General features: G+C 37.5%; 1 protein-coding gene, 1 non-coding gene and 1 pseudogene across 2 annotated transcripts; all 3 read left to right on the plus strand.

The window, feature by feature from the left end:
- The first annotated feature begins 30,668 nt into the window (after window positions 1-30,668).
- LOC129504107 (tropomyosin alpha-3 chain-like) lies at window positions 30,669-216,366 on the plus strand (annotated as a pseudogene).
- An 11,758-nt stretch (window positions 216,367-228,124) lies between these two features.
- On the plus strand, window positions 228,125-242,502 carry TMCO5A (transmembrane and coiled-coil domains 5A). Its single transcript, XM_055316617.1, has 11 exons — window positions 228,125-228,159; window positions 229,149-229,298; window positions 229,722-229,845; window positions 230,221-230,271; window positions 231,014-231,085; window positions 234,364-234,420; window positions 234,796-234,855; window positions 235,285-235,349; window positions 236,857-236,914; window positions 238,701-238,741; window positions 242,304-242,502. The coding sequence occupies exons 1-11, from the start codon at window positions 228,125-228,127 to the stop codon at window positions 242,500-242,502; spliced, it is 912 nt and encodes a 303-aa protein (XP_055172592.1).
- Window positions 239,121-239,221, plus strand: LOC129504290 (small nucleolar RNA U13). Its single transcript, XR_008663329.1, has one exon. It is a non-coding gene; the product is annotated as a small nucleolar RNA U13 (small nucleolar RNA).
- Window positions 242,503-288,358: the final 45,856 nt, after the last annotated feature.

Consider the following 288,358-nt stretch of genomic DNA (forward strand, 5'->3'; position numbering starts at 1 on the left):
CTTTAAGTGCAAGGTGTGCCTCTTTCATTCTCTCTTACTGTGACATGGATAGCCCTCTCATCTTTTTCTCTCCTACTAACATCCAATACACATTGTTAGCGTTCTTCTTTGAATTCCTCTGAATTTATAATTTAATGTGATTTATTATGTTATTCCCTAAATCTAATATTCTTACTTCTGTTATGACTGATAAGTGGATGTATACTCTTCTGTATCCAAACAGGATTTGAAACCATACAAACTATAAATTCTAAAGCACTGTTCATGAATCAGAAATGAATGAATGAGTGAATATGCACATGCGTGCAAGAAGCTTATTTACTGTTTAGTAAATAGATGTCAACTTAAATGTGAATTTTTAAAAACATAATACACTTTTTAGCTTTAAAGAAAGACTATGTTACCCCCAAATTGCTTCTTTCCAGATATAGTCCTTTTAACTAAAAAGACACTCTTAAGGATTTCTAAACACATTCTAAAGACTCTATAAGCTTAGGAAATAAGAAATTAATATTCAGTTGAAACTTCTGTAACCATCTTAGTCCACAACAATGAACCACAAAAATGGTGGTTATGAATTTTATTATGATCATGGGTAATTTTTGTAACATTTTCTAGATTTTTCTGGAATAAAATTTGCAATCCATAAATAACTTCAAATGTTGTAACAAGACTCTTTCTAGCTGAGAAAGAAAAATAGAAGCATCCACTATTACAAATGAAACAAGAAGCTGGCAATACCCAGTCACTAGAAAGCTCACAAAAGTGTCCTCTGGAAAGGTCACTTGCCACAGCGAATAGCTCACTTAGGCTTGGTGATAATCAGTATCCTTTTCTCCATTAGTCTCTTCCTTAGCCAAACCACAAATATCCAGATTCCATCACATCTGTAGTTGTAGCCAAAGGTCATACTCCCCCACCCACAACACACATACAAAGAAGCAAAAATACCATCCCTTCCTATGCTCTGAAATTAAATAAAACTCTCATCTGTATTTTTCTGTCATCTCTGATTTGCTTTATTTAAATACAAGGGTAAAACTTAGGCCCTTGTATTTTAACCAACAAAAATTCCTCCAAATAAAACTCAAAGAGAGATTTTTTAACAAAGATGGCAAAGATAAACCATCAAAAGTGATAGGAGCTAGGGTCAACAGATGTGCAGGATGCACAAAAATAACTAGAACAGATTGATAAAAATGCACAGCAAGATGAGGAAGAATATATGTCTGAGCCACCCACCATTGGGCTTGGAAAGCTGTGTATAGCACACACCTTGACTCTTGATCCCTTGTCAACCACTGTGTCACTCTGGAGTCCCTTGTGAAAGTCATGCAAATCCAAGATTCAGCATCTTTACTAAAAATATAAATATGATTATTTGGATATAAGTCATCCCATTTATGCTGTCTACTTCTGTTTACTAAGAATTTTTCCCAGTGATGAATATTGTATCTTGTTTAATGCTTACAGCAAACCTGTAAGGTTATTCCACTTTGCAAATGAGGAAAATGAGGCTCAGAAAAGTTCAGCCATTTCTCCAAATTTATATAGATATTAAGTGGAAGAGTCAAGAATTCTACTGGGTTCTCTTTAATACCACTCTATGTTATAAATATAGATAGAAAAACGTGGCTTAAAATGACTTTTAATACAATGTTGTACTTTGTTTTCAAAACCAGCAAACGACTTTTGGGATAGGATCAGCAGAATTTTCATATCCATTTTACTAATATCTCAAAGAGATTGTGATTCACTCAAAGGAATTAATAACTGAAATTAAGATGATAGTTTATATTATTTAACTTACAGTTAAAAATCGATACATTAAATGACACAAACAAATGGAAAGATAGTCCATGCTCATGGATTGGGAGACAAATATAACATGCCCATATTACCCAAAGCAACCTACAGGTTTAATGCAATCCCTAGCAGAAGATGAACATTTTTAGCAGAACAAAAACAAACAATTTGAAAATTTGTATGAAACCACAAAAGACCCCAAACAGCCAAAGCAACCTAAAAAAAAACCAGAAAAACAAAATTAGAGGTATCACAATCCCATATTTCAAGGTTTACTACAAAGCTGGAGAAATCAAATCAGCATGGTACTGGCACAAAAATAGACATAGAGATCAATACAATAGAGAGCCCAGAAATAAACCCAAAATTATATGGTCAACTAATCTTCAACAAAGGAGGCAAGAATATGCAATGGAGAAAAGATAGTTTCTTCAACAAATGGTGTTGGGAAAACTGGACAGCTATACTCAAAGGAATGAAGCTGGACCACTTTCTTAGACCATATACAAAAATAAAATCAACATGAATTAAGGACCTAAATGTGAGACCTGAAATCATAAAAATCCTTGAAGAGAGCAGAGGCAGTAATTTCTCTGACATCAGCAGTAGCAACATTTTTCTAGAGAGGTCTCCTGAGGCAAGGGAAACAAAAGCAAAAATAAACTATTGGGACTACATCAATATAAAAACCTTCTGCGGGCAGCCTGGGTTGCTCAGAGGTTTAGCACCTGCCTTTAGCCCAAGGCATGATCCTGGGGTCCCAGGATCAAGTCCCGCATTGGGATCCCTGCAGGGAGCCTGCTTCTCCCTCTGCCTGTGTCTCTGCCCCTCTCTCTCTCTGTCTCATGAATAAATAAATAAAATCTTAAAAAAAAAAACCCTTCTGCACAGTGAACAATCAGCAAAACTAAAAGACAACCTACAAAACAGAAGCAGATATTTGCAAATGATATATCCAATAAAGAGTTAGTATCCAAAATATATAAGGAACTTGTAAAACTCAACACTAAAAAAACAAATAATCCAGTTAAGAAATGGGTGGAAAATGTAAATAGACATTTTTTCAAAAAGACATCCAGATGACTAGTAGACACATGAAAATATGCTCAGTATCACTCATCATCAGGGAAATACAAAACAAAACCACGATAAGATACCTCCTTACATCTGTCAGAATGGCTAAAATTGACAACACAAGAAACAACAGGTGTTACTGAGGATGTAGAGAAAGGGGAATGAACCCTCTACACTGTTGGTGGGAACACAAACTTAATGCAACCACTCTAGAAAATAGTATGGAGGTTATCCAACATGTTAAAAATAGGACTAGCCTACAATCCAGCAATTAAACTACTAGGTATTGGGGATCCCTGGGTGGCGCAGCGGTTTGGCGCCTGCCTTTGGCCCAGGGCGCGATCCTGGAGACCCGGGATCGAATCCCACGTCGGGCTCCCGGTGCATGGAGCCTGCTTCTCCCTCTGCCTGTGTCTCTGCCTCTCTCTCTCTCTCTGTGACTATCATAAAAAAAAAAAAAAACTACTAGGTATTTACCCAAAGGATACAAAGATACAGATTCAAAGGGGTACATACACCCTGATATTTATAGCAGCATTATCAACAATAGCCAAACAAGAAGAGCCCAAATGCTCATCAAATGATGAGTGGATAAAGAAGATGTAATATATATCTACAATGGAATATTACTCAGCCATCAAAAAGAATGAAATCTTGCCATTTGCAATGATGTGGATGGAGCCCAAGTGTATTATACTAAGTGAAATAAGTCAGTCAGAGAAAGTCAAATACCAAAAGATTTCACTCATATGTGGAATTTAAGAAACAAAACAGATGAACATATGGGAAGAGGAAAAAAAAGAGAGAGGAAAACAAACGGTAAGAGACTCTTAACAACTGAGAACCAAATGAAGGTTGTTGATAGAGGAAGGTGGGTGCAGGATAGGCTATATGGATGATGGGTATTAAGGAGGGCACTTTTTATGATAAGCACCGGTGTTGTATGTAAATGATGAATAACTGAATTCTGCTCCTGAAACCAATACTGCACCATATGTTAGCTAACTAGAATGTAAATTAAAACATTTCTTAAACTTGCAATGAGACATCACCTCATACCTGTTGGATTGGCTAAAATCAAAAACATAAGAAACAGCAAGCATTGCCAAGGATGTGGAGAAAAAGAAACCCTCATGTACTGTTGAAAACAGTATGCAAACCAGTATAGCCACTGTGGAAAACAGTATGGGGGTTCCTCAAAAATGAAAAATAGAATTACCGTACGATCTAGTAATTGTACTAGATTGTACTAGGTATTGCATGCAAAAACACTGTACGTTACCTATGCTGGAATTAAAAATAAAATACTGACTTGGAGAAAGCTTTATAACTAACTAACTAACTAACTAACTAACACGTGTGCACATTCCTTCTCATTCCCGTAGTGCTGACATTCAGGGTTTGTTGACTAACAGGAAAATACTTCTATTAAGCTCAAGGTAGGAAATTGCGTGACCATTTCTCTTTTTAATTTTTCACTGTGAACAGCACCATGGAGAGAATCTGACAGAGACTGACAGTGGCGGCACCAACACGATACGGACCTGTCAAAAGTGAGATCAGAAAAGATCCCAAGGGCAGCCCGGGTGGCTCAGCGGTTTAGCACCGCCTTCAGCCCAGGGCGCGATCCTGGAGACCCGGGATGGAGTCCCACGTCAGGTTCCCTGCATGGAACCTGCTCCTCCCTCTGCTTGTGTCTCTGCCTCTCTCTGTCTCTATGAATAATGAATAAATAAATAAAATCTTTTAAAAAAAGAAAAGATCCCAAGATATAAATATTTGGAATTTGCTGCTCTACATGGTGCTTCTAACATGCAACTGATGAGAGATCCACCCCTTCTCCTAGCCTTTGCCCCTCCCATCTGCCCCAATACTGTTACCATGGTATCTTTCATTCTGAATTCCCAAAGCAAAAGACACATGTTATGTTTCACATTTTTGCTGAGCCAATTAGAAAAACAAAGAGTGGAGGTTAGAGAAGGAGGAAGAATGAAGGACGAATTTTTTGTTCATGAGAACAACAATACCATATACCTCTCGCAGCCAATATCACTATATATTCACAGTCTATATAGGGATCATGGAATTAGCTTCTGCACTACAACCCCTGAGGTGAAACTCAGCAGTCCTAACAGCCAAACAGGTCAAAAATTAACTTAAGGTGTGAAAAACAGAAACAAAAAATTGCTTAAGTCAGTCCAACTGCCAAAGTAGTGTCACATCAGATCTTCCACACAGTCAGGGAAATCATACAGTCTTAGACCTCTTAGAAATTTTAGATAACGACTCTGATCTCTGTATTATCCACACAGGAAAACTGAGAATTACAGAGGTTAAATGTTTGGCTCAAAAATTGCACAGAAAGTGTCATAACCAAAAAATAGAACCCAGGCTTCAACATCCTAAGAAATTAACATGTCCCATCAAAGGAAACTTGGGAAACATTTAGGGTCCCTAGTTCAGTTCTTTAATGTTAATACAAAGGAGAGAGGAATGCCATATCTCTGCAAGGAGTCTCTCACTACACTATGAAAACCAGACTCTCTTGAGCTAGGCAGGGAGCCCAGTGCATTAGTAGGAGAAAAGGCTCCTCGTTTCCAAATGTCTTGTGATCACAGGGGCCAGGTAACACTGAGGCACCTGAACCCACAGGGAGTGGGCACAACTGCTAGCAATAGTCCATTATAATGCTTGATGTTTCTCCTTTTCTAATACTTGTATGAAGGATGTATAGCTCCCTCAATCCATCTGAGTAGTGCTTTGCTGCATATTACAACTACTGATATATAAAGCCTTTGTAATATTCTAAATATTTCAAAATATCCATGATCATTTAATCTGATGCATATATTATTTAGATGTTTTCATTTTAAATGTATAGAGTTTTGTTCCATCATTTTAAGAGTCTCTAATTTTATTGTATCTATATCAGAGAACATCAAATGTATAATATTAGTGCTTTGGTATTTACTATATTTAAGACTTGCATTTATGGCTGATTTACATGATCCATTTTCGTAGAGTAAATGTCCCATGTTTGTGCTTGGAGAAATGCACACTATTCCACTGCTGACTAAGCTTGTAATTTAATTTAAATTTAAATCTTCCATACCTTTAAATTTTTCTGTTTGCTTGTTATCCATCAGTTTCTGTTGAGGAATGTGCTATAATCTCCTACTGCAATTAGGGGTTTGTCTACATCTCCTAGTAGTTATTAATTTTTGCTTTATATATTTTGAGGTTATGTTATTAGAGGCATTAATGCACAAGGATGATTTATACCTTCCTAGTAATGTTTTTGATGGGAAAAGTTTTCAGTCATGAGTCTTTATACTTTTTGCCTTAATATATAGGATGTCTGACATTGATCTTGCTACATATCAACTTTCTTTCAGTTAGTAATTATGTTACTTTTTTCATGTTTTACTTTCAATTTTTCTGTGTCATTCTGTTTTAGGTGTATTTTTCTTGATCTGATGTATTTTTATCCAATATCAGAACCTCTAACTTTTAGAAAGATGGTTTAACTTACTTACATTTTTTTTGTTAGAGATAGAGACTTTTCTTCTTTTTACATTCTCTATCATTTTTAAAATCATACTTTTTTTCCTTTCTCAGATTTTATTGAACAAATCTACTTTATTTTTTTGGCTTTCCATCTTTAAATGCTACTCATTTTATTTATATTCTATATTGATTATTTTACACTTGGAACATGCATGTTTGATTTATCAGTATTTTTCTATACTCTCCTTCCAAATAAATCTTAAAGCACTTTAATTCCAATCACTACTCCTTTTTCCATGTAATTATTGTCATTATTCAGTTCCACCTATTTTTAACATCCATGAATAACCATCAAATAATGCTATTTTTATTTTTCAACACTTTGTTAATTTACTCTCCATTATTTTTTGCATTCTATTCTTTCCTTCCGAATTTCTCTTCTTTCTAAAATATAGTCCCTGAGAGTAATTTTATGAGAAATGAACATTTTAGTCTTCATATTAAAAATACTTATTTTCCCTCATTCTTGATTGAATTTAATTGAGTATGGATTTCTAGTTCAAAGACTACTTTTCCATAGCACTCTTAAAGTTAGTATATTATTTTCTGTCCTCATTTTTACCTGACATGAAATCTATTACTGCTCTTTTACTCTACTGATGCTTTTTAGGAAATCTCACTTTTCATTCTGGAATATTATATTTGCATATAAATGTATCAACATATATTTTCTCCTTTGTTTTCTGATATCTGCAATTTTACCATTCTCTTTATTTGTCTTACTTGGGATCCCATTTGCTTCTTTACTTAGAGAAATCATGCTTTTTTCAGTATTCCATTTTCTCCATTTTTCTCCTCTTAATCTCTTTTAGGACTTTCATACCTTTTGAAAAGTGTACTTAGTGTCTCTTAATCTCCCTCCTTATAATCATTTAATCACTGGCTGCATTCCACTTAATTTTCTTAGATTTTATTTCCAGTTTATTACTTCTCTCTTTAGTTGTATCTAAATATTTCTTGAAACCATCTTGAGTTTTTAATCATATTTATATATTAAATATCAAAGCTTTATTTGATTCTCTTTCAAATCTTCCTGACCTTTTTCATAGTATCCTGTTTTTATGAAGATCTTCATTCCTTTTTAAATTATTTTAATAGTCTTTTCTAGATTGTTCTCTTACCACAAGCTTATAGAACTCTATTTCCCTATGTTTTGTTTGCTGGATCATAATTTTTCCCCCTTACATACTGTATAATTTCACTTGTGAACTCAGCATCAGTGGACATTATTTTTCTCATATATGCCACCCTTTGAGGGACAATATATCTTTGAATTTCCCCTTATTTCTAGTACATGGAGATTTCATTTTCTTTTGAGCTCAGCTCAGCATTTAAAGTATTTCATTGCTGGGTTACCTGGGTGGCTCAGTTTGTTAAGAATCCAATTCTTGATTCCAGCTCAGGTCATGATCTCAGGGTCATGACATCAAACCTAACACTGGACTCCACACAGAGTATGAAGCCTGCTTAAGATTCTATCTTTCTCTCTCCCTCTCCTTCTCCCCCTCCCAACCCCCTGGCTCTCTCTTCCTCTTTCTAAATAAATAAATAAATAATCACTGCTGTATTATTTTACCCAGCATTTCTTTTTTTAAAAAAATATTTTATTGATTTATTCATGAAAGACACAGAGAGACAGAGACATAGACAGAGGAAGAAGTAGGCTCCCTGTGGGAAGCCTGATGTGGGACTCAATCCCAGGACCCCAGGATCATGACCTGAGCCAAAGGCAGATGCTCAACCACTGAGTCACCCAGGTGCCCTTATCCAGCATTTCTGAATGTTTTGAATGGAATATGGTGCTAAACATAATCTACCATGTTGCTGAAAGCCAATAGTTTCAGGTAAATCTACCCTTCCACTGTTGTGTCACCACCTTTTGGCTACCTATTCCCTATCAGTTAAACTCCCAATTTGTTACCCTGGCTTGTAAGACCTTCTAAGATATGACTTGTTTCATACAGTTTATGAGTCTACAACTAAAACTTCACCACGTATTTCAATATATAATAATGAATAATGCCTGCCTGTATCTTGAGATAAATTTATATATAAAATGAACATGACATTTTATCCTGATGTTTTCATAATAGTAAATTTCAAGAACAATAATGACAATAATAATAAAAGGTTTTGGAATGTTTGGTACGTACCTGGCGTTACATGCTTTACACAGTTTATTAAAATTAATGCTCACCAAAGCTCTACATTATTAATCCACTTAAGAGTGTCTCATTGCAGCTAATTTACTAATTGCTTATGCTAAGTACTAATTACTAACTACATTTACTAATATCCTTGACCTGACAGCACTAAGACCCAATATAACCAAAATTTGTGCCATAGGTCTCAATGTCAAACTTCTTAGGAAAGCATTGAATGGTGGCCCTAATACATGTCAAGTACTACTATTCTTCTGAAGATCTATTGCTTCCTAAACAGTGAAAAATAAAGAAAAAAAATATAAAGAGACATTTAAAGCAGAGTGAATACAGTACATTCTGATATAATGTTCTCAGTGTCTCTACTATCCTTTTCTTTTCTCTACCTCAGTCACTCTCTTTCACAACAGTGAGAAATGGCACACCATGTGAAGCCAAACACACCAATTAACTTCTCAGCATACTCCTAGAATCAAAGACTTTGTCTACTCTGAGTATTTTGATTTCTGAAATATTATTTTTTCTTTCTATAACTCTTATTTTGTTCAGTTTCAATGACTTGAACAGAAACAATGTCAGAAATGGTATATAATGCATATAAGTATAGCCAATCAGGGCCTGAGAAGAAATATTGGCTCTTAGACATTATAATTTAGGAGCACTCGGGTGGCTCAGTGGTTGAGCATCTGCCTTTGGCTCAGGTCATGATCCCAAGGTCCCTGGATTGAGTCCCACATCAGGCTTCCTACAGGGAGCTTGTTTCTCCCTCTGCCTATGACTCTGCCTCTTTCTGTGTGTCTCTCATGAATAAATAAATAAAATCTTTAAAAAAAAAGACATTATACTTTAGACTTTACCTTAGAGATTACCTAATCTAACACCTGCATTTTACATATATACATAATATAAGCTTAGATTATATATGCTTAGATATATATTATGTTTGGATTTACATATATTATATATAAATTATAAAACATATATAAATTTACATGTGTTTATGTATACCCAGGTGATTCAGTTTCCCAATTTTTGGCTGAATTTATTATCTTTTCTCCTTTAAAACCTTCAACACCAGGGGTGCATGGGTGGCTCAGTGGATGAGCATTTCCCTTCGGGTCAGAGCATGATCCTGGCCCGGCGATCAAGGTCTGCATCAGACTCCCCGTGGGGAGCCTGCTTCTGCCTCTACCTATGTCTATGCTTCTCTGTGTGTCTCATGAATTAATAAATAAAATCTTAAAAGAAAACAAATCTTCAAAACCACTTTTTCTTTTCCTCATTCTGGGGTGATAAGGTTGTTTCTTAATTGACTGATAAAATACAGGGAATGAGAAGAAAATTTTCATATGCTCCCACCATCAAATTCAACCTGCCTATATACTTCACTTAGCCTCCTGTTTTAGTGGGTTTTCAGTCTTTGTGTTCTATCTAATGCCAACTCTCCCACCCACACACCATCACACCCACACACCCACAGTGTATTAGGTCCCATCCCCTTTCACCTACCCTGGGACCTATTTCCTGCAGGTGTTCTCTCTCCTGAATTATCATTTTTTTCCCTCTCCTATATTATGCTCCACACACTAGCTATAGTAATCTTTTAAGAATACATAGATTATTTCACCCCCCATGGTTTGTTATATCTAGAATAAAATCCAAAAACCATATCCCCTCTATCTCAATTTCCTATCAATTTTTCCTTTGGTTGTCTTGTTCCCTGGGGCTTTGCTCTTCTTCCCTATTTCTTCAGAATTAATATTTCACTTTCTCTTTCCATTCAGGTAATTTTGAAAATATCATTTCTCAGAATGAGCTTCCTTGATCCTATTCTATAACGAGTTCTCTGACCACGAACCTTTATACCCTACTTTATAATTTTAATAGCATATCATTTGTTGACATCATTTTGTTTACCTATTTAGTTATTTGTCTATTTATTATCTTGCATCAATGCTAAAAGGTAAGCCATTTGAGGATAAGAGACTTTACCTTTTTGTTCACTGTTACATCCACAACCTAGCACAGTACAGGGACACAGTAGGCACTTGATGAATATTTGCTGTCAGAATAAACCACAAGCATAAAATGTATACATACAGTGCTTCATTATTATCATTTGAGACAGACTCTATAACACATATATAAATGAAACAATCCAAATGGTATAAACACACAAGATATAAGTTTTTTTTCCATTAAAAGTTTATGTATATAACTTTTTACATAAAAAATAAGATCACAAAAAAAATAAGATCACAAAACTCTATCTTATTAAATTATTTTAAAAATCTCTCCCACTATGCCTATAATTAGGTATATGGTGTCCACTTTAATAAAATGGTTGATAATGAGAAATAAAAATATGTAAAATTATTTATTTTGTTCATATCTACTAATGATCCCTATAGTTATTATATGCATATTGTTTACTAAAGAGATATACAACTAATCAAAAATGGAAAGAGAATATGATTCCTCTTCAGTGTACCACTGAATACTTTTGTGAAGTGCTCAACTAGATGCTCCCTGAGGTTTCTTGTAGCTATAAAATCCTATAAGACTAGGAATTACTAATTTTTATGGCACCCTCAAATTATGTCGTGCAGTTACTACCAATCAAAAGAAGAAATCATAAAATAGTGACCTGTTGATTCTTTATCTCTTTGAAATGCTCAAAATGTTTTAAAAAGTCTGACATCAATTTTAGAATTAATGGTTTAAAAAGAGTGCAGGGTTTACTCCAACAGCCAGTCAGCAATGACATTAAAATCAGTTGATAAAGGGGGTGGATAATTTGTAGTTCTGTTATTATTTCAGAAAGTTAAGTAAAGCTACATGAGATAATCATGTTTTAAGTTTTATATTATCTCTTTTCTTACTTTCTCCCTATTCCTGTGGTCAATGAGTATATAACAAGTAAGTAAATCCTATTATTTTTTTAAAAATAATTGATTGATTGATTGATTTTGAGAGGTGAGGGGAAAGCAAGTCAGGGGGAGGGAGTGGGAGAGGGAGAGAATCTCAAGCAGACACCCCACTGACCATGGAGCCCCATAAGCTCAATTTCAAGACCCTGAGATCATGACCTGAGCTGAAATCAAGAGTCCGGCACTTAACCAACTGAGCCACTCAAGCACTCCAAACCCTACTATTTTTAATATAAAGTTCTTCATTTTAAATAAGCCAAACAGTTGAAGACTTAATTGATTTTTATTATAATGCAAACATTTTCATTCCATCAAAAAAATCAAAATATTAAATGATAATGGCATATGCCAATAATTATCACACCAATCACTTCACTGTACTATCTTCATATATCTAGCAATGATTAATGGATTCATCATGTTTTCACTTTTTATTTAACATCACTCTAATACTTGCCAGGGTTGGGAAGGATCTACTTTGATTTTCCAGCCTGGTATACGTCAATTTCAAAGATAGTCTTTTCTGGGACAAATGACAATTTTAATTTTAACAGAATTTGCCATTTTTTACCCAGAACAACCAAACTGAAAAAACACACTAGGTCATGTTATGAGCAGTTTAAGAGTAAACTACAAAGTTTCCACGTTGGAAGAAAATAATAACCTATTTTTCTCTTCAGTACTTTCATGAGCAATGCAGAAGCCTGGAATCCTCCATAGTACAAAGCTGGAAATGGATTAAATGTGTCCCATATGCAAATCTTCTCTTATTAGGCATTATGGATACATCAACCAGAAATTTACTCAACTAGTTTATTAATATTTTTGACTTAGATTATTTCTATGAAAAATATAGGTTATTTAATCCTGCTACTTTTTACCATAATTCCCCTAAATACCAAATAACACTAAAATTCTGTATTAGTCTTAAAGTAGTATACTTGATAAGTTTATGACTGATTTTATTTATAATTTATTAAATTTTATATTATTCATTAAAGCCATTCGCTGCTTTAGAGGCATCCAGGGAAGTTGTTGCTGAGATGCATGAACTTCACCATTTGGGGCAAAATCTTTATCTTGATTTTTTTTTAAGATTTTATTTATTTATGAGACACAGAGAGAGAGAGAGAGAGAGAGAGAGAGAAGCAGGCTCCATGCAGGGAGCCTGATGTGGGACTCAATTCCAGGACTCCAGGATCACACCCTGGCCCGAAGGCAGGCCATCAACCACTGAGCCACCCAGGCATCCCACTTTATCTCGATGTTGAGGTGAGGAGAGGTCACTTCATTCAGCTGTTACTTTTTTGCCTACTGGTTGCTTCCAACAAATCCCAGCATTTCTAAGTTCTGGCCATGCATCTCACACTTCCTTCAACACTTTTCCCAAATTGATGTATGTCTTGTATATTTAGATCTTTGTGGAAACATATATTACACCTTCATGGTCTGATGATAAAGCTACAAACGTTTGTAGCCTTTATACTTCCTTTTGATAAAAGGAAATTATCCAGGGACCTGAGGCAGGCTCTACTCCTCCATAAAGGATACGAACACACTTGTTTGTCAGAAAAAGCAGCACTCTGACCTTAATGTTGACCTGATGCTCAATCAGATCAAGTCTGACCAGGGAGTACCAGAATCATACATTCACATACTTTTCCAACCAAAGGCTCAAATACCACTTATGCAATTTCCCCATACATACCCTCAGGTAGAAGAAGGAAGGGTTAAAAGTATAAAACAAAGTGACTCACCAAAAGTTAGAAGTTTCTTTGAAGACCAGTGTTTCATTTCTAAAATTAATATGAATTTACACTCTAACCATAATACACGTATTATTTTTAACAGTTAAATAATATCTTTAATTATCATCAATAAAATTTTGCTAATTTTATTAATGGTTAATTGGTAAAATGATGTTGTACCGGATATATTAGTTTAGGATAACCAGACTAGAATAAGGCCAGCTAAAATCCTTCACATTCGGTTGAGCATCTAGGCACTGCTTCTTCTCTGACCTCATATCACACTATTTTGAGATTCCCAGACTCACATAAATACTTAGATACAAATGGCAATGGTTTTCATAATGCTTTTTAGCTATATCAAGGAAAAGGACTGCATTGGTATGCCCAGAATCCTGCCAAAGAAATGGTCGTGTTTGATACTCATTGTGGAAATCCAAAGAGCTATGTCCTACTACAAGAACAGATCATGTATGCCTAACTAAGCAACTGTAATTTCTGTGACACATTCCTTTCCATCTCAAGAAAATATTTATCAAAAGTCTTTTTTTTCAATAAAGAAAAACACTTGTATGTTCTGTAACTGATGCTAATTCTGAAAGTCTCATTAGATATAAGTGAATTCGATTTCATAAAACTCATAGTTGCTACATGAACTTCATTCAACTCTCCAATTTCAATATCTATTCAATTATGTCAGGTAACATAAAATCATTTAGAGTCCTACCACGTAGATCTTGATTAAGAGAGTCAGCTAAATAAGTCAATGTGGTCAGCTACTTTTTATCATAAAGGTGAAAGTATATTTTCCTTTACTATGATGTCTTGTTTTCTCCAGTTTAGCACACACACACACACACACACGCACACACACAAAGATAAGCTACCTCTTCCAGCACTTTCTCCATGCTAAGTCAATGTAATAATAATAACGATGATGGCAGCTAACATTTCTGTTACATATACTATGAACCAGGGATGTGTAATTGCTTTATGTGGATCAACTTAATACATTAAGTAGCTCCATTGAGTAAGAACTATAATTTCCTTCATTTTACATTAGAAAAAAAAAAGAAGGTATCACATATAGAAACAGAATTCTAACTCAGGCTCTCCAGAGCTCACACTGTAATCAGGATGCTATATCGCATCCAACTAAGTAGAAGAACACACTTTCAAGGTCACTTTTCATCACAGATTTGAAGGAATGAACATGTTTAATATATTAGCGTTCCTAGCCTTTCCTCTTTCCCTGTTTGTTAGTACATTTATTTGTTTGCTTTAGCTTTTTACTCTCTTCTGTACTTCAAGGGATTCCTTCTTCCCCAACCATTTCTCAGGTGTTTCATGAATGAGGGAAAAGGAAGAGTGAGTTCTATAAGGATAGCTTTAGAAATTTGGGGGAGCCAGAAAAAGAAGCAACTATGGTTTATGAGTGGGCTATTATATGAGAAAGAAACAAAAAATGCTATACTACATCCCTTCATTTTGTTCAATGAACACAAGAAATATTCTTTGGAAATTGCTTGCTGTGACTGTGTTCTTTGGACCACAGTAACATTGGGATCCCACTGTGAGGGTTGATATAACAAATTTTTCTAAAAAGAAAGTTATTCAAGCTGTTGCTTTAAACAAATCTTACCTTTTAGTGTATCATTATACACTGAACAGCCTAGAAAATCGGAAGGTCAACCTTTGGCTTGGTGTTCTGATTAAACTGTCATGGCTGCTGTTGGGGAGAGAGCAGAAGGTTTTTCATATCTTGGATTTTGCCCCAGCTGGCTCAGTTGAACAGGTCTTTTTCCAGTCAACATTGTGATTGTGAAAATGCCTATTGCCTGAGCACTTTTCACCCTTGTAACTCTAATGCTTTTTCAATTGCATGCTTTCCTGTATGCCATCATCATAAAATACAGCGTAAGGATGAATATTAATATAAGCTTTCATACCACATATTAAAGAACTAGATTAACTTCAGTTTTTAAAACAGTTTTTCAAGAATATATTAGGACCACAATAAAAATGCATCATTTGAGCACCCCATAAGGGCAACTCTTTCAATTTGGCCATTTCTCTGTGATCTAAAATAGATTTGACCAGATCCTCAACATAGAGTATCACAAAACATTTCTATTATTTGTGTTTCACTTTGAGTAATAATTCTGAAATTGTCTTTGAAAGAGGCTTCAAGCAAGTTTTTGTTGCTGTTTACTGTGAAAGTGGCTCTAGCAGATGCTGTGGATTCCCTTCTTCCCCTACCCTCTGGGCATTCAGCTCTATACAATGAAGACCACTTACTGGAAACACCTGCAACTCTCAGCTGGTGCTCTTCCTTCTAACTTTGGGAGCCCACTCACTGAGGGAGCAGGACGAGCTGCAAGTGCCTCTGTCAAACATGACAGGTGGAAGTTTGTTAAATATCCTACTTCTCTGCCCCCTCAATTCATGCTGACTTTGAGATATGTTCTATGCTGCATTCCAGAATTCCTGCTGGGACTGAGTCCCAGTTGTCCCCATTTGATAATCGGCTTACTAGTACTCTTTCCCTCCATTAGTTTCCTTCATTTCCTTGACTCACTTCCCCACTTCCCAGCAATGTCTCCAGGATCACCTCCACTCGCACTCAAATACTTGTCTTCACGTCAGCTTTAAAAGGAACCTAAATGAGACAATACTCATACTCATATTTTTATAAATAAAAATTTGATGGATTTATTGATGATTGGAATTGCAGAAAGGATATGAACAGGTTTGCAGGAGCCAGTGATGTTTCATGTAATCAAAAGTCTGTTGTTGTTGTTGTTGTTGTTGTTGTTAATGTTGCTTTGTAATGGGATTAACTCAGTTTTCAGAAATTGAGGAAGACACAAAGAGATGGAAAAATATTCCATGCTCATGGATTGGAAGAATTAATATTGTGAAAATGTCAATGTTACCCAGGGCAATTTACACGTTTAATGCAATCCCTATCAAAATACCATGGACTTTCTTCAGAGACTTAGAACAAATTATTTTAAGATTTGTGTGGAATCAGAAAAGACCCCAAACAGCCAGGGGAATTTTAAAAAAAGAAAACCATATCTGGGGGCATCACAATGCCAGATTTCAGGTTCTACTACAAAGCTGTGTTCATCAAGACAGTGTGGTACTGGCACAAAAACAGACATATAGATCAATGGAACAGAACAGAGAACCCAGAAGTGGACCCTGAACTTTATGCTCAACTAATATACGATAAAGGAGGAAAGACGATCCACTAGAAGAAAGACAGTCTCTTCAATAAATGGTGCTGGGAAAATTGGACATCCACATGCAGAAGAATGAAACTGGACCACTCTCTTGCACCATACACAAAGACAAACTCAAAATAGATGAAAGATCTAAATGTGAGACAAGAGTCCATCAAAATCCCAGAGAACTCAGGCAACACCCTTTTTGAACTTGGCCACAGTAACCGGAGAAAGACAAACAGTGTATGTTCTCATTCATTTGGGGAATATGAATAATAGCGAAAGGGAATATAAGGGAAGGGAGAAGAAATGTGTGAGAAATATCAGAAAGGGAGACAGAACATAAAGACTTCTAACTCTGGGAAATGAACTAGGGGTGGTGGAGGGGGAGGAGGGTGGGGGGTGGGGGTGAATGGGTGACGGGCACTGAGGGGTACACTTGACGGGATGAGCACTGGGTGTTATTCTGTATGTTGGTAAATTGAACACAAATAAAAATTAATTTATAAAAAAAAAACTCAGTTTTCACTAATCAAGGAGAATATATATCCAACTGTTTGGATCTCTCTAAGACTGATGAAAAAAAATCCCATATTAACACTCGCATTTACAAGAACATGTGTTACTTTGGCAGACAAGCCTTAATGTTATAAGCTGATCACTTCAGCATAGTCTCTTTTTACCAGTGCGTCATCCTGTTCATGACAATTCTACAATATTAAAGCACCTCAAACCCACAAACTACAGAAGTACCACATTTCATTCATTACATAAATGCTTTCTTCATTGATTTTCTACTTTTGCATGTATGCAATAAAACTTTTTAAAGAGTTTAAAACTTCAGAACGCCTACTTCTGATGTCTAGTAAAATGGATAATCTAAGGAGATGCATTGTTTTTTACTGGGGCATCTAGTACTCATAAAAATTTGGGGGCACCTGTGTGTTTGTGGGGGGGAGATATGTGTGCACATACCAGCTTGAGAAGCATGACCTAGAACAATCCTGTGGTTTCCCTCACAATGGTGCAGATCTGTGTCCCCATAATTTTCAAAAAGCCAAGTGTTCTGGGGGCACCTGAGTGGCTCAGTCAGCTGGGCATCTGCCTTCTGTTTGAGTCATGATCCCAGGGTGCTGGTATCGAGCCCTGAGTTGGGCTCTCTGCTCAGTGAGGAGCCTGCTTCTCCCTTTCCACCATTTGTGCTCTTTCTTGCTCTCTCTCTCTCAAATAAATAAAATCTTTTCTTTAAAAAGCCTTTAAAGGCTTGCATGGATAACCTGAAATCATAGTTAGATTTTTTTTCTGTGTGTCCGCCACGTTTCTTTGTTTTATTAGTCTGCTAAAATAGAAGACATCACCCTTAGGAAGCTTCAGTTGAAAATAAAATTAGTAAGCACCATTTTATTAAACTTCACCATCCCTCATCAACTCTTCTACTCTCGTCTGGACCTACTCTTTCCTGTGTTAAGTTCTATGGTAGGTGTAATTATTATTTAGAAGCTCCACCAGAGTATTCACCATTGATAAACTCTCCCCAAGAAGCTAGAACCTATGTGAAAGCACACATCAGATTCAAGTCTTCATAATCAGAGGCTTGACAGCTAAGAATGACTGCAGTAAGCAGAATCTTCAAGAAGTTGTAAATTGATAAATATCTACTGAAAGTGGCTATCAGAGACTATTTCAGATTTATATGCATTATTTTCATTAAGTCTTAAATCCTGCTAATTTCTAAGGAAGAACTTGATTGAATCTGTAAAAGCTTTTGTTATTAATAACTGCTGATTGCAGTTTCATTATGAGGAAATAGGGAGAATAATTCAAGTGAGGATGATAAAATATTGTCCAAAATAGAATCTTAGGGAGACATTTTAATGGACAGATAAGAATTAGTTGTGATTAGAATATTGTTTACTCCATCCAATTACTGTTCATTCTGTTAATTTACATTTGTGAAGTAAGGTCAGGGTCATATACTGGGGTTTTTGTTTGTTTGTTTGTTTGTTTAGTAAAATTTTGCCTTCCTTCTTTCTCCCTTCAATTGCTTCTGAAATCAGGAGATGTACTAGATTTACTAGAGAATTAAAGGAAATGAAAAGCCCCTCTTATAAGTGGAATAGTATTCCCCCCTTCCAAAGTCATATGTTGAAGTCCTAACTTCACCTATCGGATTAGATGGTGAATCTTAGCCTACACCAAGATTGCCAGCTTGAGGAGAGAGGCATGGAGCAGATTGTCCCTCACAGCCCTCAGAAGGAACCAACCCTGCTGACACCTGGACCTCAAAACTCTAGCCTCCAGAACTGTGAAACAATACACTTCTGTTACTTAAGCTACCCAGTTTACAGTTCTTTACTACAGCACCCTAGCAAACCAATACGGCCCCCAAATGGGGTGACATGGCTGTCTCCTCAGACAACAGGGAAAGGACTAGTAGGAGACTAGGAATCTAGAAACCTGGCTTACTATGGGTACTTGCATATATCATTTAATTGCTCCAAGTCTGTTTCTTTGTCCGAAAAATGAGGGTACCATCCCACTCAAAAATTCTAAAGTATAAAAATCAGTACATATTTTTTCAAGGAAGAGTATTTGGGTTTTGTTTGTTTGATATTTTATTTATTTATTCATGGTAGACACACACACACACACAACGGCAGAGACAGAGGCAGAGGGAGAAGCAGGCTCCATGCGGGGAGCCCGATATGGGACTCGATCCCGGGACTCCGGGATCATGGCCTAAACTGAAGGCAGACGTTCAACCACTGAACCACCTAGGCATCCCTCAAGGAAGAGTGTTTGTGTATTTGATTATATTTCATCTGCTCTAGAGAAATAGAGACTTGCAAAACTATATGTATTATATATTATAATATTACATGATATCATAATATCATGACTATATGTATTATGTATTATAAAAGAGGCTCTTATCATAAAAACTAGATTAAATACAACTTCTCTTTAATGGTGGTCTTACTGTCTCCTTTAAAGCACAACTCTATTTACTAAAACTTAATTTACACACACCTTTTTAAAGTATCTCTTACGGTGAGTGATATATGCTTGTAGCAGTAAAATTTATTCCCATTGCTTTTATAGTCAGTACTTGGGCTACAGAATTAGCCATAATATTATATATTCTCAAAGAATTTCTGGTTAAACTCACTGGCCGTATTTTCCTAGGTGAGTGGTGCCAGGTATTTTTTGGGGAAAAAATGTGATGGGGGGAAATGATTTCCCTGAAAAAATTTCCCTATGTCCAAACATCTTCACCATATATGCCAACTTAACTTTTATTCTAGTCTAAGAATAATTATAATCTGAGACCAGGGCATAGAGTCAGTACTTACCGAGTTGCTCTGAGCCATCTTCAAGATGACTTGGAGTGGGTCAAGCCTTTAGCTGCTCGAAGGGTTAAATGATTAAGAGAAAGATACCTAATTTAATGTAATGGATCCGTCACTGAAATAATCAGAAAAATTCACCTCTAATCTCAGCATCATCTACTAAGTAGTCATACTTATATGCATGGAGTAGGGAGAGCCATTGTTTTCTTTATAAGCTCAAAAACCAGCCTTCATTACTGGGAAGAAGTGATCTTGATGAGTATATGGAACTTTTCCTCAAGAAATAGTAACAGAGCTATTATTATGTATAGGATTTTCTAATTGAGACCAGAACCCCTTGCTATCACAACTGCACATTAATTAAAACCTCTAAAGGAGGAAAAAATTAATTTAGGTGAGTATAATCATGAAATGGTTCCTAAATGAAGAAGCAAATAGAATGTTGCTTGCTTTCATTCTGTGACTTGGCTGGCTAAGGGCTGCATATATTTGGTTCAGGTAGCCACTTGAGCTCAACTGATACAGTTGTTGTTTCAGTGTTTGGCCAAATAGCCTTTTATGTTGCAATCAAGTAATAGATACAAGATTGACAAGTAACAAAGAAAAAGGGCTTTCAGTCAACAGAGACTAAAATCCATTATTGTGGTGTGTACACTGTGCCAGGGACCTGTAAACACATCCTCATTGATCTTGCAGAAAGATAGAAATATCTCCCCTTGCATGGCTCAATCAAGGCTCTTTTCACAAAGGTAAAGTGCAAACAATATTGAAGAAGCAGAAAAAAACTGACATTACAGTCAAACAGTAAATAATGGTTGAGCTCAAGAAACCTATCTATAACGTTTCAAATTCCTGTCAGCTCAAATGAAATGTACAACCTCTCCACTGCAACCTCAGAAAAATCAAAACATGGGGGACAGTGCATTCCTCTTATTGCCATCCCCCTTTACCAAATGGCCAAATCAATAAGGGGAAAATCTCATTTACAGTTTTGCATTTTCATATGTATCTCAGTGGAGAAACCTCTGAAAAAGATCTCATCTGGGAAGGTCAATAATTCACTCCTTCCCCACCCACCCGCCCACCCCCAGTTGGGATCTGTTGCCATTTATATGAACAAATTTTGTTGATTATAAAATAGAAAAAAAATTAGCATGCAGAGAGAGTAGAGCTGGGTCTTCCTGCCAATTTGAAATTTTATTAGAATAGCCCACTGCATCAATTCTAAACTTCCACTTTCATTTATGTTTAAATACTTGTAATTAGGAGAAGCTATTTGGGAGCTGTAGACACCAATAAATAGTTTGAATGGATTTCTAAAAAGGTTGGCAGGATGGTCGGAAGCTCAGCATAGTTTATAAACAGATTCATCTGTTATGTAAATCTCCATCCATAATCATTATTTATCCATTATGGCTAATCAGCATTCCAAGAAAGGAAAAGTGAAAAGAATTGGTAATGTCTTAAAAACAATTGCTCTTATACCTGCAGATTCCTTAAATTTAGTCATCAACTGACTAGACATTTAATCTTTTATTCCCTTTTCTTAAAAAAAAATGCCTAAAATAAATCAATACTGTGCATTTAAAAACAATGTTCTCATTTAGATACAGAATAATCAAATACAAAACAAATTGCATTACCCTTTTATATCACTTATTATCCTGCCTCTGCCTTTTCCTCCTTTCCTTCCCAAACATAAAATTCCAAAGAAAACAAAGGCTTACTTAATTCAGGATGAGGTATAAGTTATGCCTAAGTGTAGGGAACAGACATGATGTGATACGCTCAGTATCTGAGAGTCTTGTGTAGAGAGCGTTAATGAGGTGCTAACACAGCTTATGGCGTGGTCCTTTGATGTAGGCACATAATCAGAGTCCCAAGCAAATACTCAGCATAATGCAATGCACAATTCTGTCTTCAGGACTCCAGGAAGAAATTTATTAGAACAAAACCAAACCCAGTCATAAGTAAACTGAACCCTTGCCTCAGGGTTCCATGTTTTACCCCACATTCCATGAAGGCTTGGGAACTTTATGCTCCTTTAATAAATAGTTGCTTACTGATGTATTATGTGTTTAGCACTGTGCTATCTGTAGTTAGCTTGTAGTGGAAAACACTAGCTAGCACATTTGCACAAATTTAAGTCCCCATCAAGAATGGGAGGTGAATAATTTCTTTTTCAAGATCCAGAACCAATAAGAAGGAATATGCACATTTCAGAGTTTATATACACCCTATATACTCAGCTGAAATTTGTAGAATTGTACAAATTAATATTGTATTTATTGTACGTATTCTTCTAATTCCCTGATCCCATTCTCTGCTATATAAACATGTTCCCAGCATCTATTCTCCCCAACACTTTTGGGCCAGCTTTCAAAACTGGACTATATCCTCCAAGTCCCAGTGAAAAGCTAGTCCCCTCCTTTCCATAATTCTTCCGCCAGAAATACTCTCTTCATTTGACATCCCATCATGACCTGGCTCTGCCTGCAGTAACCCACTTATCATATCTGTCATTGAACAAGTGTATTTTGGCTCACAGTTCACCTTTCCTGCATGGCAGAAACTGGGTTTTATTTCTTTTTATGCCTACCCATAGCATGTGTAATCTACCTTAAGCATAGTAGTTGTAAAATAAATAGCTATTGAACTGAATCATACATGTGTAAATTCAATGCTAAACCAAAAAGGAAAGGGACTTCCTCAATTTTAACTAAAGCTCCAAAGCATTAGCTCAAAGGAAGGGGGGTGCTGAAAGGTTATATCAATAACAGTAGTTTTAGAAACAAAGTAATTAGCAAAACTACCCCCAATTTGTTGTAGATTTTCTAAATAATGTCTAATTTTGAATAGTCTTATTCTGAAAGAACCTGAGTTGAACTCTGATAGGAACCATTTGTGATGGTTTTTATCATGGGTAGGCCATAAATAAGCCTTTACAGAAATATTTATTGCCTATATGTATTTATGTGTCATGGTTGAGAATACGGCTCTGTTCAAATTGGGTCCTGGAGAATAAGATGAGTTTAACTTTACAGGGAGGCCTAAATGGTCCTAATTTCAGAAAGTAGAAATCCAATAGCCAGAAACTATGCAGAGCCTCAAAACATAAATTTATTTCATCACATTTCTCCTACATGCAGCCTAAATAAATCTCTCAGCCAACTACTCTCTCATTTCTCTCTTCCACGCCAATTCATATGCCTTGAACAGCATCCCAGGTCTGAAACACCCAGCCATGTGCTTTCCCTCAATTTAAAACTATTTTAAAGACCATCTTTAAGAAGCTTATTTCAATGAACTAGGTGGCCAACCACTATAGATGATTTATGGCACCTATTTCCTGGACTAGTAACACTTAAGATCTAAGAATTAAAGCGGATATAAAGGGATGATGGGTTGGCTAACTCTTTCCAGTATATAGTAAAGCAGTGCGGTGACAACCACTGCTCTGTCATTCAGAAGACAGGGGTATTTTGGTGTCATCCTCATGTTCTAACTGCAAATTTGCATTCCCAGAGCAATATGAAATTAACCAACTGAACTGAATTTAAATAAAATATAATAATAATAATAATTAACTAACCAACTATAAATTTTTAAAAACTGGCTTAAAATTTGGGGGTTTGTTTTTGTTATCATTCTTTGTTTTTTAAATTTCCTCCCCAACCTTCATGTCTTAAGACACTCAGGAAAGAGTAGCACAAAATAATAGAAAACCCTGGCATTCATATATTTAGCATTTAAGGTTTCAGCTACTGGTAAGCAGCCCCAAAGACATGACATGTAGAAATACATAGGTTTGCTAAAGACTGTCATGTGGAAATGAGTTTTTTTTGGCTAGTAAGTGAATCTAGCTGACTTCATTCATCTTCGTGTAGCTAATTGTGTACTTATGTAATTTTGTAAGAATTTATGGGGCATATTTTACCCTACATATTTGGTGTGACTTGGGGAAATCAATCTTGCATACTAGGTCCTCATTTTCTATTTGCATGTTTAACAAAGGACCTGCTAAAATTTATAATCTGACTAGAAATAATCTCCAAGTGCCAGGATGATATGTGTCCCAAGTTCCCTTATACTTTAGGACAGAATGCCATGAGCAATACATTCTATCTTTTCTCCTATCTACTATTGTGTCTGTAAACATCCTCTTAGAGACAAAAGCCCAACCATAAATTTGTTCCAGAATGTCTGAAGCCTGACCTCCTCTCTTAATTCCCTCTAGCATTTTTCCCCTGGAGTTAAAAGCTACATCCCATATTTCTTGTATTAACTCAATAATCTATCCTTAAAAACTTTCATGGTAAGAGTGGAGAACTTCAAATTCTCAACACAATGGAGAAACAGAAAATAATAAGGACTAGATTTACCCTCCCATCTGAAACAACAGCAAAAAATAAACAAAATATATAAAACAATGGTTTTCAGATATTGTGTGTCAGACATCAAAAGAATGCAAATAGATGAGATGAACAATAAGATTGCCCCAATCTATTACTTGGATGAGATTTCCAAACACAATACAGTGAATGGGAATCCAAAACTACATACCAAATACCCATGAGTTGAGAAGACAGCTGGGAGCATGTGGAGTCCAAAGCAACTAGACTATACAGGCAGAGTACCAGAGAAAAGAAACGAATACAGAGAGCACAGCAACTTTTCAGAGGGTCTCAGGAACTAATCAGTGCATGATGTAAAGGAACTAATGACATAAGGCTGGGAAAAAAACTGAGAGAACAATGCCCAGAGCTCACAAAGGACCATGAATACTTTACAACAAGGTAGAGTAGCAAAAACCTTATAAATCACAAGGCATCAAGGAGAGTACTCAGAAGAGTTTTTAGCTCAGTAGTAGGACAAAATCAGCCCTAAAATAAAGGTTGTTCTGGGTGGGTCTTAAAAACCTAAAGGTGGGGTGTCTGAGTGGCTCAGTCAGAGATTAAGCCCTGCATTGGACTCCCTGTTCAGCAGGCAGTCTGTTTCTCCCTCTCCCTTTGCCCCTTCCCTGCTTGTGTGCTCTCTCTCTCTATCGCTCTCAAACAAATAAATAAAATCTTACAGGAAAAAAAAAAAAAACAAACAAACAAAAGCAAGCCTCAAAAAAAAATTTTCAAGTAATTTAGCTGCATCCCATAACAAAGTTTATCACTATTTATAGAAATACATAAATATCATATCCTAAGGGCACCTGGGTGGCTCTTTTGATTTTGGCTGAGGTAGTGAGCTCAGGGTCATGAGATTGAGCCCCACATTGGGCTTCACACTCAACAGAGTCTGCTTGAAACTGTCTTTCTCCCTCTGCCCCTCCCCCCACTCACATTCTCTCTTCCTCTAAAATAAATAAAATCTGTTAAAAAAAAAGAAATACAAAAATATCCAACACCCAACAGTGTAAAATTTACAATGTCTAGCATCAATCAAAATTTGCCATCATGCAAAGAAGCAAGAAAATACAATCTATAATCAACTAATCAAACCTACTCAAAACTGACAGATGTCAAAATTAGTAGACAAGGGCATTAAAATAGTATTTTGTAATATCTCATATGTTCAAAAAGGCAGACACATAAAAGACCAAAACCAAACTTCAAGAGGTGAAAACAACAAAGCTGGAAATGAAAACATATACAGCAAATGAAACTAACAACAGATTCAACTCTGCAATAGAAAAATTAGTGAATTTTAAGACAAGGTGAAGTAGAGACCATGGGGAAAAAAAGAGAGAGAGAGGGAGAGAGAAAAACAAAACAAAACAAAAAACTAAAAAAACCTGAAGAAAGTACCAATGAGCTATGGAGCAACTCTGAACAGCCTAATATTCACGTAATCAGAATCACTGAAGGAAATGACAAGACAAAGACAGAAAAGATATTTCAGGAAACAATACCCAAATTATGTTTCTAGACGCCTTTAAGATTTGTTTTAAATTACTGACTTTAAGAAATTTGATTTTGTAAAAACTCATTAAATATCAGCTAGGGTCCCAGGAAAATTGTAGAGTAGTGTGAAAATGGCATACTGTGAACTCTCCAAGCAGGACATGTCAAATTCCTGAGTGTCCAACACTTGGCAAGAGAAAGAATTGCCTTCCTTGATCTAGCACTTCCATTGAAACTACTAGCACAACCCTAGTGTCTTTGGGTAGGTTTCGGGTAAAACATTATTATCAAAAAGATTTAATACTAGTGGTTCATATTCTACATAATTCTGCATAAGTTGAAGTCTCAAAGAATTTTGATTTAAGAAGTTCTGAATTTTCATTTGTTATATTCTTCTGAGTAGCCAAGCTTTAATTATCCTTTATTTTGGGGGAATTGCTTAAATGCAAATAACTGGTTGTGTCTAAACTAACCAGTTGAATACAGTTCAGGTGCACTCTAGCCATAGTGGTCTCCTTACTGTTCCTTAAGTATCTCATGTATGCTCCCACCTCAGCATGTCGCATGTGCCATTCTCACTGAATCATTGTTCCCTCACTTCATTCTTCACTCAAGGAGAAAACTGTTTAAATGTCATACCTCTCCCCAGCCACCATATCTAAAAACACTCTATGTGTACCTACCCAGCTCCATGCATGTTCACTGAACTTATTGGAGTCCGACATTATGTATATCCAGTTGCTATTTGTTATTTTAGAGCAGGGATGACAAAGTAAGGCCCATAAGCCAAACTCAGAATATACAACAGAGATCCTACATGACTTTCAAAGCCTAAAATATGTACTATCTGATCCTTTCAGAAAGTGGTTGCCAATCCCTACACTAGAGGAACTTTATCTACTTTGGCCACTGTTATGGATTGTGAATTTTACCTCTCCCAAATTCATATGCTGAAGTCCTAATCATCCATAACTCAGAATGGACTGTATTTGGAGATAGGATTTTAAAGAGGTAAAACGAGTTCATGTGAGTGGGCCCTAATCCATAATTGATGTCCTTATAAGAAGAGGAAATTTGAGCACAGACACATACAGGGAAGAGTCTATGAAGACACTTCTATAAGCCAAGGAGAGAAGCCTCAGAAGAATTTAATCCTGTATAAGGGAGGCATGCAACACTTATTTATAAATAAATAAATTTATTTAAAATTAGGAATCACTTCCCCCCCAAAAAAAACATGCTTCTTGACTCAGTTCAACCAACCTTCTCTCATAAAATGATTTTAGAACTGTAGCTGATACCTACCTAATAATGTGTGTTTTTATGACTCCTAAATTATTATTGGTGAACTACCACTAAATTTAGGGAAAATATATTTTGACTCATCACCATCACATTACTCTAAAATACATATAATCTGTCTACTTATAAAAAATAATTAACCTTTTCTTATTTCCTAGTAAAGATGGAGAAAAAATCTAATGAGCGATTAAGTCTTTTTATGTTCTTTTATGCTCCATGGACTTAAATTTAAGTTGAAATAGGTTCAATCAAAATTATAGTGCATAAGACTTCTAAAATGCCAGAATGTAATTTTATGGCAAGAGTACACAGCAAACCTCAGTTTTGTGCAATATGTTCTAGTACTGATATCACCCGTGAAGTGCACAGAATCCCCAGGCTCATTATGAAGCACAAATCCTATGTGTGAGCTGCAAATAATATCGGCATGTTTTCATAATTGCTACAAAACTAGGGAAAGGGATAGTGAAAAGATCAGAGCTTCAATGCTAAATTGATGAATGGTTGTGGAAATAGTAATATGGAATTACTTTTTTTAAGAGGATTTCAATGTAAATTAAAAGTGCAAAAGAAATTTACTCATTAAAGGAAAAGATCTAATTCATAGAAGTCCAATTCAAAGTATGCATTCAATAAATGGAACATGCATGACTCTTTCACCTGAGAGAGGCCTCTACCTCCTTGATTCCTCTTCTCTCCTTAACTATCTGTTACCTTTGGGTTTTACTTCTTTCTCTTTCAACTTCGAGCCCATGGCCAATAGTTTGAGTACTTTCTTGTCATCTTCATCAAATCTCTTACGGTATCAATCAATAATTTGTCTCATTTGCCTGGAAAACTTCAGACTTGAGTCAACTCAAATATCACCTCTGACCTTAATCCAGGCTACTCATCCCAGTTAGAAAAAAGCACAACTGAGCAATCAGTAATGATATTAACATCAGGCCTTCAAAATCAGCTGAATCCCCAATACTGCCCAACAATCTCTGGTCAGATGTCCGCATAATTCTGCACAGGAATTGCTTCAAAACTTTCCTACTCTCCTAAAATGTTCAACCTCACTACAGATTCTCTCTCTCTCTCTCAGTGGATGACTTTACCTCACAGAGAGAAGTCCGAGAATTTTCAGCAACCTTGCAAATGTGTCTGCACCTCTTCCTAGACTCTTATTTCCTCCTGATATAATGGAAGAGAGATTATCCCTTCACCTAATCTCTGAAGCTCATCACTTTCAGTCATCTCAGAGACATGACTCAATTAATAATTCCCTATAACCCCTATCTTCAAATAGCTGAAGGTTTGTCTTCCTGAAGAATTAATACATGAATCCTTTGCTGTTTCATAGGGTAGAACATGGAGTAGAGGTTTTGGGGAGTCAGATTTTTTACTCCAAAGAAAATTTAAAACAAGAATATAACAGACTCCATTGTGATAATTTCCATACCATGGGAGATACTCAAAGAGAAGCTGCATGAAATAAAGAAATAACAGTACAATAGTCACTGTTTGCTGAGTATGCTAAGCATTTAAATAAATATTTCACTTAATTATTAACTCATCACAGTTCTGTGAAACTGGCATAATTATTGCTGTTTTACAAGTAAACTGAGGTTCACAGAGGAAGGTCACTTGCCCAGGATCACCTATTTAGTAATAAAGCAGAGTGGGATTCAAAGCCCACTGATTTCTGGGTTTCTGGTTCCCCCACAGTGCCACCACACCATTCTTTCTGTAAGTCCACAGTCCATCCCAGTGGAAGGAGAAGTATAAAAAAACTACTTCTAAAGCTTTCAATTCTAACGTTTTTTTTTTTTTTATCTTCAATGCATTACTCCAAGATTGTTAGGGGAATTTAATTATGAATGTCCCACAGAAAGACAACATTGTGAGCTTGAACATTGGAGAATGACAGGTAAATAAGTACCATGCTCGCTGGAGCAAACATAAAGCCATCAGAATCTTGCATCATAAAACTAATTTCTTGATAACTTTTAAGAACACTGACAAATGAGACATTATTTCACATAATCTGATCACCTCTGTCTCCTTTGTAGTTCTGTACCCTTCATTTTCCTGTTGCTCAGAAAAAGTAAATTTTGTTTTAGATTGCCCTATGAAAGGAAGATCACAACTTGGAGAATAGATTAAATGTGAATCTGTGATCTCCCTTCAGTCTGTTAAGAGTAATGTATTTAATTCCACCTGGAATTCGCTGCAGAAGCAAGATAATTCTCCAGATCTTAAAAAGCAAGATGCATGCATTTCCCCAGGATTTGTCATACCCCATGGTAGGTTAGGACTCTCCTACCCAAAGAAGCCTAGACTAAGAGTGATTGTTGGTGGAATTCTTCCTTAGAAAGTGTGATCAAGCCGTGTGGAGGTCGCTGGCGTCGCCTGCCAGCCGCGGCCCCGGCCCAACGCCGCCAACCACGCGCCCCGCCGCAGCTTCAGCACGCGGGCCCGAGCGAGGCTGCAGCAGCTGCGCGGGGCTCCGGGAGCAGCCGGGCGGCCTGCGCTTCTGCTCCGGAGCAGCCCCTTAGCGAGCCGCCTGACCCTCTGCCGTTGCTCAGACGCACCTCCAGATGCGGCACACCTGGCCACATCCAGACCAGAGCCACCGCCAGGGGTGCCTGGGGCCTGAGCAGCCGCCGGGGTGCCCCAGGGGCTGCGATGCGGTGGCTGCTCCAGCCGGAGTCCCGAGAAGACCGGGCAGGACACGGGGTGACCTGGTCAACACCAGCGCCTCAACTGGGGCCCCCTGGCTGCTGCCTGCGCCCAGCACGGCCCCGAGGCCATGATCCGCGTCATTTCAAACCCGGTCAACCCCACCATGCCAACTGCAACGCGGGTTTTTCAAGAAACACTGTCACTGCAGAACTGCAGGGTGTGGGTCCCGCGCGAGTCAACCCTGTGGGCGGCGGCCTGCCGGGAAGGCCGTCGCCCGCATCTCCCAGCGCACCCCCAAGGCGGGGCCTCCCCGGGACCCGCGGGCGGCCGTCGCGCTCCGCCCCCCGGCCCTGGCCACGCCCCGGCCACGCCCCCCGCCCCGCGTGCGCGGCAGCCCCCTGGTCTCCTCCCGGTGGGTGCAGTGACCGGGAAGCAAGCAGTTGTCGAAGGTCCCCTCGTTAGGTCCCAGGAAGCAGGCTGCGCCTACGTCTCCACCCTGTTACTGCTGGGGGAAAGGGGCATCGAGAAGAAGCTAGGCATTGGCAAGATGCCTTCCCTCCCTTTGGGAGAGAAGATGATAGCGGAAGCCATCCCCGAGCTGGGGCCTCCACCAAGACGGCAGAGGCGCTCTCTCTCTCTCTCTCTGTCTGTGTGACTATCATAAATAAAATAAAGAAAGGAAAGAAAGAAAGAAGAAATGAAAGAAAGAAAGAAAGAAAGAAAGAAAGAAAGAAAGAAAGAAAGAAAGAAAGAAAAGAAAGAAAGAAAGAAAGAAAGAAAGAAGAAAGAAAGAAAGAAAGAAAGAAAGAAAGAAAGAAAGAAAGAAAGAAAGAAAGAAAGAAAGAAAGAAAGAAAAAGAAAGAAAAGAAAGAAAGAAAGAAAGAAAGAAAAGAAAGAAAGAAAGAAAAGACGGCAGAGGCGTTTGCGAAGCGCCTGGAATGAGAGAGCAGCCAGCCAGCTGCGGCGCGTCTCCCCGACAGGAAGGCATCCCGCCCCTGCGCAGCATCTCCTGCCCTCCGGTTTCCGCGGCCACACCTGTCATGGCCACACCTGTCATGGTGACGTCGCCGCCCCTTCCAATCGCAGGTCCGTCCATGCGCGCAACAATAAAAGCAGGCTGCCATTTTCTTTTCCAGAAAAAAAAAAAAGTCTAATCAAAAAGAAATTATTATACGTTTTTCTTCACAAAGGTAAATTTGCCTGAAGAAAACCCCCACAAAAATAACAGCTCTCTGTTCCAATTAAAGCTTTGGCTAAGAATTTGAAATAAAAAGAAAAAGAAAATCTAAGCACATAAATATATCCTTGTTTTAATAGGAAGGGCAGCATTCAGATAATTTTTTAGCATTTCAGTTAGACTTTACATGGACAGAGGTCCCAAGACCCCGCTTTGGATAATGTCTTCAATAACATCTCTCTTTACATCCCAACAAGTAGTTTAACCAGTGGAAAAAAAAAAAAGGATAACTCCTTAGCTACATTCCTTCAATCTAAGGCTTTCTTCCATTCCATGTGTCAGCCTCCCAGGTCACATTTCTGTACCTTCTATCTAAACCTCATAAACACTGTCTAACTTGTCTTGGGTCTTTGATATTATACTGCCAGACTCATCCCCCTAAAAACAGTTCTAAACATGTCACCTCCCCCCCCAAAAAAAAAATCAATAGATTTCTATTAACTACTAAATATTGTCTAAACTTTTAAACAAAAAATAAAATTCTAATGTTGATCTAAAAATTACCTGTATGACTTCCGTTACCAGTAGTACGGCAGACTAAATATCCTGATGACCTTCACAGCTACAACAATTAAAATGCTAAATGAAATATAAAAATAATCTTGGGCTGAAATTAATTGCTAACGTAACATGAAAGAATATTCCAGAAGCTAAAACAGATGTGAAAGCAATTACAAGGACTCCATTTGTCAGAGGGTCTTCTATTGATCCCTAGTGATCTTGAGCTCCTCTGTTAACAGCTACACCATGCCTGAGAGGCAGTCAATGAACCATAGTCCTCACCCAGAAGTGAGAATGGGTAACCGCCACATACATTTAGAATCGTAAAGGGCACTGTACTTAGTGTAAGGGTAACAAGAAATAAACAGAAGGAGAAAGTAAAAAAAAAAAAAATCGTTTTTAAGGATCTTGGCGCTGAAGTGGAAGGAGTGAAATTGGCCTTCAGAAGTGTGCATAGCTTCTTCTCATGGTTTATAGGTCTGAATTCCTGATTCCTATGTAGTAAAAAAAAAAAAAAAAAAAACTTCAGATTTTACTTAACATGAACTCATTGGCAGTGCCACCATACAACTCTCAAAAGCGTAGACAAATCCATTCTGAAATAATCCACTTCAATTCAGGCCTTAAAACTCCCCTAGTTACAGGTCCAAGGAAATTAGTTGCTGAGAGTTTAAAATCTAAAACCACATAACAAATCTTTCTGAGTGAGACTAAGCAGAAAGAGCAGACAGCAGAATCCAGTCTAGAAACATTACAGATGCTGTAATTATCAGACAGATTATAAGATACCATGTTTAAGATACCTAGAGAATGTTTAAAGCTTAAAAGAGTAAGGAATAAGAAACTCTAAAGAAGAATAAAACAAATTTGAAAAAAATAAATAGCACTTCTATAAATAAAAATAAAACCAAAATCAAATTTTATTTTTCTAATCACATCTCCTATCAGATTTCAAATTGTTCTTTAAATGTTCCCTGAACTTTCTTGCTTCTGTTCTTTTTTTTTTTTCATTGAAATATAGTTGACACACAGTGTTATATTAGTTTCAGGTGTACAACATAGTGATTTGACAACTCTATACTATGCTGTGCTCACTACAAGTGTAGCTGCCATCTGTCATCATACAACCCTACTTCGATACCCAGGACTATATTCCCTATGCAGTACCTTTCATCCCTGTGACTTAAACTAAAAGCCTCCCACTCCCTCTCACTCGTTTTGCCCAACAAGGACCCCCTGCCTTCTGTTTCTTGCCTCTGTTCTTTTAGTCCTATTACTCTCCTACCAAATTATATTTTTCTTGCTCTGCATTTTGAACTCACATGCATTGATTAAGGCTCATTTCCAATGTCAACTCTTCCATTTATCCACAATAAACATCTTTCTTATTAGCCCAATCATATATAAACAACTTGAGGGAAAGGAATCATGACATAAGCAAATATATTTATCCTAATACACCTGGCTGAGTATCTCATCCAGAGTAGATGCTCAACATATCGATAGAAATGGATGGAATGAAAAAAGTATTTTATCCCTTTTATGCATTTCCATTCTATAGCCATAAAAACTTAGGCAATGAGCAGCAAAGAGACCCACTTGGCCTAAATCTCACTGTGGATTATGGAAGATATTTACCATATTTAGTCCCCACTGTGGATTATGTACAAAAATGAATCTAAAATTGCATCCCTGACTGTATCCTTCTATTTTTCAACTCAGCCAGATTTATGCTAGTGGGAAAAACATATTCTCTCTTGCATCAAAGTAAGTCCCTGTTTTCTCAATTTCTTGTGATATTATAATGTCGCTAATTTAAAAATAATTCCATTCTGTTCAACATAATTAGTGGATTTTTTAAAAAATCACTACCACAAGTTACTGAATTGAATTGGGTCTGAAAAAAATCTGTTTTGTACTTTTGAGAAGAGGTGAAATGATACAAGGTAGATGGTAGGCATATTGAGCACTAAAAAGAGGATAATTTGAGATGATATCCTGTCCAGGAAAATCTAGGAGACTTTAAAGTGGCCCATAGGCTGGCTATGGGTTGGACAATAATAGAGAAGGTATTAAACAGAAAGCAAAAAAGAAAAGAGTTAAGTGGAAAACATGCATAATGATTAAAAAGAGAGAGAGAAGATGAAAAACCCACAGTAGGGACTAAATATGGTGAATATCTTTTAGAGAAGGGAAAACAGTCACTGAAAAACAATGTAGACAGTCTTATAAACATCAGGTAAACAGTCAATTATTTTTTAATACTCTCTTTCTCTTGGATAATACCAAAGTGGTTTTAATTTTTAAAAAGGAAATTTGGCATGAAAGCGTTCTGTAACATGGCCTGCCCACTTACGGGATTTAGGGTAAAAAATGTAAACCAGCTGTGATATTGAGGTTTAAGAATCATCTGTTGTCCATATTCAGTAGCTTTTCCCATGGAATTACAAAAAGACTTGTATGATGGATAGTCTACAACCTAATTATGTAATTACACAGTAGAAAAGAACAGCTGAAGAGGAGCCATTCCATCCTTGTGTCCAATGTCTGCACAATCTACAGCTCACATAATGGATGAGTTCTCACTATACAGTAAACTATAATTTTATTACAAAAGAATGAAATGTTGGCTTTCACATGGGATTAGAATACGTATGGTCAAACCAGTAGAAATAAAAGTAGAACTAATCTAAAGCTGCAACCTGAACATCAAAAAATCCAAAAGAGTTATTATTAAGATTTTAACATATTTTTAGTGGGAAGATGTCCTAAACTTAGTTCCTCTGCTCTTTTTAAGTGCAGCCAGTCCCAAAGTAGGAATATGAAAGTGTGTCCCAGTAGATAGAGATATTAAGGGCCAATGCCAAAACTTTCCAGGTACGAACCTAATGGAAGTTTCTGAAACTAATAGAAAATCTAAGTGCTGAGCTCAGCATAGGTAATCAATCATCTATTTTAGCAACTATTTCTGTGCCCTTGATGTCAAGAGAGGTTATATATGCTGTATGTCTCAGAGAAATCTCTTCCTTCCAGGTTACCAGAAAGCAATTCTAAATGTGGAAAATGTTATCACTACTATTAGTTATTCAAGAATGGCAGAATGTGAAGTCAAAGAAATAAAACCATTCACAAGCTCAGCCACTCTGGAAATATGACATAAATGGAAAATATTATTTACAAAGTGTTGAAGGGAGAGTAGATGGGGGAAACCTAACAAGGGAGGGCTGCAGAAGCCTCACTGTGCAAACCAAGCGGCAGGTGACTTTTCAAGACACCTGTAGCAGAAACATTGGCTGACCCTAATTCCTAATCTTTATTAAAACTATAATGAACTCGAGGGCTATTTGGGTAGGTAGTGAACAGAGAAGGAGAAACTGGCCAGAATAAACAAAAGTGAAATAAATGTTGGCAAGATCTGCTACTTAATCTTTCCAGGGTAAAAACATCCTGAGCCCTGGAGAGAAGGAGTTCTTTTTCCCTTTTCTGCTCATTTTTCTTCTTTGTGTTTTGGTTTTCTCCATCGTGTGGGATTTCTGGTCACCCAAAAAAACTCTCCGCACAGAGCCTATGTCTTTGCTTACTGCAGCAACACGTCTTTCACTGCTACAGCATGTGACATGCTTAGGCTTGAAAATGGATTCGGATTTAGCCCCAGACCACCAGTACAAATTGCAGGGAACAGCTTGCTCAAACTCTGGGGGAAAGATCCTGACTTATAGTAATTGATAAGGTCATTCCTGCTGGATGATCCTCTCATGAAGCAAAGGTAGCTACCGTGCTTAGCTGAGAACTGAGAACATCAGTTCCAGAGAAATGGCTTCACATTTCACAAGACATCTAAGAATTATATCACTCCCTGTAGTCCGCCGTATAATAAGAAGTCTGTAGCTTTCATTCTGTAAAAATTATTAATCATTTGTGGTTGAAAAATGAATCAGTGAAGTTAACCTACATTGTCATGTTTGATTTATCTGGAGGTAAACAACATTCTAAGAGGATTTAGTGGGCTAGTGTTTAGTAAAAGGGTATGTCCAGGTCGTGGCACTACATAGATTGAATGTCCAAACATTAAAAAGCTCCTTCATCATTGGGCTGAATACAAAAATGACAGCCATCATTTGGTGACCTTAGAATGTCCTGGCTATTTGTAACAGACTTTCAGTAGTGAATCTAACCTCCCATCAGGCTGGGGTTAAATAAATGACAAGTTATTTTTCCAGTTTAAGATTAATATTGAGATGCCATGTTATAAATATCTTCTTCTGAATAGAACATTAAATTACAATTATTTGGAAAAGTGTGAGAGGGAGGAAAGAAGAGAGAGGTGAATAATTTTTTTTGTTCCTTTCACTTTATTTCATTAGATTGGTGTCTCTATACCCCATCATAATATTTTTCTGTCAATACAGTGATTGCTACAGTAACCACCTGTGCTAGACAAGCACCTGCCTTTAAAATGCAATTTTTAGCAAAGATTTAAATTGCAAACTAGAATTCCAAGGCCCCCTGCCAAAACAAACGCACTTTCTTTTTGAAGAGTATGTTGTCTCCCAATGAAGGCTTTCCTGTACCATGCTCTGTATTTTGACTTAATAGTAAATCTCTCTTTCACTCTCTCACTAAATTATTTTCTCTCATCAGCTGGCTCAGGGCAATATCTTTATCAAGATCTCAAAATAGCAAACTGGGAAGCCTTTTTCAAATTCTAAAAACAAACTTCTTGGAGTCATTAGCTTATTCATAGTTGAGAGATCGATCACATTGTTCCCTATATATGCTTATAAAAAGGAAGATTGTTCTGAAAAGGCTAAGAGGCTCTGTCCTCTACCTCTCATGTCTTACGGTTCCAGCGGGATAGTGGTGGCCACAGAATGAGCCTAGACTCTGGAGAGAGACTACTTGGTCATAAGAACTATAACTCACCACTCTACTTCTTTTAACATAAACTTGTTAATCCAGGTAGTGCTAAGAGACGAAAACGAAGTTCAACTTTTTGTCATATAAATTTATGGAGAAACCCAAAAGTATGTTAAATAGGGACACTGACTTTCTGAGATCTCATATTGAAATGGCTGCATAAAATTGATGTTTTACGATGAAAAATGGTCCATGGAGGCCCCAGGTAGTGCTTTTGAGAGATGATGCAAATTCGAGTGAGGAAAGCTCCTTGGATTCGGTTGTAAAACAGGGAGGAATCTTGCTGGGCACTTCACAGGATTAAAGTCCTTTATCACCTTGATATTTTATCCTGAGATACACACATCAGTAAGAGCTTAATAAATATCTTACTGTTAGAAATATTTTAAAAGAAAGCAGAAAATTTTGTGTTTGACATGGAATGGGACTAAAATCCCTTTTTAATTAATGGGGCACCTGGGTGGTGCAGTCTGTTGGACATTAGATTCTTAGTTTTGGCTCAGGTCGTGATTTTGTGGGATTGTGGGCTCTTGGGAGCCCTGTGTTGGGCTCTGCACTCAGCTCAGAGTCTGCTTAAAACTCTCCCTCTCCCTCTACCCCTCTCTGCTCTCAAAAATAAACAAATAAGTCTAAAATTTATTTTTTTAAAATACCTTTAATTATTAATAAGTCTTATCGCTTGCCACATTCTACTTTATGACTATTGGAAGACACTGTGAGTCTGTCATATTCCTAACTATCTTACTGGGTACACCAAGAATGCAAGGCCCTGACTGTCCTTTACTAAGGACAATTCTCAGGGTTGTCTTTATAGCAATCTCAGAGGGATGAAGTAATCTTTCCCCTGGGACAAAGAGCAGCTTTGCCTAGTATTTACTATAAAACAGCAAGTCCCACAAGCTCAATGTTCCTCAGCTGCAGCACAAACCTTCTGCATGTATACTATCTACCTTGCCTCCTCATGCCACCCCCCAAGGACTTGGAGGGGCAGGTGGGGCAAAGGGAACTTACACAAACATGGTGCCATTTGTTGTGCGATGAGTAATAAAATCCTTTGTCTCCAAAATCTCATGTATACTACCAGCATCCATGAAACGGCAAGAGACTGAAGTTATTAGTCTGTAAGTAGAATTGTAAGTAGACTTATAAAATCATGTTCCAGGCACAACAATATATTTTGGGTTTCCTACCTGTAACTATCACCTTCTTGAGGACAGTATCTGTGTTGGATTCATTTATGTACCACCTGAACAAAATGCTTACATGGATTAAGCACTATGAAATGTGTACTGAATATGAATGAATTTGTTTACCAACATTATAACAGCAATTTTTGTGTTCAATCTTACATGAAAGAGCTTATGACTGACTCAAAAATAGATCTGGAAAGAACAAATATTGTAAAAATGTCTACACTACCCAAAGCAATCTACGAATTTAATGTAATCCGTATCAAAATACCAACAGCATTTTTCAAAGAACTAGAACAAACAATCCGAAAATTTGTGCAAAACCACAAAGGCGGGATCCCTGGGTGGCACAGTGGTTTAGCGCCTGCCTTTGGCCCAGGGCGAGATCCTGGAGACCCGGGATCGAATCCCATGTCGGGCTCTTGGTGCATGGAGCCTGCTTCTCCCTCTCCCTGTCTCTCTCTCTCTCTCTCTCTCTCTCTCTTTCTCTGTGTGTGTGTGTGTGACTATCATAAAAAAAACCCACAAAGGCTCTAAATAATCAAAGCAATTTTGACAAATAAAACTGGAGGTATCACAATTCCAGTCTTCAAGTTATATTACAAAGCTGTAGTAATCAAAACAGCATGGTACTCACTAAAAAAAAGACACATATATCAATAGAACAAAATAAAAAGTCCAGAACTAAACCCACAATCTATAGTCAATTCAACTTCAACAAAGGAGGCAAGAATGTGCAATGGGAAAAACTCGAGTTTTTTCAACAAATGGTGAACCAATCTGCAATGTATAAAATTGTTCAATCACTATATTGTACATCTGAAACTAATAGGACACTGTATGCTAACTACACTGGAATTAATTTCATAAATAAATAAATAAATAGACCTGGAGTCTATATGAAAGATAAAGTGAGGAAAAATGACAAAAATAGACAATGATCTAACTAGATATCAACACATTTAATTCTCATACCTAAATGGAAGATAATAATAACTCACATCTGAATAATGATTTATGTCTTCCCAAGCTTTTCCAAATGTCTTATTTTTCATTTCAAAAACACGTGAAGTAGGAAAAGCATTATTGTCCCCACATAGATGAGAAAGTGAGTTTGTAAGACAAACCCAAGATCATTAGCTGGTATAAGTAGCTGAGAAAGTTCTACAACCTAGATCTTTACTCCTTAGAGTTAGGGCTCATTCTAAAATGTGGCATTATCTACATTATCTTCATTGATCCTTACTGCTTCTTCCAAAGGCTTTTACTCATGGACTGATTAAAATGAATGGACACGGTCCAAACAGTGTTTTCAGACTTTTTCTGGTGTGTGGTTGGGAAGGAATATAATTTAATTATTAGGAAAAACAGGCCTGCAAATCTTTGCAAGTGTGATCTGCTTTGAATACTACATCTTCTCATATACTGAACTCAACAGTCCAATGAAGATGGTAGACTGAATAGATCCATTATCTCAGCGCAAATTTCAAAAGCTAGCCAATTAACTCAAGGGTTTTCTTTTAAAATAAGGCATTACTCCCACAGTGTGGTAGCTATTAAAATCATATATTTGATAATAGACAATTTCTTATTGTTTCATTTGGGAATGAGGCCAGGATTATAGCACAATTAACACAAAGCTTGTTGGTCTTAAATATCCAAAAATCTCTTTCTAAATGCTCTAGAATCATGTGTGAACTTTTAAAGGATGGCTTTTTTGCACTAGTTTTCCATATTTTAAAATCATCTTAATTTATGATACCATATATCATTGAATGCTAAGTAAAATAAATTGCCTAACAGGCAAAATGCACTTAAATGTTATACAAATCAGAAATAATTCACATTTCCATGTTTTTCCCAGAGAAAACCTTTGAGGTATCAGTGATTAAAACTTTCCTTCAGTGCTCTATCTCTCACTACTCAGTGCTATCTCCTCCAGAGTATTTGGGATTTTTATCTGACATGTGACAAAAAACAACCAGTGTTTAAATAGCTGAGTAGTTCTGCTTTCAAGGATGCAGCTGGCTGCAAAAATAATCAGCTTGATATATCAAGATCATACTTCATAATTCCTAACTTTTTTTTTATTTATGATAGTCACAGGGAGAGAGAGAGAGAGAAAGAGAGAGAGAGAGAGAGACAGAGACACAGGCAGAGGGAGAAGCAGGCTCCATGCACCGGGAGCCCGACATGGGATCCGATCCCGGGTCTCCAGGATCGCGCCCTGGGCCAAAGGCAGGCGCCAAACCACTGCGCCACCCAGGGATCCCTAATTCCTAACTTCTATGTAATTGATAAACTCCAACATTGTAGGCCAGGAGGATTACATATTTTCATGCATCATGGGGGATGAAGGAGACAGGAGCAAGATCATGAAAGCTCTTCCAACATGCTACCAATGCCCTCAATGGATCCAGTGGGTGGCATGACATTAGTAGGCTATTTAAAGTGCTTGTTCAATTCCCATTCGATTTAGGTATCCCTTCAGAAGCTCATAAACGACCCTGAATTCACCTGTTTTTAGAAAAAAATGCTAGCCATACATGACTATGTACAATTGGCCAAGTTTCTGGCTATGCAAATTTCTTTTGTCATGCTTAGGGGTATTATATATCTAACATAATAAAATACATAGTGAATTTATATTATTTCACCCAACCCCTAGACTAGAAAAAAACAACAACACTGTAATGATATACAACTGATATATGGTAGTGAATTTTCCAGAGAAGAGAAATGAAGGAGAAAGTAAGAGAGTGAGAAAATAAACAAATGATAGAGGAAAATGAACAAGGGAGACAGGAAAATCATCTTTCATGGTTATCCAGCAAAATGACCTTGTGTTCCTATCTATATCACCCTATGGCTTCTATTTAATTCCAAGCTTGTTCTCAGGTTAGTGGCCTGGTCGAGACAACTTTTAGCTAACATATAATGACATGGGATTTTATTTCTACTTTTATTTGAGCTACTACCCAATATATGGGCAATAAAATAGACCATTCAGTGGTCCAATTTCAATTTGAGGCTAACCCTGAATGGCTACCTAGGTATGATCTTCACATTAATAAAAACATAAGTCTGAGACGACATAATTAATCCTCTTAATTACATTGAATCAAACAAAATCCAATGGTAGGATTTTAAGTGAAACCTTAAAGCATCGCTTAACAGTATCAAACAGTATGAATCAGTAGCATTGCACAGACCTTCAGAAAGGTGAAGCCACACCCCCCCAAAACCTCTCTTCTTTAAGCTCATGAATTTTCCATTTACAATCGACTTGGAAATCTACTTCTCTATTCCTAAGATTAAAGAGTTCTGAGAATATTGTTACATGGCATAATATGTAGCTACTTATCAACAATCTTGTCATTTGATAGCAAAGGAGGGAGGAAGAACTAGATGAATGATAATTTTCCTCTTTCTAGGAACATGAACAAACAGAGCTTCACATATCATCTTTCCCATGACATTGCAGAATGGAATTGTAGCTAAAAAATTTATGACTACAAAGGAGAGGAAAGTAATTAAAATTAGTTGGTAAGTTTGATGTAATCCTGCTAATATCAAAAGTAGGGTAAACTCTGCTAAAGACATGATATCCAGTATATAACATAACTTCCCTTCCTTTGACCTTATAAACCTGAGTTATCACCTTGGAACATGGGTGTTAATCAAGAAACCAGACTTACACCAGTTGTGACTCCAGCCATGCACTGGATGTTATGGAAAACACAAATGATTTTTTTTTAAAATCCAGACTGCTATTATCAGGGAGTTTATAATCAGTTTGGAAGTACCAGGCTTTGCCCCCTCTATTTATTCCTTTCTTTCCTACATAGTCCTTGTATGTGATCTCCTCCTGAGCAGCCCTCTGTTTCCTCTCTCAATATTCAAATTAAACCTTTATTTTCATAGCCACGTCAAACAAAAACTTGTTTTTAAGTATAAGGAAGTACTCTCTAATTAGAGCAGAAAATCATCCTACAACTTCAGTCTTTGCTTTTCCCACTCCTTACCATTTACTATGCTGATCTTAGGTGAGAAAATACTCAAGCACCACACTTTTCTTCCAGAGGGAAATAGATTTGTAGAACAGCACCAGATTCAGCATATATGACCAGTTGCAAGCACAATGCCTTCATAAGACATTTTTTCCCTGAAAGTGAGTGGGATAACTAGAGTTTTCCTATATAAAATGTAAGTGTTTTAGGACTCAAGAGCTCTCTATTCCCTATGGCATGAGCAAACAAAGCACAATAGGTGCCTAATAAGAACATGAACCAATGAATAAACTCATAGACTATTTGAATGCCTGTGTGTTTCCTTTTGAGATGTCCAGATCGCCCAACAAACACAATACAAGCTTTTGTAGACTTACAATGAAGGGGTTGAAAGTAATGGACGTTTTCTCAAAAGATCTAACAACAGTGTTCCAAAAACATTTATTCATGGTTTTCATTAATGTATTTCTTTCCAGCACTGCTGAAAATTATAGTGCATTAATGACAAATTAAATCAAAATCCATGACTCAATTTCCTAAATTTCACAATTAATAGGACCAAAAATAACATATTAATTTCTGTAGGGTGACAAGAAATAACACTTATAAACATTCCACATTATCAATAAATTCATGGTTCATTTTCACAAATGGAGTTTGTTTCAATTCTCAGCTGTTGGATGATGATTTGACTTGGAGCAAAGGCAATGTAATTGGGTAACAGTTGAGATGCGCTTGTTTGAGTGGGGCTGAAAGATCCATTGCAGGATTTCCAAGAGTGTGAATTACAATTCCAATGATATCAGAAGCAACTAATTCTGTTCTTTAGAAGTGCAGACATAAAAGAAGTTTGAGGTTTTCTTATTTCGAGCTTTAATTGAGGGCTAGGTTGTAATTCATTTTCATCCCTGAGTGAGTGGTAAAAACATACACAGCAGGTAATTCACACCACCTCAAAAACTGTTGGTGCAGTAAGAAGACTAATCAGGGTAAGCTTCCAGTAGCAAATTATCAGCTACAAATTAAAACCTTGCCTCATGCTTGCTAAAAGCAACCTTCCTTTTCACCAACACATACATGTGAATATTCGTAACTGTTGGATTGCAGCAGGATGGGAAGATTAGGGATCCTACCTGCTTGCATTAAAGAGAGCCTTGGGAAGGTGTGAAATAAACTAGACTTCAAGCAATGCTAAATTTTGGGTTTAAAAATGAAAAGTCATCATAATCCCAGGTGGTGTGGTGTTTATTCTGAGAATGGAAATTTAATGTCACACACAAATAAAGTAGTAAACTTGGATTCCGAACAGAGTTTGAAACAGGTTTGCATTTAAGTCCTGGGTAAGCATCCTCTTCAACCAATGTTCCTCAAAATAAACACAAAAGACTGCCTACAATAATAGGAATTAATTAAATTTCTGATGTTAATTAATCTAAGGGAAATAGTGAAGGATGGTAAGATAAAAATTCTTTGATTTTTCTGGCTTTATGCCATCACCTCAACATAATTTTAAAGTATATTTTTAGCATTTAACCTTCTCTGTGATTTTTACTTAGATGGTGCCGAAAATTGTTTCAAGAAAGCTGCAAAGTGGCAATGATAATACATAAAGAGTTCAAAATGGCTGCACATATCTGATAAATATATACGCTCTATACATAATTATGTTATTGGCTTAAATGACCATAATTGCACCTTTTGGACTGAGATCCAGTTTTATTTCCATCTCCCTCTGAACAAAGCTGTTACGAGAGCAACATAGGCATGAGAACACAAACAGTAAAAACAGTGTGCTTACTAGGGCTCATTTTCTAATATGCTAAGTCTTGTATATTTTAATTTAGAAAAACCAAAGGAAGAGAAAAGCATCTTGTAGATTAGACAAAGGAAACTTTCCTTTAAACACACACACACACACACACACACACCCTGTGTGTTGACCTGCCACAGCACTTTGTTTTTCAATCAAGCATCTCTATCTTTGGGATCCCTGGGTGACGCAGCGGTTTGGCGCCTGCCTTTGGCTCAGGGCGCGATCCTGGAGACCCGGGATTGAATCCCATGTCGGGCTCCCGGTGCATGGAGCCTGCTTCTCCCTCTGCCTGTGTCTCTGCCTCTCTCTCTCTCTCTCTCTCTCTGTGACTATCATAAATAAATAGATTTTAAAAAATTAAAAAAAAAAGCATCTCTATCTTTAAAGGGCACCAAAAGAGTCTTTCTAGCAACCCAGATAAATTACTGAAGAGTTGCTGAGCTGATTTCCCAAATGCCAAAATTCAAGCCTGAAGCAAATTTAAACACAATCATTGAAATCTCTGGAGGGGGTGAAGGAGGTAGAAAGGAGAGAAAGGGATTTAAAAATGGAAATCTTGAAACAGCTTTTTATACCACTGCAACACGCTCACTCTGATAACAAGCTAGCAAGTCACTCAGTTACTTAGACTCAGAGAGATTTGATGCATGCTGGACTCTGCTAGTTAGGTAGGTAGGTAGATAGAAAGATAGATGATTGATTGATTGATTGATTGATTGATTGATAGTCTCACATTCATGTGTAAGATAAACTACTTCCTAAAACTCCACCTTGAGTATCACTTCCATATGGGCATGGGGATATTCCTGACTGGCTGCAACACAGAAATTCAGGTGTGTGCATGTGTGTTCAGCTAAGTTCATCAGTATCTCTTCGTTTGAGGCAAAATTAACATAAATGAGGAAGGGTTGAGAGCTCTTGGCCCTTTTTCAGCAGATCTCTGTTTTAAGACCTGGCTGCTTTGTCCACAGTTACACTTTAAAGAAACAAATATTTTCTAAATGTTCCCTCTAAGTAAGGTAGTGTGCTCTGATGAGAGGGTCTTCTGGGGAAACTGTATGTTTGTCTGGAAATATGCCCCAAATCTTAACACATCTGCAATCCCAATTTTGTTCTCCAAAGGAATTTGAAGCCAACCAATATCCCACCCCAAGGTGTGTGCAGTGGCTGATCGGAAGCACACCCCCTCCAGCACAGTAACCACCATGGCAGTGGAGCTGGTGCACTTGGTTTTCTGCGAGCAGAAAACAAAACAAACCCGGGATGTCCGCCTTTCTCATTTTAAGGGTCCCTGAACATTTCTCAGAAGAGTTAAATGATACACGAGTTTCATTAAATCTACTAAGATAACTGTTTGATGTGTTACTCAATAGATGAAACACAAAACTGTTCCTTAAAAATCAGTTAAATTGCTTGAAGGAACAACAAATTCACTTATCGGGCCATTCTTTATTTCTAAAGTGCAATTTATGGGGCTAACGGAAAGTAAATGTCATACCTTTAATTTCATAAAAAGTTATGTACAAGTCTATTATTCCACATAATCACATAACAGAACTGCTACCTTTCTGCTCAGTGGGGTGCCGTTTTATAGACTTTAAAATTCGCTAAGTTCAAGCAGCTTTCGTTCTAAATAATACATGTGCTAAATATATGTCACATTAAAAGTGCTTTTGGCATGTAAATGATCCGTTTTCTCATAGAAATGCTTTTAAAAGAATCTGAGCTCACTTTTTTCTTTTTTCTTTTCTTCTTCTTCTTCTTTTTTTTTTTTTTTTTTTTGGAAATTCTAAGTGCATTGAATTTCATTGTCCTACAGAACCATGTGGAGTTGAGCGAAGTGAACTGCAGGGACAAACCAGCCGTTGTCAGCCTGTGTACTTATGTATCATTTGAACTGTCAGAGTATATAGAGTTCTATTTGCTTCAACATTATTTTCTGTTCCGATGCAGGCAAAATTTTCTCTTTCACTCTCCTTTCTCCCCCACCCCCTAGAATTCAGCGTTGGCAGGCAGTTCCAGGTCTAAAAAGCGATTTACTGTTAAAACATAAGGCACGTGTATGAACGAGTTTCCTACATATTCATTTAATTCTTCAAACTCTTTGCTCTTTCTTCTGTTCTTTAATGCTGAACAACAAAGCTGAGGTCTTATGGGTGATTTAAGGTGCTTACCCACCAAAAAAACTAATTCGAAAGTCTTAGGCATAATATGAATAAAACTGAAAGAATAATCTCTCCCTCTCGCAGCTTCATTATACTGCTACATACAGAGAAGTCTGCCCAGCCGTACATACAACCTGCTAAGGGAGAGTCTTTCAGAACTTCTGGATTGATTATTCCTTCTCCCTCCTTTGTAATGCCAGGTAGCAGATTTTGATGATATCAGCTATCTTCTGCTTTTAGAGATCTTTGCTCTCACTTATTAAAATAGAGCAATATAAATGCAGCTCGATATTCATTATGCAGTTTGTAGAAGTTATTTCTCATAGACGATTTAGCTTCAGGGTTCTCCTAGAATTTTAGCTTCACCATCCCTTCCCCATATAAAGAAAAAAAAACTGTCTCAAATAACTCAGAAGAAACAAACTGATGAACATAGGGGAAGGAAAGAAAAAATAAAATAAGATTAAAAACAGAGGCAGGGGGTGTGCAAACCATAAGAGACTCTTAACTCTAGGGAAGAAACTGAGGGTCACTGGAGGGGACATGGGTGGGGGATGGGGTAATTGGATGACAGGCATTATTAAAGAGGGCATTTGCTGGGATGAGCCCTGGGTGTCATATGTAAGTGATGAATCACTAAATTCTACCTCTGAAACTAATAATACACAATGTATTAACTAACTTGAATTTAAATAAAATCTAAGAAAAAAATAGAAAAAGAAATAATATGTATAAAAGGCCTGAAATCAGTTACAAGCAAAGAAGTGGGTGTTATGGTAGGATAATTTATAATATAATCGTAAAATGCATAAATAAGAGTTCAGAATATGAGTGGAGTTACCAGATATAGTAAATAAAAATATAAGATGCCCAGTGAGGTTTGAATTTCATATAAACAACAAATAATATTTTAGTGTAAGTGTGTGCCATGCAATATTTAGAACATGCTTATAAATAGAAAAGAGTCCACTGTTGATCTGATATTCAAATTTAACTGGACATCCTATAAATTATCTGGCAACTCTAATGGTGAACTCAGTTAAAAAGTCTAAGTTAAATAGCACAATTGAAAACTTTTACATGAGCAGATCTATTTACTTCTATAATTTAAGCAATTATTATCCATTACACCTCTATGCTCTACCCACTCTGACACCAGTGCATACCTTCTAGTTTTAAAAATGCATTCCTAAGGAACAGGTTCAAACATTTTAATTCCATATGATTAGCCATGATCACAGACAAGCTAATGCAGTAAGAGAAGAGTTGCCTTTTATTTCCTCAATTGGAACTTTTAAAATCGCAACGTATGTCTGTTTGTGGAAATCAAATGATTCCATCTCTCAATTTTTCCATTTTTATCACTTAAATATGTTTGTATGAAAATTCGTTTCTTCTGAATGTATGATTGGATTTCAATTTCCTAGTTAAATCAGACTAGTCTATTAATGAGAATTGCTTTTAGGAAGAAGGCTTACATTTATTGAATATCTCTTATGAGCCAAGTGCTTCTTTTTTTAACTTTATTTAATAATTGCAAGAACCCTAAAAGCTATATACCAATTATTATCTTCATTTACAAAGCTCATACAAGTTACAGAGCTAATAGGAGTAGTGGTATGATTGGTAGCCAAGTGAATTGAATGGTAAAGTCCATATTCTTTTCACTATGAAAGGCCGCCCCTGAATATTTGGCTGAATCTTACTTCCTTCTGTTTTTACGAGGAAAAAAATTAACTTGGGGAAACCAAGATGGTAAAATTAGGCTATAAGTCTTGCACTAACTCGACACTGTTAGGAGAAACACTTCCTTTTCCTCTAGCTGTTCTTTTAGCAAACCTAAAGTAGACCCAGTTAATGAAAAATTTTCTACAACTAGGACCTTGGAATGAGAACATTTCTTCTTACATTTTCTCTGCCCTTTAGATTCATTTCCATAACACAGAATAGTAAGAATTAGACATCCATGGAGCCCAGTTTTAAAAGGAAAGTCTTAAACCATATCTACATTAAGCTTGTAACTCCTACATAAGACCCAGAAGCTACTTCTTTGGACCCGTCCCCCCTACAACCACTGGGAATTATTCATTAGCATTCACAGTACGGAAAAATGCATGAGTAACACCACTGCATTTTGTAAAATGCAATTTTTGGCAGGTTGACTAAAATCTTGGCAAGCATTACCATTTTCCCAAAATGTATTTGCATATAGACTCACTGATTTTTATTACTGTATCTGGACTCTCTCCAAATTCTCCCTGTCCCTAAACTTAAATAAAGCACTTCAGTAAAGGTTTCTTATAAATGAAAAAGCACTATTAGAACAGGTGGAAACATGAAACTAGCACTTTATGTATTATAAAAGAAAAAGCCTAAAATATATTCAGAGGCATTTATTTACTGTTTTTAAACTACATTTATTCTTGATAAAGTAGAAGTGTTTAACTGGTTACCAGAAAGAAAACCTTCCTAGAGAGTGATTCAAAGCATTCTAAAAGGAGGGTACAATTCCTGAGAAAGTTGTATGGGGACAAAGAAGAGACCCTATAATTTGTTTTAATATTACCACCAATCATTCACAGATTATAGGCCAATACCCACAATTCACAAAATTGATCTGAATACAGAAATATTTAATATGTACATATTATACACATATTATATAATCTGTACATGTTATATACATATATTATATTTTTTCAGTTTGTTGTGCCAGTAGGCAAACAGATGTACAAAAGAAACATTGACAAACCGTACATTTGCTCTTTCTCAACTATGTTTACAAAAGCAAACTGAACTGAAACAGTACAAGGAGACTTTAAAAATAAGACTCCAAGTCTTTTGATAGTGTAGAAAGGAACAATGATAAAATTCACCAGGATGCCAGACTTGCTTCTCCCTTCTTGTTGATGCCATCACATTAGCCACCCTGACAAAGATGACTTTTGAGCAATGTAGAGAATATCTGAGAGGATTAATTGAATTGGTGGTGCTGCAGACCTTACAAAAGGCAATGTTACAGCTCTCTGATGTGTCTAAAGATTTTAATTGCACAAAAACAATTCTCTTTTGATGTAAAGACTTTCTGGAACCATTGTGAAATGATGGAAATCTTTTTCTTTGAATAATTTTTCTTGCAAAGCAGTTTTTGCCAGGAGGTAACAGTAAGAATCTCTGGATTTAAAGGGCTTCTGCATGTTTTTTGAATATTGCGCCACTTTATAATTTTATAAGTTTTTCAAATATTGTCTTGCATAGCTGTTTTCCACATTCATTGTCTACATTCAAAGAACAAGAGCAGGGATATATATATAGAGAGAGATGGTGTTTTCTTTTGCATTCCTGAATGGTCAAGTTGCATGAATGGGAAAAAATAGAGAGGGTGACAAACCATGAGAGACTCCTAACTCTGGGAAATGAACAAGGGGTAGTGGAAGGGGAGGTGGGAGGGGGGTGGGTGACTGGACACTGAGGGAGGCACTTGACAGGATGAGCACTGGGTGTTATATTATATGTTGGCAAATCGAACTCCAATAAAAAATATAGTAAATAAATAAATAAATAAATCTTAAAGTCAATCTCGCCCTTTGAGGAAAGAGTTAAGTGTACTCATAAGTAAAGTTACAAAAAAAAAATAATAAGTAAAGTTACATACATAGTTTTTGTTTACAAAAATAGAGTTTTTTTGTGGCCAGGAAAAAATTACGATGACTGTGGTATTTAGAAGTTTGAACATTGATGTAATTTGTTTTTGCAACAAGCTAGAACTAATCTAATGTGTATTATCATGAAGTTTCCCAGACCTCAGCTTTATTACTGCAAAATATATTGCCCTTCATGAACAAGGATGGCATTTATTAAGTCCAAGAATCAATTGAAACTGCAGCAAGAAGGTGTCAATTTAGATCTAAAGGAAAATCTCCTGCCAGTGTGATTATCAGCAGGTTGCTGAGAGAATTTATAAAATTTTACCTTTAAGAGAACTTTGGGTACCACTGCTTGGATATTCTTACCTTTAAGTAGGGGATGTCCCACATTTCATCGTTAAGTCCCTTTTCATAATTCCTGAATTGTTAGGTGATAGTAATGGGAGAGAAATATGTTTCCTTTTATTCCTGAGAAACATGGAGAACTAGCCTGATGTCAAACAGCATTCTTCATATAACTTCAAAACACTAACATTTTCCACCTGCTCCTTATTAATGTGACAAAAAATGCAAATGAAAAATAATCCTGCAACATTTTTTTTCTCTCCTCCATTTGAATATTTCAGAAAATATTCGTGAATCCTCCTGAGAAAACTCCCAAGTCTTCATAAACTTACTGATATTCATCCCATGGTTACCTAAACAAAGTGCTTAAGATGACCTTTTTATAAGAAAAATGAGTGCTCACCAATTTCTAGTACTTAAGTGAACGTAAGACTTAAACTCTTGTCACCTTGGAGAAGATTTCATATTCTATTTGTGATCAAGTACCTTTTCTTTTTTACTATTACATCATGACCAGTACTGTATACAAAGAAGACCGAAAATTCCAATGGACCCATAGATATTAGAGCAGTAAGAAGCAGCGGAAAAAATGGAAACAAAGTGGATATGATTTTTTTTAAAAAAAGGCAATGTGGTCCAACAAAATAGAGGCCATTGGATTAGCAACCTGATTGCATTCTTTCCTAGATTTATTTAATTTCACTGAGGTTCAATTTCCTGATTCATAAAAATAATGCTGGAGGTTTTGTTGTTGTTTAAAATTATCTGTTTTGGGGATCCCTGGGTGGCACAGCGGTTTGGTGCCTGCCTTTGGCCCAGGGCGCGATCCTGGAGACCCGGGATCGAATCCCACGTCAGGCTCCCGGTGCATGGAGCCTGCTTCTCCCTCTGCCTCTCTCTCTCTCTCTCTTTCTCTGTGTGTGTGTGTGTGACTATCATAAATAAATAAATAAAATAAAATAAAATTATCTGTTTTAAGGAATGAAAAAAATTAAGTAAATATCTGCAACTTAACTGCAATCCAAAACCTAACATTTTCAGAAACCCACGATTTTTGGAACTTATTTGGTGGCAACAGAGACCTACACTGATATGACCATGTGCCCATTTCACTGCAGAAATATTACTGTGATGATTACAGGTACTGTCCAAATGCCACTAAAGGCACTTGCATAGTATATAATATAAGCACTATATTCAGTTTCTAAAAATCCAAGAATTGTGATTTTCAAATACATCTGTCCTCAAGGAATTTAGATACAGTGATGGGGGAGGGGCATGTGGATATTAACAAATCATTCTTCTTTCCTTGGTCTTTTAGGAAATTAAAACATTTAAGTCAAAGTAAGTAAATGGTTAGAGTGGCTTGACCTAACTTCACTAACCTTACTTCATTTGTAAAAGTCTTCATTTCAAATGACTTTATAATGATTAATTATAAAGGTGGAAAGGAATAAAGTTGCTTACAAAAGTGTACTTAAAGAGGTCTGAAAGTCAAAACAGTCTAAACTAAATAAATTGTTGGGCAATATGCCAAAAGAAATTACAAGATGTTATGGGAGTAAAGCTGGCAAGTCATTAGAGCACACTGATATGGTTGTCTGGAAAGAAGAGAAGGCAAGGCTTGTCAAAAACAATCTCACCTTGAACCTGACTACAATGGAATGTGTATTTACTTATTCACTAAAAGTCTTTACCCACAAAACAGTACTACTAACACTGATCATGGGTCTTTCTAGCAGAATGCTGTTAAGGATGAATGAACGTGTTTAAAGAATGGTGTATTAATAGCAGTAATGTCCCCTTCTGTCCAGTCCTGAATAGGTTTTACTCGACTAGACAATTCCTATTTTTTAGCTAATAAGAATAACACTGCTTGGCATGAGACGAAACACAAAACAAGGAAAGGTTTAGACACTCACAGTCCCTGAAGTCTTATAACAAAGGGCAGGGATTGCATCTCCTGGGTCCTGGCCTCATTCTTACATCAGTGATTATGTTCAACCTCCCTAGATCTCTTCAGTGCACCGCTTCATTTCTTATTCTCAACTGTTGTGTCATGAGCACCTGCCAAGTTTCTCTTAAATTCCTCTTGGATGAATTTTCAGGCAGTTTCCAAAGTATCTCCCTTTTGTGATAAGGACTCTGCAATGTATTTCAGGTGAGGCATTTAAAATCCCACTCATAATTGTTTGAAATCTTCCCTCATTCAAGCTGTCAGAGTTTGACAGCCGCGGTTCTGTTGTTATGCACTATTAAATGGGAGCTGCTCTCCAGCCTAGGGGTACCTCTCTTTTCAGTTGTGGGAAAATGGGTGAAGCTTATTGGGGATCCTTGGGGAAGGCAACACAGTACAAATGGGAGTTTCAGCAGGAGGAACGAAAATAATAAGTCCCTTTCTGAGAGCTCAAACCTACAAAATTTTTAAATGTGTTGACAATGTTGCATTTTGATGCTCCCATTTCTATTTCCGAGTTTCAAAATAACTTTAAAGTGTGCAATTTTATAGGTCAGAATATAAGAAAGGCACACAATGTGTTTGTATTTTAAGTTTGGGGTTTTAAAAGCCACAGAAGAGTAAATGTTTTGGAAGTAGTGTTTTCTGCATGTAGGTGAGGGCAGAGATAGGGGAAAAGATATGATGGCTTTTCCATGTGATTTCTATTCCCGATAAATACCCTAATGACTTCTGCTGCAAGACTCAGAGGTCATTACAGAGCAGTATTACTAATCTAGATGGAAACAAATTTCAATCTGGGACAGTAATATATCTTACAGCTCGTAAACACATTGTATCCAATTACCTTGATATGCTTTACATGATAAGAGCAATTACAAAATATCTGGAAGAATTGATGTGCTGAGGGTAATTATTTTAATTTATTCACACCTAGATACTGAATTAAGATATGAGGTATACTTCCATCAGCAGTTCTTTCTTCTGGAGATATGCACTCGTTTAGTCACTCATTCAGCAAACACATCATTAGTGTTTTTCAGATATTACGCTAAAAATAGGTACTATAGAACAGGCCACAAAGAAGTATAAACTCTATCCTTCAGACTTTGCTCTCTAGAAGAGATAATGCATATACATAAATAACAGTAACAGTACAAAATGGAATAAGTACTGTAAGGATATAAACTAGTCCTGGTACAGAGAGCCATCTGGAATGAAGAGAGCACTTCTAGCTAGGGAAGCTTCTAGGAAGAGGTTAAATTTGAGCTAGAACTTAACATGGGATTTGGGTCACAAGGGGCAGTAGAAGAAGACACAACCGAAAGGGAGAGAGCAACCCAGGCTGAAGGATGGTGTGAGACAAGAGAAGAAGATTGGGAAGCACAAAGCATACAGAGCGAACAACCACCAACAATGTAGCATGGACCAAAGGTGGAGAATGTACAGGTGAAGAGAGGGAGTGAAAACTGAGAAGGCTGGCAGTAAGTCATGTCATGGGGAAAGCTTGGCAAAGCACAAAGCCAAGGAGTGTGAACTTTGCTAATAAGCACTGGGGAGCCACTAAAAGTTTTTGAGAATAAAATGACATGAAGATATTAAAAAGATTAATAAGCAGCATGATGGATAGATGGAAAAGGTGAAAAAACTGAAGCAGGAGAACAACCAGGCAGCCACAAACCGGGGCCTAGTGAGGTGAGACTAAGGCAGGGAGAAGCCGGAGCCACAGCAGCAGGTGTGGGCGGGTGGTGGGCTTGAGTGTCCAAGGTCTGAGCATGTAGACGGACAGGCTGAGCTGAGGAAAGGCACAGAGGAAAAGGAGAAGTTGAACACACAAAGAATGTGTGGCAAAGTGATGGAGAACGTCTGAATGAAAGTGTGGGCAGTGCACAAGGGGGGGCAAACTGGATTTCTTAAGTAGGAGTGTTGGTGATCAGCTAAAAGTGAGGGCCGGGAGCTTAGTCAGGGATTTGACAGAGAAGGAAAAATGTCTACAACAACCAGTGTAAAGCATAGACTGGTGAAGACTCTAGGAGACATATGTGTAGATAGGCAGACAAATTAATATTCCTCACTCCAATTGGAAGTGCATGGGTAGATAGGAATAGATTAGAAATCCCAACCAAAACCTCTGTGGAATAAATGGAGACAGCTTCACTTAAAGTGACAACCTTGCGGAAGTTAAAAAAATTAGAAACCTATTTAACGATTTGGTATAAATGAAGGAAAACTGTTTTTATACAAGCTTCTCTATTAAATTAGCCAAGTCAATGTATGTGTGTATTTTATATGTATGTATATATGTATTAGGTATATGTACATATATAGGACATATGTAATAGGGCAAACATTGTTTTACTATTAAGTAACACACATGAAGTAGCCCTAGTACATGATGTAGATTTTCCTCCCACATAAAATCCCCTGTTCACTAGATGGGTTCCCTGTTCACAAGAAAGGTATCCTAAGCAAAGGACAGTAGTGATGATGCATGTAGGTAACACTCTCTCAAACTAATTGCTCCAAGACATGTGTGGAAGAAAGTCTTCCTCCTCTTCACAGAGTTGATACTTGTCTGTGAGCTCTAGGGGAAGATTCCTTAATTTAAGCCCTCCCCATCAGCAAAAGAGAACTGGCCCTTCATTTTTTTTTCTCTAATTTTCACAACTATGGGTTTTCCATCAAGTATAAACACACCCTATTAGAAACAGAAGGAAAAGGCTGGGCCTACCCTCCCTTGTCCACTTGACAGAAGATAAAAATGAATGTGTTTTCAGAAATATCTAAATTTTGTCAAGCATAGTAACCTTAAAAGAGAGGCTATAATGACATATGTATTTGTTTTCTGTGAATACACACATGGCATAGCATTCGACAGTATCCTACCTGACAAGAATGTGTTTTTATACCTGAGGCTTTGGGCCACCCTGTAGCAGCTTGACCTTTAGGAGCCTGGAGCCTGAGTAGCTAAATTCAGTCATGAAGATGATACATGCCTATATGTAAAAAACCCTGGGCAACAAGGCTTAGGTGAGCTTCCCTGGGTGGAAATACTTTGCAAGTTTTACACACATTAATGCTAGGAAATTTCAGTACTAGTCATGTGACCCCATTGGGATACGACAACTGGAAGCTTACTCCTGGTTTCCTCTGGACTCTGCCCTAGGCATCTTTTCTCCTTGCTAATTTTGGTCCCGTTCTTTTGCTTTAACAAAACACAATAGTGAGTATAAGTCTTCCGAATTTTGTGAGTCCTTCTAGCGAAACAGTGAACCTGGCTGACAGTGGTTTCAGGAAGCCCTGACATACTAATATTTTTTTTTCTCCTTCTTAAAGATTTATTTATTTATTTATTTATTTATTTGAAGGGTGGGGAGGGCAGAGGGAGAGAGAGAATCTTAAGGAACTCCACACTGAGCTCAGAGCATGATGCAGGACTCGATCTCACAACCCTGAGATCCTAACCTGAGCCGAAATCAAGAGTCAGATGTTCAACCAACTGAGCCACCCTGGCCCCCCACACTAATACTTTCTATTCCCCTTCCCTACTTTGTTTTTTCATCATAACAGTGTTACCAAAATTATTCCATTACCTTTTGTATGGTGTTATGCCTTATCATATTATACATATTTTTCATATTATTCCAATTATATTCTCTCCCTGTGCCCCACCCAAACATACACACACACAATTAAATGTATATTTCCTTGAGAGTAGGTACTCTGTCTTTTTCACTGTTAATTCTCTAGCACTCGGTCCAGAACCTAGCACATAAGAAGTACTCAGTAAATATCTGTGGACTAATCGAATGAATGAAACAAATATATGGTAAAATCTGAAAAGACAAATCACAGTCTAGTATACCAAGCACCATTGCTATGTATAAATAATCCTCCATACTGGGAAAAGGTAAATCTCAATCTCCTCATGACGTTTAGCATGGCTATGAGCAATTGTGGCAACTTGTCACTTTACTTGATTTTCCTGTCCCTTCAAAGGAAAGCCTATCCAAAGTGCTTAGGTTAAATAGAGGAGTGAATCTGAATTATTTTTGGTATTTGACAGAATGGGTGAGCAAAATCACACTAATAATGACTTTTCTACATAACTATCATCTTTAGATAAACTGAGTCAACTGTTCCATATTTATTACAGGCTTTCTGTAAAAAATATCTAATTAAATAATTAATTAAAATTAAAGGCCCTGTTTTGTGCTAAAAGAGTAAGCCAAAAGATTAGTAATCCTCTCAGGAGTCTATACTAACTCCTTCATTTCTTCACATGGTAAAACCTCCAGTCCTCCTCATATCCACATTGAAGCTCACCCCTCTGCCTTCCCCCCCCCACCCCCACCCCAACCCCCACCACTCCAGTGCTAGGTCTTCTACAGAATGTGCCTCCCTCAGACCTCCCAAAGATCTCTATATCTCACCAGGCCACAGGTCACATTACAATGACAAAGTATTTGTTTACCTGCCTCTCCAGTTTATAGGATTGTGAGCTCAGCATGGTTAAGATACTACTTAATTGATGTTTCTGGTCTGCAAGAACTCTCCTGTACCTGGCACACAGAAGGCATGCATTAAATGTTGGCTATGTAAATGAGTTATTGAATAAGTAAGGAAAAGAATAAATGAATACACACTGATCTTGGGATCATGCAGAAAACTGAACTAGGTAAAAGAAATACACAATTCTTTTTGCAAAGTCTTCAAAATAATTCTTCCTCTTAAGAGATTTGATGAGCAGAGTGCCAGACCAAGTTTTATCCCAGAAAAGTTTGATGTTTTCCAGGCATCAAATGCTTACTTCATTGATATTACGAGGGTGAGGAATAAAGTATATGGTCTATTGATTGACACATGGAAGAAAAATAAAAACCACTCAGGCTAGGGGGTGCCTGGGTGGTGCAGTTCATTAGGCATCTGACTCTTGTCTTTAACTCAGATCATGATCTTAGGATCATAAGATCAAGCCCCGTGTTGGGCTCCTGCTCAGTGGTGTAGAATATGCTTGAGACTGTCTCTCCCTCTGCCTTTGCCTCTACTTCCTCCTTAAAATAAAAAAATAAATCTAAAAAAAAAAAAAAAACTTAAAAAACAAAACAAAACTCTCCAGCTAGTTGTTTATAAAGCTGTAGTTCTCTTTCTCAGAGATTCCTAGATTTCTGACTTAGGTTAGTACACTGAATAAACCACAAAATAATAATACTCTATTGTCAAAAAATCAAAACCAACTTATGATTATGTGTAGTTCGAATTTCTATGAAAACTGGCAGGAAGGTATTGGAGGAAGCTACAATGATACTAATGAATGACAAGAGTCAACTTCAAAATACTCAGGGCCTGTATCAACCATCAAACTTGTGTGCCTTTACTCTCTGAAATGGCCTTTCTAGAAGGGCTATTTGGGGGAGGTAGTCACTTCTCTCAACCAAATATCTAAGAAGCATCTATCACATGAGAGATTTCGTACCAAGCTCTATATGGGCTACAGAGGAAAATAAGCCATAGTCACTGATGTCAAAAAATTTTGAATAAAGCAATTTTTCCTCAGATGCCAAAAAGAGAGAAACACTATCCAATAATAAATTATAAGATAGTCTAGAACAGAGAATCACATACTAATTCTCAGTTTACTTATAAAAGCTATGTTCAAAAGTGGTTCTTTGTGAGAGTCTCATTTTCGAGTTTTGATCATTTTCATTTGATCTGTAGCTCCTGCTTGAGCACCAGGAGCTACAGATCATTTTATGAAGTAAACCATGAGCAGATGTCACCTTCCCATTAGTTTCTAACCCCCATTAACCATCAGATGATAGAAGTAGGTTTAGAAAAAGGCAAGGGGGAAGAATTTACCATTTATAATCCATATGAGATCACCTCTGAATCATAGCAGGGTTTTAAAGGACTGTCAGGGAACAAATAGGGAACTGTAGGGAGCTGGCTACCTAGGAAAACCGATGCAGGGGCATAGCTGTCTCCTTTAAGGAATGGCCAGTGCACAGGAATCTTCACACAGCAGTCCTATCTATCCCATTTGGAGCTGAAACTATAGCTAGAGGGAACAGAATCCAGCCTCTAACAGAAAGAGATGTACAATAATAACAACACCTGAAATTCATTAAGTCCTTACCATATGCCAAGAAGTGTAGAAGTACTAAATCTTCAAAACCGTGTTCTAAAAAGTACATATTTTATAGATAATAAAATAGACATTTAGAAGTTAATTATTTTACTCAAGGTCACACAACTGAGAAATGGCATCAACTTCTTTGATTCTAGAACCTATATTTTAAAGACCAAGAACTTTGGCTGAGTTTCAAGGTTAGGACTCTAGGTGATTCATAAGGCAGAAGCCTAGTCAAAATAGTAAGTATGGAAAAGTTAGGGAAAAACATGCAATTAGCTGAGCACAAAGATCTAGCACCTGCAAATTTAGGGCAACAAAACCACTTTTAATTCCCCAGAAGTAAATTCCACTGAAAATGGGGGGGGGGGGGAGGAAATGGAATTAAATATAGCATACAATATTTGGGAAGTACCTCACATGAAAAATATTTTCCTTTAGTTGTTTAACACTGGAAGTAAATAAGGTCTTATATCTCCTCTTTTTTTTAAATTTTATTTATTTATTTATTTATTTATTTATTTATTTATTTATTTATTTATTTTGGAGTTCAATTTGCCAACATATAGCATAACACCCAGTGCTCATCCCATCAAGTGCCCCCCTCAGTGCCCATCACCCAGTCACCCCAACCCCCCCCCACCTCCCTTTCCACCACCCCTCGCTCATTTCCCAGAGTTAGGAGTCTCTCATGTTCTGTCTCCCTTTCTGATATTTCCCACTCATTTTCTCTCCTTTCCCCTTTATTCCCTTTCACTATTTTTTATATTCCCCAAATGAATGAGACCATATAATGTTTGCTCTTCTCTGATTGACTTATTTCACTCAGCATAGTACTCTCCATTTATTCATGGAAACATACACGGGGGGCGGGGGGGAGGCGGGCAGAGGGAGAAGCAGGCTCCATGCAGCGAGCCCGATGTGGGACTCGATCCCGGGTCTCCAGGATCACACCCTGGGCTGCAGGCGGCGCGAAACCGCTGAGCCACCGGAGCTGCCCTTATATCTCCTCTTTTAGACATCTTTAAAAATGAGATTCTCATATGGAATGGTTTAAGAAAACCTACATGGAGAAAGAAAACAGACCGGGGAACCAATTAAGGTGTAAATTCTATAAAACAGTAATCTTATCAATTTGATGAGCAGTCAAAGGAATGACTGAACACAGACATAGGAAAATTAGCTTTCATTGAGTACCAAGATGCTACCCTAAGTCTTCATAAAGAAGTTGAATTGATAAATTGTCCTTGGTTATTATCTTCCTCCTATAAATTCTTCCTTACAAAAAAATAAAAGATGAACAGAAAGCAGATAAAGTATTACATAGTGTAATTTGAGTCTTAGTCAATTTTAGGCAAGCCCTGTGCCTCGTAAAATGGCTTCGGCTCCCAGCATGCTCTTCATGGATTACCCAACTTAAATCTAGTCAGAAAAAGCTATCATTCTGCCTCTAGATGGCACTGCCACAAATTGGGATGGCCAGTACTCTGTGGGCCCTAAACTTATAAATAAAACAATTTAGAGAAAAAGCAATAAAGATTAAATATACACCAAAATGCAATAAACATTAAAGTGATGCAGAGAATAGTGCAACAAACAAACAAAATATGCTGAAATAGTACTGTCCCACAGGGACATACATCACTAAAGATTCTACTTTATGACTAGATTCTCTGTAGATATGCGAAGATATAATGTTATTTGTCCAACACATTTTGGTTCTCAATATTTTTCCTCTCAAGCCATTGAAGTTAATATTTAACAAACACATTTTCTGCCAAGTTTTAATGTGATATCATTCTCTGAAGAAACAAAGTCCAGAATAATTTCTCTTTTTGGCAATATTTATTAGTATTTTGACACAAAACCTGAGTTATTATTGAAAGTAAATAGGAAATCAAGGACCCAGGTGTCTTGAATTTTTTTCAGGTGTTCTCAAGGTTAACATGTACTCTGTGGCAATGAAAAGGCAGATAAATAAAGGCTATCCGGTGTCACATAATCTGTAACATTTCCTATAACTGTGACTATTTTTTAAATAAAATTCTCTAGCTGACAAATTTAATTTCCCCTTTTGGTTTTGTTTATACATTGGAGTCCCTGGTGTCATGGAACTGAACACAAAACTAGGTGTTCCAGGTCCCTCTCCTTCTTTTTTGACTCTTTACCTCTCATTTATAGCTGTGAACTTCCCATAAAATCATTTTATCATAAAAAATTATTTATACATGATATCTATATCTCCAAAGAAAGTCTTAATTCATACATATATACGAATGTCTTAATTTAGCAAGAAAAAAAGTGGGAGGAATTAAGAGAGTCCCACTCAGGAAGTTTCCAAAATGCCTACTGGAACAATACGGAAGATAGCAAGTTTCATCTTACACAGCTGGCTGTGTTTAAAAGGACTACAGGAAATGAACGTACTTCCAATCTGTCAGGCACTTGCAAGTGGCTGCCCGCCCTTGGGGACTGAGGGATCTCATTTGAGATGGCACAACAAAGCTGAAAACTGGCCTTGGTCCAACAGCTTCAGCCTTAAATGAACGTGTGTGTGTGTGTGTGTGTGTGTGTGTGTGTGTGTGTGCGCGCGCGCGTGCATGCACATTTAAAAAAATACACATACAGAGCCAATAAACGTGATTTGAATTCCACCAACATTCTGGTCTAAGTTTGAACAGGAAATAAAGTTAGTTCATTGTTACCTTTCAGTTAGGGCAAAGGTGACAATCATGATAATACACGCTGATGAGGAAACAGAAGGGTGTGACAGGGTTGGACAATCTACTAAAACAGAATAAAAATTGATTATAATAAACATCCCAGGCCCAGAAAAAGACTGTGAAACTGAAGTGAATTCTTCTGTCCCCTAGCTGTGCCTTTGCCTTTACTCTGAAGGTATGGGTGTCAATTAGGGCTCTTCTGAATGGGCAATGGAGAGATGGTGAACAGGGCTATTTATGAACATTTGCTTCTGCTCCAAGGGAAAAACAGTCTAGCCAGTCACTGAGAGTTTGACTCCTTCCAGAGCTTTACCATTTCTCCACACTGTTTGTTCTAAGAATACAGATAGGCCAAGGAAAATCTGAAACCCCACAGCAGCATTCCTTCTACAACGAGCCTCTACACTGAAGCATATGATATTTGACAGCCTTTTGTGAGTAGCAGAGTCCATGGATTTTTTTTTCTCCAGCAGTGATATCCTTTCACCTCATTATAAAATATAACCTGTCATAGCTAAATTGAGGAGTTTTTCAACAGGGCTGGAAAACTCATCTTTAATTACTGTATAGGAGGATGCTTCTGAATTATCAGCTATGCAGAAAAAGGCTGAACGGCAATCTGATCACTGTAAGAAACAGATGCTCCTTGATAAAGAAGCCATGTTGTTGGGTTTTCAGTTTCTCAGGTGATGGTGCTTTGATATGGATGACTTTGAAATCCAAATAAGACGAAAAAGAAAAAAAAAAACACTTTCGTTAGTCTAGTAGTATTGTCTGTACACTTAACTATCCATGCACAGATTAGTTTTAAGGATTCTATTGGGTCACCAGTCTGAAATTATAAATATCTAAATATGTACTTTAAGACAATTTCTAATGGAAGTTTTCTTTCTATCTGCTTACTATGTTGGTTTCTATAGTAAGGGGTGACAGACGTGACTCTAAATTCAGGCTCTACCACTAACCAGCTGATCACCTGGCCAATTACTAATTCACTCTAAGCTTCAGTTATCTTATCTGCAAAAGGGAGAGAATCATCGTACCTACATCACATGATTATTGAGAAGATTAATGAGGTAATAAATGTGAAGAGTTTAGCAAGGTACTCAGGTGCATTTTAGCTACTCAATAAATGGTGGCTTTTATTATTAGAAACAGTCTGCCCTGAATTTCTCAGTTTGGGCTGCAGATGAAAATACATTTTTAGAGCCAGATTGAATATTAGAGTGTCACTCATTTGCAGGGTGCATAGGACAAAATACCTCAAGTGTATATCTCCAGTTGCAGAAATAGGAAGTGGTTATAATGGAGTCAAACCAATAGATCCTTGGACATCTGACACACTGAGTCCTATTTTATTTAATGTTCTCTCAAAGTCAATATTTCTGAAAGCAGATCCTGAAAAGATGAGTCAGCCACTGGAGCTATTTCAAGAAAAAAAAAATTTCCTATGGACAAATGGCTGGATAATACTACACGCAACATCTCAGTCTTGGAAATTCAAAATGCACATTAGCATATTAAAGGCTTTAAGAAGTCCTACAGTGGAGAAACCCATCTTTACTTTGATTGACACAGATTCCCCAAACCTATCTGAATGCAACTCTTTTTTTTCAGCCAACGACTACTGATGCACTAATGATTCATTAGTTACTATTACATGCCAGCCACAGTGTCAAGCATTTTACATGTATTAATTCATTAAATCACAATAACAATACTATGAAATAGGTACCATAATTAATTCTATTTTACTTGCCTAGGATTGCTCAGCCAATAAGTGACGGGAGGATTCAAATCCCAGCACTCTGACACCAGAATCGTGTTCTGAACCAACACTTTATATCTCTTCTCGAAATGTGAGGCATATTATGTCTCTCAGAATGCTTTCACTTACAAATCACAGTAACCCCAATCAAAACTAATGTAACATGGGACTTCTGGGTGGCTCAGCAGTTGAGCATCTGCCTTTGGCTCAGGGTGTGATCCCAGGATCCCGGATCGAGTACCATGTCGGGCTCCCTCTGGGGAGCCTGCTTCTCCCTCTGCCTATGTCTCTGCCTCTGTGTGTGTGTGTGTGTGTGTGTGTGTTTCTCATGAATAAATAAATAAAGTTTTAAAAAAACTAATGTAACAAAAAAGAGGAGTTTATTGTATCATTTAACTAAAAAAGCAGTGTGAGCTTTGGGCACTAGGGGTATAGTTCCTCTCCCTGAAATTCATTCATCTTTGTACCCCTCCTGTGTTGCTTCATCTTCAGGTGGGTTGCCTTATGGTAGTCACTCCCAGGTAACCCTTATTTACTGCCAAATAGGAGAGAAAGTTTCTTTTCCATCAAATAAACCATCAAATAAACTTACTGGCTTCTGAGTAAGTCACATGTCCACCATGGGCCATTTGCTATGGCTGTGGAAATGCGATGTGCTGATTATTTTAGGTTTCATAATTCTTCAGCTGATGGGGATGAAGTATATTGGCTGATGCCATTCAGGGCCAATCTCTGAAGCTAAGAGTTAAGCCAATTCCAAACCACATAACAGGGAAATAGGCTCCTTCTAATAAAGACAAAGAGGAAACAGAGTCCTATAGAATGTGTTTTGAATAGGACTTCCAATCAAATCTGAGACAAAATAATCACTCAAAAAATCATTCAAAAATATCACTCTATACTTGTCTTATTCTTGCTCTCTTTGATCACTTATGGCAAAATGGGAAAAAAAGGTAATTAGGGAAACTGAAGTCACTAAAGAAATACAACATATCCAAGACTTGACTTTCCCCTGACAATTTTGGATCTTCTCCTCTTCATTTTCTGATGGTACCTAGAACAGAGAGAAACTGTAGAACTATTTTGACCATTTTTTTTATTTACTTATGATAGTCACAGTGAGAGAGAGAGAGAGAGAGAGAGAGAGAGAGAGGCAGAGACACAGGCAGAGGGAGAAGCAGGCTCCATGCACCAGGAGCCTGACGTGGGATTCGATCCCGGGTCTCCAGGATCGCGCCCCGGGCCAAAGACAGGCGCCAAACTGCTGCGCCACCCAGGGATCCCTATTTTGACAATTTTTAAATGGAACGCCTGAAGCAGAGGAAGATGATTAGACTTTTCCCAGACCAAACAGAAATGTCTTCTGAAATCTATTTATTATTTTTATATAAAAAATCTAAGTATGCTGTGTATAGCTCACAAAAACTCAAAAAATATGGAACGATAGAGTAAAAGTCAAAGTCACCTGCCCTCTTTTGTATTCTTTCCATTCTCCTTCTCAGAGGTCATAGTTTGGTATACGCATTCCTAAACTTTCCAAATTCTGTTTACATTTACATTTACACATGCATAAAATATATCTTTTTGATATAAATGGAACATGTCATTCTTTTTTTCCCACATTCAAATATATACCTGAAGAACTCCTCATCAGTAAAAGAGATGTTCATCCTTTTTATCTGTTGTATAGGATGGCACAGTACAGGTGAATCATCATTGTTCTCCCTTTGGTTCACTGACAGACATTTAAGGGTTTCTGATATTTTCCTATCAAAAATCAAGCTCAAATGGCCACCACTGTACATGCTACTTTGTGCCCATGTGGAAGTTTTTCTCTACAAAAGGAACCTACCAGTGAAATTGCTTAGTTAAAGGGGTTTGAGCACTTTAAATTTTGATGGAATTGCCAAATTGCCCTCCAAAAAGGCTGTTCCAATTTACACTCCCACCAACAGTGTCTGAGAGTACCTGTTTCCCCACTGGATATTACCAACCCTTTTGCACTCAATTTCAAAGAGTAATCAACAGGACTCCAGTTAACTCTGTGATGAAAGTGGCTCCCTAAGAGCTTTAAGAATGTATCATTAGACAGGAAAGAAAACAATTATTTTGTGTGAGCCCACTCTGTGATTGGTATTACAATAATAATAAAGAAAACCCTCTTGATTGAACAGCTACTTGCCTTGAACTTACCCAAACTACCTGCCTCACAGTGTTAAGAGGTCAATAAAAGTCACTTATCCCCATTTTGCAAGAGGCAAGTTTTAAAGTACCGAAAAATAAATACAAATTTCCATCAGGTTGTGTCCAATAAGAAAAAATAAGAATCCTGCTATTTTGAGTCCCCACTTCTTCACTTCCCGGTGAAGAAGCAGCCTCTAAAATCCAGAAACAAATCTCCGACCTGTACCCCTCTTTAACGGCAGCCAAAGTGTAGCTGCTGTCATTAGAAACATATTTCTGCTTTAACTTCCACTTAAAGCTGGATGACAATTTAGAAACACAGTGGGGCTTAAGCCAATGAAACTTCAAGTTCAGTTCCCAGACATGTGGCGGCCTTTGCTCCCTCTGGCAAAGGCTACTAGTGTTCTTTCACTGACTAACTGGTGATCTGAAGGGAAATGAGCAGAAAATAAGGTGCCATCTGCAGAACTCAATATTTACTTCTCTCTGTGTTCCTGGATAGTCATGGAGAATTCACAGGCTTGCGAACTTGAAATCTCTGTATGGTAGGCGGCAGAAACATTGGCAACTTACTCAGGGCACTGTTGCAATCATTGCTTTGAGCTCAACCCTAGATATATGCCCCAGAGGGAAGCCATGTGGGCTTTAATGCACGTCTTGTTCCCTTGCAGAGAAGTCACAACTTACCCAAACATACTCGTTCACAGACAATCTAAATGAAATCTCCAGATTGATGACAGCTGGCCTAGGCAAGGCAAGAACACCCCGGGAGTGAGCTACTTGTACCCTTTGAGACGAATACATTTTTCTGAATACTTGGTTGTTTTTTATATTTCAATCTCAGGTCAAAGAATTGTAATGGCATCAATACAAATATAAAGCATTGGAATGCTTGGGACAAAGTGGCTTTCCAAACCAAAAATGAAATTCTTCTTAAAACAGCAATGCTTAGCTGGTTTAGAAGTTAAATGTCAGTAACCTTATCTTTCTACAAAGACTTTCCTTTTTCTCTCCTTCCTGCTTCAGTACCTTAACTTGGAGGCACAATCCTGTTCTACACCGACCCAGGCTCCATCAGCATCTTGTATTCCCTGTCTAAAGCTTTGACACATTTGTCACAACAGCTAAGGTTGAGGAAAGGAGTTGAAACAATTTCACAAGGCTTGTTATGACTCACATGGCCCCTGTGTAGTCCTCTTAACATCCTTTGTTCCCATCCTTCCAATAAAACATGAGCAACAGCCGTTTCCCTTGCACAGTATGAGCCAGAAAGGCTGGAGCCTTTGAGCTCCGGTTCCAGTCTACAGATCATTAGAGCAGATGATATTGTTCTGTACATCGAGCCTTTCATGCCAGCTTCTAAATGAGGGAGAAAGACTGCAGTGATGACAATGATCTATCACTGTACTCTTTTAATAAAGCCACCCCTTTTAATAAAGATACCTCTTTCAATACCTTAAAAAAATTTCTTTTGAGGTCTTGGGACCATATGGAGAGGAGATTGGTGATATAGCTGAGAAGGGAGAAGGTGACCAGAGAAAACAACAAGGTAGAGTAGGGAATAAGAACAATAAAGAATACATATTTGGTTTCCTGGGCATATTACCCTGCTGCTCTGTCTCCCACTAAGATCTATAGATCTTCAGTTCTTTAGAAGTTATCAGATAGCTCCAACTGTTTTCTAAAGTTTAAATATCACAAAATGATGGGCCCCGAGTTAAGATGGAAGCATCTGTGGTTGAATGTGTCTATAAGAAACAAGCATTATGACATCTTGTATTTTCAGATGGTCCTTCTCTCAAAGCTTAAAGTGTTTTATAGATTTGATTTAATTATTCCTCCACAACATCAATGGCATCTAGGAAGAAAGTAGGGGACAAGCAGTGACTATTATGGAGGTGAGGGTCTAACTATTATTGCTAATTTTTGCCTAGGGAAAATAATACATAGAATGTTTATAAAAATGCCCTAAGTCAAGACTTTTTCTTTTCTTTCTTTTTTTTTTTTACTTTTTAACTACTCTACCCTTTTATTCAAATAGAACCTGATCCTAACATAAAAAAAAAAAAACACACAAACAAAATTAACAAACCCCTTCACTTAAAAATTTACTGCTGAACTGGACTTGCTATCACTGTCTCCCTATCCTTTTTCTCGACTACATTCTATTATCAGAAACTCCACAGAGCACAGGATTAAAAAGGAAAAATCACTCTCCCAGGGAGGCAACAATGAATCTTCCAATACGGAACATGAACCACTCTCACAAATTCCACTCCAAACAGGCAACACAGTCTTCCAAGATGACAGAGAGTTAGCCTCTGTTGCTATGAGAAATGCAAAGCATGTCTTCCAGAGACTAGCATAATGTAAAACCAAGCAGATCATTTTCTTAACAAATTCTCCTTTGGGAAAAAAATTTTAGTAAGAAAGCTTTTAATGACTGAATAGTAGTGTAACATTTGCCAACCACAACTTTGGTTATCCAGGGCATTCTGAAGACATAGACTGACCTTACTGACATTACTTATTATTACAGTCTTTTACATCATCATCACAGACTCCAAAGATGCACAGTTTTCCAAAGAGTATCTGCAAACACCATTTTTGGACTTTCAAATTTGACAACAGGTCTCCCACCCTGACTGAAAAATTTCTCTTCTCAGTGTTGGTGGTAGCAGCAAGTACACATATACATTTAAAGATATATAAACTAAAAATATAGCCCTACGGGTCTGTTATGACTTAGCAGAAAATGTCTTTCTGTGACAACTAAGTGACATGACAGACTGGAGCAGATCCCAAGCAACCCATATCTTCTCTTGGTGCCAAGGGAAGGTTTGTGCCCTAAAATAAACATGATGTGATAAAAATGTGAGAAATCCTGTGGAAAACAATTCAAGTGTCCTCAGGTACTTTTTCCTGTCCTATGTAATGGAATGTCTAACTGTACCTTCTATGTTCTTTCCACCTACACTAACCTCCAAATATGAACTTCAAGAAAAATACACCAACATATTAGGATGAAATTAGCTTATGTTCTGGTCTTTTACTATTCCCATTAATGCTATTTTTTTAATTATAAAAATTTTTTGTTGATGAAAATGCTTCATGTTTTCATGATTTGTGTCAAAATGCCTTATAGTCATGAGTCATGTTCTCTTGGCCTGGAGTGTCATCACAGTATCTGTTTCACCAATAGGCCAAAAGCAGATGCAAAAGAAATTCTAAACAGAGAAGAAAATGAAAAGTCAAGTGGTAGAGTATTATAAAAGGAAGTGGGTGCTGATTGTGGAGAAAAGAATGGGAAGGATGAAACAGAGGTGAATTTGGAAGGATCAAGTGCCCAGTAATGTCACCATTGTGTAATAGGGTAACCTATCAAACAGTGGTTACAGATCACCAATCAACTGTAAGAAAAGGAGACTGCCATTCTCTACCCACCCATCTATATGAAGAAAATTAGTGATATTATCTTATTTTCATGAATCACAGTCAACATAAAACAATAATACTCTACAAATGAAAAAATATAGACTTCAGTACTTTTGCAAGTTATAGCTAATATTTGCCCTACTGTTGTTGACCCACTAATTTTTTCTTCATGCCATTTCTGCTCCTCAAACCCACATCAAGTCAATAATATTACCAATATTAATTAATATTACCAATAATATTGGTATTAGAATATACATTTTAAGTTTTGTAGTTTTTTTTTTAGATCTAACATGTGACTCTCCTACATTTGATTGGTGTGGTCCATAACTAAGGTAGGTAACCCTGACACAGTGGGAACATTGCCTGACAATTATCAGCTCTGGTGGCCCACATGTTCTTACATACTTGGCTTCCATTCTACCCAAGAAAGGAAATCTGATTAAGTCAGTGTATTAGTCAGGGTTTTCCAGAGAAACAAAACAAATAGGATGTATTATAATAATATAATAAAATCTCTTAATCTATATCTATATATTATATACATATTTCTTTATACCTGTATCTATATATTATATACATATATAGATGATATATGTATGGATATAGAAATTATATCTGTATATTATATACATATAGATGGTACATGCATGTATCATCTATATGTATATTACATATAGATATAAAGAGATTACAAGGAATTGGTTCATGTAATTATGAAGGCTGACAAGTCCCACAATATACCATCTGCAAGCTGGAACCTGTGGAAAACCAGTAGTGTGGGACACTTGGGTAACTCAGTGGTTGAGCACCTGCCTTCGACCCAGGGTGTGATCTTGGAGTCCCGAATCAAATCCCACATTGGGCTCCCTGCATGGAGCTTGCTTCTTGCCCTCTGCCTATGTCTCTGCCTCTCTATGTGTCTGTCATAAATAAGTAAATAAAATCTTTAAAAAAAAAAAAAGAAAGAAAATCAGTAGTACAATTCTGAAAATGAGAGGACCAATGGTATAAGTCCCAATCTGAGGACAGGAGAAGAATGATGTTCTAGATCAAGCAATCAATTCTCCCTTCCTCTCCTTTTTGTTCTATTCAACCCTTCAAAGGATTGGATGGTACATACTCACATTGGGAAGAGCAATCTGCTTTACTCAGTCTACTGATTCAAATGCTAATCTCATCCAGAAACCCTCACAGGCACACCCAGAGATAACATTTAGCCAAATATCTGGGTGTTTGGTGATCCAGTCAAGTTAACAAACATAATTAACCATCATGGTGAGTTTTTCACCATCCACAATGGTGGGCACGTTAGTGCCTTGATTACAGTCTACAAATGTTTGCATTTGGCACTACATCCTGGTAAAGATTTTTGGCCATGTTAGCTGGAATGATCTGACTTGATGTGCACAGCACTATTAAATTATAGATATCTATCAAATTATACCTATCTATTAAATTATAGATACAAAACAGGGTTAAAGAAACTCATAAACACAAAGAAGCCATTTCTAGGGCAGTAAGAAATTGGTGGTGGATGTTTTGCAGAATGCGTTGGAAGGAAATAAAACTTCAGAACATTAGACTACATATGTAATAGTCTGAACTTTGAGAAATTTCCAACTATAAAGTTAAGAAATTTCATAACTGGGATTAAAAAATCTTGATTAAAAAATCATGATTCAATGAAAAAAATTATTTGTTTAGAAAACCATAGGAAAAAAAAATAAAATTGCATACAGAAAAAGACTTCAGGACAACAAAAACAGAAATAAATACCAGATTGGAAACATTTTCTTTATGCCCACTCCACTAAGCAATTCACTTATGCTTTAAAAGGTAGAACCAGAGAGGGAGGGGCAAGATGGCGGAAGAGCAGGGTCCCCAAATCACCTGTCCCCACCAAATTACCTAGATAACCTTCAAACCATCCTGAAAATTTACGAATTCGGCCTGAGATGTAAAGAGAGACCAGCTGGAACGCTACAGTGAGAAGAGTCCGCGCTTCTATCAAGGTAGGAAGACGGGGAAAAAGAAATAAAGGAACAAAAGGCCTCCGAGGGGGAGGGGCCCCGCGAGGAGCCGGGCTGAGGCCGGGGCGAGTGTCCCCAGGACAGGAGAGCCCCGTCCCGGAGGAGCAGGAGCTGCACCAACCTTCCCGGGCGGCAAAGGGCTCGCAGGGAGTTGGAGCAGGACCCAGGAGGGCGGGGATGCCCTCGGGCTCCCGGGGACACTAACAGACACCTGCGAGCGCAGGAGAGTGCTCCGAGCTCCCTAAGGGCTGCAGCGCGCACGGCGGGACCGACCGGAGCAGCTCGGAGGGGCTCGGGAGCGGCTCCAGGGAGGGAGCTGCGGGGCGGGAGCGCGAATCCACCAGCGCAGGCCCCGGAGCACAGGGCGCCGGGACACAGCCCAGGATCCGGTCTCCCCCGGGACAGGCAGAGGCCGGGAGGGCCCGAGGACAGCGAGGACGCTCCTGCCCCGAGCTGAGCAGATCAGCGGCCCCGCCCCGGAGCCTCCAGGCCCTGCAGACGGAGAACCGAGAGCCCCAGCCCGTAGTTCCTGCGGAGGCTGAATCCAGGCTTCCAGAGTTGCCATAGCAACTGCTGCTGTTCCTCCTGGGGCCCCACGGGGTAAACAACCCCCGCTGAGCCCAGCAGGCAGGGGCTGAGCAGCTCCCCCAAGTGCTAACACCTGAAAATCAGCACAGCAGTCCCCTCCCCCAGAAGACCAGCTGGACGGACCAGTGATACTCCCCCGTGTTCCAATACAACTTGTTTTTGGCCACTCTGCACTGAGCAAAATGACTAGAAGGAAAACCTCACCTCAAAAGAAAGAATCAGAAACAGCCCTCTCTCCCACAGAGTTACAGAATCTGGATTACACTTCAATGTCAGAAAGCCAATTCAGAAGCACCATTATACAGCTACTGGTGGCTCTAGAAAAAAGCATTAAGGACTCACGAGACTTCATGACTGCAGAATTTAGATCCAATCAGGCAGAAATTAAAAATCAATTGAATGAGATGCAATCCAAACTAGAAGTCCTAACGACGAGGGTTAACGAGGTGGAAGAACGAGTGAGTGACATAGAAGACAAGTTAATGGCAAAGAGGGAAACTGAAGAAAAAAGAGACAATCAATTAAGGGACCATGAAGACAGATTAAGGCAAATAAATGACAGTCTGAGGAAGAAAAACCTACGTTTAATTGGGGTTCCCGAGGGCGCCGAAAGGGACAGAGGGCCAGAATATGTATTTGAACAAATCCTAGCTGAAAACTTTCCCAATCTGGGAAGGGAAACAGGCATTCAGATCCAGGAAATAGAGAGATCCCCCCCTAAAATCAATAAAAACCGTTCAACACCTCGACATCTAATAGTGAAGCTTGCAAATTCCAAAGATAAAGAGAAGATCCTTAAAGCAGCAAGAGACAAGAAGTCCCTGACTTTCATGGGGAGGAATATTAGGGTAACAGCAGACCTCTCCACAGAGACCTGGCAGGCCAGAAAGGGCTGGCAGGATATATTCAGGGTCCTAAATGAGAAGAACATGCAACCAAGAATACTTTATCCAGCAAGGCTCTCATTCAAAATGGAAGGAGAGATAAAGAGCTTCCAAGACAGGCAGGAACTGAAAGAATATGTGACCTCCAAACCAGCTCTGCAAGAAATTTTAAGGGGGACTCTTAAAACTCCCCTTTAAGAAGAAGTTCAAGTAACTCTGAACGTGAATGGACTTAATGACCCCATCAAAAGGCGCAGAGTTTCAGACTGGATAAAAAAACAGGACCCATCTATTTGCTGTCTACAAGAGACTCATTTTAGACAGAAGGACACCTACAACCTGAAAATAAAAGGTTGGAGAACCATTTACCATTCAAATGGTTCTCAAAATATACCCTAAAAACTACAGAACACTTCTGAAAGAAATTGAGGAAGACACAAAGAGATGGAAAAATATTCCATGCTCATGGATTGGCAGAATTAATATTGTGAAAATGTCAATGTTACCCAGGGCAATTTACACGTATAATGCAATCCCTATCAAAATACCATGGACTTTCTTCAGAGACTTAGAACAAATTATTTTAAGATTTGTGTGGAATCAGAAAAGACCCCAAACAGCCAGGGGAATTTTAAAAAAAGAAAACCATATCTGGGGGCATCACAATGCCAGATTTCAGGTTGTACTACAAAGCTGTGTTCATCAAGACAGTGTGGTACTGGCACAAAAACAGACATATAGATCAATGGAACAGAACAGAGAACCCAGAAGTGGACCCTGAACTTTATGCTCAACTAATATACAATAAAGGAGGAAAGACGATCCACTGGAAGAAAGACAGTCTCTTCAATAAATGGTGCTGGGAAAATTGGACATCCACATGCAGAAGAATGAAACTGGACCACTCTCTTGCACCATACACAAAGATAAACTCAAAATAGATGAAAGGTCTAAATGTGAGACAAGATTCCATCAAAATCCCAGAGGAGAACTCAGGCAACACCCTTTTTGAACTTGGCCACAGTAACCGGAGAAGGACAAACAGTGTATGTTCTCATTCATTTGGGGAATATGAATAATAGCGAAAGGGAATATAAGGGAAGGGAGAATAAATGTGTGAGAAATATCAGAAAGGGAGACAGAACATAAAGACTTCTAACTCTGGGAAATGAACTAGGGGTGGTGGAGGGGGAGGAGGGTGGGGGGTGGGGGTGAATGGGTGATGGGCACTGAGGGGTACACTTGACGGGATGAGCACTGGGTGTTATTCTGTATGTTGGTAAATTGAACACCAATAAAAATTAATTTATAAAAAAAAAAAAGGTAGAACCAGTGGTTGACGTAAAGTCGTTATGTAGATTACTTTTGAGTTGCATATCTGCATTCATGATTAAGTTAACCTTTGGTAAATGGAATTCAGTGTGAAAAGTGAACCAGAAACTATCAGAAATGGTCATGATATTTTTAAAAGAATGAAGCAGAACATCTAGAAAAGAAAACTAAACTGTAAAAAGTTTTAAAAGTTCAATAAATAAGCTAATCAGCTTTGATATAGCTAAAGAGAGAATAAGAGAACTGGAAAATAAAAATGAAACAACAACTAAAGAGTTTAACACTCAAAGGTTCTCAATAAGGACATTTCTAAAAGTTATTCTTCAATGAGAAGCACTAGGGTCGGGGATCCCTGGGTGGTGCAGCGGTTTGGCGCCTGCCTTTGGCCCAGGGTGCGATCCTGTAGACCTGGGATCGAATCCCACGTCGGGCTCCCAGTGCATGGAGCATGGAGCCTGCTTCTCCCTCTGCCTGTGTCTCTGCCTCTCTCTCTCTCTCTCTCTCTCTCTCTCTCTCTCTCTCTTGTACTATCATAAAAAAATTAAAAAAATAAAAAAAGAAGCACTAGGGTCTCAGAAAAAGTAGTATAGAATACAAGACGTAATGATAGCAAAGAAAATTACAAACATGTCAATAGAGATTAACAAAAAAGAACTGAATAAAATACTAATAATGTTTTACTTTTTTAATAAAGAGAAAACTGAAATAAAAACAAAATAGTATATAAGTCAGGAGGATGATTAGGATAAAGTTTTCTAGGCTGCTTGTACAGTTTGGGAGAAGGACAAAGATGTTAGCTAACTTTAGATTATACTAAAAAATTTCTAGAATAATACCTAAAAGACTATAAATAGACTACATAGCATCCAAACTTGTAGAAATGTTAAAAGAAGTCAGAAAAAAATCCATATAATGTAAGAAATAGACCACAGAAGAAATACAGAAATGAGAAAAATACAAATTAAGATGGTAAAAATTAAATCTCTATAAATCATTAATCACAGTAAATACAAGTGAACTATGTTCTTCGATGAAAAGAATAAGATTTTCAGGGTATGGCCACAAAACTTTTAAGACCTATAACTGAAACATACAGATCTAGAAATATTGAAAGGTAGGTAATGGAAAAGATATTCCAAGAAAATACTAACCAAATGGCAATTTTGTAGCTGTATTATTATAAGATATATACTTTAAGGCAAAAAGCCTTGCTAGTATAGAGTCTCTACAAAAAAATAAGGGTCCTTTTACCAAGGAGGTACTAAAGTTCTACATATTTATGCATCTAACAACTTTAAAAAATATTTTAAGAGCAGAACTTTATGAAACGAAAAGGAAATGAAAAATAAAGACATATTAGAGAAGATCAAAGAATCAACCACTGGCTCTTTGAAAGACAAATAAAATTGACAATCCTTTAACAAGAGAGATTATAAGGAGAGAAGCACAGATAATCAGTAGTATAAGTGAAACAGAGACATAATTAGAAATTCAGCAGACATGAGATATAGAATATTACATTTACATTATTCTAAATATACATTATCTACATATGATAAAATGTATTAATACATTATTAATGTAATATAGAATATTACATTACAGTATTCTAAATATAGAATATTACAGGCCAGTTTGTGCCATTAAATGTAAAAAACTAAACATAAACATGCCTACAAAAGTATAATTCAACTAAACTGAGTCTAGAAGAAATAGAAACTCAATAATCACATAAACAATTAAAGAAGTTAAAACACCTTAAAAAAAAAAGGTCTAGATTATTTTATGGGAATGCTCCACAAAATATTCAAGGAACAGATCATTTTAATCTTATACCAATTTTTCCATAAAGGAGAAAAAACCAGGGGTGCCCAGTCAGTGGCTCAGTCAGTTAGATGTCTGACTTCAGCTCAGTTATGATCTCAGGGTCCTGGGATTGAGCTGCATGCCAGGCTCCTTGCTCAGTGGGGAGTCTGCTTGTCCCTCTGCCCCCTTCCTGCCTCCCTCTCTCAAATAAATTAAATTTTTTTAACTCAAAAAAAAAAGAGAAAAAGTGAGCACAATTCTCAAATTAGTTTATTTTGCCAGTATATCTTGGATATCAAAACCAGATACTAATAATATGAAAAGTATAAAAGGAAAATTACAAATCAACTCAATTATAACATGGATGCAAAAGCAACTAAACGAAAGGGTAATTATGAAAAACAATACATCATTACCAATATGGATTTATTCAAGTAATGAATGGTTATTATAACATTAAATAATTATGCAAATTCTTACTGTTGTCAATAAGTCCTGATTTGACTAATGAAAGGTTTTACTAGAGGTGACATGTGACATTTCTAGGCAGAAATATTTAATTGCCATCTTAGATACTCCATAGCCATCTTCTGCCATTCATAAGTTTATATGATATATAATGTTGAGCCATTCCATGAAGGACAACTGCTCTGGTCAGGTTTCCAAACATGCAACAGATTTTTCACAAGAGAAAAACATTTTCTGTTGTGCTAAATCATTGCATTTTCAAGAGTTGTTTCTCATCTAGCATAACCTAGTCCAATCAGATTGATATAGCTATAACTAAGAAAGCTCTAAGAAAGACAAATGAACCAACAAAACAAAATAGAATGCCCAGAAACAGATCCACTTGAATGTGAAAAGTTAATATATGATAGGTAGTGCAGATCAGTGAAGAGGGGATGAGCTATGAAATAAAATATCCTGGACAATCAGTACCCCATCTAGGAAGGTGCAATTGAGTGTTATGCTACTTAGGATAATCAATCTCAGGTAAAGGATAGACATATGTGAAACAAAAAAGGAAAAACTTTAGAATGCAACATAGGAGTTTATCTTTATAACTCCAAAGTATGGAAGGATTATTAAATAAGACATGAAAGGGACAAACATAAAGGAGAATAGAGATGAATTCAAACACATTGAAGAACCAAACTGAACCAAAATGAGAACTTCTGTTTGTCAAAAGACTATATCAATGTCAAAAGATGAGCCCCATAACTGGAGTGGATGTTTACTAATCATGTAACCAACAAATTGCCAGTATTTCAAATGCAAAAGTAATTCCTACAAACACATAAAAAGAAAACAAAAATCCAAGCAAAATTAGGGGAAAAAAATTCTCTAAGAAGAAATCAAGTGGTATGAAAAGCATATGAAAACTTACTCAGTTTTTTTAGAAATCAGGTAAATAAAAAATAAAACTAAAATTTAATGGCTATTCCATTGACAGAAAAAGAAACCTCAAAGGTTTCTTCCCTCAAAGGTTCAAAACAATACCAAATTTTTGCAAGAAAAAACATTCTTATGCATACTAGTGAGACTGGAAAAATTTGTTCAATTACTGGAGAAAACACTTCATTATCTTATAAAGTTTAAGATGGGTATATTCTTTTTTAAATTTTTTTAATTGAGGGGATCCCTGGGTGGCACAGCGGTTTGGCGCCTGCCTTTGGCCCAGGGCGCAATCCTGGAAACCCGGGATCGAATCCCACGTCGGCCTCCCGGTGCATGGAGCCTGCTTCTCCCTCTGCCTGTATCTCTGCCTCTCTCTCTCTCTCCCTCTGTGACTATCATAAATAAATAAAAAAAAATTTTAATTGAAGTTCGATTTGCCAACATATAGTATAACACCCAGTGCTCATCCCATCAAGTACCCTCCTCAGTGCCTGTTACCCAGTTATCCCATTCCCCCACCCACCTCCCCTTCCACTACCCTTTGTTTGTTTCCCAGAGTTAGAAGTCTCTCATGTTTTGTCACCCTCTCTAATTTTTCCCACTCATTTTCCCTCCTTTCCCTTATAATCCCTTTCACTATTTCTTATATTCCCCATATGAGTGAAACCATATGATGATTGTCTTTTTCCGATTGACTTACTTCACTCAGCATAATACGGATGGGTATATTCATACCAGTATATGTACCTTAGAAAAACTCTTGAGCATGTATTCAGAAGCCTGTGTGAAAATATTTATAGGCACTGTTTGTAATACTTAAAAACACAAAAAATGACCCAAATGTTCATGTTAATCAATGAGACACAGAGAAAGAGATCCTATATAGATAGTTTTATATATATAGATAAAGATAGAGCTAGAGATGGAGATAGATATGTTATAAGGAATTCGCTTATATAATTATGGAGGCTAAGAAGTCCCACAATCAACACTTGGCAAGCTGGAGACGCAGGAGAGCTGATGGTAGAGTTCCAGTCCAAGTTTGAAGGCCTGAGAACCAGGAGAGCTGATATTCTGAGTTCTAGTCTGAAGTTGACAGGCTAGGAATCTAAGAGCCAGTTTTTCAGTTCAAGACCAAAGGCAGAAAATGGGTGTCCAGCTCAGTAGGTAGGCAGAAGTTCCCTCTTATTCAGACTTTTTGTACTATTCAGGTATTTAATTGATTGGATGAGGCCCACCTGCATTAGAGAGGACAATCCAATTCAAATGCTAACATGATCCAAAAAACTCTCATAAACACACCCAGCATAATTTTTGACCCAATGTCTGGATACTCTGTGGCCCATTCAAATATACATAAAATTAACCACCACAATGAGAAAATGTATAAATGTTGTGGCTTCCTTATACAACAGAATTCTTTATAGCAATGAAAAATCAGTGAACTCTAGTTGTATAATACACTATGAAATCTTACAGACATAATTTCAAGTAGGAAAAAAAAAGCTGCATAGTATTCACGAGAGCCAAAACATGGAAACAACCTAAGTTTCTATCAATGGATAAATGGACAGAGAAAATGTGATATATACATGGAATATTATCCTGCCATTTGCAACAACATGGATGGACCCTGAAGGCATTATACTAAGTGAAATCAGTCAAAGAAAGATAAATACTGCATGATCTCACTTATATATTAAGTCTAGGAAAGGTGAACTCATAAAATTAAAAATAAAAATAAAAAAATTAAATTAAAAAGTAGAATGGTGATTTCTAGGGCTAGGAGGTGGGAGAAATGACATGTTGGTCAATGGGTACAAACTTGCAGTTATAAAATGAATAAATCCTAGGGATATAGTGTACAGTCTGGTGATCAGAGTTAATAATACTGTATTGTATACTTGAAAGTTACTAAAAAATAAACCTTAAATATTCTCACCACACACATACAAAATGGTAATTATGTGAGGAGATAGAGGTGTTAACTGACCTTATTGTAGTAATTACTTCACAATGCATATGTGTATCAGATTATCACATCATACACCTTAAACTTACACAATGTTATTTATCAATAATCTTAACAAAGCTGGAGGCAGGGTGAAGAAAGATGCAGAAGATACATAACTGCTTGATATCATATATATGGAGTTCAGAAACATGACTATACACTACTTATTTAGGATCATTTACATACAACATAAAGCAAAAAACCAATTCAAGACAGTGATTAACTTAGTAGAGAGAAAAGACTCGAGAGTTTCATCTAGAAGCAGCATATTAGTAGCTTCAAAGGTGTTGATATTTTATTACTTAGAATGGATGTGGATATGCTGTATATATGCATATATGTGTACAGTTGATTTTCAGTATCCATAGTAGTGATGTTCTATAAAGTCATTGGAAATGCTAAATTAGCAAATACTGAACCATTGTTCTAGGGGATGTACATAGTTAAGTTCTTCAAGCCTCGAATCACAACATTTTTTACTAACCCTCAATATATAACCTGGTTTTATGTATTTATGTTTAAAGATACCTTATTTAATATATGTTGCTGATTAATTAACACTGAATTCATGGCCAACAGCACTATACTTTGTGCCTGAACAAATCTTATCCAACAAACACACTTCCTCTGTAAGAATTCAGTGTGGACTGACTTCGCCTTGCCATCTCCAGGTCTCTGCCTCCACCAAACTCATCTCTCCTCCTCATCTCTAGCCTATGAAAAGAGATGATGTAGAGTAAGATACTGGAAAAAAGAAGCTAGGTGGTTATTTCCACCTGGCAACTGACAGAACGTTGGCATTCACTGAAGGAAATCTCAGCTTTGTAACCCACTAAAGAATTTTGTGGGTGGAGTTTCTTTGAAGACTCTTAATTAAAACCCTTCTTTTACTCACACTGTTAAATTGGAAATAAATTAGTCATGTTTCTCATTTTCCTTTCCAATAGCCAAATTGATATTAAAGTTCTACAATTCAAAATGTAGAAAGAGAAAACACATTTTTCTTGAAAGATGGAAATCTGATGATTGCCTGATGAACAGATCTCATCAGAGATTTTCACTTTTTAAGGTGAAACTAGAATATGTATTTAAACATCATCTTTAACTCTTAAACATGAAATAGGTTTAGGGACACTTCTAAGGGAACATGTGTTCTTAAAATACTAGATATTAACCTTAAATTTACAGGGTTTTGTTTTGTTTTGTTTTATAAGAGAGCCGCTTAATGTTGTATTTCCCTTCAACTCTGAAATGCATGAACTGGATAAATGTGGTTGATCATCTTTTCTGAAAGCAGCTATCATATCTCTATGATATATGTATCTTTCTTCTACCTGAGAGTCAATCAGATTAATAGTATTTTAATAAGGGTATATGCAAATTAGATAATCACTGATCATGATAAATTTTAACTACTCTTGAGCTTACTGCAACTTAGCTTAGTGTGTAGAATGTAATTAACGTTTATACCTAAAAGTTACATATTCCACACTTTCTCTAAGCTTTATGCATTAAATCTGGGAGTTGTCATTATGACAAACTATTTTTGTGTGTGTAAAATACAACAAACTCTGTGTTTTATAATAATCTGTTGGCTTTCATTCTTCAATGTCCCTTCAAGTTCCACACAGTTTCTTCATCTCTAAGCTTCCCTAGACTTTCTAATTTCTAAGGTCCTAAATGTCTTGCAAATGCAACAACAAAACAGTATGAATAACTAGCTAAAACTGTTTCAAAGAAAAGCAAATCAAATTTTTATTGTTTTTCCCTTGTGCAAAGAAAACATTTATTTCTTTGAATTAATAGATGTCTAGCTTGTCTTTCATGCTCTACTTGATGGCAAGCCTCCAGAATAGAAGTTTCAAAATTTTAAGCTAAACATTCCTGAGAATCCTATATATAGTAAGAACGACAGTTTAATATCCAATGATAATGCATGTATATTCTCAGGCCTTCAGCAATAACAATGAGATGCCATTATTCTAAGATGGGACTCTGAAACAGATAAATTTAACACTACATATATAATTATATGAGTACAATATACTTGGTTTCACTGATTGACATTTCCCTTCAAAATATTCTAATTTCTATGTCCATCTTAAAAATTAAAAAAAAGGAGCCCACAGCTCCTTTAGGAAATCCAAGATTGTTCCTTGAAGAATTTCTAATCTACCTCTTGCTCTTCCCAACAGTGTAACTATGGGTGCATTTAATTGTGAGTAAATAAAAGTGGACTGAAAGTTCTAACCATAATTCTACAATTCCATTTAATTTATTTTGTTCTAATGTCCACATTTATTATCTTGTTAGAATGTACATAATTTTTTAATTGTCTTAAACCCTTTTTGGAATAATACAAAGGCAAAGGGCAATTACACATATATAGAATCCTATTTATGACTCTGATAACTAAGTCTGATTTCTCTTTGGTTGTAATGGAGACATTAATATTTATTCATTAATTATTTAGCAAATTAGTTATTGCTTACTCTATGCTAGACATGGTGATATACAAACAAAGAACTTTACCTCTGTCAGTGAAGCACTGACAGCCTTGCTACAAAACAGGCATATATACTTAATAAAATATTACATTTGTTATAATTAAAATACTTATAGACACAGAGTGGGGACAAAAGACTGAGTGACCAATTCCCCAGGGGAGTGTTAGGATGAAGAAAGGTAATCCAAATGAGAAGTATAGAAGAAAGTCTGTGTGGAAGAAGTTACAACCTTAGAGAGTTCTGAGAAAAAAAAAAAACAGAACAGTTTCTCATAATCGAAGCTTATGAGACTAATGGGTATTTTTGAATGGCAAATCTAAGAAAGAATTGAGATCATGGCAGGTCTCACCCTTCACAACCAGAGTTTGAGCTTTATCCCATGGGCAAAAGGGAATCAATCAATACAACTAATTCTGTATAAAGAGCATTCAGTAACCATGGAGACTGGATAAAGGCAGAGAAAGTAGTCTGAAACCATCACAATGGTCTTCACAAGAGATTTGGCTACCTACACTTGGGGTGTGGTGGAAATGAAGTGGTTATTATTACTGAAATGCCTTAATTCCGTCTCAAAGTAGAAAGCAGGGCAAGATAAGAAATACCACATCAGCAGAGAGCCACTATAGACCATTTGGTGCAATTTCTACATTTGAATACAATAATGAAATTTGGGTTCTTAACTGTCCCAGCTGGGACCTTACCAGCACTTAACTTGGGCTCATGATAGGAAGAGCCCTGGCTCTTGATAGTAAGAGGGAGCCCTGGAATCAATTTACTCATGGCTCTCCCCAACAGAAATTCAGAATCCCATGTGTTGAAAATGAGCTTTTTGAAAAGCCCAAAATGAACAACTAACTGACATTAAAAACAGATATTATGTTCATCCAAACATTTCTGTGAGTGTGCCCAGACCTCAAGAGTGTCTGTTGCTTGCATACTTAGAAGTTTAGAAGGACATCACAGCATTAGTGGAATGATTGCCTGGAAAAGGGCATGGAAAATCACCAGCACTTGTTTCTAGCCAAGAACCTTCCAGCTTTCAGGACCTGAGTGGCAAAATCACAGCTGCTGTTGGTATTAAACAAATTCTCTTGTCCCTGAGATTCTTCAACACTCCTTCCATTTAACTACCAGATGAGGCAATAGAGTAAATAGTCATTTTGTCCTAAGGCATGGAGGAAAAAAGCTTAAAAAGTAATTTTTTGCGCTCCTGAATAGACCAGGATGCAACAGAAACAGCCAGAAAATAGTGGGAAGTAAGTAAAACAGAAGAGGTTTTGTTCTCAGTGATATTGTTTTACCCTACACCTTACACTAATTTCTCTATGGTTTATTTGTGCCCAGTTGCCTTGGGGCAGTGTGTCCACTACCTGTGATAAACGTATAGATGTGCCAATGCAAATTTATGAACTCACAAAGTATCCTACAGAGTATAAAAATGCAGAACAGCATGACATAAATCAGTAATGGCAGCAGGCAATAACATACCCAATCTGTGAGGTGTGTATTATTTTCCTTAAGAGAGAGATTATACTCAAGGAAGATTATTTATAGTTTCCTTTTGAGTGATGTTAAAAAATATTCATAAAGCCAAATTAAACTTGCATAAGTGATTCAGTGGTTTTCATTTTCACAGATATGGACTGCCTTAGTTCACAAAGTTGGCTGTTGACTGACACACAGTTAAACCCCATGAACAAAAACATGAACATTCCTTGTTTTGAAGACCAAATCTAGCTTAGCTCCAACTGATCTAACAATATAGGATTTTTCTATTTGCATAGAAGGTCACATCTTATGAAGTCCTTCCATAACAGCATCTATAAGATGTTAAATGAGCCAAACAAGCCTATTTCTGCTACCCAACCCTTCAAATTTAGCAGCATCAAAGCATTAAGATACAAGAACAAGAATATTTATTATAGTTGGTAATGGTCTCAAATTAGAAATAACCTAAACACCCTTCTATAAACAAGTACATAAATATGTATTAGGTATGATCTTTGTTCTGAAAAGATGTCAGCGATCTTTTAAGTAAATAAAAGTAAGTTATGCAATCAATATAGATAAATCCCATTTTTGTTAAAAAAACAAACAAACAAACAACTATTAATACTGGTTAACTCTAGTGGTTGATATATGGAACTACTGGTTTTTACTGGTTTTTACTTCTATCTTGTTTGATATTTTATTTTGTAAAGATTTTATTTATTCATGAAAGACACAGAGAGAGAGAAGCAGACACAGGCAGAGGGAGAAGCCGGCTCCCTGTAGGGAGCCCAATGTGGGACTTGATCCCAGGACACCGGGATCAAGATCTCAGCCAAAGGCAGCTGCTCAAGCACTAAGCCACCCAGATAACCCTTGTTTGATATTTTAAAATGAGAAAGTACTATTCTTATAATTTAAAAACAAACAAAAGATAGCTATCAGATTTATCTTCCCGCCTCTAAGGAAGAGATCTCTTGAACACAAAATCTCCATGATACCTTTCAGCTATTTTTTTATTATTTTAGTTCTGGGAATTCCAGTTAACACAAACCAGAATTTCTGATGATACTCAAGGGATATGACCTCCTTGACTACGAGTTTAAAAATAATTTGCATAAATCTCTGTGGACTAAAAATATTAACTTTCACACAGCTCTAATGGCAAACAAAAGCAAGGGAATTTTAAGATCTTCCTTAAGCATGGTTGGATATCTCTTTATAACTCTCTACCAGCTCCCACTCTCTCTCTTTTATAAATGGATAAACTGGGAATGAGGAACAAATAGTAACTTCTGTAGGAGGTGGACAGTAAACATTGGTAATTGCAAACATATGTTCAGAAATGACCCAGGATAGTTATGCATCTTATCATGAGAATATCATGTTTTAAAGCAAACATTTTCTTCATCTTCATCTTCTGTGTATACCAAAAACTAAAAGGACTTTCTCAATTTCAGAGTCAACTAAATTTGTCTAAACTGTTGACTAAAAAAAAAAAACCTAGAAAATAAAATAGGCTTCTCGTATAGAAATAAGAAATTAATTCATAGCAGTCTCATAAAGTTCAGATGTATAAATGAAGAAAAAGTTCAATTCATTTGGAAGTGAGAAAATCTGCAAGGATTAAATATTATCTAGAAAATTAGCCACTTTTACCTTCTCACATTAAGAAATGAAAACTAAAAAAAAAAAGAAATGAAAACTAAGAAATTATAGAACTTTTTTTCAAATTCTTATAAATTAGTACATATCAATATAAAAATAAAAATCTTACTTCCTATTTCCAAAACCATCTTTGCTGGAGTCATAAATATTCTTATTCTAAATAAGAATTCTTCATTTATTTTGAAGCTAGGAAGGCAGAGTAAAGAGGAGGAAAGAAAAGTATATTAGAACTAATTAGAACTCTGAAAAGAGGTTGCGAAATAAACACGCAATATTATGTTCCTCCTGCCCCGTTGTATTTTAATCACTTTTTTTTTGTCTTTTTAAGGCTAAACCAATCATACAATAAGGTTTGCAGGTAAGTGTCAAAAGCTCAGCAATCACCAAATGTTTTACAGGCCCAGATTTCCCTTAAGCCTGTAGTAAGTGCAAAGGGCATATTGCATTCTTTCCTAAATGCTTACTATAAATTATCTTGGAGACCTGTCAATCTGGGTATTTGTGAGATATATTTAAATAATGTCTCGTTTGAGACCTATTACCTTGAAATTAAGAGTCATTTCCAAGTCAGAAGTCAGAGGTCATGTCTGGAACAGACACATGTATCCATTTTTAAAGGAGTTAGTTTCATGTTAAGAAAAATCAAAATTCCATTTATTAAGTACATTAAGTCCACAAACCAGTAAATTGCTATTGATTGGTAAGTTAGATAGAAGCATCATTTTACACTGAAAACACTAATAGAGTGGGGTATTATTATTATTATTATTTATTTAGGAATCAAGGACAAAAAGAGTTTCAAGTCCATTTTTTTTTTGCTTCATAGATAAGGAAACTAGTGTCCAAAATGTATTGTATTTAGCTTTTGAGAGCCCTGCAAAATAGTTTTTCATAAATATATACTATAACAAGTGATATCTTTTAATGTTATGTTTTTGACATTTTTCTGGAAATTTAACTTTCTTTAATTAGAATCAATTATACTAGCAAAAACTCAATACATGAGCCCTGAAGTCTTCTCATTATGTCTTCAACATATTGGGCTACCAGAAGGCTTTAAAAATTTAGGTCTGAAACTCTACAGGGCTGGAGAAAAAAATCAAAATCAAATGCTTATGAATGGTTGTTGAAACCATCAGTGCATGGGAAGTAATCTGGTAAGAGTAAATAGAGTGAAAAGCAAGTCAAGCTTCAGATCACAACCTCCAAAAGTTTTTGATTGCTTAACTCATCAGTTTTTTTTTTTAAATGAGGATACACCATCACTATATTTACTTACTTTTAAATCATACTTCATCTTGAGCTAATAACTTTTGTGAACTTTAGCAATTATCTTGTTAGACTGTAATAAGTTTAAATAACCTAACATAGGCCTAGTACATAGTAAGACTCCAATAAATGCTATTTACACACACTCACATTCATACATAATATACCATATGTATACTGTACTAATGTAGTACATACATAATAAAGCCCACATAAAATAAAAATTTGAAAAACCTATACTAGTGCTTGCTTCAGCAGCACATACACTGAAAAAGATACATTAAAATTTATGTATAGATAGAGTTTCTAATACAGTCTTTCCATACCCCAATAGGTATCTTGTAGAGTCCATGGAATACATTTACTCCAGTTTGGAAACCACTCCTTTGGAGAACTCCTATTTAGAGGAACAAGCTACCAAGAGTCGGTAGTATGCTGGACATTTGCATATTTGAAGTTTGCACATTTGAAGACAAACAAATTGTTCACACCTCTTCTCAGTTCAGCATTCAGTGATGTCACATTGGTAGCCTAACATGGACCATGGTGAGAGCACCTATATCATAGGCATCAGAAAACACTACACATTAGGGTTTTGGTGTTTTTGTTTTTCCTCCAGAGATGGTTGTTAGGCATTCATTATCAAATAACTATCAGCATTTTAGAATTAGATTAGGAAAAAAAAAACAAGGACAAGGTACTGTGGAGTTAGAAGATCAAAAAAGGGGAAAGAATTAGAAGGATAAAAGGTCAAAATTGTCAGAAGCTGTGTAGGTGTCACTGGACTTGACAATAGAGTCATTAGTGACTTTAAAAAAACAAAAGTTTCTATAAAGTGGTTGGGTACAACCAGAAAATAGTGGGTTGGTAGTGAATAAAAAGCTAGGAAGAAAAAGAAGACAATGAAGGAAATAAATATAATCAAGCCACAGTCTGAGAAGAAGTCTGAATTATGGAGGTGTTGAGGGCAGAAAGTTTAAAAGGGTCAAAGTTGAAGAAGGTGAAACAGGAATTGAGAGAAGCCAAGATAAACAGTGGCCAGAGCCATAGAAGCCAAAGAGTGGCTATGCGATAAGGAGGTGTATGTTGGTGTGCGGATGGTGATCATGTTTTGTGAGAGGTGGTTACAGGAAGATAAGAAGACCAATTAGAAAGTAGAGGCTGAACCAAGCAAGTGGAGGGTGGAAAATTCTGGAAGGGAGGTGTGAAGGGATTTAAAGAATGGAAAACAGAAAAGCAAGAAGAAAAACACCTAAATTCTAGATTTCTAAATGGACAAGAATAAGTTCAAGAAAAAACATATGCTATTCTAAGGCATTTGCCTCTCCATTTGTAAAGAGTCTATAACTTCATCAAAAGCAATGATGCTTAATTATCTATTGTGGTGACCTAACCACTATTTTATGGTTAAGTTCTCCTATTTTATTTCATTGAGGGGGAAAATTTTACTCTAACCAGGTTATTTTTACACACCAACTTTAAACATTTGGTTGGAAACTACACTGAAAACTACATCTCATTTGTGTGCTGAGCACTTATGAGTCCACTCTACCTGAGAGACTGCTGAAAGCCTGGGGAAAATATTGCACTGATGCCTTTGTAACCAGGACAAAATCACCCTACACAAACACATCTGTCACTTACTTGTTGAAGACAAGCCTTTAATTAATTGGGTTTACAATTTTGTTTTCCTTTTTTATTACTTCTCTTAACCTAATGTTCACCTTCCATGTCCCTAAAAGAAGAACAGGTAAAGGCCAGGTGAAAAATAAACTCCCATAGGCAGTATTTGCAGAGCTGTTTCTGGTAAACAGTCAAACACCAGGTTCTTATATCATCATTTATTTGCACCTGTCTTTAAGCATGACTTTTTGTGCTGCCAGAAGCAATTCTTAATTTCCATCAATAACCTTTCATTTCAAGCATGGCCAGTTTGAATTACAAGTGTGAGAGCTGAGAATCATCTCTTTTGGAAGCTGGAATTGGGCACAGGACCATAACTTAAAGATTAAGCTAAACTCTTAAACTGGACTATACTGGGAAAATTCACAGGGATGTACCCTGGCTATCTGGAGGAGTTTTGCTCTTTACCACATTGTATATGTTTCATTCATGCTGTCAATTGCCCATCTAGAGTTTACTAGACCCCTCGCAAAATGCCTATTAAGTACTCATTAAGATTACAGAAATACCCTGCTGCCTTCTGAGAAGAGGAATTTGGAAGAAAATATTCATTCTGAAATTCTTGCAAGAGGCTAGAAGAAACTCAGATTAGGCAGAGGCAGAGATCACTGACCCATAAATTCTGTTTAATTGCATCTAGAGGCAATACCGAACAATATGTCTATGACTTTAAAATGGGTATCACCTAGACGGAGTACTGCACAGAACATAGTGTTCAATACATACTTTTTGAATGACTGATTGCCTAACCTCAATGATTGAATAAGGCATTAGAAATGTTTCGCTTCAAGAACTCTGGCTGGAAACAAAGGTAAAAAAACGTGACTCAACATGGAAAATATACCAATTCACACCAATTACTAGTAGGAAGAGTGTTCTGTGGAAGAATCATGTGATTAAAAGTGAGTCAATATTAACTTTCAATCTGCTACGATCTGAATAAACATTCTTCCCAAAATTCATATGTTGAAATCCTAACCCCCAAAGGTGGTAATATTACCATCCAATCACTTCCCAAAGGTGGTAATATTAGTAGGTGGGACCTTTGGGAAGTGATTGGATCATTAACAAGATTAAATTCTCTAACAAAAGAGACCCCAAAGAGTTTGCAATGAGAAGTTTGCAACAGGAAAAGGGCCCTTATTGAACCATCCTGGCACCCCGAACTTGGGGTTCTAGCCTCAGAAACTGTGAGCAGTAAATTTCTACTGTTTATAAGGCATTCATTCTTGGTATTTTGTTGTAGAAACCTGAGTGGGCCAAGAAACAATCATAAGAAAGAAAAAAAAGTGATAAAGTAAAGGGAGAGCTTTTTTTGGTTCGTTGACTTCACCTCCCCAGTTTATAGTATGATACCTTTATTATTCCCCTTTAAGAGAAAAACAATTAAATGGAACTGCGTTACTTTCCATTCTTTGTGGTCCCAACTTACTCATTTTGCATCCTCAAAATCACATGCTGGCTTTCAGAAGAGAAATGAAAAATGACTAGAAACAGGTTCTGTCTTCCATTTTTTGCTCAAATGAGTTTGGTTCGATGCTGTTTAGCATACGTAGTGGGTTTAACCAGTGGGATCATGACTCTGCCAAGAACAGTTACATGAATTTTCACATGGCAGTTACATAGTAGAGGCTCCTCTAAGATGTATGCAGCACCAGATGGGGGCAGGGGGAAGGAGCTGAATTCTATGGAAACACTACTGTAGCATATTGTGCTCAGAGATTCCAAAAATAATCCTGCCACAGTTTTTGGCAAATGTAAGCACCTCTTAACATTTAACCTAACAGCTTAATTAAAGAATTATTAAAATTCAGTCTACAAATATTTTCAGCACCTTCTATTTGGTGGAGTCAGTCCCTTCTAAACCATTGATGCTACACACTCACAGACATTTGCTATAGGTATTGTCCTTTCGGTACTGGGACAGATCATACTAGAACACAGCCTGCAGAGCAAAAGGGACTAGAATACATGCAGACCTGGGTAAAGTCAGGGGGGATAATATATAACCAAGTGGTCTGAGGCAGGTTGCAAGAATGATGGAGGGTGGCAGCAAGACCTGAATCACTGCCTATGAAGAACAGGGATCACAGCCATGAAGACAGCTGGGGAGAGACCCTAGGCAGAAAACAAGCAATGCTAACAGAAGCTGTAGAAAGGGAAACCAGGTAGCCGTGCAGAGGGGAGGATGAGCAGGGCAAAAGGATCAGATCTAAGGCCAAGAATTCAGAAGTCCTTAAGGAAATGATGTTTTATTTTATGTATGGACTGCTGCAAAAACCAGCTAGAGTAGCACAAAGACTCTTAAGCCATTAGAACCTTTGCCCATCAAAATTCTGTACCACTTCACATCTGTGCAAGATGTGGAGTATGTTTGATTTGAGACACTGTACACCCTCAGTTCTGAATTTTCTATCTTTATTGCAGGTTCTGCTTAGAGTTTAAATGGGTAAGATCTCTCATCCACTGAAGCCACTATCTTTTTTTAAATCTACTGCAACATTTTGATGAATGTAAGCAAAGAGGAATAAGAAATATGACTTTGGTCAATATGGGAAAAGGGCGATCTGCATATCTTTTTGGTTTTATTCTGTAACTTTTCACAACCTTCTAAAACACTTTAATATTTTGAAAATGACCTGGCATTTCATATCTCAAATAGGATATCATGTTACGATGTATCAATAAAGCCCAGCTAATTATGATTTTGTTTGTTATTCCTATTTTCACTATTGCATTTCTCTATATTAGGGAGCAATCTGAACATAGAAGAAAATATGAATATTGTAGGAAAGGGCAACTTGTAGATTTTTTGATAGGACACTTTACCATAAGGAGCCAAATCCGAAAGAGCTCACTATGCCAAAGATTGTTCCAGAGTTTTCTAAAGTTCACAGATCTAGAGCCATTGATCATTTCTTATTTTTGCTTATTATCTTTTCTTCTCCTTTTTCCCAATCAGTGAGGTAAAGGAAATAACCAAGAAGCATCAGAACACTGTGGTTTTGATAACCACATGAAAAGTGTCACAACTAATAGAAGGGAAGGGAGAAGAAATGGGTAGGAAATAACAGAAAGGGAGACAGAACATAAAGACTCCTAACTCCGGGAAACGAACTAGGGGTGGTGGAAGGGGAGGAGGGCGGGGGGTGGGGGTGAAGGGGTGACGGGCACTGAGGGGGGCACTTGACGGGATGAGCACTGGGTGTTATTCTGTATGTTGGCAAATTGAACACCAATAAAAAATAAATTTATTATTAAAAAAAGAAAAAGAAAAGTGTCACAACTGAGGAAGTCCAGTAGGAATGGATATTTCTGTGGGCTTGGGGTTGGAATAGAAAAGGGGCAGAAATGATAGATTTCTGCACACCATGGAATCAAGAGCCAAGGAAACAACAGATTGCAACCCAAAACTCTGTCCTCAAACTTGAGTTGAATCAAAGCTGACAGTAGCGGGCAGCAGTCACCTCCTTATTCTTCCCTTTTCTTAAAATCAAACATTTTCCTTTTCATGAGGCTGAACCACATCAGCTTCATGAATCACTGCTTTTATCTCCTTGTTATTTCCTTCACCTTTAATATCAACCCTGAGTTTCAAAATCCCATCAAAATTCACTTTGCAAATATCAATCCCAGAGTTAATCCAGATAAGAAAAAGCAATTAAGAGGTGTCTTTGTATGTAACTAAAGTGGGGTGAGGAAATTAGAACTGTGTGAAAAATTAGAGAAAAGATATTATAAACTCTTGTCATGATATACCATGAAATAGCTAGGAAGGGCATTTACAACCAGCTACCAAAGAATTACTTCATCATCCCTTGTCATTTGCTCAAAAAATGCAAACGTGACATTATTACCACAAATATTTTTTCAGCCTTTATTTCTCCAGTTTCAAATCTCCTTCCTCTGTATCCTTACTGGACAGTTCAGTAAATACAGAACAAGAGCTTGACAGGCTCAGCTTCTTTGATTTCTTTGGAATCAAGTTGTCAGAACTTGCCAGGATTGAGTGAGCCTCACCTGCCCAAACACCAACTTAAATAAACTAACAGTGCCTGAAACAAAAGGGATTTCAACCATGAGAAATAAGTAAGCCCATAAAATGGCAGAGACCTAATGCCTACTGCTGCTTAGTCTCATCAAATATTGAAATGTTATCATAGCCTTCACTTCAACTGTCAATGTACATACCTGAGTGTCGGGGGTGGGACAGGGTGGGGTTGGGGTGAGGGGAGCTCACACTCCCCAAAGCAGATACTTTCCAAATGCTGTGTTCTTACATTCTCCACTCATGGCTCAGCCCAGCAGTATACATGAAAAAAATTAAATTGCCAGAACTTCTTTTGCTCTCAGGTACTCCAGAAGAAATGTAAATTAGTGTCTGTCATAAAGTTATGGGGAATGAATTAAAGTCATTAATGCTAACACATTATTCACAAAATGTAACACTTCTTCCAAAGTAGAAACTCAATCAATACAATGCAATAAATCAAACATGATTCAGTACAGGAAGCAACCGATTTCTAGTTCACTTTAAAGGGATTCAGGATAAGGCAGCAGAACAGGTTACTGTTTAACACATTTTTCACATTTTTCACTAAAAATAGATAAAATGTCTAATTTCAGGCTCAGAACAGAATGTGTTTTAATGCAATTTCCTTGAAAATTGCTGTTTCTTGTGCACCTCTGAAAATATACTCAATGTGAATTAATTACCATTGGTTCCTTAGCTTATATTTTAGTCACTACAAAAAAAAAAAGAAAAGAAAAGAAACATGTCCTCTTTGTCTTTTCACTAGAAAAAGTAGTGCCTGTGTCATTAGCATGGTGTGTGGCCCTAGAATCAATGTGATACATGGAAAGTTTTTCTGTAAAACTAGGTTACATAGAACCATAATGTCTTATGTGATTGCATCTCTGAGATATGCAATAACATTTGCTCAGTTTCTTTTGTTTTTCCTGTTAACATTTTCATTTCAGTGTTGCTGATAATTTTCTATTATCTCTGCCTTCTTTATGTTTCTCATGCATTTTCCCTTTCAGATCATCTTGTTGAATTAACTGAACAATAAAACTATATAATATAGTCTTATTATAAGCAGAAGAAAATGAAGATGATCTGATGAGATAAATCACTGAAGGTTAATAGCTTTTTTAAAATCAATCTTCCTTCAAAGGAAAAGGCTAAATGGCTTAGCGGATGAAACACTAGCCTCTCACCTCAGAGACCATAGTTCAAGTCTAAACTGTGAAGCCTGAAGCCACATGTTTACTGGGCAAAGATCAGTCTCTAGTGGACAAAGATCTGCACTGCATGAGTTGGAGGCTGCCACAATAACCCTTGCCCCATGCACCATTGACCTTCGCCAGTGGGATGGATGTGCTTTGTGTTTCCAGGCCATCATGTCCCTTTAGAAACAGTCCAAGTAGATACTAAGGTCACTGTCGAGAAACTATTTCCAGAGCAGCCTCCTCAAATATCACTACCATTGCTGCTTTGCCATCATGCCCCCTTCATTGCCACCCAAATAACCTGGCCTTCCCCTCCTATAGACTGAGTGACACCTTTTCCTGCCAATTAACAAACTAGAACAAACAGAACTGATCACTTGGCTATTTGAGACTAGCTAAGGACTCACTTACCAGAGGATGGCTACTCACATGGAAGGCAAACTTTAATAATTAAATTCAAATACTTTTGAATAAAACAGTGAGGTATAACTACACATGTGTATGTACTCATGTACAAACACGTATATTCCTAAAAGGCTGTGTAGTCATGCTTTAACACATACAACCTGGACCATCCATTTGTTCACATGGATAATTCTCCATTGCTGGCTGTTTGAAGGGCTTCTTTGTGTTCACCCCTTAGTAATGTGTTTTTCAGTTTCCATCCTTCAATAGCATAGTCCACTGCATTTTAAGCCTTCAAAAGAGATATCCAAACAGTTTACAGAACACACATGTGGCACAAATAGCTGTTATTTAAGGAGATTGCAGTCAGCTCGGTTTTATGAGCAAAGATGTGTGTATCAAATAATCCTACTGTAGTGTCCAAGTAAAATCAGCACTTTATTTCACAGTTTTATGGGGAGATATGTTTCCTCTGTGCTTTTATGCATTATGCAATAACCCACTTGAAAATGGAAGCAATGTCTAATTTGGAACCATTTGGACAGGGAATGGTATTTGCATACAATAAGCTGTGTAAGAAAAGTTTAAGAGTAGAATCATATTAAAAATGTCGATGCATCCATGACATTTCCATATTCCTCGAAAATGATTTATTAATGATTGTTGTTTACTGCTAATTCAAACCACCTGCAAATCTCTTTGTTATGATTAAAGTGAGCTTTTTCCCCCCAGGCTGATAGATGGCTCTGTAATTTCGGAGGAAATATGCTAAAGGTCATGAGTTAATACATCCTCTGGTACTTTCTCTTCCCATCCTTGCTTTCCCAAATGGGAGGAAAGCTGTGTTGTATTATTTCCACGTCTTTGTAATGTCCATTCAAAATGAAATTAGAGAGTGCATTAGAAAAAGTATCCGTGTGTACACACAGCAAAACCCACACGTATTCTGTGAGGTCTATTACTAAAATTATACAATTGCCTTTTGAGAAATTTCATACAAAAAAATCCTTCCTTAATAATCTATGAATATCACTGTCTGAATCAAGTATTATTATCCCTTTTAAAATTAAACTATCCACAAAACATGCATTTACTTTCTGCTATACAAAATGCTAATAATGCTTTTAGAATGGTCTTTAAAAAGTCTAATTATATCATTTAAAAACTGAGAGACCAAAGGGCAAGCTAAATTCTCCTAACATAAATCAGACTTTTTTTTTATTTCAATGACTTTAAAAACCTCAAATGCAGTAATTTTAATAGCAATGAAAGAATGAATAAGTCATAACTCCGCTTGATCACATAACTGTCTATAACTGTTATTAAATGCTCCAAAATAAGTGAACTCATTATGTTTCTGCACTGCTTTTAGCTAATCTAAGATTCCGCTCACTTAATCATGCAGAAAAGGCTTCGGTGCAGTTTGAGAACCTCAGCAAGGTCACTTCAATGCCTTTTTTCTGTTCTCTGCTGATCATTTAAGAACAGCACTTTGACCTGAAACGGATGCTGTCTCATATAAGCTTGAAGGTTTAACCCTCCCAGAGCTGCATTTCAGATGTACATTTGCACAGCCTACTGTCATATTTGCTGCAAACTGAGCTTGGTTCTCTTTTCAACAAAGAAGGAAATGCCAATCAGAATCTGTAAATGCTGTGTGCCCAGTGAAACCCCCTCTCGTGATACCTACAGGGACAGAATTCACGACTCTAAAGTACACCACCCTTTGGTGAACAATTTAGGAAGTTTTAATTGGCTTTAAAGGCATGGTGATTAAGCACTTTTTACTATATATTTTTGTCAGGCTATATGTAGGTTTAATGTGGATTATATACCCGTTGAAAGGGAAAATACACAACCCCAGAATATGCCACTTTGGTATGAGGATCCTTTTGAGCTGAAGGCAATCAAGATGCAGCAGACTCAAAACAAACGAACAAACAAAACCCCAAAACCTTTTACTTCTCTCTTAACTACCTACAAGAATTTAGATAGGGGGCCTATCCCAGAAAGAGAGCTATTACCAGAGATAACTTTTATTTGAAAGACCTATCTGTATGGCAGGGCAAACATCTAATTACCAAACAGCTGCTCTTTTTATGTGTTGTGAATTACCCTCCTCCCCTTTGAAGCCCCACACTCTCATCTCATTCTTTAGCTCAGGATGGCATATAAACCTCACTACTCAACTTGCCTTTGAGTCATATCTTTGGGACTCCCATACGAGCAAAATTAAATTTATTTTTCTCCTATTAATTTGTCTTATGTCAATTTAATTGTAGATCAGGCAAAGAACCCATAAAGTAGAAGGAAAATTTTTTCCACCCCTACACTAGCAAAGCAATTCAATTGGAGAAAGCTTGAGGTTTTCCATGCATTTAAGGAGGTCATAGGATAAAGAACATGTACTGACCTCAGTCAGGTTCTGGTTCTTTGCCAGTGAAAGAAATGCCAATTTTAAAGTTGAATAATATTCCTTCATTCTTGTTAAGCCACAAATATGAAAATGAGTATTCTAGGAAGTGTCTTCTAACAGTTGTTTCAAAACCTGGAGAGAGTATTTCCTATTGTTAAACAAAAAAGGAATCTGCTTGTGAAGAGAACCTAAGTGTAGTGGTCTTGAGTACACATGTGGACAAAAAGACAAGATGAAAAGGAAAATGGAAGCAAGAAAAGATATTATGACAAGAAGTTTAAAAAAGAGAAAAGAAGAGAGCAAAAGTGGAAGAGGAGAAAAAAGAACAAGGAGAAGAAAAAGGAGGAAGCTAAAAGGAGATTATTGAGATCAAAACAAGAGTTCTTTAAAAGTATGATTCACTTCTGGGAAACAAGCAAATCAAAGGGAATTTTGGTAATTTGTGGAATCTCCCTGGACGCTGCTAAAAAGGGAAGGACACCTTTTGAATCTTATACTTAAAGTGTGATGCTGGACTTGATGGCTTCCTAGGAGTTATTACCTGGGGCCTGACTTCTGGGAACTTATACTTCAGTTCAGCATAGTCTCTAACTAGCTAAAAAATCTAGTGAAGGACTCAACATACAAACCTAACCTGACTTTTTTGAATGATCATTTCTCAGACTAGAAAACCTAGAAATGAATTTCAATCCTGAATCTTACTCAGACATGTTTAATATTTTTTCCAAACCATCTTGAAGAGTATACACCATAGCAACAAAACTGCGAAGCAGAGATGTACATGGAATCAATACTGAGACACACTAAGTGTGGTATAACTAGTTTCCAATCACTTCGAAAGTCAGATGTGTAGAACTTGTTAACAATGTCAGCTTTCTATCCTGGCTTAAGTGTGTGTGTTCACTAGAGTATGTAAGTCCTTGATCATGAGATCACAGCTGAACAAATTTAACTCTATACAGCCTGCATGCATTAAGCAACCATCATGAATAAGTAATGCAATGTGTAAGATGCCAGGGTGGAATGATAGCAACAGGAATAAGTGTATATCCACTCTACGTTGTATAGAACATACTAGAAGCTAGGGCACTCCTCTGGGAGTCAGAACACCAGTGTACTTTTGTCGGTTCGTGTTCTGACACCAGCAGATATGCAATTCAATTCCGGCATTAACTACTTAGAATTAGCACAAACCCCATAAGTTAAGGGCTCAGTCCTCCATAAAACTCAGTCCTCAGTCCTTCACTTCAGATACCAGGAAATTCTAAGGATTTAGTCTCCTTTTCAGCAACCAAGGCTAAAGGCCAGTCAAATTCTTTATTATAAAACAGTTTATGAAAAAAAAAACAGTTTATATATTCATTTGTTAATGAATTGATACAGCACCTACTTGACAAGGAGTCATGGTAGTCAATAAGGTAAATATCTGAATGCATTTGACATGACCTATGCTCTCTAAGAATTCATAGTCTGTTTGAGGAGGCAAGTCATATACGAATGGCAACAAAACAGGGTAGCCATAAAGAAGGTTCTCTTTACTCATCCATTACTTATTCACAGAACAACTGCAAGCAGATCAGAAATAGCAGTCAGAAGGATTACCTTAAAAAGCTACTTGAGTTTCTTGGAGTAAGTTTCTAGACAGTAGTATTAGGAATATGACAACTTTCCAAACCCTGTACTTATATTAACAGCCAGACTGACAGTGTAGCATGTATCTTTAAATCTTCTGAGCTCTTCCATCCCCCTCTCTGTATCCCATCCTCACCTTCTCCCACCAATGCCACTACATTGTCCCCTCAACTGCAACACACCTAGAATCTGTTGCCTTGCTTTATCATTCCTACGTACTTATTCCTTGTAACCAACTTTAACCAACAAAGATTTATTGAAAATCTATGAGGTAAAAAAATATGGCATTTATAAACCAAAATTTTTCTCTCCTGAAGTCATACACTGGGAGTTAGAAAAAAAAAAAGCCAGTGGCTAAACTGTAATAGTGGTACAATATTAACAGGTGCAACTGATTTGAAGTAGTCAGTACCAAACCATTTGTACCTTCTAAGATTGGTCTTCAGCACCTTGATTCAGTTTCTCAAAGTTTTGCAGAACCCAGGTAGCTCAATGAGATGTTTCCTGAACAAAGGCCTTCCCCATGATCAAAAATGTTTGGAAAAATATAGCATGCTTATATAGATCCCTACAGGATAAGTGTTTCACAATCCTACAGTAGGAGGCATTTTTCACTATTTAACCCAGTGTTTCCCAAATAATTGTTCTCTTGCAAAATACTTAGATAATGTTTTTGGAAAGCCTGCTTCAGTTGAAAAGAATTTTACCCCTCCTGTTAGATCCTTAAAGGAAATATATTTGGAAGTAAATATTCCAGATTAAACCATGTATTATAAAGCAAAATATAAATGTAAGGAATTATTATTATTCTTTGAAAGGAAGATCCAAGTATTATTAACTAGTAATTAAACTAGTGTTCCTATTCATGAAGAATTATTAGCCTTTATTATTATTACCACTAGAAATACTTTTTATAAACTATAAAATGTCCACAGTTAGCAGAAAAAATATAGTTGAGGAGGAAAAAAATAATATAGTCACATAATTACCCCCATCCTATATTTGGTCCTTTCCATGTCTCCAAACATATCTTCTATTTGCATCTGATTAAAGCTGTAGCTGGGGATGTGTCACATGTGTCTGTTCAGTTCCACTGGAAATACAGCCAAGCCTCAGACAGAGTCCTTGTCTTCAAGGAGCTCACAGTGAGGGGAGGAAAAGAGATCCACATGCATGTAACGTCCACATTGGATGGGAAGAGATAATTCAGAGACAATAACAAAGGAGAGAAAGCTATAGGAGAATAACAGCTCAAATGAAAAAAAATGAAGATGAACAAAGACCCAGAGGGGGAAATCTGTTGGACCAAAGCAGGGGAACTCCTTTAGAGGCATTGGTGGTCAACACTGGAGAAAGTAAGCCTGGAGATGTGACTGTGTACCACTTCATGAAGGAGCTTCTGTGTCATGCTGAAGAGGGACTTCTCTATGCTCTGGGACTGGGTCTCCAAAGGGACATACAACGATCATTTGGAGATTAGAAAAAAAAAATAGAATTTCTGATTATATTTAGCTTTATTCCGTGCTTTTTAAATTATCTGTATATCTGTTTTTTAAAGCATTTAATACACTACTACTTGGCATGTGGGTATTTATAACTAAATAAATATAGATATATTGGCGTGCGAAATGCTTGAGTTTTTTTTCTTCACTGATAAGAGTAGGGTCAAATAGACTGAAGACTGTTTTCTAGGCAATATGGAGCTTATGGAGGGTTTTAAATATGGGAGTTAACTCACACATGGAGTTCTAAGTATGGGAATTAAATTTATATTTTCAATAGATCAAAGTTTATTTTATGGATTCACTGGAATCCTTGTCATCTACTATTCATTATGAAACAAAATTTAGTATAAAGGGATTCTGTGCTTAGCTTCTACCTCCTCCATATGCGTCTTCAATACCATCAGTGGAGTGAATTTTCCAAATGCAGATATTATTATGCAAATTCCCTTGTTTAAAATCCTTCAATGGGTCCCCATTGCCTCTAGAAGAAAATTCAAATTCCTTAGGAGAAAGTATCATGCTGTCTCTTATCTCTGAGCAGGTAAAGTACTTTAGGGATAGAGAGAGTTAGGTCCTTATTTCGAACGCCTTTAGCACTTATTCTGCCCGGGACTGTGGGGTTGAGTTCCTGCAAGTGGAGATGGCTAGCATTAAGTGATCAGGTGTTTAGTACCATCCCCCCAAAACCTCCAGCCCCCATCCTTCCATAGTCAGGGGAAGCCCAGAGCCTGGGGAAGAACATGGTACACTATACACAGTCCTTTTGAAGGTTTGACTAGGGACATTCACAACTCTACAGAATGTTCAGATCTTACTGGGCTTCTGAACCAGTGCCAGGAATGGCAGAAGCAGGTCTTATTAAGCTTTGGAAAACCAGGCACCTGCTTGAGTCTATTTCACATAACTAGTTCACTGATGAATGAATTATTTCCAGTTTACTGTCACTGGTGTCTTCTCTTGAGACAAAGTGATGGACCTTCTCATGACTAGCCACTTAGGCACCCAGGCCTAGCTATTGTACTTGATCTGCAGGAATTTTGATGAGACCAGGAGGGCTCAAGTGACCATTATAACCTTCCTCTAAACAGTGGTAAACCTTAACAGTCCACGTCTACTTTGACAACCCTCCTCGTTGCCATTTTAATGACTTACAAAGATGAGCTTTTATTTGCTACCTACTCTAACTCCAGTGTCTTTTTTGCATTATCAAACAATCTAAAATTTTATACTCAATTCATATGTGCAAGCAATATTTCCCAAATTCCCCAGCACTGGACCCATGACATGCTTTCCTTTGTATTGAGAAAGCCTTTGATGTGGGTAGGAATTCTCCACAGAAACTGTTCTATAAGGGCAGGAATTCCCAGAATGAAATTCCTTGCAGATCTTTGAGACTACTCAGAGATCTGCTCTCTTTCCTTTAGGAAAGCATCCCTTAACAGCATCCTCTAGAGTTTCTCAAAGTTTTGCAGAACCCAGGAAGCTCAATGAGATGTTTCTTGAACAAAAGCCATCCCCATGATCAAAAATTTTTGGAAAAATACAGCATGCTTTACTTCCTCAGCTGCCATAAAGCACATAGGCCTGGGCCTCCCCACCCTAGCACTTATTCTCTACGGGCTCACATACCACCCTCTCACAATAGATGGAAGTCTCCTAGAACTGAGAGTTTACCTCAACAGTCATGAAAAGAGTGCTCAGAAAATGTTGGACGACTGAATAGCTAGCCCAATCTAAAGATGTTAACAGTTTTTGTGATTTATAAGAAATATAGTCTTTCTCCCTGTTTCTAGTACAGACCTCCTAAACTCCTTGGGATTTCCTAAGTGATAAGAGTACTTTAAAGGTGTGTTTTTTTGTTTTGTTTTTTAATTTTTATTTATTTATGATAGTCACAGAGAGAGAGAGGCAGAGACATAGGCAGAGGGAGAAGCAGGCTCCATGCACTGGGAGCCCGACGTGGGACTCGATCCCGGGACTCCAGGATCGCGCCCTGGGCCAAAGGCAGGCACTAAACTGCTGCGCCACCCAGGGATCCCAAAGGTGTGTTTTGTTATCTTAATGAGGTGACTTCTGTAAAGTGCCTAAGGATGGAGACTGATCACCAGAGGAGCCAACCATGTGATAAGAAAGTTGGAACTTCCCACCCCACTGACCACAAGGGAAGAAAGAGGGTCTAGAGTTTGAATCAATCACTAATGACCAATGACTTCATCAATCATGCCTGTGTAATAAAGCCTCTATAAAAAAACAAGATAAGGGGATCCCTGGGTGGCTCAGCATTTTAGCGCCTGCCTTCCGCCCGGGGCGTGGTCCTGGAGTCTTGAGATCCGATCCTGAGTCAGCCTCCTTGCATGGAGCCTGCTTCTCCCTCTGCCTGTGTCTCTGCCTCCCTCTCTCTGTCTCTCATGAATAAATAAATAAAATCTTTAAAAAAGAAAAAAACAAAAAAAAAAACAAAAACAAAAACAAGAGGACACAGTTTGGGATCAGGACCAGATCGGTGAACAGGTGGAGTGTGGGGAGAGTGGCAGCTCCCCATCATTTTCTCATACCTTGCTCTATGTATCTCCTCTGTCTGGCTGTTATTGAGTTATATCATTTCACAATACACCGGTAATCTAGCAAGCAAAAAGTTTCTCTGAATTCTGTGAGCTCCTCTAACAAATTAATCAAACCTGAAGAGGGGATCATGGGAACCTCTGGTTTATAGCCAACTGGTCAGAGAAACAACCTGGACTTACAACTGGCATGGGAAATGGGGTGGGAGTGAAGAGATGGGAGGCAATTTAATAGGACTGAACCCTTAACCTGTGAAATCTGGTGCTGTCTCTGGGTACATAGGGTCAGAACCGAACTGAATTTGTAGGACATCCACTTGGTATCCCAGAGAATTGCTTGGTGGAGGGAAACACTTCCATGTATTTTGTGATCAGAAGTACTGGAAGTCTTTTGTATAAATAGTAAAGGAGACTCACAGTGAGGTAGGCACAAACTGGGTTTTTCCCTGCATAGGAGAAAAAAAAAAGCAGAGTTTTTGCTTAAGAGTTGCTGACAGAATGAAATGCCCTCCATTATTAAGCTGTTCCATGACATAAACCCCTAAGGCAATAGGACAGGTAAGGTAAATCTAGTAATTCTAAAACAGGAAAAGAGGTAAAAATCACTTGGTAAGTTTTTGTTTTCCCCAAACTAACTTTTTTCCCAGAACTCTCTCCCTCACACTACCCTACCCCCAGCCAAGTAAATCCATATCAAAAAGATGCTTGGAGAGGTTCAAAGGGATTGAGCTACCAAAGGATCAGGACCTAACTGAGTGAATAGTGTTAAGGAAGCATTAAATATATATATATATATATATATATATATATATATATATATATATATATATATATATATATATATAGCTGCAGGTAGGCTTCCCCTAAATGGATCTAAGTATCTGAGGCCAGACCACTGTTCTCTGAGTCATATCTATCTCTCTTTTAGCTCAGTGATTCTCAGAAGTGTGGTCCCTGGTACAGGCATCACCAGCATCACCTGGAAACCTGTTAGAACTCTCAAGCACCACCTCAGACGTCCTCAATCAGAAACTCTGGGGGATGGACCCATGCATCAGTGTTTTAACACACTAGGGTCTTATTCTAGATATAAGATCTCTCTCTAGCCTGTTTGCAATCGCCTGAAAAAAACACTTCTCAGGTTTGATTCTTCTTTCAGATCATTGCAGTGAAACACATTGCCCATTCCACATGGTATATTTGCCTCAACTGAGTATTACAGGTGCTTGAATAAAAAGTGGAAATGAGCCACCTTGAAGAGTAAACCTAAAAAAAGAAAATGACCAAAACTGAAACCATCTTCCCTGCTGTCACCCACCCCCCATGATAAACACAGAGGCTGTTGTTAGCAAGACAGGTTTTTTTTCTCACCATGACACCATGCATGGTATCCAAACAGTACAACTGTGTATTCAAACACAGAAGCTCCCAACGACTAAAGATACAAATGATATAAATTTACATGGTAAGTGATATGTTTTAAAAACATATGTTGGGCTTAAAATAATTGACTTTGGCAAAAAAAATATTAAGATGTTCACATAAAGGATTCAAGAACATAATGATATTAACGCCATCTGTGCAGTAGCCATCATGAATGAATCAGCAACACACTTTTGTTCATTTTTTTTAATCCTATAATGGATGCTCCTGAACAACACTGTAATTTCCATGAAAATGCTCTTGAAAGTTACTACTGTATTTTAAATACATTAATTCATTATAGTTTTCTCCTGTGTTTTTCCCTCCTTTTTCCTGGAAGGTAGTAAAATCACGAATCATGTTTTTCAGATAATTTTCATCTCTTTAAAGTGCATTGTTGGGCTGTATATGTTTTTCTAAACATATTACCATTCCTGATATATTTCATCATTTTGCTCAATATCCCACTAAATATTGTTTATCTTTAAAATAACCCACACAAAAAGTTGCTATTCCCCAATGTATTTTGAGCCCAAATCACTTCACAGATCAAATGCACTCAAACTCTCAGCTGTTGCTTGAATTTCCTGTGTCTACTGAATTACTATGAGGCTTTGTAATTTTGCTCCTACAAAACTGTTAAATGGATAAAAGATGTTAAAGACTTAATTATTTTTTTCTTGGTAAAAAGATTCTAGAACTTTGGAGAACGGGCCCCAAACAAGGGATAAACATTATGAACAGAGACTTTAATAAATATTAAAATAAAGATTTGTGAAAAAATAGGTGAAATTAACCTATGCTATCAGGAGCCATGGACATAATACCCATGGCAAAAGGGTGAGTAGTGAATGGAAAGGAACAAGAGTGGGCTTCTTGGGTACTAGTTATGTTCTTTTATCTTCATCTGGGTAGTGGTCACACAGTCGTACAGTTTGTGAAAATGAGCCCTTCTACTTTATGCATTTTTCTGAAATATGTTTCAATAAAACTTCAATGTTCAATAAAAAATGATCCTTTAGTAAAAGTTAAAATAATAAAAGTTTAAAATATTAAAAAATAGAGGTGCCTGGGTGGCTCAGTAGGTTGAGCATCTTACTCTTGATCTCAGCTCAGGTCTTAATCTTGGGGTTGTGAGCTTAGGTTCTATGGTGGGCTCCACATTATGCATGGAGCCTACATAGATAGATAGATAGATAGATAGATGATAGATAGATAGATAGATAGATAGATAATAGATAGATAGAAAAAATAAACTTAGTTCTATTTTAATATTCAAACCAGCCTCTGTTAAATATTGGGCTCCCAAGAAATACCCACAATAACACATGGCCACAGGTAAAGTATGGGATCATTTAGTTCTTTAAAAAATGAATATTAGGAAACAAACAAAAATACGCTGAGGCAATCCAATACTCCTTCTTTTAACAAAAGCTTCCTGCATGTACACCCTGCACCTGGCTCTGTTCTCAGCTCTGTGAGTACAGAGAAATAAGCTCCTGCATTTGGTAGCTCACATTCCACTGGGGAAGGCCAGCAACTAGGTGATACCTAAGGAAAACATTTAAGTCCACACGAGGACATGAGGGAGGGACAAGTGTTGGGAAGAAACGTAAGGCAGGGTGAGGAATCAGAGTGAAGTGGTGGGTTAGGATGATCAGATGAGGCCATAAGGCCTCCCAAGAGAAGGTGAACTTTGGAGAGATACCTGAATGAAATAAGGGAGCAAGCCCTGAATAGATCTGCTGGAAAGGGTCCAGGTACAGAGAAGCAAATGCAAAAGTTTGGAGACCTCTGGAGTTGCTGGAATTTCATAAAGGCCAGAATGGCTATGGAAAAGTGGGCTGAAAACATGGTTGTTGATGAGTGGCCAAATCAAACATGCAGTGGATGGCATCATGTAAAGCTTGAATTCTATTCCTACCGTGCTAGGAGTCACTGGAAAATTTTGAGCAGGGGAGTAGAAGGATGTAATTAGAAAACAGAGGTTTGAGATTCTGCTCCCAGGACTACAACGACATATAATGAAGATTTAAAATATATCTAATCATGCTATATAAATCCCTGTGGTTCAATCTGATTGGTTTCTTGTCATTTGACCATTTTTAGCCTACTGAAAATACAGAAGGTTTCTGAGTCCTGACTTCGAATACGAGCTCTGCCAATTCTTAAATTTTTAACCTTGGGCATGTTGTTGTAACTATCAGAAATGGGAACAAAAGGCACTTGGTACATAGTAGATACTCAACAAATGGCTGTCAGTGCATATGTTTAAGGTAAAAAGAAATCCAGAAGGAGAAAACTTCTTAAAACATATTTCTTAGCAATGAATTATGTCCTATAGCATAGGCTCATAGAAGTCTCCAGAAAACTTCTAACTGGGACGCCTGGGTGGCTCAGCGGTTGAGCGTCTGCCTTTGGCTCAGGGCATGACCCCGGGTCCAGGGATCCAGTCCCACATCAGGCTCTCTGTGAGGAGCCTGCTTCTCCCTCTGCCTGTGTCTCTGCCTCTCTCTGTGTCTCTCATGAACAAATAAGTAAAATCGAAAGAAAGAAAGAAAGAAAGAAAGAAAGAAAGAAAGAAAGAAAGAAAGAAAGAAGAGAAAGAAAGAAAGAAAGAAAGAAAGAAGAGAAAGAAAGAAAGAAAGAAAGAAAGAAAGAAAGAAAGAAAGAAAGAAAGAAAGAAAGAAAACAAACTTCTAACTAAGTCGTCTTAGTCCATTTGGGATACTAAACCAATTAGCACAGACTAGATAGCTTATAAACAACAGAAATTTATGTCTCATAATTCTGGAAGCTAGAAAGTCTAAGATCAAGGCACCAGAAGGACACATTCTAATGAGGACCCATTTCCTGGTTCATAGGGCATTTTCCTTATATGGTAGGAGAGGTGAGGGAGCTCTATGGGCCTCTTTTTTTTTTTAATTTTTTTTAATTTTTATTTATTTATGATAGTCACAGAGAGAGAGAGAGGCAGAGACACAGGCAGAGGGAGAAGCAGGCTCCATGCACCGGCAGCCCGATGTGGGATTCGATCCCGGATCTCCAGGACCGCGCCCTGGGCCAAAGGCAGGCGCCAAACCGCTGCGCCACCCAGGGATCTATGGGCCTCTTTTATAAGAACACTTACCCTCTTCATGAGGGCTTCACTGACCTAAGCACCTCCCAAAGGCCCACATATTCTGAAAAAAAAAAAAAAAAACTGGGGAAAAAAAAAAACTATCCTGAAAAACTGGAAGTATCCTAATTGCCTTTCACTAAAGAGGATGATTAAAGTATGGAACTTGTGGCTGCCATAATATACTATGCAGTGGTTAAAAAAAAAAAAACAAAGTAAATCCATTGTACTTGTAAGAGTAAGTTGCAGAACTATATAAACAATACAGAGGGGCGCCTGGGTGGCTCTGTTGGTTAAGTGCCAGATCATGATCTTGGGGGCCTGGGAACAAGACCTGCATCAGGCTCCCTGTGCAGCAGGGGGCCTGCCTTTCCCTCTCCTGCTCCCTGCTTGTGCTCTCTCTCTGTCTCTCTGTCTCTCTGTCTCTCTCTCTCTTTCTCTCTGCCAAATAAATAAAGTCTTTTTAAAAACACACACAGAGCAGCCCCGGTGGCCTAGCGGTATAGCGTCTGCCTTTGGCCCAGGTCATGATCCTGGAGTTCCGGAATCGAGTCCCACGTCGGGCTCCCTGCATGGAGCCTGCTTCTCCCTCTGCCTTGTGTCTCTGTCTCCCTCTGCCTCTCTCTCTCTCTCTCTCTCTCTCTCTCTCTCTCTCTCATGAATAAATAAATAAAACCTTAAAACACACACACACACACAATACAGAACTAAGTAAAAATCATTCTATATGTATCTACAGGGATACTTTGAAGAAACTGCCTATAACTTTTTCACCTTTTTCTTCACTTTTCACCATTTATGCTCACATACTATTTAGGTGCTTTTCAATTAGCATCCATCCAAAACAAAAAACAAAATCTCTAAAATTGGTAAATAACGTCTTCAAAAAAAGTAAAAGTTATGTAACAGGAGTTAAGAATCCAAATCAATTGAAATACTTTAAAAAACAACAACAGCGTTTCAATATTCATTGAACCCATATGTGCCAGGCACTATGCCAATTGCTTTATATACATAATCTCCTTTATTCCTCATAACGCTCTAGAGTAGGGACATTCTGTAGATAGAGCAACTGAAACTGGAGGCAATAAATAATTTGTCCAGACTCACATGCAGAGCCTCAATTCTATCCCAGTGCATGTGTTTCCAAAGAACATTTTTTAACCATAACTTAACTGCTTCCAAACATAATGGAGATACATCTAACTTTACAGGATCATTACATTTGCAAATTCTATGTTCTTCCCAGCCTACTGGCTAATCTGTACCTATATTGGTGATAATGATTGATTCAGTTTAGGTCCTGGTATAAACTGTGACCTGTAATTCTTTCACCAGAATTACAATCATCATTAAATTGTGTCTTTACAAAGGGTAAGGATTGTATAAACAAAAATAGATTTAAATATTTCAGATGATGATTACAATGTTGGTGAAATAAGATCCTCTATTAAAACTTGCTGATTAAGTTAACAACAAAAGCTACTTATAATATTTACTTTATACTACAATTCAACAATTTTACCAAACTAAGTATAGCCTCTTTTTTTTAAACTTGTCATTCTGTCTTTTTGTACTATGACAGGTCTTAGAATATTCTACTGAATTTGAGCAATAAAATACCTTTAGTATATTTACTGATTCAGTTAATTTTTATAAACAAAATGGTAGCCAGGAACACTTTTCAAATAGGCACGTCTTCTGTATTTTTAAGAGATTGCCATGCAATGTGGTAGAGGATATAGAGAGAAAATGTCTCAGATGAAAAGGAAAGTTAACATTTACATCTGAAAACTGTTTCCTTGCCATGTTGCTTGACAAGTGATGTGGATAATTTTATCCCCTAGTGAGGTTTACAATTTGCAGAACTAGTAGTTATGTTGATCTCATCAGAACCAAGTGAAAAAGAGTAGACATTACCTAAATATCATGCCTAAGATGGAAATAATCCATATGGCAAATGGATTCCATTTTTTATTGGGAATTTTTTTTACTCTGGAGACTCTCACAGGAGCTTGATTGGTTCCTGGGATCCTCTCTACTGGTAGAAATCCCATTTTTCCCCTTTTGTATAAATCTCTTCCCATGATAATTCCAAACATTGGTTGTGTCACAGTTTGCTGGCTGGAAAGACAGTGGCCCTGTGTAGCAAATCAGACATTGTGTTAAATATGAAACCCATTTTGTAAATGTGTGTCTGTGTTCCAAAGAATAAATAAGTTAACCCTAAATCTTATGCCTTAAAAATGGGTTTCATACATATCAACATCATTACATTTAACACTGAGTCTATCATGAACTTATCACTTCGGTTCATGGGAACAGTGACTTCTAGTTTAACTTTCACTGTTTCATTCTTGTGTCACTTACTATGGCTACCACCTTCAGCTGCAAATCAGAACAGATATTACATATCTCAGCACTTTCAATGTGTCATTCTTCCACTCAGTGACAGTATCTAACCTGACTCTAATATGGTCCAATTGACCTGCTATGGTTCGTGTTTCTCCTAATTAACATGCACAAAATTTTGTACCATTTTTTTCATTGTTAAACACAACATCTCGGAGTATCTTCATATATGTGGGTTGTGTGTATGTGTGTATACATACTATTGGGCAAGATATCCTGCCACCATTTTCTGACATATTAATTAGTTACTTATCTGAGGGTGACCAACTGTATCCTCTCACTTATGTGACAGAGCCATTCTTATATTTGTTTTGATACCTCATGTTTTAAAATATTGAGTCATAGATGCTACCATAAACCCATTGGGTTCATATCAGCATTTTTCTAGACTACTCAAGTTTCTGTCTTAGGACATGAGTCAGCTACCTCCCTTCCATTCTCCTCACCTTTTAAGATCTTTCCTTCCTTTACCCCTGGACCAGACTCAGCAGACATTTTTAAACATGTGTGTGTGTGTGTGTGTGTGTGTGTGTGAAATTAAGTAAATCAATTAGTTTAAAATCAATGGGAAGTTACTGGTCATCCAACATCATGGTTCTCAAACCTGTGAAGAACAAAGCAAGACCATTTTGTTAGTTTCTTGGGACCCACACTTGAATGTGGCTGAAACAACCTAGGAACTGCATTTTTAATTTTCTTGACTTTAAATTTAAATGTCCACATGCAGTTAGTGGCAACCATATGACACAGTACAGACATAAATCATTTTTATCATCCCAGAAAGTGACACCTTGGAAAGGTCAATCAGCAAATCTAGTATCTGGCCCTAGAATCTATATTTTAGAAACTCCTTGGGTACTTCCAGAGTAGAGTCAGATTTAGGAATCACTGAAATATGTAGTAATGAAGCATAAACAGAACTGAAAGAAATTGGAAAGGCGGTTGGAAATTAGGAATAAGAATTATGTTTGTACTGAGGGTACCAGGGCCAAATCCAGATGAAAGGGTTATTTTCTCATAGTAAGTAGCATAGCCACACTGAGGGGAGCTAAAGTTTTTAATAGGCAGAACAAAGTACAGAGTGATTTTAAAATAAGATAAAAAACATGATCTCAGTATATAAGCTGTTCTGAAGTAGGAGAGAACTGGATAAATCATAAGATATCATAAGATTCAGTGCTAGGTCTGTGAAGTACGGAGCACCCATGTTATTTGATGCTTTGTTGCAGGGACAAGTACAAGTCAAATGAGCCATACAAGTTGGGAAGGCCATAGAGAAAAGGGAAAGGAGATTTTAAGTAAAATAGAAATCAGTGTACATAAAGACAAGGCTACCAACGACTATCTGATATGACTCTTAGCAATCTCAGACCTTGCCTACCTTAGCATTACAATTTGGCCAAGGAGATTCCCATGCTATATATAGCATCAAGGGAATACCTGTTATTTCATGTACCTGTAATGTATTCCGCATCTGTTGATTTTCAATAAAAATCTATCTTTAAGCCCAACAAAAGAGTACACAAAGCAATAGTACATCATTGCTTTTGATATTCACCACGTATCATAATAAGGGCTATTTTTAAAAGAGCCATAGTATCCTTGGCCCACTGAACACTCCTCTGACCTCTTCCTTTCTACATCTCTTCTCTGAAATGACATAGATGTAGGTGACTGGACACATACCTGGCAGTTGCCAAAGTCCACTGTTTCTAGTATGGATAGTAGCCCTTAAATGGGTCTCTTTGTCTATCAATTCCTCAGTAACATGAAAACTGATATCAGGATAAGTATCAGTGTCTCCACAACATGCTTCTACTAGCAAATATAAATAGAAAGCTGCAGAAGTGGAAACTATCTTTTAAGCTAGTACAAGAATCGCCCAGCAGGCTCAGTGCCTAGCATACAGTACATGCTCAAAAGTATGTGATGGCTGAGCAAGAGAGTAAATGAATAAATTTATTCCCGAGAGTATTACTGGTTAACAACCAAGAGATACAAGCCACAATCATGTGGGAGTTTATTTTTGTTGTTTGGTTATATACAATATGCACACAAGTCTAAGATTCTCATACATCTTGAAAAATGGAGGGAGGTGGAAGAAGACCTAGGATTAATAAGGGCATAATTGTATTTTGAAAAAAATCTTCCTGGATAATTCAAATATATCCTGTTCTCCTCACCCCTTATTCCTGTTAAGAAGCACAAGTGTATACAGTAGCTGAGCTAATATGCTATAGTAGTAGTAATAACCATAACAATAATGTTGTTCATAACATATGACCTTACAATCATGCTCATATTTATGGATTTGTCAAAAGACCTTCATGTATATCATATCTCACTAGACACCTACAAAGACTCCAATAGCAGGACTAACCTGATGGCTAATATTTAGTGTTTTCATAGATACTTGAACTTGTAATTCACAGAAAAATTAGAAAATGGAAAATCAGATTACTGAAAAAAAAAACACATTCAAGGGAAAAGTTTTTTCTAAAGGACCCTGGGATATTATCATATTGTAATTACAATATCTTTGCTACTTCTATCATTATTAACATTTTTTACTGGTTAGCATTATTTACTTTCTCCTTCTAGTGAAAATATCTTTGATTTAGATATTGAGAAATAAAGTCTGGTCTTTATTCTGCCATTTACTATAGGAACCATAGGAAATAACATAATTCACCTCTGAGTTGAGGTAATAAATAAGATTTTCCATCTAAAAACTAAGATATTTAGTTTGGTTACCCTTTATGAGTCTCAATTTCCTGATATGTAAAATAGGAATAACTCTACAGCTGCCTGGCCATCTTCAAAAACTACCAGGATGATTAAATCATATAACAAATGCATTTTTATTCTGCTTGAACTCAACCAAATATGTTCAACCAAAGTTTAGAGACTGAGAGAACAATTTAAATTGTGCTGGTGTTCTTTTTTTTTTTTTTTTCATCTTCTGTATCCTATGATGACTGTGAAATTCGTAGAGAAATCTGGGGCTTCCCTGGAAAGAAGGAAAACCAACTGCTTGGCGTTTTCCAAAGAAAGTGTATCAGTCTTATTATGTGCTTTCCTAAGAAATTTTTATGGAAAATTCGGCTTCTTGTGATCTTCGCCTCACTCAATGACTGGTACCAACCACTAGGTATAATAAAAATTCAGTGTTGATGGTGTGTTCCTCTACTAATGATCTTGACATTTCATTATCAGAGGTGTTCTTAATCTATTTTTCAATCACAGACTCTTTCAGAGTCTCCCCACACACATACACAGGAAAATCCAGAGTTTGCACAGAATTTACACTCTGTTTCACAAGGGTTTTGAGCCTGCTGAAGCTCACATGAAGGGTCCTTTAATTTAAAGGAAGCTGCCCTTAGTTATATGCACAGTCCAAGACTCTATTGATGACATACTTGGAGTTGTCAACTATAATTCCAAGTATAACAGCAAAATATTGCCTAAGTAATTCCTCTCAATCAAGGCATTTCTTGCCCTCTCCTAAGTAAAGCCCCAATGTCACTGGTGATCTTTTCCAAAGGAGCACAGACATCGATCTCTGGTGTTTATTCATTACCAGGCAGGTGACAACACAGCTTTATTTCATTTTTCCCCTCTGATGTCAAGGCATAAACTATCTTTTAATTCTGACACATTTATCCATTCAGGAGACAGTATGAAAAACAGTCGAGGGTCACCCAACCATCTATCACTGTGGATTCTTCAGGCCAAAGTGGGACTGCTGTCTCATTCATAAGTCAGGGCAACAAGGGTGATCCCAGGTGGACAGGTTAAAAATTTAAAATCCAAGCTATTCAACACTGAGATCTGATGTTCTGCATTGCCACAGACTAGGCCGGGAGACTTTCTGCACAGGGCCACAGAAGTCCAAGTGAAATAAAAGAAGTACCCAATGGCAACTGCAACCTAAGCCCACATCTGCCTGAATGTGCTTTAAAAAATGACACAATTCAATGTAAATACGGCTCTAAAATGCAGCTGTTGACTCTTCTTTTCACATCAAAACTACAACGTGTCTATGCTTGTTCCTCTCTCTCCCTTTTTAAATCTCAGCTACTTCTCCCTAATCTATTCTTTGCTTCCACAAAACAAAATGGGTAACGGGATTCCAAGTTACCTTTATTCTTACCTATTTTCTTGGTAACATTATCTACAATGATGACATCTCCAGGAGGCTCTGAGAAAACAGACATGGGAAGATTTACAGAGGGGCACTTGTCACCTCAGAAGGTGCCTCATATGAATAAGTTCCACATTCCGGTACTTAGAAGCAAATAGGATGAATCACTTAGAAGTCCATTTAGAGATGGACTGAGGTCAGTGTACTAATAAAGTCACCTACTTAAGAGTGGGTACCTGATGACTGTTATGTGACTTTCCAATGTCTAAAGCTCTTGGACATTGCACTACCCATTCAATGAAAAAAAAAAATCTCAACCAGTTTAGTAAGTCCTTTTGCAAGACAAGTGAGTAGTTCGTTAACTTTGAAATCTACCCGAAGCTAAAAAAAAAAAAAAAAAAAAGTGATCCTTGAACCCATGTGGAGGAAGGTTTTTGAAATCACAATTAATTTTCTCCCCTGAAATACACAGTAGTCAGAAGCTGCTTCTTAATCATCACTCTTCCTCTATTTTATATGAATACCAATGAATCGTGCAGTACTGTTTTAAAAAACATTTAGAAGGAAAACTCATCACCGGTTGCACATTATTTTTTTATAAATGTCATTCTACATTTATACAGGCAACTGCAGCAATCTATGCAAACCAGATTTGAATGGTTAGCAAAGCAGAGTATTTACAAACACCTTGGATACTTTAGCATTCACACTCTTTCTTCCTGCCACAGTGAATTTGAATTGGATACCACAGCTGCTGTCAGATCTAAACACAAGTGCATCCTTCAGCTGCCGCCCCCTACCATGAAAGCCAGGCAAAATCTGCCCATCTTTCATCCATATCTCCTTCCCTGTAGCTCACAATTAGTATTTTCAGTGGCACAGGAAAATCAAAGGACACCAGAAGTACAACCCTTCCCTGCCACTGATGGACATGAGAGCTGCCAGAGGCACCAACGGAACAAAATCCACCCCTAAGATACTTCTGCACTGCTTTCCAGCTAGTGCTCGTTTTCCCCAACCACCACCACCATCATTCTACTTTGCAGTACATAATCAACAGAACCCATTGGAAGTTACTTCATTTTAATGACTGGAACAATGTCTCATAAACCTTTGTTTGAGACCCTCTCCCCATGAGGCCTATAGCTAAACCCCTAAAGACCGTGATATCACACTATGGTACTAAAGATGATCTTTAAAAACTACAGAATAAAACAAAACCGAAGTTCTGTTTTTCTCTCTACCCAGAAATCACAGTTATTTGTCCATACTAATGTGAGATTAGCACATTACATTATTCATCCATTTGTCTCTTGTACCTATTTTAATCTAAACCTGAGTATATTCAGGAAGACTTAAAAACTACCTTTTCAGAGCAACTCATGATTACAGGGATTTTAATATCTCTTGTTGCCCATTTTTCTACCAGTAACAGGTAGTACTAGAGCTGCATGCACCGAAGTAGGATTTAATGAAACCTAATGTTCATCCAAATGAATCTCTCATGGCTAAATAGGTAATACTGAAACACAAATATTTTTGTGTTTGGAGCAGATTCTCTAGAGGAAAGCACAGGCAATGTGAGTAATGAGTGACAGTTTCTTAAAGGTTAATATCTTCCTTAATATATTTCCATAACAGAGAAGGAAAATACTGTATTAAGCATTGGGTATGCTTTGGGGATTACAGAAACAATTTCAAGTATTATGTATTTGTTAAACCACAGAGAAAACAAGGAATCCTACACATACATTTTATTTCACAAAAAAAAACAGAAGTGTCTTAAATATATATTTTTTCTTTTTTATTAAAGAAGTGCCTTAAATGTGTGTGAGTGTGTGCATGTGTGTGCAGAAAAGAAGGGGAATAAAACTGCCCCTAATACTGGACTAGAAACTGTGATTGTCACGTCAGGTAATGAAACCATTAAATGCACGGTATTAAGAAGAGACAAGATGCAATTAGCCAAGAAATTACTCTGATCTCAGTGACATTTTCAAAAAATCATAATACAATATACATCGGAAGATGTGATTGACAGCCTAATCCAGTTTTGATGGGACGTAGTCCACATACTGTGAGTAAAGCAGTGCATGTCCAGATAAAGCTCACAGCTGTGAATCTCTGATATGTCCTTACAGTCTTGTCACCCAGGAAATTCCTCAGGTTTAAAAGATGATGAAAGTATCGACCATTAATGACAGGATCATCTCCTACCCTGAAATAAAATGTACTAATCCCTTTTGCTAGGTCTATGAATTCCTAATATAAATTATATAAACTCTAGTAATTCATCTCTGTTAGCACAGTTGTGTTTGGAAATTGTACAGCAGTCTTTGCCCTATTTGAAATGTTAGATGAAAGCAAGACATGTTCGTATAAGCTGCACCATAAAGTAATTTAACAGAAGGGACAGAATAACTTCTGGATAATGAGAACTACAGATGTAAAAGAAAGGAAGTTTAAAAGTTCTAAGGTGGATTAATGGGTTTATGTTTCATCTTGCAGGAGCCAGAAATACAAATGTACAATTTGTAAATTAAGCATAGTTTCCATAATTTTGAATGGCTACATAAATGATATCAACTATTTGTGGCTGACAATTATATGAACTAACAATTGGTTTTTTTAAAGATTTATTAATTTATTCACAAGAGACACAGACTGAGAGAGGCAGAGACATAGGCAGAGGGAGAAGCAGGCTCCCATTGCAGGAAGTCCAATGCAGGACTCGATCCCGAATTCCAGGATCACGCCCTGAGTCAAAGGCAGGCACCCAACTGCTGAGCCACCTAGGTGTCCCTAAATTAACAATTGTTAACCAGAGACCATAGATTTTTCAGAGTATTAATAAACAGCTAAAGTGAGATGATTTTCACTGGTTTTATACCTGTAGGTGATTATGTTAATGAAATATTCCAACACAGACCCACATATCTATTCCACGTTGTACACAAATGATACATGTCATGAGATATCTATGTACAAATATGTAGCAAAAAGAGTAAATACAGGGTGCTTCATCTTTCAAAATCTGCAATTATCCCATAGTAACAAAGTGCATAAAGAATAATGATCATACTATCAATGTATTAATAATCTGATTATAATTTCTGATTTAAAAATTTGGATGCTAAATATTACTTTGAGTATCTGTCAGAGTTATTGTTCAAGAAAAAGTGTAGAATGACTAAACTTTGTTCTCTGAAACATAACTTGGAAAAAATGAATACATAGCTCAGGACCTGACTACACAGTAATCAGATTCATTTTTAAAAATAAATATACTAGATCTAATCTATAGGGAGAATAATTAAATGATAAAGAGACTGACATTACTAAAAATACGTTGATAGGTGCTCTTAGGAAATGCCTCCAGAACAATTGGCAAATCACATAAATCTTTCCTATAATCACACTTTACTTTTAATAACAATCAATACTTTCACTCTTTATCTGCCTATCCACTAGCCCTCAAATGAGTTTTTCTGTTTTCCAAACCCAAAGCTACCTTAAGTTGTTAAAGATTTAATATCACTAATATTCTTTAGTGAATTTAAATAGCACCATTATGCATAATGGCCAAAAAATAGACATAATCCAAATGTCTATCAGCTGGTGAACCAAACTTGGTATATCCATCCATACAATGGAAGACCACTCAACAATAAGAAGGAATCAGCTACTGATAAATGCCACCATGTGGACAAATCTCAAAAATATTTTACTAAGTGAAAAAAGCAAGATACATACATATGAATATTGTATAATTCTATTTATATGATTTTCCTTTCCAGAAAAGAAGAATCTATAGTAACAAACAACAAATTAGGGGTTGCCTGGAGAGAGGGGTGGAAACGGGGATTGATTCCAAATGAGTGTGAGATTTCCTTTTGAGGTAATGGAAATATTTTAAAATTCGATTGTGGTGCTGGTTGCACAACTCTGTAAATTTACTAACACTCATTGAATTCTACAGTTACAATGTCTGAATTTTATGGTGTGTAAATTATACCCCCGTAAAGCTCTTTTAAAATGAGAAAGAAAAAAATTAAATGAGATATATTTTTTTAAAGGCAAGAACAGTTTAGAACAGAATAGGAAGGCAAATTATAAAGAGGGCCTTTGAGAAACTAGCATTACTAACACTTCCTAAGGTGATTGCTGATGGGAATGATATTAATTTGAAATAGCAATCATTACCTTTTTTATGAGCCTTTGTGTGTTGCCATATGGATGGTTACTATTGCCTTAAATGGCTTACTAATGGTTACTATTGCCTTGAAATGAGGTCTCAACCCAAGCAAAGCAGCTGAGCCATTTTCAGAAAAAGTAACCATCAGACAGCTAGGTTGAAAAGAAAAGCAAAAAATAAAAATAAAAATAATAAAAAGAAAAGAAAAGATAAGATAACTTTTCACCAATAGCCTGCCCATATTACTGTAAAACTCCAGCACGAGTCATTAACACACACACACCCTTCCTTCTATCCATGAAAATTTACTTCCACAAGACCCATCCCTAATGTCATATTTCAGAGTATTTCCTATTTTGAGAACCCAAAGGGACACAGGATAAGGAGAACCAATTCTTTTAAATCTGCCTAGTGAGTGAGCTACAGTCAAAACCACTGTCATAAAATCAAAAGCTAACAATTACTCAAAAGTTCCCACTACTTCCAGGGATTAATGATATCTCACAGGTATGATAGGTTACATCTGATTCAAGCCCTGCAAACTTCAGCAGGTTTCAGCAAACTTGGAATTTGAGCCAACCCATATGTTATGGTGGGAAGAAGAAAGGGAAATGACCTGTTTTACGTTAGTTACTTGAAATGTTTAAATACGTGCACAATAGTGTCAGGCCATAAAGTAGAAGCACATCAACTTTAGAAGTCACATACAAAGGAGGGAGTAAGTAATGGGTTTTGCCACTTATGACTCAGTTTTACAAAATAACGCAATTGCACTGCTCTAAATGGCTTTAAATTCATTCAAGATGGGTGGAACCGTGGGTGTTAACATGCTCAGCAACTTGTTAATGTTAAAAAGGTGCTTGTTCTAGAGTCATTATTTGTATTTGAATGCTTAATATACTGGATCTTAAACCCCATGGTATTTTCTTTTTATTCCATGTTCCAGCATCTTTTAAAATTACTGGCAAATTGTGTTCTGTTTACAATTCTTGTGTCAACTTTTGTTGTAGTTTGAAATATCAATTTCTATTACTCTCAGTGTTTCTTTTTCCTAGAAAAGCACTTTTAGAGGAATAAACAAAGATAAAACTTCTTCAAATTGTTATCAAGTTTAAATAGCAAAGAGAAGGGAAAAATTCTTATCCAGAGTAAATTTTTTTTTATCCAGAGTAAATTTAAAAAATAGCCACAAAATAACATTTAAAAACAAAGTTACTATGAAACTCTTGATTACCTCAATTTTTACCCCACTTGTTTATTGATAAACATTGATCACACAGTGAAGAGTAACACTGGGAATGTATTCCAACTCTTTATTATTATTTCTGTTGTTGTTTTTTCATTTGGAACAAAGCTCCTATCCATCTTGACAATGAAAAAGCAGCATATACAATTTTCTTAAATTTTTATCTTTGGCATTTTTTTTCACTTTGAAAAATCACAATTGTACTTTATATGTGACTAAGTATGATTGTTTATTTAAGATAACTAAAGATCATTGATCTGAATTATTCCAAATTGCTTTATATTACCCACTTTAATCCATCTGAGCACAAATCATTGGAATTTAGGGGCTTCTTTTTTCTTAAAATATAATCTTTAGTGTATTTTGTGTTATTTAGAGAAATATAGTATAACTTTAAAAAGATGACTCCATGCAAAATGGGTCAAAAGGGAGACAAATACACTTAGAATTGTGTGGTAAAATGCATAAGGATTCAACTAGCATTTGAGAATTTTTTTCAAAGGTTTTACCAATCTGTCATTTATATTCCAATTCTGGGCAATCAGCTACAATTTTGACATTCTGTTCTAAAGCAGAAAACGGCCTACCTAAATGAAAACTAACCTCATCCTGCCCACTCAGGTTGCTGTTTCAGTCTATATAGCATGAAGGGTTAAACGGACAAGAAGAATGAACTGTTTACAAGAAGAATGAACTGTTTCAGGGCCATTAACATTTCTAACTTTGAAAATGAGTACATTTCTAGTGTGTACCGATTATGAAATGTTCCTGTTAAAAATACAGTGCTCTAAGTAAAAACAATGCACGTTTATTCAATGCCATTAGACTTTAACAATTCATATGACATTTCTTGTTCAATGTAAAGATTCATTTGCAAAAGCTATTTCCACAAGCAAAGACCAACTCCTATATCTCCCTGTGCCATGACCAGACCTGGATAGACAAGTAGGAATAGATATAACACAGGAAAATCTTTGGAAAGAAATTTTAGCTTCTAGATGATGGATCAGAAATCTTGCACAGTAGATCGTTACCCTTTTTCTTTACCTATCAGAAACAAAGGCAGATGAAATACTCCTTTCATAAGGAAACAATTTCATCATTGGTGTATCATTCCAAAGGATTGTATCAAATGAATGCCATTCTAGGGACCTAGCTTATTGTTTGAGGAGGAGAAATCCAATATACAAGTAAATCACTATTTTAGAAGGAAGGAAGGAAGACTAAAGAATGGAGAAAGGCAGGGAAAGAGAGAGGAAGGAGAGACTCTCCAGTTACCATGTACTCTTTATTATTCCCCCTCTAGTTTTATTGAGAAGTACTAAGTAGTTGATATACTTCACTGCGTAAGTTTAAGGCAAGCAGCATGATGGTTTTATTTACATATATTGTGTGAAATGATCACCATAATAGTTCATCTTCTCATATAGATACAATAAAAAGAAGAAATGATTAAAGAAAGTTTTTTCTCGGGAACCCTGGGTGGCGCAGCGGTTTGGCGCCTGCCTTTGGCCCAGGGCACGATCCTGGGGACCCGGGATCGAATCCCACGTCAGGCTCCCGGTGCATGGAGCCTGCTTCTCCCTCTGCCTGTGTCTCTGCCTCTCTCTCTCTCTGTGTGTGACTATCATAAATAAATAAAAATTAAAAAAAAAAGAAAGTTTTTTATCCTTGTGATGAGAATCCAAGATTTATTCTCCTACTAGCTTTCCTATATATCATATAGCAGTGTTAGCTAGCCATCATCCTGTACATTATATCCTCAGTATTTATTTTTAACTGCAAGTTTGTACCATTTGACTACCTTCCTCCAATCCTCTCGCCATCAACCCCTGCCTCTGTTAACCACATGCTAATCTCTGTTTCTATGCTTTATTTTGTTTTAGATTCTCTATATAAGTGAGATAATACACTTTCTCTTTCTCTGTCTGACATATTTCACTTAGCATAATGTCTTCAAAGTCCATCCATGTACCCACAAATACCATATACCCGTAATTATTATTTAGATGACCAATGTATCTTATAACTACTTTTTGAAATTACTTATTGGCAGCAAATTTTCCCACCTAGGACTTCTTTTTTTAAAAATCTGTATCAACTATAAAAGCATCATACAATTAATATAAGTCAAAAGAACTGGAAATTAATTTAAATGCTACTTATCATGTAATTAACAGACGGCAGTAATAGGAAAGCTTGTGTAAATAGAATTGCTTCTGAATTTTCTGAGCTAGACGATTTTTGTTTTCCACTTAAAGCAAATGTTAAATTTTTTCTGTCAAAATCCTAAATAGCTTTTTGACAGGTTTGTTATGGTTAATTAATTACTTTCATTTGCACTAAGTTGTATACTTGAAGATGAATAGTACATGATAACAAGGCCAGCCTCTGTGAGGGAGACCTTTGGTGGTCTATGCAGTCTGCTGCCTCATTACAGAACTAGCTATCTGCAGGAAGCCTGACTTTGAAAGGTACAGCACGTCCCATAACACCCTCCCCTAACTGAGATGATTGTAGCTTCTTCCGAAAAGTGATGATTAGGAGAGAGAAAAGCAAAACGGAATGCTGTATGAATATTTCATGTAAATGAAAGCAGGCACTTAGCGACGTGCATCTTGATTGATGCTAGAGTACCTCTAAACGTCTTGACATTGAAGGCTTCCGACTCCCCTTCCCTCGATGACTGCTTCAAGAGCTGCAGTTAATAGTGGAATGTGGCCGTAGTTAGCTGAAGGGCTCTTTATTACCAGCTGATATTAAATAAGATCACAGGCCTCAGGTTAGCAGAAGTGAATTCTAGGTGAAAGAGACTTCAGAGGGAACCCTAAACGAGGTATGATAGTGACATCTTATTTGGGTTTCTATTTTTTCCCCTCTTGGGAGCATAATAGTTTATTTCACTGTTAACCTCCCTCAAGAAAGAGCCATGAACTAAAATTGCTAAGCAGGAAGAGGCCCAATAAATTGAAATTGGATGAAGTATACATGGATGAACATGATTTCCAAATCTTTTTATTTTATTTTATTTGTTTGAGAGAGTGGGGGAAGGGCAGAGTGAGGGAGAGAGAGAGAGAGAGAGAAGCAGACTCCCTGCTGAGCACAGAACCTGACCCAGGGCTCCATCTCACGACCCTGAGATCATGACCTAACCCAAAATCAAGGGACGCTTAACTGACTGAGCCACCCAGGCACCTCTGATCTCCAAATCTTTTAAAGTAAATAATAGTAACGGTAGTAGTAGTAAATATAGTAGTAAATAAGAGGAAAGCCCTTGTCATAGGAGGTTTTTTTTTTTAGAAATAAGTAGCATTTTTCTAAATTTATGCGATAAACCACCAGTCCCTTACCCCCACTCCTATATATGCAAGATTTATCTTCCTAACAAGTAAGGAAACCACATAAGAAACTCAAGCAACAGAAATATTTCAAAATGCAAATTTGGTTGGGTGAGTTCAAAACTTTAGAAGTGCATTTCTAAGGCAGCAGTGAGAAGGATGACAGTGATAGGTTTGCTGATGTCCCCACAATCCCCTTCTCACAGTGACAGAGTCAGGTCATTTTCCTGCAGAAAACGCTTGGCTAACTGCTCTTCGCCCAGGTCAGGATTGCTGCCTCTATTGGCTCTTCACAAATCACCTGTCATTGAAAGGTAAACAAAGTCTCCATGAGCTGTGACTACTAGAGAGCTTTCTTTCCATTCCTCAAACAGAACAAAGAGCCCAGGGAGAGTCACTGGCAATATCCAGGCAGGCCAGTAGCTTCTAGCCTAGATGCCACTACTCTTCTGTGAGAGTCCCTTAACGACAGAAAGGAAAGGAAGAAAGTTCAGGACAGTACCTCAGAAACCCTGCGCTCACTCAGAGACTTCCAGTTGCATTTAAAGTATCTAATTTGGGGCACCTGGGGGGCTCAGTCAGTTAACCAACTGCCTTCGGCTCAGGTCATGACCCCAGAGTCCTGGGATCAAATCCCGCATCAGACTCCCTGCTCCTTGGAGTGCCTACTTCTCCCTCTATCCCTCCCCTCTCCCTGTGCTCTCTTTCTGCCAATTAAATAAATAAAATATTTTTAAAGATATATCTAATTCTGCAAAATGACGGGCCACACAAAACCAAATTACCTGTTCCATACTTTCCCGATGTCCCTTCTCTTCTGACTCCCCTTCTATAACTCCTGAGGCTCCTTTAAGTGGAGACTTAGTATTTCTCAAATACTAAGGAACAAAATAAAACTCTGAGGTATACAGAAACACAAGCATATGGATTTAAAAACAGAAAACCTGATATGTTTTTGAGTCTGCTCAGATCTGCATCAATGAATCAAAGAACTGGAAAAGACTTTTCAAAATCACTTAGTCCAGTCTCCTGATCAAATGAGGCAAACAGAGGGACTTGCCAAAAATCACATATTTAAGGACTAGCAAAGCCAGTTCTAGGTTTTAGATCTCATGATTCTCGGTCTTTTTTTCTTATGTCATCAAAATTATCCTATCATTAAAGTATCACTTTTTTTTAAATTTACATGGTGACTTTCTTTCAAAAATCCGATTTTTAATTGGTAATAATTTGTCTTTTGTCTCATAGTATCCTAGACCCTCTTACACTTGTTTAAACAGTAAGCCATGAGTATCAATTTCATTAAAGAATAACAATACATTACATATATCTAAACTTCTCAAAGAACTTTCATATTAATTATCCAATTCAGCCTGTCCAGAAGTCTTGGAAAGCAGCTATTTATTCCTCTGTTGAGAGGAAATTGAGACTAAGTTCCTTGTCTTAGCTACCAGAGATTGTGAACGACAGAGCAGAGTCTCATACCCACATCTTTTGGCTCCAAGGACATTTCTCATTATCCTTCACTCCATTATTTGATAAATATTTACTAAGTTACCTGCCATGTACCAGGCTTCGGATTCAATCCTGGGGTCATCTATTATTACTTAAAGATTTTTTCCTATTTTTCCTACATTAGGGTACAACTTTCCCATATTTGTCCAATCAGGATCTGTCTAATGGCCAGTTAGAGATAATGTTGAAGAACTGACCTTATGCTTCCTTACTTTTTATCTACTGTATTACCACTGTTTCTCATAGATGCCCCATATGGTACACATATGGCTTCCAAGTGAGGTCTTTGTGTAAAATCTAGGTACAAAGGTGCATTGACTTTTCAAATAGCATTAGTACTATAAAATAGAACAAAGAAATCTGTAGTCCTGTCTGCTTTTAGTGAATTACAAAGCCTGATAATAACACAGGCAGCTTTCAGGGCCATAGGCAGCAAGGCATGAATGAAAATAGTAGCATTTGGAAAATGACAAGTTGCAGATCTGGATGCCATTATTGTTGTTGTTGTTGTTGTTATTCAGAGATGTAATCCAATATTCCATGGGTAGTCATGCAACTGACTTTATAACTGTAAACTGAGGCATATATTGTACTGCAGCAAACCTAATGCTTTAAGTTTCAATGCGGCCAATGACAACCATGGCACACATGGAGGCCACAAGCTGCAGGCCATTCTCTGCCTGCCCGAGCAGAGTCTCCGGGAGCCAGGTAGGAGCAGCAACCGTTGATGCCACAGTTAGATATTTATGAAAGAGATGCTCTGAGTTTTATTGTAGTGGTATAGATCAATTTTCAGGACAGAGTTCTTAACAGTGTATTCGGAGGCTAGGTACAAAACCAATTTTATCTGCTTCAGTGATGTGTGAACTGTATGAGGAAAGACATCTCCCAACTCTCTGATAGCTTATCTTCCCTGGTGACCATTTATGCATGCTCTTGTAAATATACATATTTTACAAGGAAAGGGAGGGGGCGAGGAATGCTCTTTAAACTCTCCTTTGAGATGACCTTGAAGTAGGAGCATTTGAATCTTCCAGGAAATTAGCAGCCAAGTGTATTTCAATAGTGATGGGTGGGTCGGAAGTGCCACTCAGGAAACTGGCAGTATCCTGGGTTGAGGGCTCTTGACCAGAATGTCTTTCCCACTGAGGCTGTTTTTTCAAGGAGGCAGAGAAAAGCAAAGCTGCCTGGACCAAGGAGTCAAGTCCTTCCCCTACACTGGAAGGCTTAGCCAGCAAAGAGGCTATTATTACAAAGAAAGTAACAATGAAAGGGATGTTGATTTGGTATTTTCTCAGGCATGTAAGTCTAACGATACAGAAATGAAAAAGCCCTTCCAAGCAAATGTACGGGTAATCATTTGCCCTCACACAGGAGCAAGGATGGCAAAACAAAAGCAATTAAAATTAACCTTTGCTCTGCGTTGTTTATACTAACACTGTGGAGTCCCTGTGTAAGCCGGACTGACTAAATCAAACGTTCCTCTGGGCAGCCCCAGTGGCTCAGCAGTTTAGCACCGCCTTCAGCCCAGGGTGTGATCCTGGAGTCCTGGGATCGAGTCCCACATCGGGCTCCCTGCATGGAGCCTGCTTCTGTCTCTGCTTCTCTCTGTGTGTGTGTCTCTCATAAATAAATAAATGAAATCTTTTTTAAAAATGTTCCTCTTTTCTGTTTCTAGACTGTCTGAGGATAGGATGCAACTTTAAATCTTACTTTTTTTTTTCAGCAACATCTCCATTCCCCAGTTTTCGGGTATGCATCTGGAGAGTAATTCCTTTCGTACACTCAACACTTGGGCTCAAATACATACCTAGTGGGTAGATTCCGTAATTGCTGCCACGTACCTTCAGAGAAGTACCTCTTTCCTGCCTAGGCCAGAGGAGGGCAATCTTCTCTGGAAAGAGCCAAATAATCAATACTTTAGGCCTTGAGTTTCCACAGAGTCTCTGTCACAACTATTCAACTCTGCCATCCTAGCATGAAAATGGCCATAAACTATACTTATATAAGTAAGTTAATGTAGCTGTGTTTCAATAAAACTTTATTTAGGGACACTGAAAACCGACTTTCGTATAATTTTGATATTTGACCAAAAAAAATATATTTTCAAATGCTTAAACTTGTTTAAAACCATTCTTGGTTTGTAGATTGTACAAAAACAGTAGTGGAATTTGGCCCTTGGGCTATAATTTGCCAAGAGTTGGCCTAGAGAAAGCACAGAATCTCATAACTCCATATGCTGTCATAATCAGACTGTTACAGATATTTTATACAGGTATTTTTTCTAAACTATGTGCACCACCTTATACTTATAACCTAATTGACTTTTATGACACTTCAAGAGGCAAACAATGGACAAAGCATCTACCTGATTTGTAACGGAACACTGCTATGTGAAACCCTAGACACAAAGACAATCAAGTGAGGTTACCAAGAATAGAAATGAGGACTTTCAATATACTGAATCTACTACTCACATGTAGCTCTGGATATGTGCTGCATTCATATCCATTGAGTAGTATTACTCAATTCTTACACACCTTAACAATCACATATCCCTTCCTTTATATCCAGATATTTACATATTTTGGTCAAAATAATAACAAAGTAACTGTGATCTTAATGCTCCACTTACCTAAAGATGTCTGAGTCCACCTACAATCAGGATAATTTTGTAGGGGTAGAAAAGAAGGCAGACTGAGAGGGGTGGTTATATTTTTAAGTCTTACATATAAGTCTTTTAGTGGAGTCTAAGTAAGTCCATATAAGTCTTATAGTGGAGTTTGGTGTTAGAGAGACCAGGGTTTGAATCCTGACACCTTGGGCCTATTATCTTTGTGAGCTCTAAAGCACCATAAATAGGAATTATAATATTTAATGTATGAAGCTTTTTGTGAGCTGAAAGACAATACACATAAAGCCTGGCACTTGGTAGATGCTAAATCAGCCCTTGTACCCACCCCCCCTTGCCAAGGCATCTTTAAAAGGCAAAGAAAAGGCCACTGTAAATTGGCAAGCTGACATCCTTGCTTTTGTTCAGGTTCATCTTACCTGTAATGCTACACTGCTACAGTTTTTGAGAGGACATTTCCCTCATTTATTCCTATATATTCCATAAAAGGAAGCCCAGTGCTAATGTGACTTGACTTCTCCTTTCATCTAGGTTTATTCCATCAAATTCCCAAGATTAAAAAAAGAGAGAAAGAGAAGAGTTTCTAAATGCAACACATTTCTGTTTCATGAGTCCATTTGTCACATCAGCTTGGTAGTGCCAATTCCAGGATTAAATCGCCTGTTCCCAAGCAGACATCATTATAGATTCAATAGTAATGGCACTTTCGGCTATATAGAGATCCAGTAAATTGTGATTCTTCAACTGACCAATTTGAAAAATGAGAAGAACCTCCATTCTGGTCAAGAACCTGAGACAGGAGAGGAGGGGCAAGACGGCGGAAGAGCAGGGTCCCCAAATCACCTGTCCCCACCAAATTACCTAGATAACCTTCAAACCATCCTGAAAATCTATGAATTAGGCCCGAGATGTAAAGAGAGACCAGCTGGAACGCTACAGTGAGAAGAGTCCGCGCTTCCATCAAGGTAGGAAGACGGGGAAAAAGAAATAAAGAAACAAAAGGCCTCCGAGGGGGAGGGGCCCCGCGAGGAGCCGGGCTGAGGCCGGGGCGAGTGTCCCCAGGACAGGAGAGCCCCGTCCCGGAGGAGCAGGAGCTGCACCAACCTTCCCGGGAGGGCGGAAAGGGGCTCGCAGGGAGTTAGAGCAGGACCCAGGAGGGCGGGGATGCCCTCGCGCTCCCGGGGACACTAACAGACACCTGCGCCCCGGGGGAGTGCGCCGAGCTCCCTAAGGGCTGCAGCGCGCACGGCGGGACCCGGAGCAGCTCGGAGGGGCTCGGGCGGCGGCTCCGCGGAGGGGGCTGCGCGGCTCCGGGAGCAGCTCGGCTGCGGCGGCTCGGGCAGAGGAAGAGGCTCCGTGTGAAGGGGGCTGCGCGGCCGGGAGCGCGAATCCCACAGCGCAGGCCCCGGGGCACAGGGCGCCGGGACACAGCCCAGGATCCGGCCTCCCCCCGGGACAGGCAAAGGCCGGGAGGGCCCAGGACAGCAAGGACGCTCCTGCCCCGAGCTGAGCACATCAGCGGCCCCGCCCCGGAGCCTCCAGGCCCTGCAGATGGAGAGCCCCGTAGTTACTGCGGAGGCTGAATCCAGGCTTCCAGAGTTGCCATAGCAACTGCGGCTGTTCCTCCTGGGGCCTCCCGGGGTAAACAACCCCCGCTGAGCCCTGCAGCAGGCAGGGGTAGAGCAGCTCCCCCAAGTGCTAACACCTGAAAATCAGCACAGCAGGCCCCTCCCCCAGAAGACCAGCTGGGCGGACCAGTTCCAGAGGAAGTCAAGGGACTTAAAGTCTACAGATTCAGAAGATACTCCCCCGTGGTTTTTTGTTTTTCTTTTTTTTCTTTTTTCTTTTCTTTTTGATTTCTGATTGCTTCCCCCACCCCCACCCCTTTTTTTCACCTTTCTTTCTTTTTCTTTCTCTTTTTCTTCTTTTTTCCCCTTTTTTCCCTTCTTTTTCTTTTTTCTCTTTCTCTTTTCTTTCCTTCTCTCTCTTTCTCTCCTTTTCCCAATACAACTTGTTTTTGGCCACTCTGCACTGAGCAAAATGACTAGAAGGAAAACCTCACCTCAAAAGAAAGAATCAGAAACAGCCCTCTCTCCCACAGAGTTACAAAATCTGGATCACAATTCAATGTCAGAAAGCCAATTCAGAACCACTATTCTACAGCTACTGGTGGCTCTAGAAAAAAGCATTAAGGACTTACGAGACTTCATGACTGCAGAATTTAGATCTAATCAGGCAGAAATTAAAAATCAATTGAATGAGATGCAATCCAAACTAGAAGTCCTAACGACGAGGGTTAACGAGGTGGAAGAACGAATGAGTGACATAGAAGACAAGTTGATGGCAAAGAGGGAAACTGAGGAAAAAAGAGACAGACAATTAAAAGACCATGAAGACAGATTAAGGGAAATAAATGACAGCCTAAGGAAGAAAAACCTACGTTTAATTGGGGTTCCCAAGGGCGCCGAAAGGGACAGAGGGCCAGAATACGTATTTGAACAAATCCTAGCTGAAAACTTTCCCAATCTGGGAAGGGAAACAGGCATTCAGATACAGGAAATAGAGAGATCCCCCTTAAAATCAATAAAAACCATTCAACACCTCGACATCTAATAGTGAAGCTTGCAAATTCCAAAGATAAAGAGAAGATCCTTAAAGCAGCAAGAGACAAGAAATCCCTGACTTTTATGGGGAGGAATATTAGGGTAACAGCAGACCTCTCCACAGAGACGTGGCAGGCCAGAGAGGGCTGGCAGGATATATTCAGGGTCCTAAATGAGAAGAACATGCAACCAAGAATACTTTATCCAGCAAGGCTCTCATTCAAAATGGAAGGAGAGATAAAGAGCTTCCAAGACAGGCAGGAACTGAAAGAATATGTGACCTCCAAACCAGCTCTGCAAGAAATTTTAAGGGGGAATCTTAAAATTCACCTTTAAGAAGAAGTTCAGTGGAACAATCCACAAAAACAAGGACTAAATAGATATCATGATGACACTAAACTCATATCTGTCAATAGTAACTCTGAACGTGAACGGGCTTAATGACCCCATCAAAAGGCGCAGGGTTTCAGACTGGATAAAAAAGCAGGACCCATCTATTTGCTTTCTACAAGAGACTCATTTTAGACAGAAGGACACCTACAACCTGAAAATAAAAGGTTGGAGAACCATTTACCATTCAAATGGTCCTCAAAAGAAAGCAGGGGTAGCCATCCTTATATCAGATAAATTAAAATTTACCCCGAAGACAGTAGTGAGAGACGAAGAGGGACACTATATCATACTTAAAGGATCTATCCAGCAAGAGGACTTAACAATCCTCAATATATATGCCCCGAATGTGGGAGCTGCCAAATACTTAAACGAATTATTAACCAAAGTGAAGAAATACTTAGATAATAATACACTTATACTTGGTGACTTCAATCTAGCTCTTTCTACCCTCAATAGGTCTTCTAAGCACAACTTCTCCAAGGAAACGAGAGCTTTAAATGATACACTGAACCAGATGGATTTCACAGATATCTACAGAACTTTACATCCAAACTCAACTGAATACACATTCTTCTCAAGTGCACATGGAACTTTCTCCAGAATAGACCACATACTGGGTCACAAATCGGGTCTGAACCGATACCAAGAGATTGGGATCGTCCCCTGCATATTCTCAGACCATAACGCCTTGAAATTAGAACTCAATCACAAGAAGAAGTTTGGAAGGACCTCAAACACGTGGAGGTTAAGGACCATCCTGCTAAAAGATAAAAGGGTCAACCAGGAAATTAAGGAAGAATTAAAAAGATTCATGGAAACTAATGAGAATGAAGATACAACTGTTCAAAATCTTTGGGATGCAGCAAAAGCAGTCCCGAGGGGGAAATACATCACAATACAAGCATCCATTCAAAAACTGGAAAGAACTCAAATACAAAAGCTAACCTTACACATAAAGGAGCTAGAGAAGAAGCAGCAAATCGACCCGATGCCCAGCAGAAGAAGAGAGTTAATTAAAATTCGAGCAGAACTCAACGAAATTGAGACCAGAAGAACTGTGGAACAGATCAATAGAACCAGGAGTTGGTTCTTTGAAAGAATTAATAAGATAGATAAACCATTAGCCAACCTTATTAAAAAGAAGAGAGAGAAGACTCAAATTAATAAAATCATGAATGAGAAAGGAGAGATCACTACCAACACCACGGAAATACAAACGATTTTAAAAACATATTATGAACAGCTATACTCCAATAAATTAGGCAATCTAGAAGAAATGGACGCATTCCTGGAAAGCCACAAACTACCAAAACTGGAACAGGAAGAAATAGAAAACCTGAACAGGCCAATAACCAACAAGGAAATTGAAGAAATCATCAAAAACCTCCCAAGACACAAGAGTTCAGGGCCAGATGGCTTCCCAGGGGAATTCTATCAAACGTTTAAAGAAGAAATCATACCTATTCTACTAAAGCTGTTTGGAAAGATAGAAAGAGATGGAGTCCTTCCAAATTCATTCTATGAGGCCAGCATCACCTTAATTCCAAAACCAGACAAAGACCCCACCAAAAAGGAGAATTACAGACCAATATCCCTGATGAACATGGATGCAAAAATTCTCAACAAGATACTAGCCAATAGGATCCAACAACACATTAAGAAAATTATTCACCATGACCAAGTAGGATTTATCCCCGGGACGCAAGGCTGGTTCAACACTCGTAAAACAATCAATGTGATTCATCATATCAGCAAGAGAAAAACCAAGAACCATATGATCCTCTCATTAGATGCAGAGAAAGCATTTGACAAAATACAGCATCCATTCCTGATCAAAACTCTTCAGAGTGTAGGGATAGAGGGAACTTTCCTTGACATCTTAAAAGCCATCCACGAAAAGCCCACAGTAAATATCATTCTCAATGGGGAAGCACTGGGAGCCTTTCCCCTAAGATCAGGAACAAGACAGGGATGTCCACTCTCCCCACTGCTATTCAACATAGTATTGGAAGTCCTAGCCTCAGCAATCAGACAACAAAAAGACATTAAAGGCATTCAAATTGGCAAAGAAGAAGTCAAACTCTCCCTCTTCGCCGATGACATGATACTTTATGTAGAAAACCCAAAAGCCTCCACCCCAAGATTGCTAGAACTCATACAGCAATTTGGTAGCGTGGCAGGATACAAAATCAATGCCCAGAAATCAGTGGCATTTCTATACACTAACAATGAGACTGAAGAAAGAGAAATTAAGGAGTCAATCCCATTTACAATTGCACCCAAAAGCATAAGATACCTAGGAATAAACCTAACCAAAGAGGTAAAGGATCTATACCCTAAAAACTATAGAACACTTCTGAAAGAAATTGAGGAAGACACAAAGAGATGGAAAAATATTCCATGCTCATGGATTGGCAGAATTAATACTGTGAAAATGTCAATGTTACCCAGGGCAATTTACATGTTTAATGCAATCCCTATCAAAATACCATGGACTTTCTTCAGAGACTTAGAACAAATTATTTTAAGATTTGCGTGGAATCTGAAAAGACCCCGAATAGCCAGGGGAATTTTAAAAAAGAAAACCATATCTGGGCGCATCACAATGCCAGATTTCAGGTTGTACTACAAAGCTGTGGTCCTCAAGACAGTGTGGTACTGGCACAAAAACAGACACATAGATCAATGGAACAGAATAGAGAACCCAGAAGTGGACCCTGAACTTTATGGTCAACTAATATTCGATAAAGGAGGAAAGACTATCCACTGGAAGAAAGACAGTCTCTTCAATAAATGGTGCTGGGAACATTGGACATCCACATGCAGAAGAATGAAACTAGACCACTCTCTTGCACCATACACAAAAATAAACTCAAAATGGATGAAAGATCTAAATGTGAGACAAGAGTCCATCAAAATCCTAGAGGAGAACACAGGCAACACCCTTTTTGAACTTGGCCACAGTAACTTCTTGCAAGATACATCCACGAAAGCAAAAGAAACAAAAGCAAAAATGAACTATTGGGACTTCATCAAGATAAGAAGCTTTTGCACAGCAAAGGATACAGTCAACAAAACTCAAAGACAACCTACAGAATGGGAGAAGACATTTGCAAATAACATATCAGATAAAGGGCTAGTTTCCAAAATGTATAAAGAACTTATTAAACTCAACAGCAAAGGAACAAACAATCCAATCATGAAATGGGCAAAAGACATGAAGAGAAATCTCACAGAGGAAGACATAGACATGGCCAACACGCACATGAGAAAATGCTCTGCATCACTTGCCATCAGGGAAATACAAATCAAAACCACAATGAAATACCACCTCACACCAGTGAGAATGGGGAAAATTAACAAGGCAGGAAACAACAAATGTTGGAGAGGATGCGGAGAAAAGGGAACCCTCTTACACTGTTGGTGGGAATGTGAACTGGTGCAGCCACTCTGGAAAACTGTGTGGAGGTTCCTCAAAGAATTAAAAATAGACCTGCCCTATGACCCAGCAATTGCACTGTTAGGGATTTACTCCAAAGATTCAGATGCAATGAAACGCCGGGACACCTGCACCCCAATGTTTCTAGCAGCAATGTCCACAATAGCCAAACTGTGGAAGGAGCCTCGGTGTCCATCGAAAGATGAATGGATAAAGAAGATGTGGTTTATGTATACAATGGAATATTCCTCAGCCATTAGAAACGACAAATACCCACCATTTGCTTCAACGTGGATGGAACTGGAGGGTATTATGCTGAGTGAAGTAAGTCAATCGGAGAAGGACAAACAGTGTATGTTCTCATTCATTTGGGGAATATGAATAATAGTGAAAGGGAATATAAGGGAAGGGAGAAGAAATGTGTGGGAAATATCAGAAAAGGGAGACAGAACATAAAGACTTCTAACTCTGGGAAATGAACTAGGGGTGGTGGAAGGGGAGGAGGGCGGGGGGTGGGGGTGAATGGGTGACGGGCTCTAAGGGGGACACTTGACGGAATGAGCACTGGGTGTTATTCTGTATGTTGGTAAATTGAACACCAATAAAAATTAATTTATAAAAAATAAAAAATAATAATAAAAAATTGCAAAAAAAAAAAGAAAGAAAAAAAAAAAGAACCTGAGACAGAGGCAACCTCAACAACGAGGGAAACCTGGATCTCAGCCTTAAAAGGTGAGTAGGAGTTTGGCAAGGATGGAGAACATCTATACAGAACAGAGAATGCAGGTAAAGAACTCTACTGTGATGCGTGCCCAGATACCTGGTGGGCTGAGGTGAGCATACTCTCTGGTGTGCCACACTGTACCTTGTGAAAGCCTCCATTTCAGAACTAATTACACGGCACTTGTTTTTTTCTCCCCACTAAGCTGTAGTAAGAGACTCCCTGAAGGCAATATGTATCTATCTAATGAAAAGGGAAAAATCAGGACACCCGGGTGGCTCAGGGTTTGAGCGTCTGCCTTCGGCCCAGGGCGTGATCCTATGGCTCTGGGATCGAGTTCCACATCAGGCTCCCTACATGGAGCCTGCTTCTCTCTCGGCCTATGTCTCTGCCTCTCTCTCTCATGAATAAATGAATAAATAAATTTTAAAAAGAAAAGGAAAAAAATCAAGATAGTTCAAAGATGAACAAAAAATGTAGAAGATGATATATTTTGACCTCAAGTGTACTTCCAAAAACATTATAGAGACTGACAATTTATAACTCATAAAGTCCACTTAAAAGTACTTGTGAGCCCTACAGTAAGAATTAGTTAAGAAGGCACTCAGTAACTGATCAATCAGTATTTGTTAGGTGAATGAATGAAAAACATTAGGCCCAAAGCAAATCAGTCCTTTTCAAATATCAGACCATTGCAAAATAAATAAAGCTACAAGATCTGACACTTCAAGAGCAAATCTAAAATTCTGTCCTCCAGCAGAAGTAACTGTGTCTCAGCCCCTGCCCTGGTAAGCTTCTGGCACTGGGAACCTTCAGCAATGCCAATCCCACTGGCCAGTGGCATCTGGACTGAATCCTGCACCCCAAGGTCCATGTGAATCCTATTTGGGTATGTCTGTCCAGCTGTCACTATCTCCTTGCCCGAGCCTGCTTCCCCAGCTCTCACGACTAGACGTTTGCTCAGCATTCTGAGGATCCCTGACTGGGAGTACAGCACTGAACCTCAGCTTACTTAGCTGAAACCTTTACACCCTGCCTCAACCTTCCCTAAAGGCCAGACTATGTCTCTAAAACCGCCCCCCCCCCACTCCACACAAACCATGGTCCTGGGAGGTCCTGCATGGACCACCCAGAAAAGCAGTGATGACAGCCTCCTCTCTCCTTGTCTTCTATCAGGAGCCTCTTCCTATTTCATGGCACCAATGACTTTATCTCAGCCCTGTCCGCATCAGCCAGCCTAAACTGAGCTAGTGTTTTCCTTCTTGTCCCACCACACACTGACATTGGGACTTCTGGCTCCTCACTCTAATTGGAACAGTCCTGCCACAGATTAGGGACCCAGAGTCATGTGTAGCACTCCCCATCCCACATCCCCAACTCTGGATGCCTCCTGCACAGAGCCAGGGCTTCCAGTGAAGCTAGCCCATGGCAGAAACCAAGGCAGAAACCCATGGCAGAACACTTATAGACATGTGGCTTTCCACTGAAGGTCTGTTTAAAACATAAAGTGTCTGTGGGTGTTTTTTAAAAATAATGGGGGCAACAATTTTGCTAATGCAAGTATGTCATAAACCTCTGTAAACTAGCAGATGGTGAGTGTTGCTTCATTGTGGGACTGTGACTCAGCTTTCGGAATCTATTAAGTCATCAACTTCACATGGTACAAGTCTTTGCTAAACTCCTATGCCATGTGCAGCTTAGTGATACAAAGATGGTGCATGAAAATATACGCAGAGTTACTTCTATTCCCATCCACGGTTTCAAAGTACACTCTCTTGTAACCTAATTTTGCAGATTCATTTTCCCATAATTTCACAAAATCTCTACAACAATCAGGAGAACAGCAAGTACATGAAAGAAATAATCTGAAATGAATTCTAAAGAATACATCTTTATCTATAAAAAAAAAAGTAGGTTGGAATATCAAGACATTTTCAGTATTCTAGAGTGAACAGTATGAGTACCACAGATACTTACTTTCTTTTTTGATAGCATAATTCACATTTATCAGCCTGAAAGTTCCTTTCGTTATAAATGATCATAACCCCAAAATCCAGCCGAACTTTAAGGTACATTTAACAACTCTAAATTTCTAAAGTGATTTAGAAATCAAAATAAATCTCATTAAAATTATAAGAGTCTTTCTAATCTTAGGAACCGAGGTTTTAAAGAAAGTCTTTAGTGTGTTTAGACTGTCATTTACTTTTTGTACCCAATTTTCTGTCTTCTCTGGTTAGACAATTAGCCAGTATTCAAGCTTGTGAAATACCGAGAAGCATGAAATTTCCATACATAAAATAAATTAACACAGTTAAACAATACAATATTGCCTCCTGACATCTCCATTTTCAGATGTCATCAACAAATAATCAAGATACCAAGTCAGGGCAGGCATTGTTCCTTAATAATTGCTTAGATTATCATAGATTCACTAATCATTACAATATTATTCAGAAATTTGTTTTTAATCCAGTGAGCATATTGCTAACGACTGAAACATCTAAAAGCATCATCTCTTCTAACAGCAGCAAAATGCCAGGGAATTGATTTTAATTAGGTTTTAGAAAAAGAATTATGTAGAATTCAAATATGTCATTCAATTCATATATCAAGAAGACTTTCAGAAAGGATTGTGTGGTTAACTGGACTTTGGGATAGAGGGAGGTCTGTGTTTGGAATTCCACAATTCATTCTGAAAGCTCTCATACACGTTCACATACCTCGGCTGAGGATTTGCAATTTCCAACAGGTTTTCCTCTCCCTTCTTCTTCCATAGCAATAACCACCAAGGCAGATCATTGGGATGTCTCAGTATTAAGAAAAATGATCACTTTCCCATATCTTTTGTTTATGTAACCACAGGGGGTTCCAGCCTTAATTTGGTAAGGCAAGGCAGAATTTTGAATTGAGAACTTATTTAATGAGGTTTAGAATAAACAAAGCCTTCCAAGCAGGGAGAATAGAAGGGAAAGCAGGGAAATGGCACTATCAAAAAATGGACCCTTTTGAAATGGTGAAATGAGGGGAGCGGTAAATTAAATATACCTTTGTCCTCTAAAATTCTAATAACCCACATGCTTAATAATATTTAAGACAACCTTTCAGACGAGGACAATAGTATTGTGTCAGGGACATTCTGACCACCTTTGTTGCACTGGGATCTGTGGGGCTAATACCCGTTCAGTGAGATCCATAAAAACTCTGGGCTTCTTGAAGGAAAATTTCCTAAGTCAAAATTATGTCAGAGGATGACTAGAACACAACATAAATGTTTTCAGATATTTTTTAAAGAAGAATTCCACTTTCATAAGTGACCCATTCGACTAAATAAATAAACACAGAAAAACTTGTAAAGAAAATCTGACCCCAATCAGGAATTTGAGCTCCTAAATTCCCTCAAGCCTTTTGGAAATAATCTGTATTTTGTGTTGAAAACCTTAGGAATTCCCTCTGACTGGCAAGTAACTACCCTTTTAGTTACTGTATAGCTGATGCATGCAACAAGATTTTAAAAATTAATGCCCAAAGCTGATAATGTTTCCATAAAGAAAGGTTAAACCTCTCATTATTTATTCATTCCTTCTTTTATTCATTTATCCATCCTTCTAACCCACTGATTCATTTAGGAATTACTGAACACGTACTACCTCATCTACTCTGCTCCCCAGCAGGAAAATCATTCTTTCCTGACCTCAGACAAAGCTAAGATACCCACGCAAGAATCTTGCAAGGTAAACACAAACACAGTAGGAATCCAAAGCTCTAGGAAATAAGTGTCATGTGGTAATAAAAGAATAATGAATATCATTGCCAATCACTCTATTCCCAACTGCAGCTCATGCAGATTAAAAAGAAGTCTAAATAGAAAGGTCTTGCTATTCCAAATACACTTAAAGCCAACTCATATAACAAGAAAAGTGTCTAAAATTGCAGTATTATATGGTACTCAGCAGAGATACGTACAAAGTACAAGTGAGACAAGGAAAGGGGAGGGTTAGAGGGGAGCAAGGGGTTCAGCTCATGAAAGATTACCCAGAGTGAATTTTGGAAAAGATGGGTAGGAGTCTATAGGAAGACCAGGAGGAGAGGTATTCTGGTTGAGTGAATCACCAAGAGCAAATGCTCAGAAGAGTGGAGTATTTCTGTACAGGTTCTAGTGGAGGGATACTGCTGGAGAGGAACAGAACCAGATCTAGCAGGGCCTTATCTATCTTACTAAGGAGCATGATTTTATCCTATAAGCCATTGGTTCCCAAAAGTTTTAGTCTCAGAATCCTTTTCTACTCCTAAAATTTATTGACGACTCCAAAAACTTCTGATGACTCCAAAAACTTCTGATGATAAAGTTATATCAATATGTATCATATTGTTTAAACTATATATGTTTAAACTGACAAATGTTTAAACTATATATTATTTATTTAACATGGTAATAAATTCATTGCATAGCAACACAAATATTTTACAGAAAAATAACCACATTTTCTCAAAAAAGTGAGAAAAATTTAGTTACCTAATTTTGCAAATCTAATTAATCTCTGGCTTAGTTAAAAGAGAGCTAAATTCTCTTATTAAGAGAATTAAGTCTATTATGGTATAGTGTGACATCAGAACACTGGTAAATTTCACTATACTTTCATGAAAGAATGGGAGTGAAAACGATAAACAATGTTTTAAGATTTTTTTAAAGATTTTATTTATTTATGAGAGACACAGAGGGAGAGGCAGAGACATAGGCAGAGAGAGAAGCAGGCTTCCTATGGAGAGCCAGTTGCAGAACTCCATGCCAGGACCCCGGGATCACAGACTGAGCCAAAGGCAGATGCTCAACCACTGAGCCACCCAGGTGCCCCTGCTTTAAGATTACTATAAAAATCGACCTTCCAGATCCCCCGAAAGAATTTCAAGGACCTCTAGAGGTTTACAGGCCACACTTTGAGAACACTAACCAACACTACTGTGGTTTAGAACAAAAGTTAGATTTTCACAAGGGGCATAAACTGACATTTGCATTTTAGGAAATGATGGTTCGGTAATACAGACATGAAAAAACAAAGTAAAACTAATCTAGGGAATACACCCATTTCATACTTTCATGTTCTTTAAGCAATGGCTTTACACTACAAGGAATTTTACTTTTCAGCTCTATCAATACAACATATACTTCCTGAAATATGTTCCATATCTGTCTGGTCCTATAATTGACATAATAAGGAAAGTAACTATGGATAACGTGCCAATTAACTTGAAAATTTAAACAAAATGTACAGATACCTAGAAAAACATAATTTACCAAAAATTACACAAAAAGAAACAGAAGTCCTTAATGTGATAATCAGGGCTGATATTCATCCTGTAAGCATCCATTGAGTTACATCATTTATTTATATCTGGCATCCATTTGATCAATCAGGTGTCCACTCTGTTGACCTATGCCAATTTCCTATCTAATGTTAATGATATAAAATATCATCCTGACCCATATCCATGAAATGACTGAATCAAAAAACTTTCCTGCAAAAAAAAAAAAACCAAATAGCTTCACTATTGAGATATGCCAAACATTCAAGGAAAAAAATAATTAATATAATTCTAAACTTATATGAAGTATTCCAGAGAATAGAAAAAGAAAAACCACTCCAACTCATTTAAAGAGAATAACATAACATTGATACCAAACCTGACAAAGAGTGTACAGGACACAAAAATTAAAAGACAACTTCAGTCATAAACCTGGATTCAAAATGCCAAAATAAAATAAAAGCAAACTATATATAGCCATATACAAAAAGGATAACACATCATGACTAAGTTATGTTCATCTAAGGAAGGTAAAGTTGCTTTAACATTAGAAAACCAATTAATGTAATTTACCACATTAACAGATTAAAGGCAAAAATGATAGGACCATCTAAACAGATACAGAAAAAGCATTTTATAAAATTCCACATTATTTTTTCTTTTCAGCATTGGTCTGGAAGCCCTATTAGCACAGTAAGAGGGTGGCAAGGGACTCAGGGGACTGGTGGGGAGTCATTATTTGCAGATGTAACCATGCAAACCCAAAAAACTATGCATATAAATTTTAGCACTAATTAAAAAAATTAACAAGTCGTCAGGATATAGGGTCAATATAAAATATTGATCATTAAAATAGTATCACATATTAGCTACCTAGAAATAAATATAACAGAAGATTCCAAGAATTTCTGTTTCCCTTTAGGAAAGAGGAAAATAATAAAGTATCTTGGAAAACATTAAAGAACCTAAATGAATGGAGAGACATTCAATATTTAAATATTAGAAGACTCAATATTATAAATCCATCAATTCTCCCAAATTAACTAATAAACACAAATCAATCAGTCAAAATCCAAACAGGTTTCTTGTAGAAACTAACAATTTGATTCTAATATTAACATGGATATTCACAAATAAAATTGCAAGATGGAATATACTGTGGAAGATGTATAAGATGGAAGACGTGCTCTACCAGATATGAAATAATTTTTAAATACAGTAATTAACATATTGTTGCCTTTGAGATAAACAAATGGCCCAAAGTAAAACCAAAAAACAGTTTTACATATGTATGGGGATCTGATTTATGACAGAGATGGTATTCCAGAGCATTAGGAAATAACTTTTTTTAAAATAAAATATGTTGATAACATGGCATACATATGCAGGGATCCATATCTCAGAGTGAGCACAAAAATCAATTCTAAGTATATATAATAACACTCTAAAGCTTTTAAAAGGTAATACAAGTGAATATTTTTGTATCCTCAATGTTTGGGAAGGACTTCTCACATAAGACACCAAAATACTAACCTGAAGGAAAAGATTGATATATTTGATCACATTCAAATTCAGATTATTTTATTTATGAAAAACAATAAAAAAGTGAAAGACAACTCAGAGATTAGGAAAAGTTTTTTGCAAAGCATGTACCCCAAAGACTTGTGTCCAAAATATAAAAAGAATTTCTACAAATAAATAAGACAGACAATTCAATAGAAAATTAGGCCCAAAAATAAAAGATAGTAAACAGATACTTCACAAAAGAAGAAATCCAAAGTAGCTAATAAACATGTGTACCTCAATGTCAGATCTTCTTGGCCTTGAACCTGTCTCCGGGTCCCCTAGACATTTCTTCCAGTCCCAGTCAGTGCCAAGGCTACCAACTAGGAGGAGACCAACTTCGTGCAGATACAAGCCAACAGCACCTAACTTCAAACCATGCAAGCACGTCTCACCTCTTTCCTTAGAGATTTCTAGGTTGATAGTTAGGACTACTTAACAGCCATATATGTAGAGTCCAGATGTGTATGAGATTCAATGTCCCATGTAATCAGTCTTTGAATAGAGGATAGCAGCCAATGAATGATCTCTCTCTTCCTCCTGTCTTTCCACCCTATTAACCACAGATAGTCCTGAGAAAACAACCCCTTTCACAGAGACTTAGAAGATAGTTCCATGAGATCCACAGTCATTTGTATTCGATAAGAGAAGTGGCTAGGTTTTTGTTTTTTTTTTTTTTAAGATTTTGTTTATTTATTCATGAGAGACACAGAGAGAAAGAGAGGCAGAGACACAGGCAGAGGGAGAAGCAGGCTCCATGCAGGGAGCCTGACACCGGACTTGATCCCGGGTCTCCAGGATCAGGCCCTGGGCTGAAGGTGGCGCTAAACCGCTGAGCCACCCGGGCTGCCCAAGAAGTGGCTAGTTTAAAACGCATCCTTGCAGTTGCCATTTCTCCTCTGCCTCACTCCTCAGGCCCTCAATAATGTTCCTGTGGATTACACCCCCTATTAAAGCAACAGCTCTTAAGCCTTTACCTCAAGCTCTACTTTCTGGGGAACTCAAGTTAAAGCAATATGAAAAGTGATTCAATCTCATTTATAATCAGTGAACCACCACGATGAGTTACTAAACCCACCCATCAGTTTACAAAAATTAAGATTCTGATAACACCAAGCATTAACAAGACTATGGAAAAACAGAAACTCAGATATTGTTAGTAGGAGTGCAAACTTTGGTGCAACCACTTTGGAACACTATTTGTCATTATCTAATAATGGTGAATATTTGCACATCTTAGAATTAAACATTTCAACTCCTGGTTATATACTTTAAGGATGTAGCAGATTTATCATGAAACTAATTAAGCTTGGAGGCATGGATCCTCTACAAGTCCTGGTACCTAATTTGTGTATGTGTGTTTTAAAGTGAGTCCCCCAAATTTTATGAGTTTAAGACTCTAAAAGTCCTGGATCCACGCTTACCTGGGCAAAATTGTTCAGGATACAGCTCTAAGAGGCAACATTTTCCCTAATAGCCCCAAACTAGAAACAACCCAAATAACCATCAATTGTTGAATGGCATATCAGTCAGGAAATTCTAACTGGAAAAAGATTTGTTATAAGAATTCAACCTTATACAATTTTGGAACAAATTAAGGAAATAATGGCCCAGAAGGGGGAGTTGGAGGATCAGAGAAGGAGTTACCAACCATGCAATCTTAAAGCCAAGCTGAAGTGGAAAGAATGAGAAGTCCAGGAAATGTCTCTAGTCAACTGCTGCTTCTGGGTAGCTGTCACCTCTCTGGGTCCATAACCAAAAGGATATGGAGTGTCTCCTGGTGAACAGGGCCAATGTCAAGAAAAGATGGACAAAGTGTGGACAAACTGGAATTTTCTGGGCACTTCTGTCTGTCACCATACCTTTATCACTATGCAAACTTTCAGAGAATAATGATTGCTTTATTTCTGCCTTTAAAGTATCATGCACATTCTCCTTTTGACCAACTCTAATTCAGAACCCCACGGGAAGCAATTTCTGGACAATGTAGTTTATAGCTTATCCAAATTGGCACAACACCACTCAGCGCAAATGGAATACACATGTGATGGAATACTATATTATACTAATTATGAACTTGACGGGATGAGCACTGGGTCTTATTCTATATGTTGGCAAATTGAACACCAATAAAAAATAAATTTATTATTTAAAAAAATTATCACCATATCATGATAATTATGAATAAATTTCAGCTTCACACACACTTGGGATGAATCTTACAAAATCAAGGTTGGGGAAATTAAGACACATAGCAAGCTTCTTTTAAGCAAGACTTTATAGTGTGTAATTCCACTTACATAAGATTCAAAAAGAGGTTGAACTAGCCCACATTGATTAAGGAAGCATATAGAGGTGATAAAAATAAAAAGAAAAGAAACGAATCAGTTGTCATGAAAGTCAGGATAATGATCTCTAGGGGAAAGGGGAGGTTATGATCTAGAAGGGATTCTGGAAAGTTGGTATTATTCTACTTTTTGACCATGGTGTTTGTCAGCTTTTGCTTTGTGATTATTCACTAACTTTGCATTTCTATTTCACACGTTTTTCTGTATATATATTTTATAAAATTAAAGATAATATTTAATAAACTGATTTCCACCTTCCTCTCCTTCAGTATTTATGAGACCAAGATCACATTAAGTCCTAGAGGCAGCAGGAAAGGGACTGTTCCCTTGCAGAAAGTCTAGTCCTCACTGATGGGTCTCCCTTCAGCAATTATGATGAATTCCAGGCAGATTATTATGGCTAGATTTGTATATTTATGAATATTATCTATTATTAATTATATAGATTAAATGTTTGTGTCCCCCCCCAAAAAAATTCATGGTGAAACCTAATCCTAATGTGATTTAGGATGTGTATTTAGAGGTGGGGCCTTTGGCAGGTGATTAGATGAAGAGAGTAGAGCCCTCAGGAATGAGATTACTACCCTTATAAAAGAGATCCACAGAGCTCCTTCACTCCTTCTGTTATGTGAAAACACAGAAAAAGACAGCCATATATGAACCGGGACTTCACCAGATACTAAGTCTGCCGCTACCTTGATCTTGGACTTCTCAGCCTGCAGCCTGAACTAAGACACTAACTAAATTATCCTGCCAAACATGAAAGCAGTTAAAATGTTTCCTGCAAAAAATCAAGGAATGAAGAACATAAAATAATAATATAGGCACAAATTAGCAATGAGAAAATGGCACAGCTGATGTTTCTTCTCCTATATGAGCTTTTTTGTAGCCTCAATATAAGGTAAAATCAATACTAATCAGTCTAAATCGCAAAGTTATCAAGAACATAATTTGATAAAGATTTAAATTAGTAATTGTTTACAATGAAACTTGCTATTTAAAAAAAGTATGCTGTTCACAAATTTAAAAAGCTAGAACACTAACTCTTTTTGTTGACATTGAGCAAGCTATTTCACTTCCCTAAGGTCAGAGTGCCCTATAAAGAAAAAAAGAGTCACTATACCTTATGTGAGGATTAAACAAAACAATCCATGTAAAATGGTTAGGATAGTATCTGGGAACCAGGAGACATTCAGGGTATCAGATATTTTTTTTAACTTTTTTCTTTAGCAGGGGGGCATTGTTATTCAAGGAGTCTATAACACCCTAAAGAAGGTAACAGTAGATACTATGGAATAATAGATTAAATGGCCCTATGAAAGAAGGAAAGAAAGAAAGAGAAAGAAAGAAAGAAAGAAAGAAAGAAAGAAAGAAAGAAAGAAAGAGAAAAGAAAGAAAGAAGAAAGGAAGGATGGAAGGAAGAAAGAAAGAAAGAAAGAAAGAAAGAAAGAAAGAAGAAAGGAAGGAAGGAAGGAAGGAAGGAAGGGAGAAAGAAAGAAAGAAAGAAAGAAAGAAAGAAAGAAAGAAAGAAAGATTTAAATCTAATCCTGGGATCCCTGGGTGGCTCAGCAGTTTAGCGCCTGCCATTTGCCCAGGGCGTAATTCTGGAGTCCCAGGATCAAATCCCACATCAGGCTCCCTGCATGGAGCCTGCTTCTCCCTCTGCCTATGTATCTGCCTCTCTCTCTCTCTCTCTCTCTCTCTCTCTCTCTGTCTCTCATGAATAAATAAATAAATAAATAAAATCTAAAAAAAAAATCTAATCCCTATTTTCTGAGAAACTACAAAATCTCTCTCAAACATTTAAACCTGAAACAAGAAGAAAAAGAAAGAATAGCTCTCCAGTAGAGACCCAGGATTAGCATCTGGGTATTATGTTTTATATAAAGCCTTCAAATATAATGATAGCAAACTTTATATGATATACATAAGGATAAAACCATTTACCTTCAGTAATAGTCTCTATTTGCTTTTGGCTTGAAAATCTTATATTTTAAAAAGAAAGAATAAATTTTATTTGTGTTGAAATATTAAAAGAATCCTCTTCATTTATAAGATAAAACATAAAACATTTTAATAACTCAAAGGTAAAATACCCAATTTAGCAAGAAAGTGGTCTTCAATGAAGAAACATGCTCTTCAATGGAAATAAAAAATACTGATTTGAATTCCATTCAGTTGGCTTCAAACTGTATCACTGCAATGTCAAAAATATTGTGAAAGTAATATTATTGACTTGAATAGATATTTTGCTAGTTTTATCATAGTCAATGTTTAAGCTATCATCCCTATGCATATACCACAAGCAGCTTTTAAAATTCATAGACACCATCACAATCCCCCCTAGTTTCTAGGATGAGAGAGAAAAGTCTTGTCTCAATGCTCAAAATCTCACTTTTTGACATGTCCGCATGACATGGAGGATCTCCAAAGCAAATTTTCTCAAGATCTGTGACTCTAATGTATGGTATCACTTAGCAATAACTCACATAGCTGTGCTTAATTAACAAACAACCAAATAGGCTACCTTTCTTCAACAATTTTTAAATTAAAATTCAAAATAAAATACAGCCCCATCAAGGAAAAATATAAACATAAAGTATGTGAACAATCTAAATAACCTACAAAATATGCTGAAAAGATACTGAAATTCACTGGTGGTGAGGAAAATGCTTTAACAAGAGACATCGTTGCACAAAAATCAGACTGACAAAAACACAAAAAAGCAATAACACCCATTTTAGGTTGAGTGGGAGGATTTTAGCCAAATGAATGAGTCAATAAGATAAAAAGAAAAAAGAAACCTAGACCAACTTCAAATTTTGCCAGCCTAGATCTGATCAATGACTAAAAACATACAGCATAATCCACACATTGCTTCACGAAGAAGAAAACAGCTTTCAACATTGACAGAAGAGAAACACTATGGCCAGGTGACTAGTAGATTGCACTGAAAAAAAAAATCATCCTGTGTGTCAGTGGTACACAAGAAAATTAAGGTTTTTGGAATCCAAGAGCCCCAAACTTAGCAATTCATTAGCTGCTAAACTTGGAAAGTTTTTTAATCTCTGTAAATCTTAGTTTCCTTATCTCTAAAATACTACGGCCCTAACTTGTTGGGTTACTGTGCTTATTACCTAACAAAATATGGCACATTGAGTGTTCAAGAGATACCATGTCTTTCCTGAGGCCAGAGGGTACTGACCCCTTTTTATTGTATTTTGCTAGCAATTAGGTCTCATATTTCTCAAATGAAGAACTAAGGTTATTTTAGGTCCTTTCTAATCCCAATCATGAAGAGGTAAATCTATTCTTTCATTGATACACATGGATAACTAACAGAGATTCATGTTAAAGTGAGTTAAATGTCTCAAATTTTTTTCTAGGGCTTGCATAATATCTTTATACTGACCATTTTCCTGCAGAACAGCAACTATTCAACCCCTACCAATTCAGTGAATTTAACCACCCTTGACGTTCAATAATAAACTTAAAAATAATTGATCTATAATTTCAGTTTAAATGATCTGACATAGCCAGGCTACTTTTAAATGACAGCAAATGGGATTTTTTAATGGAAATATTGATAGGCCCTTAAGTGTATTGGGGAGTCGAGGACAATGACAATGATATTGCACTAATAAACCTAATGCCATGGAGATTGTCTTTTTTAAAAATGTGTCTTTTCTTTATCACAGCATAATACCTAGCTTGACAACAGAAATGTCAACAGTTAGGGCTCTATTCTTCAAACCGTCATGCTCTATTAATGCTGTTTTTCAGTGGGATTTACTTTGTCAAGAAAGGAAGGACCAAAGAGGAAAGTCTATGGTCTTCCTATTCACTAAATCCCTCCTCTCACTGATGCACAAATGACTAACTACTCCCAATGCCACAGAAAGAATGAGAGTTGAAAACGGGCCAAAATCATCCAGGGAGCAGGTGGAAAAAGCTAGCCTTGTATAAGCAAAGTCATGCTTAGACAGGAAGAAAAAGAAAACAGAGTAGGTGATAGGAATGCCAAGGGGTGCTCCCTGTGCTGTTTGTGTTCTTTCAGTTGAGGGGAGCAGTAGAGAAAGGCTTCCCCATGCAAATATAATTGAGTACTATTGGCTAGGGCTACAAATAGTGTCTTAGCTAGGTCCTAAAGAAGTCCATGGAGCTTAACCCCTTTAATCCAGAAAGGAGGAGGAAAATAAACTACTTGGCTGGCAGAGACACATAAGGCTGTAAAATAAAGCCAAAGAGGGGTTAAAAGGATTACAGATGGGGACTGTTCACTGTAATCATGGGGCATCAAGAGCAATAAGACAGCAGGAAGGAGGCAGAAAGGAGTTTTGTTTAGCTTAGATTTAATTGTGAAATTTGGGTGCAGAAGAGATTTTGGTTTACTCTTTGTGTTTAGAGAATCTGATAAACTTTTACTTGGAATAGACAGATAAACAAGTCCTAAAGAAGGATCCAGAGCTGAGAAATTGCTTGAAGCTTTGAATATCTGAGTCAATGAATCTGCTGTGTCACCTATCTATATAGTAGCTTCTTGTCCCCAGACTATGTGTTTGCAACACCATCTTTTTCAATTTTCACAAAACTCCCACGTGATAAGCAAAGCAGGATTTATTCTCTCCGTTTATCCCCCAATCTGTCACGTGACAACAACTCAGGGTTGCTGAGTTTATAGTCTTCCTCAGAGCGACACAACCAGAAAATACTTCCTGTGATCATCTGTTGTCAGGCTCCATGTATCTGCCTAAGAATTTCCCTATGGGAAATACTGCCTTGCAAAAAGTTTTTAAAAACTATTTAGCAATGAAAAGGCCCAATGCCAAAACAGAAGACTCCCCTACTAATTTTTAATTTGTCCACATAGCAATCTCCTACCCTACTTCTAGGATTTATCTAAATTCTTGACCATATACACATTGTAAGATACAAACATAAAATCTATAATTTTTTTCATAGTAAATTGCTTATAGAAACATGAAATTATCACTAATTATGTCTTATTTTTCTTTGTAAACAGTAGGGCAAATTATCCTTTTTATCTTCCTTATAACTGAGAATTAGGAAATGTCCAAAAAGCATTTGAATTATTGCTAAAGTGATCAAACCCCAGTATCTGTGTTTTTGCATATGCACTTACAAACGGCTTCATTAGAATTAAATAATCACAGGGTAAGTGATCTTCCTAAATGTTTTTCAGCATTTTATAACAAAGGTTATGTTCACAAACTAAAAGGCCATGAGACTTTCCCTTCCAGCTAAGGTCAGAGGGCTAATAAGGCAACTGGGGTTGGGGACAAGAATCCTGGAGAGAAGAAAATTTTACTGAGGTAAATCCATATTCTGCATGTTTCTTTTTTTTCCTTAGAGAGCTTGCCAATCTTTGCCCAGAGAGAGGAAAAGAAATTGGGTAGAAGATCCACCATTTGGCAGCAGAAAATCAGCAAGGCCTATGCAGTAACATGGACTTGGGTAACAACTGGGGTCACCAAAGGGCTAAAACCCAGAGATAAGGGAGGCCCAAAGAAGTAAGCCAAGCACTCTGCACAGTTTTGCTCTCTCTCCCTCCCCATTCTCCACCCCTAGCATTGCTAATCAAATGGGCAACACAAGAAACTAAGAAACCAGAAAAAAGAAGTAAGAAGCAGGGTGGAGTTTTTGGACGTTTCACAGTATACAGGAGACAAGAGCAGAATATTAAGACCCAACAATGAGACAGGACCCCAGGAAAGACCCTGAGTTCCCTGTTACTATATACCCAGGAGTCAGTGTGCATTCAAGTCAAACCAAACCTTAGAAGGATTGAAAATTATCCTTGAACTACATTTGTCCCTGCCTGCATTCAGATGAGTGGCTTGTATTTTTGCTTTCTGCCAGACTATAGGATAAATGTATCCTAGAGAAAGAAAACATCCAGAGTCAAAAAGTTCCTATTCAAAATGTCCAGCACCCAATCAAAAATAACCAAGCCTGCTAAGAAATAGAATAAAGAGAAAAAAAAGTCAGACAATAAAAAGAGACTCATAGGTGATCCAAATATTATCAAACAAGGATTTTTTTCATAATTATGATTTAGTCAAGAAAAATAGGTAACAAAAATAAAAATTTTCCAGAAATCTATAAAAATGGTCTAATGGAAATTCTAAAACTGAAAAATATAATAACTGAAAATAAGAATTCAGTAGATGGATTTAAAAGCTAAGGAGCTAACGAACTAGAAGGGGACGCCTTATGGGTGGCTCAGTGGTTGAGCGTCTGCCTTTGGTTCAGGGTGTGATCCCAAGGTCCTGAGATAGAGTCCTGCATCAGGCTCCCTGTAGGGAGCCTGCTTCTCCCTCTATGTCTCTGCCTCTATCTGTGTCTCTCATGAATAAATCTTTAAAATATTTTAAAAAAAAGAATTAGAAGATAAGTCGGTATGGGAGTATGGGAAATACAGGAAGCAGTGGAAGAGGCATAAACACATGGGATAGCAAGATGGAGGGGGAGGATCTACCAAACATGTAATTAGAACCCAAGAAAGAGAAGAAAGAAAGAATGGTATAATACTAGAAATGAAAAGCAAAAATGAGTAACTAGAAAATCTTCAATTATTTATAGAATTAAGAAATATAATTATCATTCATAGACAAAGGAAAAATCACAATAGAAATTAGAAAATTATTAATTGAAGGAATTTGGAATGGGGCTAAAGATAAACTTAAAAGAAAAATTAAAGCCTTATAATGTATATTTTTAAACACATGGAAGACTTACATCAATGAGTTAAGTGTAAAACTCTAAAACTGAATAGCAAGTTAAACAAAAAGATAAAAACATATTAATTAAGTCAGAAGTAAATTTAAATACAGAAAAACCAACATTTGATTCTTTGAGAATATGATAAAAATTGTTAAACTTCCTAATACACTGTTCAAGAAAAAAGATAATACACTATTTATTAAAATTAGATACTTGAAAGGGAATGCCACTACTAGATTTTCACATACTAAAAAGAATATGAACTATATTCTGAGCTATTTTGTGCCAATAAATTTGACAATTTGGATGAAATGGGCAAACTCCCTGAAAAAAAAATTTACCAAAATGACATAGGAAATGTTTTTAATTCTGCATTTTAAAAAATTAAATTTTTATTCGAAGACATACCTACAAACAAAACCTCAGACTTCCACTGGTGAATTATATCAAAAATGATATCAAAAATTTTAAATACCAAACATACACAAGTATTTCCATCCTAACTCATTTTATCAGCCCAGAATAACCTTGATTGAGAAATCTGACAAATACTTTACAAAAAATAAAAATTATAAACCATTTTCAACAATAAACATAAATTTTTAAAAACCTAAACAAAATATTAGGAAGAAATGTCATGACCAAGTAGGGTTTATCCAGGTATGTACAGTTAATTTTCATTTTAAAAAGTCAGTGTAGGTAATCAAAATAAATAAAGAACAAAGGAGAAAAATATTATCCCCACAACAAAAACATTTGATTAAAATTATCATCCATTCCTGATAGTCACACAAAACTTTTATATCTGATAAAAAGCCATGAGAAAACTTCTTTTATTACTGAAAAGATTATTTGCAAATTCACCATTATAATTGTCACCCAGACCAGGTGACCTCTAACTTTGTATTTACAAATGTATTTTTAATAGACTTTATTTTTTAGACTAGTTTTATGTTTACCACCAAATTGAAAGGAAAGTATACGGTTACCATATACCCCCCTTCCCTCCAACATGCACAACCCCCCCCCCCCCACTATCAACGCTCAGCACCAGAGTGGTACATTGTTACAACTGATAAACTAGTATTAACCCAATTATCACGCAAAGTCTGCACTTTGCAGTAGCATTCACTCTTGGTGTCATTTAATATATGGATTTTGACAAAAGTATAGTGACATGTATATACCACTATAATATCATACAGAATAGTTTCATTGCCCTAAAAATCCTCTGTGCTCTGCTTATTCATCTCTCCCTCCTCATCCCCTAGAAAACACTGATTTTTGACTGTCTCCATGGTTTTGCCTTTTCCAAAATGTCAGGTAGTTGAAATTGTATGTAGCCTTTTCAGGTTGGTCTCTTCCACTAAGTAACATGCAATTAAGGTTCCTTCATGTCTTTTCATGATTTAATAGCTCATCTCCTTTTAGCGTTGAAAAATAATTTATTGTCTGGATGTACTATAGTTTATCCATTCATCTACTGAAGGACAACTTGGTTGTTTCCAAGTTTTGATGATTATTCATAAATCTGCTATAAACATCTTTTGCCAGTTTTTCTGTAAATGTACATTTTTAATTCCTTTGGGTAAATACCAAAGAACATAATTGCTGGATTGTATAGTAAAAGCACGTTTAGTTTTACAATAAACTGTCAAACTGCCTCCAAAAACAATCACACCATTTTGCATTCCCATCAGCAATCAATCAGGATTCTTGTTGCTCCACATCCTCACCAGTATTTGATGTTTCAATGTTTTGCATTTTTACCATATCAATAGCTGTTTAGGGAATTTATAATTCTCTGCAAACATATGATGCTGAGCATAAAGGAGAATATTTCTATATAAATATAAGTGATAAATCTCACCATCTACCACCATGCAAAGTTACATAATTTTTTTCTCTGGTGATGAGAACTTTTAAGACAACTTCCAAGAAAGTTTCAAATTTGTAACACATTATTACTGACTATAGTCTACCATATCATACATCATGATTTATTTATTTTATAACTAGAAGTTTGTACTTCTTGATCCCCTTTACCCGTTTTGCCTATCCTCCAACCACCACCACCCCACTCTGGCAACCACCAATCTATTCTCTGTAACTGAGTTATGTTTTGCTTGTTTTTTAGTTGACACAAGTGAAATCATATGATATTTAGGATAATAATTTCAAGATCCATCCATATTATCACAAATGGCAAGATTTCATTCTTTTTTATGGCTGAGTAGTATTCAGTTGTATAGTGTGTGCACCACATCTTCATTATCCATTCATCTATCAGTGGAAACAAGTTGTTTCCATATCTTAGGTATTGTAAATAATTCTGCAATAAACATGGCAGTACATATATCGTTTCAAATTAGTGTTTTCATTTTCTTCAGATAAATACTTTAAAGTAAAATTGCTGGATCATATAGAAGTTCTTCCTTTAAATTTTGAGAAAACTCCATATTGTTTTCCTTTGTGGCCGCACCAATTTATATTCTCACAACAGTATGCAAGATCTTATTCCCTTTTCTCCACATTGTTACCTACACTTATTTCTTGTTTTTTTTTATCATAGCTATTCTGACAGGCTTGATGTGATATATCACTGAAGTTTTAATTTGCATTTTCCTGATGATTAGTGATTTGAGCATTTTTCCATGTGCCTGTTGGTTATCTGTGTGTCTTCTTTGGAAAAATGTCTATTCAGATCCTCTGCCCATTTTGTAATTGGATTGAGTTCTTTATATATTTTGGATATTAACCCCTTATCAGATATATTATTTGCAAATACCTTCTCCCATTCGGTTGGTTGACTTTTGTTTGTTGATGGTTTCCTTTACAATGCAAAAGCTTTTAATTTTGATGCTGTCCCAATAGTTCATTTGCTTTTGTTTCCCTTGTCTCAGGAGAATATCCATAAATATGTGGCTAAGACCAATGTCCAAGAGATCGTTGCCTAAGTTTTCTTTTAGAAGTTCAATGGTTTAAGCGTTCAGTGGTTGTTCTTTAATCTATTTTGAATTTATTTTTGTGTATGGTATAAGAAATTGGCCCAATTTCATACTTTTGCATATAGCTGTCCAGTTTTCCCAGCACCATTTATTGAAGAGGCTGTCTTTTTCCCATTGTATATTTTTGCATCCTTTGTCATAGATTAATTAATCACATAAGTACAGGTTTATTTCTGGACTCTTTATCCCGTTCCACTAATCTATGTGTCTATTTTGGTGCCAGTACCACACTATTTTGATTTCTATAGGTTTGTAGTATATCTTGAAAACTGAAATTGTAATACTTCCAACTTTGTTCTTTCTCAAGATTGCTTTGGAGTCTTTTGTGGTTCCATACAAATTTTAGAATTCTTTGTTCTAGTCTGTAAAAAAATACTATTAGTATTTTGATAGAGACTGCACTGAATCTGTAATCTTTTAGTAGTTCAGACATTTTAATAATATTAATTCTTCAAATATGAGCATGGCTTATCTTTCCATTTGTTTGTGTTGCCTTCAATTTTTCATCAATGTCATATAGTGTTCAGAGGATAGGTATGTCTCAAGCTATTTTTTTTATTTCTCCTTTGATTTTTTTATTGACTCTTTAGTAGTTCAGTAGCCCCTGTGGCAGATACTTTAAGATTAGCAAATGAATCCCTTTATGGAAGGTCTAGGTTCTTTTCAAACTGCTGCTTTTGCATTGGGTCTGGGGCAAAGGAGTCTGCATGTAAGCCCTTTAAGAGAGAAATCTCCATTCCCTAAGGTCCACTGGTTCTCCCAGACAAAAGCTCCACTGGTTTTCAAAGTCAGATGTTTGGGGGATTTTTCCTTCCAGTGAATGTCCCAAGGATTGAGATGCCTAATGTGGAACACAAATCCCTTCCTGCTCATGGAGAAGTTCTATATTTGTGAAATGTCCCTTCTGTTTGTGTGTCTTTTCACTGAGTGTGGTTTTTGTGAGACCATGCCTCTTCATCTCCTACCAGTCTTGATATGGCCCTTTTATCCTTCATTGTAGATTAGCTGTTTAGCTATTTCTTAGGTTCTTTTCAGAGGGGATTGTTTCTTATGCAGCTATAGATTTGTTGTGTCTGTGGGATGAGATGAATTTAGGATCTCTCTACACTGAAATTTTGAACCATTTCCTCTCTAGGAATGTTTAATACTGTAAAGAATATCTACACAAAGCATCTAGCAAATATAATAATAGCAAACTATTGAATGATTCCCTCCTAATGTTGGGAACAAGATGAAGATGTATGCTATCACTAATTCTGTTCAAAATTTTACTAAAAATCCTAGTAGTCAATATGGCAAGACAAAATAAGATATAATACATGGAGAAGAAACAAAACTATAATTATTTCAAAATGACAAAAAAAAATCCAGAAGAATCTACCTATAAACTCTTAGAATTGCCAATTTCATTTAGCAATTTCCCTGATTCAAGGTCAACATGCAAAAATTAATTCTATTTCCTTATAGCAGTAATGGAACAAGAATTAAGAGAATTTTACAAAAAAATCTAAATAATTGCAAAATATACCAAATTGAGGACCTGAAAAACTCAATATTGAAAAAGTGTCAATTCTCCTAAAATTGACCTGTAGAATTTTATTGTTATCTCAAACAACTCCTAACAGATTTCTGTGCATGTGTGTAATTTTATATGCTGATTCTAAAATGTATACAGATGTACAAAAAACTGAGAATGATGAAAACAATCTAGAACAAAACCAAAACTGAAGGACTTACATTAAGATGTATCAAAAGTTATTGTAAAACTATAATAATTAAGAATTGTAATGTTGGGGTACCTGGTTGCTCAGTCAATTAAGCATCTGACTCTTCCGCTCAGGTCATGATCTTAGGGCCATGAGACTGAGCCCCATATCATGCTCCATGCTCAGTGGGGAGTCTCCTTGACATTCTCTCTCCCTCAGCCCTTCTCCCTATTCATGCTCTATCTCTCTCTCTCAAAATAAATATTTTTTTAAAAAATGTAATATTGGTCCAAACAAATATGAATAGAGCAATGGAATACAACAGAAAATCCATACTCAAATTCGTACATAAATCCATGTGGTCATTTGATTAATGACAAAGATTACATTGAAGCCCATAAAGAAAAGATGATATTTTGAATAAGTGTTATTGGGTAACTAAATGTCCATATAGAAAAATATATGTATTTTTTAAAAATAAAAAATATTTTTAAAAAAGAAAAAATGTATCTATTAATATATACCTCATATATACATAAAAAGTAATTCCAGATGTGTGGGAGATCTAAATATGAAAGCTAAAACAATACATCTTTTAGAAGAAAACAGGATATCTTTAGGATGCCAAATATATTTTAACAGTATACAAGATACTAATCATAAAGAGAAAATTGATAAATTTGACTACATAAAAAATAAGAATTTTGGGGGGCAGCCCGGGTGGCTCAGCGGTTTAGCGCCATCTTCAGCCCAGGGCCTGACCCTGGGGACCCGAGTTTAAGTCCCACATCGGGCTCCCTGCATGGAGCCTGCTTCTCCCTCTGCCTGTGTCTCTCTCTCTCTCTCTCTCTCTCTCTCTCTCTCTCTCTCTCTCATGAATAAATCAAATATTTTTTAAAATTTTTTTAAAAATAATTTTTGTTCATCAAGACATCATTTTGAAGGGGCAAGTCACAAAGTAGAAGTATTTGCAATATATTCCTGACAAAGAATTTGTAGATAACATATAAGAATAATTCCAACAAACTGATAAGAAAGTAAAAGCCCACAGGAAAAAATGGGCAAAAGACTTACCAGGTATTTTGCAAAGAAAAAAATCAGCCAGTAAACTATAAAGTGTTCAGCATCTTTAGTTATTAGGAAAAGGAAATTCAAAACAAAATGATAAAAGTCTGAAATTGAAAGGCTGACTATACTAACTGCTAGTGAGAATATGGAATGATAAGAATGCTCACAAATTGGTGGTATCACTTCGGAACACTGTTTGCCAATATCTACTAAAGCTGAGCATAACCACACCCTATGATTCAACAATTCCACTCTTACACATATACCCAAGAGAAATGCATACATATATGCATCAAAGGACATTTCCAAATGTCCACAGTACCATTAAATAGGTCAACCAACAGTAGAATGGACAAATAAACTGTATATGTGCATGCAGTGCAATACTATATGGCACTAAAAATGAACCAACTATTGTTACTCCAAACAATATGGGTCTACTAACGTTACATCTCTCAGATAATAATTCTAAGAGAAAGAAACCAGACTAACAATAGCACAAACTGTGTCATTCCATTTGTATAAAGTTAAAAACATGCAAACCTAATTAATTATGACATCAGAAAGTTTCTTTTAACCTTCAGGAATGGATAATGAGATAAAGGGAATAAGGGTACTTTTGAAGTGTTGATAACTATTTCTTGAACTGGGTGATTGTTACATGGGTATGTTCACTTTATGACAACTTGTCACTTAATTTCTCTGTATATATGTTACAATCTAGTAAAAACTTTACTTAATAAAAGTCACAGTGGGCTTAAAAGGACATTTGGTTAAAAGTAGGAAGCTAACTTAAATTATAAAGGGGAGGCATAAATAAATACTTCTTCAGCCAGATAAGTTTAAGTATTGAAAATTCCTAAGGATCAAAGCCAAGGCATGTTTATAAATAATCTACATGAGAGAGTATCTAATGAAATCCCCATACTTGTAGACAGTATCTTTCAGGTTGTAGAAAACCCATTCAATAGGGATAAACTGCAGGATGACTGAAAAGGCTTTTCTGAAAGTGAGCTGAATGGTGGTAAATGTGTTTCTCTGTGGTCAGCTAAATAGTAATGCAGGGAATAAAAAGAATATAAAGATGTCTTATTCAACTTTATATATGTATCAGAGCATATACGATAGAGCATTTATACACAATTGGTACTAAAAATCATTGTTGATAAATGAAGGATTAAATGAAACAATAAATAATGGGTTCCAACTAAGCTATCAGTTTGAACTCAGGAAAATGCCAAGGCAAGGAGTTATTATAGATTATTCCCCGAAGAAACAGACCTAATGTACTAGTGAATTTGAGGTAATATTCCCAACAGCAAGAAAGATTTTAAATTTAAAATAGAGGAAATTGTTCAACTGACATTCTTAAAATATACTAATAGAACCTACAAAATAGAGAAATAGGACCTCCAAGAGCAGAGTGTGTAGAAAGACCTGGCCTGTAAAGGTGAACGTAAGTCAGGAGTAAAGCTGAAGGCCATAAAATTATCACAAACTATTAACATACATATTAATGCCTGTGATGGCTAGTTTTACGTGTCAATTTGGGTAGGCCTTAGTACCCCTTATTTATCAAAGGTGGATCTAGGTTTTGCTGTGAAGATACCTTGTAGATATGGTTGACATCTGGAATCAGTTAACCTTAAGTGAAGAAGATTACTCTCCATAACGTGGTTGCACCTCGTCCAATCAGGTGGAAAGTAGTAAGAGCGAAAAACAAGATTTCCTAGAGAAAAAGTTCTGTCTCAAGACTGAAGCATCAACTCTTGCTGAGTAGTCAGCCTCCTGGCTGCGCTATAGGTTTCAGATTTGCCAGCGTTCACAACAGCAGAAGCCAATATCTGAAAAAAAAATGTGTGTGTGTGTGTGTTTGCATGGGTGTGTATCTATACCAATAGATACAGAGATAGAGATAGAGGTAGAGATAGAGGTAGGGAGAGGTACAACCTATTGGTTCTGTTTCTCTGGAGAACCCTAAGAGAATGCCTCAAGAACACCAATGCCAAGCGTATATCAGTTGAAATGATAGAAATAGAAATGAAGGGCAGCCCCGGTGGTGCAGCGGTTTAGCGCCACCTGCAGCCTTGGGTGTGATCCTGGGGACCTGGGATCGAGTCCCACTTCTGGCTCCCTGCATGGAGCCTGCTTCTCTCTCTGCTGGTCTCAATAAATAAATAAACAAACAAACAAACAAACAAATAAATCTTTAAAAAATAGAAATGAAAAAGTAGGAAAATTTATTGTAGACAGAAAGAACAACACATAAAAGAATCTGAGAAAAAGGAACGTAGCTCATTTGATGATCTTAAATAAGGCTGGTGTGAAAGGAATGAAGAAGAGAAAGATAGAAAGAAAGAAAGAAAGAAAGAAAGAAAGAAAGAAAGAAAGAAAGAAGAAAGAAAGAAAAGAGTATAATACAAGGGCAGAGAAGTAGTCAGGCTTACCCGGAGCTCCATGGAACATTCTAACTTCTGTCCACCCTTCAGAACTCATCTCAAGCATCACCTCTTCCGGTAAGCTTTTCCTGACTCTCTCAGCCCACACCAATTCCCCCCCTTCTACTCTCTGATCACATGCAATTCTTTTTCCTTCATGGCAGATTATTAGGAGGACCTCATTATACAGACTGAGTTCATGAGAGCTCAGTTATATGAATGCTTTGCTCAGGGCCTAAAACATTATAGGTAGTCAGAATATACTTGTTAGATGAATTAATAGATATTCCTATTCTGTAATATGTTCCTTATTCACTTTACATGTAAGATTAAAGGTATTTAAATATCACAGAGAATAAGGCATTACTAAAATTTTAGTAAAAATTCTTGAGTGAAATCAAATAATCAAGTATAATCTAGTTAGACAAAATACACATTGAGCTGCCACTTTATGCTAGAAATTATAATGATTATGAAAACTTACATGAGCTTTAGCCAAGTTCTTGATCTCAAGAAGATTATAATGGCAATATCCAATTCATTTATGAAAACTTTTGAATGAATATGAGAAAATATTTAAATCAGTAGAAAACAAAATGCAAGCATAATAAAAGGATCACAGATTGAACCCAGACATAAAGACATAAAGAACAGACCTTGGAGCTAAACTGCTTGGGTTTAAATCTTTGGCACTTCTTAGCTGTGAACCTTGACCTCAGATTCCTCATCCATAAAATGTGAAAACCATATTACTTACTTCATACAATTGCTTAAAGATTAAATCAGTCAATTTATGCAAAGCTCTTAGAACATTGCCTGATGCCTAATTGCTGTAGACATGGTTGTATAGAAATGGTTGAGGCTATTACTATTGACATAGAAACTGAACTGAAAGAATTACCATAATGTGTAAAGTCAAGAGAAGCTTTTTAAAAATTTTGAATTTTTACACTATGTTTTCACGGAAGGTAGAGTTAAGAATTAGAAATGAGATGGTGGGTTCTTCCTGACGGATAGAAGGTACAATGATATAATGATGGTGATTTTTAAACATTAAAAAATATTAAAATTTAAAACATTTCCTTTTGAGTGTGTTGATTTGATGACCTTTGCCCCATAAGGCCTGGGCATCCCTCTGCCTTGGGAAGATTAGAAATGACACATAAGAAATGCACAGAGAAAGGTAATATTCACCTTTTGATAAGCAAAGAGGATTATGTAACAAATTACTAGGCTACCGGCTTATCCATTGTCTTAAGAATTTTTTCCTCCAATTATGTAGTTCCCTCTTGAGCTCATTTACACTTATGTCACAGACATACCTTACTGATCATCTTCCTCCCTGGCCCCTCCATTGTCACTGTGTTTTGGGAGCCTGCTCCCTAACACGGAACAGAGTCCTTTCCCATATTTTCCTTCCTCTGAGTCCAGATATCTCACATCCATGTCCACTAGAAGAAATCTCAAGTTCCTTCACTAAAAAAATATCTTTGCCAAATTCCATTGAGCCTCTCTTAAGTTGCTTAAGAATTCAACATTCCAGTCTCAAGCAGTGGCCTTCAGATTTTTTTTAACCAATGTAAAAAACAGTCAATGACAAGTCCATAACTTAGAGGTTCACAGCTAAGAGTGTTCTGCAAAGAAGCCCCTTGCAAAATGAAGAAAACATCTCTCCCAACGAGCAGCTCCTATCCTGCTCTTAAAACTATTGGAAGCCAGTTCCTGGCACACGGAAATAGCCATGTCACCTCCTCAGTTAGTCATCAAAGTTTCAGGTATGCCAGCTCAGGTCAGGTAATTAGTCCTTAAAAAAACAAGTTGCCAGAAATCATAAAGATTAGTTGTAATCAGAAAGTTGTTTCTTTCTTTTTGTATCTACAAACTCAGGCATTATCTAAGATGACTGTTAACCCCAAAATAAGGAGAGCATCTTAGGGAGGCTTTCAAAGAACAGAACGAGGCAGGCCCTGACACAAAGATTGTTGGTGTTCACTCAGTGCTGAAGGAGAGAAAGGATGGAAAACACACACTTTCATAATTATGGATGAACTCTCCCCACCTCTCCTCAAGTTCCTTCATCATTATCCAGGACTTGAATCACTGGAATCTCTTTTTGGTCCACTAATAAATGGTTTGAGTACTGGCTCCATATCACTATGGTTAAAGCAAACCATCTGAGTCAATCTTTCAAACATACAACATAATGAAGAAATCCATCATCTGCCTGCCCCCTCCCCTTTTGTATTGTTTCCCAATGCCCTGTCACGTGGTGGCAACAACCCTAGATTAAATATCTTCCCTCAAGCATCCACATTCATATATATAGATATAGATATAGATATAGATATAGATATATATGAATAAGGTTGAATACACACTTGGAAAAATATTTGGAAACATAAAATGAATAGACAGTGGTTCAATTACATAAAATCTCTCTAAATAAGGGACTCTCTCCATCAATCAATCAAGGAGCAGTCCTTGTGCAACCCACTAATGTTCCTAGTGGATTGCAGCATATGCTGGGAGGTATAAAACTAATGCTTAAAGAGCTAACATATGAAATAAGTGCTCAATTATGTAGCTATGAGTTTAACAATTTCAGAGACAGTGAAATGCCTACTATGTCTCTCAGCTACGTTCTTTTAATTACCTGTCTGCAACCCAGCAGTACTATTGGTAAGATGTAGGGTGCACCAGGAAATAATTTAACTTTCACATATTCAGCTCCCTCTTATTGGACGCTGGTCTCATTTACCAACTGTTGCTCATTCTCTAGGCCCTATATTGCTCAGATCTTCCACTTTGTTTACATTGCCTACTAGTAGTCTGTATCTCCATTTTTGGATTCTGATTCTATTCTCTCCCTGGTAAGCATTCCCTGGGATACATAACTCAGTAAATCACCTCACTCACCCCCATTTGTTTGAGTTCCTACACTTTCATCACCCATTCCAGTTATGACTCAACCCCGTGGTTGGGAACCAGATTGTATTTCATTAGCTTCTTATCCCCAGGGCAGTGGGGTAAACAGAACAGTGTGGAAGCATGTGAGTGTGCTGGATGCTCTAGTAGTCTGGATTAAGACTCCATTAGAGATGACTTCCTCTGGGTGAAAAGATACTTCTTTCAGGACACTTGGGCACATTTTGGTGTGACTGGCTGATAAACAAACATATGACTCACTCTTATCAACAAGGCACAATGCCTCCTAACAACTATACCTAAAACATTTTTAGGAAATCTGGATATGCTATCTTGATTTCTAATTTATTTGGACAATTTTATGACCAGCTCCATTCCCAACTAAGTCAGCACAAGGAGCATTTTTCATATTCTGAACATGGCCTAAATGTCCTAAATAAAGTGTTAAACGTATAACTACTCCTTCAAATATTCAACCTGCTGTAACAACTCCAAGGGGCTTTAATGAGCTTGTATTTCCAATGGTACAACATGTATTCTCACAAGAAGGTAATGAGTAGAGGACCAAGCAATATTTGAACCAATTTGTTATATTTAGCCCTTTAGCTTACCCAGTGTCCAAACAATGCTTCAGCACTTAATGAACAATAACCTTTACAACTTCTGTCAGAAGAGGGTGAGGAATGGAATGTAGTTCCTAGACCGAGGTTTTATACCCATATATTCATTCACAGAACCTAGCCTTCAAAAGACTTTCATAGATATGGGCCTAAGACAATAGCGAGATGTTATCCTCATGCAACAACAAATCATTTCATTTTTCAGTGACCTGAAGTTATATTCCCAGATCATTGCCTTTGTCCCTTAGGAGACGTGGATAATACCAACAAAAGTGTCAACAGTACATAGGCTGAGAATCAGATTATCTTCCCATTCACAACCCACTTCTAGCCATTAGATAACCAAGTATTGGGTCCTGTGGCTCTAGTCTATCCACTTCTTATGAGAGATGATGAGACCAGATAATTCTTTGGTTCCAGTTCCCATGGCTCAAAGGTTAGCCAGAACTCTCAAGAACTCTAAAGCTTGAATTATAGAACAAAGAGGTAGGTGATGGGAGAGGTTGAGAAAAAAATCAGGACCATTCATGGGTCATTTGCCAACTGAAGTTTAATGGAATTTATAAAGAGAAAAAATATAGATTAGGAAAAATACAAATACATTGGTGGTGGAAAACTAGAGCAAATACCAAATATCCTTGTTCCTAGGATCCTTATAGTCTCTTTGAAGCCAAGACCACACCCATTAGAGCCTCTATTCTTAGGTTTCTGTAAGATGATGTCTGTCCTTCATACCCAGAAAACTTAGCATACAACCCATGTTTTTGAAATGGCAGGTCCCTAAGCTATTACATATCACTCTTGGCTTCATGCTTCATGCTTCAGAGGTTTTTTAATATCAATAGATATAAGATATCACATATGATATAACAGATATGTTATAACTGTTATATACATATGCCACAAATCTAGCCTTCTGCTGACAACTCACCTGTATTAGTTTGCTAGGGCTGCCGCAACAAAACACCACAGACTAGGTGGCCTAAATAACATAAACTTATTTTCTCACAGTTCTGTAGGTAAAAATCCAAGATCAGCAGCAGGTTTAGTTTCTCTTCAGGTCTCTCTCTATGGCTTGCAGGTGGCTGCCTTCTTGCTATGTCTTCATGTGGCCTTTCTTCTGTTACATTCCTGATGTCACTTCCTCTTTTTATAAGGACCCCAGTTCTATTACATTAAGGCTCCAACCTTGTGAATTCATTTAACCTTAATTACCTCTTTATAGGCTCTATCACCAAATACAGTCCCATTGGGGATTAGGGCTTTAACACGTACATTTGGGGGGAGACACAATTCACTTCATAATAGCATCTACAGGAAGACCTTGGGTTCCATGGGATCCCAGAAATGGCAGAAGTATTTAAGCTGAAGATGTCATGTATCTTTAAACCAGTCTAAGTCTTCCAGTATCTGAAATCAATTTATGTTAGCCTTAGGCTTCCATAGTTAGAGTAACAACTGTTTTATCTCAGAAAACTCCCAAACAAGGGCCTTACTGAAACATGCTTATTTTTGGCTATCAAGGTGATTCTAGAAGCCTAAATTCACCACCTAAAGATTTTCTGGTCAAGCCATGGTCCAAGTAACCACGGGCTTCCTCAAAGTTTTGGGGGTTGCACCCTCTACAATTTGGCCAACAGCTCTTGTGTATTCTAGGGATCCAGACCACTATCCCAGCACCTTACCCAAAATACCCAGGCCTGAAGGCCATGCTCCCTATGAGATCCCTGTCAGGAGAATTTCACTGCTATGCCACCCCAGTTATCTCTACTGTCGTATCTGATTTACTCAATAGTGTTCTAACACCTATAGTTAGCAATGGTTGGTGGAGTTTCAGGACAATGCCAAGCATATTATAAGTACTCAATACATTCCTGAATGAATGAATGAATGAATAAATGAGTGAATAAACCTAATCCTTTGGATACCTGGTGGCACTGTACCAAAGTGAAGTGCTGTACAAATACCACTGTCAAGTGACTTATGTTGATATCCATTCTGATTGGTGGAGCTCAAGGCCAATAAATTGGTAAATACTGGTAATAGCATTTTTGCTTATTCCTGGGGAAAATATACAGGCATCTGTGATAAGTTTGGGGATTTCAGGCCGGCTCAAGAAAAACACAGTACTAGGATGAGTATTGCACAATAAGACAGGGTTGCATGAGAGAAGCCCTCTTCCTTCCAAGAGAAGTAGAAGACTTTTCAGAGACAGCAGCATAGGGCCAACACCCAGAAGATGAGGAAGGCAATAGAACTCTTGGGGGACAGGTAAATCAGAGATAGGGCCATGGCTAGGCCATGTCACTCTGCAGTCTCTGAGCCAAAGAATTCTAACAGGCAGCAGTAGTTTGGGGTCTTCTACAGCTACAGGGTTTGTCTTATCTGTAAGTAGCATATATTAAATGTAAATTTGTGGAGTATGTACTCTCAAAGGCTTAAAATACGCTTACTTGGGTGATACTTAAGGTAACTAGATATGTAAGATTTTTAGCTTGGCATTGGTAGGCTTTGAGCTAACTCTCCTAGCCTACTATAAAGAAATAAACAACAGAGAGGCCAATAAATGGAAGCCATGTTAGCCCATTTAGATAACAGAGTCCTGGAAAACAAACAAAAAAAGTGTCACTAGGTTCCTCAGACCCTTTGCAGAGAAATCTGTCCCCCATTTTCCAAAAAAAGCTTAGACACCAAAGGAGGATAGGATATCTCTCTACAAGCAAGTGAAAGATAAGCCCTGGTGGTCAGGTGGAAATGGTGAGGAACTTCTGATAGCTGAAGTGGAGAGAATTTAGATTCCCTGGATTATCCTATTCCTGTGTGAAATGTACTAATCCTATGATCTATTTTAACCATGAACCTCTGTTTATATCCCAATTTCAGATAAGCCTTTCTAGACCCCTTGAGGACAAAGAACCACCTCTTTGCTGCACACCATGAATGTCAGACTGATAACCAGATGAAATATGTAAGATGTGCATTGCAAAACCATCTCAGATTCAGCTCTCCTCTTTCTTACAAATGTCTCAAGTCAGGGTTATCTTAGTCTAATCATTTATTATTCTACTTAGAATATACCATTTTATTGAAATCATGGATTTCTCTCCTAGACCTCCTGCATGAGATTTATAATTCATTAGATAAGGCAAATAAAGCATAATTCAGTCCCAAGGGTAGTCACTCAAAACTTTTTGCCTTTAGTAATAAAAGAATGCTTAGTGGAAGAATTGGCTTTCAAAAAAATAAGTACATCCAGATAGAGGAGGGAGAAAGAGAACCCCAAGTTAGGAAAAAGATGAACAAAGTCTCTAAGCTCAGAATAAGCTGTTCAACTGAACCAGAGAGTATATCCTATGAAAGCAGTTTATAGAGAAAGAGACTAAATTATAGAGAAACATAGAGGCAAAGGAGTTTGGACTTAATTCAGGAGTCACTGAAAGTTCTTGTTCTAGGAATACTCTGGAAATGTTGTTTGGGCATGGAACTGTGAATAAATGGCATGACATACCCTCACCTCAACCTCTAGTGAATGCTGGATAAATCAGAATTACACCCAGGTACATACACATACTAGAACCTACAAAAGTTTGGACCACAAATAAAAGCCTTCTTAGTCCCAGAGGCCTTTTCTTAACTTGAGAAAGTTGCCTGGAAATGTATTATCCCTGAGAGACTATTACCCCCTACAAAGAATTTAAGCTTGAGAAAGTTTGAGCTATCCTTTGTATTGAATCAGCCAATTTTTTAAGCTCTTTAAGTTAGTGTAACTTCAATGCCAAAAATTTAGATGATATTTGGAAAATTCTATTTAGGGCCCAGCAATTCCTAGAGCACTTCTCAGATGCTTTCAAATTAAAGATCAATTGAAAACCACAGTCATGCATTCCAAATTTCAGTGATCTAATGGGCCATGGGTAAAGCAGTATGTCTTTATTTTTACAGTGATAGAAAAGAAATAGACATTTTCAAACCCTTTCATTTTCTTCTTTTTGAATTCTTTCTCTAAAACTGGACAATTGTAAATTCCAAAACTACCAGGGACTCTTCTCTTCAAATACATATAAGAAGTACTGGGACATAATTTTTTTGTATTGGCACTTTCTTATTACACATGGAGAGAGATCAAGCATAGGCACTATCTAAGAATGTACAGAGAAAAATCCGTTAGGACAAAAGGAATGGATGAAATTTAACCACAGATTCAGAACCAAGAATCTATAAATTCTGAGTCCTAATCTCAATTTTACCCCAGTCTTATACAATATTTAGGTTCTCCCAAGCCTTAGGATCCCTAGCCATATAGGAAAATTTCTTGAGAAAGATGTGAAAAGCTCCTTGGAAAACTAATTATTCTAGAGAGTAAAGTCCTCTGAATAGGAACTGGGTATATGCATATATGTCAGAAACATAAGACATGGAAGCTAAAAGTCTCACAGAAATGCAGAATACTCTTGAAAATGCCATTTCCACCCATGGGCACCAAAACATTCAACTAAACATTCTAAAGAACTTCTTTGCTTAAGATACCACAGATTTGACATAGATATCCTGGGGAAGAAGGAGCCAAGAGACAATGTTAGGACTCAAGTCTGCAGATCTGTAATAGTAACCAAGCCCTATCACTAACTTTGACAGCTCTATAACTCAATTTTCTCATGTATGAAATACAACTAGTGCTGGCATCATCTGTCTGCAATAAGAAAGTTTTCTGAAAGGCTCAGAGTATTCTACAAAATTAGCACTAATCAGAAAACTGTCATATCCCCAAGGTGGCAGTGGCACCTAGAGGTTCCTTCAAAGGGTACCCTTATTTCTAGAATCAGATCACACAGTCATAAAGCCATTTAAATTTTTGATACTATTTCCTAAGTGGGAACAATCTGATACTATTTCATGTTCCCTATTGGAAGTACACTACATAGTACCTATCCTTGAATGTACCTTAGTACCTTTTTGTTTTGCTAAAGTCTAAGCTTATCTTGCTTATATATATATATATATATATAATATATTATATATTTTAACATTTTATATATACATATATATTTATATACACATTTATATCTTTGTATGCATATATACAAATATTTATTGTTGGTGTATGTGCTTATATGTCTGTTCTTTCCTCTGTGCCACTCCCTCCCCACTCCCGTTTGCCTATTTGCTGGAATCCAGCCTAGAGGCACACAAGATGAATACAGGCCATATGAATTCAGCAGCTTCGTGTATTTGGATGCTCAAAAGCAGCAGTCATCTATCAAAGGAAGTGTATTGGACTAAATGGAGAGATTTTTAATAAGAGGCAAGGGGGTGCACTTTACCTAATAAAAAGAGCATAGAAAGACCCTGGCTGAGGCTAATGTGCATAAAAAATTCAGCCTGTCAGATCCTCACTTTTCTAATTCAGTAATCTAAATAATTTATTTGACATTTTAGCTCAAGATGACCTTTCTTAGGAAAAAATTACTGTTTTAAACTTTTAGCAAGTGCAACCCCAGCCACAGATTCCCTACTGAAGTCTGCATTTTCCCAAATGAGCAAAGGTTAATCTCGTAGCACTCAAACACATTGCTGACCCTTTTAAACAGCTCACAAAATGTCATTTAATTTTTTAATCTAATTTCAATTATACTGTAATATTTGGGTTGAGTATTTTGTGGGGATGGGATGGGGATGAGAGATTCTAGTCAGGTTTTAATTAGAGAAGTTTAGGCAAATAATCCATTTTAAATAAAACAGGTATTAGGGTCATGCATCCTCCTACGATTTGAAGATATATAAAACAAAATCAGGCACAATATGTAATAATATCATGCACACTTTCCCTGAAGGATTAACAAGTGGGGATTAAGTTGGTTGATTCTTGAGAGAAACAACATGAGAATCCAAGGTTCTCAAAGGTGTTGTATGACCAAGGCAATTAGATGTTAAGCCAAGCTACTCAAAGAAAACTCATGCCCTAATCCACACAGTGTCCAATTTATCCTCAGATTCCATTCCAGGACAGTTCTGAATCAACCCAGGAGATCAGTAGGGTGACAGATGTCATAGACACATCACCCTTTCATCCATTCCACAAGCAGTTAGTGAAATCCCAATTTTTTCTCTCAAGGGCCATTTCTTAGCTTGCTAGCAGGTCAAAAAAACAAAAAAAAAGGTGAAATTGTTAATATGTTGATAATTTGATCTTCCACTCTGCACAATAAGCTATCATTTAATCATTCCATCCTAGAAAGCTTCCTAAGGAGATTTACAGATGTTGTAATACTTTGTTAACCAGGATCTCCTCCTATCCGCACTGAAGGATAGTACAATTTGATCCCCTAATTTGACAAACATTCCATTTTTCTGCAAAATTGTTCATGGTCATTTTTAAGCAACATCTTCATGGGAACGCTGTGTGGCTGAAATATCTCTGTTATTTCAAACCCAAAATATCATCATTGGTAGTTGTACCAAAAATGTGAGTAGAATGAGCTGGGTATGAACATCAAGCCAAGAAATGAAAACTCAGTTCCATTACTACCTTCTCATTACCACATCTCTTGATATAGCAACCCCCAGAGATTCCACTGCTCCTTATTTTCCTTACCCTGAAATATCACATTTCCCTTCATCAAAAGTACCTACAAACCACAGTCTTAAGGAAGTTTCCTCAAAAAAGGGAATCTAGTACCTAACAGTCTACAAAAAGATGAGCCCGTCTCCTGCCTTTCCCACTCAATTGACCTCTGATAACCAAATTTGCCTCCAAAGGAATGCTTAGATCGTAAGAGACCCAGATGCAAATAAGGCTGTTGGCTATCCATTCTGACTTTAATATGTACACTCTTAATAGGCACCATCATCAGTGAGAACTGTGTGAAGTCTATCACACCATGCTGGTTCAAATGAAAAACAATCCATTTCTGTTCTTTTAGGTGTAGTCATCTCAAGGGTTCTCAACTCAAGGTACGTAGCAGAGTCACCCAAGGAGCACTGTGAAAAACAGAAACTTGAGAGCCCCTCACAAACTCCATCAGACCTGTGGGTGTGGGCCCCATCTCATTTATTTTTAAAAGGTATACAGAACTTTTTATGCCTACTGATCTCTGGTTAAGAATCATTAACCAGGTAACTAAGTTTTCACATGGGTTATCTAGTGTGATTAAAATAGTGAGCGATTATGTACCCTGAGAAAGAGAATTCCCAGCGTGCCATAGTTAAGAGATAATTATTAAGAAGAGATGAAAAAGTTAAATCCTATACAAAAGTCCTCTTTAAAAATATATCCATAGCAACACTTTATGATGTGTTTTAATTACTATTATAAAATACATCATATCCCTGGTCCTGATCACTATTCAGAGTATTTACTATAGAAAACGCTGTTGCCAGAAATCACTGCCATTTGTAGAATAAAAAGACAGAGTCAATCTCTGGTATATAGATATAAAAAAAAAAACAAAAAGCAAACCTACATAGTATTGCACTGCCATGACACTCATAGAAGAATAACAAAGAATTCTGTCTGAGAGTTACCACTTAATTCCCCCACTCCAAATTTCCTGGTTGTGATTAAGTACCAAAGGAATAGTTTGGGATCACCTCAAAGAGAAAATTCAGAACACCAAAAGCTAGTTCCTAAAATCTCTTTTTTTTTTCCTTCTCTCACTCCTCTAGAAGATTCTACAGGACTCTTTCCACTATAACATCTCAGATCCCAAGAGTCTTGGTTTCCTAGAAACCACTTTTCCCAAAGCTTGACCCATTGAACACAAGTTCTGCAATAGTGCTGAAACAAAATATTTCAAGGATCAAATAAGTTTGGGAGATCCAAATGCATGTGAGCATAAGTCTCTAGAAAATGGACTACAGGAATAAAACCTCTTTAGCATGGCTTTTCCCAGTTGAAATATGAGTCTTTATTGCACATCATGCATTAACATCCAATGAGAAGCCCCACAAAACACACTTTAAGAAGAACAATAACAGCTCTGAATCAACCAAAATGTGCTATCTTTTCTACCTCTGTGAAATTGTTTACATGAACAGAATTAAAATAAGTAGCAAAGTCAATAGTAAGTACATATATCTCTATCTTTCTTTAGAATAATGAAAATCAGCTTGCAAATAGAATTAATGAAATCAGAGAAAGCAAAAAAGGGAAGAATATGTATCTGAACAGGATATGCTACAGATTAAGAGTACAGATCCAGGAACTCCTGTGTTTTTGAAAGCTCAGCAGCAACCTGATGTAATCAATTGTCTCTCCTTTCTTCTTAACTTTGAGTAAACTTGCTTACTATGCTCAAGTGGAAAGATGGGAAACAATTTAATTATAATGCCCAAGTTCCCCCAAACTATGACATCAAGGTAGCCATTAACATCAACATTCAGATCTCAGATCACCAACCTCCATTCATTCAGGTCCCACCCTCAAAGCCAGTAACAAAAATGCTACAACTTCCAGTGACCTAGTTGTTAGTAAGGGTTTTATTGCTAGCCACTTTTAGATTACCTACATTATCTGAAAGATTTTTTTTAATTTTTTTTTATTTTTATTTATTTATGATAGTCACAGAGAGAGAGAGAGAGAGAGGCAGAGACACAGGCAGAGGGAGAAGCAGGCTCCATGCACCGGGAGCCCAATGTGGGATTCGATCCCGGGTCTCCAGGATCACGCCCTGGGCCAAAGGCAGGCGCTAAACCGCTGCACCACCCAGGGATCCCTATCTGAAAGATTTAAAGGAAGTATCAGAAGAGGCAGTTTCAGGTGGGAAACTAGGGTTTATGGGAAGTTCAAGAACTTGCCCCAGCACTTGGGAGAGCGGTGACTGGAATTCAGAACTGTGTCGATTTAAATACTCTACTCCACACCTGAAGAAGAACATTTGTTCTCAGTGTTTCCGTGGATTGGCCCTGGGAAACTGAACCTGAAGTTCTGACGGAAATACTGAAAACCAGCACCCTATCACCAGCTCCTCCGATAAAGCCACCATGGCCACCACCAACACTGTCACCATTCACAGTCACCATTTGCCTGACTATTGATTCCTGCTGAGCAGCCAGTGACAAGTTTTGTGAGAAAGAATGCTGACTCCCTCATTGCTTCTGCATGACGGTGAATGGGAGCTTCATCTCTCAGAGAGTTCCAGATCTCTGTCAGACAGTTTTGGTTTTGTTTTTGGTTTTTCCTGTGAGACAAACCTTGCCATTACTGCTACCAGTCAATCTGTAGCTGCTGCCTTGCCATCCACCAAAATGGAATCCTGTACTCGCAGTACCCACCAAAGGAAGGAGAAGAAATAACACCATTGTTTCTCTGGTGATGGTAAAAAAAATAAATTAAATTAAATTAAATTAAAAAAATAAAAAAAGGAGAAAGAAGCCACTTTCCTTATCTCTGTGCTTTGACAGCCCCAGAAGGTGGCTAAATGGCCTCGTCCCAAAATGTTTTGGTATTTTGAGAAAGAGCTCTTCCAACAAGCCCACACATCCCGTTCATCCATCAGTTTACACATACCTGATGGGAGAATGAGTTACAAAAATATCATAAAAACTATAACACTGCCACCAAGACTGCATTTTACTCTGAGGTCCTGCTGCTAGTGTTAGGTTTGTGTCAGACTCCCTCTGTCACAATGGAGAGTAGTTTCTTTCTTTTCTCTCACCTTATCCCTAAAACATGACTTTTATTCAGTCCCTCTTCCCATCCCTACCCTCCACCATCTGAACATATTTCCCCTTTAATATAACTTCTAAACAGTCCCTTCCCCATTTCATCTTTAGCTTCTATCAGTCAAATCTTCCCCAGAGTGACTGGGTGATGAGCACTTGGTGGGATGAGCACTGGGTATTATGCTATATGTTGGCAAATTGAACTCCAATAAAAAAAATTTTTTTAAATCTTCCCCAGATCACTACCAGGAGGCTCCACAAAACCCCCAGGTAAATCACTGGCTTCAAAGAGATAGTCTGGGGAAAGGTGCCACCTCTGTTCATATGACTGTTGAGGCTAAGCCATGACTGAGGCCACCTGACTCTGTGGATTCCATTCCATCCCAACTCCTTCTCTGGGAACTTGCTACATGTCTTCAACCCAGTCCTCTTGGATGGCTCCTCCCATCTTGGTCTTTTGGCTAGATCTTGAGAATGCCTTTTCTCTCACCTTCCTTTCATTTTCAAACTCCACCCTCCAACCTTCCTCCCAACCATTCATACACTCACATAGCTCCTGCACTCAGGCTTCTAAAATTCTTCTATTCCAGTCCTCATTCTTAATATTTGGCAGACCCAATGGCTACTTTCCAGTCCTTCATTTCTTTAACCTCTTGGCAACACTGCTGGCCATTCCCTCTATACTGACCCATGCTTTTCCCTCCACTTTCCTTTCAGTGGCATAAACCTTGTCATCTGGTTATTTTCTTTCTCCACTGCCAAATGCTGCCTCTCTATTTTGTTTGCAGGCATCTCATACTTAGCCTGCTCCTGTAGCGCTGGGACTTTGCCAGTGCTTATCACTTATCACTTCATGCACTCTCCTTGAAAAAATCTTATCCATTTCATGGGTTCATTTCCTACCTATATACTGAAGATGCCACATCTTTATTGCCCACCTAGTTGTCTCCCTTGAGTTCCAGATCCATATGTCTAACAGTCAGGTGTACATGTGTGTCTTAGGTGTCCAACAGACACTCAAATTCTACTTTTCAAGTAATTTTCTTCCCTACCTACTCTGATACATCTGTCTTATTTTAGCGTAAAGTACCACTATGTGCCTAGTCACTGGAGAATCCTACAGGGTTAGGAGGTTGCTCTTAACCTCCCATGTTACAAGGTCCTGCCAATCTCACTTTTTATTTCTCAGATCTGTTCTCTCCCGGTGATTCTCACCGCCACAGTTCAGATACTCATCATTTCCTGTATGGCCTCAACTTCACACTTTCGTAGCATCAATGGAAAGTATAGTCCAATATATTTTTTCTGACCTGAATTCAGTTCTTCAGTAGGTCATTCGTTCTCACAATTCCCTTCACCCATTCGGTTCTTCAAATATCTTCTTTCTCCTTGTTCATCTGGTAAAATACCATTTATCCTTAAAGACCTCAAAGTTCACATGAAAGTTCCTCCATGAAGTGATCCCTGACTTTTTACCATGAAGAGTTCTGTCTTCTTCCTTGAAGCTACCATAGCATACTAGAAATATATCTCCACAGATAGCATTGTTCCTTGCCAATTTACAACTTTCTCTTTAGATCTCTCTCCCTATAGTATTTCAAGAGTAGGGAGAGACTATGTTCTCTTCCTCTTCATATCCCCCAAATTTAACACAGTGCTTGCCTCTTCAGTAGGTTTTTAACGATTGCTGACTGAATAAATTTGTCTGTTGTGATTAAAAGAAGTGATGGAGGGATCCCTGGGTGGCGCAGCGGTTTGGCGCCTGCCTTTGGCCCAGGGCGCGATCCTGGAGACCCAGGATCGAATCCCACGTCAGGCTCCCGGTGCATGGAGCCTGCTTCTCCCTCTGCCTGTGTCTCTGCCTCTCTCTCTCTCTCTCTCTCTCTCTCTCTCTCTCTCTCGACTATCATAAATAAATAAAATTTAAAAAATTAAAAAAAAAAGAAGTGATGGAAATCCATGTTAGGATTTTGTAAGATCCTTACAGCAGGGAAACAGTATGTTCTCATGGAAAGGATTCTGCACAAGCAAGTAATTGGGAGCTTAGGTTCTCCTTCCCAAGCTCTCCTATTAACTATGTGACCTAATTTAAGCAAATTACTGCCTCAGAGTCTCAATTTAATCATGTGAAAAATGAAATAAAGACAAAATTTGGTTACCTCCAAGATCCCTCTCATCTCTTAAGTAAATGAGCTAACTTCTTTAAGAATTAGTTTTCTCATCTAGAAGGTATAAGTAATACATATTCTTTTATCATATGATTATGGGGGAATTAAAAGAGTTGATACATGTACAGCATTTAGGACAGCACCAAATACATGCAAAGCACTCACAAAGTAAAAGACAAACCAATAATTGAACCTATATTTGACTTCTCAGCATGTTACTTCAGTGTTGACTAGCTATGACCTTAGGACTCCCTACGTCTTATAAGTCAACACGTGTGCGAGTGCCAAGAAAGTCTATTTTTTATGTCTCAGATCTGCTGTTTCTGCCAAAAAAAAAAATCATTCTTTCATACTGCCAATAGAAAGGAATTTGGCATTGCAAGACACTGGAATGCAAAATACTAAGTTTTTGGAAGTCCATCTTGATGTTTATCCTCTACCAACATCAGTGAGGCCCAGAAATAATCCATAATCAGTTATTCTCCATTCTAAGGAAAGCAGTGAGAGGACCAAAGTGCCCCAGAGGAAAGAAGCTGATGCATTCTGATTTCTTTCCAGACAGGAGGTGGATCTATATCATAAGCCTGCTTCTTATCAGGAGCTAGGAGGGAAAAGAAAGGGATAACCAAAAAAACTAATTTTCCTCATTTTGAAGCCATCATTTTGACTACTGCTACCAGCTTTTCAATCAATCTCCTTCCTTTTCTCTCAAGCCAGTCTCCTTTAGTGAGCTTTCTAAGAAGCACGATACCTCAGTCTTAACAGACCAACAAGTAATGGAAGTGGGTGAGCAGGCAACTTTGATCTTCCTCTCACTGGATCAACTCCCAGATTAAGAGGCTTAGTAACAGAAACCTCTCACCCCTATCAAAGAGCTAACTCCCCCTTCAGAGAGACTATGAAATTATTTACCATCTCTTCTACATCAGACAGATTCTATATTTAACCTCTCCATTCGATGAGTGGCACAACAGATAAAGGAGAAACACAGCACTCTCTTCAGGATGTCTTGAGAACAAGTCATGCATCTGGCAATGGGATCCCCTAACCATTGCTAGGAAAAAAAGAGCAGATGGGGCTCTTGACACATGCAAATCCTGGCTACATTGTTCCAGCCACTGATGAAGATAAGGCAGGACAGGAGATTTTGGCTACAGGTTGCCACTCGTCAAAATTCATCATAAAGAACTTGGAAGACACTGGAGCAATGCCATTCATCCTAGATGCCCTTGTTATTTTTAATATGCCTTTGTTCACCTTCATTTCCCTTTAAGAATAGGGAAAGTCCTCATGTAAGAATTCATGATTTTCTGTCCCAATATACCTATGATAAAGTAGCGTACCTGAAACTGGACTACCTTGTAAGGCCCTGGCTTCCTGTGGTAGTAGACCCTGCCAGGCGGGCTGCTTCCCCTCCCACACCAACAGGAACAGTGAGAGAGGGCAAGAGATGGCAGCCCTCACCTGACCACAAAGGAGTCAACCTTTAAAAGGAGAAGCAAGCAGTCCAATTTTTCTTTTTCCTTCAAGGCAATGGTGAGGGGTTTTGATCTTTTCTGGGTTTGTTTCTCAGCCAGCCCTCTTCCTTTGTCTCGCCTCTTTCAATGAGATTCTGCAGTTTCATTTTTTCTAACCAGAAAATGTAGTGTGATTCTGTAAATGTTTTCTTGCTGTTGTACTTTGCAGACCATTTTCCTCCTTGTTTTTTGGGGGCCTGAATCTGCCTTTGGTCACACTATCTGCTCCTCTATGGTCACCTCGGAGAAGATTAACCCTTTCATTAAAAAAGCCTGGCCAGGGTCAAACTACCGCCTGGCTAGGGACTCTTACAACCCTTTGATCTCCCAGCTATGGAGAAATTATTAGCAAATTCTAAGCCTTCCCATGTGATTTGTTTTTGTAAATTTGTAGAAATTATTCCTAATCCTATTACGTGGCCTAGGGCAAACCTGCATTAAATATAGGAGACTTTTTGTTATGTGGCAGATGGATAATAAAGGAATGCTGAATGCAGCTCCATTCCAAGTTATGGGAATCTGGACACTTCATCAGCATTCTCTTAATCCTCTGCCATGGCTCCGCCTTTGATGAATGCTCTCATTTATGACCACTGATGCCGCTCACTTAATTTCAGAGAAGAAAAATAATACCTAGCTGTTAATGTGAATATTTGAGTTTATGGCTGTACAATGAATAATTGTGACATTATCAAAGGAACATCTCCTTATACATTATTCAGTTGTATAGACCACATTAACCAGAGATTGGAAACTTGCAATTTTGCATCTTCCATCTTCTTTGGAACGGAGACACCACGCAGACAAAAGTCAGTGTCTCAAACCAAATTCTACCTGACAATGCGTATCAGCCTGCACTATATTTTGCTCATTGTGGTGCCAATCTCCTATCTTACCAATGACATTTTTTCAAAGAAAGAGGGGATTTCCTAGAGACTCGACCCCATGCAACTTCCATAGCTTATTATCAAGTAGGAAAATGTAGTCCTGGTTCCTGCTTTAATACTGATGCCATGGAGGATGTCTTGAGGGTTAGACTGAAAATTAAGACAGCACACCTTTGCTGCTTATACTTTATATATAAACTGAGGGTGTTTTTCAACATGTTTTCACTTAGAGAGCAAGAGGGAACGTTTGCAAGTCATCCATGAATCACTGGGTCTTTGCTGGGTTCAGCCAGGCAGAGATCGTGCTGGTACCATTAGGGACAGTCATGCAGAATCACTTGCTTCTCCATTACAGAGATAGATGTGTCTGGGCTGCTTTAGCATTTATGCCTTTGTTTCTAGGCAGGTAGGGGGTGAGGCACCAGTGAAAGGAGGTAAAGAGTAGGATGGAACATTTTCATTGTAAAAACTCATTGAATAGTATTTAACTAAGATATGTGTATGGAATGTACATAGGCATGACATTTGAAAATAGCAGGAATATGTTTTAAAAGAGCGTATTTTATTTTATAAGACAGCAAATACATGTATCAGACTAGGAATGGTACCTTTGGGCTATTGACTTTTTAAAAATACTTCCATTTTAATTTAATTTCAATAATGCTTGGTAAACAGACTTTGGGGCTGAGATCAGATTTCCCTAAAGATGTTTTTCCGCATTCTTATTTGGGTAATCCTCATGAGATCAGTTATATTCATCGATGGCAAAATGCCTGCAAATGGTTTGTGAGACTTGGGAGGTGTTCTCAGGTAAATGAAATCAGCAATATGTGTCATTTTTCCATTTTTAGTAAGCCATAAGCTGAACATTTTCATATCCTGCTGGTTTCTACACGGTAGTCAATTTATTGGCACAAACCATTAGCTGAAAGATTGTAGAAAAGAAGTATTTTAGCCTATTTTCAGAAAATTCATTATAGAGGTACACTATAGTATTTATGATGGTTCAGTGCCAGAAGCAGGTGTAAACAGGGCATGAATAGTGCAATTCAAACTGTAAATGATTTAGTAATGCATACTGCAAGCTATGTACAAGACTTTCTAGGCAGTTTGAAGAGGGGCTCTAGTTGATCTTCATTTCAATATTACATGAAATTGGGGCACCTCAGCCTGAAGAGCACATGACTCTTGATCTCAGAGTCATGAGTTCAAGCCCTATGTTAGGTGTAGAGATTAATTAAATAAATATTCTTTTAAAATATATTATATGAAATGAGTTAACTGAATAGCAAATTTGAATTTACTAGGCCAACAAGGCTTTCTCACCCAGGGCGCCTAGGACTGATATTGATGCCACTGAGAATCAGGTGTGGACTCCCCTAACCTCTGAGAATGATAGAAACTAAACAAATATCCTCAGCTGAGGAAATTGTAAAGTCACTTGTAAAGGGTGACTTGGCATGCGCCCTCAGCCCACAGGTCACCATTTGGCTTGTGCTGGTTGTTATCCTTAACAGATAAAACGCCTTTAAAAGCAATACTATCTGCCATTCTACCAGAATTTATCAGTGTCCATTCTGGATTATCTATTCCAGAAAAAGGAGTGAAAAAGAACGGAAACTTAGGTGGAACAGTGTATCAGCTACATTAAGAACCAACAAATACTGCGTCCAGTGCCAACTTAACAGAAATATCAGCTGTCTTATCAGAACTGTCTTATGACTATCTGGGAGAGAGCAAGGGACACTCTAGGCCTGTGGCTCTTAATGCCAGGCATCAGAAACCTGTGGTGTTTCAAAAATTATGGATGCCAGTTTCCTACCCTAAATCTACAAAATGAGATTTTCAGGAGTGGAAAACCAAGCATTAGAGTTTTTCTTAACATTCCATAGAGCTGATTCTGATTCACAGCCACGGTTGGTAACTGCTCCACCATAAAAGTAGATGCCACATTTACCTTTAATTCAAAGGCATTGTGATAGAGGAAAAGGGCACCAGCTCTGAAGCCAGACAAGCCAAGATTCACACTCTGGTATGCCTCTGACCAGCCATGGGCTCTTGGACAAGTTATTTTCACTCCTTAAGTCTCAATTTCCACCTCTGTAAAATGAGGATAATCTCACTGACCTCATAGAGCTCTTGTGAAGTTACTAGTACATATTCAGAACACAGTAGGCACTCAATAATTGTGGCTTGTCAGGTAAAGTTGAGCTAATAATTCCCCATTGTACAAGGAGGAAGAGGAAAGGAGAAGAGGGGGATCAAGTTTGCCAAACCTTGCTTAGGGAAAACAAACACGCTTTTACTTCCCAAATAATTCACTTGTATTCTGAAAACAAAGCAGCTTTTCAAAATAGTCCCAACTCTTTTTTCTTCTAAAAATACGACAGTTTAGAAAACAAACAAATAAACGAACTAGCTAAAGTAGAACTTGTTTTCCTTGTCACTTAGAATGGGCAGGGAATAGAGAGGAAGAAGAAACCATCTTAATACTTCCTCCAAGACTTTTATCTCTCTTTGAGGAAAATTTAAAAGAATAAGACAAAGCCAAATAAGGCATCAGAGGCAAAGACTGTATATATATTTTCTTTTCTTGTGGGAAATGAAAGAAGAAAATATCATGTAAAGTGGAGTTGCATGCCACAGTCATAGGAGCATGACTGGGCAATAATATGTACATACGTATATATACATATGTATGCACACGCATGCACACATACATGTACACGTGCATGCACTCACATACATACGCACATATGGACCCACGTGCATGCAAACACACAGGTACATATACGCACACATATACACATACACACATACATACAAACAAGCAAATATGGTACAGTAATAGAGAAAAATGTACTCTTTACCCAACCGTGCAAGTACTACATTATTTGGGACCAATCTCTTGGCCTCACTGATGTTTTTTTTTTTTAAATTTTTTTTGCTTATTTATGATAGTCACACACACAGAGAGAGAGAGAGGCAGAGACATAGGCAGAGGGAGAAGCAGGCTCCATGCACCGGGAGCCCGACGTGGGATTCGATCCCCGGTCTCCAGGATCGCGCCCTGGGCCAAAGGCAGGCGCCAAACCACTGCGCCACCCAGGGATCCCGTCACTGATGTTTTTATAAAGGCAAGGCAACCACTACAGGGACTCCAGACCCGCAGACAGAAATCTGCTACTTTAATCTAATATGCCTGGTGTCAGTTTTCTTTTGTGCAAACACATCTACAACAAATGGGTTGGGAAGCTCACCATCTATATCATGTGCAATAAATTATACTTTCCTGAAATGTTGCCTCGCTAAAATATGCTAAGAAAGCTGTGAACAATATTTACAAATAGTTCAGATGTCACAACAAAACACCCACCACTCATGCATTCCTACATTTCGCTGTAATAAGTGTGGTAATAGAGGATATCGCTCTTAAACATTAGAAAAAATATTCTTTACAGAGACATAATTGGGAGAAATTCTTTAAATTTATAGAAAAATATTTCCCCCCCTCCTCAAGAATCTGCTCTTTCAACTGTCAAGGCAGCAACCTCAGTTTTGCTTGCTTCCAGCAGCAACTTGCACTGCAGGCTGTTAGTACTTATTTTTATTTTGGTACATTGTTAATTTCCTGACAAGGCAGAAAACTTTGTTTTCTTTTGTGCAAAGACTACTGGAGTTGTTTTTTTTTTAATTGATGCAAACTAAAAAATGCTATGTCATCTCAGGGAAGGAGATAATAGTTGCCTTGAGTAGAAGCCAAATGATCTGACTGTGTTTTAATCTTGGACGCGAGTGGCCAGATAAGGTCACTGGGAAAAAGCTACGTGGGAGTTAAGTGTGTCCGCGTTCAAACCCATAAGAAGAGGGGCCTATATCATAACTCACTTTGCCTGCCTCTAGAATCCATGTTATTTCAAAACAAGACAAGCATGAGAAGGATCTTTCAAAGTAAAGTGCAGGATACAAGTGAGATGCTATTTTGGAAAAAGTAGAAACAATTTACAATGTGAAAGATGTCAAAAGTAAGACATTTGAATATCAGGGCATTTTTACAGTGAAAGAGACCTTTCTACGATACGAAAGAGAGAGATCAGGAAAAAGTGCTACCCCAGAGGAATGCAAAAAGTTTTCCAATTTAACTATTCTTGATCTTGTTCACAAAACAACACTGAATTTCAACATTGTGGTGCCTAGGAAAATCTATAGTCCAGCTATTAATACTATGTTTCTATACACTGGAGAAATCAGCCACATGTTATTTATATTAACGTTTTCATAAAGAGTGATGATGAACATGTAAAAGAGAATCACTCTCTTAATCAAGGAAATCAAATATTTTTAAAGTAAAGCATTAGCTCATTTGCAGCTGCTTTGCCAGTTAGCTACAAAAACCTCTCTTTTCTACTCTTTGGTCTGTTTTCTAAACTCCACCACTGGGTATTTTGCGGCTTAATTAAACTAACCCTGTTTTCAGATCCTAAAGGCAGCACTTGAGAAATAAAACCCTCAGTTCTCAGTTCCCCCTACTGCAAGTACCATCCTCTCGAGTCTGCTTTCTGGCATGGTAAGTACAGAACACAGAAATCAGGTGAAAAATAAATGTGTTTACCTACCATCAAAATACCTTTCATATCCAATGCACATTTTTGTTTCGTTAATGCCAACACAAATATGCAGGCACTGTGGTAAGGAGTGCTTTAAAATATAGCTAGACAGACCGATTAAAACACGCTGCTTTCTCGCTGCCAAATTCCTGCCTATGGGGAGTAATTAAATGTGCCATCCATGCATTCAAATAGTGAGTAAAAAGTGAATCTTGTATCTCTGCCATTGAGACAAGTGTAATTCCAACGGAAAGATTTATCAACAACTCTCAGGCAGTTTGGGGGTTTAGTGTCTTTGTCAGGCAGTGCAAGCACTCCTGCGGCATCTGGACTCGGTTACAAAGTCACACAGGGATGGGAACACCAGGAGAAGGGTGCTCCTTTTGGCCGATGAACAAGCAAGCCCAAACATCAAGGAGGCATCTTTGAGCAAATAAACCACTTTGTGCTACACTGAACACACAGAACATTACCCAAGAATATAACCAAACAGCAGAAGGGCTACTTTATTGTGGCTTCTCTGCAGTTAGAGAAGTCAAACGTAATTGCGGAAGCCTGTAATTGAAATTTTTTTAAAGTGAATTTATTCCATCAATGCCATATAAAATCACCAGAGGTTTCCCACATGACAAAAGACCCCAGTATTTAAGGAGATTTGAAAATAAGAATAGAATTACGAATCAGTCAGAAAACAAAATGATTCTAGAAGATTCAGTGCTGACATTTTTACTTTTAGATGTAAAAAAAAATTTTTTCTGCCCCATCGATTATTTCATGTGTGTAGGTTTGTGATTGCCGGGGAGATAAATGGTTGATGGCTGGTATTACACTGCCCCAGTTATGACACTTCCACCCCGACTGCCTGGCTTCAGTGATCTTTTGGGTATGACATTTCGGCTTTGGCCTGGGTCCCCATCAGCCTCTGAGGCAGAGTCCAGGCAATGATCTTTCTGAGACCTGACTAAATGCCTAGTTAACTACAAGGTTACTCACACTGGAGCAGGTCACAAAGAAACATTCAAGCCCCCAGATGTCTTTCTTCTTGCCTCAAACAAAGCAGATGTCTTAGATTTTTGCAAGGCTGTGTGTAATCTATTTTGGCTTTGCAATTAAGAAACTATATATTTACCATGTCTTTGGACATTCTGTCCTCGTTGTTTCAAGGGGAAATCTTTCTTTCAAGTGCACATAAATCAAATAACATTTGAAACTTTGCAAGTAACGGATGCTTCTTCATATAGATTTAGGATAAAACGCACGGAGGAAAACTGCTTTTCTAATTTTCTGATCAGTTTACTCAGATCACAGGTATCGCAAGATTATCAAACATTGTGTTTTTAATAAAAGGCGAATTGGTTAATACTACTGGAATCATTACTGAGCATTTCTATTTTGATATCTACTTCCAAGACTTACAAACAGATGAATTCACACTAGGCTGAGAACTGGCAGACAGATTAATATGCCAGAGCTTTGTTCTTAATGAATTTTGATGTTTCTGTTTCAATATATAAAAACATTTTCACATGATCTTAAAAGAAATATTTTTGTTTCCTGGGACTAAAGAAAAATGAACAATAAATAGGAGAGCACCTTAATTGCCATTAAGGATATCACCCTCTATAGGTATTATGTATATATACATACATATATGAGAAATACATACGCAGGTATCATATTCTAAAAGGTGTTATATCAAGTCAAGTAATCTGATGCATGTCTTCATATGATCTCTCCAAAACCCACTTGGAAGTTTTTCTAAATATGTTTTTTCATTTCATTCTTTATTGATTCCAAACATTACAGCTAGCTGTTAAGTAACCACTGTCCTTAAAGCATTATAAATATTCATTTTTAGACAATAAAGTTTTTAAGAATCCTCTCAAAGAATTTCAAGCTATTGCAAATGGATAAATCACTGCACACCTAAGTCTGTATTTGCATAGTTAAATTATGTATTGTAACAGTGGAGTCTTTTACTTCTATTATATCAAGACACACACTGGTATGTTTCCATGAATCTTTCCTTTAGGGGCTGCAGCATTATCATAATAAAGTTAAATATCCCATATGGTACTATAGGTACTTCATTTTCACCTGGGAGGGACTTGGATAAAAAGCAAACTGTACCAGCCCTGGAGTCTGAATTCCTTTCTCTTGGCGGCTCGTGTCACCACGTTGTGGTAATTGAATTGCTCTTGTTCTGTGGATTAATTTTAACAGACTTTCTCTTATTTGCATAAATGCAAAATTAAAAGCATTTTTGAAATAATATATAGCATGCTACCATTGAGGGTTTTGTTTTTGTTTTTGTTTTTTTTAGCTTTATTTCTCTTTTTTCTCTAAAAGTGCCCTAAAGTGCTTTCAGGCTTTTTCTAGACCATACATTCTGGGATAAAGTTTTTATAAAGAGAAGTTATGCCACCCTGATGTGTCAGCTGCAGTGGCTACAGTCATTTTTCTTTAACTTTAAAACACTGCTGAAACATAAGCTTATTAAAAGTTAAGAGTTTAGCCAGTTTTTGTGATTTCATGTATATTTACGAGATTTATTTTGGGGGTAGGGTTATCTTCAATCTGATGCAATCAATCACTAAAAGCATCAACTGAGGTTTCTGGTTGTCTTCACAAATGTCTGATATCACAAAGATTGCTGAAATTAGATTTCCACCTAAGAAAAGCCTATTCTCACAAAATATCAAATTTCTAAAACATAAAACAATAGAGAGAACATAGCTGCCCCACTCTTACATAATACACTTTAATTGTTATTAAATTATTGGTGGGGAAGTGTGTTTTTCTATTTTTGTGTATATTACTTTGTTTTTGTTTGGTTTTGGTTTTGGTTTTACTCTAAGTAAATGCATGGGGAAGAATTTTTTATTTTACATGACTAGAGACTTGATTTTTATTTCTGGTGTTCTAAGAAATCAAAGGCGATTTAGAGTACAATAAAGAATAAAAATGTGATCAATTGAATAAAGTATTTCTGTGAAGTCTGAACAAAGTGGAAATCTGAATTGCAGCCCCAAGTATTTAAATAAGCTATTACAAAAGGAGTGCTAGAAACCATTATATTGCGTGATTTCTTGTGAATAATGGAAATGCTATCAGGTATTTTTGTTTAAATGGAGTAAATGTTTGAGGGAGATGGTGTTCAGCCATTGTAACCTTCCACACCACTAGTATTAGTACTGTTATAACTTCATCTTTTGAAAGAGACATACACTAAAAAGAAATTCACAAAGTTAGAAAAAGAAGCGCAATTTAAACCTATCCTTCATCTCCATCATTTGCAAGTGGATCATTTTTCCTATAAGGACACTGATAAAGACTTTCAAGCATCCTTACCCTGAGAATTCTCCTGTCAGAGCTAAACAACATTTCAGTACTGTTTCAGGATAATATGTCTCCTCCAGTTCAGAACGCCATGCATTGACAGTGCTCTCAGAAGTTCTCAAAGAAATTAAAAATAGGTTTACTATAAATAGATTGCCAACGCCCTTATATTAATTGAATTTGCCAGCATGCAAAGATCCTTTGGTCTGGTTAGCTAAAGGTTAATATAGTTTGGCCATTATCCATTTAAAATAATTTAAATAAAATCTGTGTTGCATAGAATTAAAATCATATTTGGTAGCAATAGTCATCAATATGGATCATGCCTAATTATACTGGATTGCTCCCACTTCCCTATTTGTAAATAACATTTTCCACTAGGGAAGCTGAAGGAGTCATTTCGGTTATTTTTCTATTGGATTTTGTTTTGCTGTGGAAGTAGAAAGAGCACTGAACATAGAGTTAGGAGCTGATACAAGTCCTAACACCACCTCTGTGTGTGTCCAGATAAATCCCTGCATATCTGTGGATCTTGGTCACTCTTTATATTAAAAAATGACTAGATGATCTAGAAGACTCTCTGCTCCCCTATAATGATGTGTCCCATCCGAGTAAAGGTTAAGTTGGTAGGAAAGCGTTTCGGGTAGACAACGTGGAATGTAAGCAGAAAGAATATCATTTATAAGGTGGATCTTCAGAAACCATGTTTTCCCAAAAGCCAGCGTGCCTCAGTCAGAACCCAGTAACATTTTGCTATTACATAAAGGACCAGATACGCTAAATTTTCATCTAAGAAACTAGGAATATACCAAGATTATTTACGGTCATTTAGATATTTAACCAAAGCATTATCATTTTTAATTGATTACATTTAAATAACATTTAATAAGAAATTCTGCATAGCTGCTCAGATTGCTTGCAAAGCTAAAACTATGCCCAGAAAATAAAGCACAGATAAAGAGTCTGTGGTTGTTGTTGTTTTAGTACACAAAGGAACATACAGTTTCTTTTGACTACTGACAGGCCTCCCTTCTCAAGATCATAGTTCAAATACAAAGAACTTTTCCACAAGTGCTTTTTATTTGACTGTGTGATAGTAAAATACTAGCTACTGTTTACAGAGAATTTATGTGATCATTCCTGGAATATGAATTATAAGAGGGAAGTAGTAAACCAGTTATATGAGAGAAGTATTAAATTCCTCTTTGTACTTGCTAAGGGAATACCTGATTGCTGGTAACTTATTCTTCCATTCACTATACCTGAGAAATCAGGGTGTGGAAATCCAAATGGCCTCACTCCTTCCAGGGCAAAGGGATCATTGTTGCCAAAATGCAAAGCTACCTAGTCGACCTCACACCCCAGCCTCTTTTCTTCTTTTTTTTAATTATCCAGCTGTTGCCATGCATGATAAACCTCCACAGCAATTCTGTGTTTTCTTGAAAATAACAATGCTATTAGAACACAATAATTACATAAACAAATCAATATAGACAAAATGACACAGTTTTGAGTCATGTCTAGGTGGAAGAAAAATAATCTCATCCTCAAAATATACCAAACTATTTGAAGTTGGGATGAATTTTTTTTATAATTTCCTTTGAAACTCTTTTTCCTTTTATGTGAAATCCTATCACTTTTGATGAAATTTATTAAATATCAACACATATTTATGCAGAGAGGTGAAATGTGAAACTGGTTAAATCTTCATCATGGTTAGTCCTTACATCTGTGCACATTTACATTTTTTAGATAAATATTGGTTTAAATTGTTCTAATACCATGCTCAAATTTTCCCAATTATCATTTGCTGAAAATCTGAATATATAAATTAACTACAAAATGCACCAATTTCTTTCCCACTTCTCTAATTATACAATGGTGCCTGTTTAACATGCGCTGTCGACTTGATCCAAACTTTCCAGTGGATTTTTTAGATGACTCTGTCAGCTACACAACCAGGCTAGTTCAAAAAGAACAAGAAGCACTTGCATTTAAATGAAATCTATATTTGGTAATTCTTAAAACATCATTTTTCCATGGCTTTGTAGGGCATATTGCTTACTCAGATAATGTACATGCGTTTTCTGTGAGGTACTTTTTTGAAATGCAATCTTGGGTCACTTTATGTTAAACTTACTTACTCCACGCATAGGATGAGTAATGCCAGATAAAGTACTGTCATTAAAAGCATTTTTATTAAGGGGTTTGGGAGAGAAACCCTTTAAGCAGTGTTATCGAGCTCTTTGTTGAACCAGGTGGGACATCCATATGAATAGAATCTCTTCAGACCTAGACCTCAGCCACTGCACACCTGGCCTATGTTTGGAAAAGAAAGTCTCTCTTGTTTGGCTACACGGTCGGCTACAAAGAGCCAAGACAACCTTAATTTATCCATTACGAATAGAGGCCCATATTTAAGAGTCATCAGCAATAAAGGAAAATACACTGGATCATTTCAAGTGCATGCTAATCATTTAATGTAATAAATGGAGCAACTCTAATTATCTCCCGAGGAAATGATTTCACACTAAAACAATGGGAATGAAGAGGTTACTTCAGGAGCATAATACACAGCTGAAAATTACTCATGTGAATCTGGAGATTTCTCTTGCATTTAAGAGAACTTTTCCCCCCATGTACTCCTAACTCACTGCCTCCTTAATTTTATGGGTTAAAGGGGGTTAAGGATATTTAGTAACAAGACCTACAGTGTTCTTGTTTTATAACCCCACGCAAAGCAAAGCTCCTACCAGGCTCAAGATCAGTGTCCATCACAACTGCTTTGAAAGCTGTTCCCTCATAAGAGGGTGCCTGACTCGAACGCAGCAAAACAAATAAATTAGTCTACAGGCCGCTATAACCTTCCATTCCTCTACTCCCCCAAAATGATCAATTTGCCACCTACACGAGCCATTGCAAACAGATTTCCAGTGAGATGCTTAAAGCTGTTTTTTTTATGCTTCAATATATTGTTACCATTTTTTTAAATATAAGGGTTTTTTTTTTAAGTTTTTCTGCTTAAGTGTGTATTTCACTCTTTTTAACATTACAAAATTAAGGCTAAAAATATGACAGAGGATTTGTGGAATAATAAAAGGCTTAAAGATTTGGTTGGTTTTCTTGCAAACAACGGGTTTCATCATAAGTTTTGAATGGTTTGCTAAATTCCATATTTCTGTTGCCTTCTTGTTCTGTTTCTTTTGATGAGGCACACAAAATGAGCACTATCCTTTTAGGTACTTAACATATTCACATTAAATAGATTAAATACAGTGGGTGGGCATACGACCCCCTTAATACTAGGTAACAGAATGATTTTGACTTCTTTTAAAGCCTTTCCTTAAGTAGACGCAAATCTAAAAATCCACAACAACAAAAGTAGATAATATGGGCTTGATTTTTGAATAATCTTTCCCCCAGTTCCACACTGCCTTGCTATGGGGAATCAAAAGCACATTAGAAGAATTTTCCTCTTCAGGAATAACAAAGATTAGGAAGCTGTAACTGTTTAAGTTCTGCATCTAACCTAAGACATTCTAAGTACATATTTATCATTGTGAATATAGTAAGTGTAAATAAATTCACAACTCTGTTTCTGTTTTGGGCATATTCAAAGATATGTTGAATAAAGAATCAAACTGTTGTTAGATTAGAACTGGTAAACAAATTAGAGAATGTAAAATATCTACACAAAGTAGAAAACAACCATGCAAGACTGATTAATTCTCTAATCAGTGTGAAAAGCGCCAAGTGGAAATCCTAATTTTGAGGGAGCAGATTTGCATTTATTTAAAACTGACATCTATATTTCATAAAAGGGAATGGTTTGGCTTGCTTTTTGCCTTGGGATCACTGTTCTCTGTGTACATGAAAACAACTGATATCAGGTATGAAGTTAATTGGAATCAACTGCGCCCATTTTTACAGGCACACACCGGAATGTGTACCACTCAGGCTCGGCTTACCATAATATTCTCTACGGAATAGTTGACCACAGGATTCTCATTCACAAACAGCCAGGTTAAACAGTTAAATGCTAGCAAATCCTGCATAGCCCTGTGGGAAATTTCACTTTAATCCCGAACTTATAAGAGGACAATCAAAGCCCAAAGCCTGGTAACAAATCTGATCCTCTGTTGCAATCTGCGTCCTCATGGGAAGGAGAGAGGTGCTCTCCGTACAAGCCAGAGATGGATAAATACCTAAATGATGAGATAGATGGGGAATGCAGAAGAGGCGTCTGGCCTCAGCCATTCGCTTCCAATTCCATATTACACTGTGAGAGGCAATTCTTGTGCAGCTCAGGAGCAGCCAGTCCTGATTACTAGAAGTTGAAGTGTGGCTTAAGGAATGATTAATGACAGTGTCGGGAGAAAAACAAAGCACAATGAGAGTTATCTCTAATCCACCTGCTTGCAGATGCTATAGTAAGGGAATGAAAATGGCCCTGGTGAGCCCCGATGATAAAAAAAATCAAACTAGAAAGGTGCAAAGCTGTAGATATGTATTAATCTGATATATAAAAACTAGGTCTTAGCTTGAATAAAGCATTAGGCATGAGTGGAACCCCATAGGTGATAGATACTGGGCCATAGTGGACTTCACATTGTCTGTATTTTTTAAATCAAACAGAACTGTTCCCTTCAGTATTGCCTTTGACATTAATAGGTTGGTATTTGAAAAGTCACAGTTCACTAGATGAGCAGGCTTGTGAGTGCAAGCTCATTAAACAAACCCCCTTTTCTTGTTGTTCTTAAATGATATGGTGACACCATACCACCACCTTGTGGCTTTGCTGTGCATGTACATGTCAACCTAGAGAGCGGTCTAAAATTCAATCACATTTTCAAAACATATAAATCCAGATGGAATGTAATTATAAGATCGATGGTGTATTTTATAAGCAAGCGCATTTATGAGCGGTTTGCACCTAAGACAACATATTGCCAATAATATCATTGAAGTTTCATAATGTATTTTTGAATGCAATATGAGGTCTCAGCCTGGTCATTTCAATTACATCTGTTCTAATTTCAGGCCACCAGTGCAATGAAGACCAGAAGTCATCAAATATCCATCCATCTGAATAGAACAAACAAAAAGGCTTTTACCCACCTGTTCCCCTCCAGTAGTCACAGATTTCCAAAATTTAACATAGCTAAGCCACAGCACTTTGAGCTTTTCATAATTTTTCTGTGTGGAAAAGATTATGGAAAAGTGGATGTATTACATACGTTCTTCGAAAATGAAGGCTGTCTTGCTCATGCCCCCAAATATGTACCAACAGAACTCTCAGGACCTTTACAAACTGAATTTTCATTTTCAGACATTTTGTTGATTCACCATGCATTAGCCTTCTGATATGAACTTAATTCCATGGATGCTATAGCATTCAGTAATTCCATTTGGGCCCCAGTCACTCCTGTTAGAAGGTAATGATGGATGATTCCCTCACCAGCATGACCTCTGGAGACCAACTGATTCCCGGGTTTGGGAAAGCCAGTTCTGCCTTTGTCCAACATGCTAAATGCCTACTGCATTCTCTCTCCTTTAATCTAACTAGCAACAAGTTAAATGTTAATTCATATTTCATGCAAGTTTTTTAATATTGAAAGTCTAATGAAGATTTAGTGTTCCGTTTTTTAACAAGGTTGACATTACTGTTGAAAGAAAGCAAATACATTATTTTAATTAATATCAATTCATAAGTGCTCCTGATTTATATATTAAACAAAGAGAGAAAGTGTCTTGTCATACACTACAATTGATTCTGTATTCACCCATCATTTACCCAGAGCCCATTTCCCCCCTTCTTCCATGGGAAATGCATGATGGAAGCTGCCATGTAGAATTGTGTGTCTCTCACGCACAGTTAATGCTGGGCTGTGATCACCTCACCCCTTATTTCCTTATGACGAGCTTCAAGCCAGCTCTAGCCAACTGTGCTTGTCTCCACCTGACATCTTTTACTATCAAATAACCAGCCTCTATTGTTTTAAGCTTAATGCCTTTGTGTATGGCATAGCCTTCAATACTCACAGAGAGCCTGACAATATGTGTGTTCTAAAGGCATAATGTTAGGCCAAAGGAGGTAATTAATAATAGCAGCTTAATGCAGCTGGGAACAAGAATTGCCTTACAAACCAAAACATCTTCAGCCATTTAGCTAAGGACAGACTTAGCAAGATGACAAGGACCTGAACAGAGAAACAAATGCCCTGCCTTTTCTGTTATGACACTGTAGACAGCAAAATTCTAGAATTTTGGAAGATGCTCTGAGCCCATCTGACCAACATTAAATTGATTATTACCTATTAAGTGAGTTCTGTGGGATTTTCTCCTTCCCTTCACTTCTCGCGGTTTCAGCAAACTGTCTCTTCTGAAGTCAAAACTGTGTTTCCTCCTGTGAAATCTCTACCCCAAAGTCGGCAGTGCTCTCATCCTCCCACCCTACCTCTCCTCAACCCCATCTCTACACATACACTCTGTCAATTACTTATGTCACTTTCCACTCTCTCTCCCAGAGAAAGAGAGACTCTAGGGCATTTTATAGTCTGTGCTTTGAATAAAAACAAATATTTTTCTCTGAGATATCCTGCTATATCCCTGCCCCAGAAGGACCCCAAAGATAAAGGCAGAGCCCAGAAGATATCCTGTGGGTGGGCTGCTAGGAGGGGGAGGAGCCCCAGTACTTATGTAGAAATGTTTTTAAGACAAACAGAGGATTTCATTTCTTCGTAATTGTTGGGCTGTGGTACAAGCCAGTAATTATTTTGTCCCCTTGTACCACAAAAAAGAAAGAAAAGTCTACCCTTAATGCTTCATTTGTGAATCACTGAGACCAGTAATGCTGGCTGCTGCTTCCAGGAAGAAAATAGTCCAAAAGCCCCAAGTCAGGTATTAATTCTACCCCATTTTTAAGAGAAAAATAAATCATTTGCCAAGAGCAAGACAATTGGGACCATGAGAGAGGACCTGACCCGAAATACCAGTCAAATTCCTCTCCAGTCAAACCCAGCCCCTTGGTTCAATCAATTTAAATCTAAAGGTATGTTTGTCTTTCAGGACTATACTGAGGCCCCAGCCCCGGCTGTGGACAGGGCTTCCTCCCCCCAACTTCCTGAGAGGTAGAAATGGCTTGAGTGTTCTATGCACACTTTTATTGCTCTGCTGGGTCAGCTTGGACTTGGAAAGAAGCTTCAGAAATCAACGTGTGAGGAAAAGCTCCCCCCCAATAGGAATGCAAGTTACGTTTATGCTCTATAAAATCAGGCGTCTTCCAATTTATTTACCCTGGCATGATTATTTATCTGGCATTATATTGCAGCAGTAACCCAGGGAGTTGCTTTGTAGTTACTGTAGTTACTCTGTTACCACTCTTGTTTTGCAGTAACTCTGTAAATAACTTGTGTCACTATTCTATGTCCCATTTCCAGATGGAAGATAAGACGTTATTTCTGCTTCAGTGCAAAATCTTAACAGCTGATGTAAGGAGGTGTTCAGATTCCTATCTAAATTACATGCCAGACATTCTGCATTAGCATTGTTAGGCGGGTTATTTATCTACAACCTGAATATATTTTCCAGGATATCAAATGATGACTTATAAACGATCTCCTATGATGTGATATGCAAGCCTAGAGCACAATAAGGAAAAATTTTAAACCACCTCTACTCAAGATCTTAGCTTAGAAAAACGGATGCAACATTACTCTATTTACCTTAATTAGCACAAATCCTAGCCATATTTGTTTATAACACTGTGTTAGTGACTACATGAAACAGTTATGAAGCTGTCTACAAGGCCACTGGGTATGTAAGGAAAACTACACAGTCATTACTACCCAGTAGAGGGCAAACACATTGTATTTTATTGCTAATTTGGACCAAATCCCTGTAATTTGGTGTTTAAAGATTGTGCATGGGTTACGAGCATAAAGTTGCTGAATAAATGTACCATGGTATGCTTTTAGCATCTGTGGATGTTTTAATTGAATAATTGTCTCCTTTCTGGATAGCTTAATGAAATGCATTGTATATTTGGGAATTCACACAAAGGTATACTATTTGGAAAGGAAATGACAAAAGAATTTGCTTGTGCTGTCTAGAACTCCCATACATGGCTAGAATCTGGAGGGGGGTGGAATATTAAAACCAAAAAACTATATTCAGCTGGACAAACATTTTTTTTCCCATATGATCTGCAGTCTCCCTTTGTTAGGGAGGAAGCTTTTCACCCCACCCTGACGTTTTCTTTCTTCCTAAGTAGAAGGTAGTTTGGGCCAGTGTGTTGTGTTATTCCATTAGTTTATGTTTTAAGACTAAGAAGAGATATTTCTGTGTTATAAATTATTTATAAACACAAGAACAAAGGCAGGCTGTCAGAGCTGCTGCTACTTTGAGAAAATAAAAAGGAAATGATGAATTTATGGAGAATCCAATTTGATAAAGAGGGAGGAGATGCAACTGCTAATTATTAACATCCATCTGCAGAAAGAGACCTGAGAGTAGAGAATTAGATGGATACATTTACATCTGTCTGTCACCAAAAGAAATCTTACTAATGGTATTCCACACTGTCACCAAACTCTCCTCATCCAGCTTAGAGAGCCTCAGAGACATGTGAAGATATTTTAATCAATGGCATAGCACGGAAGAGATGCAAAGAACTTCAAAAATGGCCATTCAAAACAACTTCACTTCCTTCTGCACTCCTTCCCTGCTCAAAAACCTAAAATAATAAAAGCACTATATGGCCTTTATCTTTGTACCTAGTTGATATGGGGGAGAGCAAGTTTTAGAAACTTTTCTATTTCAGTAGCGACAAGCCACACCCCCAGTGATATCAAGCACAGTGTGGAGGCAGAAGCACAATGAAGAATGTCCAGCAAAAAAAAAAAAAAAAAAAAAGTTTATGATGTGAGAAAGGATATATATATATATATATATTTCCCCAGCGCTAAGCCTACCTCTTGTCTTCTGGACATTGCTTTTATCAGCAGGAGGGAACTGAAAATGGGATGCTTTTGAAAATTCACAATCCTGAGCTGCTGCCTTCCTTTCTTGAAAGGAGCAGAGGGGAAGGATAAATATATTAAGAATTTGTCAGAGAAAAAGAAATGTTCTGTGCCTGTGTGCAGCTTGCTGATGAGGAGGAGAAATCAGCCCTTCTTTCTCGAACATTAACTTAAGTCTACAGACCCTTGAAGGAGTCACAATTTCAACTTTACCCTTGTCATCTTATTTTCAGTAGCAAAGTCATCTATACTTGGGAGATTTCAAATCACCTTTGAAAAATTTAGGGCACTATTTTTATCTGTCACCCTTCTACACACAAGCCTTGGGCTGGTTCCCATATCTGCTATTCATAGATTTGGCCGTTTTCAGCCTAGATTTTTGATGTGTTGTCCATCATGTGATTTTTCCCAGTTGGTCTGAATTAGCCAGACAGGGTATGGGAAGAGGTTTTTTTCCCAATTCTCTTATTTTGTTACATATTTTTAAAACAGGCGGGAGGAAAGGGTGGTGTGGCTCTTTTCAAAATTTTGGAGATGCTGCTTTATTTATAGTTTTTGCACCATGGACCTTCTGTAAAGTAAGACTTTCTGACAAGATCACACAGCTATTATATGCCAAACCAGATTTGTTTTTTCTTTAAACATTATTGTGTTTTTTATTGAAATTTTCTCAGTTAATAAAGCTGCTTTACAAATTTTTATGAACTGATTTAGAGAATTTGGAAACAAGAATTTAAGAAAACGGGGATGGCAAAAAAAAAAAAGGAAAGAAAGAAAATGGGGATGGCTTTCCATTTCTAAGATTTCTGTGAATGTTGCACTTAGTACTGAGTGGTGGAAATTATGACTGCCCCCACAGCAAGATTAATATCAGGGGCAAAGACACCAAAAAAAGCTGACCGCAACTTCTGTTCTTTCTGCATGGACAGTACTCAAAAATGTCACAGGTTGAGAGACTGATACATATTGTATAAACATCCATAAAGTTGATTTTAATCAAATTTTCAAACATTGTATAATCATCTATAAAACAGAGATGATTCAAAAGTATTTTTCCTTTGTGTTCAGTTATCATTAAAGTCACTGGTTTTTACCAGGGAAGTTAAATGCTAGAAATAAGCTTCCAAATCTCTATGGAGTTCCATACAATGGGAAGCTGGCCATGAACTTAATGGGGTCACATGTGGTAAATTGGAATAGATGGGCCTGTTTTTAATAGCAAGTTTGTTAGAAAGGTACAGAGAAGTCAGCCAATAAATCAGTCTAAAGTAAACTTTTGAGAACTGTTCATTTCTCTTCCCCCCCCCAAATACTTTTCATTTGTTATCTGGAATGTGTATGAGGATGTACAGAAATTCCAGAAGAAGCTTTTCCAACATGGTTTACCAGATGTCAGAGTTAAACCAGGGAGCTTAGGAGCTTAGGGACCAGAGGCTCAGAAAATACTGTGGAGTGGAGAGGCCTGTGTGAGGACATAGAGAAGTGGCTCAACATGGGAGACCTGTTAGTGTCTGGAATATGACCCCCTGCCTTCCAAAGGAACATGGTCCCTGTTCTCCAAACCTGGGACCTTTGACAAAGGAGGAGAAAATAACTGAGATATGATATGGGGGAGCTGGGCCAGAAATAAAAGGAACAAAAGTAGATCAACAGAGAACAGTAAGGAGGGAGGAAACATTGCTTTGTGGAGTCAGCCAAGAAACGTGGAAATTGAGTACATTATCCCTTTTCTAGAAAGCAAATGTCCAGACACATCTCTCAGGGGCTTACTTTCACTTACATGTGAAATGCACGTACTGAAGTTCTGATCAAAGCTGTGTGAACTGGGAGATAAACAAGAGAACCTACTGGAAAAGAAGGGCTATTGACCTAAGAGGCAGAAAACCAGCCTCTACCACTAAGTAGCTAGTGACTTGAGCAAACCACTTCACGTTTCAGGGCCTCTATTTCTTCAGCATTTGTGCAAAGAATTTGAATAACAGGCTTCTCACAAGAAATCTTATTACTAGAGGCTGTATTCAGTGATGAAGGAGGAAGATAGAGAAAAATCAGTTGTGTTAGCTCTTAATATCAGATGTTCTTAAGATTTACACTAAGAATAATCTTATTCTCTCTATCTGACATATGCATACACACAAACACTTGAAAAATAACCTATACAGATTTCTTTTTGGCCTGAATTATACCATATGTTACTATATACATTCTGTAGAAAGGTGAATTTTTCCATTTTTTCCATTTTCTCCTAATAAACGATTCTAAATTTTACAAAATAAAATCACAAAGATTGACAATGAGCAAATTCTCTACCAAATTATCTTCCTTCCTCTAATTTTGAGAGACCAAATCGCTTTTTTTGGCAACTCAACGGTAGGTCTTCAGAAGGCACTGAATTCTTAGGATAGTAGAGAGTTTAACAAATGCCTTTCAAGGTACTGCTAGTCATGAAGATGGGAATGGTAGAAAGGGAAATGCACATCCTGGCGAAAACTACCTTCATATTTATGGGCCTCAGTATTAAGATAGTGAGTTTGTTAAGCCTTTTATTAAAAAAACATTATTCAAGGATTACCATTATTTCGTCTTTGTATTTGCTTCTCTCTTATGCCACATATTGAGCTTAGCTACTCCAATGTCCCCAGGACCCATTTCTTTGGTCACACTGATTCCTGCATCCACAGTATTCTTCAGCTACACTACTCTTCCCTATCCAGATTCTATTCACCTCTCAGGCTTAGTAAACATATTTCTAGTTTCTTCTATCACAGCACTAGTTTATACCTATTGCCTCACAGTAAATATTAATTGCTCTCTCTTTGCTTTCTAGTTTAAACAATAAATTCTACAGTCACTGTGACAGTTATCAACATATTGCCTCTCAGCCTGAACTACATCCTTCTTTGCTTTGTGATATTACAGCTGGACCCTATAAACATTCTCTTTTGCCAGATGTCACAATGGTAAGTCTTGTCAGTAAAGGGCACTGGAGGGACAAGACCAAATGACCTCTCTTACCGATTCTGTTTTTTTCTTCTTTCTCCTTACACAGTGTGGCCAATAAGTGTGGCTTTCTGGTCAATACTGTACAGAGACCCAGAAGTAGATATTCTCCAGCAAATTCCATCTATACTTAAGCAGATAGCTTCTCTGAACTTCACTGGCACCCAACACACTGTTTCTTGGTCATCGCCACCTCAGCAAACTCCTCTTCCATTCAGAGGGCAAAAACAGAGTTCACAAACTCAATTTATGCCTCTTCCAAAAGAAGTATAAGAGTAATACAGTGGGCAAACACCTAATTTCTTCCACTCTGGAACAATTTATACTAGAGGTGGCAAAAGTAAAAACAAAATTTAATACTAGATACTGTAATAAGACAATGTTAATAAGACAGCACCCCTTGGATTCAGGAAATATAATGTGACTTTTAGAAATAACTATTTTTTAATTAATAAAATAAAAACCTAGAATTCAAAACCCCAAACTATCTGATGATCTAAGGGAGATAAAGCTTCCTTGAGTCTGGAATTACAAAGACATATGCTTTTATAGCTAATTGTACATGTTTTTAAACCACTATTTTATAATTTCCCTTAAGACAAGGCTGGTACTCTAGCTTGATGATTTGCAATTATTATTTGATAAGAAATATTGATTAGAGAATAGACAAGCCCAATAGCACAGAAATTTAGCAAGATTAGAATCTCCCAATTTTTAAACTCTGATTTTGTAAAGTCAAATTTATTGATAAAAGGATAAGAAGTAAGAATCCTAGTGGTTCTCTGAAGCAAGATGTGATTCCAACAAAGTATCTCAGCTAAGACTAAAGGAGACCATGCTAGATTGCATTACTCATCTGGCAAATACTAGAGTATCTGTGGTCTTTCTTGTGGTCTACCCCCCCCCACCCTCATTCTTCACCTGATTGACATTATACTTGGCCATGGGATTTGCTTGGGACATATACAGGTAAGCAAAAGAAACATGTATCACTTCCAAGACAAGCCTTTTGGAGCCAGAGTGTGATTGGCCATTTCTTCTTTCCCTTATCCATAATGGCTGTACCTTCATCCTGGATCCCAAACTGATGACAACACGGAGCAGTCAACTCAGATGGATTTACAAAAACCAAATCTTTGTGGTTATAAGCTATGGAAAATTCCAGGCTGTTATTGTAACATAACCCAATTCACTCTAATTTCAGACAGCAATGGATAATTGTAATTAAGGTAAAAAGGACTCAAAGAAATAAAGCCTGGGACACCTGGGTGGCTCAGCGGTTGAGCATCTGCCTTCAGCTCAGGGCGTGATCCCATGGTCCCCGGATCGAGTCCCACATCAAGCTCCCTGCATGGAACCTGCTTCTCCCTCTGCCTATGTCTCTGCCTGCCTCTCTCTCTCTCTGTCTTTCATGAATAAATAAATAAAATCTTAAAAAAAAGAAATAAAGAAATAAAGCCTGAATGATAGAAAGAATAGGGGGGCCCATGGAGATCACAGTACTTTGCTGAGAACATCTTCACAAAACACAAGTCCAGGTACCCTGTGCTTAACAATTTTTATCCTCTATGTTGATATTTTTATTATATCCTTGAGAACTCTCTTGATCTCCTTCACTCTAATTAAAGCACAAAATATTTTAGATTCTTTATGTAAACCAACTGTGTGAGGCATAGATATGCACAAACAAGAGAACTGGGACTGTCAAGTACAAAATACAATAGAAAATGTGAAAATGTGACTGTATATTCATATCCACAGATACCTATCCATGAAGGCAGAGTAGGTACATTTTACATTTTTGCATGAAATAAGTTGTGTGTTAATAGGAGTTTATAAATGAGTCTAATCATAATGGCAGGTTGATTATATTGCACAAATCACAGATATATCTCTTTCATCTATAAAGTGACTATTAAACTCCTTGGTATATGTAAAATATTATTGCAAACATACACAGAACCCTCTATTATTTGGTGCAATAAGGATACTGAGTGTTTAAACTACCCAAATATTTCAGTCTTCCATAGTTTGCCAATTTCTAAAGAATCATAAAACAAAACAAAAAAACGGAAAAATACACATAACACCAAAACCATGTTGAATACAGTTCAATTCTGTAAATATTCACATGATACTATGGGATCTTGCAATGTTTCATGATCACTGTTTATTATGACTCTGCTGATAATGGGAAGATGCAGAAATTACACTTCTGGGAGCACAGTGTACTAAGCAGAGTCAGAAGACCTAGATACATGTCCTCACTTCGTGCTCCCACAACAATCCAGTTTACATTGTTGAAGTGACATACTAATTAATCCTTAATTAATTCCATCTCAAAACTATCCTCATGGTCATCCTACATATATCTGCTACTTACAATTTCCGAACTCTGGTTTCTTCAATTACAGAACTGAAGATAAAATTGAAATAACATACACAAATGATATTTGTAAAATCTTAAGCAATATACACATAAGGTTTCAGCACTATTATTGGAGTATCAGATAATAAAGTGTGCTGTCTTAAGAAAACATCATATCGTTTTTATTTCCTTCCTTCAGTCATTCAACAAATAGTCATTATTCGTTACTACTATAAGCCAGAGACTGTGCTGGTCACTGAGGGTAGAGATAAAAAAAGAAACAAATGATCCTTACATTCCTGTGGATTTTATGCTAGTGCCACTAGTGGAAATTAATCCTCCTGGAAAAGTCCAAATGAATGAGGGCAAATCTATTTTGTTCCCATTTAATTGGGAAGACAACTAAAAATGCAAAATGGTGGGGCTTTCAGATCTCTCTGCAACTCAATCTACTTTGGATGGAGGCTAAAACTCAAGAATCCCAGTTTACATTCATGCTCTGGCCAGTTCATTATTTTGTTTTTAAAGGATTAATGGAAATTCTTATAGCGTCCTTGATCTTACCTCAAGAGATCTCCTAGTTCATCCTGGCCTCTAGGCAGGATTGCCCTTAAAGGCAAAACAAAAATAAAACTAATCCTTGCAATTGTGAACAAAGTTGGTCAGTCATGTTTATACTGGCTCCACCAATCTTCAGGATGTTAGTTCCAAGCTTAACAGCCCCATCTTCAGAACTTTATGAGCTACTCTAGTCCTATAGACCTCAAAATAGTCCAACATTTCCAGCTGAGAAACGGAGGACTTCTAAAGGAAGGAGAGAAGTTTCCACAATCGAATGTCCAAACAAAGCACAAATGAGCAGAGTTATGGCAACAGAACTATAAAGGTAAGTTTTCAGGGTGAAAATAAACATTACTCTTTTGCTGCTAAATTCTGTGTCTATTAAGACAGTGGCTGGTTTTGAGACTAGCATACTACTCTATAATACAAAGGGAGTGAAACTATGAATCACTAATATTAGGTGTACTTAAATAAATATGTGTCTTCAGTTTCAAAAGACCAAAGTCAGAGCCTACCTACCCACAAGTTCCATATCTTGTTCAGGTTCCAAAACTATATTTTAATCAGATCTATTCTATGGGAGTCAGAAAACATCCTGACAAATCTGAGCCAAATGCCTGTTCTGATCAGTTTGTAACAGCCATTCTGAGAGCTCCAATGCCCTCTTTTGGCCGGCAGAGAGAATTGCAATTCCCTTCTATTGTCAAAGAGCCCTTTGGAAAAAGAATGTGTTTACAACAAAGCCCTTTACTCATAAGCAAACCACAATAATGACTAGACAAGTGGAAGTTGCCTCTAGTAAAAGCACTTCTGCTTTCAGAGAGCCTCATTAAATGAATTTCATTATGCATCCCTCTCAAGCCCAGTCAGCAAACACAGCACATTCTTAACCTCTCAGCTGAACACTAGATTTTAATAGCAATTCATCAAGGAACACATGGTTCTCTGTCATATAAGCTGTCTCTTAGGACAGGTTGTGGCCAATAGTTATCTGTCCTTTTCTCTCTCCATTTAGTATTTATTTCATTCTGTCCTATGTTGTAGTTCGCTATTTACAAAATAGCTCATCAATTCCTTGAGGACATGGATTATATATTGTTCATCTCTCTACCCCTAGAACCTAGCACAGTGCCTGGCATTTGTTGGGGCTCTGTAACAACTGAAAGGATGGAGGGATGTGAAATAATTCGTATGGAGAAAATCTTCAGTTACATCGTTGTTGGAATGGATTTTCTTCCTTCAAGCTATTCTGTTTTAATTCCCTGGTAAATTTTTAGGATTTCAAGAGTTTCAGCACAGCAAACATCAAAACAAAAACAAACAGAAAGGTTTTAGGTAGCATAAGCTTTTCAAGGGCAAGAGGAGAAACTCAAAAATTTTATGGTCCCCTTACTAGGTCTCTGCCTTTTAAATACCAGTAGAAAATGTAATAAAATGTTAGTTGCAACCCACAGACTTCTACCTTGGCAAAGAGCTCTACCTGGTTATACACAGGTAACAAATACAAAACCTACTAGGTCAACACCAAACTTAATAATATAGTGTCAGGGGAAATACTGTCTTTGTTGAGAGATGTCCTTGAGCACTCTTAAGACATCTTCAGCAATATCCTAAATATATTCTCAGGTGATCCACACAGCAACTTCACCATTCAGATTAGTGCTAAGTATGGGGGATGGGTGTTGGAGATGCTTGCTTGATAAAGTACAGTGAAATTTTTTTTAACGTGGCAAATACCTCAGATATTATACCATGTCTTTACTGAATGTGACTTTCTGAAATTCCAAAACACAAAGTTGCCTTTATCCCATATATTGCCTAAATCACACAGCATAAAACCAGTCTACAATGGCCAATTACATGACCAAATAAGTTTTATCGGCACCTACATCAAAAGAGATTTGAAGATGTACTCAGAACTTCTTGATCAGACAGGGCCATTTGTCATGAGATGGTATTTACTGAGCACCTGCCAGATCCAGAGCACCTCAGCATCTATATCACTGGAAAGGCTGGAAAGACAAGAGATGATGCCAAGGACCATGGAACCCAATCAAAGGGACTGAGTCCACGTAACTGACTACCTGAGTAGCTGACATTTATAGAAAGTAACTTGAAACACAAACCCAAATAGAGATACCTAATATACCTGAATAGAATAAAACCTATTACAGCAAGATAGTAATAGATGATACACCCGAGTCTATTCAATACCTGCATAGGAAAAAATATATGAACAAATAATCAATCTTTTAAATGACTATTTGTTGGAAAGGGTATGTAAAAGGTATAAATCACCTCTGCCTTTTCCTAGTGCAAGAAAGCTTTATAAAGTAACTAAAAATAGGAACTTTGCTTTCAATCAGAAGTTGTGGCAAAAGGATCAAAAGTGTCATTGGATAAATAGATAGTGTAGTATATAAACTGAACAAATATCTTTACCAGAAATAAGTAATTTGTTTGAAAGGTATATTTTAAAATAAAGATTTTACCTTTTTCATAGTAATATTTGACTAAAGTTCAATGTGACATAGTAATACAATCTAATTGGACAAAGTAATTAATTAGTGGAGATTTTGTAAATTTTATAAATTTTTAAAAACCCCAATAGATAAGAAGCAGAGAAATCTATACATAGAGAATATTAGTCTTTAAGGCAATGGAAAACCCCCATTTTAAGTCTTAGCTATAAAGTATATTAATAAAAATGACTTACTACACAGTAGATAAAACTTTGAAATCTATGTATGTCCACATATGTATAATAAATATAGACCTACACATATAAATGTATTGGTATATATATATAATCACAAAGCATACTTATTTGAGGAAATATTCAAATCAGGAGAGAAACCAATAAATCTTTTTCCATAGAAACAATTTGTTAGCATTTCCCCTTCATTAAGTACCTATTAGCATTTCCAAGATTGCTCCAGGTTTTTAAAGTTTCTCTCTGGGTTGTATTTGATCATCATGCATAACCATTTATTTAAACAGAAGAGGAGTTTTGTGAAAAATATGCTCAATTCTTTCCTATACCTATATTATCAACATGTTAAGGGTGTCCACTGCTGTTGGGTCATCTAGTGATTCATGAAAATAGGAGAGACAAAGGAAGAAGCCTGAGCATATGGCCTTTCTATCTGTATCTACCTACCTACCTACCTACCTACCTATTTATCATTCTAGATCTAATTCAAAACATTATGTACCCCAGGGTTCATAACTTTTTTTGTGCCACTGACTCCTTTGGCAGTCTGGTGACATCTATGTATCCTTTCTGAGAATAATATTTCAAATGTATATAATAAAACACAGAGAACAAGGGAACCAACTATATTTAAAGACATCAAAACATTTTAAAATTAAAAATTATGATGAAATAATATGGTGTGCTTCTATAACTTATTAAACATTATATCTAGTGATGGATTTAATAACTACCATAATTTAAAGTAGATTATGATGAGCATAAATGACATTTTGAGGGACCTGCAACAATAATGTGCCAAAAATCTATGATGTCTACTGGTGACAAATCCACAAGTATTGATAAAAGTGAATATGGTTTATTGCCTACACTGACAACTAAAAAAATATTAAATCTCTGTGAAAAATTAGTGAAAAGAAAGACATAAGTTATTTCTCATCCATTCTCATGTACTCCCACATCTTTTTTAAAAATATATTTTATTTATTTATTCATGAGAGACACAGAGGGAAGCAGGGGGCAGAGACACAGGCAGAGGGAGAAGCAGGCTCCATGCAGGGAACTCAACGTGGGACTCGATCCCAGAACTCCAGGATCATGCCCTGGGCTGAAGGCAGTGCTAAACTGCTGAGCCACCCAGGCTGCCCTATACTCCCACATTTTAAAAATCCCCTGATATAGGCTCACAGTTCATACACAAAAATCATTAATGGTCCAATTTGGGTTAAAGCAATAGTAATGTATATTCCTTGTTTAGGAATAAAATGTGTATCTACATTTCCTCCTGTGTTACTGGTATAACTTACATAAATCTTTACAATACCAAACTTACACAGCAAAAGTAGTGCTTTATCTTATACATTTTAAGATTATTAATGGAATTGTTAAGGGTAATTAGTAAATCATTTAATGGTTTCTAGACTTCATGACACAAGGAGAGAATATTAGAGAATTAAAGAAGGAACTCATAAAAGAAAAGGTGATCAAATGTATCTGAATATTATAATAGAATAGTAAAAGTCTGAATTCACTGGATTTTAAGAAATGGCCTAGAGATTTTATATACAAAGGTATTCACTAACCATTGTAACCAAATGTCCTATGGCTACAGATCTGGAATTGAACAGCAGCACTACAGAGCTAGATGTAGATAGGGCTTGAGAAAGCCAAGTGAAATAAATGTCATATACAATAGAAGGAATACATTGTGCAAGGAGCTTAGCTCAAGAAGAGATCACGGGAAACAAAGTAGAGCCAGATTGTGATGGTAAGGAGTGGAGTTAAGGGTGAGTAGAAACAAGGTGTGAAAGCCTGAAACAATATTGAGGTTGGCCATTTCCTGGACATCAAAGCTACTCTCCTCTGGGTGGGATTTGAGACTCTAACACATACCTGACCTCCAAGCTAAACTATTCACTATTCTCTAAATTGTTAGCATACTTTCCCATCAGCATACTATACCCTTCTTAAGGATCTTCTCTTCATCTCTACTTGTACAAATCTCACTCTTTCTTCAAGATAAAACTCAAATGTCAGTTTCTTGGAGTCTTTTCTAATGAACACTCTTTAGTCAGAATTTATCTTTATAATCCTCTATTTTGGCCTTTTGTCACCATGCCACATGATGTCCTTCAGTGGGTTGGTTGTGTAAATGACTATGATTAGGTGTTTATGGTAAAGAATGTAAGTTTCTCATATTTGATATTCTCTGCAACATTTAGTGCCATGCCTCAAATATAATAGGTACTCAGTAAGTTATTTATATAGTATCAGTGATAACACACCAATATGAACCAACTCCAAGGATTCGGTATCATTCATGGAGCCATGACCCGTAGAAATGCTGGTCAGTAAGAAAATGTAATTATCTACTTACTAGCTCCAGAAATGACCTCACCAGCCATGTACCCTTTGTTGGTTTTAATGACGACAAAATTAAGGTCCAGAAAATAGTTGCTTATTGCCCAAGATCAGAGAGCCTAAACAATAACGTGGATTTCCCTAATATCTAGTCCATTAATCTTTTGGCTTCATTATATATTAAGAAGAGAAGACAACAGGAGCTCTGAATTAAAAGGCTATAATTCTCACCATCTTACATTTACCTCTTAGGGAATTTTGTGCTGTTTTTTCTCTTTAGTAAATATAAATTAAAAATAAATGGGAAAAGTAAACAAGATGGCAAAGGATATGTCACAGGAAGAAATGGGATGGTCCTGAGCTTGAAGTTACAAGATTTCAGTGAATGAGCTATAAAGAGCTGAAGAAGGTAGAAGAGACAATGTAGGGGTAGAAGCTGGGGAGAGATGATTGGAGAGAAGAGAGGTTGACACGTCTCCTTAATGTTTCCCATCATGACTTTAGCTCTTCCAGATCCTCAGACAGAAAGCCTCAGGGCCACCTAACTCTCCTTTTACTCGCCTCCTCCTCATCTATTAGTCCCACAGCAAATCCTGTTGGCTCTACCAGGACATACATACACCCAAAATTTGACCATTTCTCACAATCTCCACTATCACCTCTTGTCTAGATTATTGCAATACTACCTGAATGGTCTCCACTTCTGTCTTTGCAGTCTAGTCCCAGTACAGCAGCCAGGGTAACCCTGCTAAACAGTGAGATCATATCACTTCTCCACTCAAAGCCCTCCAATGGTTCCCCATTGGCCCCAAGATATGAGTTGATGTCCTCGCTGTGGCCTACAAGGCCTCCGTGGCTGCCCCTCAGTCCCCATTAATTCTGACATCACCTCCCACTATCACACTCACTCACTCCATTCCAGCCACATGGGCTGCTCTCCAGCCCCTCTAATCCAGGCCCACTGCCACCCTCAGGTCTCTGAGCTTGCTCTTCCAGAACAGGCTAGAGCTTGGACGGTCCCACAAGCCAGTTCGTAAGTCAGGTTTTCAGCGAGACCTTCCCTGAGACCTTCCCTCGCCACACATCTAAACTGAACTCCCCTTCCTCTAGTGGTTCATTTGCCTGCGAGTGCTTTCTTTCTTTTCCTTAGGTCATAGTACTGCATATTTTACTTACATATCTTGTTTATAGTCTGATGCCCAAATAAAAAGTTAACTCAATGAGAGATTTTTGCCTTTTTCATTATGATTTGATTACTGATATACCCCAATGCCTAGAATGCTGACTGGTATTTAGCAGGTTCTGAATAAATATTTGTTGAATAAACTAATGATACATGATGTAAAAATCATGCACTGCTCCTAATAGGCTCTTAACATATTAAGCCTTGCACCTCCCTAAAGGAAAACTTTACCCACACTCTAATATCATTTAAAACTAAACAAATTCTCTGAAAGGTAATTAAGAATTTTTTCTTCCAGAGACAAATTAGACAATTTCCTACTGACTAAATAACTCCCTATTTGATCACTAGAATTTATTAAGCATACTAAATTGCACATAAGAGGAAGTGTGTGTGTGTGTGTGTGTGTGTGTGTGTGTGTGTGTGTGTATGCAAGTAAAGGGGACAAGAGTCATGTGTTTTGGAAACAGATTAATATCCTTCAGACCTAAAGAATGGTAAAAGCATGGCAGGCAGGCACCAAATTATTCAGTTACTGAGAAATCAGAATAAAGAGTTCTGCTGAAACTATAATATGAACTAAAGAAATCTTCAGAAAGAACAGAAGGTATATCTAAGCTTATTCTTCTGAGCCTTTGGATCTTGGAGTATGATTTTCATTCTAAAAATCAGTTCCACGATATTTTATAATATTCACTTCAGAAATTTCAGGCTACTTATGACCTAAACTTAGTGAGAATGTGTTAATCATAGATAGTATTTGTCTCTTATCCTGGGGCAGTGCCTGGCATACAGGAGATATTTAGTAAAAGCAGTTGAATTGCTTAAAATGAGGGATCCATGGATTAGAACATGGACATTTATATACCCCATATATTTGGTATTAAATACCCAGTATTTTTGGTATTCTGGTCATAATAACTTTCCTAGCAAGTGCCAGAGTAGCTGAGTCGATTGAACAGCTGCCTTCAACTTAGGTATGATCTCCAGGTCCTGGGATCAAGCCCCACATCATACTCCCTGATTAGGAGGAAGTCTGCTTCTCCCCCTGCTTGTGCTCTCTCACTCAAATAAATAAATAAAACCTTTTTAAAAAATAATTTTCCTAGCAATATTTGATCTATAAACAACATCACGAAACTCACTTTAAAATCCAGATATATCAGGTTATTTCTCAATACAACCACTGAAGCCAAGTAAGGGAAGTTTCAGGAAGCCTAGAGGCTGATTCTAGTCTGGAAAGAATGTAAATGTGTGAGGCTTGCAGGAACTACTGCCTTTTATGGCCAAGGATAAGAGAGAGCTATAGGAGCAGCCTGTACTTTCAGAGCCAAATGTTTTCTTTGAGCCAGAATGGATGCCAAGGACAAGCAGGACTGGAGTTGCCATCAAAGGGCCATGCCCAAGTGGTCACCATCCAGGTTAGGTGACTCCAACAGAAAGAACCAGGACCAGAGTCAGCCAGAGGGTTCATCTTCTTTTGGCAGGGAACAATGCTATAATATGGGTCTCTAGGACAGCCCAGGTGGCTCAGCAGTTTAGTGCCACCTTCAGCCCAGGGCCTGATCCTGGAGACCTGGGATCGAGTCCCACATCAGGCTCCCTGCATGGAGCCTGCTTCTCCCTCTGCCTGTCTCTTTCTCTCTCTCTCTCTCTCTCTCATAAATAAATAAAATCTTTTTTTAAAAAATGGGTCTCTAAAGAACCAAAAATAATATCCCATCTGCCACTCAAAGTCATGTGACCACTATACTGATTAAGAAAGACCTTTGTTCCTCCTTTCCCTCTTCTCTCTCACCTCACCCTGACCTTGAGAAATAAGACAAGGTGGAACACAGAAGGCAAAGAGAGACTCCACACCTTCTTTCCCCACAGCTGACTTCTGAGCCTGAAGTTACAACTCTAAGCTCGGAGTTACAGGGTGAAGATGGCAGAGGATCTTTAAATTGACTAAGAGACTGAATGCTTGATATTCCAGATACTGGGCTTCCAGGTTGAGTACTCTTTCTGTGCATTGCGCTGCTTATTCATGGCGACCTCCTGTTTTCATATGTATCCTATATAGTATATCTGTCAAACCACGTAGTGTAGAGCTGAGGAGCTCCAGCTAAGGAGGCAGACAGATGTGACCTTGGGAGTTACTTAATCTCTATAAGTCTCAGTTTCCTCACATGCAGAAAAAGAATACAATGGCACTACTTGATCAGATTGTTATGAAAAATGTGGTAGTACATGTGAAACAGTAGATAATTCATGCATTTAACCAACCTTTAGTGAATATCTACTATATTCATTTCTTAGAGCTTCCATAACAAAGTACCAAAAACTGAGTGGCTTACAATGACAGAAACTTACTTACTGTCTTACAGTTCTGGATGCCAGAAGTCTGAAATCAAGATGTCAGCAGGGCCCTGCTCCCTGTGAAGGTGCTAGAGAAGGATCCCTTCTCTAGATCCCTCTCTCCTAGCTTCTCTAAGTAATTTGGCTGGGAACAGCATAACTTCAGTCCCTGTGTGCATGTCTATGCCTAAACTTCTCTTTTTTATAAGGGCACCAAATCATATTGAATTAGGGACCTACGTCTCTCCAGTATGAGCTCATCTCAACTAATTATGTCTGCAATAATCTTATTTCTAAATAAGCTCACATTCTGAGATAATGGGGATTAAAACTTAAACATATGAATGTTTAGGGTACATAATTCAACCTCTAGTATCTATTTTGCATCAGATACTTCTAGGCACTGGACGGCCAGCCGTGAAGAGACTGTGCTTAGTGTACTTGTATTCTAATTGGGAAAGTCATACAATACATTCACAACTAAACAAGGTAATTCCAGACAGACACAGAGTTCTGAAGAAAGTAAAATAATAGATTAGACCAGTGGTCTTCAAACATTTTTGTCTTTGGACCCCTTTCCCTGTTGCACCCCAAAAACTTTTATGTACATGGATTATATTTCTCTCAGTCTTCACCGTTTTAGAAGTTTATTTTATCCCTTGTTCCAAGTTGAAAACTTGGTGACACATGTTTAACATTTCAAATGGAAACACTAAGTTAAAATTTAAAAACTAAATAAATTAATGAGCAGAAAAATGTAAAATTTTAGTCTCAATATTTGTAACTCAAAAACATGCTTTTAACATTATCATGGAATCTTGGCTCAAGTGATCACTCAAAAATCATGCCTAGCTGAACCTAACCTAGCTAAATACCAAAGTAGTGTGTACATACCTACTGGTACATAATTTATTGTCACTTACTTCTAAATGCACGGTTCTCAGCCTAACTCTACCTTAAGATTCTCCTGGAGAGCTTAAAAGTTTTTTTTTTTTTTTAAAGTTCTTTTTTTAAATTTTTTATTTATTTATGATAGTCACAGAGAGAGAGAGAGAGGCAGAGACATAGGCAGAGGGAGAAGCAGGCTCCATGCACCGGGAGCCCGACGTGGGATTCGATCCCGGGTCTCCAGGATCGCGCCCTGGGCCAAAGGCAGGCGCTAAACCGCTGCGCCACCCAGGGATCCCTTAAAAGTTTTTGATAATGAAAAGTCACACAGAACCATTTAAGTCAAAATGTTTAGACATGGGTTCTGCTGGCTATCAGTGTTAATTTCCTTGCTTCATCATAGATAATTAAGTAAGCCACAGTAGCCATAAAGAATTAAAACCAAAGAGCAACAAAATGTTATACAGGTGATTTTAAGTCAGGATTGAGAACTCCTGCTGTATTCTGGATGAACATGAATTCCAACAGGCATCAATTAGTAAAATCAACCTCTCTCTCAATATTGAGAGTTCTCAATCTGACCTTGCTCTGTTCCTTGGAATCATTTTGATCCAACATGAATATGAACTAGAATATGGACATTATATTAATTCTACCTGTATATATATGGTCAAGTGGAAGAAAAAGTTCAAGTTCAGCTCTTGCTGTCTTGGAAAATGCCCAACAATTTGTCCTGCAAAAAGGCTGAAATGTCAAATGACATTGTTTCCTACAAAACCGAATTAGAGCATGGCCTCAAAAGTTAATATATTCAGATCTTTCCTCCACCCATAGAAGGTCAAATATTCACAACCATCATAAAATCTACACTGCACTATCCTCCAGGATTTCTGAAGCTGCAAGAACAAATTATAAAACTAAAGAAAAATAAACCTTTTATTGAAGGAAAGTTATTGTCTAAGAAGAAGAAGGAAAACTTTATGAGGATACAGCTAAACAGAGAAACATGTCATTGAAACCACCTAATAGCTGCACTATGCTTTACAACTTATAAAATTCTTGCATCTGCAAATTGATCTGACCCTCACAACATTTGTAGTTGGCAACTATTACTCATATTTTCATTTTGTATAAAAGGAAATGGAGATTCTAAGAGGTTAAGTGACTCAGCTAATGTTAATGGCCCAGATAACACCCAAACTCAGGTCTTACTCAAGAAATCTTGAGCCTTTTCAACAGCCTTTCTCTTTATGTGGGAATGTGTCAACATTTCTTGAACCGGTTTTCCTGATTCTACCTACAATAAAAACTTCCTCCCCAGACCAAATAAATGCAAAATCTGTTTTTAAATTGTACCAATATGCTATACCACTCATAAGTCAGAAAATAAGTAATTAATTCACTAAAATAATATTTTTCACCAAAAACTACTGGGCATTTTCTATTCTTTGTTTTCACTAACAATATTTTAAAACCAACAATTCCACAGTTGAGCCAGTTTGGGGCAGATTCTTTGAATGCTAGATATAATTTTTTAAATTATTTTCCTCAGTATTGTCTCTAAAGTAGGTCAAATAAACTATATTAACTATAAAAAAAATCTAGCCAAACAGACATGAATGCAATTATCCCTAGGAGACAATTCTGAGTCAAATGAAGAGGCATGTGGTCATATTAAAGAAGAAAGAACTCTTTAGTGTTTCATCTAAAAATCTGATCTGACAAAAAATGTCGTAATGGTAACCCATAAAAAAGGCAGTACTTTGAGTAATAGTGATGAATATGAAATCCAGTCAATGCCGCATTTTAAATAACATCTGTGGCTCTTTGTAATCTGCAATAATAAAATGATTCTCTTTAGTTTGTGTTCTTGTGTAGAGGCTAAGGGGGAAATAGCCCTCAGAGTAATAGGATGGCAGAGAAACTCTCTTGTTTCATATTATTCCCCAAAATAGCAGTCAATTTTTACAGAATCAAACAGCCAAATGAAAACTGGACAGAATAAAAGACCAAGGGCAACAGAAAAGCAGATGCTTTGGCGAGAAGGCAGCCTATAAATGTCGGTTTCCTAGGATTTTGATAGCAAGACTGTTTATCTTATTGAAAGCAGAGTCTAATTGAATAAAAGAGTTTTTAAAATAGTGGGCCATTAATTAGGCAGCATGGGGTAAAGCACAGATTCCATAATGTACGAGGCTTCTGGGAGCCACAGGCAGCGCTCATTGATTCTGTCAGGGTGCCAGAGGAACGAGAGAGCTGAATGTTTTGCCTCTTCTGGAAACCTACCTGCTACATTTGGTAGTGGCTTCCCCATGCATTGCCTCTGTTCAAATCATCCCATAATTACTCTGGCACTGTAAGCTGCGAACTTGGCGGGCTCTGAGAGATATCAGATGTTTTTCTCATGCTTGCTGAACCTCTCTTAGACAAATTTTGCATTGTTTTTTGTGTCAGTTTTATCGTGGAACATCGTGTTGCCATCTGGGAAGGAAAACAACATGGCAGAGGAGCAGCTGGTGAATGGCAATGGACAAATAAACATTGGCAGGCACCCGCCATTAGGTGAGATAAGAGGGATGGGCAGCTGCCAACACTGATGATCCCTCACCACTGGAACATCTTTCACTGTCCCCTTCTCTCTTATCTTCATTCAAATTCATGGCAATTTTTCATTCAGAGACTTAACCTCTCCAAGTGTCAGGTGTTGGGCTTTCTCCTCTCTGTCCAGGAGGATCGAGAGACATCTATAAAGTACTCTACCAACTGAATTTCTCTCTCCGGGCAGGCCAATGGGCTTCCTGAAGCAAAGGGAAAGCTTCTGATAACATAAAAGAAAGGTTCCCCTGAAGAATGAGAGGATACCAAAACTCTCACCAAGCTTTCCAGTCAATCTAGTGGATTTTATTTGGGTCACACCCAGCATAATCACTATTTGTGGCTTTCAAACCTTTAAATCTTTTAACAACCATAGTTACAGTAAACGAATTAAATAATACTAACATGCCTTTGGGAGCAGGGCAGCAAGGGAAAGTAAGTTATACTTGATTGACAGTTATATACCATGTTTTCTTGTTCCCTAGATATAATTCTTCTATTGTAACATTTCTAAAATCGAGATCCACAGAATTCATGTCTAAAGAAATATCTGACAAATTCTAGGCAGCAGAATAAGTTGTGAAGTGCCAAGAGTCATTATTGCCTGCACATGTGCAAACTGGTAACATCTAAAGGTAAACATCCGTCCAACCACTTCTGTTGTGTCATTTTTACTGTTGGAACTAATAGGGTTGAATTTTTAACTTAAATTTGGATTCCAACCTTTGGCTTAAAAAATCTTCAAAAGAATACACATACACCATAATATAGCATTAATTTTTTAAATTGTGTTCCGTTTACAGAAATTTGTTTCACACTAGCAATGCAATTAGAGGCAATAGAAGCTGCTGAATCACTCAAAATTATTCAAAGTTCTTTAAATTAGTAGAGGTTGGAACGATGATTCTATGTGTCATGAACACTGACCTTTAAGCTAAAACATCTATCTGACAAAATCTTCCAGCTGACTTTCAATATACAATTCAATTAAGGATTAAATTACATATATTTAATATATACTATATTCAATATATAATTCAATTAAGGAAAAGTTATAAAGTATAATTTACATATATTATTAAATATAATTATTCTCATAATTGGATTATGCATTGCATATATGTAATATATTATGTATTCAGTTTATATGTTATATATGTAATATTTCATATGTATTAATTTAACCAAAAAAGAAATGAAAATGCAAACAAAACCTTGAACTCTCAACAAGCTTACACTCTAAGTCCTAAAAAGGATGAGATTAAAAGCAAGAAGAGCAGTAAGCCATTTATAAAAGCAATGGCTAAGAAAATTTGAATGTTGCAGTGTAAAAGGCTAAACTACAAATTTTGATTGTGGTAATCATGAAAATGGCATAAAATTATATGTACCATTTATTATAAAAATTATACATAAAACCTATATTCATCTAATTCATCCCTTTGTTTAGAAAGTAAGGTCCTAAGATCCCACAGTTCACTTGTGACAGAAAAACTAGAAATTACGAGATAAGTAGAGAGGCTTCATAAGAGGGAGAATATGAGGGCATGAAATGAAATGCTTTTGATCTATGCAATAAGCCAAATTAGGGCCAGCCAGTAACTCCTGAAACAAAATTAAAACAAGTTCTCTGAAAAGGACCCCTGCTACTAAATCAATCCTCATTTAAATGTCTATTTTTAAACATAACCAAGAAGATATCTAGGAAAATCTAAGAGAAACCAGTACATTAAGAAAACTTCCTGAAAATCTGCTTAAATTCACTTCAAAATCATGAGAAAAGCCAGCCACTCTGAATGTTTCAGTAAGTGATATAATTTATATGCGGCCACACTCTTTGGTCCATGTGGTATTCACTCTTTTGACATCTGTCAAGGAAATATATGACAATTGTTATTACCCTGTATTGAGCTCCAATGAGATTATTTGAACTAATATCATTATATTAATTCAGAAATCTTGAGATCATGATCCATTAGTCTATAATCCTTAATCTAAGAGTTCAATAAGGTTTTTGCCTGTAGACCACTCTTAATCATCACTGATAAAAAAAAATTTGTCCTAGAGCAGCCAGGAAATACTTCCTAAAGTAAACCCATCACTGGCAAATAGAAGCTGCAAGTACCTCCTCCTAACTTCGTGAGCATCTACAATGTACAGAACACAGATGGACCCTAGTGATACCAAGAAAGGTCATCCTTAACCCTGTTTTGCCAATAAAGAAATTGAAGACTAGAAGTGGTAATAATTTACACAAATTCAAGCAGCTCAAAAACAGAGAAAAGAACTGTCTCTAGGGCAGCCTGGGTGGCTCAGCGGTTTAGCGCCACCTTGGGTCCAGGGTGCGATCCTGGGAGACCCGGGATTGAGTCCCATGTTGGGCTCCCTGAATGGAACCTGCTTCTCCCTCTGCCTGTGTCTCTGCCTCTCTCTCTCTCTCTCTCTCTCTCTCTCTCTCATTAATAAATAAAATCTTAAAAAAAAGAACTGTCTCTAAAGTCTACGACCTTAACTGCTACCCTATGATGCAAGGTTTTCAATGATTAAGCCAAATTAGTATTATATAATTGATTATGACTTTGAAGTCAGTCTAAATATTCAGGTAGGCTTCTTGGAAGAGCTGGAAAATAAACAGGGCTTTGAAGGATAAATAAGCTTGGTAAAAGGTAGATTTTTGTCAAAATATCAGCAAATAAATAAAACTGAAGAGGAACTATTGGACAAGAAGAAAGGGAAACTCCAACAGGAATAGCTGGAATATTGTAGAAGGCCTGCAGGAGAAGAAATTGGAATTAGAATTACATTCTGGCCAAGGTAGTGCAAATTAATTTGTAAATGCTGATGTCCTGTTGGAAGGCTTCCAGGGAGACAGAGCAGTATGGAGAGGAAGTAGTCCCCCTTGATGAGTAAGTCAGTGCCTTCCTGAGAAGGGTAATAGCCTCACAGCTCAGTGGGGCCCAGATGACGGAATGCAAGAGGCGACATAGCTAATATGATCACTGAATGATAAATCAGAGCATATAATCACATGGATATTTTTCACCCCAAAAGACAGGATCTTGTCACTTAACAGGATCAATGAAGAAGGAAGCATATCCCTGGCCACTGAGAAGCACCCAGAGCCACTGTGCCTTCTTGAGAGTGAAATGGTTTTGACACAGGTTCATCTGACTCACCAGAATGTCCCCTGTTAACAACAGAATTTCATAGGAATGGAGTAAAATGTAATCATAAGTACCCCAAACTCCAAGAACTCATCAACAGAGCTATGTAAGGTAAAGCTCAGGATTTGAAGAGTCTAGATTTAAAATGTCCAGGCAAAGAAAACCTTGTCACATCAACATTAGCAAAAGGGAGCACTGAGTTTGAAACACTAAGCAAAGTATTCTATCATAAAAAATAATCAAAAAAGGCTCTAATACTGCAAGCTTAAAAACAAAGTCAGGCCCAGGATAAGAGAAGGAGGTGTGGGGGAAGGGGAGCATTCCTGCCACAAAGTGGGCATAAGTGGAAACCCTAAAGGTTATAGAATCTGTTTAAATATGGAAGGTAATTTATTCTGACCTCTAAATGGACCACTTGAGGCAATGCCAAGTGCCTTAGGTCCTCAGAGTGGGAGCCTAAACTTTGGGAAAGCAAATACAAGGAACTAAGAACTATTGGACCTGACAATGAACTCCTCAAAAGGCGAGATAATATTTTATTTATATTAAAATTCCCAAGCACAATGCCCAAAAAATATTAACAGTTTAATAAATATTTGATAGCTAAGCAGAGACATGATACTCCTTCTAAGATTCCCTTCTGAAAAATAGTAGAGACAGAATAAGCCTTAAGGGAGATAAAAAGGACACCACTTAGGAGATGTTATTAGGAGGGCAGGGGGCTCCTTTGTTCACTGAAGGTCTCTAGCAGCCCTCATGACTAGCTTCAGTGTGACTGTGAGAAGTCATTTCTCAGTATTAGGTACCACCTTCTCTGCCTGGCAAATAAATAGTCCTGGAAGCAGCAAGCTCATAAAGTGCTGATGTCTAACTGGTGTCATTCTTTGGCATCAACAGCCTAACTGGGAGATGTCAAAAGCAAATGAGAACCAAAAAATAAATAAAAATTAAAATGTGCTAAAAAGAAACAGTCTACATAATAATTTGCCTTGAGCTCCAATTAGAGAAGACCACATCTTTTGTAATGCACAGGCATTGCCATATTTTAAAACAGTAGTGATGTTTGGATTCCATGGCCCTATGTCCTCGCTTTTTTACTCTCTCCTTCCTTTCAATTACTCCTTAACCTCAGCTCCAGGAGTGCCCACATGCACAGGCGGCCTCTTCTGGTAAAAAACAGGCTCTATGGTGGTACGTAAAACTCTTGACTCCAGATCTTTCAATCCCCTCTCATTTAAGCTACCTGCCATTTATTTGTCCCACCAAATATCAAAGCTTATTACATAGCTACAAACTAAAATGCTATAGTGCTGGCAGAAGACTAGACAGAAAAGGGGCACCTGGTTGGCTCAGTTGGTAGAGCATGCAACTCTTGATCTTGGGGTTGTAGGTTCAAGCTTTGTGCTGGGTGTAGAGATTACTTAAAAATAAAATCTTAAAAAAAAAGAATAGACAGAAAAAGGTCAATAAATGACTTAAAAGTAGAAAGTAGTGTCTATTAAAATTTATATATTATAAATGTGATAAATCAATTTCAGCAATAAATATTATTGAAATATTTAGTAATTTATTGAGCTTTTAAGTCTATTTAATTCTAGTTTATTTAAAAGATAAGTGAAAAATATAAACTATAAAAAAACTGAAGAAAATGAAAAGTTAATCTTCTTGATTCTGTGACCTTTTTAAGCTTTAAACTTGGATAAGAAATTATAGGAAAACCTAAATTTGACAACATAATACTTTCTTTTTATATCAGAAAACACCTTGAGCAAAATTAAAATATAATAGACATCTAATTTTTTTGTAGGAGAACCTTAATTTTCCTTTGGGCTAACAATATGTTCCCTCTTGGTTTATGTGAGTCTGTCTCTATCCCTCCAAAAGTGGATGAACAAGGTAAATACGGCCATTCCCACATTCTACATTCCTGGGCAGAATGACTGTTTCAGGAATGGGCACATGGCTGTGTCCACCCAGTGAGACACCTTAGAGAGACTGTACTACAATAACTGGAAAAGACTGAATCTCTGCGAGGTCATTTTGTCACCAAGAGGAAAGGTCTGCCTGAATTATATCAATCCAGAGGACATCCAAGCTGAGAGATGGACAGATTCTGAGTCTGGATGATGCTATTAAGTCCCTGAACTCAGCACTACCCCAATGTAGTTCTCTAGAGCCATCAGTGGGCCAGTAAATTCCCATTTTTCGGTAAGCTAGTTTGAAGTGGCTTTCTGTCTCATATAAGCAAAAGCAGCATTAGCTCTGAGCAGAGGAGGCAGCTGCAGCTCTGAGCACAGGAGGCAGGAAGCCGAGCACTGGCAAGGGCTGGGAGGGCACCATGCCAGGATCACCACCATCGAGGCAGTTAAGTACAAGATGCAGGTTCTGCAGCCCATGCTGCAGAGGAGAGGGCCAAGCACCTGCAACAGGAGATGGAGGGGGAAAGGCAGGCCTGGGAGCAGGCTGAGCCGGAGGTGGCCTCCTTGAACCATAGGATCCAGTTGATTGAAGAGGAGCTGGACCATGCCCTGCAAAAGATGGAGGAAGCTGAGAAAGCTACTGATGAGAGGAGGAAAGATATGAAGGTTACTGAAAACTGAGCCTTAAGAGATGAAGAAAAGATGGAACTCCAGGAAATCCAACTCAAACAAGCTGAGCACACTGCAGAAGAAGCAGATTGGGAAAGACTGGGAAGTATGAGGGGTGGCTCAGAAGTTGGTGATTAGTCAGGGGGACCTGACATGCACAGGGGAACCAGTTGAGCTGGCCGATTCCCATTGCCAGGGGGTGGATGAGCAGACGGATGGACCAGAACCTAAAATGTCTGAATGCAGCAGAAGAAAAGGAAGACAGATATGAAGGAGAGATAGATTCTTACTGAGAAACTCAAGCAGAGACCCATGCTGAGTCCACAGAGATTGGTAGCTAAGCTAGAGAAGATAATTGATGATTTGGAAGATAAGCTGAAATCCACCAAAGAGGAGCACTTCTATACACAAAGGATGCCAGGTCAGCTTCCGCCTGACCTGAATGATATAGAGCACCCAGTCCCATCCACAGCTGCTCTTGCCTCTGACACGGGCTCCAGCCTGAGGCCAGCCTGCCCAAAGCTGCCCTTGAAATTGAGGGCTGATTTAACTGAAGGTCTGCTTTCTCCTCTTGCTGCTTTTCCCACCCCAACCCCTGTGTCTTTTTCACCAGTCTCTGCCTCTCCCCAGAGATTGCAGTTGGGCTTGGGGCTGAGGTCATATTCAAGGCAATGTGAAGTGTCTTTATTTTATTTTAAGATTTTTATTTATTTATTTACTTGACAGAGCAAGAGAGCACACTCAGGGGAAGCAGCAGGCAGAGGGAGAGGGAAAAGCAGGCTCCCCACAGGGAGCCTGATGCAGGGCTTGATCTCAGGACCCTGGGATCATGACCCGAGCCAAAGACAGATGCTCAACCAACTGAGCATCCAGGCACCCCTAAAGTGAAGTGTTTTTAAAAGTATAATGTAATGAGGGCACCTGGGTGGCTCAGTCAGTCAGCTAAGCATCCAACTCTTGATTTCAACCCAGGTCATGATCTCAAAGTCATGATCTCAGGGTCATGAGATTAAGCCCACGGACAACAGGGCTCTGTTCTCAGCTGAGTCTGCTTGAGATTCATTCTCTCTCTCTCTCTGCCCCTTCCTCCTTACTGTCTCTCCTTCTCTCAAATAAATAAATCTTTTAAAAAAAAGTATGTTTATGATGTACACACTTTGTAATTACCTTTTTTGTTGCTTTTGATGTAGTGACCATTTGTAAAACACTGAAAATAATTTCATAGTTCTGCAGCAGCAGTCTAACTCCTTCCTCACAACTAGAAAGTAACTTTTCAGCTTAATACAAACTATCCTCTCCACCAGGGAGGAAAAGCAGCCGGGGCCTGCCTTACTGAGAACCAGAGCCCAGAAAGAGACCCACTCTGGGAAAGCCCAGCATTGTCCCAGCAATATCACCATTAGAAAGGTGATTCCAGAAGGAGTTAGCCAAAAAAAAAAAAAAAAGACTCAGGTTTTCAGCTTTAGGGTATCTTTGAAAAACTTTATTTTTAATTTTTTTTATCAGAAGTGACCAAACAAACTAAGATAGTGAGAGCTCTGAGACCAATTCCTTGTCCTATCTTTACCCCTTTCCCAACCACTCACAGCTATCACATCCTGTCATCTCTGACATGGAGTCATTCTTTCCTCGAAAACCTGTGGTAAGAGTGGGTGGGGCAGGCACAGAGTTCAGAGGCCTCAGAGCCCCAGGTGATGGAGAGTTCCTCTTTATAGTGACTCAGCATCTGATGCTGAATTTACTATGTTGACTTGCCTCTTGGTAACTACGTTTATTCTCCTGGAGCAATGAAAATCATGTCATGGGAAGCTAATGGCTTTACCATGAAGTAGATCAAAGTTTGAATCTCGGCTACACATGATCTTGGACAAGTGTGAACTCTGGTTTCCTTACTTATAAAAGAGATAATGATGTCCACCTCCCAGACAAGTAAAAGAGATCCCACATGTGAGGCAAGTAGAGTAAGTACACACAGCAGACACTTAATGAGTATCAATTCTCCAGTCTCTTATCCTGAGGGCTACACACATTGCCTAGAATACAAGGATTCAAAATTATTTGTTAAGTGAATGAGCTTTTTCTCAAACAGCTATGAGTCCACCCATGCAAACAACAATCTGTCCACATTTCCCCATCAAATCTTTGAGACTGCAATGAGAGAATGTAAGATGGAATTTAGAACACATTATATTTCAGCTTTACTATGAATTACTAGCCTAAAAAAAGGGGGGGGGGAAGAGATCTGATTAGTCCAGCTAATGTTCTTCTCGAACTCATGTTGCTTTCAGTGATCACACTTTCTTTGATAACCATTCATAAACCATCCACCAACTAGTCCAGTCAAAAATTATGCTTACAATGACATCAAAATTACTAGGCTATAGTTTTGAAAATCCTTTTCCCTTTTTTTTTTCTCCATTTGATTTTGTTTTGGGGGGAGGCATTTTCTCTGTAAACTCTTGTACTTTTAAGAAAAAAAGTGAAACAACAACAACAAAACAACAACACCAAACCAAACACTCTTAGTGGTAATTGAAAGGTAATCAGAAATCACATTTGATGGTTCTGGCATCCTGGAGTGTAATGTATCATGGCCTGAAGACCTGAACTCAAAGCACATCAGTATTCCCTGTTCCCCCTACTCCCTTGAAACTTAATTCTATTTTCATATTTTCAGTTCTACTTTTTCCAGGAGGGAGTTCAGTTTCTCAGAGCCAACAGGAGCAGAATGTGACTTTTGTTTTCTCTGTTAACTGTTAATATTGCACCAGCTGTCCTTGAAAGGAATCTCATCCCTCTGGACTCTTTATAGGATATCTGGCAAGCTGCACCCCTTCTGGGCCAGCAAATTTCTCCAACTGGTTCATATTAGTTTCAATCTTTGGCTATCTGACTCTGATTTCATTTTTTTAGGATAGGAACAGCAATAGTTATTTTATTTAATATTCATCCCCTTTTCTTTTTCCTCTGGACTGAGGTAGAATATGAAGTGGGAATTTTCTAGGTTCCCTAGAACTGCATCTAAGCTGAAGACTAAAATATGCTAAGACTCCCATATTCTAATATGTAGAATATCCCTACAGGGCTTACTGACAGACTTCAGTTTAGAATGAGCCTTAACTATACCAAGCATTACCATCTCTCCCTGGGCAATGTAAAAAGAGATCCCAGAGGGTAATGAGGAAAGTAGCCTTTTAAAGAGACACTATTCTATGAGGGAGAAGGAAAGTAGATTATTTTGTTACCTAAAACCAAAGCAAGTGGGTTCAAAATCAACCCATGTTAAAAACAGGAGGTATCCACATGAAGGGAAGTTGGGCAGTTTCTTTTCGAGTTGGCAGTCTGTTTGGCCAGCACACCTGGGCTACTTGAACCATAGAAAGAGAATTGGAGAAGATGGTGGGAGAAAATGCAGCCATGAAGCTATCTGCCCCATTATATGACATGTCATAGATGATTTTCCAAAGGGTCAATATACAGGAGAAAAGTCATTGAACTCTAGCTGTATTTCCAGACTTCATCAAGAAGGCTGACCACCATGGGACACCTGGGTGGCTCCACAGTTGGGCGCCTGCCTTCGGTTTATGTCGTGATCCTGGGATCTGAGATAGAGTCCCAAGTCAGGCTCCCTGCAAGGAGCCTGCTTCTCCCTCTGCCTATGTCTCTGCTTCTCTCTCTCAGTCTGTCTCTCAGGAGTAAATAAATAAATCAAAGAAGAAGAAGAAGAGGAAGAAGAAGAAGACGACAACGATGACTGACCACCAGAAAAGGGGTCCTCAATTTTAGGGTGAACTTTTGGAGAGGTTAAGGTAGGGGAAAATGTAAAGCCAGATTTCTCACATCAGAAACTATGCATTAAGAAGGGAAAGTCTTTGGAAATCCTCCAAAGAACCTACATATGAGAGGACCAATAACTACATGCCTGCCCACAAAAGGCAGTAATGATTACCTTGAACCAAACACGAGGACAACTAACCAGTCATTGAACTCAACCTTACCACAGGCAGTTAAATAGGAAGGATTTATACATGTTCCTTTCCTTCTACCTTGCCTAAACATGACAGAAAAACTCCTGGCCAGGAGCTAGAGTAAGAAGTCAATTCTGTGGAGAATGAAGGGGAAAAAGGAGCTTTGAATTTTTGAAATAACACAAGACTATTCTAATAATTAAAAGTGACTGAAACCTTCTGCAACTTAGTCAACATATTATTAATTACCTATAATGATGTACTATAATACATAATTACATCATAATACAGTGAAGAAGAGCAGTAAATTGGAAGATTATACCCAAATAAGTTGAAACCCTTCAACAAATATAGTTACAACTTCTCATGATTTCATCTTCTTTTAGAATGAAGACAGTGGGATGCCTGGGTGGCTCAGTGGTTGAGCTCCTGCCTTCGGCCCAGAGCATGATCCTAGAATCCCGGGATCAAGTCCCACATCAGGCTTCCTGCGTGGAGCCTGCCTCTCCCTCTGCCTATGTCTCTGTCTCTGTCTCTGTCTCTGTCTCTCTCTCTCTGTCTGTCTGTCTCTCTTTCTCTCTCTCTGTATCTCATGAATAAATAAATAAAATCTTTTAAAAAACAGAATGAAGACAGCCAGATTGTCATTATTTGATGTTGTCTCATTTTCTCTCCCTTCCCTAGATTACGTTGTGGTTGTGTACTCAAGATACTTATGCTTTTTAGTATCCCTTACAGAAGCACATTAAAAATACTTGAAAAAATAATGGGAAGTCAGAGTCCTCAAAGGGTCTCTAGTCTACCCTTGTGATGCAAGAATTCAGATATGGCAGTATGCTTCTGTGTAGACTACCCAGGATGACTGCAGGGCCTTCATCAATAAGCAATGACTGATGGTGTAAAAATGTAGTTACAGAACCTCTCAGAGAGAGGGCCCTGGAACTTTTCAGCAGTGTGAAATACGCAGAGAATTCATCCCAAAGGGAGATTCAAAATGCCTAGTTCAGTAGAGGGCCAAGGGCTGATTTTATAGGTCACCATGGACAACATCATTTGTAATATCTCCCAACCTATTTCCATAATAACTTGCACCAAATTCCACTAGATGGGGTAATATAGAAAGTCAAAGGGGTGGGAAGAAGAATTATTAAATTAAAATAAAGTAGGAAATCAACAGGTACACTATGAAAATAAAAACTCAAAATCAGATTATTGCTAAAAACAAACAAACAACAACAATGACAAAAACAGAACAGTTGTAGCTGGTGGAAATAGAGTTCTTCCACACTTCACCAGAGTAATACTACAACTCTATAGGGTAACATTTATTTCATGAGTTGTGCCACCATAAGGCAACAACAAATCCTGCAGCCCACATGAAAATCAGCCCACCTCACCAGAAATGTCAACATAAAGAGATTCTAGAAAGCAACAGAGCACAGACTAGCACAAGAACCATGTTTGATAAAAACGTGTTAAAATGAGAAAGAACAGTGGAAGAGGAAGACTGTAAGGAACATCAAAGGGAGTGTGAATTACTCTGAAAATACTGCCAAGAAAAGGAATTTCATAGATTGCACTGATAGGGATTTGAAAAAAGAATACTTTTATGTTACTTCCCTTTATTATTTATTCATCTTACCTTTTGATTATGTTGAATCCACATGCTAACTATGGTCTGGAATATTTAATAACTTAAAATTAGGGTAAATATCAATGGTTGAAAACTTAGCATTTGCAGTTTTACTGGGACTTTCAATATCTTAGATCAAAGTTATGAGTAACAGGAATTTCAGGCACCACTACAGGTAAAAGAGGAGCCTTTTGAGGATGGACCATATATTATATTTACAAATTCATAATAATACTGGCAGCCTAGTACTATACAGTTAAATGCTATTCTTCTATAAAGCTAATGTTCTTGATCAATGTTATCAAGGGAAATAGTTTGAGTTTTTCTTTCTTATCCTCCTTCTTTCTTTCTTCCTTCCTCTCTTTCTTTCTTTTTTTTTTTTCTTTTACAGTCATCTGTGATGATTTTGAGCTGATCCAATGCATGCCTCAGATGGGATGCTGACTAACTGAAAGAAATGGTAGCCTAATGATCCTCAGGTCATACTGCTCTGATTTTTTTTTTTTTTTTTGTAAATCTCACATGAAATTTCTTATACCCAATGAATAAAATAAATTTGGCAAGTTGTTTCAGAATATTCTAGCCTAATATTTCATATCCCACTCTGTGTTATGAAGCCTAAGTGGAAACCCTAAAGTGGTAACTTCTCCATTTTGAATATTTTGTTTGAAAAGAAAAAAAAGAGGAAGGTGAATTTGCTACTACAGGATTAGTATAAAAGCTGAAACTTAATGCATTCAAAACTAACCATTGCTTCTTAGTTGGGAATTCAAAATATCTATAGTACTTTTTGGAAATTGAATAAGGAATTGAACTGGGATGCCATATGTAGCTTGACTAAAGACAACACAACTGCAAAGCAAATAACATGCACTTTCACCCCCAACAACCTGGGAAATAAGCACAGACAACATATTCAACGGCTTAAAATTTAGCTCTGCGAAGTTTACTGCAGCTAAATAGATAAGAAAACAGCTTATCCCATGGGAAGCAAGTTGATGGTAACGCAGGGTACAATTAAGAGCAAGTAGCAAAGCTATTCACCATTACTATTTGTTTAATCCAGTCACTCTGAGCAAAAGGAGCTACAACAAGGGAACTGTTCTCTCTACCCAGGTGTCTGGGGAATTCAGGGATTTCCAGCACAAAGACCCATCACTTGAAGGGCAATGTGACAGAGGATTCAGAGAGATTGGTTGGCTAATGAATGGGGGAATAAATTCTCCCAGAACTCTCCCTGTTCAAACCATTGGAAATGGAGGCGCCCTTCAGATCATCTGTATGCCTGTTTCTTTTTTCCATTTTCAATTTATAATAACAATAACGACCTAGACATAGGACATTTCCTGGGCTTTAATGACTGTCTGAGGTTAATGGCCCTCAACTACACCTCAGGCCATCAACCCCTCCCAGCTGGTCATTAATCTCCAGGAAATATCCTGTTCCAGGGTCATTATTGTTTCAATATCAACTATACCTTAAAAGCTTTATGGATTCTGCAAATACAGATCTCTTGCCAATAGAGGTTATAAAACCTGTTTAGAATTCTGAAATTATCTTAAATTTGACCTCTCACAGATGTTTTGTTCAAAACTAAAATCTGCTTAAGAAAGCATTCACCTTTATCTTTGTTTATTTACATTTTTATGGGAAAGAAGTCTATTAAAATTACAAGAACCCAAACAAAAATCAATGATTATTGGAAGAAAAAGATTGAATTTGAAGATGAGCACCCTCTCTTTCTGAACTGTAGCATAACTCAGACATTGAGAACACTGTTATTTGTGAAATAGCTCCCGAAAGTGCTTCATGTGTTTAAGTATCACCAAACTATACCCCGTGCGTAGAATTTTCAAAATATATCCTAATTATAAAATCTCATTTTTCAACTTTCATCAAAAATACCCCAATTTATACATTAATATTATTATAGCAAGCATGCCATTCTTAGCAGAATATTCCACATAAGGAGAAGCTACTGAAACAGGGGCAAAATACAATTTCTGGAAGGGGCAGCTATTAAGATTCTGTTTTGGCAGCAAAATGGAGGATGGTTGTGCCAAAAGCATTTGAGATCTAGAGAGCTGGTATAGAGACAAAGGAGCGGGGAAACGCAGGTGATTAGAAGCAAGGACACCCAACAAATGGTAATATGGGCACATTCCAGTAAGCAGGCAGACCATAGAGACATGGGGACTTAGGCAGGCAGGACCTTGGAAAATTGTGGAAGCACTGGAGGGGCCCAGCTTTGAGGAAGAATTTAGGGTCAGAGATGTGCGCATCAAGTTCCAATAAAAAGAGAGTCTACTTGCAGGATAGCTGCTATCACTGACTTTAAATTCTTAATTTTTGAGAAAAGGCCCTCATTCTCAGAGTTCTACACAGCGTGAACTCAGTTCACTATGTTCTACAAATCATATAACCAGTCCTGGCCAACTAGAAGGCCAAGTGATCTGCCAAGAGAACCTGGCAAGATGACAAAAGTCTTAGTGGCTAAGGGAGATGCAAATGAATGACTGGATTAGACATGCATGCAATTGTCCAGGTCAGAACTAGAATTTCCAGGTATGCCACAAGAGTGCTTTGGCAATTTCCAACAACTTCCACAAGAGAAAGCATTAGGTCTACACTCCAAGCAGGCCCTAAGGGACAGGGTGCCGGTACACAACAGAACCAGTCAAGTAAGGACTTTAAAGTCCCCTTTCCTATCTTACCTCCTCTCATTTGTAGCCAGCCTGGTGGAACGGAGAGATAGGTGTGCTCCCTGTGGAAAGAGAGAAGTCAACAAGCCCATTCCCAGTGCAGTCTTTCCACCCATAGCAGGCCTCAGCTCCCAGAGGGCAGAAACCTCCACTCCACACCAGGCACAGAGTTTTTATTATGACATGGTACTAGATCCTTGGATTACTGAACTGGAACATCGTTTTGGGACTGAAAGTAACCAGAAAATGTCATGAGATTGCCACATTTCCATTTAGGGGAAGAATTAGCCCCAGTGAAAACAATTTGAAAGAATAAGGAGAGACCAAACTATCTCTAGATTGCAAGCAATGGCTACAGAAGTAAAAGTGGAGGAGTTAGAGACAAAAACTCTCTCATTACAGGTGTGGTAAGACATTGTTCACCAAGAAGATTTAATATTACTTTTGTAAACCAAACCAAAGGGACGCCTGGGTGGCTCAGCGGTTGAGCATCTGCCTTTGGCCCAGGGAGTGATCCTGGAGTTCCGAGATCAAGTCCCACATCAGGCTTCCCTGATGAAGCAGGGAGCCTGCTTCTCCCTCTGCCTATGTCTCTGCCTCTCTCTGTGTGTCTCTCATGAATAAATAAAAGATAAAATCTTTAAAAAAATAAAGCAAACCAAAAATAATATAAAGGGGGAAAAAAAGCTCCAATATACAACTTCCAGTGGGAAAAAAATGCTTGATAAAAAACCTGAGCTTCCTCGCCAAATGGAAAGCTAAAGTAAAATATCTCCCCTGAGATGTCTGATCATAATGCACAGTATGGACAGCACTGGAGGCTTCTTCCTCCCATCCATCCTTCACTGCTCCAGAATTATCTTTCTCAAATAAATGACCATGTCACTTTCTACCTAAAAGTTTCTCATGCTTCTTGGGGTGCCTCAAGATGAAACCTGACATCCTGAGCACAAGTATGCAGTGCTTGTGCTCAGGATGGTGGGAAAGGGACAGCGAGGTTCCTTTCCTGTCATGCCATATATGCTCTTAGAGCACTAATCCCCAAACTTTAATTACTCACATTCTACCTTCACAATGTTTGCTACATTCACCTTCCCCAGAACAACTATCTACTTAATATTTTTCTTTAAACCAAGTACTATTTTTACTCCAATACATTTATTTTCATGCAAAGCAATGTTTCTAAGTTTTAATGTACTACTTGTAGCTTTACTACCAAATATTTAACCATCCCTATTTAAAATTAATTTTTAAAATAAAAAATGTTACCTCCTAAAACTATTAATTACACAACCAACTGTTCATGTACGACACATTGGGACGTGTTGCTTTAGAGAGAAAGTACAGTGAACTTTCACCACTCACTGAGCATAGTGTGCCTTTGAATCTATCATTCCCTCCTCTTAGAATATCCTTTCCTATTATATGTAATTTACTCCCTTTCTTTAAGACTCAATCCAAAAGGCACCTTCCCTTTGAAGCTTCCCTAACTCATAGAGTTGCTCCCCATCTGAACTCGAAAGCAATTTTTAGCTGCCTCCACCATAACATTTATCACAATGTAGTTAGTAACTTATGAAACTGAGTACTCAAGTTGTCTTTGAGACATACCATTATCTACTTAGGTACTCAGAAAAATGTCTGCTAAACAAATGAAGAATGATGGATTATATAGAGCCAAACGTTAGTCATTCATAGCATAAGTATTGTAGTATAATATTACTTCTGTTAAGTAAAAGACATCCTAACATCTCAATGCATGAAAGACTCCTCTGTAATGATCAAAGGCCAATCAGCAAGTTTAGAGGTGTTCCCAGTACAGGGCAGAAAGAACACAGAAGGACTGAGAAGGGAGTATAAAATTACACTAGATTTTAGTGTAGCATTTTTATGCAAGCTTGCTTGCAGAGGTTCTGGTTATCCTTTTTAGGAATCCTCCATTTAATGATCACTTCCTTACCTCAAACTTTTTAAATTAAAGCTAGAGAAGCAGATTTGAAATAAAGCAGTGATTATTATGGTGAGTTCTGAAATGATCTCATTGAAAACCAAAATTATGTCACTAACAGGTGAGACCCCCTGAATAACTGCTAGTCCCTAATACCAGCCCTGTATTACAATCAGGGAAATGCCTTCTTCTTATACTTTCCCAGGCTTACAGAAGAATGAGCCAGATAATGGTAAGAGATGAGGTCTCACGTCTGGCAGATATTTTTTAATCTTTTTTAATCTCAACAAGACATTTAATCTCTCCTGCCTTTATTTTCCTCATTTGTAAAATAAAAAGCAGTTGACTAATATTCTAATGAATAAACATTCAAAATTGGTAAAAATATAAATGTATACTTTGACATTCTGGTTATACCTGAAAAATATAAAGACTATACATGTATATTCAAGGGCTGTTATTAGAGGAAGGGAAAACAATTCAAACGTTCTTCATAAATTCAGTCACAGTTAAAGATTTGCTGAGTGTCTCACATAGATTGACTTGTGTTCCCCCCTCCCCAATATTCGTATGTTGACATCTAAATACCTAATACCTCAGAATGTAACTTTATCTGAAGATAGGGTCTTTACAGTGGTAATTAACTTTAAATGAGGTCATTAGGGTGGGCCCTAGTCCTATATGACTGGTGTCGTTTTAGAAGGGGAGATTAGGACATAGACACACACAGAGGGAAGACCATGTGAGGACACAGACAGAACACAGCCACCTAAGCCAAGGAACGAGACCTCAGGAGAAACAACCCTGCCAACACTTTGCTCAGGACTCACAGTCTCCAGAATTGTGAGAAAATAAATTTCTGTTGTTTAAATCACTCTATCTGTAGCAGTACTTTGTTATGGTGGCTCTAAAAAGTTAATGCAGGTACTCTTCCTGGCCTTGGAGAAAAGATGGGCATGCAAAAAGATAAACAGTATGGAAAGAGGGGTATGCTGAAATGGATTATAAATATTATCAACTCAATAGACTTTTATGTAGAGATTAAAATTATAATTATAGGGAATATGTAGCAACCTGAGAAATGTTCATAAAAAATATTAAGTGAAAAGGCAAAACACCACAGTATATCTATTCTATGATAACTATAAAAGATGGTTTGTTAGCAGGCAAAAAAAAAATAGAAAAGAAGAAGAAAATTTGGAAAAATACAGGGTTTTTGCTGAAGTGAAATCCTTGGTGAACTTTCCTTTTTAGTTCTTTCTTGCTGTTGTAATAGCAATGATGCAATAAATTTAGAAGGATTAGTTTTAAAATACACAACTTTTTGTCAATTTAAACTACCATAGTTTACTGGATATTAAATAATAACCATATTAAGTACTGGTACATTCTCTCTCTCTCTCTCTCTCTCTCTGTGCCTTTGCTTTACGTTTCAGTTTGGTTCAAGTTTCTGCTTTTGAAAAAGCTATTCTGAGAAGTATTCTGAAAGGAAATTCAAAGAGATTTTATGAGCCTAAAGACTGTACAGAAATAGTTACTAAAAATAAGTAAGGACATAAGGAAAATAGTGTACTTGATTCTGTATTTGAAAACTGATCTAAAATGAGGTTCTAGAGCCTTGCCTGGCTATGAGCCTCAAAAGCAGGCTCATTTATAAAAATATCTGAGAAGATTTCACCAAAGTAAAGTGAGGACAACTGAAGTGAGCAGAAGAAATAGGTCTCCATCTTCCTGAGGCAGCAGAAAGGACCAGGGCCAGGGCAGCTTATCAGGGACTCATGCATCTGACCAGGGCCCTCGCTGCAGAAGGGTAGAGCCCCAGCAGAAAGAGCCCAAATGTCCAGCGTGTCAAAAGAGGGTGTTTTCACAACAGGCTTCCACATAAAGGTCACTGCATCCCCGGCAGCAATGCAGCAAAATCGGCATCTCTCCGCGACTCTTCTGCACGGGGCAGGGTATGGCATGGAAAAGTTAACAAGGGGAAACAGCTGCCCTAGAGCCGCACTGGGTGTTAATCAAAAGCCACCTCCCAAAGAGCGGGGAGGTTTATATCAAGGACCTTAATCTGCCCCCAAGGCCCTGCTTTTACCTTGATTTAGCAGTTCTCACTAATGGCAATCTGTTGTCTTCAGCCCACGCAAGGCCCCCTCAGCTTGGGGTTCCGCTGCTCCTGCGGGCTTGCCTTTGGTAGCCCCTCAAGGAGAAAAGCTCCCCAGGAAGGAGATGGAGCTTTATTTTTATCCCAGTTAAAGTCTCTATCCAATACATTAATCGCTACGATAACCTTGGTCCAGGGCATTTCCTGGAGAAGCTATAACCAGCTGGGGTTAATGAACTCTCCCTACCATTAATTCCTGGGAGAGGCCATTGGCCTGAATTGTTACTTAATTACTCTTCTGTGTACAGCTTCATAAAGCAATGAAATGCCTTCTTTCAGGAAGAAGGGAGATGGTAATGGGGGTCATCAGAGGCCATTAATTTTACAAATAGTTTGTTAGAAACTACAGTATTGTAAGAAGTCACTCTGGCCCACAAATCAACTCAATGCAGTCCTTATTAAGTCAAGATCTGAAACCCAGGTTTCCAGTGACTTGCACACACAAAAAGTTACAAATTGTGCAGAATCTGGCCAAAATGTACACACCAGATAAGATAAATGTACTCATTTATTCTGTTACTTGTGTTACCCCTTTTACCCACCCACCCGGCATACACACACACACACACACACACACACACACCCTAGAGTGTAAACTCCATAAAGGCAGGTTCTTTGGACTCTTTTGTTCACTCTGTCCTGAGTACTTATAATAGTGCTTGGCAAAAATAGATGTTCTTTCAAAGTTTCAGTGTTTGTTGAATGAATGAGTAGTTAGTTGGCTACTTTCTAGGATTGGACTACTGGTGTTAGGACCTAGAGTTCCCATATGAGTCACACTCGGGCAGGAAAAGTGCTCAATCTGCCAGAGAAATAAAGACAGAGGCTTAACCCTTCAAAGTGCCTAGAAATCAGATCCATTATAACTACTGCCACCAAAGGGAAGACTCAACCCTGAAACATGTATCCCTCTAGGCTGTGAACTTGGCACAAATGATAAGAATCCATTGCCACCCACCCTACTGTGACATATTGCCCCACCCATCTTATGTCAATAACAGAGTCATGACACTATGCAAAGTTCTGAGATTCTATTGGATGGTTCCAGTGGAAAGATTAGACTCTTCAGAAGCTAACAGACTAGGGCAGAATCAAGAAGACCATACATCAGAAGGGAGGTAGAGTTTATTGGAGAAAAGAAGGCAACTAAGTACCAACAAAAGCCAGTTATTTACTCCTGCTTATTTTTTCTGAGTCCTATTTAATACTAGAGATCTTAATATCTGGAGATCCTTATAGAAGTCAGACAAGAAAGAAGAGAGGTTATTTTTCAGGGGACATGTATCCAACCATGGAGTCTTAAGAGAAGCAGCCAGGCATAGAGAAAAAAAAGAGACTTAAGAACAATCGATAACCTCTATTGATTCTTATTGTCATGTACACATTTTCAAAGGATTTTGTGTTGGTGAATCATCTTAGTATAACTGCCAACAGGATTTATATTGAATTTTCCAGCACTATCCTTCTATCTTCACTGTATCCTTACTGAGGCATAATCATATCATGGGCAGAAGAATCACAAGGCTTTTTTGTTGTTGTTGTTGTTATGTCCAAAACGTAGAACTGGGAGGGGGGAAACCAATTAATTTTATTCCTATATTTTGGGACTTTCGTGTAGTTACAGAGTGGACCTACTTCCCCAATTCATTAGATACATCTCTGCTGGTATTTTAGGGAATCTACCATGGAAGAACACAAGGACAAGCAGCTAGATTATGAGTAAGTAGTCATAATTATGCAAAGCCACATCCAAGGACCAAGGTATGAGCATGTCTGCTGTTGATTCCTTTCTTCATCTTCTAGTTTCCCTCTTTCTTTCAGCTCCTATCCATCACTGCACTCAGCCCCAAGTGCCCCTGCCCTCCTGAAGTGATATCCATTGCAAATCCCCCATCCAAGCCAGCCCTTCCAAGATAGGACTTTCCTTTTCCAAAATCCTCCCTCATGCCTACTCAAAACAAAGGTCCCTCTGCCTCACTATCTTATTTCCAGTTAATCATTTTAGAGACAAACCAATTAATTGGCGAACTGGAAAATGAAAAGTTTATTGAGAGCTTCCCACATGCCAGATAACTTTCTAGACTGCACTAGCATTAAGTTACAATTATTTCATTCAAATTTACTTCAAAAAAGATGTCTGCATTCTTGAAAGTGAATGCCTGGATTACTTCTGTGTGTGCTCAATGGAGTGACTACCATAGTAGATTCTCAAGCCTTCTAACAGGCAATGGAGAAGTTTTCAGATGGGGAGAAGCAGGAAAAGACTGAAGCCCTAACTGCTAATGGAAATTTCTTATGGTTCTGCATAAAGCAGAATCAACTACGTACCAGCTACCTGAATAAAAGTACTTGATAAAAGTATATCACATGAGCAGGCTTTGTGAACAATTTGAGAAATCATTCTCTCCAATGCAAAAGGCTATTTAAGGAAGTAAAACTTCTCCTGGAAGCAAAGTGGAGGTACACTATTATCCTGAGCCCTTTGGGTGAGAAATACTGGGTAAAACCTTTCTTGCTGACTGAATTAAGAATTACTGAAACAAATTATAGAGCATGATTAAGAAACATAATTCCCTAAAAATGAAAAAGTACACTCCCAGAAATAGCCAAGCTAATGTGTTATATGTCTACTAGATATCCTCTTTAGTCCAAAGGTTATTGATCTTAAGATAACTGGCCCTTGTTCATTTTGGGGGCTGAGTCTATAGGTCAGAAAAAGTGGAAATCTTAAGATTGGTCCAGTCAAAGAGGAACATTAACAGTTTGAACATGGATCTTGAAAGGGATATGCAGAGAATAGATGAAGCAAATCAGGAACTTCTTCTCAAAATCCACGAGAAAGAAAATGAGATTCAGAGGTAAGTTTTGGGGCTTGGTGAGGGACCTTCCTGATCCAAAGAACTGGGTGGAGGAAAAGAAACAAAACTCAATATCCCAGCTTATGCTAGGAACCTGTATCTTATATAACAAAAAAAGTTTCTTCTTCATTCTTTGGTGTTGGTCTATGGTTCAAATCCTGAAATACAGCAAGTTTCAGAGAAAATCTTAAAAGAATGAGTGGTTCTTACCTGAGCTAAAAGAACTTTGGGGTGTTTGATGCAGGAATCACCGGAATCGTACTTGTTTTATCTTTAGAGTCATTCTGATCCTAAGGATCCAGGAAAGAAAGGGTTTCCAACCTGGGATTTGGATTTATTGTCATTGAAGTACCCTTAAAACTGACATGTGTTTTATCAGTTCTAAGGCTGTCATTCTTCATAGTGCCTGCTTACGTTTTCCAGGCTGGAAAGTGAGATCACTCAGACCAGAGACTTGGCTGAAGATGAGGAGTGGGAGAAGGAGAACTGCATCGCAATGGAGAGGGAAAAAGCCTTGCAGGAGCTGGAAGAAGAAACAGCTAGACTTGTAAGCAAGAGGCAGGGAAGAGCCATTTGATAGATTGTATTCCTCATCCCTGTCAGATAAAATAATCTCCCCTTTTGCATACAAAGAAAAGTCAGCCCCAAAGTCATAGCAGAATATGTTCTTGCATGTGTGGACGGTAGGGTTTCTCTGATAATATTTAATATTAGGAAGCCCTGCATGTGGACCTCTCAACCTCTAGTAAGTTGGTGTGTCCATATAGAGACCAAACCACAGATCTTTTATCTGACATTATGCAGGAAGGTATGGTTACTACAGGAAAATATCACTGGGGTGAAATGGAGAACAATCAACTGAATAAAAACAGATGGCAGTGTGCAGATACACACTTAATACTCTGCTTCTTTCTCTCAACAGGATAGGAAGAATGAAACTCTGGTCCACAGTATAGAAGAACTTCAAAGAAAGGTGGGGTGAGGCTCTTGTGTTCCTGGGTGTCCCCAAGCACCACAATCATCTAAGAGGCAAGGGAGGAAAAATGATCACAGAGGATCCCACATGTCAGAGACACCTGTTCTGGGAGTGGATACTAATCCTACCCACTGTCCTGAGGCTGAACCTCATGACCTAGGTGCCATGGATTTTCCCTGCAAGCATCAGGTGATAGGAGTGCATAGGGTATTCCAGGTATTCAGTGATCCCATGAGTTCTTCATTCTGTCACAAAGAAATGGATCCCAACAGATACTTTGTTGAAGGGATTGACTGAGACCCTTGTGGTGAGAGGTTAATTTTACTTTCATTAGAGACTGCTAAAAATATTTAATGCCAAAAATTTCCCTCTTCTTTGTCCAGGTATTCTCTCTACCTCAACTCCTAGTCAAAATACAGTGGGCTTCTTTATAATTACCCTACTTTCTGACCCATGCCTGCAGCCCTGTATAATCTGGCATGGATTAGGGGGTTCAGGGAAGTACTCCTGCTTTAAGCAGACTCTAGTTTGGGTGTCAAAACTAACAAGAGGAGGGATATGGAGGTAGAATAAGGATGTTCCCAAAGACACCAAGTTTCCATCAAGGGACCATCTCCTGGTAGCTCTAATCAAGGCCAAGTTACTGGCTCCACACACCAGAGAATGTCTTTGTCTTCTATATTTTTTAATTTGATAGAATTTTTATTTGAAATATATTTTTTTCTATTTGAACCCATAGCTTACAAGGAAATCGCATAAGGCAACCAAGTGTGAACAAGACAATCCAAAGGGATCCCCAGAAGAGTCAAAGGTAAACCAAAAAGCAATCTCAAATGGGTTTGGGCTGTATGACATGTAAACAATGGTCAAAGTTAGGATAAATTCTTTGCAGGCTTCAGCCTGGACTGCTAGGTGCTGATTCTCTTCTCCCCTTTGTAAGGAATTTCACTCTGAAGCCTATATTTTGTTCTCTCCATGAAAAGAACAGAACACAAATGCTCAAATGCATATATAGCATTGAAGTCCCTCGTTTCAATCCTGCCCCCAGCGGTACTTAGTATAATACATGAAGTTGGGCAATTTAATCAGTCCTTCTCAGCCTCAGTTTGAAAACTGAATGAAATTATGTATATAAAATATTCTTTTTCTAGAGTTCTAAAACATTAAAAAGTCACAATTTTAAGGTGATCATTCAAAAGTCTAGCTGAAGCATATGTATGACTTCATAGAGGCAGAGTTTGGATTTGTAAATCTACTGTGTGCTAGGTAATTTACACACCTTGTCATTGACTCCAATTCAGAAAAGAATTCATTCTACTGGTCATTCAAATACATAGTGACCTCTACCTACTAAGTGCATCATACAGTGCTTAGCATCTCTCTAATTGTGTTCTAGAGCTAAAAACCTGAGCACAATCACAATCCGTCTTCTCAAAAATACAAGGTTTAGACACTATTTTACTCAGCACATAAAATTCTTACTTGATCATTTCTGTAAGATTATGTCTTTGCCTTACCTAATTTCTCTTTTGCTTTTTTTAAAGCTGTTTGTTATTATTATTATTTTATTATTTAGTAATCTCTATATCCAACATGGGACTCACACTCACAACTCTGAGATCAAGAACTGCATGCTCTTTTGACTGAGCCAGCCAGGTGCCCCTTGCTTATTTTTTTCTTAAATTGATAGTTATTTTTATGTATTTCATTTAAGAACAAACAGAAGAATTTTTCAGGCTCTATAAAGATAAAAATTATGTTTTACTACCTAACAGCATAATATACAATAGGCTTTTAAATGCATTGTCCCTATTTCTCAATCTCTTTTGCTTCTTAAACCTATATTAAGCCCATACTTGGGCTCACACTGTGCATGAAGCCTCTGAAGATATGGACACAATGAAAATAGAAATAGAAAGTGAAAGAAGAGAGCATTACTGCCCTATGTTCTGTTAGCCAAATTAGGGTTGACAGCCATAAAAAAAGAGGAAACCCAAAGCCACCAAGTAAGCTTAGTTGGGCATGCCCATCCAGGAAACTTACCAGGAAAGAAAGAAGTTTGGAGCCTATGTGTATCTCAAGAATAAATTGGAACTAAGACTAGGAAGGAATATGAAGCTCCCTTACTATCCTTGCTATAAAACTGCAGCAATGAGGAGATTGATTTTCTTCCTTCTGCCCAAAACAAGCTTTTCTAATAGTAAGCCTGCCAAGATCTAGTGGTGATGCTTTAAGTATGGCTAGGCTGGCCATGTCAGGTGAAATAGACTCTAGATAGAGAGTTTGCAGCACAACATTGGCCTTTGTTTTCCTGGCAGCACTCAGCCCAGCCTGAACAATTCCAGAGTATTATCAGCCCTTGGATCACTCCATTTTATCCACCTATTTTGTAGAATTCTATGAAATATACATCATTTATTTTGTTTCTGTTCCTCTTGCATGCTGGTGATCAGTTCAATAATTTAATAGGATGTCTGCCTCAACTCCTTGTAACTCAAACCACTGTCCTTAAAATACAGCCTTCAGGGGTGCCTGGGAGGCTCAGTTCAGTAAGCATCTGACCCTGGCTTTCAGTTCTGGTCATGATCTCAGGGTCCTGTGATCAAACTCCAAGTCAGATCCATGCTGTGTGTAATCTGCTTGAGGATTCTCTCTCTCTCTCTCTCTCTCTCTCTGCCCTTCCCCCTGTGCTTGTGCGCTCTCTCTCGCCCTCTCTCTCTCTCAAATTAATAAATAAATCTTTAAAATATAGCCCTTAGCAAGTGAAATAAGTCAGAGAAAAACAAATACCATATGATTTCGCGCATATGTGGAATTTAAGAAACAAAACAAATGAACATATGGGAGGCAGGAAAAAAAGAGAAAGGAAGGGATGCCTAGGTGGCTCAGTGGCTGAGCGTCTGCCTTTTGCCCAGGGTGTGATCCTGGAGTCCCAGCATCGAGTCCCACATCGGACTCCCTGAATGGAACCTGCTTCTCTCTCTGCCTATATCTCTGCCTCTCTCTCTCTCTCTCTCTCTGTGCCTCTCATGAATAAATAAATAAAATCTTAAAAAAAAAGAGAGAGAGAAACAAACCACAAGATACTCTTAATGATAGAGAACAAACTGAAAACTGATGAAAGGAGATAGGTGGGGGATGAGTATTAAGGGGGACACTTAATATGATTAGCAGCAAGTGTTGTATGTAAGTGATAAGTCACTAAATTCTACTCCTGAAACCAATATTGAACTGTATGTTAACTAATCAGAATTTTAATAATAATTTGAAAAAAATTATTTTTTTCTGCTTAAAATAAGTAAAATACAGCCCTTAGCACATTTGGTTGTTTGGCCCTAGATGTAATTGACTGGAAAGGAAAGGAACTGTTAGAAGTCCAAATGTGAAATAATGGTATCTAGATGAAACAGAACTGAAAAAGGAAAAGGAAGAAAGACTATAATATGTCCTCTCTGCCCACAGATTATATGCCAAATGCATCTACTCCTATCTACTACTACTATTACCACCACTCTTTTGCAAGCCACCACAACCCCTCATCTGCATGCTAAAGTTGCCTCCTAACTAGTACTTTTGCTTTTACACTTAACCGCAATCTACCTTCCACACATAGAAAACACTCTTCTTTAGAAAGAAGACAAACCAGACTATGTCTTTACAATTTCAAGCTCTCACCTGGCTTCTCTCTGTAATTAGAATAAATACTCAAACTCTCTAGAAGCTATCAGGCCCTACATAATTTCATATGTGTCTACCTTTCCCCCACTCGTCTCATTCTTACCAATCTCCCCTATGCTTCTGCCGTATAACTTCTTCATAAACACCAAATTTGTGCTATTTCACAGCCTTGGTCCTTGCTGTACTTCTGCATGGGAAATATTTCTTCCAGATCTCTATTTGCCTAATATTTATTATTTAAATTCAACTCAAGAGTCATCTCACCTCAAGTTTGACTCCCCTCCACTAAAAAAGCATCTGAAATTGGTCCTGAGGTTCTTGAACCACCTGTAAGATAGCCTGTCAGATCCCATTTCAGAATGGAATCCTGCTTTTGCCTGGCTGAGTTACAATATCCTTCCCTTTCTCCAGGCTAAATTACAACAGCTGAAGGCTTCCTGTGCAGTCCAAGAGAAAGAACTAGCCAAGGTAATGACAATAACTTCAATGTTTTCCCAAAGGAAAGAAAACAAGATTTGAAGGAATGTATTAGAGTATGTGAATATATTCCCCTGGATCACCTTCTGTTTATCATTTTTTACAGGATACCTTCCATAAACTATATCATCAATAAATCATTATCTATTTTTCTCCCAACTGTCCCCAAATAATTCTCATTGGGACTATAAAATATAGCTTGTTTATCCTTAAAAAAAAGATATGAGTTCACACATACAGCAAATACATATTTAGAACAATTAGAAAAACACATTTAGGGCCTGGAACCTAAGCGGAAACTTAGTAAACTACTGTTGTTATAGCAATTTACCGAGCAAAATTTAAGACTGAATTTTGGCTTCCGAGGTCATGGAAGACTATGCATTTGTGGCCCAGCTCTGTGAAGATCAGGCCCTCTGCATAAAGGTACAGTTTCTCAGTAAATGGATAGCAATGGGTTTGTTAAGGTACAGAATGAAATGAAACCAAGCTCTTCAAAGAACACTGCAACAATTTTAATTCTTCAAGATAGCAATGCAAAGGCCTTTAGGGAGGATGACACTCCATCACAAAAACCACTCTATTAATGCCCTACTATCCTAAGCTCTGTGCTCTTAAATTAATAATGAGCATTTTTCCTATTTATAATCCCAACAACTGTAGGCACCTGCCCAGTGGTGAAGTGTAGTGAGAGATCTGGAGTTGTGGGAGGCTGAGGGACTGGGAAAGGAGACAAAAATGGCAGTGGGAATACCAACCATTCATGTGACAATGTAGTAATACATACATATTATGATTAGAAAGAGCATAAAGTTTCTGGCTAATAACTGTAGTTTCTTTTATTTCTCTTTGAAGAAGTACCAGGAAACTTTGAGGAAAATAGAAGAAGAACTAGAGACTCGGTTCCTTGAAAGAGAAGTGTGAGCTTTGGCAAACAAAGGAACATCCTGGTTTTAGTGGTAACTCCATTTCAGATGGGGTCAGAGCAAACTTCCCTCTGACCAATTCCTATTTGGAATTGATTGAGCCCCTACACTATGTAACCTTCCCCTCTGTTATCGATCTGGTTGACCCTTACTAAACCACATCCATTTTTAAATGCAGTCTTAAAAGACTGCAGAAACACACCTTCCTTCATACTTTTATCACCTTACCAATTATTTGGCTTTATATTAAAGGCAGGAACATGTGCTTTAAAAAGTTAGTGGTCTGGCACCTTGATAAAAAGGGCATTTCTTATATTTTACAAAAAAGGTCTTAAAATTAATATTACTCCCACTCTCCCAAAATATATAGAAACTCAACTATATGGGCTAGACGTGAAACTAATCTCCAGATACAAACTAGGGCTATCATATTATGAAACCAAACTTATACTAGATGTAACTATGAACATTAAAAATTAGAAATGAGGGCAGCCCTGGTGGCTCAGCAGTTTAGCGCCGCCTTCAGCCCAGGGCCTGATCCTGGGATCTGGGATCGAGTCCCACGTCAGGCTCCCTGCATGGAGCCTGCTTCTCCCTCTGCCTGTGTCTCTGTGTCTCCCATGAATAAAAAAATAAAATCTTAAAAATAATAATAATAAAAATAAAAATTAGAAATGATAGGGCAGCCTGGGTGTCTCAGCAGTTTAGTGCCACCTTCAGGCCAGGACCTGATCATGGAGTCCCATGTCGAGGCTCCCTGCATGGAGCCTGCTTCTCCCTCTGCCTGTGTCTCTGCTTCTCTGTATGTATGTATGTGTGTGTGTGTGTGTGTGTGTCTCATGAATAAATATATAAAATCTTTCTAAATAAATAAATAAATAAATAAATATAAAAATTAGAAATGATAGAGAAAATCCCCCTTCAAAAAATTACTCCTTGAGTTTGTCAGAAGAGTCTAAATAGTGAGAAACTAAAGCCAAAAACCTCACTTGCATTTCTTGACCCTCTTTAGAAGTTAAATCTTAAACAGTTGGGAATTTTTTCCACTTATTAAATATTTTGGAATCTGAGGACCAAGAAAAAGATCTAAACTGTATATAGCCTCTAAGTAGGCTCAGTTCACACTGTGGCCTGGAGGCCAGGACACCAGAACTTGGAGGTCCTTGCCTCTAATGAACACCTTCAAACCTTCTGAGATCCTTCCTGAACATTAAGTATGATTCCATTGGTAAGCCAAGATTTTAGAATAGGGCTGCTCAATAGAAGTTTCTGTGCTATCCAAAATGTAGTCACTAGCCACCCATTGAGTACTTGAAAGATGACTATTGTGACTGAGGAACTTATTCTTTTTATTGTCATTAAATGTAAACAATTACATATAGCCACTGACTACCATAGTGCACAATATAGCTTTAAAATATAAAACTGTTTATAAATAACCATGACATAGTATGAATATTTGAAGGTACTTTATTCAACCCCTATGTTCTTTTTCCCCTAGATCAAAAGTCTTGAGCATGAATTCTGCAAGAAGAGAGTCTAACAGCCAAAATAATAAAGTAAGCATTTCACTCTACTTTCAGCTTCTCTCAGTGTCATTGCCTTCAAGGGAGTTTCCAAAACACTATCAGCCACCAAACACATACCAATCTTCCCATGTGCATTTTCCAAGAATAGTACCAGACATATTTCTAAAGCATTCTAACCCTAACACACAAAGAAGATCCTATGAAACAATGGTCTTTCCTCTCTTGGTGCCATGCAAATGATGTATTCTCAAAGAAACTAGCCTAATATATCACAGAGTTCAGGATGGAAGCAAGAAGAAACACTAATTGAGGATACACTGTATGAGAGGAGGTCAATACAAGACACATGTACCACTCCTCCCATCTCCCAGAAATCACGATGCTCTTTCCTGGTGATTCCAACATGGTCCCAAAACTCTTATTACACAGAGCACCAGGGCACCTATCATCATCTAATCAGAGCTGGCCCATGAGTTAAAACATGAGAAGTCATTTCTTCTTTATGATACAGCTTCAGTGTCCGCTCATACTTAACAGCATGATGTCATTAGCAGATATGCAAAGGTCTAAAGGAGACAGAATTGGATGTAAAGCACCAGTCTTCTTGGCCTGCTTAGCATCTTGTAACAGCAAGTTTATAAGGCAAAAAGATAAACTTTTGTTAGACTTTAATTTTATAATTTATATTGGATTAAGAGCCAAAATTGACATTCACCAGAAATTTTATCATTGAGATATATGGTCCTCATAATTTCAGAAAAAGGGAAATAACCTCTTCCTAAAAAGCAAATATCAACAACCAATCATTGTCCTGGAGTCATTCAGATGTTTGGATATATATTAGACCACATTCACAGTGACCATGGTTCCCATTATTCTGAACAAGTCATTCTGGCCTCAAGCTTGCATATTGTATAACTAACAAAAACAGCAACAACAAAACTCCTGAAATTACTTAGATCCCACCTCTCTAAGAACCAAGCTTGGTATGCTCACTGATATATCCCACCATCTACCCCTTAGTGACTCATCAAAGTATTCCTTCTCACCACCTCTCAAAGAAAAAGCAGAGTTGTCTTCATCAAGATTACCGAAGTCCCATGATGGTTCAATGACCTATAATGTTCGAACAATCTTTACAGAGTCTGCCTGAGCAACTGGCCTGTTGACATGCCACTTAAACTCACACAAGCTATAGAACCAAATTTGTAACGCAGAAAGTTTCTAATTTCAATTCTGTGCGTGTCATTTCCACAATTTTAAAATGTGACTGTAATTCCTCTTCGTTTTTTTTTTTTTTTCACAAGGAAGCTAAAAGGAAAATGAAATGACTGAGAAAATATTTTGGAAGAGAGACGCCACAGAAATCCAGGATACATCCTCATCTTTACATTTTTTATAGCTTTTAAAATTTCTCTTAGAATATATTTGTGTGATTTTCATAGCCTGTAAAGTTCTTTAAAGGTTACTGGTTAAGTAGGAGGTAACAGTGTAGTTGAAAGAGCCCTGAATGCATATTCAGAGGACCCAGGTTCCAAGCCTGGCCTTGCTACTTGCTAGCTATATGACCTTGGGCAACCTTTTTATGCCTTCATTTATTCCTATCAATATATTTTAAAAGTGATAAAACTACACATACATACACACTCGCATGCATATATGGTTGTCTTTGAAAATTCCATCTGTTTAAACAGCATATAAAAAATTATAAGATATTATCTAAATATAACATTAACTACTGGCTCACTGAATGTTATTTGACAGTGATGATAGCTTCCAGAAATTGCTTATTTATCCATATCCTTTCTTCTCCCAGGATCATTCTCTCCAAAAGAAGGGAACATGGTTCTGTAAAAGGTAAGTAGACATTATTGAATAAACTTCCTGGAAAACTGGGAGTTCCACTTAGCTATCCTGGCAAATAACAAAGTCTAGACAAGGAGACCCTTATATACATACACACACCCAGAGTGAAGTCAACAAACTAATGTCATTGATGACTTTTTTTACATATGTTTGTTAGTTCTAACGTATGACTTCCTTGTCCAAAGACAATTCCTAATCTCAACTTTCCAGTTTTAGAAGCCAATAGTCTAGCAGTAATCAGAAACAGGAATTTTATCACCTAAGAGAGAGATGGCAAACTTACACTTACTCCTTTTTCCCTTTAACAATTTGAATTAGCTTGATGGATCTGGTTCTCCAATGACATCAGTAGATTATGAATGGGGGGGGGATCTTTTTGTGGTTCATAAGATGATGAATAGGGTTTTCACACTATGTGTGAGATGTAGCTACCTCAAATCTTGTGACAGTAACAACATGTTACATTAGAAATAGTAGAGAACTTGCAAATTCAAGTATCCCCTTGCCTAACATAAATAAGAGAGAAGATGATTGTGAAAGATCGTACCCAGCCCATAATAATTGCTGGAAAATACTTGTTAAACTGAATAAGAGCTCAAGATTCAAATAACCAAGTGGATATTAGTCCTGAGGGAATTACTGTGATAGCAAAATAAAATTGGCATTCATGAAGCCCCAAGGATCAGATTATGTTCACTAGAATTTGTTTAAGAAGAAATAGAGAAGCATATTTTCAAAGTGGTATGAAATAAGATTTAGAAATAGTTCCACCAAAATGGTTAAAATTATTGGTGCTTAAAGGCTACTCCAATTATCTATAAAGTTTGCTTAAGGGGGGATACCCCTTCATACCAGATAAGTGTTACATATTTGGATATCCCTAAACACAATGTTCCCAGGATAGCCAGCAGAATTTCCCTAGAACTTCCAGGCTGCCTTCACCTATAGTTTGACATCAATGCCTCACATGAACTGCCCACGTGGGCTCCCAGGAGAAGAACGGTCTGCCTTAAAAGAGAGTTATTATCCCGAAGAGAACCTGACAACACCCTAAAAGTCTAGTTCTTCATATCAAACAACAAAGGTCTCTCCTCTTGCTCTGCTCCAACATCCTGTCAGCCACTGGTATATTGGGTCTGGCCCAAGAGATAAGAAAGCTAAATTATTCCTAAGATTTTCTCTGGGAATGTCATCCCAGAACTTTCTCATAAATACTGTTTAGTTTCAAGGAGAATACTAGGAAGAAGTTTATGAAGCTTTCTGATTCTAATTCTGACCAAGATGCTATACTCTAACAGACCCTGGCTCCTGTCACCAAGATCAGTTCTAGAGAAAATCTTAAGGAAACTAGTGGGGAAGAATCTGTTTTTCACTGGTAGGTGGAGGTATGTAGGGAATTTATTCCTCAGCTGGTGGCAGCCCACCACTGCTGGACAAGGGTAATACAGGAAAAGAAAAAGTAAAGATTCGCTTGCACAAATCATAGTAAAACCACAAGGCCAAAATAATACATAAGCTAAAGAAGAAATCAGAACCATCACAGAGGAATTTATAGAAATTCATTTGGAAACATTAAAAGTAATATGAATGAAAGAAGAGAAATACCATGATTATAGATAGAAAGCCATAGTATCATAGATGTATCAATTCTCTTCAGATGATAGACTCAGTTCAGTTCCAACCAAACTGCCCAGAAGGGTTTTTTTTTTTAAATTAAATTGAATACAATTATTCTAAAATATATTTTTTTTAAAAAAAAGATTTTATTTATTTATTCATGAGACACACACAGAGAGAGGCAGAGACACAGGCAGAGAGAGGAGAAGCAGGCTCCCTGCACGGAGCCTGATGCGGAACTCGATCCCAAGACTCCAGGATCACACCCTGAGCCAAAGGCAGATGCTCAACCACTGAGCCACCCAGGCATCCCTCTAAAATATATTCTATGTAGAAGAATAAAGAGTCAAAAATAACCCTGGCAATTTAAAGAAGAGCAAGGAGTGGGGAACATGCCCTTCTAGATATCACAACTTCCTATAAAGCTACAGTAATTACAATAGAATGATATTGTCACAAGAATAGGAAAATCAGCCAATGAAATAGAAACAGTGCATATATAGAACTCTGATATGTGACAGTGGTATTTCAGAGAGGAAAGGAAGAATTGTTCAAGAAACATGGTAGGGAAAAAAAATAGTTAACCAGTTGAGAAAAAATGAGATTGGATCGATGTGTTAAGGACTAAATGTCCAAAAAAAGAAAAAAAAAACTTTAAAACTTGGCATCAGTTATGTACTGACACATAAAAAATTATCCCAAAGCTTAGTGGCTTCAAGCAACAAACATTTATCATCTCACGGTTTCCGTGGATTAGGAATCTTTGAGCCACTTAGCTGGGTGTTTCTAGCTCAGGGTCTGATATAAGGTTGCAATTAAGATGTTGGCCAAAATTAGAGTCAGTAGAAGGCCTGGATGGGCTGGAGGATCTATTTCCAAGGTAGCTTACTCATATTCTGGCAAATTTTACTGCTTGTTAGCAGGAGGTCTCAGCTCCTCCTTACATGGAGCTCTCCACAAGGCTGCTTGTGTATCCTCACAGTATGACAGCTGGCTTCCTCCTGGGAATAAGGAACAAACTGCAATGCCTTTAGTATGTAATCTAACAAGCCACTCACTGTCACTTCCATGACACTCTACTCTTTAGAACCAAGTCAGTAAGTCCAGGCCACACTCTAAGGCAGAAGAGCCTCTTGAAGGGTGTAATACCAAAGAATGTGTGGACATATTTTAAACTACCATAAACTGTTACTAGAAAATAGGAGCATCTTTTAGGCCTTGATGTAGGGAACAGTTCTTTAAATAAGTGACAAACAGTAGTGGTTTAATTAAAGATTGATAAACTAGACTTTTTAAAAAATAACTTTTGTTCTTTAACACCTTAGAGCAAGTGAAAGTTGTAAGGTGGAGCGAATATATTCCCAGTACACACAATGGAAAAGGGTTGATATCAAGAACATATAAAGAACTCCTGTAAATCAATAAGACTAGCCCGAACAACCTAGTAAATGGGTAAGAGGAAGCACATAAGACCTGTGAACAGATGTTCAGCATCATTGTTCATCAGAGAAGTGCAAATTAAGACTATTACTTTATATCCACTTGGCAAAATTTTTAAAGCCTCTTGATATCAAGTGTTGGGGAAATACAGATTCACAGAAACACATACCCTGCTGATGGGTTACAACTTTTTATAAATGCTTCAGTAAACAAGTTTACAAAACAAAAACAAAAATAAAAAAATAAAAGAACAAGATAATTTCAGATAGTCATAAATGCTAAAAGGAAATAAAACATGGTGATGAAAGAGAGTAACAGACAAGCCAGCATACTGGAAGGAGCTGCCTTTACAAGGAATTCTTCAGTAATGAAGATAACAATTAGTGGAAGACATTTGAATATTAAGGAGGAGCAAGACATACATTTAGGCAGAAGTTTTATTTTGTTTCTGGTTTTCTAACCCCTGGTTAACAGTTTCCTGACTTTCTCTTTTCAGGATTTTTCAATACGTCTTTTTCACCACCCTATTTTTCATCAGACTGCTGGGCTACTTGTTTTTCCATATAAGTTTTATAAATCCAGATCTCCTTATCAACATACTGCCCAAGATATTGAGCAGGGGCATCCTGTGGAAGCTAAGATGCTTCCTCTTTCCATCTCTGACACTTGAGACAGAGGACATGTTACCCCACTGATCCCCAAGAAATATCCTTGAGCAAAAGAAGGCAAGTGATGAGTCTGAGTCTGTAGACTAAGAGGCGGCGGAATTTGCGAAGGGAAAAGGTTTTCCTCAGTGTTTGCCTTGAGGTCTGTCTACTTAATTACCTTCTCTTTCCATGCTGTCTTTCCAAGACTGACCTTGCCCAGGAAAAAGCTCTGTCAATAGATTTCTATGGCTATAGGATGAGCTAAATAGTACCAGATAGTGAACAAACTAGACCATTTTTAGAATACTGTCATAGATGCTAAGCAAAGTTAGAGTTGACCAATTCTTCCAGGAAATCTTTAAAATCTGAAAGACTGGATCCCTGCCTATAATACAGAAGATTGCTCACTACTTATATTAGAATCCTTTGGTTACAAATGACCTTAACTTAAACTAATTTATAAATTCATAGCAAAGAAAAAAAAAGCTCGGGGAGGTGGGGGAAGAAGGGGAATTATTACCTCATGGAACTAAAACTCTGGGGTTCCCGGCATGGGTGGATTCAGAAGTCTCAAAGCAATATATCACTGAGGTTTCATCACTCTCTCTCTTTAAATTGGCATTCTCCTTTTAGTGGCAAGATACTGCCAACAGCCTAAGTCCCATAGTACAAGATTAGCAGCCTTGGGAGAATGGAACAGTCTTTTCAACAACTCCAACAGGAAACTTCAGAGAAACTGCCTCAGCTGGGGCCATGTGCCTAACCCTGCCCCACATTCAGTGTGGCCAAGGGAATGGGAATACTCGGATTAGTCAAGTGTGAATCCAACCTCTTGGGGAGGTTGATAAGAGGAAAAGAGATATATAAGGAAGTGAACCTCACCTAAACTACATGGAACAAATGTCTCTAAGAAGGGGCTCAGTTCCCAAAGAAAGGAAAAGGGACACTGGGCAGGCAAGAGCAGATGTCCACCTAATCACTAGTTTTAGCCTTACACTTAAACGTCCAATTTTTTCTTTCTCTTTTTTTTAGGTTTATTTATTTGAAAGAGAGATCATGCACACACATGCACAAGCAGGGGAGGGACACAGGGCGTGGAGAGAGAGAATCCAGAGGAGACTCCATACTGAGCACAGAGCCCAATGCAGGGCTCAATTCCACGACCCTGAGATCATGACCTGAGCCAAAACCAAAAATTGGACACTTAACTGACCCAGGTGCCCCAACATCCAACTTTTTCAATTAAACAAACTCTTAAAACTATATTTCACTTCATATGTATTCCTGACAGTAAAAATTTTAACTTCTCAAGATCATAGATCATCTTCTCAAGTTCAGTTTCATCTTCTCAAGATCAAAAACCTACTGTTAAAAACTCAGTAAAAGTACCATATAAAGAATCAGATTTGTAGGGCTAAAGCAAGGATTCTAAACTAAATAGCCTATGATTAATACAAACTGCTTCAGAAACTTGGGGTAACCTACATATGGTCAGACCTCTTATTTTTCCCATTAGTGACTGAATCATCCCCATGCCTTATTAACAAGGTATATTCAAATTCCCTGTTATAGCTTCCCAACCCTTCTAAATTATCTGGAGCCTTGAAAGCTCTGAAATCCAAGGGCAGGGAGGGGTCATTCTGGCTTCCACACCAGCAGGGAACAAACCTAAAGACCCCTCAGTTCATTGCTTCTTGAGGCCATACAAGGGCACTACTGAAAACTAGTTCTGCACAGGTTGATCAAATAATTTATCATCCAAACCAAGACACACGTGAGAATAGAAAAGGACACTATTAGTAATTATGCCAGGACAAGAGAAATCAAACAGGGTTGTCTCAACAGACCAGGACATAGGATTGCCTTCTGTGCAGTCTAAGGCCTGGCATAGTGTGTTTTGTTGAGGGTAGCAGGTCCCATGCTTCAGTGTTAAGCTCAGTCAAGGGTATCTTATGCTTAAGGTCCCAGTACCAGGGATCAAGGTGCACCCCTCCTTCCATCCCTATACTGAGCCCTCGGTTGCAGGGTCAGTTTCTAAAGGATCAAGATTGAATACAGTTTTTGCCAGCCTCACCCTTGCCTCCCCAGGAAGCCTATTAGTCTGGAAAGTCTGACTACTCTCAGGACACCCACACTCTGGAGGTCAGGGGGCTGGTCTCAAGACTCAACCCTCAAAATACAAAGGCCCAAAGAAACTCTAAGGGAGGACAGGACCTAAGGAATACACCTTTACTTTCAGATACTTTTCAGGCTTTTCTGGAATTTCTGCCAGAAAGAGCAGCATTAGTTTACTAAATAAAAGTCAGTGTTTAACCTGCCATTCTTTTCTATGGTCAAACCTGTGTTTTCTAACTTGGCATCAATTAGTCTATTTGGGCAACATCTCTATACATCTACATTCCAAAATACTCATTCCTCAAAATGATGAGTTTATATTGCTCAAGATTTGGAAGCAGAGGGAAAGGAAGAGAAAAGAGAAAAGGAAGAAAAAGAAAAAGAAAAATTCCCAGTACCATGTAGCATCAGGGATATACAGATAAAAGAGACATAGCATCTGTCTTTGGGAAGGTGAAAAGAAGAGACAGATAAATCATGTGCATACATGATGAGTCCCACAATGGAAAAAAAAGAGGGGGGGCGTAATTCCCCATGCCTATGTCCAATAGAAGCTGATATCAGATCCAAGGATTATGCTAGCCTGAGAGGAAGAATGGCAGGCCAAGCACTAAATAAACCGACCACGCATCAACAAAGCCATTCTCTATTGAAAGGCTAAAAGCTTCTTCTACCCTAGACAGATATTTTAAACAGAAGTAACCAAATAGAAATAACCATAAGATTGAGCAACATTCTTTCTCAACAAATTACCTAGAATGAGTAAATTAGTTCTTAATCCCAGGCTTCAGAAAAAAAAACCAAACGTGTTTCTTCTGGCAGTTATTAAGATAAAACACAAAATACCTATAATCTGACATTACAAATAACTGCATTATTTACCCAGCACAGCCCACTGAATGGAAATTTAGTCCCACACTGAATGGCATTGGAATTCTGGGACCTAGTGGAATCTAGCAGTTTCTTCCTGCTGGGTGGCCAATGCCACATTAAATGAAATGGATTTCATTCTTGGCAGAAGGGAAAGATCAGGTCGGGCCAGCTCCCACTGTATCCTACCACATGATAAAGCAAGATATCCACACCTTCTAAACTCCTGATTTTGAAACTTGGAATCATCAGGAAAAAAAAAAAAAAAAGTGCTCTCCCATAATGTGGTTTCAGAGTCATTTATTTTTTTTATTTTATTTCTTTTTATTTATTTATTTTATTTTTTTGTTTTTTTATTTTTTTATTTTTTTTATTTTTATTTTTATTTATTTTATTTATTTTTTTATTTTTTTAATTTTTTTTACAGTCATTTAAGAAAAAAACATTTTTTAAGTTTTCTTTCATGCATATTTCATTATTCGCTATATTTTCTTTGCTGTAGCCAAGTGGAATAGTGCTGAGGAAACAGTTCAAAAGTTATTGTAGAGGACATGAATCCCGAACGCCAGCTTGAAATCCAAAGAATTTCCCTGTTTGTTGTTTAAGTATTGGTAAATGTTGACTGTGTTGTTTGGGGTTATACCAGAAGACAGTAGCTGAGAGGATTTAGAGCAGGAATGTCTGCTCAGAAGGTACAGAGAGCCAGCTAAAAAAAAAAATTGTTCCCAGAAGGTAGAGAAATTCAGCAAAACAGTTTTCATCACGTATTATCATTACTGTAAGAGATTCTGTGGTATTTCATTAAGAGGATTTTATTAAAAAGGAGAAGAAGGAGGAGGGAAGGGAGCAGGAGAAAAGGGAAGGAGGAAGAAAAAAAAGAAAGAAGAAAGAAAAATATGTTGATCCCCTACTGGTAGCAACTTTTGACCATGAACTGCTGGTTTCTATGTTATATGCCTTTATATCATCACAGCTATCAACTATACTTTCTTAAAGTGGTATCGACTTTTTAAATTTTATAATACTGAGAAGCAGGGTTCTTCCAAAGGCAAGGTTCAATGGCTAAAAATCACTGTTTTAACAGTTCTTTCTACTAAAGAACAAAACTAATAGAAACCCTTCTGTGTTTGCAGGGAAAAGGGGAAGGGGGCATCATATGTAATGTGGGGTGGAAGCCTGTCTAGAAACAAGAACAGGGGAAGCCCGCTGCTGTTGCTTCTCCTGCTGGATATTCACAGTGGAGACTGGCTTGGAGGTGCAGCAGGTCTGGGGGTCAATCACTGCAGAAAACAGAGCACGTTGCTTTGGCTCTGGAGCCGGGCGCTTCCCTCAGTTTGACCGCGACTGCATGGCTCCCTCAGGAACAGCAGAGGGCACTGCTCCACGGGGCACGCAGCATCTCCAGAAGCCTTTTCTGTACCTGGAAAAGTATACCCTTACTGGATGCAGACCAGACCCAGGAAGGTCAGGATAATGGCAGATGTGTCCCATTTTTCACAGGTTCATAGACCAGAGCCATGTTTGAGCATCAAGAGCACAGAGACAATAAGGCACCCTCTCCCAAGAGCTGAATCACTACCGACAATTATAATCTGCCTGAAATCTTCAGACTATGTCTTGAGTGGAAGATTTCCCATGGTCTCTGCCTACCATGAAGCAGGATGCCACACTTTGATAAATCCCCAAAATCCTTCACACTCTACAGTGCTACTTCTAGGGGTGTTATAAAATATATAAATTTAAGCTTCATGAAGGGGTGAAATACATAAAGGGGATTAAGAGCACACTTGTGATGAGCACTGGGTAATACACAGAATTGTTAAATCATTATATTGTACATCTGAAACCATTTTAACAGTGTGTTAATTATACATCAATAAGAAAAAAAAAAGATTCATTGAGACAGAGGTAAAGGATGCACATTCCTGCTTGGTCATGTTTATTTTTCCTGTTCAAAATCTTCCTTTCTCCCAACTTTTTATGACTAAAAATCTACCTTCCTCTTCTTTCACACAACTTTAAAAAAGAATTGTTGCTCAGAGGCATTCAGCTCTCCCTCTCAGATCATATTTACCACTCATCAAAACCAAAGTCAGGTAGTTAACCTGTACATTAGACTGAGTACATCCTATCATACACACTAAGATGTATCAGCAAACTCAGAAAGAGTGGGCTAAGACCCTCACCCAACCCCTTTGTAACAGATATGATGTTAATGATAATAAATCTCATTTACTGGGGCACCCACATAGTTCAGTTAGTTAAGCATCCGACTCTTTAACTTTGGCTCAGATCAAGCCCCAAGTCAGGCTCCATGCTTAGTGCAGGGTCAGCTTGAGATTCTCTCTCTCTCTCTCTCTCTCTCTCTCTCTCTCTCTCTCCCTCTTCCCTGCACTGCTTGTTCTCTCTCTTTCTAAATAAGTAAATAAAATATTTAAACATTAATTTCATTTACTGAGGGCGCATTATACACCAGGTACTTTACTGTGAGTTTCACTTGCATTACTGTATTAAAGACAATTTTCTAAGGTAGATATTCTGCCAGGCATACAAATAAGGAAGCCAGTTCTGAGAGCAAAAGAAATTGAAATTTTAAGTTGAAGAAAAATCAGAATCTGTGCCTGTGTTTGGCTCCAAGCTTAGCCTATAAAACCTCTATTGTTTCTGACGGCAGACACTGACCCAGACAGCTGGCCAAGTGTGGGGCATACTCCAGAGAGGTGGGATGTCCACCCACCTGTCAAGAGGGAAATCCCAACCATAGTTGCAATTACAGAAGAATTAGGCACCAGAGAGACTCTCAGACAACTCATAGATTCATGAAGACCAGGCAGAGAATTTAGAGACTGATCTTTCAGGCCCAGTGAGGTACTTTCCCCAAAATCATACAACTCTTTAATGTTAGAACCTAATCTCTTGGGTCTTCCTTCAGTGGCGCTTCTAGTAAGCTAGCATTTCCCAAGTCTTTGCAGTGAGGCATTAACATAACGGAGATTCTGTTGCAATTGTTATTTAAAAACAAAATCAGCTGTACCCTCCTGTCTTCTAAGGTAAAGTCATAATTCTTAACTCTGGGGAAATAAGTCTCTATATTTCTCTCCCTGCTCCTATAAAAACTAATAGGGAAGGGGAGAGAAGAAAGTGTAACACTTGAACTATATGAACCTTTTTTTAGCAGAGCACATTAATAAATGTTGAGTTAGGCAAAGTGTAAATTATGGGGGAGTGATAAGTGCTAGAGCTGAAATATTCTTTATCATAATAAAATACAAGGAGTTTTTGTCACATCTGGAAAAAGGAAAGCTGAGTGACATGAAGATACCCTGAATTCCAAGTTCATGGAAATGGACCTGAGACTTTTAGAAGACCAGAAAATTTTAGATGATTTCCTAAGTGGTTATGCAATGTACGCAGCCACATGCTTGCTTCAGTCACCATTAAAATCTACCACACATGGTTGTAGATATTTGCCTCCACAAGTTGCCTTTTGATGACTCTTACAAGTGAATTTTGGTATAAAACCAATTATTTTGACTCAAATTTGAGTCAATGCCGGATCAGAGTGAAAGAAACAGCCATAAGGGGGCACCTGGGTGGCTCAATAGGTTATGCATCTACCTTTGCCTCAGGTCATGGTCTGAGGGTCCTGGGATCCAACCCTGCACTCTGCTCATCTGCTTCTCTCTCTCCGTGTTTGCTCGCTCTCAAAATCTTTATTAAAAATAGAAATAGTCATAAGTTATAGAATGGAAAAAGTAGCAGAAAAGATTTGCAGAAATCCCTAGGAAAAGGACAAAAACTTGAACTACATGGAATGTAGAAGATGGCAGGAAGGGCAATCTTAGCTAGTGTCAAAGCGTTGGTGCCTCTTGGGGGCAATTAGATTATAGAAGAAACTTCTACATCTCTTCTTTCCTCCTAGTTCTCTCCAAAGAGTCAGACCAATGTCAAGGAGTTCTTCCTTCCCCTATGTTTCCTTCTTTTATGGTTTCAGGTCTTATATTTGAGTCTTCAGTTTATCCATTTTGATTTTGATTTTGGGGGGTGGGGTATTCTTTTGCATGTAGATATCCAGTTTTCTCAGTACCTTTTTTTAAAGAGACTATCTTTTTCCCATTGTGCAGTCTTGGAATTTTGTTGAAAATTAGTTAACTATATATGTATGGGATCAATTCTGGGTTCTCTATTCTGTTCCACTTATTTACAGGTCTACTTTTATGTCAATACCATGCTGTTTGGATCACTGCAGCTTGTAATACAGCTTGACTCAGGAAGTGTGATGTCTTTAGTCTTATTCTTCTTGATCAGTATTACTTGAGCATATCCTATGTGGTTCCAAACAAATTTTAGGATTGCCTTTTCTATTTCTGTGAAAAATGCCACCGGAATTTTGATAGCAATTGCAGTGAATCTGTAGATTGCTTTGAATATTAATTCTTCCAATCCATAACCACAGGATATATTTCCACTTATTTGTATCTTCTTCAGTTTCTTTCATTGGCATTTTATAGTTGTCAGTATACAGATCTTTCACATCCTTGGTTAAATTTATTCCAAAGTATTTTATTCTTTTTGATGCTATTATAAATTGGATTATTTTCTTAATTTCTTTTTTGGATAATTCATTGTTAATGCATAGAAACACAACTGATTTTTGTATGTTGATTTTGTATCCTGCTACTTTACTGAATTTAATAGTTTTAAGAGGTTTCTGGTGGGGTGTTTAGAGTTTTCTATATTTAAGATCATATCCTCTGCAAACAGCGATGATGTTACTCACACCTTTCTGATTTGGATTCCTTTATTTCTTTTTCCTACCTAATAGTTCCCTGGGACTTTCAGTACTGTGGTAAATAAAAGTAGTAAATGTGGGCATGTTTGTCTTGTTCTTAATTTTAGAAGAAAAGCTTTTGGTTCATCACCATTGAGTGTAATGTTAGCTATGGGTTTATCATACACGGCCTTACTTAATTGAGATATATTCCTCTGTACCCATTTTGCTGAGAGTTTTTATCATGAATGGATGTTGAATTTTGTCAAAGCATTTTCTGCATCTATTGAGATGATAAATGATTTTTATCTTTCACTTTGCTAACGTGGTGTATCACATTTATCGATTTGCATATGTTGAAACAACCCTGCATCCCTGGAATAAATCCCTGTTGATTACGATGTGTGATCCTTTTAAAGTCCTGTTGAATTTGGTTTGCTAGTATTTTGTCGAGGATTTTTGCATCTGTGTTCACCAGGGATTTTGCTTCTAATTTTGTTCTCTTATAGTGTCTTTGTCTGGTTTTTGTATCACAGTGATTGTGATCTTATAAAATGAGTTAGAAGTATTCACGCCTCTTAAATTTTTTGGAAGAGCTTAAGATGGATTGGTATAAATTTTTCTTTAAATGCTTAGTGGAATTCACCAGTGAAGCCAACAGGTCCTGAACATTTCTTTGTTGGGAGAGCTTTAATTACTCGTTCAGTTTCCTTCTTATTTGTCTGTTCAGATTTTCTATTCATGACTTAGCAGATTGTGTATTTCTAGGAATTTACCCATTTTTTTCTGTTATCCGACATATATGTACATAGTTTCTTAACATCCTTTGTGTTCTTATGGTATCAGTTGTAATGTCCTCTCTTTCATTTCTGATAATATTTGAGTCTTTTGTTTTCTTAGTCTAACTAAAGGTTCGTCAACTTTATCTTTCCAAAACCAACTCTTAGTTTTGTTTATCCTATTGTCTTTCTAGTCTCTTTTTTCATTTATTTCTGTTCTGATTTTTGTTACTTCCTTCCTTCTACAAACTTTGGGTTTAGTTTGTTCTTTTCCTAGTTCCTTGAGACACAAATAGCACAAATAACAAAAGCAAAAGTAAACAAGTGGTACTTGATCAAACTAAAAAGTTTCTACATGGTAAAGAAAACAACCAACAAAATGATAAGGTAACCTACAGAATGGGAAAATTTTTATAAATAATATACCTGATAAGAGTGTAGTATCCAAAATTACAAGGAAGACTTACAACTCAATAGCAAAAAGCACAAATAACCCGTTTTAAAAATGAGTAAAAGACTTGAATAGACATTTCTCCAAAGACATACAAATGGTATACAAAAAGATGCTCAGCATCAATTACTAGGGAAATGAAAATCAAAACCACAATAAGTTATCATTTTATATCTGTTAGGATAGCTATAATTAAAAAAGTAATAGGTTAGTATTGGTGAGAATGTGGAGAAAATGGAATACTTATACACTATTGATGGGAATATAAACTGATACAGTCATCATGGAAAACAGTATGGATATTCTTCCAAAAACAAAACAAAACAAAAAACAAAAAACCCAAACAAAGCAAAAAAAAAAAAATCCTAGAACTATCATATGATCCAGCAATCCCACTTCTGGATATAAATTTAAAGGAAATAAAATCACCATTTGAAATAGATATCTGAACTCCCCATATTCATTGCACTATTTACAATAGCCAAGATATGGAAACAACGTAAATGCTGACTGACAGATGAATGGATCAAGTAAATGTGGGATACACACACACACACACACACACACACATATGTATACATGTGTTCATACATATGATGAAATACTATTCAGCCTTAAGAAAAAGAAAAGAAATCCTGCCTATGTGAGATAACATGGATGACTCTGGACAGCACTGCACTAAGTGAAATGAGCCAGACACAGAAAGACAAATATTATATATTTGTATATGCATAATCTTACATATATGTAGAATCTTAAAAAGAAAAAAAAAGTTGAACTCAATAGCAAAGAGTAGAATGGTGGTCACCATGGGGAGAAAAGGGAGATTTTAAAAATAGTCAGAAAATGTACTCCCTATCACTTCCCCACCACATAGAAGGCAAACCACTTGTGGAAGGTGGTAAAATTCCACCAGATTTTAATTGTGAGGTTATAGGGAAAGGTAGTTTTAATTTTTATTCTAAAATTAGAATGGGGACACCTGGGTGGCTCAGCAATTGAGCATCTGGCTTCCGCTCGGGGCCTGATCCCGGGGTCCTGGAATCGAGTCCCACATCAGGCTCCCTGTAGGGAGCCTCCTTCTCCTTCTGCTTGTGTCTCTGCCTCTCTCTGTTTTTCTCATGAATAAATAAAACTTTTTAAAAAAGGTTACCTTTTTAAAAAATTAGAATTATTTTTCCTGGTTTTATTACTGGGTTCCATTCTCTTATAAAAATACTTTAATGCAAATGAACCAAAATTGTATATTTTTCCATCTTTTTTCATCCAAAGCACATAATGTTTGTAAGTTTTTATTGGAGTTCTAGCAATACACTAGATTTTTTAAAGTTCCGTGGATCATATGGGAAGTACTGTAGTCTACCATGGTAAATATTTTTTTTAGAAAACATAAACATTTCTTCTCATTCTATTTTTAAGAAAATAAGTAGGCTGACTTTTTTATCTTTACAGACCACAGAAAATCATGAAAATATGAATTTCAAGGCAGAATAATAACCCATATTATCTTGGGTATCCTTAACTTAGAATCTATGTTCGTTCAGATGTGTACTGACTGAAGCTTTGACTTGCTCATTCTTACCTATTAATTGAAACATGGTCTGGGTTCAGCTATCTCTGTTACCTCCAATAAAATCAAATTGTTTTCGAAATTGCATTTATTTAAAATATGTCCTGAGAGGCACCTGGCTGGGTCAGTCAGTAGAGCACATGACTCTTGATTTTCGGGTTGTAAGTTCAAGCCCCACACTGGGTGTAGAAATTTTTTTAAATTTGTTAATAAAATAAATAAAATACATCCTGTAACTCAGCGTCTCACTAATTCACATTAACTTTCCCACAGCTAACATTTTATTATATTCTGTGTAGAAAGAACATGTCTTGGTTGGAACTTTTGTACTCAAGGAACCAATCAATAAAAAGGTAATATGCTTTTATAATCCTTGAGCTTCCAAAATTTGTAGAGTTTGGGGGCTATAAAAGCAGTCAAGGTAACTGAGTCCCAGAGAAGTAAAATGATAGGCCTCAGTTTATATAGATAACTAGTATTACATAGCAGAACTCAGAATCATAGACTCAGTAATAAAAAATAAAACATTTTTATTGTACTAAAATACACATAACATAAAACTTAGCATTTTTTTTAAAAACTTAGCATTTTTAAAAGGTTTTATTTATTTGAGAGAGAGAGAGACAGAGAGAAAGCATAAGCAGGGGGAAGGACAGAGGGAGAAGCAGACTCCCTGCAGAGCAGGGAGCCCAATGTGGGCCTCAAACCCAGGACCCTGAGATCACTACCTGAGCTGAAGGCAGATGCTTAACCTACTGAGCCACCCAAGTGCCCCTAAAGTTTACCATCTTAACCATTTTTAAGTCTACAGTTCAGTGGTATTAAGTACATTCATGCTGTTGTACAAGCCATAACCACCACCCAACTCCATATTTCATCTTTCAAAACTGAAACTCTGTGCCCATTAAACAATAACTCCTTATTACTCCTCTCCCCAACCCCTGACAACCACTATTCTACTTCCTATGTCTATGACTTTGACTACTCTATGTACTTCATATAACTGGAATCATATGGTATTTGTCTTTTGGTGGCTGGCTTATTTCATTTAGCATAATGCTCTCCAAGTTCATCCTTGTTGTAGCATTTGTCAAAATACCCTTCCTTTTCAATGCTAAATAATATTCTACTGTATGGATATGCCACATTTTGCCTACCTGTCAATGGACAATTGGCTTGCTTCCACATTTTAGCTATGATGAGTAATGCTGCTATGAACATGGGTACACAAATATCTTTTCAATAATCTGCTTTCCAATCTTTTGGATATATACTCAAAAGTGGAATTGCTAAATCATCTAGTAATTCTATTTTTAATTCTAAGAAACTGTCATCATGTTTTCCACAGCTATTGTACTACTTTAGATTCCCACCAAGAGTGCACAAGGGTTCCAATTTCTTCACATCCTTTCCAACTCTTGTTATATTCTATTAGTGTTTTTTATATAATAGCCATGCTAACAGTTGCAAGGTGGTATTCTTTTTGTTTTGATTTGCATTTTCCTAAAAATTAGTTATGTTGAGTATCTTCTCATGTGCTTATTGGCTATTTATATATCTTCTTTGGAAAAACATCTGTTGAGGTTTTTGCCCATTTTTTAATCAGGCTGTTTGCTTTTCTGTTGGGTTTTAGGAATTCTCTATATATTCTGGATATTAACCCTTTACCAGGTATGTGACTGACAAACATGACAAATATTTTTTTTCTATTTTGTTAATAGTGTATATTAATGGTATTAATCATCTTTAATGTACAATTTTAAAATTTTTTCACGAAGTCCAATTTTTTCTCTTTTGTTTCCTGTGCATTTGGTATCATATCTAAAAAATCATTATAAATCCAACGTTGTGAAGCTTTTGTACTATATTTTCCTCTTAAAGTTTTATACTTTTAACTCTTATGTTTAGATCTTTCATCCATTTTGAGTTAATTTTTGTAGATCATGTTAGGTAAAAGCCCAACTTCATTCTTTTACATGTGGGTATCCAGTTTTTCCAGCACCATTTGTTGAAAAGACTGAACTTTTCCCATTGAATGGTCTTGACATCTTTGTTGAAAATCATTTGAGTATATATGCAAGGGTTTATTTCTGGGCTCTCCGTCTGGATCCATTGGTCTATAGCACGTCTATATGCCAGTACCACATTGTTTTGAACACCATAACTTTGTAGCAAGTTTTGACATCAGGAAATCTGAATCCTTCAACTTTGTTCTTCTTTTTCAATATTATTTTGGCTATCACTATCCCTTGAGATTCCATATGAATTTTATTTTTTTAAGTGGTTATTTATTTATTTTTTTATTTTTATTTATTTTTTATGATAGTCACAGAGAGAGAGAGAGGCAGAGACACAGGCAGAGGGAGAAGCAGGCTCCATGCACCAGGAGCCCAACGTGGGATTCGATCCTGGGTCTCCAGATCGCGCCCTGGGCCAAAGGCAGGCGCCAAACCGCTGCGCCACCCAGGGATCCCCCATATGAATTTTATGATGGGTTTTTGTATGTCTTAAAAATAATCATTGGAACTTTGGTAGGGATTGCATTAAAGTTGTAGATCCCTCTGGGTTTGGGTAACATTGGAATCTTAATAAAATTAAGTCTTTCGATTCATGAACATGAGATGTCTTCCACTGTTTTATGTCTTCATTAATTTCAGCAATGTTTTGTATTTTTCATTGTATAAGTCTTTCACCTCCTTGGTTAAGATAATTTTAAGTATTTTATTATTTTTTAAGCTATTGTAAATAGAATTATCTTCCTAACTTCCCTTACAGATTGTTCATTTTAGTGTCTAGGAGTCCAACTGATTTTTGTGTGTTGATTTTGTATCCTGCTACTTTGCTCATTTTAGTAGTTCTAATGGGTATGCATGTGTGTGATCTTTAGAGTTTTCTATATATAAGATCTTACAATCTGTGAACAGAGATAATTTTACTTCTTCCTTTCCCATTTGGATACCTTTTATTTCTTTTCATGTCTAATTGCTCTGGCTAAAATTTTCAGTACAATATTGAATGGAAGTGGTGAAAGCCACATTCTTGCCTTGTTTCTGATTTTCAGAGAAAAGCTTTCATTCTTTTACCTCATAATATGATGTTTGCTGTAGGTTTTTTATGTATAGCTTTCAATTATGTAGTTTCCTTGTATTCCTAGTTTGTTGAATGTTATTATCATGATAGGATGTTGAATTTTGTCAAGTGCTTTTTCTGTATCAATTGAGATGATTATGTGGGTTTTTTCCTTCATTCCATTAATGTATTGATTATACTGGTCAATTTTCATATGTTGCATTCCAGGAATAAAATCCACTTGATCATGGTACATAATTCTTTTAATATGTCGCCAAATTTGATTTGCCAGTATTTTCTTGAGAATTCTTGCATCAATGTTAACAAAAGAAATTTATCTATAGCTTTCTTAGAGTATCTTTGTGTAGCTTTGACATCTGGGAAATGCTGGCTTCATAGCATGAGTTAGAAAGCATTTGCCCTCTTCAACTTTTTGGGAAATTTTGATAAAGATTAATATTAGTGCTTCCTTGGGACACCTGGGTGGCTCAGCAGTTGGACGTCTGCCTTCGGCTCAGGTCATGATCCCAAAGATCCGGGATCCGGTCCCATATCCGGCTCCTGCGGAGAGCCTGCTTCTCCCTCTGCCTATGTCTCTGCCTCTCTCTGTGTGTCTCTCATGAATGAATGAATGAATGAATGAATGAATGAATAAATAAATAAATAATAAATCTATCTTTAAAAAATATATTAGTGCTTCCTTAGATGTTTGTTAAAATTAACCAGTGAAGCTATCAAGTCCAGGGCTTTTCTTTGCTGGGAGATTTTTAATTACTGATTCAATCCCCTTACATAGGTTTCTACTTCTTCATGATCCAGATTTGGCAGATTTTTCTGTTTTTTTTTTTTTTAAATTTTTTTTTTAACTTTATTTATGATAGTCACAGAGAGAGAGAGAGAGAGAGAGAGGCAGAGACACAGGCAGAGGGAGAAGCAGGCTCCATGCACCGGGAGCCCGACGTGGGATTCGATCCCGGGTCTCCAGGATCTCGCCCTGGGCCAAAGGCAGGCGCCAAACCGCTGCGCCACCCAGGGATCCAGATTTTTCTGTTTTTAGGATTTGTCCATTTCATCTAGGCTATCCAATTTGTTGCCATACAACTGTTCATAGTTATAATGAACTCTTATAATCATTTTTATTTCTGTAACATTGGTAGTAATGCCTCCATTTTCATTTCTGACTTTAGTTATTCAGCTCTTCGTTTTTTGTTTTTTGGTTTTTTTTTTTTTTTTTGGTTATCTAACTAGGAGTTTGTTAATTTTGTTGACCTTTAAATTTTGTTTTTAATTTTTATTTATTTATGATAGTCACAGAGAGAGGGAGAGAGAGAGGCAGAGACACAGGCAGAGGGAGAAGCAGGCTCCATGCACAGGGAGCCCGACGTGGGATTCGATCCCGGGTCTCCAGGATCGCACCCTGGGCCAAAGGCAGGCGCCAAACCGCTGCGCCACCCAGGGATCCCCTTTATTGACCTTTTTAAAGAACTAGCTTTCAATTTTATTAGTTTTCTCTATTTTTATTTTTTCTATCTTTCTTTGCTCTAATCTTAATCTAATCCTACATCTGCACTTCACAGATCAGCTGACTCACCTATTTTCCTGTCACACTTAAGTCTGATAAAAGGCCTTCTACAGAGAGTTGCAAACCTCATCCCTAGAAACTCCTTCCAGATTGGCATCAGCCCATATTCAACTACAAGAAGCCCCTCCAATCTGAAATCCCAGTCACATTAATGTCCACAGCTGTAGGAGCCAGCATGGTATGAGAAGGGGTATAAAGGGATGTGTAGAGGCAACAGGAACTAGTGGGTGGCAAGTACTATTCTATACATTTTCTTATCACTTTAGTAGTTCATCAATGAGAGTAAATATTAGCACATCCTGATTTGTTTTTTACTCCTCTGATTGCTACAATCACAGCTTCATCTACTAAGTGCTGGTAAAATCTTCTCCTTTCGAGGTCAGGGGACTATGCAAAGGGAAGAATAAGGCTAGAAAAGTGACCTAGTAGTTGCTAAATGGTGCCAAATCTTTATAACCAACAGCTCTCTCCACCTATTACAGCTGACTCCCAGCATACACATGTGAGTCAATTTAGAAATGAAGAACTAATCCCTCAAGAAGCAAGCCTTGCCCCTCTCTGGGGATCTTGATGCCAGCTATACAGAAAAGGAAGCATGGGTACACACAATGGAAGTAAAATTCTGTCTCCTATCTTTGCCAACCACTCCTCCACCATGTTAAGACTCAAAGCCACAATTAATAGAGTCTCTAAATTTTCTCTTTCCAAAGGTCCGAAAAAATTCCACCTCACTTTCCTATGCCACAGGAGGCAAATCATGTGGTTTGGTAAAATTCTTTCACATTGTCAACCAGATTTTCTCTTCCTTTCCTCTGACTCAGCTTGTAGCTCTTAAGCAATACAGATCAGAAAACTGCCTGAGTAATGGCTCTGGTGTTTCTCAGAGTCCAAATCAGTTAACTTCTATTTGAAAGCCCAGTAGCTGATCCCAAATGAGGTCTCTAATTTAGACTCTGCCTGGCACAGAGCTGCTGTATGAATCTCCCACTGTCATCTTCCTGCCTGCAATTTAGTCATTTTGTAGAAGCACAAGATCCTTAAGAACCCAGCAGAGTTGGAGACTGCTGCAAAAAATATTTTTATCACTATTCTGCTCTATGGTGACTCAGAAAAGATATAAGAAATGGGCAAGAGGTGGTAGCTAGATTTAGGATAGTGATCACTTTGTAATATAGATAAATGTTGAATCACTGTTGTACACCCGAAACTAATACAGCATTGTATGTCAACAAGAAAGAAAGAAAGAAAGAAAGAAAGAAAGAAAGAAAGAAAAGAAAGAAAAGAAAAAAAAGAAAAGAAAAGAAAAGAAGAAAAGAAAAGAAAAGAAAGGAAGAAAGAAAGACCAAACAAGCAAAGAGGCAAGATACCAAAATCACACATTTCCAGAGGCATAATGCTGGCTTGTTATGCAAGCTTTATCCACTTTATCCACATGATGGTGCTAACCTCAAAAAAATTGCCCAAAAGGAAATGAAGAGAGTCCATTTTCCTCTCATTAATGACAAAGCTGAGCACTGTAGTCAAGATATCACTTGTCTAAGAGGACTATACATTAATTCTGCAAATAAGCATCTAAAATAGTTTGTCCTAATCCTCATCCCCACCCTGCTTCCCTGAGGGAATAAATGGAACCAAATCACCATTCTTTTCAACTCACTGATTCAATCTTTACTGACTCCCTGGTGGGGGAGAGGGGGAGATTATTCATCCTGGGCTGTTACATGTGTACAATCCTGGCACAGAAACTTATTATTCCTGAGACGGAGCTGAAGTGGTCTGGAGAGAGCTGGTCAATTAGCCACCTAAAGCTCTTCACTGGGTTCTTATAAGTACTGCTGGAGTCAAAGAAGATGGGAGCAGCAGACATTTCATTGGTGTCAGGGAATGAAAGACAGGTTCAATGTAGGTGCCTTCCAGGCCAATGGGCAGAGAAGACCAGAAAATCTGTTTTTAACTTCTAAATCCAAAATTATGCTCTCTACCTTGATCATGTGACCAAGTCTCACCAGCTGCCTCTTCTTGTGGAGTCTAAATGTTTCGTTTAAATGTCTTAAACTTTATGGTCAACTAATATTCGATAAAGGAGGAAAGACTATCCATTGGAAGAAAGACAGTCTCTTCAATAAATGGTGCTGGGAAAATTGGACATCCACATGCAGAAGAATGAAACTAGACCACTCTGTTGCACCATACACAAAGATAAACGCAAAATGGATGAAAGATCTAAATGTGAGACAAGATTCCATCAAAATCCTAGAGAAGAACACAGGCAACACCCTTTTTGAACTCGGCCACAGTAACTTCTTGCAAGATACATCCACGAAGGCAAAAGAAACAAAAGCAAAAATGAACTATTGGGACTTCATCAAGATAAGAAGCTTTTGCACAGCAAAGGATACAGTCAACAAAACTCAAAGACAACCTACAGAATGGGAGAAGATATTTGCAAATGACTATCAGATAAAGGGCTAGTTTCCAAGATCTATAAAGAACTTATTAAACTCAACACCAAAGAAACAAACAATCCAATCATGAAATGGGCAAAAGACATGAACAGAAATCTCACAGAGGAAGACATAGACATGGCCAACATGCACATGAGGAAATGCTCTGCATCACTGGCCATCAGGGAAATACAAATCAAAACCACAATGAGATACCACCTCACACCAGTGAGAATGGGGAAAATTAACAAGGCAGGAAACCACAAATGTTGGAGAGGATGCGGAGAAAAGGGAACCCTCTTACACTGTTGGTGGGAATGTGAACTGGTGCAGCCACTCTGGAAAACTGTGTGGAGGTTTCTCAACGAGTTAAAAATAGACCTGCCCTATGACCCAGCAATTGCACTGTTGGGGATTTACCCCAAAGATTCAGATGCAATGAAACGCCGGGACACCTGCACCCCGATGTTTCAAGCAGCAATGTCCACAATAGCCAAACTGTGGAAGGAGCCTCGGTGTCCATCGAAAGATGAATGGATAAAGAAGATGTGGTTTATGTATACAATGGAATATTATTCAGCCATTAGAAACGACAAATACCCACCATTTGCTTCAACGTGGATGGAACTGGAGGGTATTATGCTGAGTGAAGTAAGTCAATCGGAGAAGAACAAACATTATATGTTCTCATTCATTTGGGGAATATAAATAATAGTGAAAGGGGATATAAGGGAAGGGAGAAGCAATGTGTGGGAAATGTCAGAAAGGGAGACAGAACATAAAGACTCCTAACTCTGAGAAACGAACTAGGGGTGGTGGAAAGGGGGTGGAGGTGAATGGGTGATGGGCACTGAGGGTGGTACTTGACAGGATGAGCACAGAGTGTTATTCTGTATGTTGGTAAATTGGACACCAATAAAAAATAAATTTATTAAAAAATATAAATAAATAAATAAATAAATAAATAAATAAATAAATAATAAAATAAATGTCTTAAAAGCTCAAGGGAACCTCATTAAGTATGCTAAATACTGCTTAGGCAACATAAGGCCTGCTTAGGCATAACATAGAAGATGCCAAATGGAACCAATTAGCAGGTATACAAACAATTTTTAAAACCCAGTACCTATGGGACGTTAGCAACAACAAAAAGTAAATAAAATAACACAGTACCTGTCAACACCAAAAAACATTCTCAACTTTAGAAAGGGAGAACTGATCAAAGTTTGTTAGTGGTCCTCTGTAAGTCAGTCCTTACCTGACACTGATACTGATAACCATGAGTATAATACATATCCAGAGGGTTTTCAGACCTGGCCCTAGAGGCAGCTTGCTAACACCCATGATTTGGGATATAGCACAGGTGCCACTTGCCATTGTACCCAAATATCTGCCTCTGAACTGCCAGGGACTTGTGATCCTTTCTCATGTTTAAATCCCCAACTTTAGACAAGAGTAGCTAAGCATCTTATCCCTAAAACTTTGTTCATAAGATAAACATCTAAACAGAGAAGGAAGGAAAGACAGAAAGAAAAATTCCCATTAGAATGAATAAGTTCATTAGTTTGGATAACTTACCCTCAGAATAGCAAGAAGCAGGATCCTGAAAAGATTGGGACAACTAAATGTCAACAAAGGCTAAAGAGGTCAGCAGTCATAAGTTCTGGAGCCAAGGAATGACTTGGGGTACAAGCAAGAATGAGTCTGAAGATATTTTTCCATTTATCATAGATCAGACATAACAAAGTGATGGCTCATAGGTTTAATCAAATTTGTAGTTGCATTTTGTTCCTCTCATTGTGTTTTTTAAAAATTTACCTTTGTTGTAGGTATTTAAAATCCTGGAGATGCCATCTAAAATCTAGATTCCTTTTAAAAAATTAAAAGTTTTGTCATCACTAGACAGGATTCTCATGGGACAATAATTGCTCAAAGCTGAAAAATAACAATTAAGTCAACAGACTTATATGGCCATTTGCTTACCACAGTCCCCATCACTCTTACTGTATCAAACCTGATCTCATCAGTGCTACACACGTGCCCTGTAAGTGGTAATTGACCTTGGTAAGGGGTACCTAGAGAGAAAACTCTTAAAAGGAAGGTGATGATGCCAACAGCATGGGGAGGTACCAAAAGAAAGACAATTTTCTGAAAATAATATGGCCATATCTGAGAATTAAGGGTAATACCTAGAGAAAATATGACACAGCTCGTACTCAGCTAAGTAGAATGCAGAGAGGTTCCAGGGACTCAGAGCAGTATGAGAAGGAGAGACAACTGAAAACTCTACGATGAGATAAGAAAGTTTTCCTGAATCTCAGCTTTTGATTTATGAGGAGGCAAACCACAAGACTTACTAACAAGTCATATGAACTTTAGAAGTAGTCAAAGGCTCCTGTGTGGCAAGGATGCAGCCTGTGTTTGCTTTCTCACAACTCACGGATGAGGACTGATAGAACTGAGCTGCAATAAAGGAGGTTTGGCTTGGGGTGAACATCAGGAACAAATCACTTTCTTGAATTATATACATTGAACTCTGAGATAATTGCACAGATTTGTAAGTTATTTGTGCTTATGCGATTTGCGCCCAGTCTTAATTTATATGGGTGACTAAGTGACAACAGAATGAGGTCAAAGCCACCCCCCCCCAAAAAAAAAAGCTTATTGATACTCTTGATTCCCTTGGATATGAGAGGAGGGCAAAGTACACAGTGACACATGGGGAGGCACCAGAGTGATCAGGAGGCAGAAGCAGGAAGGAGGGGAAAGTATAGTCTAGAGCCTTGATTGTGTTTGCCATGGAAGAGGCAAGGCAGAGAAGGGAAAATAGCTTAGGATTGGTAGTTTAAGTAATGTTGGCAACCTCTGGACTATAAAGGGGTGGCTTCTAGTTGTGTGGTACCTGGCTCTGACCAATTGGAAGAGGGAAATAGTGGCCTGGGATATAAGAATTAAAGGGGAGGCTTGGAGGAGTGGATTTGGGATTGGTTGTGGGGGGTTATAATATGATTTTTGCACACCTGTGAAAGCTGCATCACAGGGGGTGTAAACAATTCTGGCCATTAGTATGGTCCTGTGATTAATAGATGCCACAAACAGAGAATCTAAGAAAACACGGTTCAATCATTAAGGGAGTTTAAAAAACCTTCAGTCCAGTCCTTCCATTTTATAAATGAGGAAATTGATATTTAAAGACATAATGTCATTTATCCAAAATTCAGTGAAGCTTGTTATTAGCACTGCACAGAGTAGAATTGTCATGCACGACTCCCCACTCAGTGATTTGTCTGCTATACTCTAATGACTTATGCTAATATGTATATTGACTGTGTACTTCCCTTCATCTGGTTTCGTGAATCTAAAGGAGGATTAGGCATCTTTTCCTGCAAACACCAAATAGTAAATATCTTAGGCTTGTGGATCATACAGTCTGTCACAACCACTCAACCCTGTCATTGTAGCACTAAAGCAGCTGCAGACGATACATAAGTGGGTGTGTCTGTGTCCCAATAAAACTTTGTGGACACCAAAATTAGAATTTCATATTAATTTTCACATATCATGAAATATTCTTTAAAAATTTTTTTTCTTCATGTCTTTTGCCCATTTCATGATTGGATTGTTTGTTTCTTTGGTGTTGAGTTTAATAAGTTCTTTATAGATTTTGGAAACTAGCCCTTTATCTGATATGTTATTTGCAAATATCTTCTCCCATTCTGTAGGTTGTCTTTGAGTTTTGTTGACTGTATCCTTTGCTGTGCAAAAGCTTCTTATCTTGATGAAGTCCCAATAGTTCATTTTTGCTTTTGTTTCTTTTGTTTTCGTGGATGTATCTTGCAAGAAGTTACTGTGGCCAAGTTCAAAAAGGGTGTTGCCTGTGTTCTCCTCTAGGATTTTGATGGAATCTTGTCTCACATTTAGATCTTTCATCCATTTTGCGTTTATCTTTGTGTATGGTGCAAGAGAGTGGTCTAGTTTCATTCTTCTGCATGTGGATGGCCAATTTTCCCAGCACCATTTATTGAAGAGACTGTCTTTCTTCCAGTGGATCGTCTTTCCTCCTTATCTCACAGAGGAAGACATAGACATGGCCAACATGCACATGAGAAAATGCTCTGCATCACTTGCCATCAGGGAAATACAAATCAAAACCACAATGAGATACCACCTCACACCAGTGAGAATGGGGAAAATTAATAAGGCAGGAAACAACCAATGTTGGAGAGGATGCGGAGAAAAGGGAACCCTCTTACACTGTTGGTGGAAATGTGAACTGGTGCAGCCACTCTGGAAAACTGTGTGGAGGTTCCTCAAAGAATTAAAAATAGACCTGCCCTATGACCCAGCAATTGCACTGTTAGGGATTTACCCCAAAGATTCAGAGGCAATGAAACGCCGGGACACCTGCACCCCGATGTTTCTAGCAGCCATGTCCACAATAGCCAAACTGTGGAAGGAGCCTCGGTGCCCATCGAAAGATGAATGGATAAAGAAGATGTGGTTTATGTATACAATGGAATATTACTCAGCCATTAGAAACAACAAATACCCACCATTTGCTTCAACGTGGATGGAACTGGAGGGTATTATGCTGAGTGAAGTAAGTCAATCGGAGAAGGACAAACAGTGTATGTTCTCACTCATTTGGGGAATATGAATAATAGTGAAGGGGAATATAAGGGAAGGGAGAAGAAATGTGTGGGAGATATCAGAAAGGGACACAGAACATAAAGACTTCTAACTCTGGGAAATGAACTAGGGGTGGTGAAAGGGGAGGAGGGCGGGGGGTGGGGGTGAATGGGTGACGGGCACGGAGGGGGACACTTGACGGGATGAGCACTGGGTGTTATTCTGTATGTTGGTAAATTGAACACCAATAAAAATTAATTTATAGAAAAAAAAATTTTTTTTCGACCATTTAAAAATGTAATAACTATTCTTAGCTTGCAGGCTGTACAAAAATAGGCACTAGACTACATTTTACCTGTGAGCTACAGTTTCCTAACACTTTTTCTCTATACACTTCTTATAAAATCTCAGATGACTGAACCCGGTGACAGTGAAACACTCTAGGTCTTCTCCACTGATAGAACATGAGGCAGCTAGACTCTAAGGCCCCTTTCAGAGCTGTGACCTTGAGGTTTTTGATAAGGGTACCCAAAGACAAAAATGTGCTATAACAGGGAATCTGTGGGCTCTTTCATGGGACATTATTAAGAAATGCCTCTCTTGGAGTTAAGGAAATTCCAAGAACCAAAGTCATTCAGGAATTATCTTATAAAGAATATTAGATACATAAAATTTTATTTATTTATTTACTTATTAAAGATTTTATTTATTCATGAGAGACGCACAGAGAGAGAGGCAGAGACATAGGCAGAGGGAGAAACAGGCTCCCCACAGGGAGCCCGATGCAGCACTCGATCCCAGGACCCCAGGATCACGCCTTGAGCTGAAGGCAGATGCTCAACCACTGAGCCACCCAGGCATCCCTAGATACATAAAACTTTAAGGTAAAAATAAATAAATAAATAAATAAATAAATATATATATATATATATATATATATTCATGAAATGATAAGTTTAGGGAATAGGATTAAATGAATTTCTCTACTCCAGGACTTTTCAAACCTAATATGCATTAGGGCTATCCAAAGGAAGAGTCTTCCAAAAACAGACTCTCAGACAAGTACTCAGGTGCAGGTAGTTTATTTAAGAAGCAAAAATAGAAAACACAAATGAGACAGGAAAAATTGAGATAGGGAAATTAGAAAAGACATATCACTTATGTTAATAAACAAGTTACTGCAGTGAGCAACTGGAGCTCAATTCTGCTGGAAACTCTCTGAGAAACTATGATGTGGCTTCAGAACATTCCATAGAGAGTGGAGAGAATTAGGTATTTATCAAGTCCAGCCTCTCAATGGATAAGAGTTGTCCTGAGGGTGTGAACACTCCCACACTTCCAATTGTACCTACAGGGAGCCCAAAAGTTCCCAGAGTGCTAAAGAAGTTCCCTAAGGCAAAGAAGAGAGCCAGTTAGGCTAACTCTCTCTTTAAGCTAGGAAGATAAAAAATAAAAATAAATAAAAAGAATTTAAAAAAGGTAGGAAGCTATGACATTCCAGAAACATACACCATGCTAAATTCAGAGAGGGGTTGAGGAGATAAGGTGTGAGTGTTAGCTATAAAAGATGAAGGGGGGAGGATAGAAATCAATATTTTCTCACCTCATTTGCCCTCAAAACGCTATCTTCCCCAAATCATCCCAACTAATCTGACTGAGGATTTCCTTTATACATGAAACATCTGTCCTTGGAGAGATACTGTTTTAAAGTAAATATGATAGTGCCAGTGACTCGGTAATCTTGATAAAATTAGAATATTTTTTCAGGCCTTATTTTCTAAAATCAATATGACAAAGCATACACTAAATACCAGTAAGCCTCTTCCTCTCCAGGGCAGAAACTAGGCCATTACATTTCATACAGTGCCAGGCATGAGGTCAATTCCAACATGAAGAAAAAAAAAACAGTAAAGAACATTCACCTCCAAATGAGGTTGCCATCTGAAGTGATGCATGTCGGAGGAGGGACAGAATGTTCAAAGTGTAGTTGGAAGCATGACAAGGCATCACCATCTGCCATCTGAGTCCCATCTCCCCAGCCCTTTAGCCATCTGCACACCTGCTCAGGCATGTCACATTGGAGCAGGGAAGGCCGTACCATCATTAATGCAGTGGCAATAAAAACAAAAGCTCAGGAAATAGCTCTAAGGCCTCTGACACCGTTATTTCCTTAAACTTGGAATATGTTCCCATAAAAAAAAAAAACATATGGAAAAGAGATTCATAAACCTAAAGCTGAAATCTACACAGGGCTAAAGTTTCTGGGAGAGTTGAATTTTTAGACTATCAGGTCATACATTAAAAAATCGGCAAATTGTTAAAGAAATAGCATAGCAAATGCTAAGCAGAAACTAATCTGGAATCCATTATACATATTCTCATTTTGAACTTTGATCCATACAAGAGTCACCTCTTTTCTACCTTCATTCAGATTTCATCTCTAGACTCACTTTTCCCAGGAAAGCTAAAATAAATCCATCCAAAACTGATTATGGAGAAGTACCTCCAAGTTCTCAAAGCAATAGGTTCTCCTGGAGAGCCTTGCAGGGAGAGCACAGTTTGGCTATTCTAGCTCTTTAGACCCTCCATACCAGAAACTGGGTTTATGTAAATGTGGCCCACCCAAAGAGGGATAGACCTTGTCCAGGATCCATTCTGTAAAAAAGGCTATTTACTTGGTCTGTCCTCTCTAGCAATAGGATATTGATTCTAAATGTTATAGAAGTTCCTTCCAGTTCAAATGTCTCTTCTTAAAAACAACTAAATGGGGTTTGACTTGGAAATTACAAAGGTACCCAAAGATACACTGATAATAGGAGCTCACTGAATATATCATATGCAGTGAGATAGGTATATCCTCTTCTAATTAGTTAGGTAAGCATATGAATCTGGAGGGAGACAATCCAGCTGAGCAGTTAGAAGTACAAGCTCTGAGATCAAACTGCTTGAGTTCACCCTGGCTTCACCACTTACCACCTGTGTGACCTGAGTCAAGTCACTCAAACTCTCCAAAACTTAGTTTCTTTGTGTATAAATGAGGAGTAATAGTACAAGTTAATAAAATGCACATAAATGAAAATACAGGTAAAGTATTTACGATGGAATCTGGTACATAATAAGAGTGTTTAAACATTAGCTATTTGTAGTAGGTTGAAAAATAGCTCTCCAAAAGATATTCACATCTGAAAACCTGGAACCTATAGATGTCACTTTATATGGAAGGAACATCTTTGAAGATGTGATTAAGTGAAGGAACCTGAGATGAGATTACCTGAGTTACCTGAGTGAGCCACCCAGGGATCCCAAATACAAGTATCCTTATGAGAGGGAGTCAGAGGGACACTTCTCTCTCTCTCTCTCTCTCTCTCTCTCTCATTCTCTCTCTCTCTCTCAGACAGACACACACACACACACACACACACACACAAAGCCAATGTGAAGGTGGAGCAGAGAGAGATTTGAAGGTGCTGGCCTGAAGACTGGAGTAATAGGGTCACAAGCCAAGGAATGTCAGCACACCATAGGCTGGAAGAGGCAAGGGTAGGATTTTCCCCTAGAGCTTCTAGAGGAAGTGCAGCCCTGCCAACATCTTGATTTCTACCTCTACTGATAAAGATTTCGGACTTCTGGCCTCCAGAATTGTGAGAAAAATTCTGTTGTTTTAAGCCACCAACTTTCTGGTAATTTCTTTGAGCAGTCATACAAAATTAATACATTGCTGTTATAGCTTTCTATCGATTCTCTGTTGCTACTTACCAAAACTTGGTGGCTTAAAGCGAAAATATTTGTCACCTTACGGTTTCTGTGGATGCGGAGTCCGAGCACAGCTTTGCTGTGTCACTAACTCAAAAGTCTATCACAAGGCTAGAGTCAAGGTGTGGACTTTGGTTTCATCTTCAGGCATGGATAAGGAAAGATCTATAACACAGGTTATAGTTCTTCATGAGTTACCAGACTGAGGACCTCAGATGCTCACTGCATATTGGTCAGAAGCTGCCCTCAGTCCCTTGTCACATGTGTCTCTCCACAGAGCAGCATGCAACATGGCAGCTGACTTCATTGGAATGAGCCAGAGACAGATCAAAAAAGAGAAAGTGAATAGAAGTCAACAACTTTTTCAACCAAGTCTCAGAAGTGACATCCCATTACATTTGCTGCATTGTTTTTGTTGGAAGTGATTCACCAGGTCTAAGACCCATAACTGTCCAGAATAATTATTGCAAACAATCTTTTTATTTCATAGCTTTCCTAGCTTTACATCATCAGCTGATCTTTTGAGTACTAAACTCAGCTAATTCACATTGGTCAGCTTGTTGCATAATGTAGGACTGTTAATTTTAAAAATCTTCAGGCTTTTGGTCTGCACAGACTTTAAAATGAAAGTGAAGCATCAACCATATTTCTGTAGCTTTATGTCATTCCCGTGAGTAATTTTCTGTAACTCCTCTAATTCTGAAAAAACTATCTGCTATGTAGTTGCCTAGGAATGGCTTCTACCTGCCACAGTGGTAGTGAGAGGATTTTTCTAGATCTCCATGAATTTGGCACAAGAAGAGCAATTTCCAGCCCAGAACATTTTTCATTCTCAATAGCTATTCCTTATGTCTCACTGTCCCGTGTCTCTCTTCAGCCCTGGAATCTGTGACTAGCTTTCAAAACTACCCTTTTTGTTTCACTAACATTTTGCTGTTTGAATGTTCATACCACTTAGATCAAACATCATAGAACCTTTGAGCTGAAAAATCTCCTTTTTAAAGATTTATTTATTTATTTATTTATTTATTTATTTATTTATTTGAAGGGGGAATGGAGGAAGGGGCAGAGGGAGAGAATATCCAGGCAGACTCCCACTGAATGTGAGCCGAACTAGAGGCTTGATCCCAGGAGCCATGAGATCAGGACCTGAGTCAAAATCAAGAGTCACTCTGGACACTCAACCAACTGAGCCATCCAGGTGCTCCTAGCTGAAAATATCTTAAATTTGCCTAATCAACCCTCTAAGAGAAGAGGCTCTGAGCAATTTCTCTCTCACATTCTCTGATATTCTTGCGCTAGTTAGTGTCAGAGTAGGGTCTACTATCTCAATTCCTAATGCAGTGAGTGTGTGTGTGTGTGTGTGTGTGTGTGTGTGTGTGTATTATGGCTCATTGTGCACTGCTTTTAGACACTCTGATTAGTTCCCAAGTACACAATATGTACTGGCGAAAACATACATAACGTTTTCCAGGCTCCTTAACTTAATCACATCTTCAAAGATGCTCGTTCCATATAAGGTAACATCTTATAGGTTCCAGATTTTCAGATGTAAATATCTTTTGAAGAGCTATTTTTCAACTTACTACAAAACATTTGTAAGACCAAATCCATGTTAGAACAACAACAAAAATATCTAAAAGAAACATAACATTGTGATAAGGATGTTGAAGAGAAGAGATGGTAAGTGTGAATTTAGCCCCATGTGGAACATGAATTCTTTTCTTGGTTTCAGGTCCAATATCAAGCAATGGAGATAGAAACTCCACAGAAATTTGAACAAAGAAGGCTTAATATAATTATTAACTACTTATAGGAAATTAGCTACCAACAGAGAACTTTAAAGATTACCCTAATTCTGAGTGAGAGAATCCAAGGAAGAAACACACTTTGGAAGGGGTCCCCTCCTCAATGCTGGAAATCACCTGGTTAGAGGGCTTTGGTTGCAGCCTGCTGAATGGCAGAGAAGTAGCTAGGCTGCCCTAGGCTAAGGCTACTGGGCAGGGAACCATGATGGGGTGCCAATGAAACTAACTAGGAAGCTGCCATCAGAGGCTGCTGAGGAATTCACTGGGAAGCTGTTGGAAGCACCAACAGAACTTACCCAGAAGGCACCCACTAGAAGGGTACAAAGCTCACTGGAAAGCAGCTTTCCAGGAAGCTGCCTAAAGCTGAAACCACTGACACTTGTTGAAGGTCACTTCCATGGGGTGTCCTGCAACAGGATGGCCAAGCACCACAGGAACAAGAAGGAGGGAAAAATACATCCAAACCTGGAAGAGAAGTCCCTCCCTGCACTGTTCCTCTTTTGTACCCTACTGACAAAATTTAACATGGTGCCAGGAAGTAAAGAAATGTTTATAAGATCCATCTTAGCTATCAAGCATGACAACAAAAGGTAGATTTGGAGCTGAGAAACAATACATCAGTAACAGGCACATGGTCATGACCAGTGAAGAGGTTTGAGCTCTAGTCTCAGCAATACCAACTCACTAACACCCAGGGACCTTTCACACACTTGATCTCCTTCATGATGCCTTGGTATCTCTCTACTTTGATTAATTCAATCTATGAAACATTTTGAGTTTGATAGTTACAATGAACCAATCTATTACTTCAACACATAATAACTGAAAATAGCAATTAAACAAAACATATTTATCAAGATTCCAAGAGCTCACACTAATAGATTTTTCTATTTTATTTTGCCAGATACCAATCTTTAAGACAATTTTTATTTGAGTCCTAATGTGGCTTATGATATTGTGATTATAATAAGAAATACATATATGCATCCCTCCTCCTGGCACAGGAGTTTCTAAAACTCTTAGAATTTCCTGAGTGATAGAGGTAAAAGGGATATCTCTGGTTATTCATAATAAGCTCTCCAGCAACCATACCTGAATTAATGCTAATGAGGTGACTCTTGGTGGGCTACTAGATAGCTTCAGGATGAAGGCTGGTTTTACTAGAGAAACCAATCAAGTGATTAGAGGGTTGGAACTTTCAGCACCATTCCCCCATCTCAAGGGAGGGGCGAGCAGTTAGACATTGAGTTAATCACCAATGAGCACTGATTTAAGCAACCATGCCTGTGTAATGGAACCTCCTTTAAAACTCTAAACAACAGAGTTCAGAGAGTTTCTGATTTGGTGAACACACATAGGAAGGGTGGTGCACCCCTATTCCACAGGGACAGAAGCTCCTGTGCTGGGGACCCTTCTAGACTTTACCCAATGCACCTCTTCACCTGGCTGTTCACCTGCCTTATAATATATTCTATAAAATATACTGGTACTATTAAGTAAAGTACTTTCCTGAGTTCTGTGAGCCATTCTATCAAATTACGGAATCTGGGGAGAGGGTCATGGAAACCCTTAATTTATAGCTAGTTGGTCTGTAGCACATGTAGCTGGGACTTGAGAGTGGCATCCAAAGTGGCAGCAGTCTTTGAGTCTGAGCCCTGAATTTGTGGAGTCTGTAGTAACTCTGAGTAGTTAGTGTCAGAAATGAACTAAATTGTAGGACACTCAACTGGTGTCCACAGAGAATTGGAGAATTGCTTGGTGTGGAAAACCCACACATTTGGTGATAGAAGTGTTGTGGGTAAAACAGCCTATTACTGCTGTAACAAATTACCACAGACTTAGTGATTTAAAATAACACAAATTTATTCACTTATAGCTCTGGAGGTCAGAAGTCTAAAGTGGGTTTTTCCTGGCTGTGTTCCTTCTGGAGGCTCTAGGAGAATCCATTTTCTTTTTCACCTTGTGGAGGTGAGCTGCATTCCTTGGCTCATGGCGATTTCTTCTACGTTCAAAGCCAGCAGTGTATCATCTCTCCCTCTGACCTCTGCTCCTGTCCTCACATTTACTGTCTGATTCATCCCATTTACCTACCTTTTACAGGGACCCTTGTATTTACAGTGGACCCACAAAATAATCCAAAATAACCTCCCCACCTGAAGACCTTAATCACATCTGCAAAATCTACTGCCATGGAAGGTATCATATTCATAGGTTCTGGAGATTAAGGCATGGATGTCTTTGGGAGGCTATTATTCCATCATACAATCCTTCCTAAAATTAAAGTCTCTTGAATATTACCTAATTTTTGATTAATGTTTTCTCATACAAAAGGGTCTCAAAACGTACCCAGTTTTTAAGATGTTGAAATAAGTTACAAGATACCCTTGGTTTTTCTTCAGCCCCCCTATTCTTACTCTTCCTAAGAAACTTATTTAATTAACTTTCATACTCCTTGTAATTCCTATTCATTAAATAATAAAGGAGATGATACATTAGTTTATGAATTCACTAGACACAAGCTTTCTTTCAGACTGTCAATTACTCTACCAACCTCCCTATATTTATTTGAATTGTCTTCCAAGAGTTAGAGGGATTTCTGAATTAATAAACAGAGGTGCAAACAGAGGTGCAATGGCCATTCAGCATACACATACAGACACACACACACACACACACACACACACAGAGAGAGAGAGAGTCCTGCCCCACAAGCCTAAACTTACTTATTGCATTTCCCCCTGGTCCAAGTTCTTCTTATTCTCATTCTCATTCTGCTTCTCAGTATATGGCAGGAGGAAAAGAAAATAGAAAATACATAATTCTAGTATTTAAAGATTCTCAAGACAAAGATAGTTTTCAATTAGAATAGAGTATCAAAATGGGACCAGGAAACAATGAGATACCACCACACATCTATTAGAATGGTCAAAATCCAAAACATTGACAAATCCGAATGCTGGTAAAGGTATGAAGCAACAGGTACCCTCATTTGTTGTCAGTGGAAAGGTAAAATGGTACAGCCACTTTAGAAGACAGTCTGACAGTTTCTTATAAAACTAAAATACTGTTACCAGATGACATGATTATTCTTATAAAACTAAAATACTGTTACCAGATGACATGATTATCTGCCTAGAAAACCAAAAGCATTAATTAGAGAAGGTTAAGCTGCTGTAACAGATAAATGTCAAAATTTCAGTTTGCTTAAAGGACACAAAATTTATTATAGTTTTAAAGCAGTAGTTGTTCAATAAGTATATGTGAAATGAATGGTCAAATTCCAACACTATAATAGTGAAAAAAATAGAAGTAATCTTAACGCTAGTTAAATAAATAATGGCAACCCCATCGGTCAGCAAAAATTATGCTACAATTTAGCATAATTTACAAATTATGTCTATGCATACCAACTGATAAACATGCCAAGATATGTTTATGCTAAAAAAAGGCAATTATTGTGCAATATATGCAAATATTTGGAAGAATATACGATCCACTAACTATGGAATTCTGAGGTTCTGGGTACTCAGACTGTCTGGATGATTTCCCAGGAAGAACCTTCCGAGCAAAGACAGGGGCCAACAGAGTCCTTCCCTCTGGGCCTAAATGGCAGCCACAAGACAGCTGTCAGGATTTAGTGGACAAAACTTGGATGTGTGGGCTGGGGATTCCCCAGGATTACTCCTGGTACAGAGCAAAGCCAGGGCTGAGAAGACAACAGGGTAAACCATAGGCCAGAGACCTCCATTTGTCCTTTTGGTCCAGGTCCCTCAAATGTCAGGGGTAAGCCTGCCTGAACTTGACCACAGCTACCTTCTCTACCAAAGTCAGAGTTCTGCCAATGCTGGCAATTCTTTTCAATCTCATGTTGGCCTAACTGCACTTCTCATCCATTGGATTGGGCTTTACTGCAGCAGAAACCAACTGCCTTCTGAAGGCTACAGACCACTGATCGGGACACCAACAAAAAAGGTCATCCTGTCTCAGACATCACCAGGGACTAATGCCTCTGCCAATCTAAAAAACCATTTCATGGCAGAAATCCAGGGAGTATCTTGAAGCCAGTTAGTTCAGCCGTGCCTGTCACTAATCATCATCCTTTGCCAGGCCCCAAAGTGCAAACTCTTCTGGTCATTTGTCCTTTCTTCTATTCTCCTCCCAGTTCAGTTCTCTCTTCACCCCAGACCCATCTTTCATCCTCCATTATTGACAAATCCATCAGTCCTTCTCATGTTACTCTCTAGGATCCTTATTCTTTGTCAACCACCCCTGAGTTTCTACCTTTCCCTCAAATATTCCCTCTACCTGTGTGCTTCCACTTACTGATCCTGGGTTGTTCATCGTCCCACTGCCCCTATGATGGGGGACAGGTGTGGGAAGGGGAGATCCATCATGTTTTTCTTGTTCTACACTGCTGCCTTTATACTACTACCCCTCCACCTTTATAAACACACCTCCACTGAGGATTACATCATCTGTCTGTAGCTCCCACTCTTTCCCTTGCCATTGTTCCCATTGACTTTCTAGTTACTATTTGTATTTCTTATGGATTTGAGCATCTGGATCATCTTATTTCCTTTCTTTCTTCTCTAGTGCTGTCATCATTGAGGTTCTAGGTGAGTCTGATGTCCACATGCACAACCTATCTGGTGTCATAGTTCCTTACTCTCTGCTCTATTTCAGCAATCTGCTATTCCAAATACAGTTCTTTGCTATTGCTAAAACTATTCCACCTTTTAAACCAAAACCCTCATATCCATTTCCAAATTGCACCTTCCCACCTTTTCTTACTCTTTATTCTCAATCTCTATTCTTATACCTCATCAATATCTCCAAGCCTTTAATCTCTCATCTCCCCTAGAAGTCTGTCTGCTTCTATTCACTGGATTTCCTGTCATCCTCCAATTATCACTGAAAACAAAAATGTGATTGTGTCACTCTCCTACTTAAAATTCTTCAAAGGCTCTTCATATGTCTTAAAATTTTCAAATTCCAGGCAGACTGGGTGGCTCAGCAGTTTAGCACCACCTTCAGCCCAGGGCCTGATCCTGGAGACCTAGAATTGAGTCCCATGTCAGGCTCCCTGCATAGAGCCTGCTTCTCCTTCTCTCTCTCTCTCTCTCTCTCTCTCTCTCTCTCTCTCTGTCTCTCATGAATAAATAAATAAAATCTTAAAATAAATAAATAAATATGAAAATTTCAAAATTCCTTAGACAAAGAATTCTTTATAATTTTATAACTTGGCCTGGCCTGACCACTCCAGCCCTATTTCACCCCCTACCCCAACCTATGTCCTGCACTCCATCCAGTTTTGCTGACCTAGTTGAGGTTCCATTTATTCAGCCTCTAGAAAGTCTTTCTCTACTGTCTCCTCTTGGCCATCTCAAAACAGCTTAATTTTTTAAATTAAACTTTTTACTTTAAACTAGTTGTATATTCACATACAGTTTCAGGCATAATACAGAAATAACTCAAGGTAACCCAATGCAGAGATAACCAAGTAAAGATAACCCCTTTACCCAGTGTTACCCAATGGTAACATCATGCAAAAGGATAGTATAGTATCAGAACCAAGATACTGATACTGATACCATCAAGGTACAGAAGAGTTCAATCACTACAGGGATTCCTCATATTGTTCCATGATAGTCATGCTCACTTCTTTCCTACCCCTGGCCCCTTCTTAATCCCTGGCAACCACTAACTTATTCTCCTTTTTTATAATTTTGTCATTTTAAGAATGCTATATAAAGGATATTATCTAGGTATGCTCATTATCTCTCTCTCACTCACTCTCTCTCAAATAAATAAATGAAATCTTTTTAAAAACAATATTATATAGTTTGCAACCTTTTGAAAACTTGGCTTCTTTCACACAAAATAATTCTCTGGAGAATCATCCATGTTGTTGCAGGTATCAAAAGCTCATTCCTTGACTGATGAATAGCATTACATGGAGTGGATGTGTCTGTTTATCCATTGACTGATTTTTCAGTAAATTAGCCCATTAAAATTATATGAGTTATTTAAAGTTTTTTCTTCTATTATGAATATGGCTGCTACAAATATTCATGTAAGTTTTTTATGTGAACTCAAGTTTTCATTTCTTTGAGATAAATTTTGAAGAGTATAATTCCTGGATCATATGGTTGTTGCATGTTTAGTTTTTGCTTTTACTTTTTTAAGAAATTGTATAAATATTTTCCAGGGTGAACATGACATTTCACATTTCCTCTAGTGGTAAATGAGTGATCCAGTTTCTCCACATCCTCACCAGCATTTGGTGATGTCATTTTATTTTAACCACTCTGATAGGTATAAGTGATACCTCACTGTGGTTATAATTTGCATTTCCCTAATGGCTAATAATGTTAAACATTTCTCCATGAGTTTATTTTCATCTGTACATCTTTTTGATTAGTGAAATGTCTCTTCATGGGCTTTTTTCTCACTGGATTTTTTTAAACCATTGAGTTTTCAGAGTTCCTTATATATTCCAGATACTATTTTGTCAGATATGTGGTTTCTAAGTATTTTGTCTCATTCTGTAGCTTACCTATTCATTCTACCAACTGGCTCTTCCGTGGAGAAAAATTTGAATGTTGATTAATTCTAATTTATCAAAATTTCCTTTTATGGATCATGCTTTTAGTGCCAAGTCTAAGGACTATTTACCTAGCCCTAAATCCCAAAGATTTTCTTTTTTTTCTGTAAAGCTTTATGTTTTTATATTTTATATTTAACTCCATGATCCATTTTGAGTTCATTTTTGTATATGGTGTGAGACTTAGTTCAAGGTTTATTTTTTGCCTAAAAATAACCAATCACTCTAGCACTATTTGTTGAAAAGGCTATTTTTCCTACACGGAAATCATTTTCCACTTTGTCAAAAGTAGTTCAACATATTTATGTGTATTTTTTCTGTCTTCTCTATTCTATTCCATTGACTTATATATCTATTCCTCCACCAATACCATACATATTGATTACTATTATTAAATAGTAAGTCTTGAAATCACATAGACTGAATCCTCTAGCTTTTTTGTCATTGTCAAAATTGTCTTATCTACCCAGTTCTTTTGTCTTTCTATATAAATTTTAGAATAATCTTGTCTATTTCTACAAGAACATCTTAGTAGGATTTTAATAGGGAGTACATTAAATCTGCATATTGATTTAGGAAGAATTGACATCTTTACTTTGTTGAATCTTCTAATCCATAAAAAGAGTACGCTGCTCCATGCAGTTAATCTTTGATTTGACTCATTAGCATTTTGTAGTTTTATTTAGCATACAAGTCTCGTATGTGTTTTGTTACATTTGCACCTTCAGTGTTTTATTTTTTAGATGATTTAAAATATTATAATGTTTTGTTTTAGTGTTGATATGTTCATTGCTAGTATATGGAAATATAATTGATTTTTGTATATTGATCTTGTACCTGCTGCCCTGCTGAACTCCTTTATTAGTTCCGGGGAACTTTAGGGAAAATTTCTTTGAAATTTTCTTCATAGAACATCATGTCACCTGCAAATAAGGACAGTTTTATTTCTTCTTTTCTGATCTCCATGCCTTTTTTTCTTGCCTTATCGCACTGGTTAGAACTTTAATCACTATGTTGAATAAGAGTGGTAAGAGCAGATATCTTTGTCTTGTTTCTAATCTTTGCCAGAAAATATTCAGTCTTTCACCATTAAGTATAATGATAGCTATAGTTTTTTTATAAATGTTCTTTAACATCTACTACTTTTATGAGAACTTTTATCTTGAATAAATGTTGAATTTTGTCAGATGTTTCTTCTACATCAATTGATAGGATTTTTCTTCTTTATCTTGCTAATAAGGCAGATTACATTGATTGAATTTTTAATATTGAACCAGCTTTGTTTGCATCCCTGAAATAGACTCTACTCGGAAATGGTGTATAATTTTTATATATTGCTGAATTCTATTTGCCAATATATTGTTGAGGATTTTTGCACCAATATTTATAAGGGACACTCGTCTATAGTTTTCTTCTTTGGTACTATCTTTGTCCAGTTTTGTAATCGGGGTAATTCTAGCTTCATAAAATGAATTAGGAAATACTTCCTCCTCTCCTATTTTCTGGAAAAGATGATATAGAAATGATGTTATTTCATACTTAACCGTTTGGTAAATTCTCATGAATAAATTAATAATCAAAGTGGGGGAGGTGCCTGGGTGGCTCAATGGTTGAGCCACTGTCTGCCTTTGGTTCAGGTCCTGATCCCCAGGGCCTGGGATCGAGTCCCACCCTACTTCTCCCTCTGCCTATGTCTCTGCCTCTCTGTGTCTCTCATGAACAAATAAATTATTTAAAAATCTTAAATGTTTGGTAGAATTCTCCATTAAAACCATCTGGATCTGAATTTTTCTGTTTGAAGAGTGTTGGTTTTAGTTTTAATTTTCCATTAAAAGTTCCATTTCTTTAATAGTTATAGGCCATGTTTATAACTATTTAATATTGAATGGCAGTTTGTGTTTAAAGAATTTGTTCATCTCATATAACTTGTCAAATCTATCTGTACAGTTGTTCATAGTTTTCCTTTATTAACCTTTCAATATGTGCAGGGATATCCCCTGTTTCATCCCTGTTACTGGCAATTTGTTTCTTCTATATCTTAATCAGTTTTGCTAGAGGTTTATCAAATTTATGCATCTTTTCAAAAAACTAAACTTTTTATTGAATTGGTTCCCCCCCCCTTTTTTTTCTGTTTTCAATTTCATTTATTTCTGCTCTTATTTTGTTTTTTCTTCCTTTTGCTTACTTTGGGTTTATTTTTGCTCTTCTTGGCAGGAGGTGGGGAGGCATGAGAGTTCTTGAGGTGAAAGCCTGGATAACTGATTTGAACCTATCCTATTTTCCTTTTTTTTTTTCTTTTTAAAGTTTTATTCATTTAAATAATCTCTACTTCTCACATGGGGCTCAAATTCATGATCCCAAGATCAAGAGTGGCATGCTCCTCCGACTGAACCAGGCAGACACCCCTGAACCTATCCTACTTTTCTAATGTAGGCATTTAATGATATAAATTCCCCTTTTACTACTGCTTTAGCTATCTTTCAGAAATTTCAATGTTTCATTTCCATTTTTATTCAGTTAAATATTTTTATTACGTTCACTTTATTCAGTTTACTTTTTAAGTATTTTTTCCCTTGAGACTTCCTCTTTGACCTACAGATTATCAGAGGTATGTTGCCTATTTTCCATGCTTATCCTTCTGTTATTGATGTCTACTTTGTGGCTAGAGGACACATTCTGTATGATCTCTAGTCTCCTAAATTTGTTGAGGTTTCTTTTATGGCCATGGATATGATCCATCTTAGCATATGTTCCATGGGCACTTGAAAAGAATATGCATTTTGCTGTTGTTGGGAGAAGTGTTCTATAAATATCAATTGAATCCAATTAATTGATGGTACTCATGAGTTCTTCTATATCTTGGCTGATTTTCTGTCTAGTTTTTCTATCAATCATAAAGAGAGATGTTAAAGTCCTCAACTATAATTATAGATTTATTAATTTCTCCTTCTAGTTCTATCAGGTTTTGTTTCACACATTTTGTAGTTCTTTTGTTTGGTGCATACATATTTAGGGTTGCCAAAGATTTTTTTGGTGTTTGGCCCTTTTACATGATATAATATCCCTTTCTTTCTCTAGTAAATTTCTTTGCTGGAAATCCTCTTTATCTGATATTAATATAGCTGCTCCTGCTTTCTTTCAATTAATGTTTATATAAGATCTCTTGTTCCATCCTTTTATTTTCAATAAAACTATACTGTCATATTTCAGGTGAGTCTCCTATAGGCAACATGTAGTTGGGTCATGTTTTCCAATTCATTCTATCAGTATCTATTATTTAACTGATACATTTGGACAGCTTATTTTAATGTAATTATCGATATATTGGGGCTTATGTCTACCATATCATTTTTTGTTTTCTGCTTTATTTTTCATGTGTTTTATTTTTCCTGCCTTCCTGCGAATTGAACAATTTTTACAATTCCATTCTGATCTATAGTATTTTTGAGTATATTTCTGTGTGTAGACCTTTTAGTGGTTGCATGTTATATACACAACATATATTACATGATATATATACAACATAGTCTATTAGTCCTTTTACCAGTTTGAGTAAGGTGTAGAAACCTTACCACTATTTTATCCTTTTATTCTCTTCTTACCATAATTATCATAACTCTTCTCTGGACATTGAGAATCTTATCAGAATTTTTCTTTCAACCATCAAATATATTAGAAAACTCTAGAAAAGGAAGAAAGTCTATTGTATTTACCTATATTTTTGCTTACCACATATTCTTTCTTCCTTCCTGATGTTCTAAGATTTTTTTTAATCACTTCTCTGGCAGAAAGAAAGGAAAAAGAAAGGATGACTAAAACTTCCTAAGCTATTCTTTTGCATTAGGTCGGCTGACAGTAAGTTCTCTTAGATGTCATTCATTCAGGGAATATAAAAAATAGTGAAAAGGATTATAGGGGAAAGGAAAGAAAATGAGTGGGAAATATCAGAGAGGGTGACAGAAGATAGACTCCTAACTCTAGGAAACGAACAAGGAGTAGTGGAAGGGAAGGTGGGGGGTGTATGTGACTAGGTAACCGGCACTGAGGGGGGCACTTGACGGGATGAGCACTGGGTGTTATACTATATGTTGGCAAATCAAACTCCAATAAAAAATATACAAAAAATGTTTTAATTTCCACTTCATTCCTAAAGGATATTTTTATTTTTGTTGGATATAGGATTCTAGGCTGACAGTTTTTTTCTTACAGCACTTAAGACAGATAATGTATTCATTTCTTTTGTCTCCACAGTTTCTGATGAATAACCTCCATCATTCAAATTGCTCTTCCCTCACAGGTCAGGCATCATTTCCCTCTCACTGCTTTCCAGTATTTTCTTTGCTGTTAGCCCTTCACAAGTACAACTATGACATATGTTAGTATGTCTTCTGGTGTATCCTGTTTAGGGTTAGTTCAACTTCTTGAATCTGTAAGCTTATTTTTCCCCCTATATTTAGAAAGCTTTCAGCCATTATCTCTTCAAGTACTTTTAAAATCTTGCCATTTTTCTCCTTTTCTTCCAGGACACTAATGATACAATGTTAGATTTTTTGTTATAGTCCCACAGGTCTCTGATACTCCATTTATGCTGTTCAATGTGCTGTGTTGTTTAGATTAGGCAATTTCTATTGATCTACTTTCCAGCTCACTGGTTCTTTCCTCTGACCTCCACATTCTTCTGTTAATACCATCAATTGAGCTTTTCATTTCAGTTACTGTATTTTTCAGTAGTTCTTCTTTATATCTTCCATTTAGTTCTTCTTTATATCTTCTATTTAGTTCTTTATATCTTCCATTTCTTTGTTGAGAGGGTTTTTTTTTTCATTTATTTCATGCATGTTCATAATTATTCTGAAGGATTTTTATGACAACAGCCTTAAAATCCTTGGCAGATGATTCTAATATTTCATCTCAGTTTTGGTATCGATTGTCTTTTCTCATTCAGTAGATTTTCCTGGTTGTTGATATGACATGTGATTTTTTAATTTGGGTATCTAGGAAATGATGTTATGAGACTCTGAATCTTAATGAAACACTCTGTTTTACCTGGCTTTCTGCACTTTAGCAGGAGAAGAGGTCAGGTGTAGGTATCACCAGCTCATTACTGGCAGGTATACAACTACTTCGCTGTCCTGACAAGTTTGATATTCAAAATATGAGAGTATTAGTTTTTCAGAGAAAGTAAAATATGTGTTTTTGAAAAACTTAGTTCAGTTAATACATTCCTCCAGGAATCCTTTCCTAATCCTTTAATCTTGGGTTAGGGTTCCTTCCTCTAAGTGTTCCCAGGTCTACCTATACTTGTCTCATTGTAGAATTATCATACTATTCTGTAGATGCATGTCTACTTGTCTGTTTCCACTAAACTGCAAGCTTGGTACCAGTGCCAGCTCTGTCTTACTTGATGTTGTGTCCCTATACTAGAATAGTGTCTAATATATAATTGTCATTTCATAAATATATTTTGAAAAGCTATCATTTTGCTGTCCAAAATCCTCAGGAGCTTGTTAGTAACTTCCAGGAAAGTTTGCACTGTTTGTTACTGAAGACTCTGCAGTCAGGCCTATTAACCTCTAGATGAGAAGCTCCCACAATTAACCTATGTAAATCCTTCCTTCAACCAAAATAGTCACTTTGTCTCCAGAACCCTCCTTCCAGCATCTGTTTCTATATACCAGTGTGGAAGATGGTACAGAAGGATTTTATCTCATGTCTTATCTCCACTCCACCTTTTTTAGAATCCTTTTCCTAATCATCCTGATATGCTTGATCATAGTATTTGTACATTAGAACCATCTTTAACATATACTGACTCATTTTATTTCTAAGTATATCATTATCCCCAGGATCTCCACAGCTATAAGATCCTTGCAGATAGGATCTACATCTTTTGTCCTTAACATATGGCATAGTATCTTACATAGTATCTCACAAATAAGAACTCAATAAACATTTATTGTTGAAAGACAAGAAAAATTTTAATTTAGGATGTTTTAGGGAATCCAATATTAAGCTACAAGTTTTACAAACTGGTTTCTCCAACTATCTCATCTCCTTACTCAGTGTAACATAGTAACTAGATCCAGTCACTTAACCCCCTATTTTTTACTTTCTTCAACAGTAAAACGAGAAAAAGCCTCATCATATATAGACACCATAAAAGACATTTAAGGTCAGTGGTGATTATGATTAAGTGGTGTTTAACATAATTGTTTTTGTCTGTGCATTTGTTAAAGACAGTTCAAATGACCAGTTTTATAGTAACAGGCTGAGCAAGTAAGCTTAAGAGTTCAGAAATGAGTTGCTAACTCCACATTAATTCATCCTGTTTTGAGCCTCATTATATGGCAGCTGCTGCATGGGACAAGCCTCTGACTTGAGTGACTGGCTCAGCCAGTGTTGACATTCCTTTCAATTATCAGCAAATGCATCTACCTGTGCAAACTCGTTTTGCTCACAGATTAATTTTTCTATGAAACATCTCAAACACAAATATTTTGGAAGAGAGTACAGCACAGGGTCTATTTGCAGAGTTAATTAAAAAAAACTGTCCAGATAATTCTGGTTGCATAAAGGGCTTCCTCCAAAAGGGCAGGAAGTCAAGCATTAACAATTAGTAGGAGATGGAGTCCACAGAGCAGCGGTGCGAGAAAGTGAGAGGCAAAAGACAGGACAGCAAATAGTTCAAGAAAACTGCCTTTAGTTCCTGTAAAGAGTCTTCCGCTCACTTGGTACAAAACAGTAAATCCTAATGGACTCCAAAAACTTCTTTCATAAAATCACAGAATGGACCATAAAGAATTTCTTTGACACAAACAAGACAGGAAAGCAAGAAAGTCAGAAAATTCATCCAAAATGAAGGTTTATCTTTGAGCTTATACTCAATGGAATTAAAAGGTGGAGCTTCGGGTTCTGAAGAAATACTGTTATAACTCAATAGAAAATAATTTTAGCAGTTTCTGTAGGAGGAAAGAAGGAAAGAGAAGCAGATGAATCAGACTAGCTTGGATATATAAAAGGAGTAGTAGGAGTAGTAATGGTCTAGGATAAAGTGGAGAGAAGAGGGAGTCAAATAAGTTATTTGGCTCTCTGTGTTTAACATGTTAACTCTTGACCCTCAATGTCAATTAGGTCTCAATTAGAGCTGCTATTATGTTTATGTATATCTACACAAATACACACACAATGGCTTCCTACTGAAAATTCACTATTTCAAGAAGTATTAATTGGGAAATCAGTCTTGTAAAATGGATTTTATCACTAATTCGATTCTCTCAGAACAGAGAAGCTTGAAGAGAAAAGTATTGAATAACTGATTATGCATTCATAACGCCTGGAAATGATGTGCATTTTATACCAATAAAAAGGACATCGCTTCATATTGTAGAAAATTTGCTGTTACAGAATGTTTTTGGTAAAATATCCCAAATAAGAACTGACTTTCCCTTTCCCACCATATAAAAAATTCACTCCATTATCTTCTGGGGTATATAAGAGTTCATTACTCATTTGCCCTTGAGTTGGACAAAGTCTTTATAACTCTTAAGAACTATTTTATTTCCTGCCCTCCAAACTCCCTGGTAAGAAGGAGTTACTCTATATTTGTAAGCTTCACTCTTCCCAAGGTCTGTGATATAACTTTCAGAAGATTTCAAGAAAGCCAATCTTAACTGATGATCTCCTTCTGCCCTGATAGTTAAGTCTCAGTAACTGATCAGAGAGACCCAGGCCAGAACTTGTACCAAACTTCTGATCATTGTATCCCTTTTGGCTTCTTTTGTGTCAGTCTTGATCTCTTAATTGAGAAGGTTAAGCCATGATCCTGGGCATGATCCTGGGCATCCTCACCTTCCAACTGAATAATCATCATATTTCAGCAACTTTACCTCCTAAATATCTCTTAAGTCCAAATCTCACCCCAACCTGGGCCACCATCAATTCGCACATTATTATCATAACCTCCAGTTTCCTCTCCCAGCCTCCAAATTTGACACTTGCAAGTTATTCTCTGTTGCAGCAAAAGTATTCATTCTCAAGTACACATTCTCTTCTTAAAGCCCTTTAGTAAATTCCCCTTTCTCCCCAAATAAAGTCCAAACTCCTTAACAAGAATCAAGAGCTCATCCTGATGTAACTCCCCTTAGCACACTGACTTCATACAACTCACCCCTCCACCCACATCCACCTCCAATCAAGACTTCAGACACATTGAACTACTTTGGTTCCCCAAACAAGCCATTTGCTTTCTCATTTCCTGGTCTATGTTCATGCATGAAACATTAGCATTTGCCTACTCATCTTTTAGGTCCCTATTTAGATGGTAACTCCTCCAGGAGTCCTTTCCTTTCCCAAATGAGTAACGTGCCCTTCTAACTGCTCTCATAGAAACCTGGGCTTTATTATAAAATACACTGTGCTGGAGTGTAACTCTCATTTACTAATCTCTATTTGCCCTTGGGCTGTAAGCGCCAGGAGGTCAGGGTGTGAGTAGGTCTTCTCACCTCTGCATTCTTGTATCTGATACACACCCTGGCATATCCAAGATCTACGATAAATATTGGTTGAATGAACAAATACACACCTAGGCCCTAGGCATAAGATCATGCTTCCACTTTCCCACTCTGTTACACCCTTCAGGGAGAGTAGTCTTGCCCCTAAATCTCCAGTCCTATTTCTGGACCGTGCTGGAAATCCCTCTAAGTCTCATTGTTCTTAAAGTCTAAGACCCATAATATGGCCTACAAATCCTATTCCATCTAGCCTTTGTTTCATTACCACTTGTGGTAGCCAGCCTCAGGATGGTCCCAATAAGCCCAGCCTCCTGATATTCACATCCTTATGTAGTCCACCCACATTGTATTGGTTTGTGTGACCAAGAGTATACAGTAGAAGTGAGAACATATCACTTTTGAGGCTAGATCATAAAAGTCATTGTATCTTCTAGTTTTCTCTCTCTCTTTTGAATCACTTACCTGGAAAAAGTTAACTGCCATGTTATGAGCAACTCTGTGGACCCATACGGTGAGGAACCAAAGTCTCTGGTCTATAGCCAGTGAAAAACTCAAAATTTTAACCAACAGCCATAGGCAAGCGCTTTCTGGCTCAGTCAACCCTCCAGATGACTGCCATCCCCGCCAATACTTTTACTACAACCCCAAGAGGGACCCTGAGCCAGAATCACCATCTATGCTACTCTTGGATACCTGACCCACAGAAACTGTAAGATAATAAGTGTCTAATGTTGTAGCTCACTAAGTTCTAGAGTCATCTGTGATGTAGTACAATAGATAACTAATATAACACTCTGGTCCCATTGTTAGACTTCTCTCAATTGCAGAATCATGCCAGCTTCCATCTTGCCTTTTCACATACTGTTCCTTTGCCTATAGTCACTGTGACAACTGCTTTATAGATCAGCCTAAAGAGCATTTCCTCAAGAGCTTTCCCTGTCCCCCAGACCAGCTTAGGCCATTTTTCACATGTCTTCAGGATAGCAGGCATTTTTCCTTGTTAGCCATTTTCATATATATTTACATTACTATTTGTGGAACATCAACTATTTGCCAAATGCTGTACCATGTAACATAGGATCAAAACAAGCATTATCCTGCCTTCATAAAGTTCATAATCTGGAATTTTTCTCTAATTATTAACACTTGATTATATGCATTTGATATTATTTTTACACTCACTATCCCTTCCTCATTTTTCTCACCCCATCAGTCACATCTTGATTATTCTATCTCTGAAATGTTTCTCAGCTTAAGCCCCTCCTCTGCCCTGCCCTTCCCTAGACTTGATTAAGTCTCAGCCCAACTGCAAGAGCCTCATAGCCAGATTTTATTACTGAGTATTCTATGGCTGCTGCATTAACTGACTTTTTCAGTCTCCCTCTGACCCATCTCTGCCATTCCATGTCTCACCTCTATACCTCTGTGCGCACTATCTCCCTATCATGTAACTTAACTCCTCTATTTAAGACTCCCTCTGTCCCCCATTGTTACAAAATCAAGTTAGAAATTCCACACCCCACCTACAACATCTCTCTCTCTTTCCAAACTTTCCCCCATCCCAGCTCATCTCCTAGAGTCCATATCTCTCTCTCTCTCTCACACACACACACACACACACACACACACACCCTACACTGTAGTCACACCCAACTTCTCACTCTTCTCCAAGCCAACCATGTCTTTTCAATGCCTCCACACTGTTGTTCATGCTGTTTCCTTAGTCTAGAAATCATTTCTACAGCTGCCACCCCCTCATACCTACACATCTGCTAAATTCTTATGCATCTGTCAGGACCCAAATGACATGTCGCCTTTTCTGACTCCTCCAGGCTGATTCAGGGCTCCTAGCCCTGTTAGAGCACTTAAATCATGTCATAATGAGGTGCATGCATGATTCTTTCCACCTTTAAAAGTTCTTCCAGGTCAGGGAATAATGTTTTATTCATCTTTGTATTCTGAGCACCCAGCACAATGGTTGGCACAAAACAAAGTGGCATGATTGTTAGATGAATGTAAAAATGAGCAACTCTTAGTAAAACAAGAACAACTGGGGCATGTACTATCTCACTTACTTCTAATTTAAGAGACACTTGAGCAGAGACACGTAAAAGAGCAATTCAGAAGCAAAATAGTGCTAAACAGAATCTGAGGCCCAGAAGGTCCCAAGAGGTGAAACAGGTTGAAAACCAGCTAAGTTATTGGTGTCTCTTGTGGAAGTAGCAGGGAGGTGTTAATGTGGTATTTAACACATGAACAACAAGTAACAGCAAAGAATGAACTGGAATAGGCAGAGCTAATGGCATGAAAATTACCTAACACAGCCTATATTTAGGACAAAGAGAAAAACAGCAAGATGTTTATAATCAGTTATCTCAGTTTAATCCTCATTACAATGTATGCCCTGTACACTTACTTATTTAAAACCTTGCTTTACATTTTATAATTTATAACTGTAATGTTACATTTACTAATTCTGTTTCAGTCCAAATGAACAAGAATATGCCTTTATATAAAGGATCTGTGAAGTGTATGTGGAATTACAATTACAGAGACAGGGCTTGGCAGACTGATATTCCCAACTCAAGAGGGCCAAGGAGCCAGACACTAGAAAGAGCAGCCAAGATAGTATTTGCCATCCGGAAAATTCCCACCTACCAGTCACCAAGAGGAATAAATGCAGAACAGCAAGTACAGACCCAAGGACTTCTATTGTAGAGTATTGTAAAGATATGGGTAATGGAATGGGGAAATAAAACAATATCACAACATAATGTCCCAGTGCTGCAGAGAGGTAAAAATATGGTTTGTTAGAGTTTTTTTGATAACCGTAAATTAAAATAATTGTCAAAAGTAAATGAAATCAACTATGTAAATACAAACATCATCCCTATTTGTTCTGTAAGAGTGCAGTTACACATTTCTTTTATCAATATAAAAAATAAAAAC

Source organism: Nyctereutes procyonoides, unplaced genomic scaffold (genome assembly GCF_905146905.1).
Source record: "Nyctereutes procyonoides isolate TBG_1078 unplaced genomic scaffold, NYPRO_anot_genome, whole genome shotgun sequence".
NCBI lineage: Eukaryota > Metazoa > Chordata > Mammalia > Carnivora > Canidae > Nyctereutes > Nyctereutes procyonoides.

What these genes read in the sequence shown, in the direction of transcription:
- TMCO5A (XM_055316617.1), top strand. Translation starts at nt 228,125, where the DNA reads ATGGAAGAACACAAGGACAAGCAGCTAGATTATGA. An exon ending in GACAAGCAGCTAGATTATGA is followed by an intron (nt 228,160 to 229,148) that starts GTAAGTAGTCAT and finishes CTGAGTCTATAG; the next exon opens with GTCAGAAAAAGTGGAAATCT. An exon ending in GATCCCCAGAAGAGTCAAAG is followed by an intron (nt 231,086 to 234,363) that starts GTAAACCAAAAA and finishes CCCTTTCTCCAG; the next exon opens with GCTAAATTACAACAGCTGAA.